Source organism: Xenia sp. Carnegie-2017, unplaced genomic scaffold (assembly GCF_021976095.1).
Source record: "Xenia sp. Carnegie-2017 unplaced genomic scaffold, XeniaSp_v1 HiC_scaffold_4, whole genome shotgun sequence".
Lineage (NCBI taxonomy): Eukaryota > Metazoa > Cnidaria > Anthozoa > Malacalcyonacea > Xeniidae > Xenia > Xenia sp. Carnegie-2017.
Window position 1 is genome coordinate 6,574,025 of NW_025813504.1, and position 251,036 is coordinate 6,825,060.

The following is a 251,036-nucleotide window of genomic DNA, read 5'->3' on the forward strand; positions in this document are numbered from 1 at the left end:
AGCGACGTGTGATTTGGTCAATTATGCGTGAAGGAAAACCGTTTTTGGAACCGTTTTTGAACCGTTTCAACTTCTCAAACCGCCTCATTACTGACAGAGAGAAAGAAATCCTTTCAAAAGGCTTAAACTTTTCCATCCCACCGAAAAAGTTAAACATTTCCCCCCTTTTAACACCCTTTGAAAAACTCTACAACCGTCTCAAACGAGAACCTGTTAATGAATCATCAGGATTTTTTCCAGACTCGATCAAATGCAAATTAAAAGACATTGCCCACTCAGGTTTCCGAAGTTACAGCCCACCACCTTTTCTATATTCACAAGAAGACTTGAACATTTTAAATAATTTAAAAAAACGACAGAACTATCCTCATCACTAAACCTTACAAAGGAAATGGCATCGTAATACTTAACAAAGACGACTACATAAAGAAAATGGACACACTCTTATCTGACACTACAAAGTTTCAACCTCTTAATGGAGATCCAGTCAAAGTAACTTTACAACGAGAAAATCAAGTGAAGTCTTTATTAAAAAAGTTGAAAGATGCCAAATCTATCGACCAAGAAACGTACAAAGAACTTTACCCTACTGGTTCACGAATAGGTATATTATATGGCCTTCCTAAAATACATAAATATAACATCCCTCTCAGACCCATTCTTTCCTCCATTAATCACTATTCGTATAAACTAGCAAAGTTTTTCATCCCACTCCTAAAACCCTTCACTATAAGCAACCTCATCATCAAAGACTCTTTTTCGTTTGTTGAAGAAATCCTAAACTGCGATATCAACTCCAGTAATGTTGTCCTTGCTAGTTTTGATGTCGTATCCCTATTTACTAACATACCTGTTGACGAAATCATCCACATATTATCCAAAAGCATTTTTAACAACCACCAGTACTTCAACGGACTCACTGCAACAGAATTTGAAAAACTACTCTCTCTAGCTATTAAGAACTGTCACTTTATCTTTAACGGGAAAATGTACCAGCAAATTGATGTTGTGGCTATGGGCAGTCCATTGGGCCCTCTCTTTGCTGATATATTCATGTCCTTTCACGAAAAATTCTGGCTCAATAAATGTCCTTCTTCATTCAAACCACTACTTTACCGACGCTAAGTTGACGACTGTTTTTTACTTTTTCATTCTTCCGATCACGTCCCTCTCTTTCTTGACTATCTGAACCGACAACACCCTAACATCACATTCACAGCTGAAGTCGAACAAAACAGAAAGCTCTCATTTCTTGACATTGATATCTCTCGTACTAATGGAAAATTCACCACTTCCGTCTACCGCAAACCTACTTTCACTGGCCTTTCCACTAACCTCCACAGCCTCATCCCACTTACTTACAAACTTTCATTAGTCTCCTGCTTACTTCACCGCATCTTCAATCTTTGCTCTACTTACGAAAATTTTCATACACAACTCGAATTTACCAGAAAGTCACTCACCAAAAACGGTTTTCCTTCACGCATAATTGACCAAATCACACGTCGCTTCCTTAACAACACCTTTGCCCCTAAACCACCTGTCTTGACTGCTCACAAAATGCCCATCTATTTCTGTCTTCCTTTCACTGGCATACACTCCCTTCAAATTCGCACACAAATCAATAGCCTTTGTGCTGCAGCCTTCCCACATATATCCATTAAATTTGTTTTCCGCCCTTCTCAACGTATCTCTTCTTTCTTCCCCTTTAAAGACAAAATTCCCAAGCCTCTGAGATCTGGTGTAGTCTATTTATTCAAGTGTCGAAGCTGCAACGCCTCGTATGTGGGTCAAACCACACGTCATCTACACACCAGATTTTCGGAGCACTTGGGAATATCCCCCCTTACAGGCAGCCAAGTTTCCCACCCTGCATCATCAAGCATTCTTGCTCACATTAAAGCAACTGGACACACCCCCAACTTAGACGACATTAAAATAATCTCCTCTTCCAACGATACTTATGAACTCTCCATTCATGAAAGCCTTCTAATCAATAAATACAAGCCTTCACTTAATGTGCAAGGAAACTCCATTCCACTTAACCTCTTTTAATTTCTCTTTATTTTACTTCCTAACTTCCTTATCATGTATCCATTCGACACCGCTTCCTTTATTAGTAATTTAACACCTTTTTGTAAATATAATATCTTGTCTTAACATCCTATTTATTATTTGTCTGAAGATGTCTTGAGTAAAGACGAAACGTCACAATAAATTTAACTTTACAAGTCGTTTTTTTTTGGTCTATTTCTATGGCTCTAATCATAACTTTATGTTGGGGATTTATTTTTATCACACGAATCTTGCTATCATTTAATTTTTTCTAAACCGTCTTTTAATCGCGTTAACAATTGTAGAAAATATTATTTGTAGATAAAACGTCATACTTAACAATACCAGCAATTTTTTCGTTTGTATGACGTTATAAATAAAAACATTAGAATTCTTTGCAGGTAGTTGACCAATCAAGACCGAAATTGTTTATGTAGCTAGTGTCTAATAATATTTTATATTGCCAGTTGTCATCTTCTATTCATGAAAGGATGTAAACTCAAGCTCAATTTATCGTATGGGCGATAATAAGTAGTCCTACTGTATATTCCTATACTGTGGTTTAGTCTAAAATATCTCATAAAACACTTTAGCGTTTGTAAAGAAAAATTACACCATTAGATAGCCTACAATGTATGCTTTCTGCAGATACAAATTTTATTGATTGAACCTACTTCATAGCGATCAAAATAGCCGTTTCCCTGCGGTCAACATTGTCCATAAATTATAAGCTAAACCAAATAAAACACTTACCGAAGTTGACCGGAATTTGTAAGAGTTTAATGTGGAAAATGCCGTAAAACAGACTTAGCTATTGTAAAATTCACTCAATTTCCTATAGGTAAATGAAATTTCATGGACTAAATGCTTTATCTGAACAAGTGTGCTTTCTGGTCAAAAACATTGGATTTTGAAGTTCTACTGTCCTATTCTAAGTAATAGATTTGACTGTGTTTCTTGTAATGTCTTCTAATTGTTCAGAACACTTAATAAATAAAGAAATAAACACATATACTTAATTGACTTATATTATCAGGTTTAGTTCTCATCGACTGCCATGGTGGATATTTATTCCATGTTGAATACTATCTACTAGTATGGCAAAATATTCAAATGTATAATACTAATTAATACTAAAGGCTTAACTTCCGATACCCCTTTTTTGTTAGTATTGTTTGGTATAGAAATGTATAAACGGTTTGCCGCAATTGAAAAATTATTCGCTACAAAAACATTAAACCATGATATTAAAAAGCGGACGGCTTCCATGTACTCATTGCACTGGGCTGATTTACGGAAGCAGGAAAACCATTTATAATTTTTGTATACTAGCGGTTTAAGCATAAGTCATAGTAAATCAGAATAGCCTACATCTATTGCTAAAATTCTTTTTAGTGCAAAATCATAATCGAATTCGTGCAATAAACATTAATGCCCAACATAAAGTTTTAATTAGAGCCATAAAAATATACCAAAAATTGTAAAATTGAATTTATTGTGACGTTATTGTCTTTACTCAAGACATCTTCAGACAATTAATTTATAGGATGTTAAGACAAGATATTATATTTGCAAAAGGTGTTAAATTACTACTAAAGGAGGCCGTGTCAAATGGATTATATGATAAGGAAGCTAGGAAGTAAAATAAAGTGACATTAAAAGAGGTTAAGTGGAATGGAACTTCCTTGCACGTTAGGTGAAGGCTTGTATTTATTGATTAGAAAGCTCTCATGAATGGACAGTTCATAGGAATCGTTATAAGAGGAGATTATTCTAATGTCGTATAAGTTGGGGGGGGGTGTCCAGTTGCGTTAATGGGAGAAAAAATGCTCGATAACGCAGCGTGGGAAACTTGGTTGCCTGGAAGGGGGGATATTCCTAAGTGCTCCGAAAATCTGGTGAGTGGATGACATGTGGTTTGACTCATATACGAGGCTTTGCAGCTTCGACACTTGAATAAATAGACTACACCAGATCTCAGAGGTTTGGGAATTTTGCCCTTAAGGGGAAGAAAGAAGAGATACGTTGGGAAGGGCGGAAAACAAATTTTATAGATATATGTGGGAAGGCTGCAGCACAAAGGCTATTGATATGTGTGCGAATTTGAAGGGAATGCATGCCGGTGAAAGAAAGACAGAAATAGATGGGCATTTTGTGAGAAGTCAAGATAGGTAGTTTAAGGGAAAAGGTGTTGTTAAGGAAGCGACGTGTGATTTGGTCAATTATACGTTAAGGAAAACCGTTTTTGGTGAGTGACTTTCTGGTAAATTCGAATTGTGTGTGAAAATTTTTGTAAGTATAACAAAGGTTGAAGATGCGGTGAAGTAAGCAGGAGACTAGTGAAAGTTTGTAAGTAACTGGGATGAAGCTGTGGAATCTAGTGAAGAGGCCCGTGAAAGTAGATTTACGGTAGGCGGAAATGGTGAATTTTCTATTTGTGCAAGAGATGTCAATGTCAAGAAATGATAGTTTTCTGTTTCGTTTGTCTTCAGCTGTGAATGTGATGTTCGGGTGTTGTGGATCAGATAGTCAAGAAAGAGAGGGACGTGATCGGAGGAATGAAAAAGTAAAAAACAGTCGTTAACGTAGCGTCGGAAAAGTAGTGGTTTCAATGAAGAAGGACATTGAAAGGACATAAATATATCAGCAAAGAGAGGGCCCAATGGACTGCCCATAGCCACACCATCAATTTGATGGTACATTTGCCTGTTAAAGATAAAGTGACAATTCTTAACATCTAGAGATAGTAGTTTTTCAAATTCTGTTGCAGTGAGTCCGTTGAAGTTCTGGTAGTTATTTAAAATGCTATTGAATATTATGCGGATGGTTTCGTCATCAGGTATGCTAGTAAATAGGGATACGACATGAAAAACTAGCAAGGACAACATTACTGGAGTTGATATCGCAATTTAGGATTTCTTCAACAAAGGAGAAAGAGTCTTTGATGATGAGGTTGCTTATAGTAAAGGGTCTTAGGAGTGGAATGAAAAACTTTGCTAGTTTATACTGTGACATTGCATGCCTAACTATATTTATATGCTGTAATGACGTAGGTAATTCCTTATTTAATATGCATGAGTAATGTATATAAGAACCTGTGTTTATGTAAGCCCGGCATTAAAATACAAAACTTATTACATGGTGGTAGCGATTAGGAAAAGTTGGTTCTTATCGAATGGCAGAAGGATTTTCTTGCACAACACGACTCTCGTTTGAAGGCAACGTTGCTGAGAATTGGCGTCGCTTCAAACAGAACTATGAAATATACATTGTTGCTGCAGGACATAGTCGGAAATCAAAGAAAGAAAAGTCATGCATCCTCTTAAATCTAGCTGGCGAAGATGCGGTTGAAAGTTATAATTCTTTTACCTACAACGAAGAGGAAGACAAAGACGATCCAGAAGTTCTAGAGAAGAAATTTGAAGAAATTTGCATGCCACTTAATAATTTAACATTCGAAGGACATTTATTTCATACAAGGAAGCAAAGTCCGTCAGAGTCGATTAGTTCCTTTCTTACAGATTTGAAAAACATTGCTCGAAATTGCGAGTTTGGTGACCTCGAGAGCGAACTTATTAAGGATCGTATTGTGTGCGGGATTAACAGTGATGCAGTAAGAAAGATTCTCCTTCGCGAAACAAGTTTAACTTTAGACAAGGCTCTAAACATATGCAGTGAAAACGAATTGTCGGATCAACAAGTAAAAGATCTTACTAATTATCAAGATGCCGATGAACTGAAGGCTAGGAAGAATTTGAAAACCTCAAGAGGAATTTACACAAACTTAAGTCAAACAAAAGAAGATAAACATTGAAGACAAAGATTCGCATTAAAGAACAATTGCAGAAACTGTGGAGGAAAACATCTTCCAAAGCAATGCCCAGCTTTTGGAAAAATTTGCCACAAGTGTCATAAGAAAAACCACTTTGCTCGGGTGTGTCTAACGTCTACACAAAAGTCACAAAGAACAGTTCATGAAGTTAGTGATGAAGAATTGTTTATTGGCGCTGTTAATGCAATCAAACTTACGCAACAACGCACAAGCTCGAAAGTCGGCTATCAAATGAATATTGAAGCTGTAGAAAAAAGTAATGACGAGTGGTATTCTGAACTCAAGTTTGGCAGACATTTGGTGAACGTGAAGGTGGATACGGGCGCAAAATGTAATGTGCTTTCTAAAAAATTGTTCGACAAAGTCACAGAAGCTGAGCAACAAGTTACAAAAACAAATACAAAGCTAATGTCGTATAGTGGAGATTCAGTTCAAACCTTGGGACAAGCAGTGATGACGTGTTCTTACAAAGACAAACGATACAATCTTCTTTTCTATATAGCGACACACGATGTAAAGCCTATTCTTGGTTAACCTGATTGCGAGCGATTGGGTATGATGAAAAGAATTATAGATGTCAAACCTATTTTCACTAGCGACGATATTCTCAATGAATATGCAAATATTCATTGAGAATATCGTCAATTTACCCATTAAACATCATATCAGTGTCAATCCAAATGTAAAACCTACAATTCATCCTCCTCGACGCGTTCCAGTAGCTATGGGAACGAAAATTAAAGAAGAGTTTGAACGAATGCAACATATGGGTGTCATCGATCCTGTAGAAAAACCAACGGAATGGGTTTCGTCAATGGTAACAGTGGAAAAACCAAACAAGTTACGAATATTTATTGATTCTAGACATCTTAATGAAGCCATTCAGCGAGAACATTACCCTCTCTTAACAATAGAAGAAGTCGTATCAAGACTACCTGGAGCTAAAATTTTCTCCGTATTCGATGCAGCCTCTGGATTTTGGCAGATACCTCTAGATGAAGATTCCAGTTATCTTACAACATTCAATACGCCTTTTGGCAGATACAAATTCAATCGTCTCCCATTTGGTATATCCTCAGCACCTGAAGTGTTTCAAAAAGCTATGCACCAGCTGTTTGAAAGAGTAAACGGTTGTGAAATTATAATGGATGATATCTTAGTATGGGGAACAACAGAGAAAGAGCATGATGAAAGAATTATCAATGTGCTGAATAGAGCTCGTGAAATCAATCTCAAACTAAAGAAAGAAAAAACAAAAGTTAAAGTAACAAATGTAGATTACATGGGACACAAAATAACGTCAGATGGTCTTCAATCCGATCCTGAAAAGATTAAAGCAATATTAAGCATGCCAATTCCTAAATATAAGAAAGATCTTCAAAGATTTCTTGGAATGGTTCAATATTTGGCCAAGTTTATTCCTTATCTTTCAGAAACGGCAAGTCCCCTTAGAGATATGTTAAAGAAGGGAAATGATTGGTGCTGGTTAGATCAACATCAAATAGTGTATGACAGAATCAAGAAATCCTGTGGAGAGCATCCTGTATTGCAATTCTACGATGTATCAAAAGATGTGACATCGTCCGTAGATGCAAGTATGTCAGGGTTAGGAGCAGTTTGTCTTCAAAATGGCAAATCAGTTGCTTATGCATCGAGAGCTTTAACTGAATGCCAAAAGAAATATGCACAAATTGAAAAAGAATTACTTGCAATTGTATTTGGATGTGAAAAATTTCATGATTACATCTATAGCAGAGATGTCAATGTTGAAACAGATCATAAGCCCTTAGAGCAGATTTTCAAGAAGCCCCTTCATCAATCTCCATTGAGACTCCAGAAAATGTTGCTGAAACTTCAAAAGTACAGTTTGAAAGTCTCGTTTAAGAAAGGAGCAGAACTTTATCTCGCGGACCAATTAAGTCGAGCGTATATCCAAGAAGAATCAGATGATCACTTAGAAGAATTTGATATAAATGTTGTCTTGCCAGCAAGTGAAGAGAAAATGAACCAATTGAAGGAAGAGACAAAGAAAGATAAAGTAATGAAAATGCTACGACAGTACGTAGAAAATGGATGGCCAGATCTACGCAGTAAAGTCGATTTGGATGTTTTGAATTACTGGGACTTTATAGAGACTCTTTCAGTACAAGATGACCTACTGTTTAAAGGAGATCGAGTAATAATTCCTGTGTCATTAAGAACTGATATGTTGAAAGCTATACATCAAGGACATTTTGGATCTGAATCATGCAAACGTAGGGCTCGAGAGTGTTTATATTGGCCAAAGATGAGCTTAGAAATAGAAGCAGAAGTTAGAAAGTGTGAAATCTGCAATGCCCATAAGAGTCATCAACAAAAGGAGCCTCTACAATCACATACTGTACCACATCGACCGTGGAGTAAAGTTGGAGCAGACCTGTTTGAATTGAATGGTAGAAGCTATCTTCTTATGGTAGATTACTACAGTGGATTCTTTGAAATTGATTACTTGTTAAATACAACAACAAAAACAGTTATCACAAAGATGAAATCTCAAATTGCGAGATACGGAATTTTCGAAGATCTTATAACAGATAATGGTCCACAATTCAGGAGTAAAGAATTTCGTGCATTCTCGTTACAGTATGGATTTAAACATACAACAAGTTCACCTGGATATCCAAAAAGTAACGGCATGTCAGAACGTGCTGTGCAGACAGCAAAAGCAATCCTAAAGAAAGCAAAATATGATAACACCGATCCTTATTTAGGACTCCTTAGTTATAGAAATACACCTAGAGATGAAATTGTTGGCAGTCCAGCTCAAAGACTAATGGGACGAAGAACTAGGACATTACTACCAATATCAGAGAAGTTACTTGAATTTTCAATCATTAAACCCTGTTAATCTGCAAGAAAAATTGAAAATGTATCACAAGAAACAAAAAGAAATTTATGATCGCAATGAAAAAACACTTCCACGATTAAAAGAAGGAGATAAGGTACGTATAAAAACAGAAAAAGGCTTCCGAAAGAAAGGAATCGTGGAAAAATCGTTACTTGAGCCAAGATCTTATTTGGTTACGTCTGATGGTACCTACTATAGAAGGAATAGAAATCATTTATTCAAGATTAATGAAGAATCGAGAAGTCAAAATATAGATAAGTCTTATAGTGAGAACAATAGATCTTATAAAAATTGTAATGAAAGTACTAACAACAGTAATATAAGAACTCGGTATGGACGTCTAATCAAAAAACCTAATAGATATTCTTATTACATAAAAATAAGTTAAAAAACATTTATAGTGTGAAATTATTTAAATAAACCGAAGAAAAAGAGATGTGACATTGCATGCCTAACTATATTTATATGCTGTAATGACGTAGGTAATTCCTTATTTAATATGCATGAGTAATGTATATAAGAACCTGTATTTATCTAAGCCCGGCATTAAAATACAAGACTTATTACATATACGAATAGTGATAAATGGAGGAGAGAATGGGTCTGAGAGGGATGTTATATTTATGTATTTTAGGAAGACCATACAATATACCTATTCGTGAACCAGTAGGGTAAAGTTCTTTGAAGTTTCTTGGCCGATAGATTTGGCATCTTTCAACTTTTTTAATAAAGACTTCACTTGATTTTCTCGTTGTAAAGTACTTGTGTTAGCTGAGCTCACTCTAACATGGCGTTACTAATCTCCAAAATTGACTTTATACACCTTAAGAATGTCTCCGATCGTGAAAATTCAAGAAAACTAATACAACATCAACATATCCAAGATCGCAAACTTTTCCGTCTCACATCCAGACATGACAATATCATCCAAATCGACCCTGATAAAGTGGTGTTCAACTTCTCAAACCGCCTCATTACTGACGGAGATAAAAAACATTTGCACCGTCCTAACCCCCATTAAAAACTCTACAACCGTCTTAAACGAGAACCTGTTTAAATAATTCTAAATAATTTAAAAAAACGACAGAACTATCCTCATCACTAAACCTTACAAAGGAAATGGCATCGTAATACTTAACAAAGACGACTACATAAAGAAAATGGACACACTCTTATCTGACACTACAAAGTTTCAACCTCTTGATGGAAATGCAGTAAAAGTCACTTTACAACAAGAAAATCAAGTGAAGTCTTTACTAAAAAAGTTGAAAGATGCTAAATCTATCGGCCAAGAAACTTACAAAGAACTTTACCTAACAGGTTCACGAATATGTATATTGTTTGGTCTTCCCAACGTATCTTATCTTTCTTTCCCTTTAAGGACAAAATTCCCAAGCCTCTGAGATCTAGTTCCAAAGCCATCATCAGAGAGATTATACATAATATAAATCCTAACACGGTTTTTACATGCACATGAAAAGCATGTGACGTCCAATTTGACGAGATTTGAACTCGCACCTACGTGATACTAGTCCGCCGCTCTACCTGTTGAGCTACCAAGCCCGCAGGGATCGGAGACGAGTCAAATCTCTTAAAAGTACGTATGGACGAGAAATTCTCGCCACGATAGCAGTTACTGGACGGCACCGTGTTTCGTCTTGATTCCAATATCATCTCTCTGATGATGGCTTTGGCTTATATGATAAGGCCTCCATTAGTAGTAATTTAACACCTTTTGTAAATATAATATCTTGTCTAAACATCCTATAAATTAATTGTCTGAAGATGTCTTCAGTAAAGACGAAACGTCGCAATAAATTCAATTTTACAATTTTTGGTCTATTTCTATGGCTTTAATTAAAACTTTATGTTGGGCATTAATTTTTATTATTCGAATTCGATTTCCGCCCGGCAAGTCTCTCGCTACTATTTTAAATTCATAATCATTTTAATTTTGATTATCATTCAAAATTCATTTTAATTTTAATTTGCCTAATCCCTAGATTCGCTACAGGGCTATATACAAAGAAATAACAATGGAACCTTCTTCTTTTTCAAAAACGCGTGCAAGATACCAGTTGTTACTAAGCCTCACCACCACTTTTTGACCAATTTCACGGTAACCCCACACGATTGCCCGTTTTGGAGCTTGTTGCAACACCATATGGTCACCATAGATTGTAGAAAAACGGAATTGAGCTTTGCCATAAGTGACAGAAAGAGCAGCAAATACATAAAGAATTGCGTAAAAACAACTTCTTGATTTGCCCATTTTTCTCTCCCTTCATCAAGCACTGAGGTTGACTAAGTGTGAATTTGTCAACAAGCTCTTCTTATTATACACGTCAGTATAAGTACATTAATATTTCATAGCTTTGCTAATGAGAGAAGTGTTCCAGATATTTTCAAAACTAAAATTTTATTGGCAGCGGTCATCTGTTATTGTGAGCAGAATAATCATAAAATAGAACTTACAACCTTGATGATATACGATACGATTGAACAAATATTAAAAATGATTTCTGCAATTGTGCTCATCATTTCGCATGAGCAGATACGGCGAACGAAAACTGGTCATCACTGATGCATATAAACCAATCTTTTACAAACTATATCTTAAAGCAAACTGATAATGATACATGCGAAATACTGTAGACATATTGCGAATAAACTATTACTTAAAGAAACAGGAAAAGATTTAAAACTGTTTTACGTGTGTTGTTTGTTTTTGTAATGGAATTCAAAAAATACCATCATGTTTAGCTTATCTTATATTGAACTAACATTAACAAGGAAAAATGAAGTAAATATGAAACAACTGATTAATGATTAGAATAACAGATTTGTAGGATCAATGCAGTTGTGTATGAAACACTTATGACCGTGCATGTGCATATCCTCCACATCTCTTTGATTCAACCGTTTGATATGAGGTCCAACACATCTTGGCACAGAATTAATTCATATTTGAAATTAAGATAAATTCCTGTTGAATTTGTATTAACACATCTATAATCAAAATCACGAATGTACGCAAATACATTTGACTTTTCAATCTAAGTGTCGTGGTAAATTTATATTGAATTGATAACACTTGTCAGAAGGATATTAAGATCCATGAACTTGCATTGACTCAACCTGGAATAAATCAGCACATTTTAGACTGGCTAAACACATAATTATAAGATGGAGATCATTGATAATAGTACATGCCCATCATTTTATGAAATGCTGATTGTACAAAGACTAGACATGATTTTTGCAACTGTGTCCATCGTTGTGTTTTAACATGAACAGGTATGTTAAGCAAAAACAGGAAATTACTGTTATTATCATGATGCAATAAGACAAATCTCTTACGGACTATGAAATATAGCTACTGATAATAATTCATAGAAAATCGTAGACATATTGTGAAAGAAATAGCACTTAAAGAAACAGGATAACATTTGAAACTGCTCAATGTGCGTACTTTCGTAATTTGGAAGGCAAATTTTGTAACGGCATTAAAAAATACCGTCATGTCTTGTCTACCTTATATTCAAAAAATTTTAACTACGCAAAGTGAAGCAAATAATTAGTGAGTAATGATTAGAATAACAGATTTGTAGGATCAATGCAGTTGTGTATGAAACACTTATGACCGTGCATGTGCATATCCTCCACATCTCTTTGATTCAACCGTTTGATATGAGGTCCAATACATCTTGGCACAGAATTCATTCATATTTGAAATTAAGATAAATTCCTGTTGAATTTGTATTAACACATCTATAATCAAAATCACGAATGTACGCAAATACATTTGACTTTTCAATCTAAGTGTGGTGGTAAATTTATATTGAATTGATAACACTTGTCAGAAGGATATTAAGATCCATGAACTTGCATTGACTCAACCTGGAATAAATCAGCACATTTTAGACTGGCTAAACACATTATTATAAAATGGAGATTATTGATAATAGTACATGCCCATCACTATTATAAAATGCTGATTGTACAAAGACTGGACATGATTTTTGCAACTGTGTCCATCGTTGTGTTTTAACATGAACAGGTATGTTAAGCAAAAACAGGACATTACTGTTATTTTCATGATGCAACAAGACAAATCTCTTACGGACTATGAATTATAGCTAACTGATAAAATGCATAGAAAATCTTAGACATATTGTGAAAGAAATAGCACTTAAAGAAACAGGATAACATTTGAAACTGCTTAATGTGCGTACTTTCGTAATTTGGAAGGCAAATTTTGTAACGGCATTAAAAAAATACCGTCATGTCTTGTCTACTTTATGTTCAAAAATTTTTAACTACGCAAAGTGAAGCAAATAATTAGTGAGTTATGATTAGAATAACAGATTTGTAGGATCACTGCACTTGAGTATGAAGCACTTGTGACCTTGCATGTGCATATCTTTACACCACTTTGATCCAACCGTTTGATATGAAGTCCAATACAACTTGGCACAGAATTGATTCATATTTAAAATTAATTATTGAATCTTTGATAACACAATACTCTAGACCATGAAAGTAAGGAAACATTTATGACTTTTCAACCTCTGCAGTCGTGATAAAATTATATTTAACGAATAACACTTGTCAGAACAATTTAATGCTTTTAAGCCGTTATGCTGTAAGGCCTTAACGCTTTTAAGCAATTATTCATGCACGTGTATTGACTCAATCTAAAACAAATCAACATTACATACTATATCTGCACTTGCAATGCAATGCAAGGGATCATTTGCTACCTATAATATGTCAGGAAAATTTGATTATTTGAAAGTAGAAGGATATTACAAATGCTTTTTATAGAGCAAAGGTTTGCTGTTTTGTGCTCGTTTTGATAAAAATGATATGACAAAATGGATCGATTCAATGTGTATATTAAAATATTTGAAGTAGAAGCACAGCCGCGATAAACTTATCTTTATTACGTCACCCTGATCTAAAAATAATTGAGAAAATATTCATTCACCAATATCAAATTGACCAACATGATGTTTTAGTTCATATCACAACGGCAGCGCAATAGAATTATTATTTTATATTTATTCTTTCTTTATCTATAATTACATGTACCCTATTATCTACAAAAGTCAGAGGTAAAAACTAAAGGAATAAAGATTTATCTTTGTCATAGCAGTTGTTTCTTTTGGTAATACGGTAGCTAAATTAAAAAAAACTCACAAAATATAAAAGTTGTGACGTTATAAAATTGGGAATTTTTCAACATATTGAAATTAATGATATGAAAATAATAGCATAAACTTCCACGGCATGATTTTCAACTATAAAAACAGAAACTAGTAACAACTTATTGTAGAGTGATTATTATCCACTGTGGTTATTAGTGTGAATCTCCTGCACGACACACATATATTGGTCTTGCTCACCTCAAATTTTAGTAATGCGTTTACCGATAAAGTTCATTTTAGATCCATTATCACTTAATAACTGAGACAGAGGGAAATAGCCTGTTTTATTTTTCCCGCCGTTGCAACAAAACACTTTGGGAAAATTCCGCCCTTTTTATTGATCAAGATCAGACGCTGACCAAAGTTGGGCAAATGTCAAATTTTCAAGTGATGACGAGCGTGATTTTTTGTGTTATTTATCGGTCAACAACGTGTCATCTCCAGCTACATGCAAGAAAACAGCTCGATTTCTTCAATCTCGTGTGACACTCAATAAACCAATGAATAAGAACTTTGAAAATTTATATATAGCTAATAGTATTAGTTATACTCAACGTAAAATAAAACTTACTGCTATCACATAGCTTTGATAAGTAACTTTAGGCATGCTAAATTTCATTCGTTTTACTAGAATGAATGTTTTGTGAGATATTAGGCTTTAAAGTTTTTCAAAAAACTAATTTGAACGTACTTTGCTTAATTTGCTTACCATATACGTAGAAGTTATTAATTTATGTGTATCAGTATAATGCAGTATATGACATTATATAGAGTATCTGAGAACGTTCTAGTTTTCATATCGTTATTTTCAAAAAAAACTTTAACACTTTAAAGAGACCTAGTTTGCAATGTTCATACATGGGAGCATATATTCTAATTGCAGTTTGGTTTACATGAATAATATTCAGTATTCATGCAGTAGCCCAACCAGCTCGCTTGGCAGAAATATTTATTTCGACTAAATATTAGCATAAATATCAATAAAAACCAAATAAACAAGAGTCACTATATCAGAAAAATCAAATAAACAAAAATGCTAACAGAGCCTGCAAACAGAACAAATCAGTAAAAATATATTGAAATGATCAGGCAAAGGGCCAACAACAATAAACACTTAGTTATACGAAGGTCACGGCTATCAACAGCTCCTTGATAAAATCACAAACTTGCGGGGTTATTCGGCCGGCGAAATTTCGTTAAAAACTGCAAAGGTGACCACAAAAACACACGACAGAGATGGTTGCGCGATAGATGTATGTTACAAACTGCTATTTCAATTTTTAATTTAATACATCCAAATTAGTTTGTTAAGGTGCTACTTTCAAGTACCGTGTTTTTTTAAACATTCTCTGTTAACGGTTATTCAAAGCTTAATATCTCTCAAAATATTCTATTAAGACGAATGAAATTTAGAATACTTAAAGTACATAGTTGAAGTAGTTTATTTTTTACAACGGCGTGAAAAATAAAACACGGTGTTCCCTTTCAATCTCAATCAATAAGTGATAGATATTTTACAATAAACTTTATCGGTAAACGCGTCACTAAAATTTGAGGTGAGCGACGGAAATATTTGTGTGACGATGCACACCAATAGTCACAATGGTTGATAGTCAATCTAAAATAAGCTGTTATTATTATCTGTTTTTATACGTGCAAACATTATACCGTGGAACTTATTGCCATTAGTTCTCATATCATTAATTTCAATTTGTTGAAAATGTACCAAATTTATAGCGTCACAACGTAAATATTTTGTGTGGTTTTTATAATTTACTGTATTATCAATATAAACATATTGACATAAATTATACAACATGCTCATATTATACAACATGACATAAATTATACAATATGGTTATCCATTGAATATAAACTTACCACGAATAGAGATTCAAAAGTCAAAAGTATTTGCGTACATTCATGGTTTAGAGTAAAAATGTGTTGATACAGTACAACAAGAATTTATATTAGATTCAAATATGAATTAATTCTGTGCCAAAATATATTGGACCATATATCAAACGGTTGAATCAAAGATGTGTTGAGGAGATGCGCATGCACGGTCACAGGTGTTTCATAATTCATATGCAAATGCATTGATCCTACTTATCTCTTATTCCAATCATCAATCACTTGTTTAATATTTACTTCATTTTTCCTAGTTTTTGTTGGTTGATTATAAGATAGTCCAGACATGACGGTATTTGTTGAATCCCATTAAAGACACACAAAATTCATTTTCAAATTTTTCCTGTTTCTTAAAGTAATACTTATTTAGCAATATGTCTGAGATATTTTCCATGTATTATTATCAGTTAGCTACAAGATATAGTTTGTAAAAGATTGGTTTGTTATGCGTCGTGATATTGACTGTAATGTCCTTTGAATAATGATACCACGTGCATGACAGGACATTTCTCCAAATATCGTCATGCATACAAATCAATGTTTTTAAGCTAAGAGACAACAACAATAATAACACATAACAAACATATAAGACATATTGCCACTGACTCTTCGACAACGACTCTTCAACACTTCGAACGCGTATATTTACATGTAAGAAAATTTACAATTTATTGTTTTCCAAAAGTGTTAGTTTATACTCAACTATCTCACAAAATACTAAAGCCATAGTACAATCTACAGTTTTATTTCATCCAAAAAAACGAAGACTGGTGTCTTTTGTTGGCACTTGACCTTGGTATGATTTCTCATTTTGGCAACTCAGTTACTGTACTTTGTTCTTTATCAAAAGCAATACTTTTGTTATATGAGTTGCTACTTTTCGAGTGTTCAGAAAAATTATCAATATCCCAGGCCAGAACAGTTGGAAAATGGCCATGGCGTAGGGAATAACAGAATATATTTAGCTATATTCAAAATATACGTTTTCAGCAGTTCTTTAATGGATATACTCATCTGTGCTAGAGCAGTCTTTTGACTTAATACAAAGGAATTTGACATACAATGTCCCAAGCCACTTAGTAGAGAAATTACTGAATCCGACTCTGTCAGTTGTCTAAGAGCCATAACAAATGCGATGCTTTAATGCAGGTTCACGATACTTCACGATTGCTTTACAGATTTGCAATGCCTTTAGGGCAGATTTACAAGGTCTTGTGCAAGTAATGTTAATCTGGCTTTGCTCTTGCACTGAATTCAACTAATGATAAACTAAATGGAACTTAATTCAAAACTAAACCTTACAATGCAGTGAAAACTATTATGCAGTATTTACAGAGAGAGAGAGAGAGATGCTGCCCGTCGAATCGACGATGGCTATTTGCTTCTGTCATCCGTATTGATGGACTTTTGCAGACTGCATGCACAATGAGAAGAGCATGGTTGTGCAGGTCATGTTCTATTGGCTTGGCCACGCGGTTCCATCTTCAGTGGCACAAATGATCGCGACGACTGTGAAACTACGCGGCTGCAGGGAGAGGCCGTCGACACAGTTAATCCGTGAGCGCCCTTTGCTGGCGTTTTTCCCGTTACGCCGAACACCATTTACCCATGGCTGGGGACTATTTAATCCATAGCTGGGCAAATCTTGTCAGACAGCAGGGCGTGTCCACACGTCAGTGGGCCTGGCCTGTCGTGACTGCGGGGGGTTGGTCTTCCGGAGGTTTCTGTCAGGGTTACCTCACCCTTAGCCTTTGGGCAGTCAAACCCTAACCGCAAGGCAACGGGTTCCAGTTAATTTAACGGCGCCGGAAACTCGCCCCTCGCCAGAGCCCCGTTAGCCGAACACAGGCTGCACCACGAGTAGGTGGGGTTGACTTGACTGACAGAAGCTTTATTATCGCTTGGAGATTTGCGGCACTTTTAATGCGCGTCCGTATCAGTCCTCACAACCCTAGTATTTACAGTTATCCAGGTAATCATAGCTTGCCCATTTTGAACCAACATGTGTTTCTTCCACAAATATATTTGGGAGTATATATTTTATTTGTTTCTCAAAGATATGGTCTTTACCGTCAGTAAATGATTGTGCGTAATTTTTCGAAGTATAACATTTCATATGATAGTTCCAAGTCAATGCTCAAAGGGTTCTTTTGTATGAATTTATTGATGTTTTCATACGATTGCTTATTTTAGTTTTTAGTTTTGCCCATTTCGACCTACACTCAAGAAATTTTTCCAGCCTTTGGCATGTAACTCAGCGAAGTTTCTCCTTAACACCGTTTAAATGCCAATTTGTAATGCAATCCGAGTATAGCTTTCTCCATGATGGTTTTGTTTATAACAAGAATGTTTCCACTTAGAAGCAAAATGGGTGAAGTGAGCGTGCGCAGTACGAGTTTTGCAAATGTGCCCATGTGTAGATAGCACAAAATAATGGCAGGTCAAATTTATCGAAGTGCGTAAATCGCAAACTTTGAAGAAAGATTTCTCTGAATTGTGCACCTGTTTCGCTTGGGGAGCAACGGATTCTGGTTTAGGAAATTATTATTTTTCTACTCATGTAAGAATTATGTAGCCTCGAAAGGGATGCAACGGAATCTGTTTTCTTAGCATCTTTTCGATGCTCATCCTACGGCTTATCTTTGTGTAATCTTGTGTCTGGGAAAAAGATTTAGCTTCAAGAAATTATTGGTTTTTCTACTGCAGGTAGCGTTCCATGTATTTTAGACCCACTTCAAACAATTCCAGTAGAACTTGAAAACAATACAAAAGTCTTACAGATTGGGGTACTGTTCACACGACGCCTGTATGAAAAAGTATGAAACCGTAACGTTAACCGTAATAGTTTGAAAACGGTACAAAACAATACCGTTTCCGCTATGTGCGAAAATCTAAATGTAAGAGTTTCATTAAGGTTTGGCAAAAGTTTTATGCAAGTATCGTGTGAGTGTAGTCGCAGTTCAATGGCTGAGACCCCACAACTCAAACCTTTCCGGGGGAGCATGCCTAGAACACCCCTCACGTTCAAAAAAATCCTAGATCTGTCTCTGCATGAAGAGAGTCTGAATTATTTGTAAAAAAGATCTTTTGCATAATAAAATTAATGCGAAAAAAAGTTTTGTATGAGCAAGTGTTGTATCAAAGATTCTTTGAGCTCTATAAAATACAATATCGTTGTAAGTTTGTGAAACAAGTTCTCATTTGGGACTATCATATACAGAAAAACGTTTCTAAGGCAGATTTTACTGATCTAGTACGGTGCAGTTTACCAATTGTTACAACAACATCAAAAACAATTTTGAACATTCTATTCATATTTTTCAAGCCCAGCTAAAGACGATGCCACACCAATGCACCTTTAATAAGCCCACACCGTAAATAGAGATGAAAAAATAACTGCCAAGATTCGATCCACGGCAGTTTTTTGAGACAAAACGGAAAATATTGCAATGTATTTTTTACATTCAGTAAAAGGAGCTATTTTTTTCATAAAATAAATGCCCTTTAATGATATGTTTTTACTGATTTCAAATCAATACCCAACACATTTTGTTAAAAGAGATATTTCAGGATGCTAAAAAGATCTCCCAAAATGCAATAAAATTTCTTAGCAAAAAATAATAATTGCATGCCAACTTTTAGAAATATGACGTATTTAAAAACAACATTGCATGCCAACTTTTAGAAATATGACGTATTTAAAAACAACATTGCATGCCAACTTTTAGAAATATGACGTATTTAAAACAACATTGCATGCCAACTTTTAGAAATATGACGTATTTAAAAACAACATTGCTTGCCAACTTTTAGAAATATGACGTATTTAAAAACAACATTGCATGCCAAATTTTAGAAATATGACATATTTAAAAAAAAATTGCATGCCAATTTTTAGAAATATGACGTATTAAAAACCAACTTTTAGAAATATGACGTATTTAAAAACAACAGTTTTAAAAAAACAAGAATTGTTTTCACCTTTTATTTTTAACTCAACAATAACAAATGCAAATGAATGCTAACTAAAGAAGGTTGATTACGCGGTATAAAAATCGTTTAAGTTTTTATTTTAAGAAAAAGGACCATCCATAATAAATGGTGGAGAAGGTAGTCCTCCACTGTAAACAGCACACTTCAATGACTCGCAAGGATAGTCAGACCAAGCATATCTGACCTTGTCAGGATCACAACGGGCCAGTAGGAATACGGATGTGATGGTATTGTAAACAATTGGTGACGCTGACCAGCTATCATTACAAAGTATCTATGCAAAAATTAATAAGGAAATTTATTGCCTGAAGTAACTTGGCTACTTTTGGAGTATGCTTGTTATATTTTTAAGACAAATCCGTGTTTATATAAACACGTCAAAAGTGTAACACACTGAGCATGAAGACACTTGCGTGTGAAAGATAAAAAACTAGACGGTCATGTTTTTATGCACTGTTATTATCAATAGTTTTTAAGAATGTTTAATACTTACTTCAAAGCCTGTATTGCTCCGTATTTCAATACTTATGTTCACAGATTTATAATTTATTACAAGAAGCGAATCATGCTCGATTGCAATCTTTTTGATTTCGTATACGAGCGGTCCAGTGTAGTATCTTTCTCTACCGTAAGCTAATGAAAGACCTGATAACCCCAAGCGATAGCCAATATTTTCTTTGTCAGTTGGATGAATGCTGTCATGTGGTGATAAAGGATTTCCCAAGTCCATTGCTACTGCCATAAAAGTTTTTTTTAGTTGTGCATTGGGAGCGTAGCCCTTCCCTGCCGTCTGGTCCCAACGTAACGGAGCAAAATTGTTTTCATTCGTTGTTGTATCATTACCAACAGCTGACAACTAAATAATTATGGGTATAAATCAAATATTATTTAATAATTGAATAATTTTACAATCCTTACTTTAGATTTAAAGACGCCTACCTGTACAAAACCAAAGGGAAACTGTGGATCAGTATTATTTTGTGTAGAAGCGTACCATTTTGCTCTCCAATCATTTATCATAGCAGGAAATGTACAGTTATATGGCAACACATTAAAATCTCGGGCTAAAGCATTTGTCTCTCCTTGATAAAATATGGAACCGTAGATTGTCATATTGAGAAACGGAACAATCATGGCATTCCACATACAACTATATAGAGTGAAGCTGCCAATGTCAGGGTAACCTTGTGGTCCAAGAAGTCTAAAAAATTATACAAAGCAATGTTATCTCTAAATGCAAATAGACTATCCGTCTTATAAAATTTAGCTGGCATATATCTCTCTGTCCTAAGATAATAATAATTTTGAAAATGACACATTTATTTCTAATAACTAGACAAGACAAGTTGCAGGTCGCAATTATGAATTAAATTTTTTGTGAGATATCATTCCGAAAGGTAATCATCATTAGTTTCCAATGGATATGTTGCATTATATTATCATAGCCTAGATTACAGAAAGATTCTACCAGGAAAAAGTTTTTGACGTTTTTGTTTCGAAGATGCCATGTTGAAAGAAAGCATCTTAATTTGCACAAAATAAAAACTTCCAGAGAAAACACGTACGTTTTCATTGTATCTCCAATGAAGCTTTAGTATTTAGAAATGCATAATGCATTGCTTGTTTTTTCTTTTTGTCTACATACCTTTTAAATATTTTCGTGCTTAGAAAAGATATTTGCTTTCAAATAAAGATTATTGTCTAAGTACGATAATTTAATCCCAAGCATAACTTTATTTCAACATGGCGAAACAGCCAATAAGTTTAGGGACGAAAGAGCATAGCAAGTGAGTTTTCTAACCGATTTTTCGTCTGTTTTAAGTTTAGAAATACGACGTAAATTTTATACATTTGCCATAAATGTTTCTTCGGATCTTTATTTTTTTTAAAAGTTGATTAACGCTTCGGGAAAAGTCTTTTTGCTTGTTGACTTTCAGAAACTGTTAATAGGAAACTTGGAAAATATTGATTTATCTTTTGTAAAGAACTCGAGAAAATAGAGGTGATAAAAATGATAAATATAATGTTTACCTATGATGAATTACTGAAAAATTTTTTTTAAATTTGACACCATTGCGCAAAGTTTTGATTACAAAAACATTATTAATATAGAGGTAATCATATAATTTTAAACGAAATTACGTATAATCATGCACACGTGAATTTTTTAATACTCAAAAAAATGCAATGTTTTCGTTCTTTGCATTTTTTTGTAATTCTTTAGTCTTACAAGAATGCATTTGTCAAAACATTTGTATACTTACAACTCTTTTTATTTGAATAAAGAATAAGTTTGTTTGGCTTTTACAATTTCCAAACATTCAGGTTAAAGTATTTAAGGCGCATCTACACTCATACATTACTATAGTACAATAAAAAATTAACTGCTTTGCAATCAAATAATCACACTCGATAATTTTTTCGAAGTAAATTATAAACTCTGCAATCAAGTATAATAGTTTTAGCTGATTTAAAAAAACAAAGTCCTTTCAGTTTAAGTGATCTGTAAGAAAATGTGTCATGAAATTTTTAAGTTTCCCAAAGAGCCTAAATCTCCTTGTAAATTTGTAAAACTGTTTTTAGTTGTTTATTCATTGACAGTAGCATAAAAAAAGAAGGGAAAGGGTGGTTCTGACTCTCCAAAAAACAGAAGTAGTTCCTCTGCAGAAAGGTAAAAACAGGGAAAGAACTTAACGAGAGAGAGGGGTGATATGTATCCACAAATCCTACATTAACTCTTTTGTTTGAGTGTTTACTTCCGTATTTATGTACTTCACTGTGTAAATGAAAATATTCTGAATAATTGAAATATTGTAATTACTCATGAACGAAGAAAAGTTACAAAGTGTTATGTTTAAGTCTATCTATTCTGACGTATGATGGAAGTGTTATAGAGATTCAAAATTCGGATAAACACTTTATTGACATCATGTCTCAAAGAAAAATGAACGTAGCATAACTACTATATTACGTTTAATGCAGACGTCCTGAAGATTCGGATAAAAGTTATTATTTCAGAAACTGTATTACTTCAGTAAGGTTGTAATTACTTTGAAAGTTTTCCTTATTAATGTAGGTGAAATTTTCTCGTTGGTAAATTTTGAAATTAAATCCAAGCATTTTGGCAGTAGTTATGTTTACTTAAACATTAAAAATCATGTTTTTCCTTTAATAAAAAACTTGAAAATATGCAAAATCACTCCCAAAAACACTAGAATTTGCTATTGAGGAGCTCAAGATTGAACAATTTTTCACCGAGAGCATGCCCCTGACCCCCTAGATAGGTCCACGCCTGTAGCGTTTGAAAGTATACCCCCCAAAAATTCATGTCTAACTACGCCACTATATTTTGGTGGAAAAGTTTAGAAGTATACAGATTAAGAGTCAAGAAACAATCGTGTAATTCACGTGGAAACACATGTTTCATAAATGGTTATGTTCTGAGTAAAATAAAAGCCGTATAAGATTTTAAAATTGACAAAAACAGGACAAAACTGTCAATCTTCTAATGTTAAGCTATTAATTACAAAAGACAAATTCATAGGAAAATGTCATGAGACTTACAATATTGGTGGAGAAATTAAGACATTTCCAGTCCATCCACATTGTGCGAGGGCATCAGGAGAAGACCATGATTCTATAGGGCTTCCACCAAAACTGCTTCCAATCAAACCGATCGGGTAGTTCAGCGTCTTGTACAGCTGCACTCCATAATACCAACACAAGGCGGAGAAATAAACCCAAGTTGTTCCATTAAGCGTTTCTGGTAATATAAAGGATAAATTATTATGTTGAGATGATGTCATATAAGTTTATAAAGCATATGATACAGTTGTGCTTTAGAGCTCACGGGTATAAAACTCTGCTATGGAATTTTAAATAAAATTTTTCGAACTTTTAGGTTTATTGTGTTCTTGTTCAGTAATTGAAAATTGTATAGAAAAGTAATATGATGTTAAAACGCTAAGTCAGAGCACAATTTAAAGCAAGGCAGATAAAAGACAGCTAACCTATAAATGATATTCAATTTCCTAACTATTTAAGAACAATTATGTACTATGGTCTTATTTGGATTGTAAATCATACTTTGAAAAAGCTACTTCCGAATAGTAATTTTATTTTATACTTATTAACAGTCTTTGGTTTCTTTGCAAACTGTCTTTGAAATTAAACATGGTGTAGAGTAACAAACTGTCCGTTCAATTCAATTCAATTCAGTTCAGTATCTCTTCATGATTTCAAATCGCTTATTTTAACTGAATGACAAATACCTGTTGAAGGAATGGACCAAGGCAATTCTACGCGGCTCACTTCATTAAGAGGAATCATAGAGCAATCGAGGCCTACACTAAATATACGTATATTTGGATAGTTTATGGATTCATTGATAGCCTGGCTTCCATTTTCCGACTAAAATAGAAAAAAAAAGTCTATAAGAAATTTGCATAAGTTGCTCGTGCTTATTGCAATACAAGGTTTTAAATTAATCAGTTGAAACGGTTTCATATCTTTTCATTTGTACATGACAGAAAATTATTGAATTTTTTTTTATTTCAATGCACTTAATTAAACAGACATCTTCAATGCTTTCAAAGTGATTTTCAACAATTAAGGTGAAGGGATGCTCCAGGGAGCCGGGTAAAATATCCGAAGGTTGTTACTGGTTGACATGATTACAAGTGGGTGCTTAATCTGAAACATGAGAAAATTTGATTAAAAATTGCCATTTTTTATTGGTAAAATAAAATTGGATCCGTATCATACTTCAAAGTCAAAAATATTTTTTATTTCAAAGCTAAAACGAACATGAATATCGACTTAGATCATATGGATGGCCAAGAATAAGCCTGTTCCTCGTGTTAATGTGTTAGTGGATTTAGATTATGAATAATATTATGGAGGAACTGGATGATAAGGAAGTAACGGAAAAATAATGTAATGAGGTCGCGAAGAGATCGTAATCACTAAAAAGGAGTTTTTGAAAAGATCTGCCATGTATGCATTTATTATGTATATATTTTTGAAGATTATGATATCTTGGGGAATTTTCTTGACGAGATAAAATACGATCCATGAACATGCTGACTTAAAACAAGAAACATTTAAATGTTTTGAAACGCTTATTTTTACCTTTTGAAAGGAATGTAGCTTAAATTTGACATTCATCTAGTTTTGAATGTGAACAACAAGTCTTTTGCCATAAAAATCGAATGAATGAATCATCCTTAAAGTATTTTTCAGACAAAACTGGCAGAATTTTACGACAAAAAAGCTGCAATGATTAACGCAAGAATCAATAAGAGTTATAAAGGTTTATTAATCATTTCTGAACGTGAACACGATTGCTTAAAGATTGGACGTGATGAACGTTTGATGCAAAAATTTCACGACTTTTCCGAAAACGTATCCGAAGAGATTATTAAAGTAAATGGTTTGAGCCCGGGAGTATCATTACATGTTTGTAGATGTAAATCATCCAGGTTAGAATAGTCCTGAGAAGGACTGTTTTTCTTGTTGTTGACTGACGTTTTGACAACCTTAGCGGTAGTCATCTTCAGAGTCAAAGAAATTTACAAAAGTTGCTCGTGCTTACTGTATTACATTTTTTTTAATTAATCAGATTAAAACGATTTCATATCTTGACTATAAAGATGACTTTGACTCTGAAGATGAGTACCGCTAAGGTTGCCAAAATGTCAGTCAACAACAACAAAAACAGTCCTTCTCAGGACTATACAAACGTGGAAGATCTACATCTAAACACGTAGAAGAGATTATTATCATGAATTTCAAGAAAGCCATTGAAAATCTCAACCCTCCATTTTATGGTTTTAAGATGATAAGTTATGAATTTTAGGACTGACATGAAATATTTATATAACATTTGTGATAATTATTTCAGTTGATCATATGGCCATTCTGCCTAGCACAGATGGTTTTTTAGTAAAATGTCAACAATTAAACATTCTTACTCAAACTGTAAATTGACAAATGATTAAACAATGACCTGAGTGCATGATGTGTTTTGAGGTTTCATACGACTCAGGCGGTTTGTGCGTGACTAAATGTTTTGCATGTTGATATTCATGTCACATTTGGTTGACATGTTTGAAAGTCTAACTCACATGTTTCCACATTTGTGCGAAATGGAATGTGAAGTGCAACTTATATGCAAATTAATGTTTACGTGCTAACACATGTGAGAATTTTAAGTTTAAATTTCATTATTTTCTCCATAAAGCAACAGCTTGTAATAATGCATTTCAGTGACAACCTTCAATTTTTTTAAACCTGTTTCCCTTTGTGCAGGAGCCTACTTTCCTAATTTACTTCATATTAAAGGCGGTGAAAGATTAACAATTGGAGAGGGGCTATATTCATATATTAATAGGTTGTAATCTGTAAACACGATTGATTTCAACAGAAACTAATGAAGTAGAAAATGCATATATGAATAATAGCCCATCCCCAATTTTTATGCGAATACGGACACTGTTCTCCATTCCCTACGCTAAGAAACATATGCTATCTATTTTAGATTTTTTTTAAATACATTCTAATAAAAAAGTAATTAAAAAAACTATTAAGCCAAAATTATTGGTTTTCCTTTTTTTATTTATCAATGTGCTTAAAATATTGAAATGCATAACAATCTTTGCGTTTTCTTCCCAAAATAAGATACCTGCTCGGACATTTGGACCGTTAAAATGAAGTCAAAGCGTCAAAAATGTCAGATAGTGCTAGTTGTCGGAAATTATGTAAATAAATTATGATTGTTATTTGAGACTAGGAACTTATCGTTAAAGCGGAAATAGGAGCTTATGATTATTGAGTATATTAGAAGGGTTAAATTAAGACGGCATTGTCTTTTGTTGATGCCTGTGAACGAGTAAGGAGCATGAATTGAAATTGATGTATAACTTTAACTAGAAAATTAAATTGATAACATTTTGAGAATTGTGTTTGACTTCGCGCTAGCTTTAGATAGTATACAGTCCCATAGAGAACCGGCGACGCATAACTGCTTTGTGCTAACGTGCAAAGGAGAAATTTGCTACACGTGGTCCTTTGAGTCGGAGCTTTTATTTGGAAAATTCAAATTCGGTAGTTGGAAAGAACAATGGAAGAGTTAATGAAAAAGAAACAAGTGCGCGCAGGACATAGAGGATAGGCGAGAAAAATCGCCAGTAAATTTAAAGACAAAATAAGAGAAACAGACGGTGAGATCGATAGAAATGAATTGAAACAATTACGAGATGGGTTAAATGATAAAATTGCAACATTGAAAGTCTTTGATGAAACGGTTATCGAACTCCTGAGCGAAATAATTGAAGAAAATGTTGAAGAAGAATTGGGTAAAGAAATAGAAGAGGCGGATGAGATACGAGCGGAATTCGAGAGACTAATTTTGGATTCAAACGATATCATCAAGGAGTCAATTCCCCCAGTTGAAACTAGAGCATAATGGATAATCGTTGATAAACAAGGGGCCTGGACCCAACTGCTATTGTTGTTTGTCATTCATAAACGAATGACCTCTGTATTTTGTCTCTTAAAGGACACATGCAAGCTAGAAGACAACTTTATTTTATTGTAATGCCTATAGCGTGAAAATAAGACGTACCAAGTTTCAAAGTCGTCCGCAAAATATTTCAAAAGATATTTAGGGTTATAATCGGTAAAAACACGATATTCGATGACCATTGCTAAAACGCCGTGAGATTTTTTAAGTCTGGGAACTGGGAAAGAGTGACGTAATAGTTGACATAAACAAGCTTCGTTCTTATATCGTTCTACGACTTGCACGGCTTTCGGTAGTTTGCTATTACTGTTTTTTTATTTATCAAAAATTAATGGATTCTTCTGAAGAAGATGCCGATTATGATATTGTCATTAATAACAATGAGGTACAACCTTACATGTTTGAGCTATTGGCCAACGCGCAAGGTGGTCATAGTAATGACAATTCTCCGTCATCGGAAAGCGAAGATAAATACATTCACAGAATTGGAAATGTTGAACGGTTAGTTGCATTTTATTGATGCTTCATTGTTTTTCCCAAAGTAAAAACAATGTTTTTATCTTTTAGGTGCGAATGTGGCTTTTGTGTTGTCATGAGTACAGGACGGGAAAGTATATGTTGCCAAGAGGTAAACAATACTGATCCTTTGATACATGGCGATCATATTTGTATCACACAAGAGGAAGAGTTTGCCACAGTGTGTAGAAACGAAGCTGTCGTAAAAACAGCTATGGTCGTGTACACACATGACATTGGACCTATGCCTGAGAGTGAAGAAAACGAGTGAGAGTCTGATCCATTGTAGCTATTGCTCATCGTCGACGTGTGCTTTCTGTATCAGACCATACAGCGCTGTCCTCAAAATGTTCAATTTCACATGACGTCGTCTGTGTGCTGTGATTTTTTGTTGAAATTAACTCAACCTTTAAATAAAATTATCGTATTGCTGGATTTTTCACAAAAATCAAAACGGCCGAAATGGAAAGTCTATAGCTCTACTTATCATATTTGGCACTTTGTTTGAGTGGTTCTTGACCTTACGTGTTTTTGCGGACGGATTGTTATGGCTGCTTGGCATTTCACATTGCGCTTCTAAGGTACGTTAAGGAATTTTCTATGAGTTAAAATAATAAAGAAAAGATCAAACGGCATTAGTCTGAATTAGTTGCCACTGTATATGTTTTTGTTTCGCTGTCTACATATATTTTGACATCTTTATCTTAGACAAACTTCATTTGAGGTAAAACGCACAAACATTTCGATCCGATGTCGACACATCGTGGTCGTCGCCTACAAGAAAGTCGTCATGTTCTGCAAGAACGTCGTCAATAATCTAAAATTATAAAATTGTCCTCAATTTGGTAATGCTCTATAGCTTAGTTTTTATAAATGTAAACAAATATTGCTAAATATAACTATAATAATCACCTCTTGCCTTCGTCTCTTCTCAAATGCAGTTCTAACATTTGTTGGTTGCTTCCTTTTAGATGGCTACACTTGTGGGTTCCACAGAGTATTAAAAAAATCGTGGATACAGCATCCTTCTTAAGGCGAAGCCGTCCTGCTGTCCATCCTACTGATTGCATCGCTTCAAAATTTTGCACGAAGCACGAACTCTCGAAATGTTGCGAGCACAATTTTGAGCTCTTTGTTGGCTTCAAATTTTTGCGTCGGATTTTTTCAATCCAAATATCTCGCATGCGCTTGTTTTCGGGAATCGAAAAAAGAAACCTTTTGCTGCGTTTTATGGTTCTTAGAAGAACCGTTTTTATAATTAAATGCGGCACAATAAACCATATTTTCAATGCTAAATTGTCGTGTTGTTAATGCAGGCAAAGTATATTTTGAACGAAGCGCGCAATTGACCGCGTTTAGCTTATGTCAACTATTACGTCACAACGACATCGGTAGCTGTCGTTAGCTCGTCGGGCATTTTTAATACGTTATCAGGAAAGCATCAACTTTAAACCTCCATATCTTCAAAAATATTTATCCTTTGAGTCTCAAACTTTGGTGAACTATTAGTTGGAGCTATACCTTTATGTAAAGTACAAAAATAACAATCCGAATTTTATGTTGCATGTGTCCTTTAATATATATTTTACAAGATCCTCATTTCGTGAAATAGACTAAGTCTTATCTATGACAAACAACAATTTAAACGACCTATAACGGCAGACGAGCGAAACACAGACGAAAAGATCGGACGATCTAGCACTGTAAGTAGTTCGAAACGTGACACGCCATCAGCAACAACACGGAACCTATTTGGCCAAGGGGCAGGAGCATATCTACGAAATTTATCAACCGGAGGGCAGCCCTACAACCAAAGTAACGAGCAGCACCGATAAAGGCGTCAATAACACTCCCTTCTGACCCCGAGATAAAGAAAAAATTGCAGTGTAAACACCACCATCTTATCGATCGCTGATATTTGGCGCCATTTTTCCAGTGGCGTTGAATTACTCCGAGTACTTCCCATCCACCAGAGGCAGGTCGTAACCTTCCGTGTACACGAAAATGCCGAAGTACAAATGCCCCTATTCAGTCTGCGACTACGAGACAGAGGAAGCTGAGGACCAACTCGCAGCGGTATTGTTGCAAATCCACTCGACCGGCGTGAACAATAACAACCAAGCAACAAACACACCCACGAGCATCAACGCCACGGCGAAGATTGAAAAGGTCAGACGGCCAACCATATCCCCTGCCGGGTCCAGTGAGGAATGGACGTACTTCCAGACACGCTGGCAGGATTATGTCGAAGCCACAAAAATAACCAGCAATACTCGAATGCTGTGACGAAACACTTCGTAAGGACCTCACCAGAAACGCTGGCGGCACCCTCACAAACAAACTCATCGATGACGTCATGGCCGAAATCCGCGAACTCGCTGTACGAGAGGAAAACACGATGTTGGCCCGCATCAAACTACACAACATGCGCCAGGACCGTGACGAAACTATCGCAGCTTCGGTGCTTGTCTTCGTAGACAAGCCAGCGTATGCAAGTTTACGATTAACTGTCCCAACTGCGCAACAGAAATCAACTACACAGACAATATCCTACGCGACATATTAACCGTTGGAATCACCGACAGCGACATCACCAGACTTGCTCAGCGATAAAAATCAAAATATGACACTGGAGGAGACATTCCTGTTCATAGAAGCCAAAGAAGCCGGCAGAAATTCGGCCAACCACCTACTCAATAGTCAATACGTCGATGCTACCAGAAGAGAATATCTCCGCGGCAAACAAGACAATATGACCCAGGGCGTGCAAACCAATAAAACTGGACCATGTTTCTACTGTGGGAAACATGGCCATGGTAGAAACGCCTCACCCAATGTCCGACGACAGGAATGACCAAATTACGGCTAAACATGCGAGAGCTGCAGACGTCCTAACCACAACGCCTCCATGTGCAGAAACTAAAGCGTCGGGACGCAAAACACAACGCAAACCGCGACAAAGAGGACGCAGTGTTTGACAGCCTATGCATGACAAAAAGCCATCAGCATTGCAACAACGGAATCATGCTAGACCACCATAATTATAATGACATGAATGACCGTTGGGTGAAAAAACCGTCACATTCCTAACCGTTCCTCCATATAAATGCAAAGTGTCACCCAGAGGACTACACAGCCCTCGGGTACACCCTGCATTTTACAAGACATCGCTCAGTCACATTGAATGCCATGGCGGACACTGGACGACAGAGCTGCCTTGCTAGCATGCATTTAATGAAACGACTAAGACTACGCCAGAAAGACCTGCTCCCAGTCACTATGCGCATGCACGCTGCGAACAACAATGGCATTGATATCATCGGTGCAGCCATCGTGAGATTCTCTGGTCAATCCAAAGACGGACGGGTGTTGGAGAGCCGTCAAATTATATATGTCACTCGTGACTCAAATAAACTCTTCCTCAGTCGTGAGACATGCGCCGCCCTGGAAATTATCCCAAACAGCTTCCCCACCGTGGGAGACACAATGTCAGTAGACATACATACAAACCAGTCTATTCACGTTGTAGCAGAACACCCCTCAAAGCGCACATGTGACTGCCAACGTCACCAACTGCCGCCACCTAAACCCACAGTACCGCCCTTCCATGCAACCGAAGACAACCGAAAAAAAATAGAGGACTGGCTGCTCCATAAAAGTCCAGTACGTTTAACACTTGCGATCAACAACAACGGCCACTCATGGAAGGCCCACCAATGCGAGTCATGATTGACCCAAATGCGAAACCTAAAGCACACAATACACCAATCCCAGTCCCTTTACACTGGCAGGACGAGGTGAAAGCTGGCCTTGACCAAGACGTGGCCCTCGGCGTTATTGAACACGTCCCAATAGGCGAGCCTGTCACCTGGTGTAACAGGATGGTCATCTGTGCGAAAAAGAACGGTTAACCACGACGAACCGTTGACCTACAGGCACTAAATGCAAACGCCACTTGGGGGACCCACCACACCCAGAGCCCTTTTCACCAGGCCCGCTCTGTCCCCAGTGGCAAAAAGAAATTAGTGTTCGACTGCTGGAACGGTTATCACAGCGTTCCCCTTCACACAGACGACAGACACCTCACCACATTTATCACTCCCTGGGGTCGCTATCGGTATAAGTCAGTGCCACAAGTGTACATTGCCTCGGGCGACACAGACTGACACCCCGGAGCCAGCACCCATGCCGAACATAGATACCGCAGATGGAACTTCACCAAACGCAACCAAGATACCTGAAGATGCCAGTGAACCTACACCAGCGACCACAAAGCCAAGCGAGAAAGCACCACTAGCTCTACGCGGATTACTCGATTTCAACAAGAAAGGGCTGTTAAAAAATTGAAAGGATGAACAAATATCAAAGAGCAACTTTATATTACGCTTTCCTATACTAGGAAAGACTTAGGGGGGGATAGAGCATAATGGGATAATCGTTGATTAATAAGGGCCTGGACCCAACTGTTATTGTTGTTTGCATTCGTTGACGAATGACCTCTGTGTTTTGTCTCTAGGTCAGTAAGACTAAAAGGTCAGTTAGTCCGGCTGAAGACAGAACCAGACATTTTGGATGAGTATGACAAGACAATCAAAGATCAGTTGAGTAGCGGTGTTATAGAACCAGTCAACGAATTAGAGCGAGCTGATAAAATACGTTACCTACCACATCATGCAGTTGTTTGTAAAGATGCGAAGACAACCAAGGTACGAGTTGTTTATGATGTGTCCTGTAAAGAGTCAGCAAATGATTCATCGCTTAATGACTGTTTGCATGTGGGACCCAAATTAGCACCATTGTTATTTCACATTTTGATACGGTTTAGGGAGAAAAGAGTTGCGTTAGTGGCAGACATTGAAAAGGCATTTTTGAACATTGCAGTTGACACTTTGGACAAGGATTGCCTAAGATTTTATGGGTAGATGACGTGAATAGTGAAAGGGTAAGACCTGTGGAATACCGGTTTTCTAGAGTAGTGTTTTGGGTTAATTGCTCTCCATTTTTGTTGAATGCAACGCTACAGTATCATTTAGACTCATTCATGGAAGCAGATATAGAATTTGTTAGGAAACTCTGAGACAGCTTTTATGTAGATGACCTTGTGTCAGGTGATCAATCAAGGAAAGCAGCAATCATGTTATATGAGACAGCAAGTAAGCGAATAGCTGCAGGGGGATTTAAGCTTAGGGAATGGCTTAGTAATGATAAGAGTGTTCTTAAAGAAATAGAAAGGAGAGAAGGAAGCAATATAGAAGGGAGAAAGGAAGATGTAGTTATAAAGAATGTGGTTGATAATCAAACTTACGCAAAAGCATCTGTTGGGGGAAATAGTAGTAGTGGAAGTTTTGAGAAGGTACTGGGATTGGGATTGGTGTGTAAATCAGATAAATTTGTGTTTTGCCTGTGGAAATTGGCTGAAAGAGCAAAAACACTCATTCCTAGTAAGCGAAACATACTAAGTGTACTTTAAGCCCAATCATAGTTTGTGTTAAGTTATTGTTTCAGGAGTTGTGTATTGGGAAAATTGAATTGCATAAAGAGTTGGATGGTGACAGGAGGAAACGGTGAGAGGTGTGGATAGAAGAGTTAGAGCAAGTAAGGGACTTAGTAGGGACGAGATATGTTTAAGGTAGTTTGATTGGTGAGGCAAATTGTTACTTGCATGGGTATGCAGATGCCAGCCTGAAGGCATATTGTGCCGTAATATATTTCGTAACAGAAATAAATGGCGCAGTTCACAGTTAGAGTTAGAAGTGAGGGAACCAATTTTATTGCCTAAGGATCACCACTTAACAGAATTAATCATCAAAGATTGCCATAGGATGGTTCGCCATAGTGGGGTGAGAGCGACCTTAGCTCAGCTACGCAGCAAATTTTGGGTGCCTCGAGGTAGACAGAAATTGAAAAGGGTGATTGGTAATTGTATGATTTGTAGAAGGCATCAAGGCGAAGCTTACGAAACACCAGTGCAAGCAGATCTGCCAGACTTTAGAGTACAATATTCCCCTCCCTTTTCTAAGGTAGGTGTGGATTTTGCGGGACCATTGTTTGCAAAAGAAGGTGGGCAGATGGTTAAGGTGTACATTGCATTATTTTCTTGCTGTGTGACAAGAGCAATTCATCTTGACTTAGTGGATAGTTTAAGTGCACGTTGTTTTTTGAATTACATGCGAAGGTTCACCGCTAGAACGGGAACACCTTCGCCAATGGTTTCGGACAATGCCAAGACGTTTAAAGCAACTGAGAAAACATGGAAGGCGATTTATGATAGCAAGGAGGTGAAATCATTTTTGGAAGGTAATAGGTTGGTGTGGAAATTTAATTTGGCAAGGACACCTTCGTGGGGTGGATTTTTGAAAGAATGGTAGCGTTGGTGAAACGTTGTCTGAGGAAGATATTGGGTGATGCTAAATTGAATAGGGAAGAACTGTTGACGACATTAGTTGAGGTAGAAGGTACGTTAAACTCCAGACCATTGACGTATGTGTACGATGATGAAGTAAATGTGGATGTACTGACTCCTTCCCATCGCATGTTTGGAAGGCGATTAGCATCTATTCCAGACGAGGAAGTTCAAAACTCTATTAGGGATGAAGATGAAGTAGAGATAAACGTAGGTTTGGATATTTAGTGAAATTGAGGACACATTTTTGGTCAAGATGGAGGAAGGACTACTTAACAAATTTAAGAGAATACCATAAGGTCGAAAAAGAGAAGGGTAGTTTTTGTCCAAAAGTAGGTGATGTCGTTCTTGTTTTTGACGAAAGTTTAAAAAGAGGGTTTTGGAAAACAGCGAGAATTGAGAGATTAGTCGTAGGAAGGAATGATATAGTCAGAGGAGCAGAAGACAGAGTTGTCAGTAAAGGAAGGCTTCAGCATATATGTAGGCCTCTGCAAAAATTGTATCCACTTGAGATAGATGTAAGGGTACATGATAACGGAGTGCAAGGTAGTGAGAAATTAGAGGATAGAGAAAAGGAGAGCATGGCAGGAAGGAAGTAACAGGAGACCCAGAAGGGCTGCAGCTGTGGATGCATGTTGGCAAACAAAAGTTATGTTTGACCCTAAAGGCTCAAAGGAGTGAGTGTGTCGGAAATTATGTAAATAAATTATGATTGTTATTTAGACTAGGAACTTATCGTTAAAGCGGAAAAAGGAACTTATGATTATTGAGTATTTTAGAAGGGTCAAATTAAGACGGCATTGTCTTTTGTTGATGCCCGTGAACGAGTATAGAGCATGAATTGGAATTGATGTATAAGTTTGACTAGAAATTTAAATTGATGACATTTTGAGAATTGTGTTTGATTACGCGCTAGCTTTAGATAATATACAGTCCCATAGAGAACCGGCGACGCATAACTGCTTTGTGCTAACGTGCAAAGGAGAAATTTGCTACACTAGTTTTAGCAAAATGACGTCAAAGAGACATTGAAAAAAGTCATGGGCGTAGGATGATCAATAATTAGTATCACAAATGCACGAGAGTGTTCAACTTCTTTGAAATTCAGTGTTCTCAACGGGTTATACATTGCATATAGGAGTATGAGCCCCCCCTAATTACCCATGAAAAAGCTAAAACTCACAATGTCCAGTGTATACTGCATATTGCTCTGACCACTGCAAATCCAAACATCTCCAAATAAAACATCATCCAAAGTTATCTTTTTAAAACTTCCTTGTACGTATGAATAAGCAGAAATACGATATGGTCCTCCAGCACTTATTGGCTGTAATACAACTTGCCAAACTCCGACTTCTTCCCTTCCTATACAAAGAATAACATAATAACAATGATTGTATACATAGTGCTACCATTTACAAATACAAATACAAAGACACGTTTGTGTAACATTTTAAAAAAGCATATAGTTCCAGAAGTAAATTTGGTAAAATTTTCTGGAATAAGTAGACTTCCAAAGTAAAACTTCATAAGAAATTTTTTCTTTAACAATAGTGAATGACTGAAGCAGTTTGGTTATACTGGCAGTCCCTCTAATTCTTATCAATTTAAAAAACAATGTTGGCTTATTTAAAGTTTTGTTGAATTACTTAAAAACTAATGAAATTAAGGTATTTGAACGAATATTTCCAGTTTGGAAAAATGAGTTTTAATAATATTATTTAATTTCAGTCATCTGCAATATTCGTTTGCATTATAACGAAACCCTTTTCTTTCTTGATGCAATAATCTTTTACACATTTTGGTATCGACTGAAGGTAAAGAACAGAATTTTATGATATAATCCAATTTATTTTATGATCATTGGATAACGCAGAATTACAACAGCGGCATATTGTTGTATTTGTTTAAATTTCATTGTAGGTGCTTAACGTTCTTTGACTTTACAACTTTGTGACAAATCACATCTTTTAAAATCTTTCTAAACTTTTGCAATTTATTAGAAAATGCTGCTATTCTAAATATTAATTACATTATTGCTTAAATTTATGGCTATACTGCTGCTTTTTCTATTTGTGTTCTAGATGTTCTTAATCAAATGGTTTTATGCGATGACTGCGTTGCAAAACATCACTATCTTTTCCATACGTTTTTACTCTTTTTGCAACAGAATTAAACTTACTTTTTTATTTCAAGTAGTGTAACATCAGACTCCAATAATTATTTACATGATGCAAGGGATTTTTACCCAACCTATGGTTAATGCATATGGCGCGAACATTGAATTTCTGTGTTTTGAGAATTCCGCAATCCCTCAAGTCAATTTCAGTTTTCGAATTAAGAGCAGACCACGTATTTAATTATCGAATATATCTTCTTCATAGAATATGTCCTACGCAGCAGACAAATTTGGTTTTGTTATGTGATGACTTGTAACTTAGGGTCGACTAATGAGGCGAGTTTCCCGCTTAAACGATTCAACTCACCTAGCTGAGACAAGTTAAAAATTTCAATTACGTGAAAAGTGTTGAACTCCATAGGTGAGCAATTTTTTGCAGGAATAATTAGTTACATAGTTTATTTTTTATGAATTGAAAAGACGCACCAGTGCCTACCTGTTTTGTTGACTTTGTAGGATCAAATGTATTATCTCAATATTTGTAAGCAATAAGTACACGTACTGCTTCTCGGCAAATGTTTTCCGCATTAAACTCACTTATTAAACTCAATATAAGTTTTATATTTTGATGGTATTAACTAGGATACAGTATGGCAACTAAGGAAGGCAACAAATACATTTGTTAATATTGCTTGCTGTATTGATGATAAAAAACTCGAAAGAGCTAAAACCTTTTAAACCTCATTCGATTTGTTGTTTAGTGTTCTTTAAAGTTTTCAGTTCCTAAAGTTTATCACCGTTAAAAGTTATAAGCTGAACCTTTTAAGCTCTGTTGGTGTAATAAACGCGCATGCTTTCGATATGAGTTATTGTCATGGTTATGTACCATACAAATATCATGGCTTGGGTCATTTGTGAACTTTCCTAAAAGCCGTAAGATGGTTAAATGTGAGCATAAATTATAAAATAGCTGTCCAGATTTGAATCACACTTTTTGTTTATACGTAATAATACAATCATATTAGCGATAATATATTTAATTGTTTCACCCTCAAGAAGTATATGTACTTCTTGAGCTAAGTTACATGTAGTGGAAAAGAACATGTAGAGATGTATTCATTAATTTCTTGGGTAAGGAATGGTTATGGAATACTGGTAATGAAATGATTTTGTTTATTTCGCAAGTACAGTGGGATGCACAAACAGCCTCAAAACAGAAACACTTAAGAGATTCTAAGGAAAAAACGGTGATTTGCAAACCCAAGTTTTTCTACAAGACGGTTTTCAGTGTTGTAAGCATAACAGTGAAATATATTGTTTTTTGAACAACCGGTATAGCTCGATAACTTTTGTTTTTCATACGTAGATTTTATGAATTGTGTTTTGTATAATTGCCAAACATAATTCTATCGCTCAAGTCAATAACATATGATTTTATTACACATGATTACATATGACATATGTATATATGATGTTTGAAGCTAAAAAACTTTACTAGAGTAGCATAAAAAGAACGCCTGGTGTTTGTGACTTGAAAAACAGTGACACTATGGGAGTGCATATGGAAGACACAATATAGTTCTTATTTAAATCTCAAAATGAACTGTAGCCACACTTCTTTATTTATATACTTGTATTGCTGTATAAGTGTTGTAGCAGCAAATTGTAGAGTGTGAGTGTAAAGTCAAATTTCCATTAAAAGAAATTTCAATATAACTAATTTGTTTGATTAACATTATAGTTGAGTTTTATTTCAAACTGCCAAGTAACTTAACTCATTAACTGAGTAAGATCAACATTTACTCCCTTTTTAGAAAACTATGGGTGCATTTCACTTGAGAAGCGTATTCACTTTTTGCATGCACGATATTCATATTTGAGTAAGCAAGACGTAAAACTCATTAACAAATACTTTTCATTTTGAGTAGCATTTACTCAAAAATATGCTCACAATCAACGCTTTTGTTGTGTCGGAATAAAGTAGAATCAAAAGTTACTATGGGGTTCACATTTACTCAATATTTTGAGTCCTAAATACTCAAGGCTTTTACAGTTAACTCTTTTTTTATCTTGGTATACTTTCAAAATTCTGTGTAACAATTTTTTCTATGAGTTTTGGGAGCTCGTAGCTGCTTTTTGAACAAATAGACAGGTATACACAGTTAGGCACTGTTATATTATTTACCTGTACAGGAAATCCTCATCCAAATTACTAAACTTTATTAAAGTGCTACCGGGTATCAAAAACATGGACGATTTTGGATATTAATGTCAGCGGAAGAACGCATGCTTGCCAAATTAAAACTTCCCGCAACCAGTATTGTCAATAATAACTCAAGCACCGCGGAGGATCGATAATTAAGGGGTGGTAGGGCTCATGTTCATATATTCATGATATGCAGGCTTAACCTCGTTTGAAATCCATTGTTTTCTAAGGATTATAACATGAATATATGAATATGAGCACCCAATTATCGATCCTCCGCGGTGCCTGTAACTTGTATATATACGGCGATAAAAAAATCAATGCTTTTGTCCAAAAAAACTTTTTAAAGCTTCATCAATGAAACGTATTTAAAACTTGTATGGTGGACGAATCCTGTAGTAAGATAAAATAACGGATAATATTTTTTGTCATGTTATGGCATTGGCAAATATTTTCTTTATGTTTTTTCACCACTAAATTATATTTTTTTACTACTTAATAGGTGGCATGCAGACGATGCTAAGCCGCCAATTCTTTTCGAGATATACATCCCTTGTTATCAAGAGAGCTTATATACAATAAATTAGGATTTTTTCATATTTTTCTAAAAATATGATACATTATAATAGTTTGCCATTTAATGCAGTACCAACAATATTTAAAACACTGTGGTAAATGAACAAAAAAAATGCATATTGCATAATTTGCAATTTTTTGTTGTTCACCAATAAAACAATATGTTTCTAAAGAAATGAAAAATGCTGATGGTAAAAAATTTACCTTGCACGAAAAAATTCAAAGGTTGGCTATCCCACTGTGCTCTTTTGTGTTACTTTTATTTGTAATTGTTGTTTAAATAAAGTAGAGGTATACGATGTACAATGAGTGTACATCGCTCTAACGTCTATGTTAATTTGAACTAACCAATAAATACATGCAAGATTCATACGCCTTGGCCCACTTTGCCGAGCTACCTCTGCAGAATGCAATTACATGGGAAATTCCATCCCACCCAGGGGAGTAACTTGGCAAACAACAACCGGGATCACGGCGAAGCCGGACAACTCAAATAATTGCCTTGTCTAACTGTCAAATAAAATATCTCACATTTACAAACGACTCAATTCAGCAAAGGGGACATCTCGCCCTTGTAATCGGTCACATACACTAACTGTAAAACAATAAGAAATAAATATTATTAGGATATAAATAATAATAAAGGGTAATATGATTTAGGAACTTTATATCTATAACGATCATACATGATTGGATAATTGATCATGGATTTCGGCACTAGCAATTATGCTTATAATAAGGTTCATTGTCGTATTAATTAACACCCTATCTCTTTACTTTTGTTATTCTGTTCTATAGCACTGCACATTGTGTTTTGTTCCATATATTGATGTCATAATAAAATGGTTCCTTAAACATAATAATTCCAATAAATATTGACATTTAACTTTTTAAATAGCACGACAAAGACTCTGTGCTGGTTATTCCACAGTAAAAAAAAACACACTGTAGAGCCACTCCATTGAATATTTTTGTGCTACGCATATCTCATTGCCTATGTGATTACAATAGTTACAGCCAGTGAATTTCTTTCTCTGACCAATTGGCGCGCTGAGATGGCAAACGGCAACCAGTAATCTAATTTAATATACAGCAGGTTGTTGCAAAGTGAAGTGGATCTACTGTATATTCCGTATACTGTGGGGGCTATTTCTAAAACCAGGAACGGGGAACGGAGCGAGGTACGGAAAGGGGAATGGGAAAAACCAGGAATACTAAAAGCCGGAATCTCTAAAACAAGGAATACTTAAAGCTGGAATTCTCTGAAAACAGGAATAATTTACCAGGTGGTTAGCAAAATCACATGTGGTCCTCCTATTAACATGGCAGCAAGTTTTATTTTTAAAATATATTTGCAAAAAATACGGTATTATAACAAATATGAGTGAAAAATTGCCTTTTTTGATGGTTGTAACCCCAATCGTAAATGTAGTTATACCTTGTTTAGCTCAGTTTCATTGGACAGACGTAACGGATAAATATAAAATCGGGGAAGAAAGTTTTGGAGATGTGTATTCAGCCAAATATGATGACAAGGCGGTCGTAATGAAAAAATGAAATGGCAGAAGAAACAACGTGACAGACTGTTATTTACCAAAGTTGTCAGTATTCTTTGTGAGCTTGAATGCAAATACATTGTTAAAATTTTGGGCTTCTGTTCCAGTCCAAAGCCTGTGATGCTAGAGTTGCATATTTTTATTTTCAACCGTTTGGATATCATGGAGATCGTGTGAACTCTTTGTCAGAATACCTTGATTTTGCATGCAGTAGTAATTTTGTGGAGCAATTATCTTCTCTTCGGCCAAAGATTGCACACGATGTAATTTCAGCGATTGCATATCTTCATGAGAAAGACATAGCCCACCGAGACATTAAAGCTGCAAATGTATAGGTTTCCAACACTCACTATTCTCAATTGAAAGATCACAACGAGATGGAAAAGGCCTGCTCTAAAGTACGTGTAAATTGTAAGCTTTCTGACTTTAGGGAAACTCGCTCAATGCTGCAAAAAACTGCTACCATGCACCACACTCAAACCAAAAATCTTGAAAAGGAGACACTTGTTTATAATGCACCAGAAGCATTTCTTTTGTTAGACCAAGACATCTCTTATTCCCTGGATAAACTAAAGTTATGTGACATCTGGTCTCTTGGTATGTTGTTGTTTCCTCTTGATTAATCCTGATGTTGAATATCCATATTCCCAGGAGATTGAAGATTGTGATTTGAAAAGCTATTCTGAAGCAATGGATGAACTTTGTAAGCTACGTAATGAGCCAAGAAAAGAAGCCCATGCACTCGACAAAATATACTTCCCTCCTTTTAACTAATTGGTTGAAGACTAATGAAGGTTTTGACGCTTGTTATAATTTTGTTGCAAGCAAAAGCGTTTCAGCAATATAAGCATTAGCCACTGTATGCCCCAATCTTGAAAACAATAAGGACAGAACTGTGGTTAAAGCAGAAACGTAAAAGAGTTTTATTTGAAAAAAGCTATTACCATTGAATTCCCAAATCCAGAAAACATTAAGAGGAAATTATGAAGACCCCAGAACTAGTTGAATTATTTTCAGCTGAGGAAGTATTAACCATTGTAAACCCATCATACGGTTCTATTGGGAACAAACTTAATGCCACCCCAGAACAAGATAAAACGATTTCAGCAGAATTATTTTCATCAATTGAATGCCACATCCTGACAGTAATAGAGAGGAAATCATGGCAACCTCAGAACCAAGTTAAAGAGCTTCATCAATAGAAGCTACACCTATTGAATGCCAAGTTCTTGAATTCAACGAGGAAGAAATCATGGTGAATCACAAGCTTCATAAGAGCTTGAATGACATTCATACCAATATTGATTCTTCTTATTCAGAGTCAAAAGACTCTGAAGACTCTGAAGATGACTACCCTAAGGTTTGTCGAAACGTCAGTCAACAACAACAAAAACAGTCCTTCTCAGGACTATACCAACCTGGACGATCTACATTTACAAACATGTAACGATACTCCCGGGTTCAAACCATTTAAAATATTGATTCTGGTACACATGATAATACCACCACCGCAGAAGGTATCACAGAGGATCATAATCTCCCGGAGGTAAATATGTGATAAATATAGTGCTTGACTCTTACATTTATTTTAACTCTTTTGCAATGTTCACCTTATGTATAAGGAAGTATGCTTCCAAAAAATTCATTGTCTCATCCAGTTCAACATAAGCATCAAACAAAGACAAATTTACCATGAAATTTTACCACCAAACTAGACAGAGGACTTCGTATATAATGAATTTCATAAATTTTGTTTGATTGCATTTGAAGCAAAAAATTTGGTTAAAATAAACGTAAACACAGATTTATTTTGTTAAATTATCAGTAAATTCATCCAGTTTTCGCAATCTAAGCATGGGAAAAATTGCCATCTAGAGCGCTTTCTTTCTGGCAAATCAGTGCATTCATGTGATACACTGTTGATATTATATGAGGCTATTGTTGCTATAGCAACAGCCATTTTTATACATCCCATATTCTATGCTATCCTATGATTTTAAAAATAGAAGTTGACTATTGACCACATTCGCGGACGAAAAGTTATCTAATAATCTACGACTCTAAAGACTCTAAACTGTGCTATATTTCATTGTAAAGGCTAAAATTTCATCTAAATATATTTAAATGAGTGAATTTAATTATTGCTTTTGCGATCACGCAGATACGGCTGTTTTGTTCATTAATAAAATGTCCAAGAAAGACATTTGTATCTGTGGAAAGTATATATTAGCAAACGCCTCCTGATTTTTTGCTTCCGTTCTTTATACTCATATTTTTGTACTCATATTGTTGGAGAAACAATGAAATATTCCAAAGAGCTTGATTATAATTTGGTAGAAATTTTTTTATGACAGAATGTGACAATGAGCAATAATGTGCATCTTTAGTTGTAATATTTTGTGATGATTTAGATTTTGATTGTCTGTATAACTTTTTATTGGGAGGTTGAGGATGCAGAGGAAAATTCTCAAGATGTCACCAGATATAAGTGAGTAATCTTTAAGTTATGAAATACATTTTCTTACTAATAACCACGACATGAATTGAAAGATTGGACATTCACAATTCACATTAACAAAATTACACTTTCCTGGTCATGTGGTGATGTGAGTAATTTGATACAACTTAAACCAATATTGAATACATGTTAGAGGAAAAATTGAAACATTTGTATTAAATTTATCTGTTTCATTTTAATATTATTTTAGACAAGAAGTGAAAGTTGTTTTTCGTGTTTAGAATGGTGTATGCAAACTTCAAACATGTTTGTGAGAACTCTCGAGCAGGAGCTGGGCTTGCACCAATCTCCTATCAAGTTCTCATAAAGGTCTTCATAGTGTGCATAATACAGTACAAACACAGTAAACATCTTTATTTCTTAAACCTAACATAACATGTCATAACATAACATAATTTAATATAGCATAATATAATCTTATACATCATAAAATAACATAATATATGAGATGATAAGATTTGATGTGACTTAATATAATATATTGTTGTACAGGTGATGTGTAAGTATGTTAAATGTGATTGGTTAATTCATTGTTACATGACTTAAAACAGTTGCAGTTGCTAGCTTATGATGACAAATACGAGAGCTATGAGGCCGAAAGCTAAAAAAAAATATTTCCTGCGTTTAATAAGTCATGAAATTCAGCTTTTACTAAAAAAAAGGATTCAGAAAACACTGTTTTTTAAAAACATAAATTTGCAACTGAATTTCTGTTTACGAAAGACGTTGATTTTATTGCAAAGTTGTCGAAATCTATGATCTTTGTCTCTATATAACAAAACACTTCGTCTCGGGAAACATTGGACTGACTTGAGGAATACAAAACTCGCTATTTGCCTCGGGAGCATACATTAACGCATTATACGTAATATAATATGTGTTTTATGTATTATGTTTCATTGCAGTAAATCAGGAAAAACTTGCACCTATGATTTGAACAAACCTTGTCGTGTTGCCTACAAACACGATACGATGACACCAGTTTTGTCATGGAGGAAAACTGCCTACCCAGCCAAAGAAATGGTCAGCCTTTTGTTGGGAGATTATTATGCAGAAAATTTATGTATGTCACAACCAATAAACGTTTCGAACAACGTGCCGGTAGGAAACCATCGAAATGAAAGCTCTCAAATTCTAAAGCCCTTTATATCGAAAAATATATCGACCCGCTTGATCTCCAAGAAAATGAAGACAACTTACCATTAAGCAGTCAATGTCAGTCGTATACTTCAAATGCTTCTTCGGCGATACCAACATCTAATTCCAATCAAATTATGCCACCGTTGAACACACGTTGTCATCCTTCTCAACTTTCACTATCTTTACGTCGTACTCCATCAAATAATCTGCAGCCGACTACTTCTCAACCCTCATTTATTCACCATGGACCATATGCTGCTTGGCAAATGCAAATGCAATCATCATCACGAGAGTGTGCGAACTAACAATCCTCACTACCAACTACGTTTCTGCAACAGCAACAAGCACAGATTTTTTCCCTTCAAAATTTGTCATACTTTTCCAACATCCATTCGGGATCACAATCATCTACGTATATTCGTGAGTCGACGTCTTTCTCATTAACTCCCTGTACTGTTTTCAGCAATAAATTCCATTTAAAATGGGTAGCAGGTACAACAGTATCAAAGTGTTATGGTTGTGGCAAAGGAATTACCAACTCTCCAGAAACATTGCCTAAATTTTTGATTATTGTTTATCGCAACTTTTGACAGTACGCCCATTGGGCGTATGGTAATTAAAACAAGACTTCAAAAAAGTTGTTGCAATTGTGTTACGGGGAATTCTTCTTACGCTTTAGGAGTTAGGGACTGATTACATGAGCGCGGGTAGCCGGGATTCAGCCAATCGTTAAATGATTTTGGCGAATGGAAACGATTCAATACTTATCATCAGATAAATCTTCTTGAGCAATTTGACAATATTCTGATTTAATTACTACGCACAACATTTAAAATTGAAACAATCAAATTGGTCAAATTTGAGAATTACAACAGGAATGAATTGCGGCATTTAACAAACAGTTTTGATTTTCAAATTTGAAGTTTTGCCTACTATCAATCTCTCGAAATCATTTCACGCCTCACTTAATTTCAACATCCGCTTAATGTTGCACTGGTGTCTCTGGAAAGTTTTCTTTTTTCAATTCTCACCTCAAAGCTGCAAATCCATACTACACATGAATAATAATGTATAAGTTACACTAATATTTTTTTATTGGTGGGAACAAAAACCATATATTTGTAAAACTTTTTTGAAGAGGTACGTGTGCCTTGTCAGCGCCACTTTGTGGGATAAACAAATTTTGCATTAATTATTATATCATATTCTGTATCAGTCTGTTTCTTAAAATTTGCACTTCTACACATGTTCATTCTATGGTTCTTATTTAAGAAAAAATTTCAAATGTTCTTTCTATGTTGTTTTATATAATTTAGTGTTGATCAAATACGGAATATAACAATTTTAAATCAAGAAAAGCTTATCTTCAGTCGTCAATTAGATTCTCAGTAGAAGCACTAATGGCGCAAGTGAACCGATGAAGCTGGTGAAAACACGATTGTAAAACTAAACAACTCAGTTTGGCGAGACTGCTCATAATGCCGTACAAAAATGTGGTCATCAGCGATATTTGCACTCTTTTCGTCCTCCGACAAACTCGTTTTTAGAGATTCCGACTTTAGTATTCCTGGTTTTTCCCAATTCCTATTATGTTCCCCGATACCCCGTTCCTGGTTTTAGAATTAGCCATACTGTGGTTATACCACTGAAGAGACGTGTGTGTAGTGGCATTTTTAGCAACACTTCGGATCCTAACTGCGTCATTCATGCGACAAGTTAAATAATATCTTGCACGAGTGAACATTTTCCTCAAGTGCGGTCGAGTCAAAAGTTAGTTAGTTGTCTTCTGCCATTACTAACTACAATGTAAACATTTTTACAACAAATTATTTCTTATTAGTGCGGACTAAAACCCCATCTATGAATTGATAAATATGAAAGTTTCGGCTAAGCCAGCGCCATTGTAGGCTGCAAGAATTTTGTCGACCGGAAAATCATCTTATTTGATGAGCATCTAATACTGGAACTACATACTGGCTTTATTTGTATTATGTAAAAAGTGCTAAAGTGTGTGCTTTATACGTAAATTGTTGAAATTGAATTCCTTCTTCCCTTCTCGAAATCAAAATTGATCTAAGTAATATGTGTAGATTGGGAAAGATTCTCTCATCCATAAATTTATAATCAATGACATATTAGTATTGATGTATTTTAATCTTGTATTTTCGATTAGTACCACCCAATCCCTAGATTCGTTACAGAGCTATCCGCTTTAAACAAAAAAAATAATAACAATAAACCTTCTTGTCTTGCATAGACGTATGCATGATGCCATTTGTTACTAAGCCTCACCACCACTCTTCGACCAATTTCACCATAACCCCAAACTATTGCCCGTTTTGGTGCTTGTTGCAATACCATATGATCACCATAGATAGTAGAAAAACGGAATGTATTGTGACCATAAGTGATAGAAACAGCAGTAAATACAAAAAGAATTGCGCAAAAGCAGCTTCTCAACATGGCCATTCTTCTCTTTGTCCAGCAAACAGTGGTTAAATAACTGTGAGATAGTCAGCTAGTTCTTTATATAATTATTTGCTTAGCTTTAGGTGCTTTTGTTCATAAAGGCTAATTTCCGTTTAGCTGCATTTTATGCTATAGCACAAAATGATCGCACTCTTATTCAATGAAGCAAGCGCCACTTAAAAGTTCAAAAGGTCAGTAGCACTTTTGTGCTCTCCAGCAAAGCGACAAAGTTGAATTCCTTCCACATTTAAGTGCTTTGTTTTGCTCTCAAACTCATCTTTCAAGATCACTACAAGCGGTGCCTTTCTCATTCAAAATAACTGATTTGATAGGAGTCCTATCCCTTCTTCTTCAACGAAGTAAGTCCGACAATTTTCCTCAATGCGTAAAATGCAGTTGTATAAAATTAGCCTTAAAAGAACATTATTAATATTTCATAGCTTTGCTTGTGAGAATAGTGGTCGATGCATTTTCTTGTTAAAAGTTATTAGCAGTCATCTGTTAGAATGAGCTGAATAATCATTAAATGGAACTTTCTACATTTATAAATAATACTAAACATGATTTCTCAAATTGTTTTCATCTTTGGAAAATACTAAACATGATTTCTGAAATTGTTTTCATCTTTGTGTTTTCGCATGAACACTTGCGGTGAACAAAAACAGGACATTACTATCACTATCATGATGCATACTAAGCATTGTTTTACAAAATATAACATATAGCTAACACCATACACCATATAATTAATACCAACAAAATACCTCAGACATATTGTAAAAGAAGTATTACTTAAAGAAACTTGAAAACATTTGAAACTGCTTTATGTGTGTAATGTTTTGTCGTATGGCCATGTCGGATGGCTGCCATTTCGTATGAAACACTTGTGACCGTGCATGTGCATCTCCTTACACTACTTTGATACAACTGTTTGATATGAGGTCCAATATATGTTGACACAGAAATGATTCATATTTGAATTTAAATGTTAAGAAAAGTTCTCGTTGAATCGGTATTAACACATCTAAACTCTAAACTCTAAAGCATGAATACACGCTAACACTTTTGACTTTTCCATTTCTAAATGCGTAGTAAATTTATATTTAATGGATAAAATTTGCCTGAAAGATCATAACGGTTGTAAGCAATCATCCATGCACTTGTATTGACTTAACTTAAAATAACTTAGTTAATTTGAGACTGGCTAAGTACATTATGATATAACAAGGTAAATAATTCAGCACTCGCAATGCAATTTATGGGATAACTTTTTACCTATAGTATAAACTATATACAGTTTTAAGGAGTTGCTGTTCAGGGGAGACAGACATCAACTCAAAATTGGCATAAATTACCGCCCTGATAGTAGTAGCAACTTTAAACACCGAAGAAATATTCTTATGAAGTTTGCAAGCTTGCTGACTTTTGGCGGAACAACCTTTTCTATTTTCTTGGGCTAGAATGTCAGGAAAATTTGATTATTCGAAATTACAAGAATATTGCACTATAAAGTTAAAAAATGCTCTTTATAAAGTTTAGGTTTACTGTTTTGTGGTCTTTTTGAAAAAATGATTCGACATAATGCGGATAATTAAACATTTGAAGGAGAAGAGCTACAGTCGTGATAAATTTATCTCTATGAGGCCACATTGATCCAAAAATACCAGAGAATATATTCATTCATTAGCGTCAAAATGACCAACATGCTGATATCAGCAACAGGATGGAATTAGTTCATATCGCTATTGAAACGAAAATAAGTGCAACAGTCAGAGACAAAACCTTAAGGAATAAAAATATATTTTTGCCATAGCATATAAACCTTTCGTGCTATTCAAATCGGTTATGAGCATGTTATATTATTCATATCAATAAGTTTGTAGTGATAATACAGTAAATTATAAAAAAGTATTTGGAGCATTTGATAATTTAATAAAGATCCCAGAAGGAACAAACATTGTATCAAATGTTCCAAATAAACAAAAACTTTAACTGAGCCCGCAAAAGAACAAATAAGCAAGCAGTGGTTAAATAACTGTGAGATAGTCAGCTAGTTCTTTATATAATTATTTGCTTAGCTTTAGGTGCTTTTGTTCATAAAGGCTAATTTCCGTTTAGCTGCATTTTATGCTGCATTTTATGAGATTGAAGAAATTGAACTGTTTCCTCGCATATAGCTGGAGAGAGTGATGACACGTTATCAAACTGTAGATGATACAAAAATTACGTTCGTCATCACGTGAAAATGCGACCTTTGCCCGACTTTGGTAAACATTTGATCTCATCAAAAAAACGCGGAATTTTTCCAAAGTGTTTTTACAACGGCGGTCTTGGAAAAATAAAACATGCTGTTCCCCTCAATTTTTGTCAAAACGTAATAATTATTTTACAGTGAGCGTAAACGCGTGACTGAAATTTGAGGTGAGCGACGTCAATAAATGTGTGTCGTGCAGAGTGTGTCGTGCAGGAGATGGACATGAACAGTTCTAATTACGAATTAATAATCAATCTGCAGTAAGCCGTTACTAATTTCTGTTCTTATACACCGCGTTGGCTGAGATTTCTATAGATGCACGGGCAATTATACTGTAGATGCACGGCGTATTATACCGTGCAACTTTTTGTTATTAGTTTCATATTATTAATTTCAATTTGTTGCTATTATCAATACAAACTTATTGATATAAATAATATAACACATACATATCCGATTTGAATAGCACGAAAGGTTTATATGCAATGGCAAAAATATATCTTTATTCCACAAGTTTTTATCTCTGACTGTTGTAGATAATAGGGTAGGAGGAATACAATGAAAGAATAAACATAAAATACCAATTTATTTGCGTTGCAATAGTGATATGAACTGATTCATCATGTTGATCATTTCGACATTGATGAATGAATATTTTCTCAGATATTTTTGTGTCAGTGTGACGTCATAAAGATATATTTATCACGACTGTCGTTCTTCTCCTTCAAATGTTTAGATATCCACATTAAATCGATGCATTTTGTCAAATTATTTTTTTTTCAAAAAGACGACAAAACAGTAAATCTTTACTTTATAAAAAGCATTTTTAACTTGATAGTGCAATATACTTGCAATTTCGAATAATCAAATTTTCCTGACATACTATAAATGACAAACTATCCTTTGAATTGCAATAATGTAATTAACCAGTCTAAAATATACTTATTTATCCCATGTTGATTTAATACAAGTGCATGGATAATTACTTAAAAGCCTTAGTCTCTTTCTGACAACAATTGTCATCCATTAAATATGAATTTACCAGTATAATCATGGTTTAGAGTATATATGTGTTAATACAGATTCAATAAGAATTGTCTTAATGTCAAATATGAATCATATCTGTGCCAAGATATATTGGACCTCATATCAAACGGTTGAGTCAGAGGTGCGTAGGATATGCACGTGCAGGGTCACAAGTAATTCATACGCAATTGCAGAGATCCCACAAATCTGTTCTTCTCAATCATGGGCGGATCCAGCTTCGTACATGAACTTAGGCACAATGTCGCACCGTTAGCGCGACTTTTCTAGGGGGGTCCAGGAGCATGTTCCCCCTGTAAAATTTTAAAATTGGATTGCAGAAAACTCTATTTCCTGCGTTTTTGCAGTTGATTTTCTAAAATATTTATAACTGGAGCTAAAATTCTTGCTCATAAATCATGAATTTTTGACCGTTCGCTCAATATCAGAGCTCATCAGCACGCCTAGGAAACTCGCAGAAAGTTATGCTTTTAGGGGTTCTGACATGGACGGCCTGGTTCATTACAAACTTAGCCTAACACAATTTTTTACGCTTCATCAACTTTTATATGGAGTTTCATTTTATAATGGTCAAGTCATACCTATATGCTGATTATTATGCAAAAGATTTTATGTCAATTTATCAAATGAAGTTGTAAACAAAAAAAGCAAAAGAAAGGTTTGTAGATGTCGGTCGTCCCGGTAAGTAAAGTCCTGAGAACGATTGTTTTAGTTTAAACTGACTGATGTTAGCAGCAGTCATCTTTATAGTCAAGAGTTAAAAAAGGCATCAAAAACTTTCACTCCTTACTAGAAAGCTAGTTCAATTCTTCTTTTGTGTTTTGCAAAAAGATCTATAATCTTTTCTATATCTGGATTAATGTCCTGATGAATATAAAATAAAGCAAGACCATTTAACCTGTCAGCAGCCATAGTACTTCTTGTATAGTTATTTAATCTTCGCAAAGCAGAGAACGACCTCTCACACTCACAAGGAGTGACTGGAATAGTACCTAAGATCTTTAACAATACTTTTATGTTCTCAAAACCTGGGAAATTTACCTGTAAGATATACCATATGGATGAGCCTTAGTTGTCATGCTTGTCTCATTGGGACCAGAAGGTGTAAACCTCAACTTTGTTTGCATACTGGGCTTTTTAGCTTGTGACAAGTGACATTTTTTTACACTCATCTACAGTCATCTACATACATATACAGTCCTGTACAGTCATCTACAGTCATCAACTGTCATCTATTGTAATAAAGAGTCATCTACAGTTATTTACAGTCATCTGTAGTCATCTACAGTTAATTAAAGTCATCTACAGTCATCTTCGGTCGTCTATAGTCATCTACAGTCATCTAACCTCATCTATAGTCATCTACAGTCACCTACAATCATATACAGTCATCTACAGCCATTTACTCACATCTATAGTCATCTACAGTAATCTAGCATCATATACAGTCTTTTACAGCACTCTACTGTCATCTGCAGTTGTCTACTTTCTTTTACAGTCATCTACAGTCATTTACACTCATCTACAGACATCTACTGTCGTCTACCGTCATCTACAGCCATTTGCACTCATCTACTGTCATCGTCTGTCATTAACCTTCATCTACAATTATCTACAGTCAACTTTAGTCATCTACTCTTACCTACTTTTTTTACAGTCATCTGCAGTCATCTAGAGCCCTCTTGTGTCATCTACAGTCATTTACTTTTATCGAGCATCATGTACAGTCATTAGCTGTCTATACTGTCATCTGCAATCATCTTCTATTATTTACTGTCATGTACACGTTTTTACGCTCATCTACAGTCATTTACTATTAGCCATTTATATTCATCTACAGACATTTACTATTTTCTACAGTTATCTACAGTCGTGTACAGAAATCTTTAGTCATCTACTGTCATTTACAGTCATCTACAGTCATCTACTGTCATCTACTGTCAATTACAATCATCTATAGACATCTACAGTCATTTACACTCATCTGCAGTCATCTACTGTCATCTATTGTCATCTACAGGCATTTTCAGTCATCTTTGTCATTTTCTGTCATTAACATTCATCTACAATTTTCTACAATCATCTACAGTCATATACTGTCATTTGCTGTCATCTACAATCATCTACAGCCATCTACTGTCACCAACTAACATTTAAAGTTGTTTACTGAGCTCTACTGTCATCTGCAGTTATTTATACTCATTCACAGGCATCTACTGTCATCTACTGTCTCCTACAGACTTTTACAATCATATACTGTCATCTTCTGTCATTAACATTCATCTACATTTATCTACAGTCATCTGTAGTCATCTACTCTTACCTACTGCCATTTATTGTCATCTGCAGTCATCTACAGTCATCTATATTCATCTAAAGTCACCTAAAATCATATATAATTATCTACGGCCCTCTACTGTCATCTATTGTCATCTACAGTCATCTAGAATCATTATCAGTCATCTACTGTCATCTTTAGCCATCTACAGTTATCTGCAGCCACCTACTGTCATCTGCTTTCATCTACTGTAGACTACCGTTATCTAATGTTATCTACAGTGATATACAGCGATCTACAGTTATCTATTGTCATAATCTCTTATCTACAGTCATCTACAGCCCTCTTGTGTCATCTACAGTCATTTACAATTATCTAGCATCGTATACAGTCATGAACTGTCTCTACTGTCATCTGTAGTCATCTACTATCATTTACTGAAATCTACACTTTTTACGCTCATCTTTAGTCATTTACAGTCATATATAGCCATTTATATTCATCTAGTGACATTTACTGTTATGTACAGTTATCTACATTCATAAGCAGACATCTACATTCATCTACTGTCATTTACAGTCCTCTACTGTCATCTACAGTCATCTACTGTCATATTGTCATCTACAGATATCTACTGTGCTCCATAATCATCTAAAGTCATCTACAGTTATTTTTAGTCATGTACAGTCATCTACAATCTTCAACTGTCACTTACAGTGATATCGACTGTGATTGCCTTGTGGGAGGTCGACGCAAATTTTCACCTGTGTGCCCGAAGGCAGCTAACTATCCCCACTGGAGAAGAGGGGGAGGAATGGGCAAAACTTACATTAAAAGTTCCCGCTGAGGACACGGACAATATTTTCTTGCACCGCAATCGGGAAGGCTTTTGTTGAAGAGAGCTGGACACCAGGCAACCTTTTGAGATTATCATCGGCATTAAAGTCTGGGTCGGCTTCGCATGCTGTGTTTGTCGCAAAGGCATAGCCAACGCGACGGTCTACTCTATGGGAGTAGGTCTGCAAGGGGAGAGCTTTCAAAGCCTTCTTGGGATCTAGCTTCTGTAAGCCGAATAAGTCACTATCCGCGTATTTCAATAAGACTCAGCTTTCCATAAGACTCAGGATGTGCTAAACCGGCTGCATATCACCCACGACACTACTCTGGGTGACCCCTTGTCTGTTGAGCTCCACACCGATGTTTTTTACCCAACTAAAGGCTGGGCTCGTGGAAGTGATCTAATTGGGATAATCGCCCGTGTTTGGAGGGTTGCGGTTGTCATTTACCGCGTACCGCATCTTGACAATGAAATACGATTCCGAAAGTGCCATAAAGTTCTTTGCCGAGCTAATGTATATTCTAGTCGAGAGACTTGGATAAAGAGTGACACTAGATCGCCCCTTAAGCAGGGAGACCTTATTTTCGGTCTTCTCCTCGATGGCATCCTGGATTACCTTCAAAGGTGACAGCTGACCACGGAAGGGCTCGGGGATTTAAAATGTGTCAAGATTTGTCGCCATGGTAAGACCTTGAAGATGAAAAAAGATAGCCCCTCCCTCATCCTCGGCTTAGCCGAGATTGCGGCAGGTAAATCGTGGGATCCCGCAGGTGGCTCCTTCGGAAAAGTAAAAACCCTTCCTTATGCACTAGACCTGAGCGCAAGTCAGCGAGCAGTTCTCCTTTACCCGGATCTGATCTACCCCGCTGTGGAGTATGAGGACAAATCTGACAGCCGGGTCTTCAAGACCTTTCTCGTGCAGACACTCGACGGCATTAACAATTATGTGTTTGCTAAGCCCGACTTGCGGCGTCTACTCCCCTACCAACAAGTTAATGAGGTGTCCTTTTAGTTGAAATTCAACACTGGAGAGTACATTTCCAAAGGGTATCCGATCTTTCTGGATCTATGAACCGTTGATATTAATTAATTTTAATCAGAATGATATGAACAATGTATCAAGCTAATTATGGGTCTTCCGGAGGAGCTCTGGGTTGCCTGCCATGGTGTTGCTGCAGCAGCTCGGTACGATCTCAGGGGTCAAGGTCTGCGAGGTTTCTCACTTCTGGAGTTCGGCGATATTGCCGATGTCTCCCTGGAGGGATGGAGAAGAATGACGGGAAGCGTTCGTTGACATAGGGAAAAAGAACCTACCGTGCGCGGTGCGGGCAAAGGGCGGCATTGCTCATTGCGGTTGCTGCCCACTTACTGTCGAGGCGTTCCAACACCTCGAGAATGTTTACAGGCGCATCATCAAGTACTGATTAACGCTGGCAAGCAGCACCCTTGCGCCTTTTTTAGACTCCCGCTGTGCTTCTTGTAATTATGCTAGCATAATTAGTTCTGATGTGATAATTATAGTATAAGGAATGGAAGATGGATTACCCGCTCTCGAGCGTTGACATCAAACGCCTTCTAAAGGCCGAGTGAGCCCGAGGACGGTTCGTTGGGGATGACATCTACCCTCTCCATGATCTGGTCGAAGGGGGGCATCTCTGGCTAACTGTTTGTTGTACTGCAACGCATGTGCTTGTTTTCGATAGCTTTGGACGTACGCTCGCTAAAATATAGGAAGCATATACAGAGCCTCAGCTGCGCAAGTATTCTATGGAGGCCTTTCCCGAGCGGGTCATGGTTACGAATACGTACTGTTTTTATTCATGTAAACAGCTGCGAGGTTTCCCGCATCGCCAAAGATGAGATGCCGATGGAATGTCGGCTTGGGGATAAGTTTGCGGAGTCTCTCGGTCTCGCTTGGCCGGAGCAGCTTCACATCGACACGCTTTCGGAGGTTCTCCATCGTTTTGCCGAAGACGCTGCTGTTCAGCAGCTTGTAGAGGTTGACTTCAAAGTCACTCTTTGCCTTCTTCCGGAACTCAGTATTTTTCCGGATGTAGGTCTCCATCCATGGGCTTTAATCGAAGCGGAGTGTCCTGTGGATCTTTTTTAGGTGCATGCCAAGCTGCAGATAGAGCTGCAGATTCCGATAGTGCAGGACGTATCGGGTCTTGTCGCGCAGATTGGTGATTAGCTTTTCGACATTGTGAGACGCCCCCCCGTACATCTGTTTGAGGAGATTTTGCTGGTAATCCGACATCCACAAGTTGTTGACTTTCAGGCGTTCTGGCGCCAACGGATATGCATTGTGCTTGTCATGCAGCTCTTCTGGGTACTCAAGATTGACTTCGAGAATGTAGCCCTTCTCTGCACTTACAGGCTGGTTCAGGGCCGCTTTCGCATCCTTTTCGGCGACCCACTCGCACGCGCCTGTCGGCAGCGGCTGCGACATCGCCCAGCCGTTGGCATCGTATTACAGGATCCAGCTTTGAATCTTCCCTGGGGTTGTTGGCCTTGGCGAAGCACCTGCTAGCCATGCTGTTGATGCCGCCGAGCAGGCCCTTCTCCATGAAGAGATGCATGTCGATGTCGGTGAGTAGCTCGAGCTCTACCCCTGTGTGCCTAAGGAGAGCGTTCCAGCTTAGGCCCGGGCTCGTGTAATAGTGGGCCGGGTCTAGCCGGTATCGGTCGAGGCACAGCTTTTGGAAGTTCTCGAAGACGTCAGCGAGGAGGAGGACGTCGGTCCGGAGGTAGAGGTCGTGGTAGTCGCCGGGGCCTGTGCATCCGAAGGCGTCCCAAACACTTTTTCTGTCTGCATAATCGCCTTCGGTGATGCTTTTGCCGGAGAGGTTGCTGTAGAAAGCCTCCTTCGGCGGGAGGGCCTCCTCGTCGAATCGGGGCCAGCCGTCCATGTACTCGGAGGGTTAGATACCCTTGCGGAACAGGAGGAAACGCCTCTGGAGGTTCGGCTTGTAGTCCGCTGTGATGCGCATGTTACGCGGTCACTGGCTTTCACCAGGCCATCCAGGCTTGAGAGCATGAACTAAGCACTGTCGATGAATCGGAGCTGGCCGATGCTGAACGAGATGTACTTATCGGCGTTGTTGGGGATGCAGGTGACCTTCCCTTCAGTCTCTGCGATAGTCTGCATGATTAGATGGCTGTCGTAGCCCTGCAAGTTGTTAAAGAGAACTGGTATGGTTGTTGCCTTCGGGCTTAGCCGCAACTTCAGGTTGCACTCATTGTGGGCTGCACCTCGGTACTTGCCAGTAATGTAGCAGTGGTCTCGAATGGAATCGCATTCGAGGGGCTTGCCGCAGACGTGGCAGTTTGTGGCTTTGTAGCTTCCCCAGTCCTTTCCTGCCATGTGCATAGGCTCTAGGTTAGCCAACACCGTATTGATCTTACGCTCTTCTTCTTGGAGCGCTTCCAGGAAATGCTTGGCCGCGTCGGGCCCTCGGTAGAGCTGCGGTGGCTGCGTCTCCCCGTCGGAACGGACGACTATGTGCGAGTAGCTGCATGCCTCGTGGCTGGATGTTTGCTGGGTGTCGCTCTTTTCAGGGTTAAGCGCGGGGCCCTCGATTTTGCAGAACAGACTCTCGAAGTCGGCGTAGATTATGAAGGGCGCTTTGAGCTGGTTGTGATAGTTCTCAAAGCGGATTTTGTTGTTTTTTCCGGGGGTTGGCATTCTGATGGCAACCGCGGCCTGGGTGCTGCCTCGACATTCAGGCTTGTGTTCTTAAAGGAAATCCTGCCTGGTGAAGCCGTGAAGGCAACGCTCACAGAAGTGCAAAGTCAGGGCCGTCTTCAGTGGGATTCTTGCTCGGTTGTTGCGGATTTCTTGCTGCAGAAAACAGCGCTGCCCTTAGAGACCAGTGGAGGCAGTTGTCGTCTTTATTTTTCACGTTGAAGATCGCCTTCTTATTCTTGACCGCGGTGGGGAGAGGAAGGTATGAGCCTCCACGTAAAGTCTGGTAGTGAGCGATGTCAAGCCAAAGTGTTTTAACACGATGTACTATCGACCCAGACACTTTCCTAGTTAACTTTTCCAATCTCTCCAGGATTGTTGGGAAGGCTTCATGTAGGGCTTGCAGAATCTCATGCGCCTGTAGCAGCGTGATCTGCTTTGTCGGGAACACAGGTGCTTGAAGCACTTCAGAACCATTTGCATCATTGTTCCGAAGCTCAACCTCTACAGCCAACTAGAACTTAACTCCTCGTAGAGCTAGTAGCTCTTCGACGAGTTTGCTTTTGATATAGGGCTGCACGTTTTTGAGGAAAGCCATCAAATCGCGTTCAGAGTGGTGCCCCTTCGGCACCTATATTTTCCAGGCTCTCAAATGATAGCTGAAGGCCTTCATTTCATCCCACTTAAGTTACGTAGGTGGTAGGGGAGCCCTTGTGGTGCGTCATGGCTTAAATTCACTCAGAAGCTCATTATCAGTAAGCTCGGCTGGCCCGCACTTGCGCGGTTTGGGGTTAGGCCAGCGCTTGCGTGGTTTGGGGATAGGCGGAGTGACATTTCTTGGCGTGGGTGTAGGGTAAGCGGGTGGTTAAAGAGTCTTAAGAGAGGCGTTCAGAGCGTGTCCGCTGATTACACCTTGGTCTTATAGTTGCAGAAGTTTCTCGACAGTACTCATCTCAAGTGTCGCAAACTTTAGTGGTATACCCTACGTGATATAAAGGCGGATCTCCACTAGACGATTTTTATGACGATCGTCTTGCGCAATAGGAAATAAAATCGTCAACAAAGTCGTCAACAAAATCGTCAAAGACGATTGCAAATTGCAATGTGAAATTGAGAAAATGGCGGATGTGAATCAAACTTTAATGCATTATTTACTTCTTCGAAGGCATTTGATTTTACTGCATGCATGTAGAGTAAGATCCATGAAAACAAGCGAAAACGACCAAGATTTTGGATGCGTAAACTGTACGAGGAAAGAAATGAGAAAGGAGAGTACAATTTTCTGGTTAAAGACTTGCGATTATACCATCATGAAATGTTTTTCAGATATTTCAGGATGTTACCTGACACTTTTGAGACCTTGTTGGGGTATATTGCCCCGATGATAAGAAAGAAAGTGACGATAATGCGAGAACCAATAAGTGTAGATCAAAGACGTTTAGTCACTCTGCGATATATGGCAACTAGGAATGATCATACAACTATCGCTGCCAATTATAGAATGAGCTCAACGACTGTTGGTCGAATTATCTACGAAACATGCAACGCACTTTGGGACAAACTAAAGGAAATGGGTTTCATGAAAACACCTTGCACTGAAAGTGACTGGAAAAAAGTATCTAAAGATTTTGAAGATCGATGGAACTTTCCTAATATGCTGGGAGCAATTGATGGAAAGCATGTGCAGATGTTTGCTCCTGCTGGACAGGCATCGAGTTTTTTTAATTACAAAAAGACTCATAGCATTGTTTTGTTGGGAGTTAGTGATGCAAATTATAAATTCACACTGGTTGATATTGGTGATAGTGGGCGGCAAAGTGATGGCAGCGTGTATGCCAACAGCAATCTTGGCTATGCTATTGAAAACAAGCTTCTCAACATGCCCACAGATGTCAAGATTACCCATTCAACGAAAGTACTACCCCAGGTATTTGTAGGGGATGATGCATTTGGCCTAAAACGCCACATGATGAAGCCCTATCCTTTTTCAAACCTGTCCGAGAGGAAACTAATTTTCAATTACAGGCTAAGCAGAGCCAGACGTGTCATTGAAAATGCTTTTGGTATATGTGCTAGTCGGTTTCGTGTGTTTCATAGGCCTATAGTTGCCAAAGTTGATAATGTGATTGCCATAACTAAAGCTGTTGTGGCATTGCATAACTTCCTTATGAGTATAAATGAAGATGACGATTCAAATCTATACTGCCCACCATCATTTGCTGATCAAGATGGGAAAATTGGTAATGAGTTTAACCCTGGTGAGTGGCGACAAAATGCAAATTGTATGAATGGATTGGGTGACATTACAGATGTTGGTGCATCAAACAACTATGGTGCAGAAGCTAAGTGGGTTCGTGAACAATTTGCTGATTATTTTCATAATGAAGGAGCAGTTGACTGGCAGTGGCAAATAGTAAGGTATTCAAAATAAAATACAAATTTAAAGCTATTTATATTCAATATGAGCATTAGTGATGTGATGGGTTTTCATACGAAAGGGGTTTTTCACTTATGTAGTTAGCAATACATGTTTAAGCTATAATTCTAAAAATAAATGATTTCACTTGCTGTATATCTGTATTCATTGGAAGGAATGTATCTTGTATAAGTGAGAGTATGTTATTAATTTTTAATGCGATCTGTGAAGTTCTACAACAATTTTCTTTAGGTATGTGAATATTGTAAATCATACAAAAGCTGTTGAATTTTTAATTTAGCTTGTCTGAGTTGCTTTTTTTCCATATCTCTTAAAACTGGAACAAGACTCATACAAAATAACACTGCTTCATCCTTATCTTCATTTTCTCTTCTACCTGACAATCTTCTAAATAATTTATCATTTTCTGGTCCATACTCTTCACATGGTCAAGAAACGGGTCTAGTTGATCGTTAGAATTAGGACGTTTTCTTTTACCATATTTTGCCTCATCTGATACGCTTGAACAGCTTGAAGAAGGCTGACTAGGTCCTGGAGATTGTGATGAGGATATGTCCAATATGTTCTCTAGTATTGTTTGGATTTCAAGATCCACATTGCTGTGAATTCCCAATTGCTTGTTTTCTCATGAAGAAATCTCATAACCTCAAAATATTTGCATGTTGGAAGTGTCCAAGCAGCTTCCCCAGATTTAGACAATGGTCGTCTCCTATCAAGGCATTTTTTTAGAGAATCTTTAAAGTTCTTAAAAAATTTCTGAAGGTATGGAGCTGAAAAAAGGGCAAGAAACAAATTTTGTTAGAGTTGACATAAAATACGAAATAACACATGTAGTCAAGGAGCACAGTCAAACGAAATGGTGAGACGAACACCCTTACGCAGAAACGTCGAGAAGTTTTCCTGTCCACTTTAGCATGTTTAACATGTTACATCACAATAACCAAACAACACATAAGTGAAATTCTCAAGTTTCTTGAAGTCTTCCATTAATTTAGAACACTTACCTTCTCGCTGGAACATTCGAGACAAAGATTTCCATGCATTAAGTTTCAAGGTCCTATTTTTGTAGTTTATATTGCTTGTATCCCACAAGCAACTATAGTCTCGGAGAGCTTCCAAAAACATTTCCTTATCGAGCTCTCCAACATCTTGTACAACATTTTGATCAACAAAATGTTGCACCACTGAGATATTCCTCGGAGAGGCAAGTATTTGAATCTCTGACGGTATATTTTCTACAGGATTTGTACCGTTCAGTTGGAATTCGTTTTCTCCACTGGTGGCAGCCATTTTGACTTTAGAGAAAGAGTAATTAGTTTCACGGGATGAAATTTCATTGGTTCAATTTACGACGATCGTCAAGCGCTCGACGAAAAGTAGAAACCATTTCTACTTTTCGTCGAGCGCTTGACGATTTAGTTGACGATTTTTATTTCCTACTGCGCATGTGGCGAATTTTTGAGACGATCGTCATAAAAATCATCTAGTGGACATCCGCCTTAAATCTCTAAATCGAAATTAATTCAAATTGTCGAAATTAATTTGGCGAGTACACTAGCAAATCATTTTCTCGCTTGTTTCTCCGCATCAACGACCTTATGATGCACCCTATTTGCACCGCAGGCTTGAAAAAGGATAGTTTTTGTCTGTGTTACGACCCCACACTTACGACATGGTTGTGGAAGTCGTCCGCCTTCCCTTAACCGCCTAATATGAAGTCCACAATATTCATCTATGGAGCTTTGCCCACATGTGGTGAGGTTTCCGGGCAAAAACCACGCGCACTTGTTTTTTCCCTGATAATGTGTCAAGACATATATTCTATGTGAGAATTTCTCTCTAAATAATGGACCTCGACGGCATGTGTGCTAACTATGTGAACCACATACGCGAACTAGGGCTGAGGCGCTTAGATTTGCGTATATTTCTTCTCAAACTGAGAAGTGTGCTAGAACTGGTAGTCTCTATACTACTTCACAAGTGTTTCTTATGAGATTGTAGTGATCCCACATACTGTTGTTCTCATCATTGCTCACTAGTTTTATATTTGCTTCGTTTTTCCTAATTAAAATCATATGAATATAGGATAGGCAAAGTTGGCTATTTTTCTTAAGATGATCGACAAAATGATGACATTAGATTTATCGATTCCAGTTACAAAATTGGCCATGCAAACAGCCAAGTAATGCAGTTTCAATTTTTTTCCTGTTTCTGTAAGGAAAACTATTTTATCTATAAGTTTTAGATATTCTTTTTGTATTTCAATCATTTACCTAATTATTATAGCTTGAAAATTACTGGCTTGTATACATAATGATACAATAGCAGCAATATCATGTTTTCGTTTGCCGTACTTATTCGTGCGAGAACATAACGATGAAAACAATGGCAGAAATCATAGTTAGTATTTGTCTATTTTTGAGTGTATGACGTCTCTGCCAAATAACAGCTTCATGAAACTGCTTTTAGATGATACTACAGACAATATCCTTGCATATTAAAGTGCAAGTGCAAATATAACTGTGAATGATTTACGTTGGTATAGAATAATGTGTTTATCTAGTTTAATAGTTCTGATTGAAAAGTCAAAATTGTATGTACGCATTGATAATTTATTGTATAGGTGTGTTAATATACAGGTTTAATAAGAATTGAACAAAGCTAATTTGAAATATTAATCAACATGTGCGAAAACATATTGGACCTTTTATGAAGCGTTTGAATCAAAGCTGTGCGAAGGAGATGCACATGCATGGTCACAAGTATTTTTCGTATGTGCTTGTAGTGATCCAACATATCTGTTGCTCTCATCATTGCTAATCTGGTTTATATTTGCTTCGTTTTTCCTAGTTAAAGTCACTTGAATATAAGATAGGCAAAGTTGGTTATTTTTCTTAAGAAGATCAAGAAATGATGACATTAGATTTATCGATTCCAGTTACAAAATTGGCCATCCAAACAGCCAAGTAATGCAGTTTCAATTTTCTTCCTGTTTCTGTAAGGAAAACTTCTTTAGCTATAAGTTTTAGATATTCTTTTTGTATTTCAATCATTTACCTATTTATTATAGCTTACAATTTATTGGCTGTATACATAATGATACAATAGCAGCAATATTATGTTTTTGTTTGCCGTACATCTTCGTGCGAGAACATAACGATGAAAACAATGCCAGAAATCATAGTTAGTTTTTGTCTATTTTTGAGTGTATGACGTCTCTGCTAAATAACAGCTCCATGAAACTGCTTTTAGATTATACTACAGACAATATCCTTGCATATTAAAGTGCAAGTGTAGAAATAACTGTGAATGATTTACGTTGGTATAGATTAATGTGTTTATCTAGTTTAATAGTTCTGATTGAAAAGTCAAAATTGTATGTACGCATTGATAATTTATTGTATAGGTGTGTTAATATACAGGTTTAATAAGAATTGAACAAAGCTAATTTGAAATATGAATCAACATGTGCGAAAACATATTGGACCTCTTATGAAGCGTTTGAATCAAAGCTGTGCGAAGGAGATGCACATGCATGGTCACAAGTATTTTTCGTATGTGATTGTAGTGACCCACATATCTGTTGCTTTCATCATTGCTAATATGTTTTATATTTGCTTCGTTTTCCTAGTTAAAGTCACTTGAATATAAGATAGGCAAAGTTGGTTATTTTTCTTAAGAAGATCAAGAAATAATGATATTACATTTATCGATTCCAGTTACAAATTTGGCCATCCTAACAGCCAAATAATGCAGTTTCAATTTTTTCCTTTTTTCTGTAAGGAAAACTTCTTTAGCTATAAGTTTTAGATATTCTTTTTGTAATTTAATCATTTACGTAATTATTATAGCTAACAAATTATTGGCTTGTATACATGATACAAAGCAGCAATATCATGTTTTTGTTTGCCGTACATCTTCGTGCGAGAACATAACGATGAAAACAATGCCAGAAATCATAGTTAGTATTTGTCTATTTTGAAAGTATGACGTCTCTGCCAAATAACAGCTTCATGAAAATGCTTTTAGATTATGCTATAGACAATATCCTTGCATATTAAAGTGCAAATGTAGATATAACTGTGTATGATTTACGTTGGTATAGAATAGTGTGTTTATTTAGTTTAATAGTTCTGATTGAAAAGTCAAAACTGTATGTACGCATTGATAATTTATTGTATAGGTGTGTTAATATACAGGTTTAATAAGAATTGAACAAAGCTAATTTGAAATATGAATCAACATGTGCAAAAACATATTGGACCTCTTATGAAGCGTTTGAATCAAAGCTGTGCGAAGGAGATGCACATGCATGCTCACAAGTATTTTTCGTATGTGATTGTAGTGATCTCACATATCTGTTGCTCTCATCATTGCTAATCTGGTTTATATTTGCTTCGTTTTTCCTAGTTAAAGTCACTTGAATATAAGATAGGCAAAGTTGGTTATTTTTCTTAAGATGATCAAGAAATGATGACTTTACATATATCGATCCCAGTTAAAAAATTGGCCATCCAAACAGCCATGTAATGCAGTTTCAATTTTTTTCCTGTTTCTGTAAGGAATACTTGTTTAGCGATAAGTTTTAGATATTCTTTAAGTATTTCAATCCTTTACCTATTAATTATAACTGGCAAATTATTAGCTTGTATTCATAATGATACAATAGCAGCATTATCATGTTTTTGTTTGCCGTACACGCTCATGCGAGAACAAAACAATGAGCACAATTGAAGAAATCATGGTTAGTATTTGTGTATTATGCATTATATTTACAAAGAAAAGTAAGTTCCATATTGTGATTGCTGTGCTTAGTTACTTTAACAAATGACAGCTGCCTTTGAGATATCATTTTAATCATGAAAATACATCGACCACTTCTCTCTCTAGGAAAGCTATGAAATATTTATAATGTTGGTATACGTACAAAAACACTTGAAACAAAGCATTATAATATAAAGAACTAAATGACAATTGCCCAGTCGTACAACCCAATTGCTTGCTGGACACAGAGTAATATGGCCAAGTTTGGAAATTACTTATACGCAACTCTTTTAGTATTTGCTGCTGCTTCTATCACTTATGCTTATGTTGAATTCCGTTTTTCTTCAATCTATGGTGATCATATGGTGTTGCAGCAAGCACCAAAACAGGCAATCGTGTGGGGTTATGGTGAAATTGGTCAGAGAGTGGTGCTGAGGCTTAGTAACAAATCGTATCATGCACACGTCTCTTCGAGACAGGAAGGTTTTATTATCATTTCTTTGTATAAAGCTGAAAGCTCTGTAGCAAATCTACGGATTAGTTGAAATTACATAAAACCATAATTTTAAAATTAAAATACACCAAAAATAAAGTCAATGATTATAAATTTAAAACTAACAGGTTTTATCTATCAATAGGCCATTGTGATTGATTTTGACTGACGAAAAATCCGCTAGTAAGCGTGCCATCCTATTTTAAATGTGTTTAGAACAAGAACATTTAAGCCATTTGCATTTTAAAATTCATTGTTTTTATAACAGTTGTTGTTAATTGTAGCAAACCAACACGAACCTTTGTTTTATACAACTCATATTAATCATAGATATACTCCTTAAACAAAATGGGCACTTAGAACACGCAAACGAACAGGACGAGAGCTCAGTCATTCAGTGTTTTGCTCCCATTTGACAATACATGTGTTTGTCTATTTACGCATTTAGAATTCTGAAAAGTTAGCAAAGTTTACAGAAAACAACCGTACGTGTTACAAAGCTGGAACTGAGGAAGGAACTTGAATTCAATATTATAGATCCGACAACACTAGCTTTGTAATATTTTGCATAATAGAAACTAAGTATGTAGTCCAAGCTTACGAATTAGATATTTAGATCTCAAACGAGACGAATGAACTTCCGATTGACAAAAGTGCAGCAATCTACTAATTGGCGCTGCTCGTTTAGTAGGAACTTTCATCTTTACCAAATCATAAATAGTGATTTTACTCCACTACTTTTAACAAATAATTCATTGTGAACATATTTACATTGAGGTTAGTAATGGCAGAAGGCAAAACTTTAACACTTGAGGATATTGTTTACTCGGGCAACAAATTATTCAACTTGTCCGCATGACTGACGCAGTTAGCATCGGTGAGTAACGCCGATGACGCCAGCGTTAATGTGTCTAACTGTTGCAGGTGTCTAACTGAAGCCGGTGAAAAGTCACGGCTTAAAAATTCCTTCATGCAGAAAACATAAAAAAGTTGAAAAAACTTCATAACAAAATCTTGGGAAGCTTTATTTCTATGAACGCACATTTGAATGTTCTATTCAAGTCAAGATAGTTTGCAGTCAACATTAAAATATGTCACAGTGCTTTGAATATTTATAGTTGTATTTGTTGTTGACATCCAAATATACATGTGTTGGACGTAAACTTGACTTTCATAAATTGAAAAACATTGCTTATTGCGAATATTCCAACGCATTACATAATATAGTTATATACCAGGGAACAACAACTTTTAAACTGTTGGAAAGTGTATGTTATACTCATAATTGACCTGCTTGTAAATCATATAACATAGGCTGCAAAGTTGGAGCAGCACCCATAGTTTTCCAAAGAGCCCAGTATGTAATAAAAACAAAATCAATAGCATGCTGCTCTGCTATACTAATTACATGTTATCCAATGATCATCATTTGGATCATCCTTAAAACGTTTGTTTTGCCATTAATTTGTGTAAGTATTGCGACAAGAAAGACAGGGTTTCGTTATGATAAAAATGAACATCGCAGTTGATAAAGAGTTAAATAATGTTAATCATACCTCAATGTTTCAAAGTTTTAAAATATTAGTTCAAATGCCTTAAATATATTAATTTACTATAATCTAACAAAACTTAAGTAAGTCAACATTATTCTTTTAAATTGAAAGAGAGTTCTTATTTCGCCAAACAAATTCAGTAATTCACTATTTTTAAAATCTTACATACTTACTCCTGAAACTATAAATTTTCAAAAAATGCTATACAAAAATTACTTTAAATTGGTACATTGTGCATGCATTAACTGGTAAAATTATGCTCTATCATTGTTACTATGGTAATTTCTGTATAGGAAGGGAAGAAGTCGGAGTATGGCAAGTTGCATTACAACCAATGAGAGCTGGAGGTCCATATCGTATTTCTGCTTATTCATATGTAGAAGGAAGTCTAAAAATTATAACTTTGGATGATGTTTTATTTGGAGATGTTTGGATTTGCAGTGGTCAGAGCAACATGCAGTATACACTGGACATTGTGAGTTTTAGTTTGTTTTAACGCTTAATTTACGCCATCTGACATGGAACTAGAAGTAGTAGCTTATAAAATACAGCTTAAGTTTTACTGCAGTAAATCAAATTACAAGCGATGTGCAAGATCGTAGTGCTATTTGTGGGGAAAAAAACTTTGTGATGCGTTTGACTATTTAAGCACATTGTACAGAGTAAAAAAAGGCAACAATGACAATGTTAGATTGATTAATTTCAAATATATTTTTATTAGAATGCCAAGAAAATGATAAAAGGATAGTGTCACGATTCAGACAAAACATCGCGTTAGTATTTGGAGTTAGGAAAGGGATTGCTAATCTGGTTGAGTGTTTGAGTTTACACGGGTTAATGATAAAAAAATTTATAATTAATAGTTGTGAAGCAGATGTATTTCAGACGGGAGCTGCTAACAATATATTTTGCAGACCTTAATTGGAAAGTAAACCCAGAGCGTTATGTCAGTCAGAACCGATTAAAATAAAGGTTGTCAAAAAATGCATTATTACAAGCTACTGCTTGAACGGAAACACGATTAAATTTAAATAGAAATTTGTCAATCTTTTTTTTTCCGTAAATTACCCATTTCCTATTTTTTTCTTTCCAACTATGAAAGGACACGTTTTATCTTTATTGAGTTTTTATCAAATTTAACGTTGAAAACATTTTTATTTTAAAACTACAACGAACATATGGCTATCGGATTATTTTTTTTATGATAAAAACTAAATCTGTGGCTTGTATCAATATCTGTGCATCTATTTATTGGAATAAGATTTTAGGCTAACTGAATTATGAGGAAGTAAAGGATGGGCCCAATATTGATGTCTTAGGCTATAAACCCAACATTAAGCATATTGAAAAGATTTATTACTATGCATAAGTTTATTAAGGGTAAATACCAGAGGATTATGAAATCTTTGTGAACTTTCTTGACAAGATGAGATGCTGTTCACAAAGGCTTAGGAATGCGATTATTGTGTCAAAAATTACTTCATGGTGATTGCTCATAATCTAGATGTCATTCTACAATTTTTTTCATTTGGTGTTTTGAGTGGATTAAGTACTTTAATTTGCAATAGTTTAAAAAAACCTTAATGGCCGTTTGTATTTCTCTACTTAAATGTTGGAATTATAAAATATCATAATAATGTAAATCATAAAACATCATAATAATGTAAAACGGCACGCGTGGAAATTGGGCATGCTAGATCACATTTATTACACATTTACCTTGGACGATATGGTTAAAATCTCAATTTAAACTGGTTCAATTCATATGAAGCCAGGAAAATACTGTGGGGAACAGTTATCCCCTTAACTCTGTCATGTGAAATAACGAAAGACGCAGTTGACTCCAGAGACATTGCTAGTGGGCATGCAAGGAGCTTCTTTATGCAATTAGAATTAATGTTATTACGTGTTAATGTTGTTAAATAGAAAAATTGCGTCATCCGATATCAGGATTATAAATTATAAAAAATACGGTCAAACGTTCAGTGATATAATATTTTATCAAAAAAACTTTCGATTATCTGTCTATAAGCTGTAGAGTTTCAAAACGATTAAAAACAATTAAATGTTTCCCGTGTAAATTCAGCGTGTTTATGGACTGTATCGCATCTTGTCAAGAAGTCTCTAAGCAAAACATAAACTTTATAAATGTACCTTGATAAATGCATGCAAGCAAAATCTTTTCAATTAACTCAGTAAGCAGATATGATCTATTTAACATCCCTACACATAGCCTTTCCTCCTTTTTCTCATCATCAACTATTTCCAAAATCTTATTTCAAAAACTACTTGCGGACAGTTTAACACACGCAACAGGTTTATTCTTAACCATTAAAACAAAAAATGAAATAAAAAATCTTTTGAAGTTTGAAGTATATCTTGTAATCACATCATCCAGTCAGACAACCTTTGTTCATTCTACACAGTTTCATCTTGTCACGCATGCGCCTAATCTATTACCTAGGTCGGTATATACCTAAAAAAATCAAGCGTGCATGCTGTTTAATAGCTTTGAAGATGTATGAAACAGTTTTAGGTTTGGTAATTATGGAACGGTTTTACACTGATTAATGGAAGACCTTGGAAAGTGATACGTTTTTTTTATTTAGTCAGATGATGGGGATAGAGCAATCAATGAATCAATAAATTATCCCAACATACGTGTATTTACTTCTGGCCTTGATTGCTCTATGACTCCTCGAAAGGAGTTAAGAAGTATAGTGTTGCCTTGGTCCATTCCTTCACCAGGTATTCATCATGCAGTTGATATGAGCAATTGAAATTTATGAAGCATCAATTGATTTGAATCGAAAAGTCAGTTTTTTAATTCACAGATTCTTCGATTTCCACTATAATTTGCAAAGAAACAATCGACTGCTAATGAGCAAAAATAAAATTACTAATAGCTTCTTCTCAAGAATGTTTTACGATCAAAATAGGATCATCTTGTGCCTTTTAAATGTTTTGAATGTTAATATTATTTATATATGAGCTGGCTTGCATCTGCCTTGCTTAAAATTGTGTCTTCATCCGAGTTGAACCTTTCGAAAGCATTTCACCCTAATAGTATTTTAATAACAATTCTTTTGTTAACCGCTACGAAGAACTCGAGACTTTCAAAGAAGTATTCCGAAAATATCTTTAGCTAATGTCCAATAAAAACTATAAATGTTTCTGTACTTAAATCATTTCGTACCCAAAAATACTTTTGTAACCCTAAAGCAGAGATTAGTACTCGTGATTTGTAAACATCATTGTATCATTTGCTTTGTAAAGTATTATGACCCTATCTTATGATAATAATATAATATTTATGTTGCCAGAAACGTTAAATGGGACCGCTGATGGGATATTGTGGAGTTATTTCTCTGCCGTATGTTGGTATTATGGAGTGCACCTGTACAAAACGTTGAACTACCCAATTGGCCTGATTGCCAGCAGCTTTAGTGGAAGCCCTGTAGAATCATGGTCTTCACCAGATGCCCTTTTAGAATGTGGATGGAATGGGCATGTCTTAATTTCTCCACCAATATTGTAAGTCTTATGATGTTTTTTATATGTTATTATCTATTGTAGATTCTAGCTTTGCCAGAAGATAGTTGGTTTTAACTTCTTTTAGATCTTTTACAAAGTCTTATACAGCTGAACTTTATTCTTCATCTATATACACTTCTGAACAATACCACCACAACAAATAAACAACTGTTTTAGGAAAAAAAAACAAGGAGTTTTGGGCTCTTCGGAGGATTTTAATCATGATAACACATTATTTTATTTTATTCAATGAGGATCACTTTAAACTGGAAATGATTTTCTTTTTACATTAATATTTTCATTATTTTGACACATTCTTCAATTGTGATTGGTTGATTGAGAAGCATTTGTACTGTAATAATGTGCAAGTGTAGTGTTGCTGTGACTTCTTTAACCTGATTGGCGGAAAAAGTAAAAGCCAAACAGGCTTCTTCTAATGAAAAAAAAGCATGGCAGTGGTAGTAAGGAAACAGGTGCTTCCACAATGGCACTAGTGTGAAACTCATAATGTATAAAACGGTGCAAACAACAAAAATAGCGAACTTTGTGGGTTTTTTTCGTTTTTTTCTTTTGCACAAGTATTTGAAAAATTCACTAGCGCATGTTTCTACATAATCACTCTTAAAGCTGTTCTTTTACATATATCAATGAAGTTTTCGTCATTGAAACTTTGCGCAATGGTGAATAGGGTGCAAATTTCATGTCAGTAATTATCTGTTATAATAAGATAATACAGGGTGTTTTGGAAATGTTTTGGCCACCATTATGTTTCTAATACCTCTCAAAATTTTTTTAAACCTTTCTTTACACTAAATAAATAAATACTTTGCAGATTTGATGATAATGTTTGCTAGAATCGCAAGAGCAAGCAAAAAGTTTTTTTGTCAAAACCATTTGTGAGTTCCCCCAACAAGTTTTTCCATTCTATTTCAAATATTGTTAAGTCCATTAAATTTCAAAAAATTAAATTTCTGCAATTTAAATTAAAAGCAATTTTAATTGCATCGTTTTCGCATTCTAAATATTGAAGCCTCATTAAAAAAGTGAAGAGCGCAAAAAACCCAAAAAACCCACTTTCTCCGTGAATGCTTAGGTTTTTTTATAAAAATCTCGCCATTCCGCAACCTAAGAAATTTTCTTTCAACAAGGGAACTTGGACACAAAAAATTCCGACTAGTTTTAGACTTCTTGAGATCTGAAATTTGTATTCCAAGCCATTTGAATGAATGTGACATGTCCACCAATATGTTGCATTTATTCAAATCATTGAGTTCTATAAGACATGGAGGGGAAATGTCAACCAAATTACTATAAATTATTCGCGCGCGGCCGCATGGTCAAAAACATGGCGGATTTTGGTTGTCAAATTCAGTGGAAAGACGCGGGCTCATAAAATAAAATTTTTTTCGCCCACCCGGATTTGACAACCACAATTGCGATTATATAAAACATCAATGCCAAGCACAAAACTTTTTAGAAATTTTATCTTTAAAACATGCTGCAAACTTGTTTGGTATACGGTTGCTGAAGTAATGCCAGAAAAGGAAACATTTCATGACACCGGTAAGCAACGTACGATTGTTTACTATTTAAAATGTTCAGTGTTTTGTTTTAAGTCAATACTTGAAGTGTGATGGTATATATTTTGTGAATGCTTTTACTCCTAAGTTATAAAATAAGTTATGTCTATCCAGTCTTAATTGTTCTTTACTTAATCGCTTGCTAGACGAGGCAAAGCAACCAATTCTTATTGAGATATGCATATTTTAAAGCTCCTTGTTTCAACCGAGTTTACCTTCAAGAAATGGAGGATTTCTTATGATATTTTTTTGAAAATATGAAGTAAATATTAAGAACAGAGCTGTATTGAAATCAAATGCAGTGCAGGATTAATTAATGAACTCTTTGGTACATGTCTACAATAAAAAATACCTGTCTTAAACAGCTAGCCTGGACAATTTGACAGATTATGGACAATCATGATGATGGTGTGTAAAAAAACAAGGTTTGCTTTATGCTAAAAGTTTTATAAATGCCATCTGGTGTTTCTGTAAACGAATTGTTTGTTATAGTAAACAGGTTAGTACATCAAAATCAAGATAAAAACTACTTTGTTCATTAATGTGCCAAATTATGCTCCTACCTTTGCTCAAGAAATATTTGCTCAAGAAAAGCTTATGATGACATGCATGAAACATTAAATATAGTACTGCATCATCTGACAAAATCCATACGTTTTTCAATTCCAGGTGATTAAAAATTCACATAAGATGCATTGGTTGCAATGAAGTTGGATGTGGAAGAAGCAAAAATTGATGACAAAGAACTTTTTATGTCTTTTGAAGAAATACGATGTTATTTAAAAGAATAAGAATAGCAATCTAGTAATAGAAATGACATCTGTCTTCAACATGAGACTTTTCCAATTATGTGTAGTTTCTTTGTACAAAATATACTATTTTAGATAAATTTGATTTTTAAGTCATTCACTGATATTTTTACCAAAAGACAAAAAAAAAATTCAAAGGTATAATGTAAAATTCAAAAGTTTGTCAAATTGTTTGAACCTAAAATAATTAGTATAGGTAAATGTAATTTTTAAGGACACAAGAGAAAAGTAATGCAAGAAGGTTAGCATTTTTGAGAATTAAAATGTTCTTCTTGACATACATTACAGCAATAACAAAAGTGCTATGTCAGAGAAACCAATGCACTTTAAATTAAGAAATCGTATTTTCAATGGGAAATTAATGTAGTTCTGTTCGGTAGTAAATTCTTGGTTTTCAATGACAATCCAGTTTCTAATATCTTGGCTCAAAACAGAACCAGCAACATGATTATAGAATTTCTGAATTTTGTTCTTTTGCTCTCTTAGTTTAAGATATTTTCTTCATAAGTTCTCAGTAGATTTATCAGAATATCATAATACCTTATAAGACAACCAGAATCAATCCTACCAAAAAAAACTAAAAAAAAATTACATACCTACTTATAATATATTTCCAGTCGACTTACGTCGTAGGGGTAAGCTAACTTTTTCTAACTCCTTTTTGCACATTTTAACTAAGATTTACCCATCTATTCAAGAAAGACAGTTGCACCAAGCTGTCAACAACAGTCAAAAACAAGTATTGCGCATGGGATTATGCATTAAAGCTTAACAACACATTGACAGTGTAAAGAATGCCGTTTGATATTTATTTCTAACATAGCTGAAGCATTACTTGACAAAATATACGTTATTTTACCCTAGATTTACCTCATTTATATGTGCGTGTCTATTTCACAAAAACCTGAAGCATTATTTTCTATATTTTATGCTTACGGGTATCGTGGTTGTTTTCGCTGGTTGTCATTGATATAAGCAGTAATAGAGATCCGGATTCGGGAGAGAGCGAATGCTAAAAATTTTTTTCAAAGTGGAAGTTTTGATAACCAAAATCCGCCATTACCGCCATGTTTTTGACAACGGGATCCAGGCCCCTTTCCCCCTCCAGTTATTATATAACTCAATGATTCAAATGGCTTCGAATACAAAATAGAGATTGCATTTGAAACGAATGAAAACGATTGATCATGTGTTTTTTAATTAACATATCACAAAAATATCTTATACTTAAATGCTATTTGCAACTTGCTTTTGCCAATTATCATGAGCATATAAATATTATTTTGTATAATATTTTCAGCTCTAGATAATGAAAAATTTTATTAAAGGAGAATATCGACTAATATGCATTTATAAATAACATTGCTTTGTAAAATATTTTAGACTTCTTGGACCACAAGGTTACCCTGACATTGGAAGCTTCACTCTATATAGTTGTATGTGGAATGCCATGATTGTTCCGTTTCTCAATATGACAATCTACGGTTCCATATTTTATCAAGGAGAGACAAATGCTTTAGCCCGAGAGTTTAATGTGTTGCCATATAACTGTACATTTCCTGCTATGATAAATGATTGGAGAGCAAAATGGTACGCTTCTACACAACATAACACTGACCCAGAGTTTCCCTTTGGTTTTGTACAGGTAGGCGTCTTTAAATCTAAAGTAATCATTGTGTATTTCTGTGAATATTATAACTAATAAGTATTTTATACCTAAAAATGTATAGTTGTCTGCTGTTGGTCAAAGTATAGGAAGTAACCAATTTAACTTTGCTCCATTACGTTGGGACCAGACAGCAGAGAAGGGCTACGCTCCCAATGCACAACTGCAGAAAACTTTTATGGCTGTAGCAATGGACTTGGGAAATCCTTTATCGCCACACTTCAGCATTCATCCTACTGACAAAGAAAATATTGGCTATCGCTTGGGGTTATCAGGTCTTTCATTAGCTTACGGTAGAGAAAGGTACTACACTGGACCGCTCGTATCAGAAATCAAGAAGATTGCAACCGAACATGACACGCTTCTTGTAGTAAATTACGAATCAGTGAACATAAATATTGAAGTACGGAACAGCACAGGCTTTGAAGTAAGTATTAAGTAATTTTATTATCTCGCAAGGGTTACTTCCGGCTAAAATGCGCGCTTTGATTGGCTCAGAAACATTTTTGTCAGTCCATTATTTTCCGTAATGGATCACGCTCCAGAAGGCGTAATTTTACAGTTAAATGTAAACCATCTTGGTAATACAAACAGTAAAACGCAAAATAAACGAAACAAAAAACTGTTTACAAATATTATTTGAAGGAAACACCGCGCCCTATATTAAACCTTTTAATAACCTGGCTTTCTCAATCTTTAATTAGAAATATCGTACTTTTTCCTTTTTGTAGAAAACTGGCCCTAAGGGCTCCGTCAGTCAATAAGCCTCGGTTCGTAATTTCTCCTTAAAGACCTTGCGCTTGACTATGAAGGGTTTATTAATGTCTTGTGGTATAAGACAGGGTGGATCTAAGATTTTTCAAACATCAGTCATGGCACGCTTGAGACTTTCCCTTCCTAGGTGGTTCCGGGGGCACGATCGTTAAGGAATTTTTTATTTTTAAAGCCCCAGAAATGAAGTTTCCAGCATTTTAGAGCTATAATAACTGTTTATTATTCGCTTCTTTTTTGTGTTAAAACAAAACATGCTGTCAAACATCTATATTAGACAAATTATAAAGAAATTAATACTTGACTGTTTTGTTAAATGTCAAGGTTTATTGGCATGCTTAGGAATATAAACTTTACTTCACAAAAATGACTATTCAACATACTAAGTTGTCACAGGCCTTAGAGAGTCCCTTCAAATTTCTGTATTGGTTGAGTTTAAGCTCAATAGCTCAGTTTTCACACCATGGCAATTATTTATAACCCTTTACCAATCTCCATATGCAGAGGCGTAACTAGAGCGTTAATTGGGGTGGCGTGTATATTCATATATTCAGTTGAGCCCTTCTGATTTCTCTCGAAATTCAATTCACTTTGAAAATAAATTAGTAGGGTACAACGGAATGTATCAATATGCACCTCCCAAATTAACGTTCTAGTTACGCCTCTGTCCACATGCAATAACAGACTTGATTGACTTTTTGAGAAATTCATAATGCTTTTCCGCCAAAGATTAAACAATGATAGTAAGATTAAAAACTTCCATTTAAGAATAGTTTAGTGCAAGTCATCTTTCTTAGGCATTACATTTACTAATGAAACTACAAAATATAACTTGCATTATGACGTGCATCACACTATATGTGTTTGCAAGCTGTGCCACATACTACAAATACCATTCGCATCAAATTTTGACAGTACAAACAGAACGTAACTAACATGCTTTATTCATATTATGTCATAAAATGACAAGCACACGTTACACAAATTTCAAGATTAAAAGTGTTAAAATAGCTTCATGTATCATTCGCACTGGTTATAATTTAACTGATTCTTATATAATCAAACCTACATGTTTGTAAATAATGAAACCAACATGTAACGATACTCCCGGGTTCAAACCATTTACTTTATAATCAAACCTAGTTAAAATGCAAAAGTTATATAATTTAGTTTATAAGTTATGATGATCATCGAAAAAATTTTCTAGTGAACATGGAAAATATCTGACTGTTTTGACAAATGTCAAGGCTCGTGCATAAGGAAGCCTAGGAAACATTTTTATTTTACAGAAGATATTCATTCTGCATAGACAGCCATTAAGCCTAGTTCTAATTCATCGCAAAACGACGAAGCTAGAATCAGCGACGTTTATTGTCAATGGTCGGTGATGGAAAATGCACGAAACCTTCTCGTAAGTCGGCGATGATGTATTAGCCAACGCGCTTTGATATTCATATTAATGAGATATTTAGGGTTTTTTGAAAGTGTTTTTGTCAATAATCGCTAATTTTGTAAGAATTGCCTACCTTATTAAAATATAAGACTGTTTGAGCCATACAAACATGCATAGAAGTCATGCAAATAGCACACGACACAAACATTGCACATTTACATATCGATTGCATGAAAAACTTCGATTGCGATGAAAAACTTGAGCAAACTTTTTTTTCCTATGATGAGACCAATGATTGCTATAGGCTTACACGACACACTTCCTACACAAACAAAATGACACGTGTCAAATACTAATTTCTTCAAGCTCATTAAGATAATAGTTATGCATTGTGTAAAAATTTGCCAAAATTCTCCCGTAAAATAGGCAACTATTTTAAACCAAGCACATGAGGAATGTTACTTCGGGTGAGTAAATAGTTGTTGTTCAACAGCCGATAAATTTGGTTCTAGATAGAAATTTGAAAATGCCTACAAAGAATTTGAACAGTGTTGCTTTACAAGAATCTTTGGTTTTTATGTTCATTTACTGCAAAACGTAGCTCACCAAAGGCTTCAAACAAAGAGCAAGTTTCTCACTTTGTTTACATTTTTCCATTTTTGTATTTACAAAACGCAACTCCATAACTTCTTTATCGTGCGCACGTATTACTCCAAACGTAGCTTGCTCATACTTCATGAAACAAAGTTTTTATATTTAATTTTCCATAGGTCAATTGTCATGGTAACTGGACAGCGTCACCAATTGTGTACAATAGCAGCACATCTGTGTTTATACTGTCCCGTTGTAATCCTGACAAAGTCAGATATGCTTGGTCTGACTATCCCTGCGAGAGACTAAAGTGTGCTGTTTACAGTGGAGGACTACCTTCTCCACCATTTATTATGGATGGTCCTTTTTCTTAAAATAAAAACTTAAATGACTGTTATGACGTATTATCAACTTTCTTTAGTTAGCATTCATTTTTCATTCCTTACAGTTGGTCTTTTTCCTTGAAATAAAAACTGAAAAAATTAATTCTTGCCCTTCGAAAATTAATAAATATTTTTATGAAGACGACCATATTTTTCAGTTTTATATTTTTTAAACATAGTCCTGTTTCGACTTAAATACAAGCTATATTCAGTGCAAAAGCATACGCTATTTACAGTGTTGTATATATAACATAGAAGTATGTTACAAATGAGGCGATACTCAATGATTAGATTAATTACATTATAGATCGTCCAGGCTGGTATAGTCCTGAAGGACTGTTTTTGTTGTTGTTGACTGACGTTTTGACAACCTTAATTATCAATTAATTAGTAGATGAATTATTAAATAAAGCTTGGGAGTTAGTAACAGGACGTGTATTGTTAGGATGAAATCAAAGAAATAAAGTTTGAAATATTTTTAGAATGTTGGACTTGTCTGTTTAGGTCGGTTTATGTTCGTCTATGTTAAGTGCTTTATTGTGTTTCAAGGTGAATGGAGAGATAGCAGTGTCTAATTTGGTTTTCATTCAGGATTTTGTTGGTCCTTGTGAATGTGTGAGTTTTTTGGGAGGTTGTATTTTAATTGCTCTCCGTGGTTAAATGTCGTGTAGTTTTACCAATATAGCAGGAGTTATACTATCTGCAATTAAATTTGTAGACCATTTAAAATCTTGGCTTAGTAGGTATAACGTCTTTGAAACGAAAGAAGATCTTAATTTTGTGGGACGTGAAGACGAGTGAAGGCATTACAAAAACGTTAGTTGACATTTAAAAAGTTTCTTTTCTGTGATTTGTTATATAGACATTATGTTATTGCTGGTTAGGTGAGTAAGTAGACGCGTCTTTGTTGTTTGTGTTGCGTGCACGCTATGTTTATTACTGCGTGAGTTAATGATGCACTCAATGAAATGAAGTGGGGCCGAATTGCGTTTGAGGGAATTAGTAAGTTCTTTAAACTCATGCTGGAGGCCATTATCAGTACTGTTACAGTTTCAAATGCGGTGGACGAGTATTTTTTTGGCACCAGATTTAGATTGAAGAAAAATGAAACTTAGGAAGGAAGTTAGAAGACCAGTGTTTAAGTTTTCTTGTGAAAGTTATCAGTTAAGATAATCAGAGAAAAGTATAGCATCAGTTCTATTTTTGAATTTCCAGTAAGTGTCATCAACTTAGCGTCGTTATAAAAATTGCTTATTTCCGATATAATCATTAATCCAATTTTCTCGTAATATGCCTTGAAAGAATTATGGGACTAAATTTGAAATTAAATTTTAAAGAACGCAAACAAAAAAATTCTATAAATATGATCTAAGGTATTATTGATCATCATACTCTCATATTAATCACTCAAATGTTTCGAGTGTTCTTAAGGTTATAGCAAGCGAGTATTAATTCTGCTTTTGAGAGACCGTTATTTAATATCCTGAACTATTGTTAAGTAACAAAATGTGTTTGATATTGACTCAAAGAAAATACTGAAGGACTTATTACTCGAACATTCTAAGAGGCTCTTATTTAAGCAAATTTTGTTTAAAAACCTTTCTTTGCTGCTGTTGCAATTTTCTCGTTTTCACGTTAGCACAAAGCAGTTATGCGTCTGCCGATTCGCTTTTGGGACTGTATACTATGCTACTGTACGCACAGTCGACACACAATTCTCAATTTTACTTAATATAACTATTCCGTATCACTGATAATCTTAAACATTTCAAGCTTTTACATTCATAGCCAGCGAGAGAAGAACCTGACTTTTAAAGTGTCACAACTAATAAAGTATTAACATAAGTTCCTATTTCCGTTTTTCCATAGGCTCCTAGTATCAAATAATAATTACCTATTACGTATTTACATATGTTCCGATACATTCTCCCTTTGAGCCTTTAGGGTCAAACAAAACTTTTTTTGCCAACATGCATCCACAGCTGCCGCCTTTCTGAGTCTCCTACGATTTTCTACACTGCTACCCTTTTCTGAAACTTCTCCTCTGTCACTACTTTCTTGTTTCTCTATTTCTACACATCTGTCTTTACTTACCTTTCCATCCATCTCTAGTGAATGCACTTTCTAAAGAGGCCTGCTTATGTGCAGTGATCTTCTCTTCCTAACAACTTTGACTTCCGCTCTTCTGACTATATCATCTTTTCCCTTGATCAATCCCTCGATTCTCGCTATTTTTAAAATCCTCTTTTCAAATTTTCCTCAAGCACAAGAACTACATCACCTACTTTCGGACAAAAACTACCCTTCACTTTGCCAACCTTTTGACACTCCCTTAAACTTGTTTAGTATTCTTTCTTCCCCCTGGACCAAAAATTCTTTCTCAATCTCGCTAAATACCCAGACCTACGCTTGACCTCTCCTGCATCTTCGTCATTAGTAGTATGCCGAATTCTTTCATCTGCAATAGATGTTAATCTTCTTCCAAACATAAGATGTGCAGGAGTCAGTACATGTACATTCCTTCATCTTCATATCGATAAGTCAATGGTCTAGAGTTTATCGTACCTTGTACCTCAAGTAATGTTGTTAACAGTTCTTCTTTGTTCAATTTAGCGTTACCCAACACCTTCCTCAGACAACTTTTCACCAATTCTACCATTCTTTCAAAACATCCACCACACCAGGGTGTACTCGCCAAATTAAACTTCCATATCAACCGATTACCTTCCAAATATGATTTTACCTCCTTACTTTCGTAAATACCTTTCAACGCTTTCTCAGTTGCTTTAAAAGTTTTGGCGTTGTCTGAAACTATTAGTGGGGTGCTTTAGTTCTAGCAGTAAATCTTCGCATGCTATTCAAAAAACAACTTGCACTTAAACTATCAACCAAATCAAAATAAATTGCTCTTTAAACACAGCAGGGAAATAATGTGATGTATACTTTTATCATCTGTCCACCTTCTTTTGCAAACAATGGACCAGCAAAATATATTCTTACTTTAGAAAAGGGTGGTGAATACTGAACTCTAAAGCCTGGTAAATCTTCTTGTACTGGTGCTCTATAAGCCTGTCCTTGATGTCTTGTACAAATCCTGCAATGTAATCTCACCTTCTTCACGATCTGTCTACCTCGTGGTACCCAATATTTGCCTCGTAACTGAACTAAGGTCGCTATTACGCCACTATGATGAACATTCCTGTGGCAATCTTTAATAATTAATTCGGTTAAGTGATGATACTTAAGCAATAAAATTGTTTCCCTAGCTTCTAGCTCTAAATATGAGTTGCCAAGTTTTCCATTACATCTAACTATCCCATCACGCTCTACTTTGTTTAATTGTCAAACCAGTTCCTCATAGTCACTACGTTCTATTAACTCTTTCTGAGCAATTCTAATAATGAGCTCGTTCTGCTCATTCAAGTTCATATGTTTCATATGCTCACTAATTTCACATGTGAACTTTTCACAAGAAAATTATTTCATACATGAACTGTTTTCACATACGAAGTGATTTCGCCTATGAAGTTTTCAAATTTCACACAAGGATTTTACGTATCATTAAATATATATAAAATTTTGATGTGAAATTTTCGTCAGGGCTAACTGTACTAAAGTACATTTCTTCTGTATTTTGAACTTTAATTAGTATTAGATGTTCTAAAACTCAACTTGCCGAATATCTTCTGTTTTTACAGGTGTTTCGAGAAATATGCACGAGAAAAATATTCTGTTGTTATATAACAAGATGTTTTGCTTTTTATATGAGTTTGCTATAATTTCTTTTTATTTTATTTTATGTCGATATGAAAGATTTGATATAGTTTAAGAATGTTGCCTCAAAATGAGAAATATACCTATTAATCGTTTTTTTTATCAAAAAAAGTCTTAATATTTTTTAAGAAAAAAATTCTCAAGATAATTCGCAAGAATAGGCAAGCCGTTTGTAGTAATATTCAACCAAAAGAATTTCAACATTCAACGAAAAATTCAACTTCAACCTATTCAACCAAAACACTCAACCTTCACGGAAAATCATTCAACCTTAACCTTCATTAAAAGCTTTCTGAAGTACTTGCCAGCTGCTATGGCCGGTTTAACTGCAATAGAAATAACTCCATTCAATGATTACAGCAATTTTGAGACAGGGATTCGTCATTTCAACGTAGAAGAAGAATTGCATTTATTTTTGAATTAAGTTCTCGATGTGACAGATGCCAAAAGAAATGCTAACAGCAGTTACATTAATGAGGTGCAGACATGTTTCACAGTTGTTGATCGTACATTAAGCCTGTTACGATTGATACGTCTTAAGGTTGATGTGGATGACAGGCAAGAATGGCATGCGATTGAAAGCTGTTGTAAGTTGATATTAGAAAACTTAAATGACCTTATGTCTGAACTTGCTCGTACACCGGCAACGTTGACCACGCAAAGCTGTAATGTTGAGCGTACTGGGAAAGCTAGAAGACCTGCATTTCATGTACAGCAAGAAGTGTTAATTTAGGCTTCAGTAAAGAAAAAATGTATGGCGTTTCGAGGTGGACCATTTATAGAATAATACAACAATACAACTTGCATCATTTCAGTTGTTTTAGCAATTTATCTAATGCAGAAATCGATGAGATGCTGAGAGATTCCGCTAGTCCTCATTGAAGAACAGCTTGGGAAGTGTTGATGATGGGGTACCTTCAATCTTGTGGTGTGCATGTGCAAAGAAGAAGCGTTCGTGATAGTATGGCAAGAATTGACCCGGCTAATGTTGCATTAAAGTGGTGGGCTGCAGTTTATTAAAGGAGGCATCATGTTTCATGGGCAAACTCACTGGGGCATCTTGATGGGCATCATTCTTTAATACGATGGGGGTTGGTTATACATGAATGCATTGATAGCTACTCAAGAAGAACAATTTATCTTCATTGCAGTTCAAACAATCTTGCCAGCATCGCATAAACATTATTTTTTAATGCCAATGAAAGAGATGGTAGACCGCATTCGAAAAGACCACGGGGTAGAAAAGTGTTTGACGCAATGGTGGAAGCCCGAGGCGAAGGCTCATCCAGCTTTATTCCAGGACAATCAAACCATAATCAAATAATCGAAAGGCTTTGAAAAGATGTATTCCGTGCAATTGGTTACTACTTCTATTACGTTTTTTATGCAGTGGAAGTACTGAATTCCTTAATACTACTAATCCGCTCCATACGTTTGTTTTACATTTTGTTTTTATATCAATCTAGCTCTTCCAGAGTTTACGGAAGCTTTCAATCATCACAAAATTCGCACAATGAACAGTTGGTCTCCATACAAAGTCTGAATAAATAGCATCCTACATCCAGACAACTCATTAGTATCTGGGAAACCTGACCCACTCCCTGAAAGTGCAAAATTTTATGGGTATGATCCAGATGAGCAAAGCCCTTTTAATGTAAGTGACAATAATGTTGTTGTGCACCCAGGGAGTATTGAAAGTGCAACTGATAGACAATCAGAAATCTTGCAGACTGTAGACTCATTGGCAAGTTCAAGTGAAGTGGGACTTGATATATATGCAGAAGTTTTTAATTCACTACAGATAAATGAAACAAAGAATGTTTTCAAGCTTTTCTTTCAAGTAAACGGGCACCAACTTGAATGACCATAAGCATTGATTTGCACATTGAAAAAATTCATGCATAATTTTGAGCATTGCTTAGAAAATGACAATACAGATAATTCTACTAGACTTCAACTCCTAGTACAACATTGCACTCGTAAAGCACGTGATGCTATTGAAAGTTGTGTTAACCTACCTGCCCACGAAGGTTATAATATCGCAAAGAACACACTGTATGAAAATTTTGGCAAACCGCACATAATTGCAAAGGCTCGCGTTCTAAAGTTGATGAATTTGCCTTTATTGATGCAAGCAAATGGACCAAGTTTGTTGGAGTTAACTCTATATTTGGAAGTGACAAACAGAACCCTTTCTAGTATGAGGCCAGAATATCAAAGCGAGCTGGACTATATGAACACCCTACGCGAATTAAATTTAAAGCTACCACTATTTGTGAGAGTTAGGTGGACAGAATGTGTGGGCTATATTATTGAATCAGGTTGCAGATCAAAATTTAAAGATTTTTTTCTGTTTGTGAAGAAAAGAGCCAAATTCGTGAACAATGAATTCGGAGAAGATCTCTGTTCTTGCGTCGTAATGAAAGATGGAGGCAAGTGATTAGATGGGGAAAAGGGGTCCCTCTGTGAGAACTAGTTCATTTGCGGCTAGAGCGTACAAACGAGAGAACGGAGGAGATGAATACTTTACAGAAAGCAAAACATCAAACATGAAAGGCCTCGTTTGTCAAGAAAGTCATAGGATATGGAAATGAGATAAGTTTAAAAACTTCCTTACCACAAAAAGAAAAGGTTTGTTCAAGAACACGAACTTTGTTTTATGTGCCTCACAAGAGGGCATTATGCCAGATCTTGTCCCAAGACTGATCTCAAATTTCGAGTAGAAGGATGCGGAAAGGGCCACAATACGTGGTTACATCCACCACAAACGAATACTTCCAGCAAGGAGGATTTATAGGACAAACTGTGTGAAGGAAATAGCACAAAGAAAAAGATGGAATCGAATATAAGATGGAAGTCCAGATGAAGTAAAGATGCAGTTGCAACTGGGGCCGGAGACATCGTGTGACTTAGCGTTGTTCCACTGAAAGTGAAAGCCAAAGGGAGCAATCAACCGTCAGTCAGAACTTACGCACAAATGGATAACTGTTCAGAAGTAACTCTTTGTCATAAACGTTTGCAAAATCAACTTGGACTAACTGGGCGAAATCTTGACTTCACATTGACGGCTATGAGTGCTTCAACTGAATTAAAGAGTGAATTAGTGGATATCGTAGTAAGTTATATGGACGACAGCACAGTGATTTAATTATCAAATGTTAGAACGGTGAACCAAATACGAATTTCAGAGTCTTGTGTAGCAAAAAAAGGTGATATAAGATAATGGCAGCACTTACGCAATTTCCGTTGCAAGAGTTAGAGACTTGTGAAGTAATGCTGGTTATCGGACTGCGCAAAAATCCTACGTTGTTTTTACCTTTGGAAAATAAATTGGAAGAGGAGAAGAATCAAGTGGCAATTAAATACAGTTTAGGATGGACAGTGTTTGTCCCGTCGCCTACCGAAAGAACGGTGTTCATCGGCTAATCTTGCACGATTGGAAATCGATGCCCATGACTCTGCCACTAATAATGAGGTTGATTCAGCGGAAAATGAATACCTCAAGTATCAATTGGAAAGACTGTGGAAGTCCGACTTTGAGGATTTGGTAGTGCAAGAAGTTTGTTACTGGACAGTTTTAATATCAGTCCTCAAACGTATTAACAACGAAAGCAAAAGATTTCACACATTTGAGTCCAACCGTTTGTCAGTGATTCGTTGTGGATCGCACCTATCCAAGTAGGTCATATGGGTCAATAATCCGTTTTATTATTACTACGAAAGGAATCCTGGATAATTAAAGGAAGAACAGCAGCTCGATGCGTTGTACGAAGTTGCCTGGCTTTTCAAGGTAGAAAGGCTCGTTTTGGTGAGCAGCTGTCAGATCTACCAGAAAGCCGAGTGACACCTCAAAAACCTCCTTTTGCTAAGGTAGGAATCTATTATTTTGGATCCATGCTGGTGAAAAGAGGTAGATCATTGGTAAAAAGATCTGGCTGCCTTCTCACATGTTTCACTACCCGACTAATCCATATAGAAATAGCTCATTCTTTGGCTACAGACTCGATGATCAACGCTCTCAGGAGATTTATTAGCATTCGAGGATGTCCCGAGCAAATCAGTAGTGATAGAGGAACATATTTTGTGAGTTGATTTGAAGGGATCAAAGAAGAATGGGATCAAAGTAAAGTTCACAAATTTTGTACGCAAAGAATTAACTGGAACTTTAACCCGCCTTCAGCGAGCCATATGGGAGGCGTATGGGAGAGAATGATACGATCTGTTAGACAAATCCTCAAAGCAATTCTCAAAGAACAAGTAGTTTCAGACGAAGTCCTGCAAACAGTGATTGCAGAGGTGGTTCTAATACTGAATTCAAGACCTCTCACGCGCAAAAGTGACAGTCCTGACGATGACGATCCTCTATTTCCAACCACTTGTTGCATTTACGAGCAAGTACTAGCTTACCCCCGGGATTATTTGACAAAAATGATTTGTGCTTAAGAAGAATTGGAAGTAAGCTCAATACTTAGCAAATGTTTTTTGGTGGCTTAAATAATACTTACCAACATTAATGGAGAGAAAGAAATGGTATACACAAAGACGGAATGTTAAAGAAGGAGATCTAGTACTTGTAGCCGACGAAAACTACCCGAGGAGACAATGGCCGATAGGTCTCGTTATAGAAGTAATAGCAAGTAATGACGGTTATGCATGTGCGGGGACAGTTAAGGTAAAAACTAGTTCAAAAGTATCGACCAGAGCCAAACATCAACAAAAGAGGGATTACAAGATGAACATGGTAACCTTGATCTATCCTGTGACTAAATTATGTCTACTCGAGATGGACAATTGAAGTTTATATATCTAAATAATTTTAAGTTTGAGAGTTATATTCTTGTTGTGCTATTTATATTTAACGGTAGCTTGATATGGTTGTAAATGGATTGCTACGTTGCAATTTCCTTTTAGGGGCCGGTGTGGCTATCGTATGATTTGCCGCTTTGGATGGAATGGAGAGCAGGAAGTGACGTTTGAAAGGATGTTGTCGTTTAGTTAGAGTAAAAGACAAATTATTGTTGTTAAATGTTGTACTTGGGACCGAACGATCTTTAACGTAATTTGAAAGTAGTAAATTGAAATTTGGTATATTTCATTAGATTGTTTATTCCCAAGTTGTATGACGACTTGATAGTCACATGACTTCTGTAGACAATGCTATGCTACCTCATATACGTCCATGGCAATGTTGTTATTTTTAACGACAAAATAGAATTTATACCAATCAAAACCCATTAATTTATCTGTAAATTGAACTTTTGGCAAGATTTTATAACTCACTGTATTGCATGAAATATCGTGTGATTTTAACCGATTGGCGTTTATTTCTGATGTAATTATTTATCAATATATTATTCGTTTTATCTACCATATGCATAGTTTATAAACATAAAATATAATGATGTAACTAGTTCATGGTGATTTATCTCCATGCACGACGCTAACGAGTAATTATTTAATCTCAAAAACTTATATCCTACAAATGCAAATGCTCAAAACAATGTTGAAAGCACGAGTTGTTAACATATCATAAAGACAGTTGACACAAACATGATGAAACTTCAGTAGAAAGTTATTTTTCTACCTTTAAGTGTTTAATTCCACAGGAGCTTAATTAGAAAATTTGAAAGAGCTTTATCCAATCAAATAAGTGGAAGGAATACTAAACGTGACATATAGATAAGCAGATGCGTACATTTGTAACATATTTATTGATGCAAGAGAACTTGTCACTAAGAATTAAAAGATGGCCATTCGCACGTTGTCACTTATCTTTAGTGTTTTTTCAGTAAATTTTATAGTTTTCATCACTCCATTGATTGTAATCTCCATGGATCAGCACTATAGCTATTCTGAACAGATCAAGCTCCGTTTGCTTCAAAAAGGTTGGTTAGTTGTTTTCATGATGTAAATATTCGACGCATTAAAATCTGGCAAACACGGATTTTTCCTTCGTTATAATGCTGTTAAAATTGGATTGTTAAAAATTGTTGATGTGTCAGTAATGCCTTATGAAAGAAACTTCAAACTACGTATTCATATATGCATGTATATTCCGCCGAAAGCAATTGATTTTAAAAGAGCTTGTTACTTCAGAACATGCATATAATATGAATACCCTGTAATATAATGGTAAAACATGAGTAATATACATTTATGCTAATTCGTATCTATATAAGAAACCCGTTGTCGTGTACATACAGAGTAGTCTGACTGAAAGAGTAAGAGACGTATCAAGAAAAATAAAGAATATTACATGGTGTCAGGAGTAGGATTCGAACCACGCCCACAAATATGGACCCGAAGTTGAGTCGTTTGACTGACAGAGTCAAAGACATACAAAGAAAAATAAAGAATATTACATGGTGTCAGAAGTAGGATCGTAATAATGAACGATATGAAAGGACCAGGCGAACTCAATTTTGAAACGGCAAATCTATCAGAAGTTTGGTCGAAATGGAGGCGGAGTATACAGTATTACTTAATCGTGACATGTAAGAATAAAAGCGAAGAAGAAAAGTCGCTATCGTCATGTGCATGATCAGTCGACAAGGAAAAGACATCAGAGATACCTATGAATTCGAATTAGATTAAGATGGCTTAGAAATAGTGACAGTACCAATACTATTTCAGAAATTCGAACAATATTGTAAACCACGGAAAAATTTAATCGTGGAGAGACATAGATTCTTGACGAGAAATAAGGGAAAGTGGGAAACCATCGACCAATGTGTAACTGAACTTAAGACCATGGCAGCAAGTTGCGAGTAGGGTGAGATCAAGTAGGACGTAATTGAAAAAAGATGGAGGTTTACGCATCTGTATTGATCCTAAGGACCTCAATAAAGCCTTGAGAACATTATCAGCTTCCGATTATCGAAGAAATCACTGCTCGAATGCCAGGTCCATGTTTCTTCTTGACGTTAGATGCAAGATCAGGCTATTGGCAAATACCTCTGGACGAAGAAAACTCCAAGCTCACGACTTTCAATTCACCGTTTGGGCGTTTTAGATTTATCCGAATGCCGTTTGGGATCCGAAATGCGCAAGAAGTGTTTCACAAAATAATTCATGAAATCTTTAAAGATGTATAAGATATAGCTGGAGTCAAAACAGACATCGATGACATTCTTGTTTGGGGGTGAACACTTAAACAACATGATGAGCGTCTCAAGGCAACGCTGGGTCGAGCTAGATTGTGCAATCTAAAGTTTAAGCTAGAACAATTTCACTTCATAAAAAAGAGTGTGGTGTATATTGGACATCAGCTCACACAAAAAGGTGTCAAACCAGATCCACAGAAAATGGAAGCAATCGTAAACATGCCTCAACCTTAAGACAAGAAGGGATTTTCAAAGGCTTATTTGTATGGTCAATTATGTTGGAAAAATCGTACCAAATTTATCGGAAATCACTTCACCTTTACGACAGTTATTTAAAAAAGACTAACTTATGCTTTTGAAGAGATAAAGACCTTACTCTCAAGTTCACAGCCTGGCATCTTAGCATATTAGATGTAATGAACTCAGTTTATCTTCAAGTAGACGCCTCGAAATCGGGACTAGGAGCAGTACTTATTCAATCAAATAGACCAGTGGCATACGCTTCAAGATCTTTGACACAATCAAAAACAAGATATGCACAGATAGAAAAAGAATTGTTAGCGGTCGTGTTTGGGTGTAGTCGTTTCTATCAGTACATTTATGGCAAGCATGTCATAGTAGAATCGGATCATCAGCCACTGGAAACCATCAGCAAGAAATCGTTGGATAAATCACCACTTCGCTTGCAAAGAATGATCCTGAATTTACAGCGGTTTGATGTTGAGATAAAATGTAAAACGGAAACTGAATTATACATAGCAGATACGTCGTCCAGAGCCCATTTGACAAATTACAAATCTGAGGAAGAAACACTTGATTTGGATTATCAAGCGATTGCTATGATGTAAATGCTACCATTGTCTGACGGAGAACTAAGAGAAATTACAGAAGAAACTAAGAAGGATGAAATGATGAAAGAGCTAGTGAGAGTGATTACTGAAGGTTGGCCGAATGATAAGAAGAATCTTTCAAGCTCCTTAAAACAATTATGGAGCTACAGAGAAGAACTGACAGTAATTGAAGGTATGGTGTTCAAAGGAGAAATGACCTTCATTCCACCCTCACTGCGAGGAAGAGTTTTAAATAAAGTTCATCAAAGCCACATGGACATTGAAAGAAGTAAACAGCGTGCTCGTGAGCTGGTATACTGGCCAGGTATAATTAAAGATATTTAGACAGTTGTTGAAAAGGGCTCAATTAGTGCTGAATATAGATGCAGCAATCAAAAAGAGCCTATGTTACCACATACAATACCTAAATACCCATGGCAGATTGTGGCAACAGACATGCTGTATTTGAATAATGATGACTACCTTCTGGTTGTAGACTATTACAGTAGATTCTGGGAGATATTTAAAACTACCAACACAAAGAGTCCTGCAATAATAGATAAAATAAAAACTCTCTTTGCATGACATGGAATTCCAGAAATCGTTAAATCCGACAATGGTCCACAATACTCCTCAAAAGAGTTTGCTGAATTTGCCAAAACGTGGTGGTTCGAACACATAACGTCCAGCCCAGGGTATCCATAATCGAACGGTTTAGCAGTGAAAACGTTACAAACGGCAAAGTCCATTCTAACGAAAGCTAGATGAGATAATCGACATTTAAATTTAGCCATATTAGAGCAAAGAAATACACCAAATGATGACACTGGATCACCAGCACAATTAAGCCATGGGAAGAAGACTTCGATCAAATATTCCATGCTCGACAAAGCAACTTATTGCAAAAACAGTGAATCGTGAAATCATTCAAATAAAATTGGAAAAGAAGCAAAAACAACAGAAAAAATACTACGTCCAATCATCGAAATCCCTTGAAAACTTGATTCTAGGTGAAAATATTTATGTTGAAAGAGAAGGGAAATGGAAACCAGCCGTTTTCATAAGCAATGCGGACACCCCAAGAAGTTATAATGTGAAAACATCTGAGGGTGCAGAATATCGACGTAATAGAAGACATTTGAGGAAAACTAACGATCAAAATTTGCAGTCTCTCCTTAGTTTGCAATCCAAGAAAAATGAAGCAGACACAAAAGAACAACACAACTTAAAGAAACAAGAGTAAAAGAAGAGCAATCGCCATGTTCAACTGGAATGACTTTTTCATCAATGAAGACAAGAACAGGATGTATCGTAAGTAAGCCAATAAGATGAAAAGACTATGTTTAACCTTTAATATAAACATTTATAAAATCAGAACATTGGTTACATTATATAGGGAATAGTTAGTTAATCGTTTATTTAAACTAGAATGAAATTAGTAGAAAAATTAGACAGAAAAATATCCAGCATAGCATATCATAGCGTATAAAAAATAACAATTGTTTTTAGTCTCGGGTAAAGTTTTACTGCATGACAAAATATGATTTTTAATTATTGCTGTAAAAACATTGAATTTCTCCGTTCTAGGTATTTTTAAACTTTAAATAACACAACAGCGATCTACACTTACATACATATAAGACGATATTCACCTGGCTTACATTTACTTTATACACAAAGTTTGCTACAGAAATATGCTTTGCCATTTCTTTAGTATTACTCTTTACTTCATGTTTTAAACTTCTTTTGGCTGCTGTATATTTTTATTTGATTCTAAATTCAATGTCGAATTTTAATTTAAATTTTAAATAGTGTGCACCAAAAACATGTAGAAAACGTTATATCGTTAATTAAGGTATTCTTTTTGTTCATTTTTTTGTTCATTTTCTTTTGGGATAACGTGTGGAGCTTTTATGAATTGCTTAACCCCACAAGAAAGGTATTCATGGCTTTAAGGAACGTAAAAATGAAGCTAATAAGTTATTTTCAAAATTTATGCTAATTCCTTATCCATGAATGTACTTGAAAACAATGTTTTGAAGCCGTCAATGCAAAACGGAATTAAGTAACTGGTTACTTTTTTCAAGTCTTAGCTAGTTGAAATGGTTTGAAAGAAAAGCTTTTGCCGTGAGTTTTTATACATGCATGGATGCCTGTTTAAGTAAAATATTTAACATGGGTCTCAATTCAAATTGTAGGAATGGAGCTTTTATAAAATACGCCTTACCGTAAGAAAAGAGTCTTCTTCCAGTATTCATCATTCTATACCAAGTGATATTCATATTACTATTAATTACTATTGATTTAGACTCCTACTAGTAAAAAGAAGATATGTGAAAATGGAGGAACCACAATCATTGATGTAAGAGATGGATTCGATTCTGATCCATATAAATGTCAATGTCAACATGGCTTCACATGAATACATTGCTCAGTTGACACTTGCAAGTATACTGCATGTTCGAAAAAAATTTTTTGCATGAGTTTCGAACGAGCGATAGAAACACAGATGAAAGTTTGGGAGAAGAGAAATGAGTAAATGCGTGGCAAGCACGAGCACGAAGTGCGAGTTTTCAATTAATTTCGAAACTGGCCGAAACACTTAAGTGTTTTTATCACTTAATAAGAAGAAATGAATATGTTTTCAGTTTCCCTCATAAAACAGCATTTTAAAAACTCTACAGTTAGCGAATCCTAATAAGGGCAATTGATAATGTGGGTTCAATCAACACAACCAATCAAAGACGGAAACTCAACTTGCAATAAAGATTTTATTTTATCAATTAAGTAATTTTTTAAATAATCAAAGATCAACATTTTGAAAATGGATTCCTAGTTCTATTCATTGCCACTGATTAATCTCTTACCGTTCCAGCCTTGTCTAAAATTCGACTATATCTCGTACAACTTGCATCGTTACACGAAACTGCCCAAAGGTAAAAACGTCAAAGTAATTACGACTTGTTGTGGTTTATGACAAAATGCTCCACTGCGTATCCTGATCTAGATCTTGATAAAGGAGATTTGTGATATAATCTATTTTATTTCTGCAAATCCATTTTTTCCCTTAGCACATGCACTGTTGTAAAAACCACTAAATTTTAGTGTAAATACACGATATCGTCTTTTTCACGTGGAAAATGCACGTGGAAGTAAAGATCAAAATCCATCATGAGGGGCTTTATTTAATGAAATCATATGTTAAACAAGGGTTAAGTAATTTACCCACCTAGTGAGGAAGGTTAGAGTCAGTGGCCAGGCGGGACTAAAAATTTCCTCCAAAGTAATAAATTTTCTATATTTGGAAATGAGTTATTTATTATTTTAAAAACAATTTGTAATATTATCTTTTATTCGTTAATTTTCGTGCTTTTATTCGTGGTTCATACTCGCAATACCGCAGAATATTAGAATTTGTGTTGTATCTTAGCAAAGGTCAACACAAACTGGGCTTTGAGCAGCGCTTATTAATTTAGGATAAAAATCTATTTCGCTTTTTCTATTGCACAAATGTAAATGTCTTCTAAATTTTTCATAGCCTGCAAGTCGCCAAAACCATTAGGAATGGAAAACGGTAAAATACCTGATAGTGCAATACTGCGTCATCTGAGGGAAGTACGTCTAATCGAGCTTATTTTCCTCGACTAAGAAATCAAAAATTCCCATCATGTTCCTAGTATCCAAAATACGAAAACAACTCGTGGCATCAAGTGGACTTTGGTAAAGTCACAGTCGTAACAAGTGTAGAAACACAAGGATGTTGTTGCGACGATTTTTGGATAACGTTTTACTCGATTTCATACAGCAATGATAGCAGAACATGGTCATCTTATTTAAGAATTGGAGCAACAAAGGTATAAGCTTGTATTTTTTAAGTTCACTCAGCACGCAGACCCATTTAGTGACGCTTTAAAATCACCAATTTTCTGATTTCTTCATTTTGAAATATTTTTGCGAATTCTTGCCACCAAAGAAGAAATGAGAATGAAGTTCAAGGCATATTTTAACATATATAATGGGGCCCGCATTAAAACAAAGATAATCCCTCCTACTTCTTGGGTACGTTTGTTCGCACGCTTTTTTGTTATTGATATTTCAAATATTTTACTGTGAATGATTGAATTTTTTGCTTAAAAAAAGAATGCTCATTTAATGACCCATCCGTAGTACGCTCTACTTACATTGCTCTTCAAATGCAAAAATTACTAATTGCGAAATTGCTTTTTTTTCAAATTTTACTGAGGAATGGTATTTCTAGACCCTCTGACAAATAGCTCACACTTCAAAGGCCTTTTTGTGGTTTATGTTCCGCCAGTGTAAACTTTATAAACTATCCCTTGATGTCGTTGATTAATGGGCGCGATTTCTGTGCTCTAGTTAGTGAGTGTAAGTATAAGTGTTTGCACAAAAAATTCTCATCCTACATCTCTACATATATAAAATATTTTTTGATGACCGAGCAAAATCATAGGCATATGGCTTATGCGATAGGCAAGTAAGTTGTAATTCTACCGAATATCAAAATAAGTTTCTGAACCATATTTTTGCACATATTTAAATTTGTAAGCACCTTATAGCAAAGGCCATTAATAAAATGAAATTCTTTACACAATTAGGTCAAGCATTTAGTAGTCACTCAGACATTCAGTCAGTCAGTCAATCGGTCGGTCGGTCGGTCGGTCGGTCAGTCAGTCAGTCAGTCAGCTTACTTTCGAATGAACTTTTTGAAGTTTAACTTGCCTTCAGATTAATCCAGCAACATTTCCTTAACTGCATGTAAACGGGTTTTTTGACACACCCTGTTGTTGACTTTCATGGTGTTGCATAAATCAACTATTTTTTCAAAGTTTTGATTTCTGGGAGGAAAATATTGTATAATAGTCAAAGTAATTCCTTTGCTTTATTGATTCTTACGTTCTTGCTATCCTGTAATTTACAAAAATATGTCTGTCCAAAGGTAAAAAAGCTGCCAACAGATGGATACTACTTCCATTAAGAAAATATCCATTTGTTCTACTAACAAATGACAAAAAAGTTTGTGAACTTGAAACATAAAAATTCTGATTGTAGATATAAACATAATAATTCAACTGTCATAAAAATCGTCGATTTGAAAAGTGTCGTACAATTTTTATGTTGGTAAATTTTTCAACGTTCATTCATAAAGCTATTTAAAATGCTTTTTAGAAGTTCAAAGTCTACAATTTAAACGTTTTTTGAAGAAAACATAAGCATAAATCCTATAAGTTTTTAGTCTCATTGATTTATCAATTAAGATGTACTAATTGATTTACTTTTTGTTGTTACAGATCTTTCCTGGCAACGAAGATAGAAATACTGCAAGGAAAAACGCCTTCTCATCACCAGTCAAAGCTCGCCACATACGTATCTTACCAATAAAATTTAAAGATTTTCCAGACTTGAGGATTGAACATTATGGTTGCTCTGTGCAATAAATTTATTGGAAGGTTATTAAAATATACGTAAACTGATTGTTGTAGTGTCGATAATATCTAGACATTATATAAATATTTATTGTCAAAACCCACATAAAAGAATATAGCTACGAAAACATTTAAATGCACCTTGAATAAGCTTTGATTAAAACTTAGATAAAGATGTTACATACATTGTTATTCAGGGGGAGATCCAGTAATTTTCATAAGTTAGGCCTGTTTCATAGTCGCACTTTCCATGCGTCGAATGCATTAGACACAAAAGAAAATGAGATAAAATTCCTCATTATCATTTGTGTTGAATGTATTCGACGTAAAATGCGACGTATAAAACAGGCCTAAGTCATGAATTCATGACGTCACATGATGACATCATACTTAATACAATGTAATTATAACAATTCTTGGCTATATTAGTCTAGTAGTTCACATTTTGCATTTAAAAATAATGAAAATAAAGAACTGCTTTCATATCAGTATGTAATTTATCAAATAAGACCTATGCACTGTAAAATATTATATGACATACACAGCCCATAAAAATTGAAAAGAATCTCTTGATTATGGTGTAAGGGAATTATAATTAGAAATTTTATTATCAAGAAAAATTTCTTGACTTAGAAAGACTGAATCAAACTTAACAAAAAATAACATAAACCAAGAAGCCAAAATTTTGAGTGGAGTTCTTAATAATAATAGAGGAACAAAATAATATCTCTAAAAAGATAACAAAAAACGTAACTTTTACAAAAGAGTAAAACATTAAATATATTTTTATATACTTTTCAACTTCCAACTAAGATTTAACTTTAGCAAATTGGGCTAAAGGGTTATTTACACAAGTTTATAAATATTAACATGTGAGAATTTTTGTTGTTAAATTGAAGAAAGACCCACAATATTATGAAATGCCAATTACTATTATTCCTCATCATTGTTTAAAATAGCCTGCATGTTTAAAAAGCAATTTCAGCATTAAAATTGCAAAAGCCTATAATCATTTCAAGATGGAAAAAACTTTGTAAGTTTGAAAAAGCAGTAAGTATTACTAACAGCTAACGCAAATTATGGTTGATTAATATAAAATTAATATCAGTCAGAGAGATTAACTGATTCTCAATGCAATTTACTGTCAGCTTATTTTGTTTAGGATACAATACAAGCCGATTTCAAGGTTTATCGCTGTCAAAAAAATAGAGGAGTTTGTTACCTTACTCATATTTTTAGGATATAAAGATAATTAGGGCTTAAAGTTACTTTGATTAATCATAGTTGCTTACACCTTCCCCAAACTTCCCCCCAACAATTCAAGCAATGCAAAATAACAATAAGTAAATTCAAGAACTTCAACCACATAAAATGTTGTCAAGGCAAATATTTAATTTATCAAGGCAGTGGTAAAAATTGTTATGTTAATTTTAATCAAAGACTTGCTAACAAGCAACTATAATTGGTCTAAAGATAAGAGCAACAAAGTAACGTCACTCATGCAAGATCGAAAATGCTCATTAATTACATCGCAGACCCTACAGTTTATTTAGGTAATATAGACGAAATACGATAAGTTTCAACGAGTTTGTCAGTCATACGTATGCGTAATAAGCAAGCCCGTAAGTTTTTAACTGCTACCTAAATTTTAAAACATTAACATTAGAAATCAATTTTTCTCATTTACAGTAGTAAATGAGAAAAATTGCTTTCGAAGCCGTGGGTGTCTGGGTGTCCAAAACACCACAATTTTCGAAGCCTTCGAAGCTTTCGAAGCCGTGGGTGTCTGGGTGTCCAAACACCACAAACACACAGCTTTCGAAGCCGTGGGTGTCTGGGTGTCCAAACACCACAATTTTTGTAATGTTGGTGTACCTTAAAGGAAGGACACACAAGAATCTATCTTCTTATTTTGAATGTTTATGATAGGTGTACCAAATTTTCAAATATTGAACGTGCGCCGAGAGCAAGGAAATATTAAATGGTTTAAACATCGACGAAACGTGCAACTCATTTAAATGTATTACACCACTGTGAAAAACTCGGATAAACATGGCGGAAGTCATAACAATTACTAATTTGCTATATGAAATTGAAATATGTTTCGCTCTCTTGCAAAATAAATTTTAACATTTCTTTATTTCAAAATATAAGCGCTTAAATGGAAGAAACGTTACGTGAAGAGAAATTCAAAGCTATGAAACTGCCAGAATTAAAAAGTTACCTGCAGAGTAGAAGTATAACCGTAAGTGGTTATCTGAAGGCAGGACTAGTAGCCGTTGCATGTGCAGTGGAAAAAATGAAATTCCATTGATTTCGTTACTATTTTGAGTTTCTTTCCTTATGAGTGGCGAACATGGAACACCCACAACTTTTGAAAGCTTTCAAAGCCTTTGGCTAATGCACTGAATATTAATTGCGCTCTATATTGTAATGGTGCTGGCCTGTTATTACTTGCAAGGAAAAGTGACGGAAAAGATTTTCAGTTTTCTTTAAATTTTACAATTTTTACGTTGTGTTACTAATTTGATAACCGCTTGTTCCGCCCTTGTTGTTACTTGCTATCTTCACTTTCTGAACAATGCAATAGTAAGCAATACTTTTGATATAAATTGCATAAAACTAAGACGAACGTACAGCATTTTACTGTGGACAAATAAAGCATGTTACGATGATATATATGATACATATAATTATAACATAATATATTATATGATATGAGATGATAAGATAAGATTTTTAATTGGCTGCTCTTGTGTACGCACCTCAGATTTATTTTTATCTAGGAAATAAATAATGTATTTTTTGTGAGAACTTTGGGAGAAATCGAGAGCAGATCAGTGCAAGCCCAAGATCGAAGGTCGATGCATGCCCCTGATTGAGAGACTGCAAAACAGACAAATTTAAAATAAACGTTAACGCTTGCCGTTTTCTTTTATAAGATACTCATAATTGATTTTCACATACTCATTTATAATATGATTGATGTGATCGGTTCAGTTCAGATCGGTTTGCAGGCGAAAACAAACACAGCTATTGACCAATCACTGCACGCGTCTTGTTTTAATTTTGTAAGTACTGTTACGTGATATTCTTCCTTGTGTAATGCCTATTGATTTCTAACCAGTAGTATGAAGTTTTCTAACACTCTCCATAATCTAAGATCTCATTTTCAACATGGTGATGATTTATTTACTAATAATTTACTTAATTCTTTACTTTGTTTGGTTGATTGCAAGGCTGTTCATGCGTAAATATTAAAAAGTGCAATTGTCAATAATAATCCCTAATATCCCTGAAAGCACAAGTTTACTTGTAATAAAATTTTCTACAAAATAAAGCCTTTTAAAAGAGATTAAGTCTGCTGAAAACAATGTTTTGTAAAATGAATTATTCTAAAAGTTTTTTGCTAATTTCAAATGGAATTTTGCCAGTCAGGTCACAATATTTTGCTCGACAAATTTCTTCAAAATCTTTATAAGTGAGATAACGAGGATTTGGATTCTCGTCCATTATCGCTTTAATGATATACTCAGCGCATTCGTCTGTTGTTTGATGGCTGGATGATGGCATTTGTTTTCCAACGTTGCTGTAGACTTTTTGAATCAATGCCTTCGTTTCATCGTCGTTTGACAATTGGTCAGGATCAAGGAATGAATTTATTAACAGTGGTGTTAATACTGGGCCGGGTTCAACAGCTATCATTCTAAAACAAAAAACCCTTTGTCACTAAAATTTCGAGTATATGGTTCTAGATGTGGTTTATCCAGGTTTGTGTAAGCCTGGATAGGAGTGAACTGTTATTATTAAATCAGGCTTCGACATTCTTAGCGGTTATCATTTTTAGACTCAAATGACCGCTTTTGAAAAACCTATCAATACTAAAACCAAAATCCGTTTCAGGACAGCTCTATAACCAAGACAGGTCCAAAACTTGAGTTGAAACTTTCGGGGGTGGCGTGCTATTTTGCCCGACATAAAGGGCGTGGCCATAGAATTGCCCGATGAATCTTCAAAGCTTGAAAAGGTAATTTATTGGACATATATAGACAGAAAAAGTTTAATAAAAAATTATACAAGTGATGAAATGGAATATAAAAATAAAATAATACTCAATACTTGCTATTTTGTTTTGTACAGGAGTCAGTAAAAAGTTAATGCAATTTTTAGTTGCCTACTTTCATGATCATTCATCTTGTTAAATAAAGTTTTACGGCGCTATACCTCATATTTTCCTGTCACAATAATGATTCGTGACATCATGCATTTTTTATAAACACTTAAAATTACGATGAATGCCAGTTCAACTTAATTTTGAGTTTTTAGAAGTTTGGTTACGAGCCCATTTCCCAACAGCTTACAACGATTCCGATCGCTATAAAAATATGTATTCGCGTTAATGAATACAAACTATAAAATTGACTCAACTAAGTGCAGTAAATGCTTTCTGAATACTTTGTAAGGTACTTATAACTTTTAACTGCACTCCAAGGAAACAATGTGTTTTGTGGCTAAGAAACAATGTTTCATAAATGCTCACGAAAAAGTAGAGGGCAACAACGAGGCGTGGATTTAATGCCAAAACTCAAGAGCACAAGAGTTTATTGTCAAAACGTTCATTAAAGTAGTCACTTGTTGCTTTTTTAACAAGAAGATTTTATCTGCCACCACTGACACTAAATTTTGCAAGCATATCTTTACACTTTTGCTGGAACAATTAATTAGAAATACTATAAAACTTACGCCAAAAGTTTGCGCGTATGAGTCCATCATTCATTACAAATAAAAACAACTAACTATACGCTGATACAAAGTAGAGCCTAATTTACATGGCAAAAACTAATCTGGATTAGTTTGGGTTGAAACCGGGTTAGTTTATTTTGGGCGATCTGGATTTAGGATAAAATTTACACGGATAACAACACGGACTAATCAACAAGGACAATAATAAGAATACAATTTTACAAACTTTCCGGTTGAAAGAATTTAATGTCGCAAATTTGGTTGCTTTCGTTGAGCTTACGAAACATTTATTTCCCTCTGTGAATTAAAAACAAATTTTTACATATTATGTTGACACATCATGCAATCGCCAAATATTTCGTAGTACATTATCTACAATTCCTTACGATCAATACGAGTACAAAACCCTACCCCATTAAGTGTATAATTATGAAAATTATATCTTTACAATGGTGCCTTATGTTTTCTGTCGTGTAGTACATCATATAGTATTTTTATCAATTTTTCAAAAAATTACTCTACAAATTTTCAGAAAATTCATTTTAAAAAGTAGATTTCGAAATATATCTTTTTGATTTTTGAGAAGAAGAATTTTAAGATTTTTTTCGACCTTTTTAAAGTGCAACTCTGGTCAAGTTTCACCCATCTTTTTTTCGCCTAATGAAAAACATAGGCTCTAAGAAACATTTTGGTGTATGTTTGATTATTTTTTACTTAGTATAAGGCCTTGTTTACACTATACAGGATTGCTATCGTAGCAGATTGAATATTCTTTAAATTAAAAGGCAGTGAAATTGTTCAACGTTAGAAACACAATCAAATAGACTAAATCTATGAGCTTAATAAGCTTTTACTCCGAACGGTTAACCCTTTAAAGCAAATAAAGATGTCGTGATCGGCGACTGCGGTATAGTGTTAACGCAGCCTCAGTTTTTTGATTTTAACACTAAAAATCGCTCCCTGATGCGAAATTTTACAAATGGCTCTTGACATAATAAGATGTACACACCTCGCAAGTTTTTGTAATATTATGAACAAATGTCAGCATGGACCATCTTTATTGTTAAATTAGTGTCGAAAAACGGGTTTTATTCCACAAAACTTGGCGAAAGTATCAAAAAGATAACTATCAATACAAATATTGGTTAATAAATCATGGAAGGACACAATATTGTCATAAAGTTCATCGACGAAGTTTATTACTGATTTCGCTGACAGCCATTATGAATATAAATATTAATCAAACTTACTTCTGCCGGTCTTCTACTTAATGTTGGATACTGCGATTATTAAGACAAGTTTGAAAATTTGTAACACTTGACCAGCAAGCTTTCTGCAATAACGTCTCGACCAACGGTGTTGTTGTAACTTGTAATTGTCACAGAGTTGATTGCTGAGAATATAGTAACTATTAACCATATTCTGTATACAGACATTACTGAACTGGAGAATCAACTCTTTTGGGATAATATACAGGTGCAAAGTGTGGCGTCCCTCAAATCATTATGTACATTAATAGCTAAGGCAATATTACAAATGTCAAATTTTACAAGTCATAGGTATTAAATTACAGGAGTGAAAGTAGAAATTATATTACAAGTTAGGAGGCGGAAAAGGGGCTAAAAGCGCGTTCAGACTGAGTGCAGGAGTACGATACCCTGGTTCGGTAACAAATCAGCAGTCCGTTCACACTACGTAGTACCCACTAGCTTGGTTATTTATAACTTCATGGTTTTCATTGTAAACAAGTTTTAAAACCAATGTGATGAATACGTGCTTCTCTGCACACATTACTCAGGGGTTGTCGTTCTCATTCGTGCTGTGCCCGAGCACCGTACTCGGATTAGTATCCGATTTTCTTGGTGCCCGGACCCAGGCACTTTGACTCGTGAACCATCAAAATGTTGCGTTCACATTGGTGCCCATGCCTGAGCACCGTACCGGGGCTCTCAGTCTGAACGCGCTATTAGAGGCTGTAGTCCCCAACAAGTAAATGGGGGGGGCTTAGCCACTCCCCCAATCAAAGAGGGGCTTGACATAGATGTTTTCTTAGTTATCGACAGCCGTTTTGAAAGTTTGCTTCTCCTATAGACTTTCATTTACTTGAAGTACTGTGAGTTAAGGATAGGAAGAAAATCGTGCGAAATTTGTTATCAGAACATGGCGTAAATATGGCAATATGGCGCAGTCTAGAATAAATATATTTTTCACTAGTCTGAGACCGAAACAAAAAAAGTTCGACAGCTGCAACTACAAAAAGCAAAAATGCCACTCCTCTAACAAGACATTTTTTTGTTATTCAGCCACCCACCCACCCCCCCAAATCAAAACATCTTCCGCCGCCACTGGTTAAAATTGGACTTAAGACGTATTTGCTTGCTGAGATCTAGTTTGATGAAGTTGCTTAATATAAAGTATACAAGATAACAATAAAGATAAAATTGTGGTCCATACAAAATGTGTAACTAATATTCTGATGCTAAGAAATTATTGAAACTACATTGGCATATCTTCACTTTTATTGATACCCAACATTCAAATATCAAATGCAGTCATTATATTTCCGGCAGGATGTTTCCTGAACTTTATAAAGGTATTGCAGATGATTATATCAATTCATAGATCACTTGTAGTTCTTGTTCACTAACTGTTGTGTGTTATTAGCCTGATGGCTCACTCTAATAATTTTATAGCGATAACTTTTTCTCTTTTTCTTTCACCACGCTCATCTATTATCCAGGAATACAGTTCAATTTTACAACTGATAGAGACTTGCGAGGATAAATTAACTGTTTAATAAAAGTATAGAGGAGAGGTATGAATAAACAAAACACATCCACAAGTTCATATCTCAAGATAACCTTTCTACGTTTGACTGGGTTCTCTTAATTGCCTTGACTTCATAAGGAAATGCAGCCTTCCGCTGTTTTCAAATGACACATATTGAGTGATTAGGCAAGGATCCCATGTACATAAAGGAAAAAATCGTCAAAAAGCGAAAGGGTTCGAAGTTTTAAGCTGCCATTCCATTTCTCTGTTTATGAGCAAACTTTGGGTGCCTGCATATGCTTTAGGAAACTTTACATTGCGTATGACGAATATTAGTGTAAATCGATAAGTTAGGATCACCAGAAACACAATGATATGACGTCACAAGGCTCATCTCAAAAATTCACACCGGGAGTGCTAAGAATCGTTACTATGGGGAACTGTATAATCGGTTTGGAAAAATTAAATGAAATTCTGTTTTCAGTTTCGTGTTCAGCACATTGACGTCTATAAGATTGGCTTAGAAAAAGAGGGGGTCAAATTGGCCAGTGTAGCACTTTAACTAAACAATTGATTAACTAATAAATGATTATTAGCTCGATAGCTTTAAGAGTGGTGTGGTATGAGTAAAGTGGCGTGACTAATGAACGAATAAAAACAAATTTTGATGTATAAAATCGTGAATTTAAAAAGCACTGCGGATGACTTTTTATGTTATTTTTTCCAGCTTCTTTCTAGTATGATATTTTTCCGACAATTATTGCACTTTTTTTAAGGAAATGCCACCCAAGCTTCTCATAATTTCTAAAGACTCACCCTCAATTTTTGTATATATTCTTTTGCGAAAATAAATACTTCGTTGATAATGGCGAGGAGGGATCGTCGACAAAAATCACTGACAAGTTTTAGAAAATTGAGCAAGCTCAAACTTACTGTATATTGAAAGAGACAAGCTCGGCAGCCAACGAATCAGTAATTCCTTCCACAGCATATTTTGTTGAAGAATACACACTAACAAACGGCATTGCACATAATCCTAAAATTGAACTGATGTTTATAATACGACCTTTCTTATTCTTTTTCATTGACGGAACAACAGCTCGTATCATGCGCAGCACACCAAAGACGTTAGTATTGTATATGTTCTCGATGCTCTCCCAAGGATGAGATTCAATGGCAGATGGAAGGGTGGTGCCAGCATTGTTCACTAAAATGGACAAATTTCTTAAATTGTTTGACTACAAAAGTATTGTTGAATTTTTTTGTTAGGATAATACAAAGAAATACTGTTTGTGTTCGTTTTGAATGTTAGGTTGTCAAAACGTCAGTCACTACTAAGACTGGAATGGTCCTTCTTAGGACTCCAGTAACCTGGACAATCTTCTGCAAACAAGTGGCTATAGACAAAACTTGCAAATTATAAGCATTAAAACTAAATTATACATCACAAAATTTATATTTATAAAAATTGAAAAGTGCTCAAGGAGTCCGACATTCGGTTGTTTCTGGCAGCTTCCACTTACAACATTATTTTTTGATCAAACACACTCAAACTTTAGAAATATGAACTGTGCGGAAATATTGAAGAATGCCTGTAAAGTTTACAGATGCTTTTGAATAGGATAACTGTTTGCGTTGTTATGGCAAACATGTCTCATTTTCTTTAACGCTTTTATTCCCTAGTTTTGAAAGAATTGATCGTATCCTTTTTTTTTCGTTCAGTGAATTTTTCTGACTATAGTTATTCACTCAAGAAGCATTATGTTTAACATTGAAGGAATTCTATATATAATTTTCTGAGATGCTTGAAAATTTCGTCTACATGAAAATTTATTAGTAAATTTTGTTCTAATTCGCGTATGTTATATTTTTGTAGTAATAAACATCCACACGAACTTTTATCAAATTTTACCGAAGAAAAAACGAAAAAATCTTCAATAAAGTCGCCAGGCGTTTATATAAAAAAATCCACTCGACACAAGCACAATATGCGCATACGAATTGTCACTAGTCCCCTGCATAGAAACTGTAGGGAGCATTCTTAATTCTTTGGCCCGAAAACAAACATTGGCAGGTGATAATTCTCTTCAGGACAAGAAAAATTGCGCATTAATTTATTATTGTGTTTAACTTTGTCTTATATGAAAGGCTTTTAGAAAAAGGCGATTTTTGTTTGCAATGAAATAACTTCGTAAATATATTCCTGCAGGTAGAGCCAAAAGCCAATCATGTCACAGACCTCTATCCCTTGCAAATTTGCAATTTCCAATGCAACTCTTTAAACTTTTACTGTTACAATGAACAATCACATGTTCATTGTTAAGATTTTGTGACACAAACAATAATGTCTATTGTTATGTGATCACATTTAGGTGAAAATCGTTGAAAAACATTTATTTCTTTGTATTTCTTGTTTTAATGATATCACAGTATTGTGTGACATCATTTTTTTATTTTCTTTTATGTTCAGCAAATGAAATTACTCTTGAAAATATTTGATGCCAACTTTTAATAATAATTACTAGGGATGTTTGATATTCCAAGAAGTTGAATAGTCCAAAAAATGCTTATTAAAGGTAGCATTTCAAAGGAGCTTCATTCTTTTTATATTATTTGTCCAAGAAGCTGGTACATATTTGGTAGTGGTAGAGTTTTGGACAAAAAGCCAGAGAAAGCCTTTAAGGTATCTCTATTAATCTTAATCACGCAATGCTATAATTATATCAAAATAATTATCTACATAAAAAACAATGATTACTTTGTGTTACCTAAAATTACAAATTTTGATACAACTTTGTATTTTATTATAAATATCCAGTTGAGTTTTTGAACTTGTATTTCAGAATAATGGTTGTATTTTATTAATAGGTTATACTTTTCATTATAGAATTAAGAAATTCAAAACTGATCGACAATGATTAGTTCTTTCTTGATCACACAAACAGAATGAATGGAATAAAAGCCAAATTTTCATTTTTATGAACAAAAATAAAGCTTTGCAGAGTGGAAGAATTTCAATTAAATTATTTCTAGGATTTGTTATTAGTAAATATTTCACATTTTTTTCATCACTTCAAAATGATTGAATATCTAACAAACACATATGGTGTACCAAAATTTGTAACCAATTGCTAAATTAATAGACTGGTAACAACTAAGGAGTGTGCACATAATCGATAAATTAATTTATGATTAGGTATGGAAAAATCTACAAGAAGTTTTAGCTTTCTGGTAAGCAATCAGTAACTACAGCATAAGAATTCCTACATAAATCACAAATTACAACAAATATACAAATATGTTCAAAAATTGTCACACACGATGTAAAAATATATCATCTGGATCATTTACAAAAAAACGTAAAATAGTTTGTACTTAAAATTATTGCCTCCTACAAGGATGGCTCAATCAATATCATTTGTAGACATTTTTCTCATTATGAACAAATAATAGTTTGTGAAGATTAAAAGACAATGGCAATGGATTTTTTTTCATACGTTTATCATAGATAGCTATGGAATAGTTAATTTCGTGTTTTCGTGTCTCTTTTATTTTTGATGTCGAGAAAATTTGACATAAAGTTGAATCCGTATCCGCCATTTTTGAAAAAAAGCCTTATGCTAAATTATGCCGGAATACAGTACTGACGTCTTTGGCTGATATCAACTGAATGAAACAATATAAAATAATAGTTTTATAATAATATATAGCACATTTGTTCCCTGGAATTTTAAAACAAAAACAACAGTCGGCGGTTGTTAAGATTAACAAAAGTTGTGTAGTTTACCACGCGTATATACTTTTCCATTATTTAGTCGTTATAAGACGTAGAAATGTTTATTTTAGCAGATCTTACAACTAGGCTTTCGCGACATACCAAGTGTAAGCCCAGACAACAATAAGCGTGTTTTGTACACTGAACATTTCGTGCAATTCCTTCACTTCAGGTTCATATTGATAGGACAGAACCTCACCCGGTTGATTTTCGTGTATGTCATCCATTACAGCAAAAAACCGGTAAAATATGCTTTAAATGTGTTGTAACGCAGTCAATCACAAAGTATATAGTATTGTTGTTTTGACTGCTCACCAGCCAAGACCTCACTACCGCTCGAGATAATTTTATCAAAATTTTATCCAAGATGGCGAAATTTATAAAACTTTTGCTGCAAATATCTCAGCAACAAAATATTTTTGAAAAAAAATTTGCTATTTTAGTTGTTAGACATCACAAAGGTTTAAAAATATACCATAAAAATTTTCGTTGCCAATGTCCAATTGCAATCATAATTATATTAATTATGTTATTAACTACATATTAATTTTCGCTTTATGTTAAAGACTAAGCAGTCTAATACTGTCTTATTATTGTAATGTGTATTAAAAAATTAACAAATTGCTTAGTTGATTTGGTACTAAATAACTATAATGAGCAAGAATCACGAAAGTTACTCGTGATTTGACAAGGTATAATGTATCGTTAACGCACCTAATACGTCGATTTTGCCCTCCTTTTTCAATATCTGTGTTACAGCAGCGTTAACAGAATCTTCTGAACAGACATCCAGTTCGATTACAACAATATTGCTACATCCAGCAGTTTTCTCTAAAAACGCATCTTTCTTGCTCGTATTTCTCATTGATGCGTACACTTTAAATTTCGTACTAGTTTGTTTAGCAAGCAATTCAGCCGTCGATAACCCTACACCGGATGATGTTCCAGTAATGAGAACAATTTCTTTAGACATTTCAACGTTTTTGTGGTTTTGGCCTCAGGTTTTTCTACAACTACAAGAGTATTTAGGATGTGAGGTTGTACTTTGTAATGCCACTTTAAAAGTGGCCTGATTTCAATCAGCGTGAGGCCAAAGCTACAAATCAAATCTGACCAAACCCAGCAGATCTGCCAGGCCCATCAAATACACTTTTTCAGCCTGTATTCGTATTCTGTATGACATGCGGTGATTAGAGGCAGTTTCCATAGTTAACGTGAGCTTAATTGCTACTTTAAAATTGTTACTCCCCCCAAAACAATTCAAGCTGTAATGTATTAATATATATAATCCAATACGGACTACCAAAAATCCACAAAGAAAACAACCCGCTTCGCTGATCTTGTCTATTCCAAGACACCTATATATGAACTATCAAAATGTCTGTCTAATATTCTCCATCCAACAGTCAAAAATTCATCTCGCACCATCAAAACGCCACCACTTTCCTCGCCAACATTGACAACATCAAACTACGACCAGATAAAGCCCTAATATCCTACGTTGTAACATCACTCTTTACATCCATACCATTAGACATAGCAAAAAAAATAACAAACGAACTACTCAAAAATAATAAGTCTTGGCAGTCTATGACACAACTAAACAAAAATGACATCCTAGACTTACTCAACCTTCGCCTCTCCACTGAATTCTCCTACCAAAACTCATACTACAGACAAATTCCAGGCACACCAATGGGGTCACCACTATCCACCTTCAACTCAGAAGCTGTCATGCAGCACCTCGAAACACAAGGACAAACATAGGACAAACATTAAAGAAAATTGAAACAAGACTCACAGAACACAAAAACGCCATTAAACGGCGAGACCGAGCTAGCTAAAGGCAAAACATATTCACGTAAATAATCTTGCACGTATTCCACTGGACAGAAACTAAAGTAGTCGGACGCGCACAGAAAAAACACCCACGCGAATTCAAAGAATCTTGGTATAGTAAAGACGATGCAATAAACAGTCATATTGACATACCCATCATATATATGTCAATAGTAATATCAAATGGCAAAGGATTCATGAGATTATTCCCGAGTTTTAATGTCAGCGCTGTTCTGGTTATGTATATCAATAATTGAATCCTCGAGAAAAATTTCAGTTGGGTTTCAAATGCCTATATTGTTTGCTTATCTTTGTTAAACCTTAAATGAACAAACTCCTGCAAAGTCAAAAATAACGACCATGCATCATTGGATGTGGATAAGCATGAAACGTGTAACTGGAATACAAAGTGAGAAACAAACTGAAACGGCTACTGCAAAGAAGAAAAAAATGCAAGTTTCGGAAGTAAATATAAAACCAACAATCCGCCAGTGACGACAAAACGTGGACTAAAAAGAAGAAACCTTTTAAGAAAGGTTTTTTACTATTTTCAAATGGAATATTTCCAGTAAGGTCACGATACTTTGCCCGAGCAGTTTCTCGAAAGATTTTCAAAGTAATTAAGATAGCGAGGATAAGGATTTTCGTTCGTGATCGCTTTCATGATATACTCAGCGCATTCATCAGATGTTTGAGGGTTGGGAAAATGTTTTCGAAAATTACTCAAAAAAATTTCAACAAAAGCCTTCGTTTTATCATCTTGACAATTGATCTGGATCGAGGGATGTATTTTCTAATTTTGTAATACCAACGGAACAAAAGTTCGTATCATGTGCAACAACATGTATTCACTGAGCAATGTTATTGTTTCCAAGACCTGGATTAAGCATGGGATTAAGGGATCAATTGGCTAAAAATACTTATAATTCACTTGCGGGAGAAATACCCATAGCGAACCCGCACAGAATCAGCACGCCTAAAATTGTGCTGAATTTGGAAACTAAAATCTGTCTCTTGATTGGTTTATTGCCATTGTGCTGACTAACGAGCCGCCGTTTTTTCTGAAATGTTCAAGCGGTGTTGTGCGAAATTTCTATGGGGTGCCATATCCGCCAAAATTACACTAAATGTAATTATTCTTATTTTTAAACATTATATGTAGTAAATTAAATATTATTAACCTTCCTGTTTTCAATTATTCACTGCATTTTTTATTATTATTCAGCTTTATTTCAATTATGTAGCATATTTTCTATCATTATTCAGCCTTATTTCAATTATTCAGCACATTACTATCACTATTCAGCCTTATTTCAATTATTCAGCTTATTACTTATCATTGTTCAGCCTTATTTCAATTATTCAGCATATTACTTATCTTTATTCAGCCTTATTTCAATTATTCAGCCTTATTTCAATTATTCAGCATATATTTTTTATTATCCAGCATATTTTTATCATAATTCAGACTGGTCTGTTATTTGCAGCATATGTTTTACTATCCAGTGGTCTGGCACTATTACTTACGTTTGTTTTGGCTATGAAACTTACTTGCAATATCGATCGGTGAAGACTATTTAAATTAGTTCAACTTGCAGAGAGAACAGTTATTGTTATTGGGGCTCTAGCAAGATTTTGAGGTACCATTTGAAAAGATAAAAAAAAACGAGGGAAAAATTGGTTGAAATGATGGAAGTAGAAGGTGAAACACAAACACTGAGAGAAACGATTCGTTGTAGAATTTTAAAAGTAAGAGATCGTTTAAATCGGTGTGATATCAAATTGGAAATGCAAGACGTATTGGAAGTTGTCGATGAATTGATACAATACGTTGTTCTACTAGATTCATTTGAAAGGGTCTCTGAACAGGTTTTAAACTATTTAATCCAAGCTCGTAACGCGCTATCCAGGGAAAGTATCAGAGCCACTTTTGAATATGAGTCGTGCGATATTGCTAATGCTGGCAGTCCTTCACTGTGTATCGGAAAAGAGCAAATTGAATATCTTCTGAGTTGCAGTTTTACAGTCAATCAAATCAGCGAAATACTACATGTATCGAAGTGCACTATAGAACGTTGCATGAGTGCATATAACGTGACAGGAGTGAACAGATTTACAGAAATTGGCGATCAACAACTTGATAACAATGTTAACTGCGTTAAACAAATTGCGCCCGATTGCCGTTCAAAGCTTCTTTCCGGTTATCTGCGGCAATGAATATTTATGTCGTGTCCGAGAATCCCATACTCGTGTAGATTCCTTAGGTGTTCTTGCCAGGCAATGCAGGGCTGTCCATCGTATGTTGTATAATGTTGCTGAACCTCTTGCTTTAAGGCAAATAGAAGAAAACGATGAACTTGTCCGTTGGCGCTTTGTGGTTCATGGGTGTGTCGATGGATACAATCGTATCCCTTTTTTACAACGTGGTAATAATAACAGAGCGGCTACTCTTCATAGCCTGTTTAGGAAAGCTATTGACGATTGGGGTCTTCCATCACGTTTACGATGCGATAAAGGAGGAGAAAATGTTGATGTTGTGCTGTACATGTTAAAGCATCCTCAACGTCCCCCTGGACAAGGATCAGCGATTACTGGAAAAAGTGTGCATAACCAGAGAATATAGAGCGTCTTTGGCGCGATGTGTTTGAAAGCGTTTTAAAGTCCTTTTACAATTTGTTCTATTCAATGGAGGATCATAGGATTTTGAATTCTGGTGATGAAGCAGACATTTGGTCTCTTCACTTCGTCTTTATGAAGGAAATCAACTATTGTCTGTTTCGATGGCTTGAAGCTTTGTTCCAGCAGAACTTGAAGTTGAAGCATCAATAAAAAAGGTGCCAGAAAATATATTCTCTCTCAACGCAGAAGTGACAAATGAATTGAATACAATTTTAAGAGAAGTTATTGACACTAATGGTGATGTTATAGAGCAGTACCATGTGGTAAGAGATTATGTCAAACAACTGGATTCACGGTAACCTTCAATGAATTTCTCAGATCTATGATATGTCAAAAAATTAGAAATTGAACTTAGAATTTCTAAATCTTTATTTCTCATATTGATATGGTGTTAACAATACATCTCAATTAAGAAGGAAATAGACATGGACAGTGTGTTTATTCCAATTATAAGGTAAATGAAAGAATCTTTATTCATAAACGCATGTTTCTGAATTACTAAACAAAACAAAATTTATCATGAAAGTATGTGAGCAACTAGTAATATCTAATGTACAATCCACTTTAAATGTCAATGACAACCACCATAAAATGATAATCTATTTTCTTTTTCAATGAACAATGTAAACAAAAGGCGTTGCATTGAATAATGCAAATTGAATATCTGATATTGAGCAAAACGGTCAAATATCGATGATTTATGAGCAAGAATGTTAACTCATTCCAGTAATAAATATTTTAGAAAACCATCTGCAAAAACGCAGGAAATAGCGTTTTTCGCAATCCAATTTTAAAATTTTACAGGGGAACATGCTTCTGCCCCCCCCCCTAGAAAAGTCTTGCTAATGGTGCGACATTGTGCCTAAGTTCATATACGAAGCTGAATCCGCCCCTGAAGCGCAGGACGCGTAAGACAATGGTGTCGTAGATCTTCTCGACGTTATCCCAAGTCGGCACTTTAACAGCACAACGTCTGGAAGCACCAGCATTTAGTAAATTAATAAAATAATTTTTTATAGAAAAGTTATACCAGCATTACTCTACTGATTTTCAATTGAGAGCAAATAGCAAAGCAATATATAGGAAAGCAATAGATATCGAGTAGAGAATAGCTGCTGAACCTGTTACAATGAGAAATATCTTGCAATGTTAATTTACGCCCTCCAGAATTGTATTCAAACTAACTTAATACGTAAATCCCCCTTCCAAAATAATCGAGTTGAGCAAGCCAAGACAAATCGAGTGAGGTGAGTTTAACTACTTTATAGCAATAACAACCCGGTATAATTTATTTATACACAACTTCTCATGCCAGCTCATGTAGTGGCTGTAGTTTATTTGCTCTTAACTGCTCCAACACACTTGCTTATTTGCTCATAAATGCATTTTGGAACCTAAAAACATCACGTCACATTTTGCAGATTTAGTGGAAAAGTATTTAATCAGGGTTTCAACTTTCACCGACACAAAGAAGAGTAATGTTCACAAATGAATCTTAGAGAATTGTCTTAATCAGGATGAAACAGTCAAGAAGGAGATCTACAAATTAATCACAACGTAAAATGTCAGCAGAAAGGGTGTCCGAGACTGAAAAGTAAAGTGATCCTTGTGAACTGCTAGATGAAGCAAGAAAAAGAAGTAACGAGAATTCATACTTTCTACTCTATAGGGCAGTCAAAGGGACAATACAAAGACAATGTTAGCTAAAATAAAGACTTGCACACTTAAATACTCATGAGACAGTTCTTCTACAATTGTTAGGTCAGAGTTCTAATTTTAAACATTAACTATTAACTATTAAGAACTATTACATTATTGTTTTGACCATTCTCCATGGTATTTACTCTTTTTAAAACAATCTTTAAAGTCCATGTTGGAATTCAAGGAGTGGATCATGTAGTGGAACTCATGGACAGATGTAGTGCATGTCTCATGCGACTCATGCGACTCTCGTAAATTAACATTTGGTAGATGTTTTGAGGCTGATGACTTTTACTGAGGCTGTTGATTTTTAGTTGGCATAGATTATTTTTACAAGAGAGCAGAAATTCAGGTTTGGCATATTTTAAACATCACATCTGGAGTCTTCACCTCAAACGAAAACTTCATGTTTCTAAATTTTTCGATTAATAATAATTATTCTAAGATTGTTATATGCAGTGCGGTGTTTTGAAATTATAATAATCTTACATTATACAATCCTTTCACGGGAAAACATTAGCCCAACATATTGACCTGGTCTCCACTGTGTGACTTCATAGCTCAGTTGGTTAGAGCACTGCACCGGCACCGCAGAGGTCATGGGTTCGAATCCCGTTGAGTCACCTGAACTTTCAGGTTTATGAGACAATTGCTTAAATTGTCCAGCAAAGTGCGAAGATCATATCTTCATTCAATAATTATTCTAGTTACATACATAACATTACTGTTTAGTTATTTGTTAGCTGTTTAGTTTTGACCGTCGTAAATAACTTATAGAGTAGATTATTCGTAAAAATGTGTCCCAAACTTTTGACTAAAAAATTCATCACGCGTCGTGATTCATAATGCACACCAACATACAGACGGACGTAATAATAATAATAATAATAATAATTATAGCTAATCTTTATTGAGGATGCCAACATCACTAAAATGTGGTTTACAGAGGGGTCTTCTAAAAGTAACTAAATATAATATAACTACTTAAAAATAAAAGGAAAAAGAATACAAATTGAAAAATATGAAGATAAAACTACATCATTTGAAAATTAGCATGCTAGAAACGAAACTAATTAAAATAGTTCTTTGTTGTTACCACGCTTAAATTGGCTTAAGATGGGCACATCTTTTAGGGAAAGGGTAAGGCATTCCAAACGTCGTCTGCAAAATTTATTGTTATCCAGTGCCCCCATCTTCTGTGTGCGAATGATTTTCGGATACTTTGCTTTTATCGTGTATTGTGGTTATGATAGTTACTGTTAAATCGGCAGTGAAATGTGTGCACAAAAAGGTTATTAACTTCCTTACACATAAAAATAGCACGATGCTCGGCTCTCCGCCTTTCTAGGGGTTTCCAATGGAGTTTTGAAAGTGCATCGCTGGCGGAAGCAGTAGGGGGGAGATATACAATGATTCGCGCAGCCTTATTGTGAAGGATCTGTAGCTCTGTCATAATTGTAGTGTTGCCCCGGTCTCCCCATATTATATCGCCGTAGTCAAAAAGGGAAAGAACAAAAGAATTAAAGAAAGTTATTCGAGCGCTTAGTGGGAGACACGACTTGATGCGCCGCAAAAGGCCTAGCTTCTTGTTTATCTTATTACGCATGTGTTCAAAATGATCCTCCCAAGTAAGATTTGGATTGATAATTAATCCTAAGATGCTCACCATCGGATGAAATAACAATGGAATCGATTCTACCTAGTCTCGAGTTACTACCTATTAGCATAAATTGGGATTTCTTGATGTTAAGAGTAAGTTGATTCAGTTTCAACCAATCACATACTTCTCTGAGGTCCGAGTTCATCTTAGTTTCGATTTCTGAAATAAGTTTGGAGGTTAAATTTAGAACAGTCTCATCAGCGTACAAATAATGTTACAAAATCCAAGGACGTTTGGTAAGTCATTCATTTAGATTACAAAGAATAGCGGGCCTAAGATTGAGACTTGGGCAACTCGGACAGATACTGTGTCTGGGCCAGATTGAGCTCTGCCACAGCAAGTAACTTGGTTTCTGTTGGAAAGGAAAGAATCAAACCAGTTCTGTGCTGTATCATCCAGACCAAAGCGAGACAGTTTACGTAGCAGGATGGAGTGATTCACTGTGTCGAACGCCTTTGTCAGATCTAAAAAGAAGGTCCCTGTAAGAGTGCCGTTGCCCATGCCAAGGAGAAACTGATCAATAAACTGTGCAGAAGCTGTGACAGTCGAGGATTTGAGTCGAAAACCAAACTGTTTTGACGAGATTAGGTTATTCTCTGTTAGGTGGCCATAGAATTGAGTGCGAACAGCATTTTCTAAGATCTAACTTAACGTTGGCTGTACTGAGATTGGCCTGTCGTTGGACGCGTCGTGTTTGTCACCTTTCTTAAAAAGGGGTACGACCCTCGTGTTTTTCCAAACAGAAGGAAAAGTTCCTGTTTGTAGCGATGAATTGAATAGTGACATCAACGAAGCGCAATAATATGTCCAGAGTCCTTAAGCAGGTGGGCACTGACTTTATCTAACCCAGTAGCTTTGTTGGGTTTTAAACGCTTGATAGCTTCCCTGACAAAACTTTCAGATATCAGCCGGAAAGAAAACCCGGAACCAGTTATATTAGGATTGACCTCGGGCTGGTTAGAGAACGACAGGTCCGAAAATTTTCCGGCAAGTTTTCTACCGATACTTACAAAGAAGGTGTTTAAAGCAGTGGCAATTGACTCGTCAGAGGTGACAACTGCGTCATCTACTCGTAGACTAGAGATATTTGTGGAGGTCTTTGACGATGGTAGAGTCTTTTTGAGTGCTTTCCAAAACCCTTTAGCGTTTCCTTGGTTTTCTTGAATCAGATTGGAATAATAGTCTGATTTAGCTTTCTTAATGTCTCTGTTGACTCTGTTTCTTAGTTGTCGGTAAACGCGCCAATTTCGACTGATCTTGTTTCCTTTTGCTTTCTTGAGATGATAATCGCGGTTTCGCATTTCATTAGCTATGACTGAGGTCATCCACGGCGTTGACGATCCTCTGACGTGGGCTTCAACAACTTCCAAGAACAGCTTATTCCATGTATTAACACAGTCGTCCAGGTTGTCGGTGTTATTAAAAACGACATGCCAGGGAATATTCTTATGATCTTCATTGAAAGTCTTTGTTGTAGTTCTTGTATGAAAGATATTCGATAATTTTGGGAGGAAGTCGGGGACGACCGGATTTAAGGACACAGTAAACAAGCGAGTGATCACTAAGTCCGAGATGAAGAACTCCAGACTCGACAACTTTGTGGTTGGCGTTTGTAAACACTAGGTGAATTAGCGTACGGACACTTTAGAAGGTATAGCATGATTGGCCAGCGAACTAGCTACCCAGAAAAACTGTGAATTAATTTGCTCAAAATGAGCATTCAACTTAATAAAATGTGTGACAAAATAAACGAGCAAGTTGCTTATTGATGCTTTCCCCCAGCGTGGCAACACACTAATCTTGACAAAACTAACGAATCCACTTCTACCGGTAGATCTGTATAAAGGTGAAATCTGGAATTTTGAATGTCTGTCCATCTCATTTGCCACGGGGAGACTTCTACTTTTTAACGGGAATCGCACAATCACAGCAAATTGGAACTTTTCATTTAATTTTTATGTCTGGAATTCAAATAGATTTACCACGAACAATGAAAGTACAACACGGTAATTACTAAAATCGCGTGAGTGATGACTAACATCGATTTTATATTATTTGGCGAATAACAGATCGACACTTGATTCATTGTTTACGTATTTAGCCAGTTCGGTCCCATTTGCATTGTTTATACGCTCTTATCACTGTGATTGAGGGATGAAAATATAATATTGATTTGGATTTAACAAAACGTCAAAAATAACAAGAAATTTAAATGCTTGTCACGAGTGTAGCCATGGCATGGACAAAGAATAAAATGAAATATTTGTTGTATGCGAGACTCCAAGTTCAAAAATTAAACATCACTTAATCACATTCAACACCGAATAACAGGCAATAAGGTCCTATCACAAAATTATTAAGAAAATATTAGCGATAAAATACGGTTTTATTATACTTTATACTTTTCTTTCGCCAATTGCATCAGTTTTTACATCTGTAAAGTAGTAAAAAAGTGTTCGATTAATTGGTGGAAAAAAAGAATGTATCATTGAACATAGTTAGAATTTTAATTGAGGGGGGGGGGCTGCACTATCGATGCTTTCGATCATTGAAGTCTAATACACATTCGTCTTCCTCGTATTAACTTTGATCCACCCACACTAGACTCATGTACTGCCATCAGTTAAAACCTTCGTCGTTTATTGTATATCATTGTTAGAAACGAAAATAGGGTAGATGTTACTGGAAAAAAAGAGGAAGATATAATAAAAACATTAACTTAGCAAAACGCAACGTTAGCTGTCTGCTCACCGCCATCTTGAACAGGGATAGTCATAGAACGGAAAACATTCAGGAAATTGCTCGTATAGGAGTAGTCAGGCAGATAGACGTAGTAAAATTGGCTAACACTTGCAGGTTTTTGAGACAATTCATTTTTGTGATAAATGACTCGATTCTGCATGTTGGACATGTACCAAATCCTTGTTTTCCAAGACTTCTCTTGGCCAATGTTTTGTTGTGCATGTAGTTCTGATCGCTCTGATGGCATATCAATGAAAACTGTTGCCAAGTCCTTGAAATTCGTTTCTCCAGGAGTTAAGTATTGCAATCATTTTAATTTTTTCTAACCTGGGCGGCTTTATGAACTTCTTGTCTAGATTTTTCACTGAAATTTTTATATTATCCTCTGTTTGGATTGGACAATGTATGTTGCAAGCACTGCTTTTGACCTTCTTTCGTTTTTCACGCAGAATTTGAATTAAACTTATATTAAATGATCTTGATTTCCGCTTTTCGGAAATATTTGTTCCTTCGACAGTAAAAAATTACCGACGTACGTTTTTATGTTTTAATTGCGCTGTCTGATGAATGCGTCCATATTTCATGACGCTCTGCATGGGTGCTGGGCTCGCTTTTTGTCATGAAATAAACACAAAACATGGTGGCCAAGGAATTTAAAAATAGCACGTAAATAGAGGAATTGCATATTGGTGCGTATATATATACTCCATTGTAATCCTGACGAAGGTCTAATCTCATGAAGCTTTTCAGGTATTGTACATGTAATGTTTCCATTTGAAGTTGACTTTGTGAAGAGAGAACGGGACAAATTGAAAGATAATTACCGAAAATGTTTACTTTGCATTTGACTCTCATCTTCATTTTGACTCTGAAGATGACTACCGCCAAGGTTGTCGAAACGTCAGTCAACAACAACAAAAACAGTCCTTCTCAGAACTATACAAACCTGGACAATCTGCATTTACAAACATGAAAATGTTTACAGCGAAGAGAAAGAATGACAGTGTAGTATCAACAGGAGTACATGTAGTAATGTTGAAGTTGCATTTACACCAATTAATCCAGAAAAAACAAGTTCAATAGTACGAAGTAAAGACGATATGCTATGTCAAAATCCTTTTCAAGATCCTCAGCTAACATCTCCTAAGCCAAAACTTAAAGAGAGCAACTCTAAATCAAGCAGTAGTGATTTGGAGCTTCGCATAGATACATTGATGGTAAAAGCACTAGCAAAAGAAGAAACACAAGACCAGCCACCTGCCAAGAAGTTGTCTGAAGAAGACCCTGACACATTATTTTGTCTCCGTATAGCAGATTCTTTAAGAAGTCTTAACCAAAGAAGAAAACGTATGTGAAAATGATGATTGGCGACAACATAATAAATGACCCTGATCTAAAAAGTGTATAGTTATTACCTTGACATAAGTTGTCATTTATTTTTGTTTAATATAGAACAAGTTGAGTTGACATGATTAGGAAAAATGAAGCGTTTAATCGGTTTTTGTTAAAATATTTTTCTGTTTGATAATGAACTTTTTGTAATAAAGGTGTAAAATTTGTTTCATGCAAAAAAACAACAAACAATAATACCTATCTTTGAACAAAATTACCAATAGCATTCCGTTAATTTAAACTGAGTGTTTTAAAGTTTGCTGGCATTGTTATGATCATATATCTTCATTCTCACTTGAATTTGCTGTTCTGTCAACCATTTCCCTTTGCCAACACACAGATCCTTCATTGCAATCAAAGTAAGAGCAAAATTTTTCCCTTGTAAATGAAGCTGATCTTGCAAAATTGTTCGAGCCTTGTCTGCCTAATAGGAGCAAACCTGTTTCGTTCTGGCATTCTTGTCTCCAATCAGTAAACCTGGTGCCAATCAATATCTCGGTATTGGTATGACCAGGTGGGCAATAATTTCATTCATGTTTCATTAGGTAATTTAGGAGTGCAACTAGTGCCTTGGTTATTTCTATCACTGTATTTACTTTACGAACAATTGGTTTCCGAAATATCTTGATTCTTGATGCACAAATCCCAAAACAGTTTTCAAAATCCCTTTTTGCTCGAGAAAGTCTGTAGTTACAGATTCGTTTTTGCTAATCAAGCTGATCTTTAGGGTATGTATTCAACATGTAATATTTAAGTACAAATGCTTCATCAGCTACAACACGTGGAGAAGGGTTATTGAAGTACCAGGAATCGTTCTTGGTTTAGGTAGGTTTAACAGTTCCTGCTCTATTGCTATTCCTAAATTGCTGTTTGCAAGAACACCGTCATCACTATTTCTTCCTGCCTCTCCAATGTCTACAGCAAGAAATTCATAATTGGCGTTGTAAACAGCCATAGGAACAATACTGTGGCGTTTTTATAATTAAAAAAATAGGATCCCGATTTATCTAGAGCTTGCATAATGACATGATTACCATCAATGGAAAGTTAATGGACATTTATCTTATGTCATATATTAGGATCACGAAGTATTAAAATCTTGTTAATTCTTAATCGATCATTTGTGAAGAATATGTGGAAAATTGTTCACAAAATATGCTATTATAAGATCAAGTCCATAAAATTGAATTATGATTAGATGTGTGCACTAGAAGGCTTGAGGAGACCTGCGTTGCACGTTTTCCTTAGAATACCCTTTTGCAAGTGTTTTCGAGAGGCTATTATTTACTTCCTACATTTTATTTGCAAACGAAATCCTGTTCCTTCATTCAATTTGGGAAATATATGATTAAAAGAAGAGCAAAGAATAGAATACGTATGCTTTTTAAATACTTGCCAATTTCATATAGAACCGGAGTAACTTGTGTGGTTGCTAAATTCTGGCTTTAATTTCTTTCTCCCTCATCTACTCGTTTTGTTAATGTGATATTATTGTTTACTGGTCAGAATCCTACAACCGGCCGTCAACAAGTATAGTATTTTATGATTTTCATATATGTAAAAAGAATATTCCTTTGATTGCTTGATGTAATTCAAAAATAAGGCAAAAATTTTGCGAAAAGGACAAAAAATATCACACCTCTCACAATGCAAGGCTATCTTTCAAACACACAATGTTTAATTCCATGGTCAACACATGTTTGTTTATTAATCGCAAAAAACATAAAATGAAGCAACCAGTGGCGTAGCCTGCCCGCTTATTTTTTTCTGCGCTATACAATTTTTCCCAATTTTTCTCAATTTCTTACAGAGGAAACAGCAGATTTTACATAAATGGACAAAAAATGTGTGCACGGGCAGGCTAAGCTGCTGAAACATAAGCGTCAATCCAACGTCAATCGAGGGGGGAGGGTGACATTCATATGGATCATATATTAGAAAAGAAATGAACAAGTCATTGTAGAATATACAAATACACCCCCCCCCTAAATAAAAAAAGAAAAACGTAGGATTTATCCTAATTTCGCTAGAAACAAATGGCCCACAAATTTTATATTAAGCGGAATTTCCTAGAGTAAAGGCAGTACTGAGCAGTACTGTTGAATAGAATATCAAGAAAGAATTACTTTAGAAGATTTTCGTAGGGTTTTTCCAGTAAGGTCACAACAAAATTACTTTGCTGAAACAGTTTCTTTAAAATTCTTCCAAGTGAGATAACAAGGTTGTGGATTTTCGTCCGTGATCGCTTTTACAATATATTCAGTGCATTCGTCAACAAATTAAGGGCTTTTAAAGATCACGCCAGTGCTACTGACAAATTTTTGCTAATGCCTTTTTCGTTTAGTCTTTAGGAAAAGAGTCTGATCCTATTGTTAAATCATTAATTAATCATTGGCACAGAATATGCAACCAAGCAGAAGGTCACTCCTTTGAAGTTTTTTGTCACGCCAGCAATTGCTGGAAGTGAGCTCCTCCATACTGTTAGGTAGTAAAATGAGAGTATTGTTCTATAACACTATATGGATAAATTTGGAATATCAAGGTTAAAAAATTTTTTTATGGAGTATAATGGACTGTTTTTGCCAATTTTATTAGTATATTAAAAAAAAGATAATATAAGCGTACTTCGTTAATTGACTTTTCTGTCTTAAAAATCTAATTTTTCTGAACAATTGAACTGTGATTTATTTGGGAATATATTCGGTGGTTATGTCATAGATATTAACTTACTTGGTTCTTTAAGCAATTCGTGTAAAGTATATTCTCTGGACATATATTATGTATATATAGTTTTTTTTACCTAGGTTTGATTAGTCATGTTTTAATATATACCCTAAGTTTGTTGGTAGCAGTAAGTCTTTGAAAAAAAACATTCATATAGAATTATAGTTACAATAGTTTGTGTACAAGGAACTAAGAAGCAGGTGAAATTGTGCTTTAAATCATGTACCACATTTTTACAGCTTGAATGAAAATATATAAACTCTCAAAACAGGGCTGGTTATTGTATTGCTCCTAATTGCTTGAAGCTATTTTATCGAAGCGTAAATATGAGTAATCAGCGCAAATACAAACTACACAACATCCTCATCAAACATGCACAAATCTGAACTGAAATGTACATTTCATGTCTTACAGTAGGCAATAAAGTCAATAGTTGATAGTTTTTCAATATGTGGTGTTATTACTTAGATTTACAGTAGAATAGGATTATAAGTGAAACAAATATATCTTAGGAAAACATAATTATCAAGCACTAGTATATCCATACATCACACATATGGCAGGTATTATGTAACCTTATTTGGGTTGTAGACCAAATAAGATTAGTTTACACGTAGTTTGAACATACACAATATTATTCAAATGGATTGAGACTGGAAAATTATGAAATAAGTCCAAAATGCCATTTTAAGGCAAATTAGAAAATCTAAAACTACACAAGAAATCCTTCGAAAGTACATCAAAAAGATTAACAAAACCAACTACGAACAGACTCTTTCACAAATATTCAAATTGATATTCGGAATATTCTTGCATCACAAAATTAAACAATTAAATTATTTTCTAAACTCTATCATTTACTAAAAAATAACTTTCAATTTGCTCAATCATCTAAGAGGTATTTCTCTTTTGTCATAAGAAAGGTGTGCATCTCTTCCCTAACACTCTACACCCACATGTTAATTATTACTACGTCCAACTTTCAAACAAAATTTAAATAATACTGATAATTAATAAACGTCACATCATAAATTTTGTATTCTAATTTTGTTTAATTATGTTCACGATTTTCGAGAATTAAAAACAACAAAAGATAAAGCGACGCAAAATTAACGCAGTATTATTGAATCTTATGCAAGCCATTCATTTTTGAAACGCAGTATTATTGAGTCTGCAAGCGAACAATTATTGAAAACAGTATTATTGCATGGACATTTGCTTACCTACATATAACAACATTTTTCTCTCCTATTCTAAAATTCGCGTTGCAGCAGAATCTTCTGAACAAACATCCAGTTCGATTACATCAACATTGCTTCAACCCGCACTCCAGCAGCTTTCTCTAACAACGCATCTTTTATTCTTCTTGCTCGTACGTCTTTCTAATTGATGTCAATGATGTGAGCACTTTAACTTTTGTACTTTTTTCTTTGCAAGCAATGCAGCCTTTGTTAATCCGATACCAGATGATGTTTCAGAAATGAGAACAATTTCTTCACACATTTCAGTGTTTTATATATGTGTTTCTTTTATAAGTGTTGTCTGTTCAATGTGTAAAATCTTCTTCGAATAATTTCAACTCTTTGGACTACAATTATGAGTCTCAATCTCTAAGGATTTTATATAAATTACTAAAATGCAAAGAACATTTCCAAGTTCAACCAAATATGAAAATAAAATGGTTAAGAGACTTAAAGATTTTAAAACTTTTGCTCACTGATTTCTTCGGTGATGGTGGCAAATGGACTTCGCTCAGCGGTTTTTCCAAAGCTTATCATAATGACATAATTGTTGTTACATGGGACGGAAATAACAGATCATTATCATTTCAAGGCATTCAGGGTATGTACCTAAAGGATTTTAACACTTAAAATATCAGGTGAAGTTTTTCGGTCTCGAGTAGCAAAAATTGTCGTGGAATGTAGTTTGTTGTTTCAAGTAACACTAATGTGAACCAAGCCACTATAACATCTGGCACTAGTAAAAGCGATAATCTTAAAGATGATGTACCAGGTACAAAATCAGATTCTTCCACTGTTGAAGAACTTGAAAATTTTATAGATTCTTCATATCAAAATATATTTGAAAGAGACAAGGCTGATGATTTCCCTATTTCAGTTGTCAATGATTTTATACTTTCCTCTACGCCAATTATAGATAGTTCATTTGACGTAGAAAATGTGGAAGACCATGTTTGCTCACTAAATGAAATAATTGAATCAGAGTTTAAAATTTTGATGACAAAACTTTCTGAACAAACTAAAATTATCCACCAAAACAAGCAAAATATATTGCCAATTAACTAGAGAAAATAACACGTTAAAATCGAGCCTGACCGACTCAGAAGGAAAAGTGTCCTTTAGGAACAAATACGACAATGACCAAAATGCAATTAAGTCTAATAATTCCAACAACAGCAATTCTAAAATTATTGACCCAAATGAGCATACTTCTCCTCAAAAAAAGTTAACAAAAGAAGAAATTAGGTTTATTAATTATGTGCACAATCCTGGTGAGTCTCGATCTTTCCAAAACCAAAGATTATCAAAATAAGCTGTCAGAATTATCTTGCTTCATCCAATCGTCACTTCATCCCTACTTATGTCTCAGGAAAGAAGTAGTGAATAATTCATAACGCCGCAAGAAGTTATGCATCACATAAGGAGACCTTGTTTAATCAAAATTCCTTGAAACGGATCATAATGTTGGTGAAGCTTATAACTCCCTGAATTCAATACACCAGAGCAACGTTCATTACGTCCCTGCTTTCTTTTTGTTCAACGTAACGTCATTAGCCCCTAAAATCGACAATATACATAAAAAAATGTTTTTGGTCAGTTTTGAAATGTTACTGGTTACTCTTGATTGCACTATTGTGCTTATATTCAACATTTGGATGAATCAAACACAGGTAATTCAGGAGAGTTTGTAAGCCCTCACAAATCAAAACTTTCTTGAAATTTTATTCGTTGCTTATGCTCGTATACATATTCAATGTTTTGACGGACATCATTTTCTGCACAGTCTTACAGTTCTTCTGAATTCTTTTCTTCACAGTCTTATAAATCCAAATAAACAGATCACTTTAATTTTTTATCCTCAAATGGTGAACTGAATGATGAGCAATAAGGTCTTCCTGAAGACGGATTCATTTTCATCCAATATTCTTTATCTCGAACTCTGAAAGTTGGCAAAAAAGGCATGCTAACCAAGAAATGTGTGCGTTTTCTGAAAGATCGTCAATGTATAATTTTTATAAATACTTTGCAAAGGAAAAGTTAAAAAAAATTTAAAACTGATTTTGCTTTTTTAGTGTTAGAGCTTTTGTTAAAACATTTACTACATTACTAGTATTTTTTAAAAGTGTAACTTTAGATGATAACAATGGAATTACGATTTCTTACCTTCCAGCATCCGTCAAAAACATAAATTGTGCAAAAGGGTCGTGTTTTTCACTATTTCTAGCTTTACTTCCTCGTTCTTCCTCAAACTGTATTTTGAAAAGTAAAATTAAAGAAATTGAAAATGGCTCTTGTAGCTCCATATAATGGACCATTGGGCGAAATTCGTTAATAGCTTAGAAATATAATTCCGTTCCTAAATCATGAAACTAAATACAATTCAGTCAAAAGTACAAAAATATGTTGTAATATGAACACGAAAAGTTGTTCCAAGATTTCTTTTGCAAAACACTTAAATTCAGACAGTATTTCTTATATCACAAGATGGCGCTACTTCATGTTATACCTCTGTAATGGACTTTGAAAACTACCCAAAAAACTGCATCGATATAAAAAAACTTTAGGAAGTTTTGTTTATTTGAATTTCCGTAAGTACAGTGCTCGATGCTGAAGAGCAAAGCGAAAATATTGATGAGAACAAGAAAATATACAAAAACTACAATTTCATCCCGACAAGCCTGTTTCGTGATTTCTCACTCTTCAGGGGATAATATTAAATGAATACAAAAGCATGTGCTAGATTATATATACAAGAGGAAGTTAGGGTTAAAAATTGAGATAGAATTACATAATATATTGAGTGTACGATTACAAATTGGATAAAAGAGCCTTGTGTCTATGGCGACAAGAGGAGATAAGCTCGTTACGTTTGTTGAGTGATGATAGTTGCGGTTGGTAGGTGATGAAGAATTTTTCTTTCAGGCATAGGTTGCATCTCAAAAGCAACCTATCAATCTCAAAAGATGCAACCTATGCCTGAAAGAAAAATTCTTCATCACCTACCAACCACAACTATCATCACTCAACAAACGTAACGAACTTATCTCCTCTTGTCGCCATAGACACAAGGCACTTTTATCCAATTTGTAATCGTACACTCAATATATTATGTAATTCTATCTTAATTTTTAACCCTAATTCCCTCTTGTATATATAATCTAGCACATGCTCTTGTATTCATTTAATATTATCCCCTGAAGAGTGAGAAATCACGAAACAGGCTCGTCGGGATGAAATTGTAGTTTTTGTATATTTTCTTCTTCTCATCAATATAAAACCTTTATATATATGTGCCGTTCCTTCTTTATCACCACAGTGCAATAGTCACTTTTTCACCTGGAACACAGGATTTACGGTTGCACATTGCACCGGAGGGCTCAAACCTTTAAAGTCGAGCGTTGTACAAATAAATATAAATTTTAAAAAACAATATCACAATGAAAAGCATGGAAATTCTAACTCCAAGTCATCTTCAAAGGTGACAATTTGACATGAATTACTTTTGGGTTCGTTATTATCATCCTTCTCATTCATGCAATCTTTGCACTTGCACATGTCTGTGCACGGCAGTTTATTGGTCAAACAAGAACAGCTACCTTTCATGCACTTGGTAGTTTTACAAGCACATTTAACGAGTTCAAGTAGGTTTTATGGAGCTGCAGCTCTGGTCTTCCAAACAACATTAATCACATCATGTTTGACAGACCAGCCATATCCGTCAGAAGATGGAGCAGCTATGGTTTGTTAAAGTGACCTGTGGTGTATGGCAGCTTGATAAGAACACCTTTTTAAATGTTGTAACAGAGCTTTTTACATGGTGGCAAGCTTTTTCTCATGTTGCTGCACAAAACAACTTGTACCGTATTGCAATTGATGTCCTTTTACGTATGGCCATACAATAAACAAGTAAATTCCTACAAAACTTCTACGAGGTTAGGGGTTGCTGAGAAAGATTCGCCAAGATAAGCAAAGCATTGAATAAATTTTGATTTTGATTTCAATACGTCCAATGCTTTCTTCTTGCCTTTACCTTGATAAGCACTTGTCGAGTCGCAACCTATATAAATATGGAGACAATATAACCTTTACAGACATCTGTTCCCAGTATGTGGACCATTGTATTAATTTAAATGATGCGCTGTAAGTCTCAATTTCAAGTTCGGAAAAACAGATTTGGTATTATTTCAGAAAACGTCAAACAAATGATGCAAACATCAGTGTCTGGACTTCTCTAAGAATGATTTCCTTTTTCACTTGCATGCTTGGCATGCAGCAAAAGACGTGTGTCTGCTTCCTGGTTTTCAGAAATCAGTTCCTCCACATCTTCAACGTGGCATTTTCCATGGGCATCCCACGTGAGTTGATGACAATCAATACCGTGTGAAATTATCAATTTGATAACTGCTTTGGTAAGAAAAATCTTGCCAGATTTTAAAAAGGAATTAAACAATTTTTCTTTGTTTCATCCATTAGCCAAAAACTTTTGAAACTGCCTTGGTATCTTTTTGGTCTTTACATAAGTCTTCATAACTTCAGTCCCTTTTCCAGCTCTTGTTGTACGTAAAATCAACTGGCGTGCGCTTTTGTGACATCGCATTGGAGATAATTTGATCTAAAATCTTCTTCGCAAGCTACTCTAATGTAGCTGGTAGGTTTTTGACTGCAGCAGAGCCATACCATCTATAATTTGTGCACTAATAAGTATGTTAACTTAGTTAAACGTCCTACCTCTTCCGAGATTGCACGAATATGATAAGCTTTGAATCCACAGCATCCCCCAATAAATCTTACTCCCATATTGTAAGCACTTCAAGCCAGTTTGTGAACATCCCATCTGGTCAGCAGTCGAGGTTCTAAAGCTTAATTAAAACGCATCGTTAATATAATTGGTTTAAAACATGCTCACATTCAACTTTACGCTTATAATATTTAAAAATAGATTTTGTTATAATGTGTTTTCCATTTACCAAAAGGAAATTCAGGCAAAGCAAGATAACCATGTCTTTTGTGAGCATCAGGACAATGAAATCCCAAAGGTTGATAAATGAAATGAGTTTTAAGTCCAGCTTTTTCTACACCAACTTTCATTTTTGCAAGTGCTTGTAACGACTCATGTGGATCAAACTTGCAATTTACGCCAATAACATCAGCACCTGAATAAAACAAGTTTACTTATATGATTTAATTCTCTCATCCTTTACTATATGCAGTAATCTTTTCTCATAATATGTACCTGCTTCGATTAAGCGAACAGCGCACTCCTCTGTAGATATACCACGATGATCACCATCTGGTCCTACACATAAAAAAAAATAATAGGTTTGCCTGTTTTCTTTAAAGTTTCCACAGCCCATTCTGCTTCTTCACAAAAGTGAAAGTACTTAAAGTTTAGAAATAAGATAATAGCGTGAGAACAAGCTTCGTTTATACTGAAGCTTTCTAGCAAAACAACGTAATTACTTCAACAATAAGGAAATCGGCATCGTATCGCACAAAGATTTCAGCCTGAGCTCTGAAATATTGCTGGACTTTTTCCTTTAGACCACCATTAGCATAAAGATTTGTTGGAGAAAGACCACCAGCCCAAAAACAGTTGTACTCCTCGGCCACTTTTTGCACGATCTTGCAGGCAGACTCATTCACTTCATTTAGTTCTGTTGTAGTCTATGTAAAATTATATAACATTGATAAGTGAGAGCAGAATGTCATTCAAAACTGCAAATTTTGCTATTGCTGAGAATACCTTGTCCAGATTATCGTTACCATAAAAAGTGAGCGCCTGAAGAACATCAGATCCTGCACAAGCAAATTCTTTATGCAAACACTCAACTGAAATAAGAAAAGAACATTTGCTGGTGGTGCACGATATTCTTAAAGCGTTCAAGGCACCTAAGATTACAATAACGTTAATGTACATATGTTGAAAGGGTGAAGGTATCATTGGGTATTTTATTGTAAAGGTAGTTTAGGTTTGAACCAGTAAAAAGTTAATTCAAGTTTAGGTTTGAACCAGTAAAAAGATAATGTTACCAGTCTCTGGGTGCTCCACTGTTACTTCGGGAGTCCACGCCCCTGCTTTTACATAACCACGTCTCTCTATTTCGGTTATGTATCCACCATCTCCAATTAAAAGTATCCCTGCGTTTAGACGCTCAAGAATAGACTAAAAGACAATTATATAGTCAGTTATATATATATATATATATGGTGACTCTACAATACAATCCATACAATGTGTAACCGTACGTCCTGTGTGCCAAGTGCAGGAGTCTCCATTTTACTATGGTGATAGCCGGGAGGGCACATTGTAATACACTTTGTATATTACGCTCACTGTGCGTGCGTAGTTTGAGCACTGTCAGATTGTGTAGAGAGTCTCATATGGAGACGTTCACCGTGTTCGCGATATGCAAAGCTCACCTTTATAGGTTTGAGCACTGTGGTGACTCTACAATACAATCCATACAATGTGTAACCGTACGTCCTGTGTCCCAAGTGCAGGAGTCACCATTCTAATATGGTGATATCCGGGAGGGCACATTGTATATACACTTTGTATATATATATATATATATATTGGTAAGGAGAAGAAAATACACAAAAACTACAATTTCATCCCGACAAGCCTGTTTCGTGATTGCTCACTCTTCAGGGGCTTTGTAAATCCCCTGCTCTGCTCTCGGGCATCGAGCACTGTTTTATACGGAAAATCATAAATTATAAACTTCCTATATATATATGTATATATATATAAAATGAACTAAATTAAAATGGACATTTGTTTGCTGTCGCTACTCGGAGTTTCACGCCGTAGGGCGATCTTCAGGCAACTGACAGATTATATATTATTTGCTGACTATATACATCGACTAAAAGGTGTTAAGTTACATGACGGCATGCACTAAACATATCGGAACGTTTATTTAAAATGTTCTTTTTACGTCCTTTCAGGATAAGTAGCCTTTCTTCATGGCAAAGACGGCAAGTTCTTTGGTTTTTGTTCGGAGGTCGAAGTTGTTTGATGAAGTCCCATTTAATGTTGTAGTTACGTTTGTTTTCTTTCAGTGTCCACGTGTATTTAGAAAGTTCTGTCTCGTTCCGGTATTTAATGTTCGTAATTGATTTAATGCGGTTTCGATATCGTGTCTTAAAAGCGCATGCAGTAACACCTATGTAAGTTTTTGTTGCGCTGTTGTCAGTCGTTGTCACGTCGGCTTTGTAATATCACGTTGGGTTTCAGGCAATTGCCATTTGTCGGGCATAGATGTTTCTGTCTGCAGTTACATTTCTTTGGTGGGTTGTTCTTGTTCTGGGTTGTGTCTGGGTTAAGTCTTTTTAAAATAGTCTTGTTGTGTCTGGTTATGAAAGTTTTCATGTTTTCGCCGCAGCTGTAGCGTATTGTGTGTGTAATTGATCTTGGAGAGTATAGTATTTGGTGGGAAATGTTTGTCGATAAGTTGTAGGAAGTCATAGGCGATGTGTGTTTTACGTTTTGCTGTATGGTGGGTTAAACCAAGTGACGTTACGTTTTCTGTTGTACGTGTTTTACATTGATGTTTGATGGATTAAAGGTGAGTTGGGTGGTGAAGTTGCTTTGTTTAAGAGCTTGGTTGTAAATTGGTGCGGCATTTTCGAAGGTGTTTTCCAGATGATAATTCGGTTGTTGATGGATGTGGGTAGTTGGCGTAATACTGATGGTGGGTGGTTGGACGATCTGTGAATGTAGAGGGCTCGTCGTTGGGTTTTCTATATGGTTTGTAGGTGTCGTTGCTAAGGTCAAATGTTACGTCAAGGAAGTTTGTGCGTTCATGGTTTGTCATCGCTGTGATTTTTAGTCCAAGCTCGTCAAATAGGTGTGAGAGGGTTTTCTTTCTTTGTCGCAGAGTCTTCCCGATTTCGTATTTATGATTGTCCATCGTCATTAAGCCGCGTTGTTTCCGTACCGTTGCTGTAAAAGTAAAATAGCCCTACAAGCAAACGTTCCGTAGCGCCCATGTTACATCAAACGTGTTGGTAGCGTTGCGTTTGGATGAGTTTTGGTGGAAAATAATGATTTTCTTTTTTATAATGGTGTGGTCTTTTGTGATTGTAGCCATTTTGTCAGTAGGTGTTCGGTGATCGAAGGGTAAAGTCAACTATGTCGAATGATGTGAATGATTTTCTTTGTTTTTCGGTGATGGATTTGAACCAAGTGATGGCATCTGTTGTGTTGCGCCATTGGTTTAGTTTTAGTTCGTTTCGTATTATGTTGTTGATGTTGTCTAGGATGTATTTGCTGACTTTTCCGAGGTGGTTTTGCGGGGTTGATGAGGCGGCATTTGGGGTTGTTTTCAAAGTCTGGTTTGTGGTCTTTAAAGATATGAATGCTGGAGTATGGTTCATGGTGTTTATTCGGTCGGCGATTTTTAGTTGCGACAGCGATTAATTGTTCATTTTATTTTTCTTCGTTTTATCTTACGCTTTCTAATGTAGATATTGAGAGCTCTTTTATCCAGGAATATTGTAATATATTCGCTCCTTCTGAAGTTGAGCGCTGTTATAAACCTGAAAACTCGAGGACAATTATGCAACAGATTAACTTTAACTATTCGCTGAAAACATTGGCCTACCAGCTAAAGACAGTTATCTCAGAAACCTCATCACCAAAACCCACGAATTCGTACAACGCATGAGATGGAAAGCCCACTCTTTCTCCGCCACACTGACGACGCCATTCGCACACAAAGACCGCACACTTATGGCTTAAAGACAAACGAAATCCACCACCAGTTCCATCCTTAAAACCTTTTGAAGACGACCTTTCCAGTTAATCGAAAACATCGAGTTCCGCAACATCCACAACGATTTTCTAAAATCATTACACAAAGACATGAACAAAATCAACGCATCAAACAACGTCTTCATCTTCGCCGACAAAACAACAAACATCTATGAAATGGACGCCTCAAATTACAATAAACTACTAACAGACAATGTGACAAAGACATACAAACCCACGCAAGAAGACACTGTAGAAGAAATAAATTCCGAACTAAAACTAATCGCTGACAACCTAAAAATCGCCGACCGAATAAACACCATGAACCATACTCCAGCATTCATATCTTTAAAGACCACAAACCAGACTTTGAAAACAACCCCAAATGCCGCCTCATCAACCCCGCAAAAAGCCACCTCGGAAAAGTCAGCAAATACATCCTAGACAACATCAACAACATAATACGAAACGAACTAAAACTAAACCAATGGCGCAACACAACAGATGCTATCACTTGGTTCAAATCCATCACCGAAAAATAAAGAAAATCATTCATATCATTCGACATAGTTGACTTTTACCCTTCGATCACCGAACACCTACTGGACAAATGCCTAGCGTGGGCAAAACAATACACAACAATCACAGAAAAAGACCACACCATTATAAAACACGCAAGAAAATCACTTCTTTTCCACCAAAACAAATCATGGTCCAAACGCAACGCTACCAACACGTATGATGTAAACATGGGCAGCTATAATGGAGCGGAAGTTTGCGAGCTTGTAGGGCTATTCTTACTTGACCAACTACAGCAACGGTACGGAAACAACGTCGGCTTATACCGTGACGATGGCCTTGCAGTCATAAATACGAAATCGGGAAGACTCTGCGACAAAGAAAGAAAAACCCTCTCACACCTATTTGACGAGCTTGGACTAAAAATCACAGCGATGACAAACCATGAACGCACAAACTTCCTTGACGTAACATTTGACCTTAGCAACGACACCTACAAACCATATAGAAAACCCAACGACGAGCCCCTCTACATTCACAGATCGTCCAACCACCCACCATCAGTATTACGCCAACTACCCACATCCATCAACAACCGAATTAACACACTCTCATCTGGCAAAGACACCTTCGAAAATGCCGCACCAATTTACAACCAAGCTCTTAAACAAAGCAACTTCACCACCCAACTCACCTTTAATCCATCAAACATCAATGTAAACACCACGTAAAACAGAAAACGTAACGTCACTTGGTTTAACCCACCATACAGCAAAAACGTAAAAACACACATCGCCTATGACTTCCTACAACTTATCGACAAACATTTCCCACCAAATACTATACTCTCCAAGATATTCAACCGACACACAATACGCGTAAGCTACAGCTGCGGCGAAAACATGAAAACTTTCATAACCAGACACAACAAGACTATTTTAAAAGACTTAACAGACACAACCCAGAACAAGAACAACCCACCAAAGAAATGTAACTGCAGACAGAAACATCTATGCCCGACAAATGGCAATTGCCTGAAACCCAACGTGATTTACAAAGCCGACGTGACAACGACTGACAACAGCGCAACAAAAACTTACATAGGTGTTACTGCATGCGCTTTTAAGACACGATATCGAAACCACATTAAATCAATTACGAACATTAAATACCGGAACGAGACAGAACTTTCTAAATACACGTGGACACTGAAAGAAAACAAACGTAACTACAACATTAAACGGGACTTCATCAAACAACTTCGACCTCCGAACAAAAACCAAAGAACCTGCAGTCTTTGCCTTGAAGAAAGGCTACTTATCCTGAAAGGACGTAAAAAGAACATTTTAAATAAACGTTCCGATATGTTTAGTGCATGCCGTCATGTAACTTAACACCTTTTAGTCGATGTATATAGTCAGCAAATAATATATAATCTGTCAGTTGCCTGAAGATCGCCCTACGGCGTGAAACTCCAGTAGCGACAGCAAAAATTGTCCATTTTATTTTAGTTCATTTTATATATATATATATATATGTCTTGAATAGTTATACAATGGAAATCAATTTGCACAGATGCAAATTGATTTCCATTGTGTAACAACACACATTTCAAGGACCTTTGCTGCTGTCGATAAAAGTCGCCAGTCCTCTGATTTGTATTCAGGTACGCCGAGATGTTTCAGTAGCTCTACTATGTCATTGCGATAGACTAATTCTTTTCTTGAGCAAAATATCTTAAAATTCCTGGTGCCTGGTACGGAAGAAACTTACCTTAACTTTACCATTTAGCATGTTCTTGTCCTTTAAACGAGATGCAAGAAGTTCGGCAGAGTCTTTGGCAAATTTAAATCGCGAACAAGATCGTTTAGTTCGTTTTTGGAAAACAATTTTGGCTGCTCATCATTGTCATCGGGAAAGGATGCATCATCGGTAGTGGCAATGCTTTGAGTTTCATCCTGGCTACTACTGCTTTCTTCAATACTTGTATCTTCAAATACAAGTACGGGAATTTCTTCACTATAAGGAGTAGGGCGCATAGCTGACGGTAGATTGGGATACTCCAGTGTTGTGCGATTTTTTCTGTTAATTCCCATGACATTGATAGCACAAAAGTAGCAATCGGTTGCATGATTTAAGGCTTTCGCCAAATCATGGGGATGCCAAAGTTCATGGACATTTGCGTGCCTTTGCTCCATTGACGGAGATGCTCTGTGCATCTTTTGCAAACCATGTGAGGTGCCCAACTTTTGTCTTGATCGCCGAGCTTCATACCAAAATATTCATAGTAAACGCGCTTGATAAAGGTGGTGACAGTATTGCGATTTGGTGCAAGTGTGTATTCACCACAAACATAGCAAAAAACATCTGGCTTATTTTTATTATTTCTACTTTTTATTATTTTTTACTTAGATTAATATGTTGGTGTGTTTTAACAAGTTTTACCATTGAATTCCAGTATGGGCTAAATAAAGCCTTATTTTATCTTTAAATATCCCATAATAATCGCAAAACCTTAACTCCCTAATTGAAATTCAATCAATAATTGCTTATTCAAATGCTTTCTTCTTTGTATTTCTAGTGCTAAAAAATTTAAATTTGTTCAGATAATAGAACTTTAAAAGGTAAATGGTTAATACTTCTGTTGTACCTTTCTCGGGTATTTAAAAGTTAAAAAATAGAAAATTAACGATAGCTTAAAATCTCAACCTGACCCAGCAAAAATAGTGTTATTTTTGAACTCAGCACATCAAAATTGTCCAAAATCAGTTGACAAAACTGAGACACCAAATTTGCTGTTGACCAGTGTTATTGGTGCATACATAACGCAAAGCTTGTGGGCCATTATGAGAAATACAACGTGGCGGAACAAACGATTCTTCTGAGATTTATGCTAATTATTCCATCTTATTGTTTCCAAATTCATTTGATTGACTTTTACAAGAAAAGGAAGTACGCAAAAACCATTTTGAATGTATACTTGAGCAAGTTCAATGTAAAGTCACGAAATTATCCACTGAGTAGCAATTTGGGCAGAATGATACTTATATAATTCCATCATTTTATTGCAATAAACAACTTTTATTCCAATTATTTTAACACTTTTCATCAAAGTTAGTCAAATGTCTGTTTATATTGATCGTTAAGGCCCTTCTCTTTCCTATAGAAGTAAATCAGACAAATTTCGAAATAATACATTGGCAAGAACTAGCGAAAAACGTGTTTTTGTGATACGATTTATGTATATTTGCCCTTATTCACCGCGTTATTAAGTTACCCATAACTGCCCAACATACGCGTTATGTAGATTCAAGGGCATAACTACAGAGAATGTTTTAGAGGGTGTCACAACCCCAATATTACTAGGAGTTACTATCGCAAGGGAAGTGCTGCCCCTCAACCAAGTAAGGTAAAACAGTTTGGAAACTGCTATTGCGTGTTTTTCATCATTTATCATCTGCCATAAACAATACAATAATGAATGGTAAAAATAAAAATACAGCAAGAAACCGCAACAACTCGTATACTTTGTCATTGCATAAAGACAAGCTAATTGTGTCATCTTTTATTTTCAAATTGTCATATAAATCAATTTATAGAAGTAGATGCAAGAAGTAACACTGTATGTATGTATAATTATGCTAATTTCAAAATGGAATAATTGGATGAACAGTTTTCAAAGCTCATTTTAAAAAATTTGCATATTGTCATTTAGAACTCGGCCAATAACAATTAAATCATGTTAACCGGAGCTTAAATGAAATTTTCAGAATTTCATTCACTTGGTTGCCAACAGCACAAGATCAACACATCCATCAATACAAATCGTTATATGGTGTCATATATGTATCTCTTAAGTCTCCTGTGCTTCTTTGTTAGTATATCATATGTTTTCACCTGGATTCATGTTACTCAGTTGTTTTAGCGAGGAATCACTTTTATACACATACAAACTTGAATGGTACATACGAGTACATACGAGTACATACGAGTAACATACAAGTACATACGAGTAACATACGAGTACATACGAGTAACATACAAGTACATACGAGTAACATACGAGTACATACGAGTGACATACGACTATTTTCTGGTCAACAAATGAGAAACAACACAATTTCTTCAATACATTGATACGTTTTTTTCCTTGTATTTGTGTGGACTTTGTGGCAACCATTTGATGGATTTAAATGCTGAAAAGTTATTTTACTTTCATACTACATTCATTTGTATGTTTTAGTTGAATTTGTTATAGATATTTTGTCGATGCGATTTGCCAGTATTTGAGCGCTTTTTGAAGCACTTTCACCTAGGAAATACATATTTATGAAAGCGATTATACATTCATTTTGACTCTGAAGATGACTACCGCTAAGGTTGTCGAAACGTCAGTCAACAACAACAAAAACAGTCCGTCTCAGGACTATACGTAACAGTGCAACTCTCATTTAATTCAAATATATATAATGTACAATTTATTTCATGTAGCACGTTTTGAAAGCATTATTTATACGTTGTTTATTTAATCGCTTTCATAAATATGTATTTCTAGGTGAAAGTGTTTCAAAAGCGCTCAAATACTGGCAAATCGCATCGAAAAATATCTATAACAAATTCAACTAAAACATACAAATGAATGTAGTATAAAAGTAAAATACCTTTTCAGCATTTAAATCCATCAAATGGTTGCCCCAAAGTCCACACAAATACAAGGAAAAATAAACGCAAATATCAATGTATTGAAGAAATTGTGTTGTTTCTCATTTGTTGACCAGAAAATAGTCGTATGTCACTCGTATGTACTCGTATGTTACTTGTATGTACTTGTATGTTACTCGTATGTATGTCACTCGTATGTACTCGTATGTACTCGTGTGGTGTTTTAGTCACGATCGTTTAATCATAGCATTCCAATTTCTATCCAATCGGCATGCACAAACGACGCACAGTTCACCTTATATGGAGGTGAGTGCTTCAATGCTCAATCGATTCTCGTCAGTCATACGTTTTCATCATAAAATTAAAAGATAAATTCCTTGCCATTTTGAATGAAAACATTTTTTTGATTCTTTTAAATGTCTTGATTGTTTTGATTCTTTTGAGTTTTAAAATGCTTTTGATTAAAAGTATGATACGTTGTTTACTCAACCGAACAATCGTCCGCATGTTTACAAACGTAGAAACGGACTATATTATAAAACTGTAGTTTTGTTTCCATTATTTCCTTTATAACATTTTGATAGAACCTTTTTTCCGATGATTCTGTGCGACTGCGATAAAATGATGTATAGTTATCGCAAAGAGCAAACGTTTCATCATATTCATAATTCATATTTCATCGTTGAACTCGCACCATGCGTTTAAATTATTTTTGACGTTTTGTTAAATCCACACCGATATTTCAAGTAATAATAAAAGCTCGAACGAAAATAAATACATGCTTACACTATATTTTGCTCACCGTCTGACCATAGAGCGCAAGATAAAAAATGTGAACCGAGCTGGCTAAATACGGCACGGTGAATCGATTTCATGTGTTTTTCGCCAAACGAGATATGTGTAATTGATGTCGGTAATCACTCGATTTTGGTATCTACTGTATAACGTTGTTTAGGCCGCATATCTATTCGCATTCCGGACATTTAAAATCAAAGAGAAACTGACAGGAGTTCCGAAAGGTTCTACCTTATTATGATTGTTCTTCCCCCCTCATTCCGTAAAAATCCCCCCCAGAAATGTTAACAGACAGACAGACAGACACAAATCAAGATTTTACCTCTATATAGGTCGAGTAGAGGAATGGGCCGAGACATGTCAAGATTAGTGTGCTGCCACGCTGATGCGTGGCAGCAATAGCACTGCAGTTTTGTCGGGCAATTCCACAACTGACAACAAATTCGTCGGGCAAAACGTTTATTAAAGAGCTTTTCTTTTTGCTTTCTCAACTTTATTACGAATTTTATGCTGCCTTAAATATGTTTATAAAATTAAAATTGTTATTTTTTACGTAAAAGCTATATTTTACTAATCCTATTTCTTGGGTCCTGTAGCAATTAAATGGTTTTTCATAATTGACATCTTATCCATAGAAACCGAGTAGTAGCTGCTCATGTTTTTACCCCTAGTTTGTTGTTGGGCCACACTTTTTCTAATTATCGTCGGGTGAAAGTATCCTCCATCCGCCAAGCACCACACCCAAGTTACGGTAGAGCACATAGGCGAGAAGCAATATTTGCTTAATACATCTACATGGTATAGACCCTTCACTTTAGATTGCGCGCCTGCCCCACCTTCAAATTATTTAGTATATGAGCTGCAAGTACTTCTGAAATGAGCGTGGATTGGAGATAATTTCATCAGCACGATTTCTTTCATTGGACGTGCTAAGGGCACGTTTAAGGTTAATTTTTTTCAATTCTTAGCTTTTAATGAAATTATCTATAAACACCTTTATAAACTTCAGCATACCTGTTTATAATTTTATTGTCAGCGACGGCTTTTCTTAACATAGCTACATTTTAAGACAAAAAAATTTTTCTTGGTATTTTAGGTATAGTCATTGCAGATAATAATAAACAGCTTTTGAGCCAAATGCAATTTAGCAATCAACTTAAGTCGCTAATCAGCAAAAAAGTGCCACAGTGCCAGAAAAGCGAAAGAGGCATGCTATTTAAAGTTCATGCAAGTTGGTAACACAGATTTGATTTCAAATTTCGAAAGCTTAAACAAGACTTAACCCTAACCCAGTGCCACCATATCTGAATAATTTATTATAAAAAATTCATTGATCTGAGCTGATTTCTTCCCCTTGTTTTAAATGTTATAATTACGTAAATCAGGTGGATTGTCTAAGCTAAAAAGATCTGGTAATAAGAATCACCAAATCTGGCCACACTGCCCTAACCATAATTGTTAACCGTAGTCCAAAATCCAAATCTAACAGTAGAGTTAACATCTATAACGTTGCTTTTGCTTTTTCACTCGTTAATCTTTAATTTCTGGCGAAGTTCCGTGTACAAATTGGGACGGAGGACTCACTATGTAAATGTAAATACCACAGACTATAATTAGTATAACTCAAACAAACCTTTACGATGCAAAAATCAAGCCTTACAGCCTTCCCACGCTATTTACTGCTATATGTGCCTACAGTCTTCCTGGTCACCGGAAAATGGCATACTGGTTTCTGTTCATATTCATTTTAGCCCTAGCTATGAGCTATTCAGTTCTATAGCTTTACTTGATAATTGTGGGGCAATTTTCACATATGCACAACATAATTTGCAGAAAACAGTTGATTTAAAAGGAACTTAACACTTTAGGTGGCGAATATTTTCAAAAGTGATTTGCCCTTTCGTGTGGTGATTGTTGCAGATCTGCTACACTGAAAAAGAAAAGGTTAGTACGGGAGAACATGAATATATGAATATCCCAAAGATCGCACCAGCTCGCATTTGCAGCCACCTGGAGCATAGGTAGTTCTCACCAAAATTATGTAAGATTTATTACATCAAGAAAGATAGAATTATAGTCTGTCCTTGAGACAGTTTTGCATTCTTGACTTGATTTGCAATTTAGCCATGTATGTGTTAGTGGTCATAATGTTAGTGGTCTGATCCAAAAGAACATTACGTCATGACTGCAATGATGGTGGTGAAATACAAAAGAATATTTTATTAATGCTAATATGGGCACCAGCCGTCGTGGGCGAGCCACATTGTTGATAATTCACTTGAGGTTGGTCGCAATTCAAAAATTAGTGTTATTGGGAGCTGTCTTGTGAGCACCCGCTGACGTTTGGAGAGCAGCATAGTTTGGCCAATCCCAATAGAATAGTTCATATATCAGTAAGAAAATTACTGATACAAAAAACAAAGTAGACCTTTGTAAAGTGTAATACTAAAACTTTTTGTTATGTAAATTGTGTAACTTGGCATTTAATTAACGGTTGGATGACTTCAAAATAAGCACGAGCGCTTGGCATTCATTTTTAGTGATATACGAAGAAGAATAAGTCTTCTCACTGATTCAATATTCTAGAACATAAACAAGTTCAGTGAAATACATTCGGTATTTCAACAACATCGGCGCGTACTTGTGCCTTGCAAATGGCGCTTTCTCTTGCTGCGAAAAATCAAAGAGAATTATCCTCAGTGAATAAGTTTACAATCTATTATTTCATCGCATCATTTTACTCTCGACACCTTTTTCAAATCCTACTTTTGACTGCTGGAATTTCACTCTGAACTTTTGAACTTTGCTAATGATTATATTTGTGTGCACTGGATACTCTCAATTACATCAAATTGATTCTATTGCAATAAAACTATGCAGACTGCAAAAACATCAACAAAGCTGTTCATTATAGCCGTTAGCTCGAGTAACCGCTAAGCAAGCGTTGTTTTCAATAATTCGTGACAAAGCTTTGAATATAGCCACTAAAGAACTCATGGATGCTGCATCGAACAAGCGACGTACAGAATATTATGAAAATAATTTAACTAAAATCCATCAAAGAAATTTTGTTAATTTATCACTTTGTAAAGTATTCGTTTTATTACACAAAGGGATTTTACATACATGCATACCTCTTTATTGGCCATTGCAGCCGGCACTAGACTAGAGTAGATTGTAGCTCTGTCGTCCTTCGCGCAATGATAGCTAAGGCACAGAATAGATACAACCAGAAGGGCCACTCTGGTCGCAACCATTGAGTTCTATAATAACTGGAGCGGCTATCTCAAGCGCGGCCTTAGATATCTGGTGACGCCAAAAAAATGGCGGATTTCGTCCGTTGCCGCTGAGATTTACCGAAATTGACCGCTTTTCCGAAAATTTCACAATTTCCCACTCCCTCCTGAGGAAAATGTATGTGTGTATTTGGGATTCGGCAAGCAATTTTTTGATGAAAATCACGATAAAAACCTACAATTCGTAACAGCGAGTCAACCTAGCTTTCCAGTTATCGGCTCCTACGAGGATGTATTTATAACTATCGACGAAAGAGCTATATGTCGGCTACACATCTATGAATGCAGATATGCGTCGTTTTCTTACCAGTGTCAAACTTGTTTGATCGATTAAACTCTTTAGTCTATACAAAAAAGTATATAATAGTTCATCTCCACAGTGGTTCACGAGAGAAGTTAGCTTATTTTTATCATTGCTATTTTGCTTCTTTTACTTGTTTCTTTAAAAGTAAATATTAAATCTCTGGATATTTACGTATTTTCTGTAATTGAGTTTCATATTAAATTTCAAAAGACTCAAGTCTGCATAGGTTTGGTAAATGAAAACAAACAATATTGTATAGAAATTACTTTAAGTAACCTTTTTGTGATGTTCTGAAGTGCAACTGCATCAAATACTTGTAAAGTTGTAGCACATTTTGATTTTGTTGTATTGATATATAAATTGGGCAAAATGCAAATAATCATCAAAACACTTATGCTTCCAATGGTGTTTATAATTCATTTTTAGTTTTAATACTTCTACCCTTCTTTTTCACTTTGTTTTGTTTTTCCTATATTTTCAATATAAGTGCACAATTTGAATGATTAAAACAGTTTTCACTTCAATAATAAATTTCATAAGCAGTTGGTAGTGCATTTTGTTCTCTGAGTATCCACATTTGGTGTTTTCTTCATACATGAATGATGAAATGCATATGGATATGTCATAACAAGGCAATAAAAACAAATGAATTAAATACCTATAGTGTACTTTTATGCTAGAAGCTTAACAGCTTTCTAGAAATTATAAAGTTATTGGATTATATTACCTCTATATCATCAATCTCATGAAAAGAAATAAGAAGCAAAATATTAGTAGAAAAGCTTTGAAAAGTGAAAACATTTATTTAAAAAGCAGCAATGATGCATATGATAAATCCCATTCTGTACTCTAATAGGTAAATAAGCTCAAACTGTTTCTTAAAGAAATATAAGAAATATATAAGAAATATACAGTACAGTAAATTTAAAGGTTTCATCACTGAATCTTTAATGCTTCAGTATAGTGCATTAGATATTAGTAACATTTAAACAACACTCAACTAAAATATTTTGATAAAGATATGCCATGATTTAAACATTATGTTATATAAAACCCAATGGCTTATTCAGTTTAATGCTTCACATCTGCATCAAGTCATCATCAATCTCAGTACAAATGTTTACATAGACACAAACTTTATGGCCTTTCCATTTTATATGTTGTGAATTGACATTTAATTAAGCATCAAAACACACAACCTTCTTGCCATCTTTTTGGTTCATGAACTTCAACTTCAAAGCATTCAAGGCATCATTAGTGAATCCATTGTCTCCATCCATAGAATTTGACCATGATCAAATTAAATAACTCTGGATAAGGCAGACAATAAATCAATTATCTTTACAGCATTATCATTTTTAAGACTCTGCCTGATCAATATCATCTTTGTCTTCCTGCATGTTGTCAGCAAATAGTCATAACAAGCTCTGCTCCAAATCATGGGTACTGTTGGGGCTGATCATTTCTTCTTGATACTTTTCACAGAGCAAAATGTGTGCAGGGTCTTTTTGCTTTAGGAAACTATTTTGCAAATAGATAGGTAAATTTACGATTTCATGCATTAACAAATGACAGAAAAGTATGCAGAAATTTATAGACAAAAACAGGAAAACATCAGTATATTTGGCGTTCAAGTCAGTCTTAAAAAATACGATCTTTAATATGTATTTTATGGCTTTTCAAGTGCATGTATAATTGCTTTTCAATCGTTGACGGACTAACAAAACAAACAACTACCTCACCTGTGGGAAGCGATATGTACCTTTTTGTGGAAACTACGACATCCAACAATTGAACGATTGAAGTGTTGGCATTATAAAAGAAATGCCAAAAAAGAATCGTCACAGAATATGGAACTAACGATATCCATATTCTGTGATATCGTGTTTGTTTTTGAAAAATTCTTTATAATTTACTATAGACACCAGGGGGAGGTCGAGAATATTATTTTTCTGCAAAGCGATCATTTCAGCGGAAATACGTCCGTTGGCCGCCATTTTTTTGGCGACCTCGCCCCAGTAAAGATAGCCGCTCCAGTTATTATAGAACTCAATGGTCGCAACCTTTGAAGATTTTGTTGTCAACTTTTAGCCCGCAATCAGGCATTGCCGCCATGTTGGCAGCAAGATAACTCCAGCAAGTTCGTAGTAGAAAATATAGTAATGAGAAACAGTTCGGCGCGTCCTCGATAATTATATGGCTATTCCATTTTTGTTTTGTGTATGCCATCACGAGCAATGTCAAAGAAGGTAATTTTGACAACTTAGGTCGAATCGCATCGTTAGAATACACGTTTTAGAGTCAAAATTTGTTATTGTGGTCTGATGCTTTTGCCAACTTGCCAACATTCAATCATGGTTATACTTGTGCGAGTTAGAACAGGGGCGGATCTAGATATGTCAAATCCGTCGCGCGACTGATGTTGAAATTCAAATTACCTATTCATATTAATTAAAAATTCATTAATTATTCTTACGTTATTATCGCATTTACTTCGTAATAAAAATCCAGCTTTATTTATTATTGAAAACTAATGACTAATCCAATGAATATCTCGTTGGTAACCCAGATCAGTTGGTGACCTGGAATAACCGACTGATAAGCGGGGTGGCTTGACTGGTTCGACGGATAAAGAGTCTATGAACGCCAAAACGCATATTTTATTGGTCAATGGCCAGATCAGTGGACAGTCTGGAATAATCTCGACTGATAATAGGGTGGCGGACGTATAAAGGAGTCCAATTGCTATCTTACAATTGGTTCATTTGAATTTTGTTTCATTGTGATTGGTTTGACGATTTCGACTGATAGCCAACTGAACTAACATAGTCAAGCTCACTGTCTGAATTGAATGTTTGATAGTTTCATAGTGATTTTAATAAGCATGATAGAAACTAAACTACAATCAGATGGAATTTATAATCTTTACAAAGTTCATATATTGACATGAATGCTGCTTTCCAAACTGTGAATTTTTTCAAGAGGGCAAAATTTATGGATGAATTGTAAATGCTTGCAAGACTATCTCGCAGGCGACATTTCACTCATTGATGTTCAAAAGCAAGCCAACATTGTTTTGAGTTATCGCAGAAATTTACATCCAAAATCGTAAGTAAAGGACAACTGAAGTGTATGCATGAATGTAATATATCAAGTCAATTATGCGAGTGTGTGATGCGATTTATGTTAATATGCCGTATGGTAAGCAGATTGATGCTTCTAAAATTGTTGTTGTTGCCGAAGGACTTTTAGCTATGATTTCTTTAGTGCTTGGGGAATCATTGACCGTTATATGGCAGCGAAATCCTACATTCTGATATATTTCAATGGACAAAAATCTGTAGCCATAAGGCCCCATACTATATTTACTTTATCATAAACAAATGTTTGGGGCTTTTCAGTTTGTGATCATTGATCATTCAATCATTAGACAGTTATACTACATATTGTTTAAGATTTGAGAAAACTAACATTGATTGAGAAGCTGTTTACTATAACCTGTGATTTTGAGTCTTATGATCCATGAAGCTTTTATTTTGACAATTTGACTGGAATGGTATTAAACCTTAGTACTTCACATACATGAAATGTTGTCCCATGTCACATATTGTCCCTTTTCTAACTGACACCTCATGTAGACATGTAAGGTGTGTTAATCACAACTCATACCAGATTGTTTGCCATAAAATTCCAAAGGGCTATTGATGTATGAAAAGCACATTTTCTATAAAGTAAAATGTCTTTCTATGTATGCAGATAAACCTTGAAATTTGGCAAAACAGCAAAAGTATTTTCATGATCACTAGGTTATTTTCACGATGATCATTATAATTTCTAAATTAAATTATTTTAGATTTACATTTAAACAAGCTTTGATCATATGAAAAGATATTTATCATAACCAGTAAGCATGACACATGAACCAATAGAACATTCATGTAATTATATAATTAAAACATGTTGGTTATATTCTGTTTGTATTTGCAAATACAATGCTACAAGTGATTGCTATATAGCACACCTTGCATATACTTATAGGAGATAATAGTCAGAGTGAAATGCTAAATAAGTGATGGCATTAAGCTGTCCTTAACTGTAATTTTCACTCTGAAAATTTTAGCTTAATCTTTGGCAGAAAAAAATTTTGAGTTTTTCTCAAAAGTAATTTGCTGGTACTGATGTGGAGATGGGTAAGGGCTACAATAAACTTGCATAGTTTGAAGTCTGGCTTTTCTATATCCATGAACTGTCACTGTAGTATAAATTTCTTAACTCATTACATAGAGGTTTGAATAAAGGGTCTCTAGGGGTCGCTGCATTGTTTCAAATTGAAGTTATCTGGCGAATAGCGACTAGCAAAATAAACGCTTTCCTGTTTGAAAGACAACCGGTATGAACGGCATGAATTGAACCGGTGAATCGTTGGCGGAAACATCAAGTATTGCGTATGCATTCGCCTGGGAAAAACATGCAAATTATGGTGTTGCACGAAAGGCTGCAACAAAAACTACAGGCATTTTCAGCGTGCCATCCACGATATTTTCGGCGCCGACATCGGTGGACCTCTGGATCTTGCCCCCGGTGGGGCGAAAGGGATATCAGGCTTTGATCCTGATTCCTTGTAAAATGGTTGTAGAATGTTACAAATGCTTGACTTTAATGTACTTTCGCGATCTTTATTAGAAACTCGCGATTACAAATTTGATGCCGTAATAAATTCCATTCTTTAAAAATAGTTTGACCCAAATATTGCAGGTGGAAACTGTGAACATGCGGAATGGCACTGGTATCATGTTAAGACTTTTTCAAGATCCTCTTTCCAACATTCAGATTTTTGGTTGTGACTGAAGCAATCCACGAAGGTGTCTTCAAGTTTATAATGTATTTTAAATAGCACGATGAAGGAGCATCAGCCCACAATTAAGGTTCTTTATATGCCAAATGACAAAGCAAATTGCCATCATTGTTTTATGCTATTTGAAGTCAAAACGTTCTTACATTGGAGACAGCTGTGGATTTTGAAAGCTTTGTAGCAAATATCCTGAAACATAGGCAACATTTTTGAGCAATAAATTGTTGCCAATATTTTGTTCTCGGTGATCATTTCACCAATCAACAGTGAGTTACTTGGGCTTTTTGCGGCAGGTAAAGTGGCATACTAAATGGTTTGGCTTTTTTTTTGAAAACTGTGTTAGCAGAGTGTCCATATCTTTAGAACAGTTTCCTTTGGAAGAGAGTCAAAGTGACGCTAAAAAACCTTTCGAAAAGCTCTGATAAATTGTATTGGCATGGGATTGTCAGAATTACCTCCTTGCTGGCGTATTGTTCCAAAAAAATTCTCTAGAGCATCTGTGTTTAATTTTCTGGTAAGCAAGAATGCAAAATTATGTCATGAGGCATGAGAATGGGTCAGAGGCAGATAATGGCCTTTATAGATATAAGCCATCCTTCAGTGATTTGATTCTGCCTGTGATGTTTTACCATCTTTTACCACTTTGATTCCCTGGATAAAAGGACATGCTTTCTTTGAGGAAAAGCAATGTGATTATTACTGTTGCTTATTACTTCTTTGTTCTTTTTGCTAATTTCAGTGTGTGAACTATTGATCAATTGAAAAGCGAATCAAATTTGAAAAGCAACTCAGCTGTACCCAACTGGGTGGTGGTGTCCAATTGATGAATATGTGCCGTCGATGCAGCTGGTGTGGCTGAATACGTGCAGCATATTTAGCAAATTAATCTGAAAATTAATGCAGCGACAGCGATGTAACGAAAATAACATATATTATATTGATAGAAGCAAAGAACAAGTTACCTGGCATGAATCAGTTACTTTAAATTATCTAAAACATGACAAATATAAGGAACATATAGTTAAGAGCATCTGGAAGCAGGGGCGGATCCAGGCTGGTGCAACTGATGCGAGTGCATCAGTCATAAAATTGAATAGTTAATCTTTCACAACATATTATAACTTACAATCAATACGAGCAAAATGCAAGAAATATATCAGATTGGAACGTTTATAGTTTCTAAATGCTTTAAATACCTTAACACTGACAATATATTGACAACAAATGTACATTGATGATTGAGAAATATTGTTAAAAACCTTCGTCGATTGTTTACATGTGAGTATCATTTTGATTACAGCCGCATTATTAAAAATGCGTCGCTAAATATGGCGTTTTATGTGTCGAAATTTTTAGCGAAAATTTGTTTCATCATCCAGCTACACTGAGCTGAATTTGTATTACTACGTCACGGTGGCTAGATAGTGAATCACTACGTCACGGTGGGGAAAAAGTGCACCAGTTGGTGCAACAGTCCCGAGTCTCTTTGGCCGAGTGAACCACCTAAACGTCACGAATTTCATTATTTTTTAGCCTACGTCACGGTGGGAAATCGCTGCTGACTGTTGCAATTAAGCCCACGAACACCAAAATTTCATTCTGACTGGTGCACTTGAGCCAGCGTTATAAATCTTCAAACCTTCAAATTTTATAATTACATGACTATGGCATTTGGTTTATTTATATCTTGAAGTCATCATGGCTGAAAGTAGGCATATATACGATTTTGGCTCATTGATTCAAGACAGTAAAACCAGCGAGATTTCTTCTGTAAGAAAGGATTATGAAGCAAAAGTCTCTGCTGCCATTCCGACTAAAACAGACCTGTTTCGAAAAGGAAAGCTGGCGAGAGATCTTAACGCAGAGTTGATTATCCCTAACCATATGGGAGATAATTGGCGGGCTTTAAAGTAAGTAGCTTGAAGTGCTTACTGCTTACTATGCTTGACATTGTAATGCATAGCTATAGGTCTATACTTGTATTTATGTAATGCTTATGGCTTACTCTCTTTAATGTTAGGAATATGATGGGAAGGGGCACATGGGGTGTTTATTCCCTGTTGAATTTATTTAAATTTCAAAGCATCCTGACCTGCATTAACCTATTAAATCGAAATTTACTGTATTCTATTTTACAATGTCAATTTTCAAACTCCATGTCCAATATTGTTGGCTCAATGAAATTTAGCCAGTAGTATAATGCAATGCTTTGGATTTATGCCATAACTAGTGTGCACATAATTATGCATGTTGTTGTGCCAAGTTTATAAAGTGTCATATAACATAAGATCACAAAACATTTTATTCACAACTATATGTTTGAATTTGGGTAATCCTGCATATTTATATTTGGACTGATATTTATTTCTTGATTAAAGTCACTGGTAGAAGTCTCTACGTACTTCCTGGAGAAATCTCCTCTCTAATTCGGCTCACATGGATATTGTGATTTCAAAGTTACTTAATATACATAAAAATATAAGAGCTAATAATTTAATATTACATTACTTCAGGATATTTGATAGATATTTAAATATTCCATGTAATATGTTGTAATATGTGCTCAATGTGACAGACAGAGGGCACATTTTTCATACATTTTGCTTGTTTATAAATACTAACTTTCTGAGCTATGCAATGTGTTGAATGTAAGAGCTATGCTGGACCAACCATGTTATTCATTAGAGTTTTCATTTTCAAATTGCATGCCTAATATTGTCAATTCCCTGAAATTTAGCAAAGCAAACTGTAATTACATATTATTTCAGCCACAACAATTCCTTATTATTTCTTCCACACCTAGCTTGATAATGACTTTCATATGAAGTTGAAATATTGCTTTGAATCTTCTCTGTTGCTGTTATAACTGGAATCTTGAGTTTACAAGATGATGTTTTTTTGAGTGTATGCTTCAGTGTGCCAAATTTCTAAATTTACCATAAAACATTATGATCACAAAAGGGTGGGTACACAACAAAGCATTTCATTTACACAGATATGATGTTACTGTATTGTCTTTACATGATTATTATTATCTCAAAATTACCCACTATACATAAAGATATTAGAGCAACAGTTCTATATTGTAATTCTTTAACATATTTCATTGTATATTACACCACCATATTTTATTTTTGCATATGTGCATATGTGTATCCTGATCCTTATGTATAGAAGTCCTCACCATTGCTATTTGATTAAAGCTAGGAGGGCACATAGTATTAGCTATTAGGTACGTACTTATACTCCCCTTGAAAGCTGGTCTCATGAATTTGGTTGGGAAAGTATAGCACTGGCATTACCATGCTTAGATTCAATTATCTAAAAAAATATTTATGGAGTGTTAAAGGCAACCCAAAAAATTACACTTTAAGGCTTGATGAATGTTCCCCTAAAAGGCTTTTCTTTATCAACATAGAGTCAATAGTGATTTTATTCAATAGACTTTCTAATTTTTATTGCTTGTGTAGAACTAGAGGTGATGGTAACTGCGTGAAAATTTCTTTGCTATATCTACGTATCTTTTTCTGCTCTTGGAGGAGTGATATTATCAATGAAAGAAGAGAATAACATTTATCATTACTTGTTGCCTTCCTTTGGTACGATGATTACATCGTGAACATTTCTTTGCTATGTCTACGTATTGTTTCCTGCTGTTGGACGAGTGGTATCAAGTGTGATTAATGGTCAAAAACTTGTGCTTCATTTGTGAGATATAAAAGGTTTCTTTGCGTTTCACGACAAAAAATGTGCCAAGCTTCTACCTTTTTAAAATCACTCGTGGATTGGAATGATACCTTCCTGATTGTAAGTTTTGGCGAAGGTATGAAACTTGATAAATCAAATAGTAGTAATGAAAATGTTTAAAGGTTAATGGAATTTTAGATTTTATATCATGGAAATTTGCGAAAAGTTTACAAACTAAGTAAAGCCAAGTTTTTTTTAAATTCTGTTGTCAAAACGCAGGAAATCGCATTTCCGACGATCTAAAACATAAAATTTTCCGGGGGGCATCCTCCCAGACCCCCCTACAGAGCTAGCGCCTTTGGCGCTCGCAGTGGTGCATCAGTCACGAAAATTGCTGGATCCGCCCCTGTCTGGAAGTTAGCTACAATCATACAATATAAGAATTTTCCCAACACAATATGGCATTGGCATTAAATACAATTGCACAAGTTTGCAATTTCTCAATGAACATTTATCGAGAGTTCGGTATATGACTAGTTGTCCTGAATTCTAAAGCACCAAATCAATGTCATACGAAATATCTTTTTTAATGTAGCCGTCCGTTGATAAATTTCACATTGTTCCTTCTTGTTTCTGATTAAGAACGTTCGTTAAGCGCTTCTCCGCTTCCGTTCTTCTAAAATAAATAAATACGAATAACCTTGACCACACGGCCACGGCACAGCATTTCTCATACAGGCCTCGATAAAATTGTACACATTGGTTGTACATGAAAGCATAAAAATATATGTTGATTGTATGTTCCCATTTCAGCACAGCTTTGATTTGGTCGTCTCAGGATAAATATTTCAACTTTTGAGTAATAACGCCAAGATTTTGGGTTATTACATTGCTACCCTTATTTAGTGTAGCAAGTTTATCTTGCTGCCAACATATTTGGAAGTCGGCATGCTATCAAATTGGGACCGCATTTTTCATGAAATGGCCCTTCTGTATGTATCTATTCTGTGGCTAAGTTTACGTTTCTGTCATTATGGTGTCTTGTTATTATAATTAAAGGGTAGGGCTAAGAGCGTAATCGAAATACAACGTGTGAACGGAATACGAAAAGGCTAAATTGAATCGCAGTCGTGGATTGTGCAAGTAAATAGCATAACTTCGGTCTATAGATAATCAACTTACATGCAGGACACGAGACCCTACATAATGTAAAAAATTCAATTCGGAAAATGTCAATAAGCTGAAGTTGAATGTTTTTATCGCAAATATAGAAAACACAAACCCCATAATTTATCGATTGCGTGACGAACTGTCTAAAATGCTGCACAATAAATGTTTAAATTCAAATGAAATTATGGAATCCCATTGTGTTACAACCAATAATAAATTTTTAAATTGACAATCATCAATGCCTGTGGGGCGAACGGATATTTAGTGTATTGTAGATGGTTTTTATAGGTTGGAGTTTTCTTTTTTTATTATTACTTTTTTATTCATTTTGTATTTTTAAATTTTTTGTTTTAAATTATTGTTTTTTATTGTTTTGATACTTTCATTTTTATTAAGGTTTCTTCTATTTATTATTTGTTTGTATAGGAATGTATTTTTAGCTACTGTTTGACTTTTTTAGGATTTTTTATCATTGTTTTTTTGTTATTGTCAATTTTGAGCTTTGCTTATCACAATGATACAGTAGTCTGACAACTAACGGATTGCAAGGCTTCTAAATCTTAGAGTTCAATCTTCTTCTGGTACACAGATAGCAAAAGTATGAAAGTCACAGCTACACAGGTGTCCTTAGAGTAATATTAGTTGCACTTATGACATAAAATCCTTCAGAACTAATGATGAAGTGACTATAAGTACAGTCTCAGCAAAGTCAGCACTACTCTTTATCACTGAAGTATAATCACACCCAGAATATAAAGGATTGCTAGCATTAAAAAGTCGTATATGGCAAGAACTGAAAACTGCTATTCCATTCTTGCTTCTCCATGGAAAAATACTTCAGCACCAGCAACTATTTAAAGACATATAAATCTAACACAACTCACCTAAGATCAAATATTTTAACTCAAATCAGTAGAAGCAACAAACTTAGCACATTGTACAAAATGTAAGATTTCATATGCTAAGCATGGAAAAGTTGAATTGTCTTTGAAATTTGTTTTAGGCCTGCGTTATCTGGTGGGGTAGAGCGTTAATTTTTTTCAATTCTTAGCTTTTAATGAAATTATCTAATAACACCTTTATAAACTTCAGCATACCTGTTTATAATTTTGTCAGCGACGGCTTTTCTTAACATAGCTACATTTTAAGACAAAAAAATTTTTTCAATTCTTAGCAACAAACTTAGCACATTCTACAAAATTTAAGATTTCATATGCTAAGCATGGAAAGGTTGAATTGTCTTTGAAGTTTGTGTTAGGCCTGCGTTATCTGGTAGGGTAAGAACGTATTTTTGATGTTAATATGGGAAATTTGATAAATGACATCTAATTGTTTTTTTGTCAGAATAACTCAACTATGTGGGAGTGCTTTAGGGGCAAGACTTCGAATTTTCAATGTAATATGCAGACGACGTTCATGATTTGTAATTTCAGATTATGTAAAACAAATTATTGCAGTATAAAATAAATTGCATGAGTATTTGAGGGGATATATAACATTGCTCTCCTTTTCCCCTACTTAAGCTAATTGGCTTTTTTAAAGTAGTAGCAAAAGACGAAGAGTTGGTGGTAAGCAATGACACTTGCAAGAGTTTGACCTAGTCTTAAGTGCACACTCATCCCAGTGCCTCATGGCGACATAAACTATGGAGACTTTTAAAGGAATTCAGAAAAGCAAATTTTTTATGACAGCTAAGTGTAAAGAATACATTCAGACAACATAAAAACACAACAAATCTTATAACGTCTACAAAAACTATGTAAAATGATGGACTTATATAATAGGAGTGTCATGATAAGTCTTGATTTTAGAACGCAGTTGGAAAAAGTTTCTGAGTTTGAAAACCAACAAATATTGTTATTTTGATGACTTACTTCTGAAACTTGTAGGAAGAGGAGGATAATGTTCAGAGACACGTAGGAGCTTAATACAGGGAGCAGATAAGGATCTCCATGAATTAAATATTCAAAATAAATTTAAAGATATTTAGAGTAAATTTATTTGGACAAATAATTTAGAATTTCGGATGTGCGACAGCAACAACAATAAACCAATTACACGTAATCATAAGATTAACTGAAAGTTCGAAATGCGGTGAAGATATTGTCGAAAATTTTCAACTACTAATATATATTTTTTGTTTTTATAAGATCCACTTGTCGCATTATAATTTTAAAAGGCACTATAAGATTACATTTCTTTCTTATTGCCATACGATAATTATATTAGGTAATGGCATGTAATTTGATCCTGATAAAGCATTTTTATTGCCAGGTAACTTATCCTATCGTACGTTTATTGCTTTTAAAGAGACACCAAATACAAAAATTGCAAAAATTTAAAACTGAAATAATCATGGTGCCGTGGAGTTCGGTGTTTTTAATTTGTTCTTTAGCATTCTTTGACACTGCTTTGATGTGTTCAAAATGACTATTTAATTGCAGACTAACGTGTTTCATAAATTTTTTAGTATTAAAATAATTCCTACATGATCAAGTTTGTGACCATCTTAAAACATATTAAACAACTGTAAAACAGCTTAGAAAACACATATACTCTGATTCCATGTTCTCAAAGCTATGATTATCGCTCGGTCGAATGACATATATTTTTTATCTTCAATCATGCGAGTGTAAATTTATAATATCTTAAGATCTTTTCCTTTAAAAATTTTTAACCATTGTTCAATAAATGCAACATGTAGCAGAGTTCTTTAAAAAAATAAGAGGGTTGGAGATAGTTCGACCATATAGCTATAATTTACTGGCAAGATTCGGTGGGATGAACTTAAACACTTAGCTTCACTTGTTCTGAACTTTGGATTTATACAAAGCAGGTGGAAGAGTTTAAAAATCCTGCAATTATATATCATATTTCTGTATACGGTGTTGAGGTAGCAGGGATCCAGTATCCTTATATGCTTTGTGCGTGAGCTGTGGAATGAGGAGTTGCCCTATAACTAATCCTACGCACGAAGTACTAAATATAAATTTATCAGATTACAGCTGCCACGTTTAGTGTATGTAAACATTAAGGTGGGGGGCATACCATGTGCGCCTTTACTCGAATATGTTGAGTATATAAAGCTGGAAGAATTCTTAAAAACATATTAAAGTTATTTGTGATCAGACGGAAAAGGATTTAACACAAATGCACGAAAGTTAAGGTAAGTTTTATGTTCTCGTCCTTCTATTAACAAATATCATGTAGTCATGTGTAAACATATAGCAACAAAGCGATAACTGGTATTATTTAAGTATTTATTTTCTCAAATATTTAGTACAAAGATGTCAAATACATCGAGTTACATCTTCCTTCTTGTCGCTACTATTGCAATAACCATGGTGATGACGTCAACTTATGATTTTAAGACGGTTTGTGACTATACAAACAACCCAAGTTGCTCAACGTGTTGTCTTAGAGCATCCAGACAGTGCCGAAGGATTTGTTATCAGCACAAAAGAAGATGTGATTGCACTGTAAGCAACAGCAGTCAAGACTACAAGGCCTTTTTCCGTAGTAAGTTCTGTCATAAAATATGTCCTGCTGTTAAAAGCCGTGACTACGACAATGATGTGTCTTATTTTGAAAAAAAGACTCGCGAAGACAAACTTGGGTGGGACAAAAACGACGCAACCGTCATTGACTTTTAAACATTGAAAGTGTTTTAATTTAGGCTCTATATGGTCGATACATGACTTGAACTTTAAAGTAGATATATTAGCTATAATAAATTGTAACTGTTATGATTTAATTTATCATCATTGTATAAAGTTTTAAAGGATAATAATAGCATTCATTCAAGTAAAATAAACATGCATTCATTGAATTTCAAAGATTTTGCATTTTCTATGTAGCAGGGTGAATGTAATAAATCTTTAATCTCCCCCACGATATAAACCCTTAATCCTCCGAATTCAATGCAATTTAAAATATATCATACCGACAATTGTTAATTTGAATTAAAGAATATCAAGGCATTTTCATTATTCCTCCTTTTTTCGTATTTTTGCGCAAATAAAAAAATACTGCTTATTTTGTTTCAAATTATTGAACTTTAAACATTAGAAATGTATCATAAAGTTACAAACATTTCGTAACCATTTTGTATAAAGTTACCTGATACTCACTTTAGTTTTTCTTTTAGATTAATGTTCACAGTTTTTCACTTTAAATTCTTGATTTCCTTGTTTTAATCAACTTTTCAATGGTGATGCACATGAAACAGATCTCCCACTCGTTGTTTTACAAATGCCTTTTCAATGTTAGTTTAAAATTGTTTGTTCGACTAATTTGACGCAATACAAAACTAAAATGTTTGTTTTGTGCGCACATACTTCGACTGAAAGGCGTAGAAAAGGGATGGAAGATGTGCATTTCATCTTTTAGTATTTGGGGCCCAAAACAAAGTTCAGATGTTATAGTAATTTTTTAAGAAAGCTCATACGTTTTCGAAAATCAGGCCTTACAGAAAATTTTACACCATTATTTGTAAGAGTTTGTGATGAACTATTACGTAACACAGTACATTTATAAAGAAAGTAAAACGTGTCTACAGAGATTTAATATTATAAAAATAAGGTTTTGATATTATTTAAAATTCAATTCCATCTTTTGAGTTTTTTGGTTTACGTGAGTTAAAGGGCACAAAAAGCATTACTTCTTTTTTTCTTTTCAAAAAATTTAGGATTGTAGATATTCTTGTAAATTAAGGTTTGAGATTTGTAATATAAATATTGCGTGTGTTTAAATGTGTTCGAGTCAAAAGTTATATCACCAGCAGAAAACTGAAACTTCAAAATAAACATGACAGCACGCTGTTTAGAGCTAAATTTTACTGTGCTGCCAAGACGAAATTTTTCAGATAGCAAGGAACAAAATGGAACCAAACATTAAACTATGGGACATTTCCAGCCTATTTTTATGGCAGTGATTTCATATGAAGACAAGATACTATTGTACTAACTGCACAATGTCAGTCAATGAAATTATATCTTACAAAAGATATCTTAGACATAGAGAAATTACCACTATCGATAACTAAGATATTGCATCGAAATCGTTTGTCGAAAGTGCCTATGTTTATAGCCCCATGGCATAGAGAATTCCTTGCTCTAATGCCCTTTCCTTTTTGATAGCGCTACAATGCAGTCTTTTAAATAATTAATGATTAAAGATTAAAAATTTAATGTGGCAGAAAACCAAGTGCACGACGGCAGTGGCCTACAAACAGAGACCGTGGAGAGCTTTCCCATGTTATGTACATGTAGCAGTTATGTACATGTAGCAGTTATGTACATGTAGCAGTACGTGTAACAACTGGTTAAAAGTCGGATAAATCTTTTACTTTCAAATGAAAGGTGACAATGCAATTAAATGTTATCAAATTACACCAGCACGAAAACATACTCTTAAGCAGTATTAAAATCAATAGTGTTAAAGTCGTTGCCATTGCAAGATTTCTCCTACCTCCAAATCCTCCTAAATCTTCGGGCTCATCAGACTATGGCGACGGATTAATAATAGCTGTTTTAATATCGAAACTTTATTCCATTTCAAATACCAGAAGCACAAATTGCTGGTTATGCCACTTGAATGCTGATACTCCATCACTTTTGATTTTTTTCATCATTGCTTAATATACACCATTCTACCACACCTAAAAACTTGCATTTTGGATGTTTTAACTTGTATTTTTTTTTTGTATAAAGTATTATTTACGCGTAACGTTAAGTATTTTTCTATTCATCAAAAATATGTTTATTAATATATTTTTACACAATCATAGACAACTTTAAAGATTAGAAGCTATATCTTTCTAAATGTATCGCAACAAAGTACCCAAATAAATATGGCAGCAAGTTATTTCATTCCAATATTTCCTTTCACCACATCACACGTGAGTACGTTCATGGAAACAGCAACACCAATTTTCAATCGGCTAAATTTCCTATTCCATTCTTTCTCTTGTAATAGAATGTCATGATGGTAAACTTTCCTGCTGTCAGTTTGTGAGCTTGTTTTCTTAGTCTTATGTATCTAGGCTGCCTGAAGACAAACACATTATGTTTTTGTTTCCTGAATGATTGTATTCTTCTACCACTTTTTAAACAAAACGAATAGATGGTTTGAACTGTTTACTATAACCTATTTAAGACAACGATAGATCCTGCCATGCAAATTCTTCTAGTCAACTCTGAATTGAAAATAAAATGCACCTTTACACTTTGACTGTTAACTAAGCCACTGCGATATGATATACCCATCACCTCCAGATATTTTCGTCACCAAGATAAATCTTTTAGCACTAAAACAAAGTTTGTAACTGTAAGTTCACTTTGAAAACAAACAGTTTATGTCAATGATAATCTAAACGAGAGAAAAACAGCTTAAAAGTTTGACAATGTAAGCGAAAATTGCCGAAAGTTTTGAAAAATCCAAAGAAAATCGTATTTTATCATAACTGGAAGGCTACCTTCGCCCGTAAACTTGAAGCTGAAGTCGGCAGTATTGTTCCAAGTCTTTCCACACTTGTGATAAACACGTTTTAAACAAAATATATCAGTGTTTTTAAAGAAACTGTGAAAAAATGGATTGCAAGAATAGATTCAGAAAGATGTAATTTTGTCTTACTCATTCATAGCAATATTTAAGTGTTAATGCATCATTATAACAACCGTTGTTTGTGAAAAAATAAAACCCAAACTTAACAAACATGGCAAATGCAAACGTTTTCGACATTTTGTGAAGTGGCATTATTATGTCGACAGTTTTTAGAAAATTTTTTAACCACTTATTAGACTGATGTAAAAACACATTTAAAAAGCACCTGAACGTAAACAAATCTATGTTATAAAGAACTATTTCCAAAAAAGTTCGTAGTTTCTTCTCACTCGGCAAGAACGAATCCTAGGACTAACCTTTGCCATTTGTAAGTTTCCTGAGTGAAAAATATTCGTTCGGCAGGAAACTTAAATTTCCTGTATTAATAACACAAGAAAAGGCTTTAAAACAGAAAATAATTTTCGTTTCTGTAGCTTTGCCGAAATTCCCGTTATAAACATGTAGTCTATTAACTTTTTTGCTTTGTTTACAATAACACATCGCGAGGCTGATCTCGCAAAATTTGCTTTATTTCGTGTGTTACCGAAATACCAAACGGTAACTTTCCAGTTATATTTAGTTCACTGTATTTTATAAACAACACATTTAGCCTTCACACAAAAAAACAAGTGTACTGCATTCAGCTAAGCAATACGTCCTGTTAGAAAGCATTTAGGGGCTTCAGATAGCATTAAATAAATATTAATGACACAAAAGCTAAAAACGAAAATCTCCGTCTTTGGCGCCGTAGCCATGGCGACCACAAGCAGAAATTTCCGTCGTTGCCGGTCGAAGTGTTTAATGGGAAATATGCATCAGATCTACATCTTCATTGTGAACTTATTAGTGTGGCCACAGCACACATAAAACATCATTATAGAGAAAGTGGAATTGTAGCTATAATAACAATAGTTACTCTACGGCAATTAGATATTCAGGTGGTCTGACTATCAAAATCAAATGATAAACAATCGGTGGTCTTTAAAGCAAACATTTGCCACCCTGAATAGTTAATAGTTATTAGTTACTAGCATAACTATTTGTAGTTATAGCTATAGCTTGAGTATGAGCAGCTCGAAGTAACTATAGCAAAGCTTAAAAGCCATAAAAGAAATTGCTATATCATGGCAATCTTATGTCTTAATACGCAGTGTCGTTGCTTAATTTACAACAATTTTTTTACAACAGCTAAGAAATCTTCAAAAATACATTCAGACTAATTACAAACACATTTGAGGTCTTAACAATTATATAAAACTCATAAAATGATGAAATGATTTGATTATAGATAAGTGCTCATTTTTCAATACAGTAGAACAATATTTCCGATTTTTACGCAACAATTGTTGTCATTTTAATAATTTATTGCTGAAATTTGTAAGTAGTAAATTACATTTGATATTATTTAGTAGCTATATGAGTTCATAGCTATAAATTCATTAATTTTTTTAATGTGCAACAGCAAAACAATAAAACAATTAAACGTAATCATGAAATGAAATAAGAGTGGAAATGTGGTCAAGATATTGCTGAAAATTTTATCTTTAAATGACGATGCAATGAGAAAAGTAAACTTTGAACATATAATAGCTATTTGTTGTTATAAGATCCACTTGTCGTGTTTTTAAAGGCGAAAAAGCGCACTTTTGTCAGCTGCTCTCACCTAACAACATTAAGTGTGTATATTATTCTTTAAACAAGATTTTTATCGGGTGTTGAACATTTTTACTGCTCTCAACTAGACCAAATATTGACAGCTAATTGCGTGCATTTTAAAACTGAATAATTAAGGTGTCGTAGCGTTTTATGTTTTCTTTCTCGTTGAATTTTTACGCAAACTATTCATTTAATAGCTTATTTATTTAGTATACTATATTGACACTGTTTCGACGTGACTTAAAATATTCATGAATTCGCAAAGCTAACCTAGCTTTATTAATTTTTAGCTTAAACGAATTACTATTAAATTTTGAGACAAGATCATTTTTAAAGGACAAGTAAAATTATGTAAAATGCTTAGAAAGCATATTCTATTCTATTTAGAAAAAATTTTCCTTTCACAAATGTTGAGTGTAAAAACGTTTGAGTGTATGAGATTATTTTATCTTTAAGCACTTTTTTGTACAAATTTTGAGCTATCATCAAATAAACTCAACAGAAGCAGCTTTATACATTTGTATGTATAAATGTGTAAATCCTGAGTGAGACTTTATACAACTTCATCTGTCCAAGTCTCTAAAAAATCAGCATGTATAACCCGGTTAAAAACCAAATAATGATAACAAAATTCTTCACAAATAATCTATTTAATTTTGAAATTGCAAATACATATCTAACATCTTGCAGTGGATCTGGTATTGATAATTTGAAGTGAGGGATGCATGAACGAGGATAATTTAGAGGTGGTGGGCAAATATTCCAAAAAAATTGTCAAGACAGTAGATTTTAGTAAACATGAAATTTTTCGCGTAAACCATAAATATTGTGCAGAGCAACGCATGTTTTTTTGGTCAAAGCTCTAACAATCAAAAGTCACGACCTAATTAATTTCTTAACTGAAATGTAAAAAGGCATCAAAGATGCAGCTATCATTACATCTTCAGTGCACAAGGTGTGAAAAAGGAAGCGCCGACTTAACACTTCAACAATGTGCAAAAACCGAAAGATAAATATGAACTATTTACTGAAGATTATAACAGTACGAAAACATCTGCCGTGTGTAGACATACCATGTGGGAATTTACTCGATTATGTTTTGTATATAAAGCTAGAAGTTTTCTTTCTAACACTTTCTAAGCACACATCAAACACTTCAAAGTTGTTTCATCATACGTCCACAAAAGTTTAGGTAATTTTTACTTTTTCATCATTCTGTTAACGAAATATATCCATAAAACATGGACACGATACTCTCCCTATCATATGAAAATTTGTAAGCGAAGGGGAGTGCGTGTTAATTGAAATCATTCATTTGTAAATTAAAACGTTAAAAATCTCAGACAGATTGACGATTGGTTTGAATTTCTCCTATGTTTAATCTCCTTTCCCTGACTAGAAAACGTACTAAACGACTAATTGCATAAAATATGTCGTCTTTTATAACCTTATTTAAGGCAAGGCATCAAATGGTATTATTAAACATTTATTTCCTCAAATATTTAGCGAAAAAATATCAAATACATCAAAAGACAACTTCTTTCTTCTCACCACCTGCCACCATTGCACTTAGCATGACTATCACGTTAGCATATAGTTTTCCAAAGAAAAATAATGACTTTGAAATGAGCCGAATAAGTTCACGGTGTTGTCATCGAGCATTAAGAGCCTGTCGATATTACTGTTTACGGAACAACAAAAGTTGTGATCGTACTGCCTTGACTGTATTACCGTTGCCTGTTTTTGTTAACTTTCGTGAAACATGTCGTGCAACTACTAAAACTTGTTAGAAATATTAAATAACCTTCTTAAAGTGTGCTGAGCTTAAATCCGAAAAGGTCTTGCACTCTGCGCCTAAAGATCTTTTGTAAAACAAATTTCAATATGCAGTTTTTTCACATTCTTAAAGCAATTGCGCAGCGTTTTGAAATTGCCAGCAGATTTAATACCATTACTCTAAATATTGATTATTTTGTTCCACTGTGTCCCAATGTTCTTAATTAGCAGTTACTTATCATCGTAATTGATGCGATGATGAGATGATGCGATGATGCGAAGTTGTGAACGTAAGTACTTTCCAATAATATTCGTTGGAAAGTCAAGAGTCTTCGTATGTTTTTGCGTATTTTTTCAGAACTAAAATCAACGAAAGATATTGCACTTCCATGTTATAGCAACAAGTCATCATTTGGGCTTTATGTTTACGTATTTTGGAATCGGCCAAATTCGAATATTTGAGCATTTAAAGCACTTGCAAAGTTTAAACTAGTGCGATGTATAACTTTATGAAACTAATATAGAGCTTTATTAACCTATAGTTATTCATTCAATTGCAAGAAGTATTTGGACAAATATTTTGCTCTGTACATTCTGTCAAAATATACCATTATAAGCGCTATGTTTTACCGCTGAAGGACTGGGTCTGCGCGGTCGGGTGACCGCTTGTCAGAAAATCATAGTATTTTAACAAGCTATTTTCTTTACTACTTTTACATCATCATGTCACCATTAATGTCCTCTTTATAATATTTTGTTTTAAAACTCTTTAACAGTGCAAACTATACATAATTATATCATTTTGCTGACGAAAATACGTCCGTCGCCATTTCGATTTTTTTCTTTAGTTCAGTTGCAGCAATTTCACCGTGTTGTTTGAACAGAGATTCTTCTTAACCGTATTTATAACACCCACAAGAACAAATTGCATGCTCCGTGCTCTTTTGACACTCCATTCTATCACAACACGTATTCGTAAGTTTGTTTGTTTTAGTGTTGCGTGTCTTTTCTGCACGATAACACGTGCACTATTATTTTCAACAATTTCAAACAACGCAAACATTTCGTGGTCTTTACACGTGAAAACTGTTTAACATGAGTGTTTTGTGTAATTTTAACATACACGCAAGTCAATATGGAGATTAACAAATAGCGTGCTCTGTGTTCTTTTAATACAGCATTCCATCCAAACACGCGTACCGTGTTTTTAATAAAGTGCGTTTTCGGACCTAAGTGCTACGCACGCGCAGATCTAAGGGTCAACAAATCATTCTTTTCGTCTAACGTACAAAATGCAGATGTGCTTTAAATTTGGTACTAAAATACTCTCCAATTATTTATTGCCACTGAGACAATTTCTACGGCTCATTTCTGTAGTGCATTCATTGTCACGTATTTTACTTTAGCTAAGTGAAGCGAAACGAGACAAACTGATTTAATGAGAGCTAAGCCGTTTTTTAAGGTCGGGTATGTTTACCTCAAAAATAGCCAGCCTTCAGACCCTTAAAAAGTCAAATCATAGCATTCTGCTTGGTTAATTTCTTAATTGCCAAGAAACTTTACGTTTTGATGGATCTGTGGGGAGGCTGATGGATTGACGATTTAGTCAGGGGCCACTGCAGTCATATTATTATTGCATTTACTATATATTCTACGTATCCTCATTGTTATTTTGCATGACATTTCACATTTCATGTCTTGACTGAGTTGCCGCTTAGGGTCATTCGTTTTGATGGCTTTTCTTACTCTTCGCTACATTTCTGAATCGCTATCATCAATTACTGAGCAAATTTAAGAAATGTTTGATATGGATCAACCTATCTGAAGTTAATGTTTTATCGTTTCATCCATTCTTTAAAATGTTATGTTACGTGTGGGACTGCTGTTGTAATCTGGAAGATTTCTTTACAAGGCCAAATATAGTAGTATACAGAGCGTCGTTTCAGGCGCAACCCCGGTATGGGAGGCTGCGTACATAAATCTGAGTGCCCCAGCCCTAGTTACCAGTTCTGGCGCACTTCACCTTGAGAAAGCGTCATTTCTGGCGCACCTCACAGTTTGAGAAGGAGTATATACAAATCTAAGCACCCCAGCCCTAGTTCACATAGTAAGCACATAGTAAGCACATAGTAAGCACATATATCGGTACAAAAACCACAAGACAGCGAAAGTCAAACCCAGGACAACGGCAGGACCAAAGACGGCCGGCCCACCTCCTGCGCCCTCGCGGCAGGCTGTCGGGGTCTATTAGTTCTGATGTGATTAATATTTAGAAGTAGCGTGTAGTAGGGTACGTGGTAAGATGAATAGTGAATCAAAAAGAGTACGTATGAAAAGACGAGAGCAAAAAGAAAGAAGAGAAAGAGATAAAAAAATTGAATAATATAATAATAAGACAAAGAGAAGAACATCTTAAATTACAAACCAGGCTGGTACGATAGGTACGATACAATTAGAAGAAGAATATTTATATTGTATATAGAATCGGGATGGACACTGTTAGAGAGATTCTGCTACTATATAAATAGTGTGTTATAAGTGGAAGAGCTCTAAACTCATTCCTTGAAGCTTTTCAACCACTAGCATCTAATACAGCTCCACCTGAAAATCTTTCGGCACCATGAAAGCGCAGACCTTTTAAGCCTAATGACGTAATAGAAATTAGACTGCCTGTTATAACAAATTCCGTAGGTTGGGAAGGTGCGTATGGACATATGAGCGACCCAGCGTTAATACGCTATAACGCAATTCAGTTTCTAACTGCAATTCCTCCAAAAACTGAAACTCTGAGGCCTCCGGCGGCTGGTTCACCCCCTTTGCCAAACGTGAAGTGTTCTTATTCAGTTCTAGATAATGAAGGAAAGCCTTCGGATTCGTCTAGCGCTTCGTGTAGCAAATCTTCATCAAATACCCGTTGAAGATTCGGGTATTATACTTTCAATAGTGAGTGTGATAATTACTTTAGCAGTTCCCATCTGTTAAACTACTAATGTTGTTGCATCAGCAGGTAAGTCAACATCTATAAAATCGCTATAGCTACATTCAGAGTTAATATCACCAATACGATGTTTTTTTGTTTTACTTAAGACAAGTAATTTGCTTTTTCCACTTAGTGATATTCGGTAGAATCCAGGGGCTTCGATGGTGATTGTAGAAGAATCTTCTTCACCTTTTTCACACATCACGACATTGGTCCAATCTGAACCTCTTTTTCCAGTGACTGAAGTACCAACTTGAGTGTACACATCTACTGGAATTTCTAGTCTTTTTTTATATTTTTCACGTCTTCTATGATTTCTTACACGACGGGCGTGGTGGTTTTTTGTGACGTAGAAAAGCTTCGAGAGCCTAACGCGTAGGTTTATTTACGTCTGAATAGTTCCAAGAAGATATGAATATATTTTCAGCACTAGAATTATATTCTAGTTGGAATTTTTCAAAATTGTTCTCTCTATTTTGTCGTAAGTATACTTCTACTGCTCGGCGAAAGAGATTGTTTGTTGAATCAAATTCATGAACCGAAGTCTCAGATGCATTTGACATTGTAATTCTATGTTTATTTTAAAAATTTTTGTTAGTCTATTAAGAATACTCTAAATTGTGTACCTCATATCTTCGCGTCCGTTTAATGGGTATTTTACTAACATATGACATCAATTTGTTAGTGGTATCATGTACGAAACTAACATAGGTTCCCAATTTTGTTGAAATACGGTGGATCTACTATTAGACCACTCGTTTTGAGACCGTTCAAACCAAATTTTTAATAATGCTACTTTATTATTTTCGAGTGTTTTTCCAGTAGGAAACGTTACTAAAGTTACATTTACTCCGCTCATACCTGGGGGGTAAAATCCATTAGGAAAGTTCAAAACAGGTCTCCTTGGTCTCCTTTAAACCCATAAGCTCCTGGTTGTCCTTGAGGTCCTTGACGTCCTTTAGGCCCCTGAGGCCCTGTGGCTCCAGTATCTCCTTTAGGCCCTTGAGGCCCTGTGGCTCCAGTATTATCTTTAGGCCCCTGAGGCCCTCTAGGACCAGTTAGTCCTCTAATGCCTTGTTGCCCTTGAGGCCTCTGAGGCACTGTGGCTCCAGTATCTCCTTTAGGCTATTGAGCTCCTGTGGCCCCGGGCGCACCATCGCTTCCATTAGTTCCATCAGTTCCGTCATCCCCTTTAAGCCCACGAGGTCCTGTCTCTCCTTTGGGCCCTCTGTCCCCAGGGTCATCTTTAGCTCCTCTTGGGCCTCTAGGCCCTGGTGGTCCTGGTTTTCCAGATCCATAACCATCATCAGTTCCACCGATTACTAAAGTTGCCATTAGTTTGATGCGACGTTTATAAACCTATTATATATAATAGAAAATTTTTTTATTTACTGGATTTATATCTGACCGCGAGAGAAATCTATGACGAGCCTCTGGCCAGACCCGCAATTTTTTTAAATCTTGAGCTTCACCTTCACGGCGTGTACTTTCAGCAATGGCGGCAACAGCTTCTTCTTTTTCACGCTCCAAGTTCTTATTTGTCTTTTCCATCTCTTTGAGTAGAGAAGCTACATCGGCAGCATGTTTCTTACGAATCGGAGCGTCGAATTCATCTTGAATAACGCGTTTACGCTCGTTAAAACGCCGCATTTGATCTAGAACCTGTTCAAACTCTTCATGTGAGACTCGGCTGTCACTGAGAGCACGAGACGTAATATCACCAACAGTCATCAGAATCGTCACAGCAGCTTGGGCAATGCGGTCGTGCTTTTTAGCCTTTTTCTCGAGCTTTTTACAAACAACACCCTCAATACCTGAGATCAACCCGCCAGCGACAGCAAGAGCTTCAAGAGCGGCCTCAGCCGGGGCGCTCACACCAGATAGAATGAGAGCAATACCTCCAGATCCTGTCACGACTGTAAAGGCACTCGATGCAGCAGATAAGGTGTCGAGTATCGAAATAATGCGCGTGTATTTATTACGCAGCTTATGACGAGCGTCACGCTGTTGGCGGAGCTCTGCCTCAATGTTTGAAATGCGAACAAGGCGAAAGTTGCTCGTTTCGACTGATGAACGGGGTGAAAGAACGTCTTCTACCCCTTGGTATTCATTCTCACGTTTTAAATCCGGATATATCCGTGGTACTGGCCTAGGAACGTCTACTGGCTCGACTGGAGGTGCGCTTGCAGTTGCCATTTTATAGCAGTACTGTATATATAGATGCAGAAAAATTGGTCAGATGTGATGTGATATGGCTCTCATAAATTTCGACCCACCTTCCGCTAAAAAATCAAAGCGCCACCATTTGATGATGCCCGAAAGCCATTATCTGATCGTAGGCCCTACTAATTCCGGTAAAACGAACCTTTTAATTAGCATAATTATGCGTTGGTTTGATTGCCCTAAATTAACTATTTACACAACAAGTCGCGACCAGGAAAAATATCAGATTCTATCAGAGCTCTACGAAAGCATCTGCCTGGAAGAATGTGTTGAATTAAGAGAGACTGATGATGTAATTCCAGTAGAGGAGTTGGACACTAATCCCGAGACATTAGTCTTTGACGATATTCGGCTTGATTCAAAAAGCTTAAACCCAATCAAAGAGTATTTCTCAGCAAGTCCACATAAGAATGTCACAGCCATATACTTAGCGCAAAGCTGCTATGATCAGCAGACCTTTGATCGAAGTTCAAACCATCATAGAAAGCAAGTTGGTTGCTGGTTGCAAGTTGCATGCTATACTTTGAGAAAGGTCGTATTTACCGAGAGAGATACGCCAGATGACGACAACCGGAAGTGAAGAGCTACCAACACACATCTTCGTAGCGTTCCAAGATGCAGAGCGCTCAGAAAATCAAGAACAAAATATACATGTGTTTGATAATGCTAATTTGCGTGTGATTCATGTGCGGATTAATAACAATCACAAGTATCCTGAAGAAGAGCTTGAAGTCAATTACACAGATGCTAAAGGGAATTACAGCAGGTCTTACATGATGTTCCAAGACGCTGCGATGAAATACAGCCACCGGGATACAGGCCCTCAAGTAAACTTAGGAGACTTCGCAACCCTCTTTCCTATTTACCACTTCGACGTTAGTCATCATCCTGAAGCTTTGAAAAACGCTCCGGCAAACATTGATGTTCGTTGGACCTGAGGTGGACCTTTTAATAGTGCTATTAATGGTGGTGGTGAACAGGCGTACCACATGTACGGCTAGGTGCTTAGCGAGCGTTTCCTTCGGCTCAATGTGATTAACGGTAAAATGGATATAATAGACCCTTTGCAGTGACGTCACGCACGTTATAGCAACTGTTGCTGGGGGAGCATCTGGAGGACAAGCAGATGTGCACGCTTTATATGTAAATATGGCTAGTAACATAAAGTCTAAAGTCAGCGCTTTCTAGGTCAAAAAAAGTTTTTTTGCCTGGATATATGGAAAATATTCAGTGTAAGGATAGTGAAGCGCGTTACAAAATGAAATTAGGACATTGCAATGGAGATGATCCGTACGAAATACCAAAAAATCAATGGCTCGACGATATCGATGTGTGCCCTGCAGTCAGCTACATTTATGTTAGCATGTATTTATTATTTTCGGTCAGTGCGTACACGAAAGAGCAGTTAAAAACTATAAGAGTCTTGATAGTTATCAAAATTTTGAGAATGGATGGGTGCGTGAAGTGTTGGTGAAAAACATATGACGATTATTGCTTGCTTATAGCTCAAAGCAGCTTGTCGCACCAACAGAGATTCAGATTCCAAGAGTCTGATCACAAGCACTTGCTATCCAGAGCTGAAGAAATTGCAGCAACAAGATGAGGTTGCCAGCATGAAGAGGTGGCAAGAGACAAATGTCGGAAATGGGTAAACACAAACCATGAAAATGTTTCAGTAACAAACAGTGGATTCTGGATTCATTTGACCCATGGATCTCTTGGTGCTTCTCAAGATGGACTTGTCTCTTGCCAATGTTGTGGCAATGGGACTTGTGAAATAAAGGTTTGTTATTCATTGTGTCTATGTTTCATGGGGGAAAGGTCAACATAATAATTACATCACCTATTGATTTTGTTTTGATAGTGTCCATTTTGCCATAAAGATGAGACAATTGAAACTTCAACAGATGAAAGGATGTTTTGCATTGAAGTGAAAAGGGATGGCACAAAAAAACTTAAAAGAATTCATGCGTATTACTATCAGGTACATTTGTAAATTATTCTAATTTCAATTAACAAGCTTAATGTATAGCAATTCACTTTCTTAAGTTATTGCTCACTTGTCAAACACTGGTTTCAGCTACTGTGATTTTGTTGTGTGGACAGAGAAAGACTTGTTTGTTGAACGAATCTTGCAAAATAATGAATTTTCAGAAAGGAAGATAAAGGCAGCAAAGAAATTTGTGTTGAGGAGACTCCTTCCGGAGTTAACTGAAAAATGGTACTGAAGACCCAAAAAATTGAGTAAATGAAATATAATGAAATCAAATGTCTTATGAATATTATTAGTACAATTTTAAGTGTATGCATGCAAAATCTTTTAAAAGATATTATTTAGTCATAAGGTAAGACAGAATCACAAATGTTAATTAGTGCACAGCTAACAGTAACTATTTTGTCAATCGTAGTGGGCTCATTTTCTTTAGAATTGACAAAATCAATTGGCTGAGTTGAACTAAGAAGTGCATATTTCTTTCTATTGTTTCCAATCACTCTTTCCACATGAATCCTCACATTAGCAATTCGTCTGGTTTGTTCAACTTCAATGCCACTACCCTTAGTAAAAGCTGACATCTTGATAGTTGCACAGTACAAACCAACTGACTCCTGGATATCAAAACCTTTATCAACTAAGATAACATCTCCAGGTAAGAGCTTATCAAGGAGACCACTGTTCAAAGTCAAATGTTTGTCACTGACTCTTCCTCCCAGCCACTGGAAACAAAGTTTACTGTACACTGGGGGAGTGACAGCGTTTAAGTCCTTAATTGTGTTGTGGTGCTTGTAGGATGAGTAAGTATGTTCCCTCGCAAGAGGATTTAATGCACGATCCAAAAAATCTCAAATCAGTCAATTATGGCAACACATTTAGGGCAGTGTTTTCTAAAATCCAAGGCCTTTCTTAAGGCTTCTCTATCAGGCCATAAAATAAGAGGGCTTAATCAATTATAAAGAACAATTACTTGTAAGAAAATTCTTGGTACAGCTCCCTTGTTGATGTTTCCAAATCGATAAGCCAAATCTACATAGGTTAAATTAAGTCGCAGTTTCATAACTGTTAAAAGCAACTGCCTAAATGGTGAAAAAGAGCATTTAGGAGAATGCATAAGGTAGGGGTGTACCAGTTCCAGTGTTGCTGACAAGATCTTCCACTTTGGCAGACCAGTGTAAGAGGACTTTTCGTCATCATTTAAGAAGGATTTCTCGTCAAGCGTCATGTCACTTATCTTGTTTTTTAACTCAAGATTTTCTTAGGTTAAGCGATTTATCTCGCTCTTCATTGCAGTTATTTTATCCAAAGTCACTTCTCTTTGTGAATATTTGGTGTTCGATTCTGATTCTGACAATGAAGCAGATGTGCTGATATGACTCCGTGTTCTTCGTCCACAAGATGGGTTGTCAAGGTCGATTGGGTCACTGCTGACAGTACTGTTTCAACGGATTCACTTTTTTCGTTTTTCATTTCTTTCCGAAATACGAGCATAGCGATAAACATCAACTTTTTCGACATATGTATGTCAAAGGTTTTGAGATGGAGCCCAGTCTGGATTAGTTCGGTCCGTTAAAGGGATTGTGACGTCACATGCAATGTGTCTATAATTTAGTCTGATGATTAGTCTGATGTGATGATTATTCTGATGTGATATGTTTATATTTAAGATTAAAAAAATTTTTCGACTGTATATATACGAAGATTTTTTTGCAAGTGCACAAAATGTCGACATTGATAACGCAATATTTGTTAAAGCTCTCACACCCGCCATGGAGCGAGTAATCAATCAGGAATTTAAAGGCGCTGGTATTTATCTTCCTGTGTCAAGAAGTATAGAAGGTGGTAGCTTTATTGGAAATCTTTTTGGAAAAATCATACCTAAGGTCACTTAACTCATACGAAAAGTGTTACCGTCGCTAGGCGTGGCAGCTATATCAGGTGCTATCACCGGCAGCACGCAAAAAGCAGTAGCTGGTAGTGGTATAGTTAGAAGAAGAGGTATCACACCATTCAATGGTCCTGTGTATAATAACAGTCGCCTTGGTTTCGGTAGTAGCTCCGGTAAGAAAGGTCGTTCTGAATACATAGTTCACGGTGTTAAACTTTCAAACAATCAGAAAACTACCTTGGCAAAAGCAGTTAGGGACAAAAGTGGAGTAACTTAGCGAATTACCAACAGCGCTCTTGAAGGTCCTGATATGGTTATGCTTACTAATACACAGATCAAGCGAATAATGGGTGCAAGACCCAAAGGATCTTGAATCGATCTAAAATTGTCGAAGAGTAAGATTACAGCCATGACGCGCGCGCAAAAGGGTGGATTCCTCGGTTCTTTGCTTGCAGGTATAGCTGCTCCCATCGTAGCATCTGTCCTAGGAAAAAATCCTTGGATTTGGAACGTCGGGGGAAGGAGTATACCTCACCAGGTCACGATGACGCGGGTGAAGAAGTGGAAGCCGCTATCAAACAAAGATATCAATCGTATAGTAAAAGGTAATGTAAAAGCAGTAGCAAAAGGTTTTAGGGGGGTGTTCTCAAAAGACATGCTTCCTAAAATGCATCTTAAAGCTGAAGAAAGTGTTATAATCAACTTACAAGACTTTCTCGATGGAGGTTGGACTCACTGGGTTTGCGCCTTTGCTGATGATTTCTGTGTAGATTACTTTGACAGCTTCGGCCTTCAACCACCTGACGTAGATAAAAACTGTATGGAGCGGTCAAAATTTGTTGTTCGCTATTCTTCCAACGAGATACAGCATCGGCGCTCCATTATGTGTGGGTGGTACCGCCTTCTCTTCTTACACGATTGGGTTCACAATCGGTCTGCGACAGATATTCTGTTGGATTTCGATTCGCGCCCTTCTGCGCGTAACGAGCGTATTGTAAACGGTTTGCTAGAGAAACTCTAAGAGCGCGCTAATAACTAACATAGCGATGCATTTTTCATATCACATCAGACTAATCATCAGACTAAAATTTGTGCATTATATAGAGATGGCCATCGCTTACTGTTTGTACTGTGAGAAACGACAACCTGTTGTCAATAGAAAAATCGAATATACAAAAAGCCAGCCTCGGCTCACGAGGCGCTGCCGAGTCTGTGACAGAGGCGTCTCCAAGTTTTTTTTTCTAAAAGTGAACTTCTGGATAAAAAAGGAGGGAGAATAAGAGGTTTGAATAGTGCGCTTCAATTGATTTGGCAATCAAAACCGCGAATAAAATCAGAAAAGCTTGGTGAACACAACACATAGTCAAGTGAAAATGACGGTCGGGTTTTGTATGCGTTGCAAAAGACTGCAATAAGTGGTATAGTTGTAAATCATAACGGCAGCCCCAGACCTGCAGGCGCTGTTGTGTATGTGGTAGTGCTGTTTCTAGGTTTCTTTCCCAAAGCGAGTCTCGTCGTAATGGAGTAAAAATAATCGTTTCTACGGACGGAAGCGTTAAGTAACGCCTCGCAGAGGCGTACTACAGTCCTGCGGGGTACAGGCACGGCCGTGCTGCTATCCCAAGGCTTGCTAAAGAGGCTGGCGTCGGCGAGGATGTGGCTCATGAATGGCTAACAAAACAGGCCATGTGGCAGATCTACTTGCCCGCACCAGCGCGAAGTGCTATCCTCCGACCTAAGTTTGACATCAGCACCCCGAATGAGGTCCACTAGGCCGATCTCTTGTATCTGCCTCACGATCGAGTCGGAAGACGCACATTCAAATACGCATTAACGGTCGTCGACGTAGCAAGTCGGTATAAGGAGGCCTAGGCGATCACAGACAAGACAGCGACCCAGGCTGGGAAGGCGTTAGAGTCCATTTATGCACGTGGGCCTCTTCGATGGCCTAAAGTTTTACAAGTCGACCCTGGCTCTGAGTTCGGCGGGGCTGTGCAAAAAGCGTGTGAAAAAAATGGTGTCAGGATTCCACGGGGTAGAGTCGGGGCTCATAGAGATAAGGGAATCGTAGAAAGATTTAACCGAACTTTGGCGGAGCGATTGTTCGGTTATCAGTATCATCGCAAGCTGGTTGCGTCCAGAACTCGGAACAAAGAATGGGTATCAAGATTACCTAAGGTTGTTAAAGCACTCAATAATGAAACTACTCGTTTGACGGGCGAAAAGCCCTTGCGATTCGGAAGAAGAGTGTTAAAGCCAAACCCGCTTCGCCGGCGCTTCGTCCTGTTGGTTTCAATGAGCAACGCTTGCCATCGGATGTTATGGTGCGGTATTCGTATGCACCTGGCGAACTTGAGGGTGGCGAACGGCGTAGGCGACCGATCCTATCTGTAGTGTGACCTCCCACTAGGTCGAGCGGGCTGTGGTTGAATGCGGGAAGCCTGTGTTGTAATATTTGAGCGATGGGCCCAAGCGCACATTTGTGCGCGAGGAGCTCCAAGTGGTGCCCTTTGGGACCAAAACACCGCCTGCTTAGCCGTGTAAGGCATTTATTTCTGTTAGTCTGATGTGATGATTAGTCCAATGTGATATTCACCTGCGCACCGGCTTCCCTATGCCCGTATGCTAGAGTAGAGGTCCCATCGTCCGCGATCCAGCGCTTCGTGTCCAGCGGGCTCAACGATGTCTTGTTGACATGCTCGCCGAAGATCTGATGCCCGCGACTGCGCAGCATATCCATACCGTGGCGGAAGCTCTTTGCTTCGAAGAGCGCCTCTTTGTACTGGGCATGACTGATATGCTTTTTCAAGACGGCCTTTTTAACACATTAGGCTTTGCGCTCCTCCAGACCATGGGCTTTCAGGATAGAGTACATTTTGGGCCTGAGTCTTACAAACTTGGCGATAGGCGCCCCAGCGCACTCGTCCTTCATTTTCCCCAGCACCTTCTTGTTGGTTGTGCTGAACAGCGGATGTTCTTTGGGGTAGTTGCTGGTGTCGTAATGATCGGCGTTGCGTCTCATGTCGGCGTACACATCCTCAGTCTGGATCTCAAGCACAAGGCTGTTGATGTCGGTCTAGAGGAGCTCTGCTGACGACCCGTACTGCACCTTGAGATGGCTGTAGTACCAATCGCACATCAGATGTTTCGAGAGGTCAAGAACGCTCATGCCCACGAAGACCAGCCGGTTGAGCAGCATACTGCTTTTATTCATGTGAACAGCTACGAGGTCTCCCGCATCACCAATGATGAGATGCCGATTGAATGTCGACTTGGCGATAAGTTTGCGGAATCTCTCGGTCTCGCTTCTCATCGACACGCTTTTGGAGGTTCTCCATCGTCTTGCCAAAGTAACTATTTGTCTTCTTCCGGAGTTCGGTGTTTTTCCGGATGTAGGGCTCCATCCATGGGCTTTGATCGAAGCGGAGTGCCCTGTGGATCTTTTTCATGCACATGCCAAGCTGCAGATAGAGCTGCAGATTCCGATAGTGCATGACCTATCGGTTCTTGTCGCGCAGATTCGGGACAAGCTTTTCGACCTTGTGAGACGCACCCCCGTACATCTGTTTGAGGAGATTTTGCTGGTAATCCGTCATCCAAGCGTTGTCGACCTTCAGGCGTTCTGGCGCTAACGGATATGCATTGTGCTTGTCATGCAGCTCTTCTTGGTACTCCAGATCGACTTCAAGAATGTAGCCCTTCTCTGCATCTTCGGGCTGGTTCAGGGCCGCTTTCGCATCCTCTTGGGCGACCCACTCCAACGCGCCTGTCGGCAGCGGCTGCGACATCGCCCTGCCGTGCAGGTTGTTGGCGTCGTAGTACTGGATCCAGCTTTGGGGCTTCCCCAGATCGTAGTCTGGCACCTTGGGGTTGTTGGTCTAGGTGAAGTGCTTGCTGGCCATGCGGATGCCACCGCCCAGACCCTTCTCGATGAAGAGATGCATGTCGATGTCGGTGAGCAGCTCGAGCTCTACCCCTGTGTGCTTGAGGAGAGCGTCCCAGCTTAGGCCCGGTATTGCTCGAGGCACAGCTTTCGGAAGTTCTTGAAGACGTCGGCGAGGAGGAGGACATCGGTCCGGAGGTAGAGGTCGTGGTAGTCGCCGAGGTTTGTGCAGCCGACAGTGTTCCAGATATTTTTCCCTGGGCGTAATCGCCGTCGGTGATGCCTGCGCCGGAGAGTTTGCTGTAGAAAGCCTCCTTCGGAGGGAGGGCCTCCTCGTCGAATCGGGGCCAGCCGTCCATGTACTCGTAGGGGTAGATCCCCTTGCGGAGCAGGAGGGTACGCCTCTGGAGGTTCGGCTCGTAGTCCGCTGTTATGCGCATGTCTCGCGGGTCGCTGGCTTTCACCAGACTATCCAGGCTTGAGAGCATGAACTGGGCGGTGTTGATGAATCGGAGCTGGACGATGCTAAACGAGATACACTTCTCGGCGTTGTTGGGGATACAGGTGACCTTCTCTTCAGTCTCTGCGATAGTCTGCACGATGAGATGGCTGTCGTAGCCCCGCAGGTTGTGGAAAACAGCCGGTATAGTTGTTGCCTTCGGGTTGAGCCGCAACTTCAGGTTGCACTCATTGTGGGCCGCACCTCGGTACCTGCCAGTAATGTGGCAGTGGTCCTGAACGGAATCGCCTTCGAGGGGCTTGCCGCAGACGTGGCAATTTGTTGCTTTCTTGTGGCTCCCCAGTCCTTTCCTGTCATGTGCATAGGCTCGGGGTTATCCAACACCGTCTTGATCTTGCGTTCTTCTTCTTGGAGCGCTTCCAGGAAATGCTTGGCCGCGTGGGGCCCTCGGTAGAGCTACGGCGGCTGCGTTTCCCGGTTGGAACAGACGACTATGTACGAGTAGCCGCATGCCTCGTTCCTGGATATTTGCTGGGTGCCGCTTATTTCAGGGTTAAGCGCGGGGCCATTGATTTTGCAGACCAGACTCTCGAAGTCGGCGAAGATTTTGAAGGGCGCTTTGAGCTGCTTGTGGTAGTTCTCAAAGCGGATTTCGTCGTTTTTCCGGGGGTTGGCATTCTGATGGCGCGGTGTGGTTGGCATTCTGATGGAGCGGTGTGGGTGTGCTCACTCCCGCAAAGTCAAGGCCTTCTTCGTGGGATATTTGCCCGGCCGTTGCGGGTCTTTTGCTGCGGGAAAGAGCGCAGCCCTTAGAGACAAGCGGAGGCAGTCGTCGTCTTTTTTTTTACGTTGACGATCGCTTTCTTATTCTTGACCACGGTGAGGAGAGGAAGGTATGAGCCTACACTTAAAGGCTGGTAGTGAGCGATGTCAAACCATATTGTTTTGACACGATTCACTATCCACCCAGACCCTTCGCGAGTGAACTCTTCCAATCTCTCCAAGATTGTTGGGAAGGCTTCATGTAAGGCTTGCCAAATCTCATGCGCCTGTAGCAGCGTGATCTGCTTTGTCCGGAGCACTGGTGCTTGAAGCACTTCAGTGCCATTTGCTTCATCCTTCCGAAGCTCAAACTCTACAGCCAACTGGAACTTAACTCCTCTTAGAGCTAATAGCAATCAATACGCGTTCGGAGGGTGCCCTTCGGGTCCCGCATTTTCCAAGCTTTTAGATGATAGCTGAAGGCCTTCGTTTTATCCCACTTAAGTTCCGTGGGTGGTGAGTGAGGAGCCCTTGTGGGGCGTCGTGGTTTTGGAGCAGGTCTTGTGGTTGGTGTAGTCTTTGTTACTCATGGTTTTGTTGTAGGCCTGCGGGCAACAGGAACGAGAATCTTAGACGTCCTTGGCTTAGAAGTAGGTCTACGGGGCGCAGGTACGGGGCCTGCGCTTTCGCGGTTTGGGGATAGGCGGAGTGACATTTCTTGGCGTGAGTGTTGAGGCAGCGGGCGGTTGAAGAGCCTTGAGAGAGGCGTTCGGCGCGTCTCCGCTGATCACACCTTGTTTATATAATTGTATAAGATCCTTAACAACAACTTCCATCTCAAGTGTCGCAAATTTTAGTTCTATACCCTACGCGAGATAAATCGTAATTAATTCAAAATGTCGAAGTTAATTCGGCGAGTACTCTATCAAATATCTTTCCTGCTTGTTTCTCTGCATAAACGGTATACCCTACGCGAGATAAATCTCTAAATCGAAATTAATTCAAAATGTAGAAGTTAATTTTAAATGTCGAAGTTAATTCGGCGAGTACTCTAGCAAATCTCTTTCTTGCTTGTTTCTGTTTATAAACGACCTTATGATGCACTCTATTCGCACCGCAGGCTTTACAAAGGATAGTTTCTGCCTGTGTTCTGACCCCACACTTACGACATGGTTGTGGAAGCCGCCCGCCTTCCCTTAACCGCCTCATATGAAGTCCACAGTATTCACCTATGGAGCTTCGCCCACATGTGGTGAGCTTTCTGGGTAAAAACCACGCACACTTGTTGTTGTCCTGCCTCATGATAATGTGTCAAGACATATACTCTATGAGAGAATATCTCTCTAAATAATAGACCCCAATGGCAGGCCGCGCAGGCGCGTGTGGTGGGCCGGCCGTCTTTGGCTCCTGCCGTTGTCCTGGGTTTGACATTCGCTGTCTTGTGATTTTTGTGCCGATATATGTGCTTACTATGTTTCTTACTATGTGTTTACTATGTGAACTAGGGCTGGGGTGCTTAGATTTGTATATACTCCTTCTCAAACTGTGAGGTGCGACAGAAATGACGCTTTCTCGAGGTGAAGTGCGCAAGAACTGGTAACTAGGGCTGAGGCACTCAGATTTATGTACGCAGCCTCCCAGACCCGGGTTGCGCCAGAGACTATACTACTGATATTTTTTATATGCAGTCATTTAAAATGAAATTTCACAAGAGGAAGAAACATATATTGACCATTTTACTTCGCATGTCTGACGACAACAACTTAAAAGCAGAAATCAAATGTGAAGATCAGGGGTTGTGAAAACAAATGTGGGCCTCTTACGTAAATTCAAAATATTCTGTATATTCTCTTGACAATTTATCATAACTCATGTAGAAATAAATACATGCACAAGCATCAAAACCTTAAAATACATGTTCTTATAAAAGGGCTTGCTATACCTCCTGTCAAAAAATAGTTACTTTTACCCCCTCTAAATTTAAGTATAAATTGTTAAGTTTTGTTGACTTAATGCTCTTCGTGGCTTACAGTGCCAATTATTTTATTTGTTATATTAAAACATTGCCTGTTGTTGGTCTATGTCAACAGCCAGCAATGGCCAGGTTTTTGTTTATGTGGGTTAGTGTACTTTATGAGTTTTTGAGGTAAAATGTAACTTTTTAAAACTTAATGAAATTACATAATAAATACGAATGATTCCTACGAATTTTCAATGATCACTCAGTTGAGAGTGATACATTTTTGGACAATGAGCAAAGAATGGCGCATGAAAACATGATTATGCCTTACGCATAGAAACCGGTAGAAACTGACTCTGGTAGCGACCAGGAAGACGCTTTGCAAGGAACAAATCTTGGCATTTCAACTGAATCTGGCTGAGATAGACTTCAAGAAAAAAACTGCTAATATTTATCTACAAATAGATGAAAATTTTTCATTAAGTGTACGAAATATACGACAAAGTTAAATCCGTGAACGATTTTCAACTTTCAAAGTGTACAGGCAGCCATTTTTAAATAATAAATAGATATGATGAATGTATATGTTGCAAAGTGATTGCTGCTTGCAGGGATATTGATGAATAGTCAGCTGAATTAGAGAGTACGGATGTTGCAGAATGTATTTCTGACAACCCTGTGTTCCAAAATTTCGTTTAAATTACTGGGTATTGAGAATGGCTTGGAATCAACACACGATGCAGTATGGGAGAAGTGCTTTTGAAGCACCATATCACAAGACGCAAAGGCACGTTTCTTACAGATAATTTGTAAGGTTATTTTGGGAATTTTGGAAAAAGAAATAAGGAATCCTTTGCCATCTTGCGCTGTATGCTGTATTCTGGCACATTTCCCTTCACCTGATTCAGAAAAAGATTTTGTATTTAAAGGTTTTGAACTTGCTCATGAGTGATGCAGGTATAGTTTCCTTATTTTTTTTGCCAATCCTTGAATTACGAGCATATATCACTTCATCTTTCCTTGGCTTTGATAGACGTGCAATGTTTTTAGGAATGTTGATTAACATTGTTGTTGGGATTTGATGGTCATATGAAGTAACATTTCCCATTAGGCTTTGCACAAAGGAACGGCCTTTTTGTAAAACTATTTTGTATTGGATTTGCCATTTTTATCTGAGCTTGTTCTCTTTCAGTGTTTGAATTATGGTCAATCACAGCCAATTGGGTTCCTGCAACCATGCCATTGTATGAAAAATGAAGACGTTTTGTAACATAATTCTATAGTAAAGAATCGTATCAGGTTGTCAGTATGATGGAATAATGTAAATTTTTCTAAGTCTGTTAAAAATTCCTTGTTCAAAACCACATCTTCTATGGCAATGTATTCTGCAAACCCTTTAAGCATTTCGTCTTTCTTTCTTTCTGTCTAGAAAGTTTTTCGTGTAAATATATCCTAAAATACTTTCCAGTTTTCCATTGGTGTATATTTATCACTTGTTTAAAAATTGACACACACTTTTACGTAGAATATCAGCATTTCCTTCACATGTTTGTGCACACCACCACAGATGGTTGGACACTAACTGAATCCAGTTTTAATGAGACACGTGTTTTTTTGCTTTTTTGGTGAGTTTTTTTTTGTTATCCATTTAAATGAGTGCCAAAAATCGTATTAACAATGATGTGGAAATATTTTTATCTCCGCTTTGGTGTTATTTGGATGTGGTGATCTGTGGACAATTATCTAATTTGGATTTTCACGCATGACATATTCTCCAATGCATTTGAAGATCGAAGGAGCTTCAGGTACCTGTATGAATAAAATTTCAACAAGTTTCCCACTGTTTTCTTCCATCAGCGTGTATGTGCTAAATTTAGTATTGTAACCTGGACTGTGACAAATTCCATCACGACATAAATTTATTGGTATGTATGACTTTATATATATTTCTATTATAGTTTTTTATTGTTTCCTACAGGTGCTATTAATCACTGGATAGAAAATTCCCTCCTAGATATTATAGAACTGGTCCTTGTTCGCAAAGCTTAAGTTCAAAGCATTTGCAAATTGATTCAACGGCTCATATAATGAACCAGTTAAGATTTTTACTGCTGATATTGAAACATTGCCAGCTGGTTAATTGTGCAATCTAGGCTGTGATTTCCAGTTGAAAATATGGTTTTTGTGGCAAATTGCCTTGTATGTCAACATGCCACCCATTATAGATTTTCCAATCTCACATATGGAAGCTCAAAACTTGCATGGTATAGACAAATGATCTAGCTTGCTTTCAAAAACAATAAATTTTCTTTCTGGGTTTTGCTTATCATCATCCGATTCATTGTTGGAGCATGGTGAAGAGCACACATAATCTTTATCTCTGCCATCTGTCAGATCACTGTTAGTTAAGATTTTGTCTGTTACAGTATTCACAGTCTCCTCATGTTCGGAACCATTATCTTCCCCATGTGATGCATTTTTAATCTGGGTGATGTCATGTATGATTCATGACATAACAAAAGAATTTAAGTTTGGTAAGTTTGACATTGCTTGTGCGCTATTGTTCATGGGACTAGAGGTTTTTGAAAATTTATTAAGTTTTCTTTTAATTCTTGGTTTTCTCTCTCTGGGCAGTTTCTGAACTGCAATACTTTGTATTGAAATCATATCGCACTGTGTTCAGCATCAACACTAATTGGAGTATTGCATAGTATTGCCAAACTTCTTCCTGCTGAAATAAGTCTTTCTGGCTTTATCTCTGTCTTCGTCATGGACAATGTAAGCGAAGAGTTTTCAGCTTTACTGGGTTATTCAAACATACCGGCTAGTTCCTGGTTATTGTGGAATTTTTATTCATTTAATTAAAAAATGTTTCAAGTAAACTGTTCAGTTAAATATTTTAATTACAATGCATCAAACGATCTCACTCATAATATATCAATATATACTTATTCATGCTAATGATAAATAATATTAACAATCCTTCAGTACTAATGCCATTAATGGCTACCTCTTAAATGGCTTTTCTTTTCTTCCTCTTACCTGAGGATTCTCGCTCTGGTTTACGCTTTAGAAAGGGGAATATTGAGAGGTCACTACAAGGTTTTATTGCTTTTTCGCTTTCATTCCAAATAAATCTTTGAGGAAACCTTCAAAACAATCTGCTATGAAATGCGCGCTTCACGCATAGCATTTCATTATTTTAAGAAATTGAAAAGATCGCAAATTAAAGTTTGTTTCACAATCGTAGGGTGCGGTAATTTTTCGGATTTGACATGAAAGTTGATTTTTAGACGTATTTTTAGGTCACGTCACGGCAAACGGCATATGTAATCCAAACTATACATGCTCTTGTTTAATAGTGGAGGCTGTCATGATAAATGCATCGCAGCCAAGACACGTAAAGACAACAATGACATGCATTTTATTGGAAAAAGAGCGCCCGAAAATAAAACTTACGAAAGAAATAACAGAATGGTCAAAGTTTGGAAGAATTTAACATTAGTCAAAAAATGCACCACGGCTTTAGTTTTTACTATGATATATATTAACACATTGTAACTGTTAGTATATACTTTATTATAATTTCATGCATAATAGTCTTAGAGGAACATTATGAGATAAAATCAAATAAACATGCATTCTTTGAAAATTGTAAGTTAATACTAAATTCGTAACCACTGACAAACTGGGGATCACTAGGACTCAGTATTCCAGCGCTATTGTAACTAATGCACCATTCTCCAGCGCATTAATTGCTGTGTTTTGTTCAAAATAAGCTGTTTGCATTAAATGTTTAATGATGCATGTTGAATTTTTTTAAATTTATTGAATTTCCCATTTTAGCTTAACTCATCAATTAATCTAATGGAACTTTCATAATTTTCAATGAATTTCCGTTCATTCGAATGCATATTCCAACATTTTACTGGTGTGGTGCACAGCATTCTTGAATGTTTATTTTTGTTTAATACAGTCGAGAACGTGAGGTAAAAAAATAATTTTGGGTCATGACATTACTTTACAAAAATTTTACATCTGATATATATATGACGTACCCGATCTCTAAACAAAAATGTCACTTTCAATGAAATGTCACACTATAATTTGCTTAAAGCTCTTGCATTTTGAATTCTTTTTTATTATATACTTTGAAAGTTCGGAATTTTTAAAAAATATGATGTGTTGATGGACTCTAATAGATACGCTCAAATAATGAACACTTCAGCTTCATTACATAATAAGCATAAACATAGAAATCAGGATGAATGCATGAATATGAAAAAATATTGTTTCAAGTTGAAAGTTTAATCCAAGAAAAGTCGGCCATTTGATCTATGTTTTTAAAACAGTTGCCAGACTCTTTATACCTCCAGTTGTTTATACAACTCAATAGTCGACTTCCTGCATTACAATGAGCAACTAGGCATGAGGTTGGGCAAGATATCAAGCAATATTCAGTTCTGAGGTCAATGATGTCTGCAATCCGTCATTCGTGATGAATTCTTGTGATAAGAATGCGAATTGAGCAAACATCATTCGAGTGCAGTCATGTGACTTTGTCGTATGATGTATTTTATTTTAACCCTTTGCTGCATGAATTTTTTCGTCGACCGGGTTCCATCGTATTTAGTGATAGTTGTTCTGAAGCAACGCTTCACTATAGTTTTTTGTTCATTATCTCTGGTTACGGGAGACATAGCAAGAGATAGTCAACATGATAACGTTGTTATCCTTATGACACGCAGTTTGGATGAAAGCTTAGTAGAAACGAAGCAGAAAAGAGTTAAGGTAGGGTGTTGAAGTTCCTTTATAACGAAAACTTTTAAACACTGTTTGTAATGATTAATGGTAAGATATGATAAAACACTTTGATTCAAAAATGAAGCATTGTATGTTAAGGGCCTGAAAGGACTATAGACGTCAGGTTTCAGTGTAAAATCTTTTTGTTTTGAATTCATGGCTTACTTCATAGACTGATCATACTTCTTATAGACAACACTTTCGATAGGAATGTGTTTGAACATTCTCTTTCTACTGCTTTCTCTGTCTTTTTGTATGTTACAATTGAATGCTTCAAATTTACCATAAAAAAATTCATGGAATAGAATGTCGCACTTTTCTACATCAATATGAAAAATATAAAAACGTTTTGTGTTTGTAATGTTTTATCTAATAGTCAAATAATCCCAATTCGAAAATAGTTCTAAACTTATTGACTATATAGTGTCAATCTATACATGCAGTTACCATGGGCAAAAATTGGCAAAAATGATTCTTACACAAAGGGATGGGTTTTTACAAATCACCGATGGTAGTTATATAAACAAAAAAAAAACAGATCACTTTATTTGTTCATCGTCAAATGATGTACTGAATGATGAAGAATAAGGTCTTCCTGAAGATGGATTCATTTTCATCCAATATTCTTTATCTCGAACTCTGAAATTTTGCATAAACAACTCATATTGAAAAAGCGAGAAGGTGACAAATTTGTTAGAAAAAACAATTTTAGTATAAAAATATAAAAAGATTATATTCAACACATCACGTGTAACAAAATAGTCAAAATTGATCATCATACTACCTCAAGACACTTACTTTCGTACTCTCAAAGCACTCGTTATAAGATTTAAAACAACTTCTTGAAATATGCTGCTCCATATAACGTTCAATTTATGCTAACTTACCTTTTGACATCCGTTGAAACCAGAAATCTTGCAAAAGGGTCGTGTTTTTCACTATTTTTGGCCTTTCTGCCCCGTTCTTCTTCGAAATGTCATATACCTCCTCCGAAATTGCACGGATATGATAGGCTTTGAATCCTCAACATCCACAAATGTATCTCACTCCAATATTGTAAGCACTTCGAGCCAGTTTGTGAAAATCCCATCTGGTCAGCAGTCCAGGTTCTAAAGCTTTATCAAAAACCATCATCAGAAAATTTGGTCTAAAGATTACTCACGTTGAAATTTATATTTTATAATATTTTGAAATACATTTTGTGATAATGTATTTTATGTTTACCGAAAGGAAATTCATGCAAAGCAAGATAACCATGTCTTTTTTGAGCATCAGGACAATGAAATCCCAAATGTTGATAAATGAAATGAGTTTTAAGTCCAGCTTTTTCTACACCAACTTTCATTTTTGCAAGTGCTTGTAACGACTCGTGTGGATCAAACTTGCAATTTACGCCAATAACATCAGCACCTGAATAAAACAAGTTTATTTATACCATTTAATTCTCTCATCCTTTAATAGATGCAGTAATCTTTTCTCATAATATGTACCTGCTTCGATTAAGCGAACAGCGCACTCCTCTGTAGATATACCATGATGATCCCCATCTGGTCCTACACATAAACTGACCATAATAGGTTTTCCTACTTTCTTTAAAGTTTCCACAGCCCCTTCTGTGTCTTCACAAAGTGAAAGTACTTAAAGTTAAGAAATAAGATCATAGCTTGAGAACAAGCTTTGTTTGTACTCAAGCTTTATAGCAAAACAACAATTTTACTTCAACAATTAGGAAATCAGCATCGTATCGCACAAAGATTTCAGCCTGAGCTCTGAAATATTGCTGGACTTTTTCTTTTAGACCACCATTAGCATAAAGATTTGTTGGAGAAAGACCACCAGCCCAAAACAGTCGTACTCCTCAGCCACTTTTTTCACGATCCTGCAGGCAGACTCATTCATTTCATTTAGTTCGGTATTCGTCTATGTAAAATTACATAACATTGATAAGTGAGAGCAGAATGTCATTGATGATCGAAATTGTGTTAAAGTTGAGAATAGCTTTTGTTGTTTATCATTACCATAAAAAGTAAGCTCCTGAAGAACATCGGATCCTGCATGAGCAAATTCATAATGTAAACACTCAACTGAAAAGAATAATGAGATTTTGCCTAAGGTGAAGGAAGTTCTTAAAGAACTTACTCTGAAGATTATAATAATGTGTGATGTACGTATATTACACGGATAATGTGTTTGATGCTGATCATAGTAAATTATTATGGGCTAAATGATGGGAATGTAATGAAAAGCTTGTTAAAAAAAGGGGAATAAATGCTGTAGCCGGTACTTATTTACCAGTTTCAGGATGTTCCACTGTCACCTCTGGAGTCCATGCACCAGCTTTTGCATGACTTCGTCTCTCCATTTCTGTGATGTAGCCACCATCGCCGATTACAAGTTTCCCAGCGTTTAGACGCTCAATAATAGACTAAAAGACAGTTATATAGTCAGTTATATATATAAATATATATTAATAAAAAGAAGAAAATACAAAAAAAATACAATTTCATCCCGACAAGCCTGTTTCGTGATTTCTCACTCTTCAGGGGATATTATTAAATATTTAATTTGGGGGATGAAATTGTAGTTTTTTTGTATTTTCTTCTTTTTATCAATATTTATGCTCTGCTCTTAAGCATCGAGCACTGTAAAACTTTGGAACGAGCAAACTCATTTAAACGAGCAGAAAATTATTTGTCTTTGTGTAAGTTTATTTATGTGAATTGATCATTTAAGATAAAACGTTCAATATAATAACATTTAAAGAAATATAATCACCATAACAAAACCCTCATTGCCTATAAAATAATATTTAGCATTTCCTTTGTTCTTATTGTTAAATGATTCCTGATGAATTCCTTTAAAGTCTTAATGAATTTACCTTTTTTGTTACAACAAATAAAAATTGAAAAGATAAACTTTATATACATGCTCAATTCTTCTGGCTTTTAAAAGTGGAAAAGCATACAATGACACTCTATGAAGCATATAAATATTTTATAAGATGTTTGAAAAGCAACACTATGTGTAGAACAGAAATAGTTTATAGAAATTTGTTGCAAGCAATCAATTTAGCAAATGGGAAATCGTCATATTGTACAATGAGCTTAAAATAATTTGTTGACGTTGCTTGATAAATGGCTATTGTTTGACACCAAATTTGACAGTTTTTTTTATCTGAGCATTAGCTTGCACATATAAATTTAACATCAACCACTGTAAACTAGTAATAACTATTACCCAACATCCTTATTATAAAGAGGTCTTTTCTAAATAGAAAGCTCAACAGTGTAAAATAGGAATCTTTTTCTAGCAAGTAGAAAAGTTAAATGCATAATTTCTTACTCTAATTGGAAACAAAGGCATGCAAAAGCATGTCAAACATCACGAGATCAGAGTAACGCAATTGTACTTGGTAATTAGAACGCTAAAAAAATGATTTTGAAATTCTTTTCTTTTGTAGCATCACAGATAGCTAATTAGTCGTTTTATCCGAGCATTTAATATATATTTTCATATTCATTCCACTCCGTACCACACCTATCTTAATTGATGCTAATGATTTCAAAAATATTGCAAAAATTTTCATCTTTATTTTCACTTGCATGCCATAGAAAGTTTATCAATATAACCTCTAGGAAAGCTGGTGCCAACAATCGCTCCGCCAAAGTTCGGTTAAATCTTTCTACGATTCCCTGATCTCTATGAACCCCGACCTTACCCCGTCGAATCGTGACACCATTTTTTTCACACGCTTTTTGCACAGCCCCTGGAACTCCCAGCTAGGGTTGACTTGTAAAACTTTTGGCCATCGAAGACGTCCACGGGCATAAATGGACTCTAACGCCTTCTCAACCCGGAACGCTGTCTTATCTGTGATCGCCTGGGCCTCCTTATACCGACTTGCTACGTCGACGACCGTCAATGCGTATTTAATTGTGCGTCTTCCGACTCGATCATGAGGCAGATACAAGAGATCGACCTGGTGGACCTCATTCGAGGTGCTGATGTCAACTTTAGGTCGGGGATAGCACTACGCGCTGGTGCTGGCAAGTAGATCAGCCAGATGGCCTGTTTTGTTAGCCATTCATGAGCCACATTCTCGCCGACGCCAGCCTCTTTAGCCAGCTTTGAGATAGCAGCACGGCCGGGCCAGTACCCCACAGGACTGTAGTACGCGTCTGCGAGGCGTTCATCAACGCTTCCGTCAGTAGAAACGCGACCATGCTTTGTCGGGACGACGGCTTCGAAACTACGACTTGTCGTAGGCGACTTCTCTTCAGCTTCGAAATCGTTAGGAACACCGCCAGTGTTCAGAGGCACAAGGTCGAGCACCTTCTGATCATTAGCTAGAGTGTCTTCACCGAACACCCTCCTTAATCTTTTTAAAAGCCCCTCTACAGAACCTTATTCTATAAACAGACGCCCCGCCAGGACAGCACGGTGCCCGCAGACAGCCGTTGCTCGACTTTGCACTGCAAACGTATTCGTAACCATGGCCCTTTCGGGAAAGGCCTCCAATAATATCTGCGCAACTGAGGCTCTGTATATGCTTCCTCTATTTCAGCGAGCGCACGTCCAAAGCTATTGAAGACAAGCACATGCGTTCCAGTACAACAAACAGTCAGCCAGTGGTGCCCCCTTCGTCCGGATCATGGAGAGGGTAGATGTTGTCCGTGTTGCTGATGCAAAACTGCCCATCGTGGAGATGTGGTAGACTGTCGTAGCTACAGACCCCATCGAACCGTCCTCGTCCTCGTTCGATGTCAACGCTCGAGAGCGGGTAATCCATCTTCCATTCCTTATACTGTATTTATCACATCAGAACTAATTATAAGCATAGTTACAAGAAGCACAGCGGGAGTCAAAAAAGCACAAGAGTGCGGCTTGCCAGCGTTAATCAGTTCTTGATGATGCACCTGTTAATATTCTCGAGGTGTTGGAGCGCTTCTACAGTAAGTAGGCAGCGGCCGCAATGAGCAATGCTGCCCTTTGCCTGCACCGCGCACGGTAGGTTCTTTTCCCTATGTCGACAAACAGTTCCAGAGACATTGCTCTCCATCCCTCCAGCAAGACATCGGCAATATTGCCGAACTCCAGAAGTGGAAAACCTCTCATTCGCAGACCTTGAACCCTGAGATCGAGGCGAGCCACTGCAAAAACACCATGGCAGGCAAACCAAAGCTCCTCTGGAAGACCCATCATTAGCTTGACATGTTGCTCATATAATCTTTTGACACATTAAATTTCTGATTAAAATTAATTAATATCAACGGTTCATAGATTGAGAAAGATGGGATACCCATTGGAAATGTACTCTCCAGTGTTGAATTTCAACCAAAAGGACACCTCATTAACTTATTGGTAGGGGCATAGACGCCGCAAGTCGGGTTTAGTAAACACATAATTGTTAATGCCGTCGAGTGCCTTCGCGAGAAAGGTCTTGACGACCCGACTGTCTGAGTTGTCCTCATACTCAACAGTAGGGTAGATCAGATCCGTGTAAAGGAGGACTGCCCGCCGACCCGCGCTCAGGTCTACTGTATAATGAAGGGTTTTCACGATTCCGAAGGAGCCACCTGCAGTATCCCACGATTTACCTGCCGCAATCTCGCCTAAACTGAGGATGAGAGATGGGCTATCTTTTTTCAACTTCAAGGTCTTACCAGCCGGCACCCTGACCTTAGCCCGCACGTAGCTGAAGACTATACCGTCATGACCGGTGTTGGCCAGAGTCTGGTTTATAACTTTGATGAGGTGCCCGACCTCTGTGTATGTCCCCGTGAGGATGATGAGCGTGGTCTCGCTGTCACCAATAACAACGTAAAGCTTGTTGCTTTCAGGCCCGACATTCAGATAATGGAGCTCAAACTGGGCACTTTCGACGAAAATCGCCTTTCACGCAGTGTTCAGGGCCTTAACCCGCATCTTAAAGTTGGGCTCGAGGAGGCCGCGGTTAACCGTCGGCGAGTTATTCACCGCGGATAGGACTACGTTTGTTGCTGCTGCCATCTTAAACATGACCAAACAACCCCCTTACATCCAATTGGAGGTACAAGCCACTGACGCATTTACCGAAGGTGAACCATGGCGACGACTCTTGACACATCCCAAATCCCCGAGCACTTCCGTGGTCTGCGACCTGTGAAGGTAGTCCAGAATGCCATTGAAGAGAGGAGCGAAAATAAGGTCTCCCTGCTTGAGGGTGAGCGACGGTCACTCTCTATACGGACAATCCAAGTCTCTCGACAGGGATAGGCATCAGCTAGGAAAACGACTTTATTTCCCTTTCGAAATCCTATTTCATCGTCAAGATACAGTACGTAGTAAAAGACAATCGCAACCACCCAAACACGGCGATTATTCCAATTGGATCAATCCCACAAGCCCAGCCTTTAGTTGGGTAAAAAACATCCGTGTGGAGCTCAACCAGCAAGAGGTCACTTAGAGTGGCGTCGTGGCTGATATGCAGCCGATTCAGCACATCCCGAGTCTTACGGAGAGCTCGATCGGGAAGTTGCAATACGCGGATAGTGACTTATTCGGCTTACAGAAGCTTGATCCCAAGAAAGCTTTGAAAGCTCTCCCCTTGCAGACCTACGCCTATGGAGTGCACTGTCACGTTGGCTATGCCTTTGCGACAAACACAGCAGGCGGAGTCTGAAACCCTGAGTTTGCTGCTGATCATACCCTCAAAAGGGTGCCTGTTGTCCAGCTCTCTTCAACCAAAGCCTTCTCGAATATGGTGCAAGAAAATATCGTCCGTGTTCTCAGCGGGAACTTTCAGTATAAGTTTCGCCCATTCCTCCCCCTCTTCTCCAGTGGGGATGGTTGGCTAACACCGGGCACACAGGTGAAGATTTGCGTCGACCTCCCACAGGGCGATCTCAGCCGCTAAATGATCATTTCAAACAAAGGGGGCGGTGCGGATAACGCAGATGCTATCAGCATAATACGTATAGATCTGCTGGAGCTCGACTTTGTCTACCCCACCTATAGCATGAAAAAAGACTACAGTCACCAGGTCTCGATCGCTAAGGAGCTGTATTTCCACTCCCGGTGCTCCAGTGCGTTCCAGAAGTCGTTGGACAAAAACGCTGGCATTCTCGAGCTCCTAAACAATGCCTCGATCCCCAGGAAGATGATTCTCTTCTTCACTGACTCGAGGCTCGGAGACGCACCAGAACTTGCCCCAGGTGCCGCCGCCGACACCAGCAACCGATTGGCTATGATCCACGCAAACTTAAGCCAGCTCCGCATCATCGTGAACGAGCAGAACCTCTTTGATCACCCCCTAAAGTTCTCGTGGAGTGCAGCGCAGGCGAAGCTAACCAAACTGGAGCCACTTACTTCTACGACCCCAATAAAAGTTCCTACCTGAGAGGCTAAAACTTGGTCCAAGAGTTCTTCGGAAAGACGTACGGCACGGAAGTGCCCATCACGCCGGAGGACTATTGCAACAACTAGTTCAAGATCCCCGATCAATCTCAATCTGGACCCTGTTACAGACAACGCAAAAGTGCGAGGTAATCTCACAATCGAATATCAGCTCACGGCAGTGGCGGACAGTCCTTTTGCGCTCCCCTCCGACGCCACTACGTCAATCAAAGTGAACCTTCTATGCCTCGATCAGTATATGTACACGATGTCGAAAGAGAAAGGCATCAGCTGGAGTTTCGTCTGAGTTATACTTTAATTATCACATCAGAACTAATTATCACATCAGAACTGATTATGCTAGCATAATAACATTTGAAGTGTGAAGTTTTTTGTTATAGTTTAATTATACTAACATAATTACAAGAAGCAACATGGAAGGTGGTTATCTGAAAGAGAAAAACCGCCGTTATCGTGGGGGTGACCTCGCGACGACAAACCGCCAATATGGCGGGTTTCTTCACCTCCTACGCATGTTAGAATTGGGGGCCGGTGTGTCGCCGTCGGAGCTGCAAAAAGCGAGGAGCAACCTGATCAAGTCACAAATGCTAATGCAGCGTGGAGGCTTTCCTTGGGCGCTGGCAGGGTTGAGCCTGCTCCCCGTGCTGATGGGAAAGGGGGCGGGAGACCGGATCGCCAACCAAATGAAGACGCTCCCGCCTTAACGCCATACTGCAATCATGATCCGCGGGGGATTGGCTTTCCCCTCAAGGCTGTTGGGAGCCGTCACCAGGATGGCCCCTTACGCAAAGAATGCCGCTATCCCCTTCGCCCTCGGTGCGCTCGGCTCGCTGGGGGACAACGTCGTTGACAGTATCTTCGGCGCGGGTATTCTTAACGGCAACATGTCTCACCCCTCCGACGACTACCGCGTGGAGTATGTGCAATCCCGCGAACAGACAACGGGCGGTGCTGCAAAAAGATCGAGGGCTAGAAAGACTCGCAAGACGACGGGAACGGTTCGAAGAACACGCGCAGTGCCAAGGACGACAACAAGACGTAACATGGGAGGCGTCAAAGCGTGCAGAGCCTAGAAGGAAGGCAGGGACACGACGGAAGACCACGGGGTGAGCGAAGAATAGCGGTTTGGAGGAATTCAAGAGCATGCTCCTGGAAGCTGCAAAGAGCACGGGCAAGAGAGCAGCGAATCGCGCAAAATCGAAGGCCCTTTATATGTTGAAATCGTCAGCCACAAGTCCTTGCTTCGGCCCTCGCGGTGGCTTCACGCTTCCATCAGCCCATCAGCAACAGCATCTCCCAGGCCTTGCGGGCCGCGTCCTCGACCCCGACGAGCGCCCACATTGGCCAGTCGTTCAACATTTAGAGCAGTGCATATCTTTCCGAAATGGATTTTCGGCTGTTATTCCCCGGTCAATCTTCCCAACGCCATCACAGGCGCCCGTGCCTTCTGTTCTTCTAAGTGTTATCGCGTGCGATACTAGCACTGGTGGGGGCAAACACCCCGCTCTCCCCAGGCTTGAATTTCACAAAAAAGAATGGTTTGACGAGCTTCTGCCTTCACTCAAAAAATTGTGGCAGAATGTTTAGCTGTTGGGTCAAAGCAATGTGGGCAAGGGCTTTTTCAAGAAACGGCTCCTTGCTCACGTCCGGCCGAAAAGGACGTGAGCAAGGAGGACGTGTACGTCATTTCGAACACCTCCGCTGATCAATATATCCAACTTACACGGTCTTGAAGCAATATTCTGTCATGCCTGAATCGATCGAGGATACAAGTATAGAAAGGGAGTCCTACGTCATCATCGACGACATCCGCGTCATAAATCTCAAATGCGGAACGCAGAGGGAATGCCTCTATACGTTCTTCACGATGTATAGCCATCATCTGAAATTCAACGTCTTCTTCCTCTCCCAGAGCTTCAGCAACATAAAGGACATGAACGTTAACACAAACTTTCTCTATCTCTTCCGATTCACGTATAGTCGAACGTGAAGCGGTTTTTTAATTCGCTCTTCGGCGGCACGGGCAATAAACCGGCTCTCATCTTCAAACTGTACGAGAAACTATTGACCCGCTGCGAGCGCCCGATCCTCGCTATGGACTGCACCAATCAGTGATTCACCTATTATTGCGACGAAAAATCTATTGCGGTGGACTTTCAGTGAAAGCTTTGCTTTCTATGTCATTACCAGAAAAAATCTGAACAAGAATTAGAGAAAGAAGTTCCGGAGGGATATCACCAGATTTTTTAGTGTATGCTTGAAGAAAATGGAACATATTCGAGTCCGGATCGTCGATGGTCTCCCACAGCGGCTTGAGCCGGTGGCGGATGGTTATCTTTCGGCCTTCCTCATCTCAAAGGCGAGGCGGCTGGAGGTCTTCCAGTTTAACGAGAGCCAACTTAAGCACATTATCAAACGCGCAATACCTTTATGGAGGTATTGGTTTATTTCCCCGAAGAGGCCCGAGCAAAGGGCGCTGGAGCACCTAATCGCCGCCAGCATTTTATCTTCTTCCTGCGCAAAGCACCGCAGTATATATCAACCCATCCCTTTGCTAAGTTGAGCTTGCTGGAGCTAAAAAACACACATGCGTAAAAGAGCTCTATGCCTTGTTCGAGGGCCACCCTGAGCTTCTCAATGAAGAGTCGGTCCTGAGCGCGGTCAAATCCAGGTTGCTGAACTATTCTGAAGATACAGGCCAAGATCGCGACAGCGTCGCTGATGTCCGTTTGAAAAACCAAATCACGGCGGTCACTACAACCGCGCCTTTTCTCCAGACTCGGAAAGGGGGTGGAGTTTGATCACTTGCTGCTGCTCGTCTTTGGCCGCTTTCTGGCGGCCAGAATATTCCCGAGGCCTTTCTTAAAAGCACCTATTTCACTTCGCGTGCCCAGCTGGTACAATTGCGTACGGAAAACCCTCAAGGGTTTGAAGCCAATCTCAGGGAGCCTCAGGCGGATCAGGATATGCGTCTTGCCATCGTGGCCGACTATCGCGTGCTTGTGAACAACGTAAACCAACAGTTTCTCAGCAGGTATCCCTTTGAGGTGGTCGCTAACGCCATAGCCGACTTCGGCAATCCCTACTTTCGCCTGGCGAGGCAGAAGTTGCAGGATATCAAACAGCATGCTCTTGCGGTACCGGGGTCAGGGAAGAAGTTCGGTGATTTGGCGGCCTTGCTTGAGACCTACTCCAAAACACCCGAGAGTAAAATTATTAATTATGATCGTCATTTTATGCCTGGAGGCGTCAGAGGCAAGATGACTAGCGATGACGCCTTTATTAATGCGCTCCTCATTAACGGGAGCCGCATCAATAGCAAGTGTTTTGATATATTGAACGCTCGAGGCCTTGTTTGAATGTTTCATAAAAAGGCATTTTGGAAGACCACTTGGGAGAAGACGGCGGCTGTTTCGGAGATCAGTGATCAGGAGGTGCAGCGTGCTCGTTTGCAGGATGATGTGGTGCAAAACAAAACAAAAATTGGGAATGAGGATACCGAGGGCACTCTCTCTCATACTGTCGCGCAGCTGAAGGTAAACAAGCCCGACCTCCAATGCCTTGATAACCGTTTAGGTGGTTTACGGAGAATTACTACAGGAACGCTGCCTGATCTCGTACGACAAGACGTTGTGGTGGCGCGGATTGGGGAGGGTGCGAATCTGAATAATGGCAAGATACAGATTCAGAGCCTCTGGATTGAGCGGGCTGAAAACGAGTGGTATCATATGAGCAGCGGTAAATTGCGAGAGGCTTGGGTTTGGAACTTCCATCTCTTCTGTCTGGGTGATGGCACCTCTCTTCTCACTCGCTATGCCGGGAAGTCTTGGACAACCGAGGCACGTACGGATACAATTGGAGACGTACCTATAGGGTGTATTATCTTGAGTTCCCCTGATACATACATATCATCAGCATGGCGTTAGATTTGTGTATGACCCAAGCAGTCGAGACTTAGCTCCAAGCAAGGCAACCTCCTGTGACGAATTAAACACGCTTCCGCTGCCAATACGATGCCGAGCAAGATCCACTGAGCTCAATCTCTGTATGGGAATACGCTTTTGACCGCCCCATCCGTACGAAGCTGGACACCGTTCTCACCCAAGCTCAGGCCACCAAACGGGTTGAGTATTGGCGTTCCGATGGCGCTACGGAATGTGGGACGCCCTCCTACGCGTATTACTCTGCAGGCGGAGAAGGGGGCCGGCGGATGGTCGACATTTTCGACAGTTTTCGACTCTGCATTAGAGGTTGACGCGAGGACCGTTATTGAGTTTTCCTCAACAGACGCTACCGTTGGTTTTATAGTGACATTGCTATTGTAGCTGTATGACCTCGTGTGAGCCCTGCGCCCCCTTCTTCACCTCCGGTGTCGACGGCGCCCCTCTATCCTACGCTACCTACTGCGGTCGATACCGGAAATACGTACCGATTACAGAAGATTTCAGAGGTGGAAGCTCGCTTTCACGCGGAAATGGAAGCCCGCCAAACGCTCTACAAAAAGTACAAAACAGCTGTGAACGGGTTAGATGGCGTGGGCAATGCCTTGTCTGCTATCGCTGTGGGCAGCGCTTTTAGCGGCGTGGCCGTACTCAGTACCGTCGTCTTAACTCCTGTCGGGATCGCGCTCGAAGGCCTAGCAGCTGTTTGCGGCACGGCCATTTTCGCTGATTGGGTCGTGAGCCACAGATTGGCCAAGAAAGCTGAAAAACACGATCCCCATTCAAACATCCGATGAGACCCACCTCCGCATGTTGGACTGGGTCCTCGAGGGGAACTCTCTCAACGAGTACTAACTAACTAATTATGTCATTAGAAATAATTATCACATCAGAACTTATAGACCCCAACGGCCGGCCGCGCGGGTGCGGTGGGTGGGCCGGCAGTCTTTGGCTCCTGCCGTTGTCCTGGGTTTGACATTCGCTGTCTTGTGATTTTTTTGTGCCGATATATGTGCTTACTATGTACGTAGATTTGCGTATACTAGGTCTCAAGGTGTGAGGTGCGCCAGAACTTGTGCGATTTTTGTCGGGACCCATGTATACACAGTGCAAAGTAATGTGTAAACGAACTAGAGCTAGGGCGCTCAGATTTATGTACGCAGCCTCCCAGACCGGGGTTGCGCCAGAACTGGTAGTCTCTATACTACTGTGAGAACCGACATTGCTAAGACAAGCGCATGCAAGACTCGTGCAAGAACGAGATTTTAACGAACGTGTGACGAGTATAATCTTAAATTTTATCATATGAATTTCGTGAATTAATCAAACAAACACCATTCTAAAATTTTGACATAAACTGTGTGCATACCTCCTTACATGCCATGTCTATTGAATATTAGTGTATATTGTAGGTCGACTCTTTGAACATTTGCATTTGAATATGTATCGTGTTTCTGTGTGATGCTGTTTTGTTGTTTTAATTGATGGTTTCGTAGATAGACGGAATTTAAAATACAGAATGCGAAAACGGAATGAAAAATGCGGGAACAGGATCGCGGAAGCAGAATTTCATGTGATAAGCATGCTATTTTAATGCCGGTTGATACCTGGGACAAATGAGTTAAGTATACTGTTAAAATTTGTCAATGGCTCAATGCACCATGGAATTGCTTGTGCAGGTTTTAAGATTTTTTCAACAATTTATTTAATTGGCCATTTGTAATTTATAAATGCTTTTCGTCATTTGCATTTGGTGGTTTATATAAAATTTTTGATCAATATTGACTGAAAAACGTCTTCAAGAATTTGTTGCTAAATAGTATGATTTTCCCCTAAAAAACATTAGATTAGATTCCAAATTTGATTGAGAATCCCATTTAAAACAAATAACGATTGTTTTAAAAAGGAATGAATTTCTAACAATTATATTCCCAAGATAAGTGCCGCGATTTTCATAATTACTATATATTGGTTTGTTGCGTGTTGTGTTACATATCGGCCTCAAGCATTTCTAATATGTCAACCATGCTGTATTTCTTCATTTCTTGCAACTAAATTTCAACCGTTCGCAAAATTAATCTTGAAAGAAATTTGTTGCACAATAGAATGCTTAAAAATAATACAATTTAGATGAGTTCAAGTCCAAGGAGCTAGGCATAACTATTACAACTGGCTCAGATTTGGTGAGCTTTTCGTTATTTTCGTCTAAAACGTTCTTCACCGACGCTGATTTTTTCGTAACTTCCAAATTTACTTTTCAATGTCACAGATATTTTGTTTTGCTGAATCTAAACAAAATTGTTTGATGATAGAGTGTTTTTATTAGTCGCTGTGTTTGGGGAATTTCCCATTTAGTGATAAGAATTGCTCTGATGACAATTGGTACTCTCCCAGCAATAACAAGGCACCTTGACCTCACATACATACACCAACCAACATTCTATACACAGCTATTTTAACTTTTGAAGCAATTTTCCTGCAAAATCACTGACATGAATTCATACTAATTACATTGACGTGCAATATCACCTTAGTAGCAATATTGAAAGAATAAAAAGAAGAGTTACATCAATAATCTATCCTGGATAATATTATAGCGACCAAGTTGATAAAGTATTTAACTGACATACATGTTTCAAATTACATGTTAATATCACTAAAGACCCTTCTCATAAACTGTCAAAATTCTTCCCAGAACGCTGTTCCATCAACAACGAATCACGGTGCACACGTAGTTTTGAACTGCCTTTAATAAAAACTGATAGATTTTTTGAATCTTTAATCCCTTCCTGTATGAAAGAATTCACTTGAGTATTGTTTTTATGTAAATATTTATCTTATTCATCCATACCTTCTATGATCTATACTTAATTATTCTTTTTTATAGTTTAATATTGATGTAAAGTAGCACGCAATTCAATTGTAAATGACTGCAGTGTGCTATGTTTGAATAAAAACCAATTTATTATTATTATTATTATTATTATCATCCTAATTACTATGTTTTATTCATCGCAACATGTTGCCAAAACATACATGCCGCAAAAACTTATATGGCAAGTGTTGGAGGTGTTGAGGCATTCTTTACAATTGCATTTTGATTTGCAGTGTTAATTAGGCAACATGACTGGAATAGAAATATGTTGATTGAAATCTTTGTAAGAGAGAACTTTATAGACAGAAAATTAAGGTGTAGATTCCTTTAGTTTACAAGTACATACTTTATGTCCTAAATCCTGGTAACTCGCAGTTTCCGAATCAATTCGTTTATGTCATTTTAGTACAGAACAACTTGTTTCCTACAGCACGAAACAATTAATATTAATGGCTGTATATAATTTGATGTGGTTAGTCTTTGCAAGTTTGTTGAATGTTCAATGGATGTGTTCAAATATATAGTCCGTATGCAGATTGTTAATTAACTAGAAACTGTAAAGCCAGGAGCAGTATTCCAACAGCTGTGCCTTTGAGCTGGATAATCAATAGATGAGGAATTTCAATTACCAGAATTAGATTGTAAAATTAAATGAGATGCAGACATCCTGATCACACAGTAAAATAGGTTGGACATGCTGTATCAAGTGGTCATAAAAAGCTGAAAGCGTGTAATCTCAGTTAGTTAAGGTCGAGGTTGAAGAAGCTCATCAATTGATGCTGCACGTGTTTGTGGGCAAGAGTACTGAAGAAGAAAAACATTTAACGTTAGTGGCTTATATACGTCCATAAAGGAAAAATAAAATGTGAGTTTTTTCTTAGTTATCATCTCGTTTAGAATACAGAAAAGTCACCCATGTCAACAAAAGAATTCTTCTTCTCTTTAGGTTTGAGAAATGTTATGAATAGTTTTCAAAAGGACATGTGCCACAGGAAATGTACAGTTGGTATAGTTAAACATGAGATTTTTTAAAGAAATCACCATAGTGCTCTTTTTGAAAGGATTGTGTGAGACGAAAGAGAAAAGAGACTGTAACTAGCATTGTGCATGTTCCCACTAGTATGCTGGTTCAAAGCGACCAGAATTCCTTTTTGGACTGCACATGTTTAATAAAATTACAGTGACAAAACAGTGATAGGTACAAGAAAATAAGATTTGGTTCCAATCAAATACAGTTATAAGAATAGGAAAATAAGAGTAATGCTCGATAAAGGAAGCCATAAAGCATTTTTTACTAAGACAGTTGTAGAAGCGCATAATTTTGAAGTTATCAGAAAAGAAAAACTACGGCTGAGTATGTCTGGGCAGAAAAAAAAAGACATAAAGAAAACTTGGAGATAGTTCTTTAATCTGATTTTCGTATGCCTTGGTGGGACTTTTGACACTTGAGACTTATAAAGTCGTCGAGAAAGATATCGCCCCTTTGCGTAATATTTGTTTTTTTCTGATTTGTCTGATTTAGGAGAAGCTTGATATTGTTTGCCAATTTGGCCAAACTATCTTTAAATGTTTCAGATGAGCAAATTAATGCAGATGGAAGCTGAGCAACAAATGTTTAAGGAAGGTTTTGAGGAAAGCTCAACTAAAAAAAACTGAGTTAGGTTCAATCGTAGTCAAAATCAAATGCGTACTTACTCGAGACCTTAAAATTTTGAATGTAAATGTAATGAGATTTGGAGAAACGGGCTTCACACCACTGCATTTGATCTATGGTAGGCAAATTACCTCGATCACTGCCCAATGAGATAGTTGAACTTAATAATGTTTTGAATAGCAAATATATATGTTACTAACAAAGTATAGAAATTTTGGAATAATTACAGGAGTTAATATTTGGTTAGTCTTAGAAATGCACACAAACAAACGTATGAGGGATCGAATATTGCACCATAAGTTAGTGAGTGAAATTGTCTTAGCCAAGGATGAGGACAAAAAAACAAGGTGAATGGAGGTTAGAGTTATAGTTGTTGAGTTTTTCAAAGGCTGAGATCAAGTAATAAGAGGTGCCAGGTTATAAGTAATTTAAGCTGGATGACAAATTTAGCATTTCCTGGTGGTTTAAATATTGTAAAGTTTCGAAATTAAGACGTTGTTAAATAAGATTTGGGAAGGTGCTGCGAAGCATTGTCAACGTTGGCATTATTTCATTCATAATAAGGCAAATCTTTTCGAGTAATTTCACAATAATCATATTTATCAATTACGCAAAACCTTGGGAATTATTAAAGGAATGACTTGTGGCGCTTAGCATTAGTTGTAATTTTAAGTTTGAAGTTTTGTCCACCTTTAATGCTTCGAAATCATTCCAAGCCTCACTGAATCTCATTATGCCAGGATCTTGTCAACAGCCTTGACACTTATGTCCTATTTGTGCGTGCACGTTCAGTCTTTTTATGGATATCTTTAAGGCAGGGAACGGGGGATAGGAGAAGGCAACGGGGAATGGACAAGGAATGAGCTGGTGATGAACTGGGAATGAGCGGGTAATAGACGGGGGATGTGCGGAGAATGTAATGGAAATGAACGGAGACTAAAAATGACGAAAATAAATTATTAGTTGTATTTGTATTAGGTATATGAATTTAAAATTACATAAGTGATTTGGTTAATATTATAAACACGGTCGAAATGACTCAGCCATTGGCTAGTAAACAATATCTACGACTTTCCCAACACAAACTGTAAATATTTCGCTTTAACGTTGTTTGTTACGATTTTTAATTATCCTCTAGAGCCTTATTTTTGGGAATTATAAAAGGCAGATGAAGATTGGTGAACTGAGTAAGGTGGTTTTTTAAAGATTCTAAGGATTGAGCCTTTTATGCTGGAAAAAATGTTTGTCTACTTCACTAAAAGAGAGCCTATTGTATGCTCTTTAACATTTACAGACACTGATCTTAAACACTCACTCAACTATTCAAGTGTTTTTTTTTACACACCTTTCATTGTAAATATCACACTTTTCCAAACCTTTTAGTTGTTAATATCACAGTAGATTGCTTTCAGATATCGCACTGTTTGCTTTAATTGGGTTTCCTAATTCGAAAAACTTTTTTTAATCTGGATACCTAAATGTACAACTCATTGCGTTCTGACTGACGGGTTTAAGAGGAATTTGGTTATTTATGGTTTCGACTTTAATATCAACAAATGTATTGCCTAGATAATATTTGATTAAAATACTATACAACAAAAGTTCTCAAAAAACTCGAAATAGTTTGATTTATTTCCCGCTAATTACCCTTCTTTCTCCGTCCATTCCCGTCCATTCTCCGCTCATTCCCCGTCCATTCCCCGTTCCCTTTTATTCCCTATTGCTTCTCTTTATTACCCGTTCCCTGTTTTAAGGATAGCCGTCTTTTTATTAAGTATCCGAAATAGTAAGGCCCTGTTTACATAATACCGGATTGTATCGTCGCACCGTGAGGTTTGCCTGCTGTTTAAACTGGGACGGATCAATCAGGTATGTCTAGCGTAGCGAAAATCCATCCGCTCTGAAGGTGACACAAAAAGCAATGAAATACGTGGCGGCGTAGTTTAAACTATTATATACCAACTATTATTGACATATTTTTTATACTTAATCGACCAAACTACGCACGTCGGGGAGTTTCTTAATCGAACTAAAGATGGCAAATCCATTGAATCATGCGGTACTGTAGGCAGGGGTCTTTTTATTTTGACAAATGGAAAAAATTTTTAACGTTCAGCTATAGATTTGACATTGGAGCAGACAGTTATTAGAGATGTCTCTTCACAGATGAGATGAATTGTTGAGTTTCATTATTTGCAAAATGCTATACGAAGATGGTGCATCACTTCTGCTCAACGTGGTATTTCTGTGACACTGTACGACAGCCAGCAACACTACTACGGACGAACAGATCCAAAATGAAAGTATCCAAACGGATGCATTTTACAAGGCTGTCACGAGTTCGTGTAACCCCTTCTCATCACCGTTTCAAAGCATTATTGCCACTGGAAGAGCAGCTTCTCAACTTACTCAAGAGTACTTAATTAAGAGCCTTGTCTATGGCCACCAACAGCTCGTAAAGCTCCAAAAAGAATGCGTCCAAGATGAAAAACGAATGCTGCATCCATTTAAACAGAGAAAGATTTCCAAATTAAAAGGGAAAATCTAAAAAAGGGGCGTAGTGCTGACAAGAAGATAACCTCTGCTGAGACACTCAGAGATGTTTTTACTCGCATACTAGTTATCCTTTCCAAAAAAAGAAATTTCAGTCTCAAATATCCACTTTCTATTTCACACTGAAATGAATTGTGCCTTAAAACTTACAAGAGCAATTTGCTTAACAAGCTAGAAGAACTACAGGTTGGGTTCTCTGAAATACCATCGCCAGAGATTGACGCAAACTTAATTGACGGTGGACTTTTAGTGCACTCTTTCTTATGTGCAGTTGGTAAAATTGGTAAAAACACGACAACATATTTTATGTTCTTGTGCTCAAATACTGGTATTGAGTTCGTTTAATCAAACTGCTCTGGGCTGTCGTTCTATGCCTCAAGATGTCAAAAATAGATATCTGCATGTGGGACCTCAAGATTCAACGGTCTTCATTAATCTCAACATCCAGTGTACAAAACCTTGTGTTACTTTATTTCTGTAGACTGTAGAACTATGCCAAGCATATATGAATGGTTAAATGGATTATTGCTACAAAATGTTCCTGGATGCAGCATGTGTAATTTAATTTAATTCTAGTGGAGTGTTCTGCAGAACCCTATTTAACGATGCGTGTTAACAAACCCATGATAAATAATATCAAACTTTAATCGCTTGTTGCTGATGGGTTCTTCCAGAGATTTTTTATGGTTTGACTCATAAGCACTCAGCATGCAGTACTTTAATAAGTATTCCTTTAACTGAGGTACACGTAGATGGTTCATCTATTACCATTATAGTTTGCTATTTAGGCTACATCACCAGTACAAATTCACCAAAAAGCTATAAATAATTCATACTTTTCAATTGAATAAATCGTCGTATATTGCCTCGTGTGAGGATTATACAACACTGACTGGAGTCTTAATAAAATACATCCATCACGATGTGGGAAATTAAAGTAATATTTTTGAAAATTTGAAATAAATACTCGGTGGAAGCACAGTGATCTTCGTAGATTCAACTTGAGAGAGCATTCATCGATTTGAAGGGAGTAATCATTTTAGATGACAGATTCAACTTGGAAAATAATAGTTCGAAAATACGTCCATTTGATTCGATAAAGAGTTTTTAAATTGTAAAAGGAATCTTCGATTTGAATGTGTAATTTTTTACGGCACAAACGCGCCATAACAATCTGTCTCGCAATTGGTTTCTTATTGGTAGGAGTCTAGGATTTCGTTCAGAATTTATTTCAGATGGTATTGCCTATGTTACAACTTGCGTTAACTTTGTGATATTTCAAGGGGTCTGCAGGTGGTCTAGATGGATAAAAGTCTCGCAGATAAGTTTTTCAATTTTTGCAGTACTTGTATGTAAATTTCTGATATCAAGACGAATTAAACATGGCGAACATAGACGAGTTAGAAACTATTTTATATTAATATCAACGACTTATTGAAGCAGCTGAACAACCTAACTGACAACATACTTACGGAATATATGGAGAGAAAACTGGAATATTTTGTCGTAGTTCTTTTTTGGATGATTAGCTCGTATGAAAATAATGAAAATACTCTGGAAACGAGCGATGTACTTGTATTGTTAAAGCAATTGTATGACTTTGCCTATAGCAAATGGAATGATGTCAAAGAAATAATTGCGGCTCACCAGTCGATTATGCAAAGTTCCCAATACCTGACTCCTCAGGAGGCGACTGGGGGACGCCCAAAATATATAATCACTAAACATAACTTAGAATATCTTTGCGAAACCGGAATGACTTGGAGCAAGATTGTAAAATATGTCAATGTTAGTGAAAGAAAATTGTACAGGAGAGTGGAAAATTTGATTTGTACGTATGATATTCTGACGTGATTAATGCTGAACTTGACTATTACTGAAATATGTATTAGTTTTTACTCCAAAGCCAGGAGAGAGCGATATTTGATGTAGTTTGAGAGACAGGAGTGTGCTGGAATAGCGCTAGAAGGCGAGACAGCGGCTTCAAGTTGTAAACCCTATAGGATGAGCTGTTTGGTTGAGGTCTACTGCTCAAAGAAGAGTGTACAATGTAAAATCATTTAATAAGTTATGGGATATTGATTCTAACCATAAACCAATTTCTTCGCAGTTCGTGTTTCACGGATGTTTTGATGGTTATAGAAGAGCAATAATTTACTTGCATAGCTCGACCATTAATTTGTCTTTCGAGACACTTCGTTACTTACAGAATGAAGTTATTCAGTATGGACCCCCTTGTAGAATTGTGGCGACCGAAAATTGGAGAATTACAATGTTGCACAATTTACAATTTCTAAACGTGGCACTAACAGGAGTGTCCACAATAACAGAATCGAAAGACTTTGGAGAGAATTCAAACAGGGTGATCATCGGTTTGTATAGAGATATATTTCAGCACATGAAACAGCACGGGATAGAACGCAACAATAAATTGGACATATGTATACTGCACTCCCTTTTCTTGCCACGCATTCGTCAATCTTCTGACGAGCTTATATTGCAGTGAAACTACCATGGCGTGAGAACAAAAAACCAATCTTCTACACTTGACCTTTGTAATTATGGTATGTTAAACAGAGCACTGACGCCTTGAACACTGACACTGCAGAACACCTAGAAAGCTATGGTATCGACTACGATATTCCAGGAGTTGATGAGGAAGACGATAAAATAAGTGTCCTAGCTCAGCAATTTGGTCTCACAGAGGATAAGTATATAGAACTCAGCGATCGTTTTGATCCTTTGAACAATGATGGAGATTCAGGAATACAACATTTCTGCAATGTTCTTTCTTACATTACAACTCACTTTAGCATAGTTTAAGACGCTATTTTTTTACCTTTGTCCTCTACTGACTTTTCTGAGTTATTTTTATCTATTTGAAAGTCCAAAGCATTTTTATGCACAAGATAAATATGGAGTAATAAGCACTTCATTAAGACAACTAATGTAATCATAACATAAACTACAAATTTTGTATACTGTGCAACAAAACAATTTGGAAAGTAGAATGTCCACCATGTTTTTCTCCATTGTACTAAGTTTACCAAAGTATCCATTTGCAAAAGCAACATCGTAAATATTAAATCATACATTCTCTTGCGGAAGAGGAAACCTCCGAGAGACACACATCGTGTTTGAGCACGTGTTTGCAGATGGAATAAACGACCAGCGGCTGGCATCATATACAGATGGGAAGGTTATGCTTGGCGGCAAGCAAAAGCCAAGTGGAGGTCCATTATTTGTTCCAGTTACAAATGTAATAGTGGTTTAGATTTGTCTACCCCCTGGTTCCACATGCTGCAGCTTGCAAATATTATAGGAAGCACCGGTAGGTGAGGTTCTCGTCATAACGGCTTTTGATCAGTCTTATGAAAAACTTTGGACAAGGATATGAATAAGTTTTCGTCCTGACAATGGTACTGCTCGAGATCGGTATAAAAGTTTGACAAAGCCAATCAATGCTTTCTCAATCTCGTAAAGTCAAAGGTTAGAAAATCCTGGACAAAGATTCTGTGTGCACTTGAACGGACTATCCAACTGCGAAAGATCTTGAAATCATCAGTTGACATAAATCTTGGGATCGCAACATTTTAGAGAATATTCAAGGCCATAATTATGCCAATAACATTGTAGTCATCAGATAAATGATCTTTTAAACTTATAGCAAAATATTTAGCATTTATTTCGTGTAAGCACCATTGAGTTCTATAAGACCTGGAGTGGAAACGTCAACAAAATTACTATAAATTATTGCGCGCGGCCGCGTGGTCAAAAACATGTCGGATTTTGGTGGTCAAAGTCAGCGGAGAGACGCGGGCCCATGAAATAAAATTTTTGTCGCCCACCCTGATTTGACCACCACGATTGCGAGTATAGAAAATATCAAAATTATTTATTTTCCTAACATAAACACTTTTTTAAAATTTTATTTATTAAACTGCCAACTTCTCTGGTTTGCGGATGCTGAAATAGCGACAGAAAAGGGAACATTTCTTGACTCCGGTAAGTAGCACAGTATTAGTTTTACTATTTTGTTTTTAACACGATACTTGAAGAGTGTTTTTACTACTAAGTTTTAATTTAAAGTTATTTTGGTCCAGTCTTGTTTGTTCTTCACTTAATCGCTCGCCAGACTTGTCGAAGCTGTCAATTTTTATTGAGATTTGCATCCATCTCGTATCACGATCAAGGCATCAAGCTAAACTCTCCTGATTCGAATTGAGTTTACCTCCCAAAAATGGGGCATAATTTGTTCATGTTTTTTTTTGAAAAGATGAAGGGAAAGTTTACAACAGAGTTGTGTTGAAATTTAATGCAGTGCCATGCAAAATTAATGAGAACTATGGTATATGTTGTATAATAAAAATAACTATTAAACTGTTTGCCTGCTCAATTTGACTGACTGTATAGTGTAGACAATTATAATGAGATTGGAGAGTTGGATTTATGCAAACAGTTTTACAGTACTACTTAGCGTTTCTGTAAATGAAGTATTTATTGTTATAGTAAACGGGTTAATACTTCAAAACAGAGATAAAAGAAGTGTGTTGAACTATGTGCTAAGATTTGTTTCTACCTTGAAATTTTTGTTCAACAGTAGCTTATGATTATATTATTAATATGCATGAAAAATTAAACATATTATTGTCTCACCTCATCAAAACCATACTTGGTATGATTCCATGTGATCCACAAATTCACATCGGATGCATTGGTTACAATGAAGTTGAATGTAGAAGAAGCAAAAATAGATGGCAAAGAAATTCTTTGTGTCTTATGAAGAATTAGTAGAAATCAATAAAGAATTCTTTAAACAAATTGTAAACAAATTTAAATTTGCTCATGGTCAAGCAACCTAGTCAAAGAAGCAAAGACTGTCTTTAACATGTGACCTTTCCATTTATGTTTAGTTTCTTTGTAGAAAATACTATTTTTGAGAAACTTGATTTGTAAGTCTTTCATTAATATTTTTTTTACCAAGAGGTAAAAGGAGCTAATTCAAAGGCTTGATGTAAAATACAAAGATTTAAAAAGTTGTTTATCATTTAATTCCCAAATGTTAGTTTGTACATATAAATAATTAGTATTGGTTGCTGTAAGTTGTTTAAGCAAAACACAAGAGTAGTAGTGCTCGAAGGGGTTAGCATTTTTGAAAAATTATATCTTGTTCTTGACATATATTACACAATTCCAAAAAACTGTAAGTAATGCACAATAATATCTATAGAACTTGATAAATTTCTTCACCTACACTGTCAATTAACTATTTTGCCTTCATGCTGCAATAGACAGAGTGTTTTTGTCAGAGAAACCAATGCAATTTAGTTTCTAAGTTTGTAAATTCAATGGAAAATTAATGTAGTTCTGTTCAGTAATAGATCCAAGATTCTGCCAAGCTGTTTACAAAATACAAATTACCAAGCAACAGTATCATGGTCTTTTGAAATTTTTTCTTTTTTGTTGCTCTTCTAGTTCAACATACTTTCTTTATGAGTTTTCAGTAGATTTTTCAGGTAATGACAATACACTTATGATACTTATCCATGGTAAATTTTCAGTTTACGTATGTCGTAGGACTGAAGCAAACATTTTATCGCTTCTTTAGGAGCATTTTTACACAGATTTATCCATTTGAGCAAGAAAAATAGTTGCACCAAACTGTTAACAAACAGTCAAACACACAGAAGCATGAAATAATGTATAAGTTTGACAAGATTGACAGGTCTACTAAAGAATGCCGTTTGATTTTCTTTTTTAAAAGGTGAAAATGTCATAAAATAACTTAAATGTTACAGCCAAAATATGCGTTTCTCTAACGTCGATTTTCTTTATTTTGATGTGTGTGTACTGTGTTTTCACGCAATGCTGAAGCATTATTTTCACATGATATGCTGTCTGTATTGTAATTGTTTTTTTTTCACTTGTTATCGTTCATATAAACAGTATTGGAAATCAGGAGGGAGTGAATAGTGAAAAATTTTTAAAGTGGACGTTTTGACCACCAAAATCCGCCATTACCGCCGTATTTTTGACCACGGGGTCCAGGCCCCTTTTCCCCTCCAGGTCTTATAGAGCTCAATGGTAAACACAGCCGAAAAAACTCTTGTCTTGGTCCTCCACAGTCTGTGGCATTCTCTCCGTAAAAAGACACATGTTATGATCAATTGACATGATCATGGCAAAGCCCATTCAAGAGCGAAAGCCAAAAAATCTGAACATTAAGCTGCAGTTTTCAATTAAGAATAAAACATCAAGCTTTAGAATATTGAAACTAAAAGTAGCTATTTACTTGTCGGCATGAAAAAAACTTCTATTGTGATCAAATAGAAAATAATTGATGGAATTATATCCTCCATAGCACTTTTAAGGACGTCTTGACTGTTTACTAAAATATAGTTGGTCTCTCCCTCTAAGCATACACTTCGATTTGTAACCTATACCTGGGACCTGCTACTATAAATTTTTGAGGAACTCTTAAAATCTTCACTGGGTCTTGTATGCTCCTTTCATGGCAGTAATCAATACATGGCTTTACTGAACCACCACTCTCATCATCAACATCACTACCGTTTCATTCGCAGCTGTCGTCTTCGTCTATACAGCCATCACCCTCCTTGTCGTTATCACCATCACCGTCAGAATCAATGGTATCGTCTTCATCATTTATGTATTTTGTTCCAACAGTTTATGAGCTGTCAACTTTTATGTGTTGGTTCCTTCTACGATAGTTTCCATATTTGTCTGTATAATGTTGATGTATGGTTCACAATTGTCGTCGCTATTTCCGTCTGTACATACCGATCCAATAGAAATGACTGCGTATCGTGTTCAATCATCGTTAGCCTTGTCTAGTGTAGAAATGTGTCAAACAACTTCAGTCTAAAAACATGTATATTTGTTTGTTAGTTTGCTTGTCATTGATTCAAAACTGTTTAACTATTCATCTTTTTTTCTGTTAAATATGTATACAGTATATGTATGTAACTTTAATTTACCTGTATTGGCATTATATTTGTTGATCCACTAGTCTGTAAAATGAAAGTTTACTGTCGGATTGATCGCTGTCATCTAGAAACTCCATATCTGATTGTCGTTCGGAAAAGACTTCATCGTTATCGGAGTCGGTTAACGTTAAATCAATCGACTTGCTAATTTCCTCCTCTTCAGACCCGCTTTCCTTGTCATTTTCTTGCACAATTTGATGAACGGATGTAAACAAAATATCATTCGTCATCGCATCGTATGTGGGAGAAGTCTGATGGTGTGAACTTTCAATTGTCGCAAACCAATGATAGTCATAGGGAATGGTATCGGCACCTTCGTCTATTATTATTCGTTTGTCAAAGACAACTTGATATTTTTTAATTTTATTTCTATTTGCAAGTTTGCGCGACCATTTTTCTCTGACTATTTTACTTTCGTCTATTTCTACAGTTGATGGTTTTTCTACATAGTTATAAATCATTTCTTTCAACAAATCAAAGTTTAAAAGCAAGCTATTTTTAGAATTCAATGTGAAACCCCTTATTTTACAATGCTGTTTACCATTACTAACTGTATAAGCATAATTTTAGAACTCCTACAGACAAATTCAGTAATGTACAATACCTATGGGTTTTTCTTTTAAATAATTTGAACGAAACACAGCCATGACCGAAGAAGCAATTGTACAGTAACAAAACGGATCTATGGTAGTCTCAGCTATGAACAGATTTCTCAATTCAATGCAACACAGGCGTAAAATAGTTACATCTCGAGAGCAATATTTATACATTTCATTTTGAAAGTCAAAAACGTGAATTTTTTATGGTTAGGTACAGTGATCATCCCTCGTGCATGCATTGTTATTATTATTATTATTGCTTAACGTTTCGTGTTTGTTCATCGTCCTGGAATGGGTTGTTCCTTTTTTTCTGTTTCTTAACGGCGACCGTTTTAGGGTCCTTTTCCTTAGGCTCTTTCCTCTTATGGTCATTCAGTTCAACCTTCTTTTTTTCTTAATGGTTTTGCTATTCATAGTCACGTCCCCCCAATGGAAGAAGCTACATTTTTCTTCGTCGGCGATAGATTGACATCAAAAATATGGCCTTTCAGGATTATTGCTCGATTGGGAGACCATGAGACTACCTGGATAACTGCATCCGCACAGGGGGAGCTTGTTAGGTTTGAATTCTTTCACGACTTTCGTTTCGTAGGCATCCACTATAATATGGTACCTTTCATCGTGGCAGAACAATGTGCATCCTTCACCTGTACATTTAACATACGAACGTTCATCCTTCTTAGATACGATTCTCTCGAGGCCTGCACCACAGAAACATGGATATTTCTCAATCGAAACAATGATGTTCAGATTATTTGCTCTCTTAACACAGATTCAACTCGTTTATGAAGCTCTGTTCGAGCTAAAGTGCAACAAGAACATTTTCCACCTTTTTTAAAGTGTTGGCCATCACATGAATAATCATTTACCAACGCATGATTTTCTTTAAAGAAGAATAGGTCACATTCATACTGTGAGTAAAAAATTGAATAGAATCACATTCAAGTGTAAGACTCATGCTTGTTCAAATCAGTAATCCCTTTTTGGTGCATCGTTTGATATCTTTCCAGAGGGGGCCTATCATTCATTAACTGCATCACTTTCATCTGTATGATACCGCCCACACCACAGGATCTTATCTTCACAAAATGATTTTTCTTTTTAATTTCCCTTCAATATTGACTCATGCTCAAACCTATACTTTATTCACATTGTTAGGCATCTTTCGTGTGGTCCTTATCATTTACTGTATCATGTCGGTCGGTATTTTAAAGGCTCTTTTCATGTCCCTTTAATATTGACTTATGTTCATCCCTCTCCATTATTTCCATTGTTAGATATCTCTCCTAAGCGTTTTTATCATTAACTGCATCATTTCTCTCAGTAGGTACTGCACAGATCTTACCCACGCCACATTATTCAAGGTCAACTATTCAACGGTAATTTTTAATTTACATTTGCGAGATGGCAACGAAGGTCACATCTCAGGCGCATGTGTAGTGCATCTCAACCACTTACAAAACAGAGAGCCTTTGTGGAGATGCATACATCATAAAAACTCTGCAAAAATCCAAACATGCGATTGAAGAAGGATGGCCTCTCCATAAGCGTCGTTTTATACCTTCAGTAAGTACCGTTTTTCTTTTTTCTGTTCTTTAGGGTGTTTGTGTTAACTTTAACTGAAACGTCGATTTTATTTTTTAGAAAAATGTGATCACTGTGATGATTATCTTGTAAAACCATCGTGTGGGAATGTATCACATCTTGCTGATGTGATCGAAAAAATGTTTAACAAGACGGACATTCAGTTTGAATGTCTCGTTTGCGGGTATGTACATCTATAAAGTTTTTTTTTAAGGTAAAATTAATTCATTACAATTAAATTCATTTAACGTTTTTTTGTTCGTATACTATTACGGATTCAGAGACGGATCGTCTCATTAAAGACCTTATCGAGTAAGTTATAATTCGTTTGCAGTTGTCGTAAAATGTTTTTTCTACGTAATATTACATCGCTTACGTATATCTTTACAGAAGTGCTAACATGCAAGCAGAATATTCGTACATGTTTCTTATATTTCTTTTAGAACAATGTACAATGGTTGACTTTACAAATCGAACTGGAATAAATAAAAATATATATTTACAAAAGATTAACGACTCGTGTTTCAAGTTCGTTCTTTTTATCCGAAACAAATATTTTACACTAATCGTTACAAGTGTATTTTAGTATCTCAAGTCCATTAACGGGTGGCTTGACATTTTCAATGCTTGTCATAAAATCTTTGATCACAATCTCTTCAGACACATTTTCCAAGGCATCATCAAAATGCAACAACATACACTCGTCATGCTCCATCATCAAACAATCATGCTCACGATGAGAGGGTGATAAATTATGCAACCAATGCTGTTCTTATTTACTTTAGCGTTTATCATTGCAGCAATTTCTTCAGCATAGCAGTCTAAAAGTTTATTTTCTAACAAACTTTGACGTACAGTTATTTCATTCTTTTCTGACTCCAAAGGCAATTTGTTCATTCTTAATGCCTGATCAATGTCTACATTCAATTCCATTTGTTTCAAGAGATAAAATGTAAACCTTTCGATAAATTATAAGCTATAAAATGCAATTACCTCGTTTTCTACCGTTTTTACCTTCGATTGAGAAAAGGAAACGGATTTAATGTTACTTTGTCAATAGCATGCAACTTCCAGCTTTGTCGTATTTCCAATTTTCACGCCATCCAATGCCATGCCTTGTTTATTAACCCCTATTTCTGGTTGATATGCGCGCGCACTAGTCCACTTTCGAAGCCTGGAAACTAACTGGCACGGGTAAGAGCTCTGTGACAAAAGTGTGAAAAGCTGCTTGATATCTACTTAGACCCCCGACGTATTATGCCCCTGGACCCCCGTAGGTTGGAAGCACCTCTGGCGCTCCATGACTGATGTTTCAGAAATGAAAGATCCGCCACTGGGGGAAATTTATGGTATTTTTTCCTCTTATTAGGTAAAGTGAGCTAAATGGCGGTCTTCTAATTTTATTTGAAAAAATTTGTGACTAACGTATTGCTGCCTTAAGATTTTACTTAAGTAGAAAATCCACCAAAACCTGCAAGGTAAAAGAACGATATTTTGTATGTCTGTTGGTAAGGGGTATAGCCCTGTTTCATCAAGCAGCAGCTTGTACATAGAAAATACAAATTTTAATTGTTGTGCCTTCTAAATTAGCTATAGAATATTTTGTGCAACTTCTGATGGCACATTTCATCAACCCTAACTTGCTTGACCAGACAATTTCAACAAGGGGTAATAAATAAAAATTGTCGACAATAAACATTTGAACGAAGAGACTGGATGACTCAAATGAAACCAGTATTGTCGACAACCAATCGTCTTGCTAAGAAGAGTAGGTTGCTGGCAGGGACCACAATCAACAAACGGTTGACAGGTTTCTTCTTCGTCAAGCAAAACGTTAGCCATAAAACACCCACATATGAAAGGCAACCAAAACTGTGCAATTTTCAACCAAAATCGCCAAATAAAATGATTCCTTGGGATTTGTTCGCTGCTTTAGCCTTTATCAATGGCGAGACCATTGGTTTCTAGAGGCTTACACAAGATAGTTCCGACAAGAACAAGATGACAGGTGTTAAGTATTAAATTCTTCAAGCTGTTAAGCTAATTAATTGTACATTGTGTAAGTATTTGCTCAATTCTTTCAGTAAAATTGTTAACACTTGTAAACCAAGCAAATGACCAATGTTACATCGCACGTGTAAAACGGTTGTTGTTCAAAAGCCCATAAATTCGGTTCTAGATAAAATTCCAAAATACGCGTGTTGCTTTACAAGATTCTTTGGTTTTATATTTGTTTACTTAAAAACGTAGCTCATTAAATGATTCGGACAAAGTGCAATTTTCTCAATCGTTTGTTTACATTTTCTGATTGGCTAATTTTTTAAAACATAAGTAATACACGTGAAGAGTTTTTCCTGTAATTATGGTATAAATTTGAAAAGAAAATTCTGACCTGTATTGAGTCTCGTCAGGTTATATTTTTTTGGCTAAGCAACGATGAGTTCCTTAGAAAAAGAAATGGTACAAGAAATTGTACTTATTACTGGAACATCCCATGGCCTTGGTCTTTCGACGGCTGAGATGCTTGCAATGCAAGCCAATAAGAAATTTAAAGTGTATGCATCAATGAGAAATATAAACAAGAGAGGTGAACTCGAAAAGAAAATCGCTGGTTGTAGCAATGCAGTTATAATTGAGCTGGATGTTTGTTCAGAAGATTCTGTCAACTCTGCTGTTAAACACATTCTGCAAAAGGAGGGGAAAATCGATATTGTTGATATGATTTCTACAAGTATTCTTGACAATTTGCGCCATTTTAGTATTAGGTTTAAGACTATAAAAAAAGTTGTTTAATTGCATTCACATGATGACAATAATCAGCCATGTATTTATTATAATTTTGCAAAATTAAACGATTCTTTACTTATCGTCAGATAAATGTTCTCTAGCGATTTCACAATATTCTGATTTAATAACTACGCAAAACATTTAAAATTGAAACAACCAGTTTTTCTTAATTTGAAAATTTCAACAGGAATAACTTGTGGTACTTAACAAACAGTTGTAATTTTTAAGCTTGACGTTTTGCCTCTTTTCAATGTATCAGAATCAATTAACACCTCACTGAGCCCCTGTTAGACGGGCTCATATGAACAGCCTCTTAGTGGGTCATTGTGCTTAGAATATTCAAATGTGCCAAACCCAAACAACCGAGTAATCTTTTACGTAAATGCAAATTATTCTAATTCAACAACTACCTGAGCGTACAGTCACTAACACTGATGAATTCGCAAGTAATTTGTTCAACTGTGTGTACTATTTACTACATGTCTTAAACTTTGGCAAACTAACGTCTACTAAAATACATGATTATTGTTTCACATAGATTAGTTCATGTTTGGGGAGTGCTTACGATTTACAAGCACGAGTAACAAAAATCGTACAAACGAACCAGCCATGAAGTTATCGTTTTATTATAAGTATTAAATTTTCGAAGAGAGTGAAATTTGTCGCTGAACTGATAGAGCTGAACTGATAGACTCAAATTAAACGCTCAAAAACAATCACGTAATTTCCATAAAAATATACAACAACACAAATAAACTGTTAATGAACATGATGACAAACTATATTTTGCATCGTTTCTGTCTAAACATTATCAATATTATTTCCTATCTTTTGTGGCGCAGCTAGCGGTCATGCTGGTCATGCTCAGCATGACTAAAAATTTCTACAAAAATTATTTTATTCTTATTAGAGTCATTGTAGATTCTGATGCCTGATTGTTTCTTATTTACATATAAGTATTTGGGACAAAGGTCAACTAATGAATTGCATTTTGTGTCTTATTTTAGTATTCCATTACGTTTTACCTTGCTGCCAGGCAACAGCTTAAACTAAAACTTATTCTACGCTTATAAGCGCGAGTTGGTCATAATCTCAAAAATCAGCATGACAAAGTAATATATTTTATAGTGAAATTTTTGCTAATCTGATTGAATAAGAGCATCTGAGCATGCTCAAACGCGACATTTTAAGTCATCTGGTAATGCTGATTTTGAAAGGCATGACCAAACTTAATCCGCAAGTAATTTTCTTTACTTGCGAGATTCGTGTTCGAAGCTCGTATACATTCAAAACATTACAAAACACTATCTTTATTATCCATCATTTATTTCCATGTATATATGAGGCTGAAACAGATATCATCGGTTATTTGCCGGGAAAGTTTTTCTTTGCTTGATATTCTGCCTACTAAAATATCGTAAACCGAAGGCCGATGCCGTAATTGTAAACAAGATTGCGTGTTTGAAGCTTTTGGAAGGGTTGATACACAAAGAAAGATAGGCTTTATGGAAGAGCGAAGTCAAGATAGCATCCCAAGGCCAGTGATTTTGCTGGCCTGCCTGTTGTTCCTGGGGATCAAGGATTTTTTTTCACGTCATAGACGATTAAATTTAAGAAACTCAAGACCAATTCGTACATGGCAACTTGCAAATTTATACTGCGTACAGAGAATTTGGCTTTGACTTAATGTGAACTCTCTTATGTCACAATCACAACCTGAAGACATTCAACTTTAAAATAAAATGAAAGAGGTAAGGGAAAAAAAGCAATCCTCAAAACTTTAACTGCTATTTTATATTGAAACGGATATAATTGTATTGGTCATGACTAATTAATTGATAGCATAAATAGAGAATTTTAAGGAGCTTCTTGAGTACTTTGCTATAATTTTATTTGTCTTTAGAAGGTATTTGCATCATAGGCTTGATTGGATGCATGTTCTGCCAATGTGTCACCAGACATGTTAAATGATTTGATTTGATGACTTGATTTCATCATAGAAGACAAAATTTTGAAGAACATAGATGATTGCTCTTTCTGATTATTCAGGTTGACGAAACAACGTGTTTCCAGTAAAAAGCAGTTAAGTATTATTCGCATGAATAAGATGGAAATATCATTGATAGGCGACTTGGATTTGAAGTTGCAATACAACTGCAACTGCTATTTCAATCATCTGTTTGTCTGGTAAATTCTTCTGAGGTTTCTATGTTTATTCATTTTACCTCTTGCCAATGTTGATATAGTAGTTGCAGTTTTATAAGTTCCATATGCAAATCCAAGCTGCATTTTAATAAAATTCACTTTTTATTCATGCAAACAATCATACTTTATTGCTCTTTGTTGGAAACATCAGGGGCCTTATCAACCTGGGGCCGGTTGTATAAAAACGTAGTTAACTATAGTTAACGCTAACTACCGTAGTTAACTCATTAACTGTAGTAACTTAACTGCTCGACTTAACTGCGTTGCACAAAACGTAGTTTGTCGGATAGTTAAGTAACTGCGTAGTTAACTTGCGTAGAAATTGCGTGGAGTGTTTTTTACGTTAAATGACATAAAATTTAATCAATTTATGTTTTGTAATGGCGGGCAAGTGAACTATAAAACGATTTTAAAATGAGGAAAAATCTCTTGGCTTAAGTAAAAATCTTAAAATATAGCAAACTATTGTCGTTTTTACGGATATTGATGATGCGAAAATAAAATTTAATAAACAATTCACGCTGACAGGGTAACCAAATTAAATTGTAGCATATGCTTTGGAATTTTCTCAAGAAAATCGACCGTTTTCTTCTGTGTATAACAGTACGATGTTGATGAATGATATGCGCGTCTCGGCAAGAACTGCTTTCTTTCATGTACCAATTATATATAATGGACTTGGGCAAACGAAAGTATGAACTCTTGTCAAGTGATTCAGATTGTGTTCGATGTTCAAGGATTTAAACAATTGAATGGCCTTGCTTCTACAGAATTTAAAACTGAGAGATTAAGGGTAACAAAGGAAAAGGTCGTTTCGTTTCTCTTTATAACAGCTGAGTAAAATGCTTGAAAGAAATGTGTCTGTAAAGACATAAGTCACAAATATTTATAAAAGATGACAGAGATGGACTTTTTTATTATTAGAAAGCATTTCTTTGAGTCATCATGCTTGTGACATTTTATATTCACAGCTATACACAAAATATTATTTGTTCTTAATTCTGCCTTGCAAAAACTGAGTTATAAAAACTATTGGGTATATTTGTTAATTAGCCTTAGCTATGAAACTTTTATTTAGGCCTTTGTGATTTATTAGCCTGTTTTTGTCTAAAGCTTGGGAGTTTTATTTTTTTTTCCTACTTTTTAAATCATCAAACAGTAGCTAAAGCTTTCTGCTTCTTAGAAAAATATTGGCAGGCAAGGTTGTATGTACATTAAAAATAGACATTTTTACATAAGATATATGATGAAATATCAATAAAACCCACTAATTGACTGTCATGTATATTTTCTGCTTGTGTAATAAGCCATGTGCAATGGATAATGTATATATATCAAGCAACATGGACCTTCACCATGCATGCTGATGAAATGTTTTATGTATTTAAGAAACTAACATCATTGTATCTCATGCAGCTGATAAGAGTAGTCATGAATAAAAACTGTTGTAAAGCTCATGTATCTATATGTATTATCATTGGTATATTTAGCACAACATTTATACTGTAGTACCTATTTGTTTTAACATAATCTAGCTTATTTTCCATAGAGCAAAGAGTTTATATGATGCATATGATCTTCAATTAAGCAAAATGCATGGGGAAAAACCCGCAATTTGAATATTTGATACATCCAAGGCTATAGGATTCATTGCTCGAATAACACTCTTTCTTTTTTTTGTCATTGAACGAATTGTACGTAGTTGTAAGACAATGTCAGCGAATTATGTGCACTAATCTTAAAGAAGTGGCTCTATCTCAATTGAGAGTGTCGTTTATGAGTTGAAAGAGCTACCTGACGCAAAAAGACAAAACAAAATGCAATTGCTTTTGTTTAAAAAGGGATTTGTTACGCGGATAAGATTTTGGCTGTTTTTCTTCAGCAAAACTTGGGATGTTTACAGCACTGACAAATGTAGTACATTGTCCATAAAGCTCTTATTCTAAAAGCCTTTGCCATGGAAGATACATATGTGATTAAAAGCGCAAGATAAAACCTTGTTGATCAACAACATCTCGCCCATAATTGTCTTTGAGAAGCTAAGCCGCCATGTTTAACTGTGTTTTGAAAAGCTAACTATGCTCCATAGGATAGTTAACTTTAACTACATTTTAACTGAAGTTAGGGCTAACTACTTTTTTATACAACCGACTTAACCACGTGATTAAATTTAACTACTTTTTAACTGAAAAAAGTGTAGTTAAAAAGTAGTTAAGAGCTTTATACAACCGGCCCCTGAATACTTACAAAAGTGAATTATCCATCTCTTTTAAAATTTGATTATCTTGTGAAGGCATCCAATCAACTCCTTTTACATATCTCGAGTTTGCTCGTGTTGTTAATTGTGCTGCCCATAACCTGAGTCTTGTATTTTGGCAAGCTGCGACCTCAATTTCAGTTGTGAATATTTGTTGATGTTTGTACTTTCCACATTTTTAGAAACAATACTCCAAAGAAAAGGCCTTTCTTACTTCACACATAACTGGCTTTTCTTATCCTGGTGATACAAGATCGTCTTATAAAGCTCCTATCATTAATGCTGCATGATAAATGTCAGAAAGATTCAAGGTTTTTGTATTTATTTCATTATCTAAAAACTACCTAATAATTTAACTCCTGTTTTGACAATTCCTTTTATTTATTTTTTATATTATTGTTAGTTTGCCTTCCTCATCATTAAAGTTACAGAGTTTGTATTGTCTTCATGCAGTTAAACACAACATAGATAATTGTTTGCAATCTTAAGGAACGAGAGTGAATTGCTTCGTGTATTACTAATCATCGTTAACGTAGATATTGAATATTGTCTTTTAAAAACATTTTTTCGTAGAGTTCAAGCATTACTTAAACTTCAACAGGTTGGGTGAATGTTGTTGTTTTGGTGTTGGCAGATGGTGTAAATTTTAAAAAATTTCTCACTTGCTGCCAGCCATGGTGGCGCCTCGTGAGCTTGTAAGAGAGCATGACCAAACATTTTTTCCTAGTTACGCCACTGCCTATCTTACGAAGGAACGTATTTTACGTAATCTTTTATCTTTCGGACGAAAGCTTAATAAACATGCTTAGATATACATTGAGTTTCTTGGCGGGAATATTGTCAATGCTTTGAAAGTCATGTTCCGACGATGAAAATTACTGAAGAAATCAAATGTCCTGCCGTTTTTATCGTTTTCCTTACATTTACATTGAATTCGCTTACATATAGTGTCTTATCAAATTTCAAAGCCATTGATAAATGAAATCAAAAAAGATCGTTTTAGTTTTCTTTAATTTTATTGCTGTTCATCATTTGTTATCATTTGTTATAAAAATTGATATGCATTTTTTTCACTTGTGAAGAAAATGACATTTCCTATCGGGTGCTCAGAAATTTTATGCATATGACTTTTATTTTAACCGTTTTATTGCGCATCAATTTCAATACTCGTATGATAAGCCTGGTTCACACTAGTCGTATAAATCGGGACGTATTTACATCGATAGATACGATTTGTCATGGATGAATAACACCGAAACGTTCACATTTGCATATCACGCACAGTAAAAACATTATAAGATACCCATCCACTCACTCTCCATTTATATAATATGTCTCGTTCTTTATACTTCGTTCTTTATTTTGACCATTTAACAATACTAGATAAATAATAATAGAGAACTAAATGAGAATTTTAGTTTAAATTAACTTATATGTTTTACTATGTATGCAGTATCCTTGAATTTGTAAGGGTGCCTTTGAAAATGGACGGGTAATCTATAATCGTCTCGAACTTTAAACATGGCTTCTGTAAATAGGCGTTTCGTGTTGCATGGACAAGTCCTTTTGCTGTTAGCTATTGTTCGTAAGAAGGAATTGTTAGGGATACGATTTCTATCCATGCATTAGTCTTTATAGTAGAGACACCTAAATATATTTATAGGCAACACTTCAAACATTAGTGACTCTATTGAAATCATTTCTACTGGGTTTATATAAAAAAAACTAAGCAGCAAAGAAATGTTGTTTTCATCGGCGGGCAAGAATTGAAAATATTTTGTTAGAATAGATAATTGACTTGTACTGATTCATGACAGAAAATTTATCGTAAGTAACATGCTTAATGATATGAATTACATATAATACCAAGAAGCACTTTTCATATATGTAGCTTCTGCACAAAATAACACGTCTAACAAGCAATTGGAAAATTGGTGTTAAAGCATGTTACAAATCCATAGCAAAGCCAAATGTGCACAGTGTTTAATGGAGCACTCTTCAAAAAATGTCTCATCCATAATGAGGCATCATTATAATTTATGAACTAGAACTGCTATAGTTAATACTAATAATCATTGTCTTATTATTATTTAATATCAAACACTTTCCTTATCTAAAATGGTATTATCTAATTGTTCGTTATACATCAAGTGTGAGAGTTGAAACATGTTGCCATCTTGAATGAGAAAACAGTTCTTATTTTATTTTTGATATTGGAAACTGTTGTTTAATTGTCAGTTGTTGTGTCATTGTCATCATTCACCTATGTCTTTAGACAATATAAGTGAAGCTAAGAAGAGATTTAGTGACTCCAGCTTCCAGTCAGCTCGCCCAAATTGTGAACAATAGTGGACACTAAGGGATTTACCATGAGTACAATTGTATCATGCCCTGGCACTGCAAAATTTATAAGAGACTTCATTGTAAAACAGAACCAACCTGATTAAGTTGCAAATCACTATGCTTTTTGTGTGTTTGATTTTGTAAGTGTTGCATTTTCAAATGAAAAGATACAAAAGCACAAAATATTTATAAGTTCACATGCAAGCTTTTGTCGTTGCTAAAGGTTTTTATAAAAGAATACACACGACTGTTATGTGAACATTAAGCAAACAAGATGAAATAGCATTACATGAATTTCACTTCAGCAAAGTGAAGCCTTCACAATTGATTATGGTTTCTTCTTATAAATGAGAACAATATGTTGTCTTAGGATTTGTTTCAGTAGTAAATACACACAAACTATAGTAATTGAATTTAATTATATTTGCAGTTTTTTTGTAATGCGTGTCAGCTGACACACAACAATAAAATATAATCATCCGTGTATCACAAATGAACCTAGTTTCATTTGGCGTAACCCTTGCGTCCTAATAGTTATTAGGACGCAAGGGTTTTCCAAATGTCAAAGCGCTAATCTAATGCTATTGACGTGCTTTCGTTAAACTCATTGACATTATTATCAAAAGTACTATATTTTAAATGCTCCATTATTCGTTATAACACTGCATATTTAGTGAACAACGCTGCTATTAGCTGGTGTGGGGCCATCGAAGTGCAGCCTTGGGATACCATCACAAGCCTCTACGACACGAACGTCTTTGGCCCACTGCGCGTTCCGTTCGTCACCGTATATGCCTCATCAAAATATGCTTTGGAAGGAATTTCGGATTCCCTGGCGCCTGAGCTTGCAACGTTCAATGTTCAGTAAGTAACTATTATTAATATTAAGAGTCTGTTATCGGATGGTTTAACTATTTGAAAAGGAAATTTTTTCTTAGCTTATGTAAATTGATATATAGGTCATACTTAATTTTTCAATAAATTTTATGCCAACTTTGAATACTTATATGGCTACTTTGTGCATTTAAATTACAAATTTAGCGACTACAGATCAGAGGAAGGGGCAATTAAGGGATACTTAAATTCTATGTTTCTTAATTTTTCAAATTTATCCCTGGACTCTTACAAACCACACAAATCCGGGGTGGTAATGCGATTTAAATAAAGATTAAAATTTTGTAACCAGGCTGGCCATTGTATCAAATGAAAGTGTTATTTTATTTATGAATAAGTTATAATTCATTGTAATGTTGGAATACGCAAACTAAAATATTTTCCACTAACTTTCATCTCTAAAGTTTTCACGCAAATTAAGCACGGCTTGATGAAACTGAATCACCACATGATATATTGTTTCTTTAAGTAACTTTCAAGAGTGGGGGTGATATAGACTGTCCAGCCATTAACTTTTGAGCTTCACATTAACAGTTTTGATGGGAAAAAAATTGACAACAATGTAAATGTTTAGCAGTTTAGCTCCCTAGCCACACCAGGTGAAACATTCCACTATTTAGAAAAGTAATCAGTACTCAATCTTACTCGTTGCTTCTGGTACAATAAAAACTCTAGAATTCAATGTATAATGGACTTGGCTTGTATATTGGTCGTAAATGGTATAATGCATCTTTACATTGTATATACTGGCTTGGCTCAAATACATTACCTAAATAGTGCATAAGCACGCTTGTTGAAGCTAAAATGTCTAGCTCTAATAAAATGCGTTAAAAAATAAACCTACATACGAAAAAAATGAACGAGATCATTTTATCACAATTATAAAAGTTATTGATTGTCAATTAGTGCTCTAGATTGTTCCATTGTGTTGATGAAAATTCTACAGAGCTTGAATGTCTGCTTTATCTGAGTATGATTTTCATTATATTGAATGCACGTTAATGCTGCTTGAATATTTCTAATTTTTATGCGGCATGAATAAATGTTATCGACTGTTTCCCTTCGTTACTTAAATTGATAAGTCAAAGCGTGTAGTTTAATGCCCAATGTGATCTAATGATGAGCAATAATATTGTAATTACTTCTTATTCTAAAATGAAAATTATTTAATGCGTTTATATATGTAGCACAACATATTTGTGTTATTTGGTCTACTTTTCAAATATTAAAAACGTTCTATTACATCTGTCTACAAAATAAAACAACGTTGTACAAGCAACGTAGGTGCAACGTAGAAGCAACGTTGCAACACCTTGTCTGTTGTTTTAACAATGTTATGTCGTTGTTTTCTTTTAAAACAGAACATTCGTTTAAAACTCTAGATGAAAGATTGTACATTTTGTAATCACGTCAATGTTCGGGTATGAAGTAATTTATGACGTCAAAGTGCTTGGGGAAAAATTGATTGAAAAGACCTCCAAAATGGCGGCTGAAGCTCAATCTCCAGAAGAAGTAGCCGAGTTTATCCTAAAAGCGATTACAGACGAAAATCCGCAGCCGCATTACGTCACAAATAAAGGATTTGAAGCATTTGGCAAAGCAAAATTTTGTGATCTAACTGGTAGAATTCCTTTTGAAATGAGCAAGAAGTTTTTGGAATAATTCATTGTTACGATTTTTGCTGTTTTAATCAGTGAAAAATAAATCTTACATTTACCTTTGCATATAAGCCTTGCTTGTTATGTCTGTGCAAGAAAACAGTTTTTTACCATAAGTTGTGAAGTGACTTAGGCACATTGCTTCATTTCATCGTCCACTTTCCTTTTTTTGAATGCACTTCGTGCTCTTTCACCAATGTGTTCATGTTCCACAAATTGTCTTACTGTTCCTCGCTTTAAGTGAGTTACAACAACAGAAAGATCTTGAGTTGCAATTTTAAATCCTTTGATACAGTAAATGAGTACATGTAAATGCATATTCATTTGTTCGTTATCAATGATTGTTGTTGAATTACTTTGAATGTTATTGGATTTCACTTCTTTAACTCATCATTTAATCTAATGGAACTTTAACAAATGTTAACGATTTTCTATTTGTTTAAATGAATAGTCTTTTAACGTTTTACTGATGTATTGCAACGCGTCATTGAATGTTTATTTTTCTTGACTGCACGACAAAAAGTGAATTAAAAAAAAATTCTGGTAAAAGACAAACTACACTCCTAAGCGATGTTTTCACTCCTCATATACTTTTGTTGCATTATGTAACATCGCTCAATTTGCTTATACTTTGAATTGCATTCCCCCATTTTTATTACATAGCTATATTGTAAATATAAACTATTTAAAGAACAATGACATGTTGATGTACTCCAACAAATAAGTTTATTGAAGAAAGGTGACGCCAATTTGTGGGCAGAGAAAAGTGTGAATTTTGTTATTTTTGCCTATGCAACTTAGACAAACGAAAATAATTAATATAAAATAGATCTTTTAATCAATGTTGTTTTTAACTTTTCAGATGAATTAAAAGTGTAGTGACGAAATTGAATTCAGTGTGCCGCAAGCTCGAAACGTAGCGCGGTACATACAAGCAAAAGTGCGCAATGCATTATGTTTGATACATTCTTATCTAAAACATTCTCTTTTTTGCCAAGCATCTGCTACATTCTCTGTTTTGTCAAATATTAAAATAGGCAATATTATTCACGTAAACCACATGTGGTCACATGTAAATCACATGTGATCACACGTAAATCACATGTGATCACACATTAACCACATGTGCTTAATTAGGTTTCTTTATTAATATAAGAAACACTTTTTTGTTGTATGTTTCTCATTTTGAGGCAATTTTCTTAACATATGTCAAATCTTTTATGTAGAAAAAAACAAAAGAATTTGTATCAATCTCATAAAAGGCAAAACATCTTGTTATACAACAACAGAATATTTTTCTCGTCTAATTTTCTCTAAACACCTATAAAGACAAACGAAATTCGGCAAGATGAGTTTTAGAACGTGTTATACTCATTAAAGTTCAAAATACAAAACAAATGTACGTCCGTGCCCTTATGAAAGTTTCACAGTAAAATTTCAAACATTAAATGATATGGGAGCTCCTTATGTGAAATTGAAACACTTCATATGTGAAACGTGTTCATATGTGAAATCTTTCATATTTATAATGCGTTCATATGTAAAATGAGTTCATATATGATTTGTTTTATATATGAATATACTTTACATATGAACATATTTCCCATACAAATGTATTTCACATATGAATACATTTTACAAATGAATACATTTCACGTGTGAAACATTTCAAATATGAAAATGTTAATGAGTAAAATTTTTTATATATTAATAGTTCATGTTGAATTTTAGCCACCAAGATACTTACGCATTAAATGCCATTTGAAAATTGAAGGTCAAAAAAAGGGAAGGGTTTTATACAATCAATGCCAATATTAGAAAAAGATATGTAATACAAATGTAAGAATAAGTATGTACACACATGCAAGTAAGGGCATGCAAAACAAGCCATACAGTTTTAAAAAACAAAACTTTACTAATAATAACTTCTTGTAAAGTCTATGTCTTGTTTTTAAAAACAAAATTTAATCAAAATCATTGGTCATTCTCTCTTTTTTTATTCTTTCAGTAACATCCATCAATTTCTTATTTTTCTATCCAATCAGAATTATTCTTATGAGGACTTGTAAATACTTGATCTAGATGAGCAAATTCTTGATCTTGATTCAATTGTTCAGGTTGATTAAGTGAATTGTTTTTAATTTAAATTAAATGTAGATATGATCTTCGCACTTTGTTGGACAACTTAAGCAATTGTCTCATGAACCGGAAAAATCAGGTGACTCAACGAGATTCGAACCCATGACCTCTGCGGTGCGGGTGCAGTGCTCTGACCAACTGAGCTATGAAGTCACACAGTGGTGAGCAGGTCAATTTTGTTGGGCTGATGTTTTCTCGTGAAAGGAATGTCATACGAAAGAATTTTTTATGCAGTGCGGTGTTTGAAATTAAATGTAGATATGATCTTCGCACTTTGTTGTACAACTTAAGCAATTGTCTCATGAATTGTTTTCTTATTCTCTTATAATAGTACATGGTGTGGGTACATCATTATAATTTAAGAGATAGTTATACGTGTTTGGTCACATAATACTTGTGTTTGCAATTGAAGACATAATATTCATTAGGTTAATAGACGCATGGTTTTTAAGAGAAATTTTTGATGAATTTACATTCTGAATTATGCATACATGGGTTGATTTTCTATATTATGATGATAAGTATTCAAAGGTGAATTGTTTTGAATAAAATCTGTAGTAATTTGCGATTGTTTAGAATTTACTTTACATCGTTTTCTTATGTTAAATCTTCATCCATAGGCTATGGAGACACTAGTGTTGGTGACGTACGATTTTAATTTTCACAGTAATTTGTCTCAGTATTATTTTCCCAATTCGGTAATGGTGTTTGTAGAGATACTTGCTCATTTTCTTTTTTTTCTTTTTGCTTTTCTTCCCAGTTTGATGATTCAATTTGTAGTGATAGTTGTGAATTTACTTTTCTTTTCTTATTTTTTTATCTTTATTTTTCTCTATAAATATTTTAAAACGTTTTTGTTTCTTACATCTTTCAAAAAAAAAACAAAAATTTATGTGTAATTCATCTGACTCCATTTTCTTTATAATAAAGAAATTTATAAGGAGTATACTCTTATATACTATTGGAATTAATTATAAAAAATTGCATTTTCTTTCATTTTTCCCATTTATGGCATGATTGCCCTTGGTTGTACTTGGTACAAGCTAATAATAATTTATGGTTAAATTTAGAACATAACCTTGATTTTCAACTTGCTTGACATTGGGACTCTATAGAAGTTACTAATTAGGATGCTTTGCATTTTTTTCACGTCAATCAAGAACTACTACATGTTTTTATTACCATATATGACTACTATTTGCATGATAAACTTGAACGTTTCATATTTGTATGCTTAAATGTTTTTTGGGTTTTTTTACAATTTTATAAATTTTTTTAATAATTTGTCTTTTTATTCAAAAAAAATTATTTTTTTATATGAAATGCAAAGTTTATAAAAAATTCATTAATTTTTGTGAAAAATCATCTATTGCTCATCCATAAAAGAAATATTGTTTGAAATCGTATGCATTGAATAACTAACGTATCATAGAACTGTTAAGCTTGTTTTATGTTGTATAATGGAATCAGAAAAATCAACTCCGAACACATCAGAAGAATCAAGTCTAAACACATCAAATTGGCGGAAAAGAAAATTTTTTTATATGTGTGAACATAAAGATGTAAACGCCGAACTTGATAAAAATTAAACAGAAATTCAGGAGTTATAAAAACTATCTGATTTGCAAGATAAACATAAAGAATTTAAAGAGATAGCAACGCAAAATGAATCAAAACCAATTCCACAACTTAAAAGATTTTCAAGCTTTGGAAGATGAATGCAATGAATTCATACATTCATTAATTGATTTTGAAAAATTAAAAGAAAAACCGCGCTTTCTGCGCTTACTTTTGTCACATACTTTAATACGTGTGTCTTTTGAGCTAAAACAAACCGACTCCTATATTATATACATAAAAACAGTGAAAAAAATTTTGCAGCTAAGTTTTGATACAAAATTCATATTTTCGATTTTGTTGAAAGCAGTGTCAGATTGTACCAGACAAGCGTATTGAAGCACAAATGCTTAATTGGACAGATGTTTAAGCGAAGTCTTAATGATATAAAATAAATTTAATCATTCTATTTGTTTAAGTTATGCAAGTTGTTTTTTGAATACCTCTTTACATTCAAGAGTGTGTAAAAAAGAATGGAGGAAACACGTAATATACATATTATAGGTTCTTAGAAGTGATATAACTTATAAAACTATGTGGGAAAATTTAATTTTAATCATCATATAATTCCGTTGTAATGGATGTAAAATACACTTGTCTACCAACATAATATTTTTTCAATCTTTAAAAATAAAGCTGTCAAGCCAAAAAACGCAATTTTGGGGGAATTTTGAGTTTTTGAGCAAAATTAGCGCGCCCCAGTCCTTTTGGAAAGTTCAGAGCGTAAACAAAAACAAAAACACATTGTAAAATATTTTAAAAAGTTGGCAAAAAAATATGTTTTGAGTTCGCTTTTAAAAAACTCTTTTGCCATTCTATTGTGTGATTGTTATTTGCACCATTAAAGAAACAATTTAAAAAAAATGGTCAATACCCACTTAAAAAACAACACAAAAACACAAATGACATTCCACAATCATAACTTTTGAAACACTTAAGCAAAAGTTGTAATGTGATACAAGTATGAATAAGATAATTTTGTCTAATATTATAAAATCATCATATATTTTCACAAATATGACCAAACTCTTTAAACACAGATGCTAAAATATAATATATTGCATATACATTTATCATCATCTCTATTACAAGAAATAACTAATTTTACAGTCAGTATGATATAGTTTACTGTAAAATTTTGATATATAACATAACTCTGCTTGCTTTATAATCATTCTAAAACCGCGGTTCAAAACACTGAGGATAATGGTTGCTTTTTAGCATTTATGTAGAACAGGCCATCTTAGCAATACTTGTGATATTGTACTTTTGGCTATTCATTTATAAGCATGAACTTGTTGATAAATTCTTAGTGCACAAATTTGGAATGCATGTCAAGTGTCCCACTAGTTCTTAAGAAGTGGGAGAAGTAAATGACAGGAATCAGCAATTACCTACATTTAAAATTTCAAATCATGACTTTCACACATTACAAAAAAAGCATGTGAAATTATTTTAAAGCAAATCTAACTTTCAAAGCAACAAAATTGTTATTAAACATGTTATATTACGTAAATTGTGTGTGTTTTGCACAACGTTTGAAGAAGATATGGTCTACCTGCTATCAGTTTTAAGTCGGCAAATGAGAGCTTTATGCTTCAAAGCAATTCTCACTGTTATGTTTTTTGTGCAATAGCAATACATATAAAAAAAAATGTGACTTGGTAGATCCACAATGTTACAAAGGATTGCCACTACCTACAAAACACAGCTTCAATTCTTCCCCCTGAGTTATTATTCCAGTGTGTATATAATTCAATGGTCTAGGCATGTTTATATAAAGAAAGTATAGAGCTTTCCAGTTGTATTAGAATTCACTGTTCCTGACGGATGACAAGACAGAATTACAATCAAACTTCAACTTAAGGTAAGTCTTGTTTAATTTCCAATTACTATTAAAACTAGTGGTGGCATTCAAGACGACTTTATGCCACGCGCGGATTGCTGGCCAAATTTAGGTCCCGGATCAAAACACAAAGTAAACAAATGATGTTTTTGCCGTCTGCATTGAGTTTTGTATTTTTTTTTAAATACTTTAGTAAGTTTAGTTGCTCTTTTGTACGAGGATCAAGAAAATTTGTCATTTTAAATCGTTAGTAATTGTTTTAAGCGAGCTGTTTTTATAATCTCCGTAAGTAGTATACAGAGCGTCGTTTCTGGACCACAGTTTGATACCTATTATACGCAAATCTAAGTGCCCCATCCCAAGTTCGCGTACGTATGCTAGCATAATTACAGCGAAGGTCAAAGCCTGGACAATGGCAGGAGCTAAAGACGGCCGGCCCACCCCGCGCGGCCAGCCGTCGGGGTCTATTATTTAGAGATATATACTCTCATAGAGTATATGCCTTGACACATTATCATGAGGCAGGGCAAGAACAAGTGTGCGTGGTTTTTACCCGGAAAGCTCACCACATGTGGGCGAAGCACCATAGGTGAATACTGTGGACTTCATATGAGGCGGTTAAGGGAAGGCGGGCGACTACCACAACCATGTCGTAAGTGTGGAGTCGGACCACAGGCAGAAACTATCCTTTGTAAAGCCTGCGGTGCGGTTAGGGTGCATCATAAGGTCGTTTATAAACAGAAAAAAAGCAAGAAAGAGATTTGCTAGAGTACTCGCCGAATTAACTTCGACATTTTAAATTAACTTCAACATTTTCAATTAATTTCGATTTAGAGATTTATCTCGCGTAGGGTATACCGTTTATGCGGAGAAACAAGCATGAAAGAGATTTGCTAGAGTACTCGCCGAATTAATTTCGACAATTTGAATTTATTTCAATTTAGAGATTTATCTTGCGTGGGGTATAGCACTAAAATTTGCGACACTTGAGATGGATGTTGTTGTTAAGGATCTTATACAATTATATAAACAAGGTGTGATCAGCGGAGACGCGCTGCTCGACTCTCTTGAGGCTCTTCGCCCACGCCAAGAAATTTCACTCCGCCTATCCCAAAACGCTACAGGCGCATGTGATTCTGCAAGCCCTACATGAAGCCTTCCCAACAATCCTAGAGAGATTGGAAAAATTCACTCGGGAAGAGTCTGGGTGGATAGTGGATCGTGTCAAAAACCTCTGGCTTGACATCGCTCACTACCAGCCTTTACGCGGAGGCTCATACCTTCCTCTCCCCACCACGGTCAAGAATAAGAAGGCGATCGTCAACGTGAAAAACAAAGACGACGACTGCCTCCGCTGGTCCCTAAGGGCAGCGCTGTATCTCGCAACTAAACACCCGCAACGGCCGGGCAAGTATCCCACTGAAGACGGCCTTGACTTTGCGAGAGTGAGCGCACCTACACCGCTCTCCCAGCTCGAAAAAGTAGAGCGTCAGAATGACCTTGCTATCAACGTGTGCGGGTGGGAGGGCGTCGTAATTCCTTAACGTCTGAGCAAAGTAGAAGGCGCCCGCAAGACTGTGAATCTCTTCCTCCTCTCGGATCCGAATGATCCTGAGAAATACCACTACACCTGGATCAAGTGCTTCAACTGCCTTCTCAACCAGAGTGGCCACCATCAGCTGCACTTCTGTGAGCGTTGCCTTCACGGCATCACCAGACAGGATTTGCTGGAAGGGCATAAGCCTCAATGTCGAGGCATCAACCAGGCCGGTGTTTCCATCAGAATGCCAGCCCCCAGAAAAAACGACAAAATCCGCTTTGAGAACTACCACAAGCAGCTCAAAGCGCCCTTCATAATCTAAGCAGACTTCGAGAGCCTGGTTCGAGGGCCCTACGCTTATCCCTGAAAACAGCGGCAACCAGCAAACTTCCAGACACGAGGCATGCGGCTACTCGTACATAGTCGTCCTTTCCGACGGGGAAACGCAGCCACCGCAGCTCTACTGAGGGCCTTACGCGGCCAAGCATTTCCTGGAAGCGCTCCAAGAAGAAGAGCGTAAGATGAAGACTGTGTTGGCTAACCCCGAGCTATGCACACGACAGGAAAGGACTGGGGAAGCCACAAGAAAGCCACAAATTGCCACGTCTGCAGCAAGCCCCTCAAATTCGATTCCAAGCGAGACCACTGCCACATTACTGGCAAGAACCGAGGTGCAGCCCACAATGAGTGCATCCTGAAGTTGCGTCTCAGCCTGAAGACGACAACCCTACCGGTCGTCTTTCACAACCTGCGGGGCTACGACACCCACCTCATCATGCAGACTATCGCAGAGACTGAAGGTAAGGTCACCTGCATCCCTAACAACGCTGAGAAATACATCTCGTTCAGCATCGGCCAGCTCCGATTTATTGACAGCGCCCAGTTCATGCTCTCAAGCCTGGATGGCCTGGTGAAAGCCAGCGACCAGCGAGACATGCGCATCATTGCAGACTACGAGACGAACCTCCAGAGTCGTACCCTCTTGCTCCAGAAGTGGGTCTACCCCTACGAGTACATTTATGGCTGGCCCCGCTTCGCCAAGGCTAACAACCCCAAGGTGCCAGACTACGATCCGGGGAAGCCCCAAAGCTGGATCCAGTACTACGACGCCAACAACTTGTACGGCTGGGCGATGTCGCAGCCGCTGCCGAAATGCGCATTCGAGTGGGTCGCCTAAGAGGATGTGAAGGCTGCCCTGAACCAGCCTGCAGATGCAGAGAAGGGCTACATTCTCGAAGTTGATCTGGAGTACCCAGAAGAGCTGCACGACAGGCACAATGCATATCCGTTAGCGCCAGAACGCCTGAAGGTCGACAACGCGTGGATGTCGGATTACCAGCAAAATCTCCTAAAACATATGTATGTGGGTGCGTCTCGTGAAGTCGAAAAGCTGGTCCCCAATCTTCGCGACAAGACCCGATACTTTCTGCACTATCGGAATCTGCAGCTCTATCTGCAGCTTGAAATGCGCCTGAAAAAGATCCACAGGGCACTCCGCTTCGATCAAAGCCCATGGATGGAGCCCTACATCCGGAAAAACACCGAACTCCGGAAGAAGTCAAAGAGTGACTTTGAAGTCAACCTCGATGTGAAGCTGCTCCGGCCAAGCCAGACCGAGAGACTCCGCAAACTTATTGCCAAGCCGACATTCAATCAGCATCTCATCTTTGACGATGCGGGAGACCTCGCAGCCGTTCACATGAATAAAAGCAGCCTGGTGCTCAACCGGCCGGTCTTCGTGGGCATGAGCGTTCTCGACCTCTCGAAGCATCTGATGTACGACTGGTACTACAACCATCTCAAGGTTTAGTACGGGTCGTCAGCAGAGCTCCTCTACACCGACACCGACAGCCTTGTGCTAGAGATCCAGACTGAGGACGTGTATGCTAACATGAGACCCAACGCCGGTCAGTACAACACCAGCAACTACCCCAAAGAGCATCCGCTGTTCAGCACAGCCAACGAGAAGGTGCTGGGGAAAATGAAGGACGAGTGCGCTGGGGCGCCTATCGCTGAGTTTGTAGGGCTCAGGCCTAAGATGTACTCTATCCTGAAAGCCGATGGCCTGGCGGAGCGCAAAGGCAAAGGTGTTAAAAAGCCGTCGTAAAAATAGCATATCAGTCATGCTCAGTACAAAGAGGCGCTCTTTGAAGCAAAGCGCTTCCGCCACGGTATGAATATGCTGCACAGTCGCGGGAATGTAAACAAGACATCATTGAGCCCGCTGGACACGAAGCGCTGAATCACGGCCGATGGGATCTCTACCCTAGCATACGGGCATAGGGAAGCCGGTGCCGCAGGAAAATAAATGATAAATGCGTAATTATGCTGATAATTAAAGTAGAAGAGCTGCTCCACGGCTAAGCGCAAGGTAGTACCTGGTAGTGAAAGGAGTTTTCATAAAAAGGTGACAGGACTCCATCGGCTTGGCCGGCGGTGTTCCGGTCTCAAAGGGCCCCTCTTGGAGCTCCTCGCGCACAAACGCTCGCTTGGGCCCATCGCTCAAATAATACAACACGGGCTTCCCACTCTCAACAACAGCCCGCTCAACCTGGTGGGAGGTCACACTCCAGATAGGATCGGTCTCCCTACGCCGTTCGCCACCCTCGAGTTCGCCAGCGGCATACAAATACCGCACCATAAAATCCGATGGCAAGCGTCGCTCTTTGAAACCAACTGTACGAAGCGCTGGCTCAGCGGGTTTGGCCTTAACGCTCTTTCTCCGAATCGCAAGGGAGGGCTTTCCGCCCGTCAAACGTGTAGTTTCATTATTAAGCGCTTTAACCACCTCAGTTAATCTTGATACCCATTCTTTGTTCCGAGTTCCGGGCTTAGCCAGCTCGCGATGATACTGGTAACCGAGAAATTGCTCCGACAAATTTCGTTTAAATCTTTCTACGATCCTTGATATCTATGAACTCCGACCCTACCCCGTCGAATCGCGACACAATTCGTTAGTGATTACTAGCTCCATGGCGGGTCTGAGAGCTTTAACAAATATTGCGTTATCAATGTCCGACATTTTGTGCACATGCAAACAATTTGCGTATGTATACAGTCGAAAAAATTTTGTTGTTTTTAATCTTAAATATCAACATATCACATCAGAATAATCATCACATCAGACTAATCATCACATCAGACTAATCATCACATCAGACTAACAGACTAAACCATTATATCCATTTTACTGTTAATCGCATTGAGCCGAAGGAAACGCTCGCTAAGCACGAAGCAGTACACGTGGTACGCCTGTTCACCAACATCATTAATAGCACTATTAAAAGGGCCGCCTAAGATCCAACGAACATCAATGTTTGCCGGAGCTTTTATCAAAGCTTCATGATGATGACTAACATCAAAGTGGTAAATAGGAAATAGGGTTGCGAAGTCTCCTAAGTTTACTTGAGAGCCTGTATCCGGGTCGCTGTATTTCATCGCTGCGTCTTGGAACATCATATATGCTCTGCTGTAATTTCTTCAGCATCTGTGTAATTGACTTCAAGCTCTTCTACAGGATACTTGTGATTGTTATTAATCCGCACATTAATCTGACGCAAATTAGCATTATCAAACACATGTATAGTTCGTTCTTGATTGTCTGAGCGCTCTGCATCTTGGAACGCTACGAAGATGTTTGTTGGTAGCTCTTCACTTCCGTTTGTCGTCACACGCCATGAGACGTTGGTTTGACCTCTGGTGAATCTCTCTCGGTAAATACGACCTTGCTCAAAGTAAAGCATGCGTGTGTAACCAGCAACCAACTTGCCTCTATCATGGTTTGAACTTCGATCGAAGGTCTGATGAAAGGAACCCAGAGTGAAAGATGTTTTATCTGAAATTTTCCATCATGAAGCGAGTTTTCAGCAGAAGCGCAAGTGAGATTCAGATTGAACTTTATACCTATGAAAGCTGAATCAATGTCCTTGGCGAAGCCAGGATGTCAGCGAGGGAAAGCATCATCGTAACGTCTTTGGCGCCCGAGCAGAGATGGCGGCGACTGGCGAAAAAAAAGTTAAAGTTAGGGTTCTCTATTGCGATGAAATTTTATTTAAAGTTAGCCCGGAAGTTGCCGCCATTCAAAGCGACACCGTTACCTACATCAGCAGCAACCGTTTCATTAAAACGCTTGCCGTACGTGACGAGCCGAAGGGTGAAATACTTGTCGGCAGTGTACTTAATCAATTTCATCTTGTGGTCTTCATCAAAGCCATCGCTCAACTCAGGAGTATGTCCATCAAAGATGTTTAAATGACTTGATTTGTCGGTGATGAAATGATGACAGACTTCCATGATCATTTTACATCGTAGGTTTTGGCTGGAGTTGATGTAATGTCCATTCTCGGTAACAAACGCATTAAAAATATGTTCGGGATATTTGATGACGGCAAAGACTGATGGTGATGGAATGGTTAGTCCTCCTCTGTTGATAAATAATGTGAATGCTGAGGCTTTTGGGTTATCAGAATAGTGTACAGTTTTTGTATCACAATAATTATGATCGATTGAAGACGGTGAAGCACTTGAAATGAGACAACTTCTACAAGCTGTGCAGGTAATCAATTCTATCAACTTGGTAACTATAATTCCGCCAATGTAAAAAAGAATGTTTTCCATAAATTCTGAAAGTCCTCTTTCTGCTAACTTCTCAACTAGAAGCTGCTCTGTTAGGGTGAAAATAACTCATTGCCTGCTTTTTCTTGAATCAGTGGGATTGGTGTTTTCTGGTGTGAAAAATTAGGACGATTTCAGATGAAAATCTTTCTGAAAAATTTATACAGTTATAGTTTTTTGAGGCTTTCACTGCATTTCATAAAGGATTTATTCTTAATTCAAATTTTAACTGCAAACTGTTTTGATTGTTGTTCCAGCCACCTTTACTTCTTATACATGAGAACAGCAATTCAATGTGTTCTTGGGAAAACTTGTACGTCAAAACATATTTAAAGGGAATTTCTTTAAGTGCAACCTTTCATTTGCCATAACAACGGTTGATTTTATCGTGGCAGCAAAGCCAATAATGAATGTTTTTCTTTTATGCGTAGAGAGAAGCTTTTGCTTTTTAATCTCTCTCTGTTTTACAACCAAGGAGAGTTGTAGATTTTAGGTTATCTTCTCAAGACACCCATGTGTCCTCAGATTTGCTTTTCAGAGGTTATTTGTATTTCTTTGCCTGAGGAGATCTGGAATTAAAAATGTCAAATGCACAGTCGATCATTCTTGTAAACTTCACTGTAGGCTTACTATTTTTGAATTTGGTGAGTTTCATTGAAACATCCAAACATTCGATTGCATTTTTCACAGATGAGCTCAGAGTTTGTGCAGCTAATCGTACATCCATTTGTGTTTTGTGTACTCTAGATGCCGAGCAGAAAACTTGTTGCCCAAATTCAATCCCTCATCTTCTTGAAGCTTACGCAAGTGATGAAAGAATTTCAAATTAATTTCACCACCATCATGATCGTGAAATGAACTCAAGCTAGCAAGTGCATTTCTTGCAAGTTTTATCATGTGACATGGATCAATTATTACGTAGATAGACATTATAATTTTGTGATAAGTGCTTGAACATTGTCATCATGGAGTCACACGTTGTACCAAACATGCAATCCAACTGAGTAAAAGTGCCGAGATTAACTGCGGTGGCATCAGCAGTTATTGACCATACCTTTAATCCCACATCAGCTGCTTTGCTCAAGGCTATTTTCACCAGTTGTTTTTGTGTTTTGGCAGTTGTTTTATTAGCCAAGAAATACTCTATGGGACACTTCCATCGTGTGCGTGTTCCTACAAGCATGATAACCTCTGCTTCTGATGCAAGAGTTTCTGGATCCTCAGATGATATTGGACCTTAATTTACAAAACCTGAATATTGCTCTTTTTTTGGATCCCACAATGTTTGTTTTCTTATGGACATGGCATCAATGATGAGACAACAATCTCGTTTTTGTGGCGATTCTTCCACTTCAGTTTTTAATGACTCGTCTCCAATCCCTGTAGGATTAATATATTATATGTCATCTAAGAAAGGTTTGTTTTTCTTTTAACAATATTTACGTCAATTTTTAAATACATTTTTCTCAATCCCAGAAAGTTAAATCGTTTCGAAACTTTCCAAACAGAGGTATATTACATTGTTTTAACTATTTCTTGAGGTTTGAAATCTTGAATTTTCCAGAACTTTCAAAAACACAGAAAAAGTAGTAAAAAATGCGCCGTTTTTCAGAACGTCAAAGTGGTTTGTCATGTTTTTACCACATTTTTTTGAAACTTCTGTCTTGCTAACTATGGAAATATCAAATTTGATTGTTATACTACTGATAACAACTGCGTTTGGGTGATATAATTGGGGTTTTCGTGCCAAAATGATACAGTCAAAATAGGAACAACTTTAGTAAAAATATTTTATAAAGGACTGGGTCTACTTACAAAAATAGCTTCAACATTGGCTTCAATTTCATCCCCTGAGTTAGCGTTCCAGACATATTTACTTCAATGTTCGCTGCCATGTTTTTGATAACTGGTTCCAGACCCCTTTTCCCCTGGAAAAGCCGGAAGGTCGATCATTTGCTACTGGCTTCATGGGTGGGTCTCACTTTACTATACTTTTGTATTACAAAATCACAGTTTTCGCGTTTTTCTTCCTTTTAAAAACTTCTGATTAAGGCAAATTTTTCATAACATGTAGAGGAAAACCGGTAGAGAGTTTTAACCTTGAAGGTCTGTTTTTTTGGCTTTGTAACGACTGAAAAATAAGATGGCAAGTTGTATTGAAATATGAAAGTTGAAGGTGACGAGGACAATTTCAGCCGTGCGAGGCATTTTTAAAAGATGAATACTTAAATTACAAATTTACAACAAAGTAAGAACAAAGGTATTCATATCTTCAACATATTCATCGATATTGAAGTTGTTCACATATTGATTGAAAACTTTGCTTCGCTTAATGACAACAGAGGTACTTTATATTGCATAATTTGATGATGTACATCTCGTAGAGTTTGATGATACCGTTTTCAACTTACTATTGTTCATCAAAATTTCTTCCTGACTATTTTTCTATGTCGATTTGTTTTGTTTCTTCACTCATATAATAAAGACGTAATTTGAAATTATTATGATAATCGCGATGTGAATAACAAAGTGTTGTTAAATAAGTAAATTTGTAGCAATCTTCCATAAACGTCATTGCAGATGAAAATTTGGTAGCAGTAGCAGGATTCTGTAATATTTCTACATTTTTTAAGAAGCAGCAGCATTATATAATCTCCAGTTTCTTACAAAACAATGCAGGTTGACTTTGTACTATCTCAATTTTCTGCCATTATGAAGCAAAGAAGACAAACTTTTTAGAATTAAACATATTTGCCGGTTGTTCTCTCCCTTTCACAAAAATTTTGCTCGAATCGAAAGTTTGTAGAACGTACAAAAACAGAAAAACTGTGATTTTGCAATACAAAAATATATTATAATGGACCGACATCCGGCTGCTGTCATCTTCTATAATTTATACACGAATCGTTATCCAGTGTAATGTACATATCAGTGAACAGAACTCAGTGATTAGAACTCAATATAGTACAGCTGTTATTGACAAAACTCTTCACTTGAATGCTACAAGTATGAAACTTTCTCACATTCTTACTATGCCTAGAAACACAAAATTTTGATTTAGAGCCAGCCCATATTTACATCTAAAACGAGTTCTGCGAATGTCATGTTTGATGACGTCGTCGGTAGTAAAAAAAATAAAGTTCAGAGAGATCTGCAAATTTCCCTGGATATTCTTATACAACAGCTAAAGACGATCGAAAAACTATATTACAACTTTTGCTTATGAGCAATAAATTCTGAAATATTCTACATTAAAAGTGTCTTAAAAGTGCTGACTCAGCATTTTTGTTTAGTGTTATTGCTCATTCTTAAATACATTGGAAAATCGCCTAACGAAGAACAGTAATATAAAATGGTTTTAATGTCCTCATGTTATTGACAATCACCCCACAATTACACAAACGAGTACAAACTAAGTGTGCTTTGACGCATTTACAACGACTAGAACATGAACTTTTGCATCCGCAACGAATAAGTTCATAACAGGCATCTTTAACTTGAGGGAGATTTGTCCACTTTGGTAACCAAGAATTTTCATCACGGTACCAGCCCCAACCTGACGGAGTGCACACTTGGTGTGCTGAAACAACGCTTCTTGGGTCGGTGGAATGTTATCCAGTGTTCTGGACTTTTTGCAAACAACTCTTGTCTAGCTTCATTGACTCTGGTAAGATTGCTTGTACGATCGTATAAGAAGACCACATATCGCTCAATCACCTGAAAAACATTATATGAATCATAATAGAGACCTTGTTTGATAAATAATACATGCCTTTGGCGGTTTCTGAATTACCTGCAAGGACGAACAATCAATCCTTTCTGGCAACAAATTTAGCTCTTGCAACGCTAATGTTAGCTCTGGAAATACATTCCATACATCCCATGCAGTTTTCTTTCCTCGACCTCCAAAAATGGAAACAGAATCACACCCCGTAAAAGCGTGAAACAACGGTAGAACGGATGCCTTGTCAGGTCCGATAGTCGATGCAATTGTATGCGCGGGAATATAACGCGAGTGCTTTCCTGTACCATAAAAATCCATAAATCTTCTGCTTTGATGTTTTTCACAATTGAAATGGCAGGTATCAATACGTCAGTATCATTTGTTCTTGCAAAAATCCTCTGGTGGCCGCAGTCACTTGCATCTAACACGTGCACCATCAATCGTGTGTCAGCCTCTTCATGATTACATGGTTCCAATATTAATACTTCGGTTCTTTTAGGGAAGCACAAGACCTTTTCTTCGAATGTACAGTAAATCTCTCTTCCTTCTGGAATCTTCTGGGAAATAACTTTCTGCGCTAAGAAATTGAAAAGATCCATTTTGTTGGCATCTACGCGTAGGAAGCCCTTCCAGTCAATAGGGATACGTGCTATCGACGAAACCTTGCGGCGTTGACCAAAGCCTTTCTTCTCCCGTGCGTTTTTTTTCAGCGAATCCTCTTTGTATACATCCCACACTAAATCAATTCTTTTAGCTAATTGAAATTGCTTTAACACATAAAGAATGAAAGCAAACTGTGCGTACTCTTCGAACGTTTCTCAAGTTCCAGGTGAAATTATTTGAACAACAACAGCCCCGTCTAAAATAATAAGATCGGGAGTTGGTGACTGAACTTTGGTAGTCGGCTCGATATACTTTGTCAAGTCTTCTTTATTACCAGTACGCAAACTTCCTGCTTGTGAGAGAGATGGTGGCCATGGTTGGTTCTCATATTTAAAGAAATCATCGAGATCACCACTTCGATTTTGACTGGATATATACAATCTTGAGAATAAGGCACAGTCTAGTTTCAGAGTTTGTACATTTACTTTATCTTTTGACGAACCTCTTTTTCTTCCTGTTTTAAACGTTGGCAGATTATTCTTTTTCAACGTTTTAGTAATACTCTTGCTTCCCTCAACAAATCATTCTTTAACAAATGCTTGATATTGTTCTTCTCCAAGGGTTACAACATTCTTCACCGTATCAACAACGGAGCTGTTCATCACGTCATTTGTGTGGATGGCAAATAGGTCTTCGCTCTCTTCTACAAAAGGATTCCCCATTGCTTGAAAATTGGAGACGACATTTGAGACATCTTTATAAAATTCTCTTTGAATGGATGGAGTTTGCTCATGGTGTAGCTGACTGTCTACATGTGTACTCATCTCGAATTCCCTAATTATTCCTGCAATCATCCATCTCCTTAAAGCTGAAAGGTTTTCGGTTAGTCCCACAGCACCACTTTCTCCCTTTACCACTGCATTAATTTGCTCGTGAGCATGATCTGATGCTATAGCTGAAAACTGTTTCTTCGTTTTATGCACCACATACGAGCCCTTAGAGAACAGGTGAAAGACGTCAGGATGTTTGAATGGAAGCTCCGACATATCACGGATATGGACAGAAAGCCATCTTGCATAATTAACATTGTCCAAAGCAAACATCCACGGGACAAGTTGCTTAATTGACTGGAAGTATAAGGAGAAATTAGCTTCTCTAAATGATTGCACTAGTTGTAAACAGAGTAATTCTAGTTCCAAAACTCTGGTCCAATACAGAAACTGTGGATGATCCTTTGACATATCTTCTTTCCAAATGTGAAATTCTTTAGCTTCTCCATTGTCAACTTTCATGACATGCTAACATTCAACTTTCCGATCGTTGTAAATGCGTCAAAGCACACTTAGTTTCTACTCGTTGGTGTAATTGTGGGGTGATTGTCAATAACATGAGGGCATTAAAATCATTTTTAATATTACTGTTCTTGGTTAGGCGATTTTCCAATGTATTTAAGAAAGAGCAATAACATTAAACAAAAATGCTGAGTCAGCACTTTTAAAACACTTTTAATGTAGAATATTTCAGAATTTATTGCTCATAAGCAAAAGTTGTAATATAGTTTTTCGATCGTCTTTAGCTGTTGTATAAGAATATACAGGGAAATTGCAGATCTCTCTGAACTTTATTTTTTTTACTACCGACGACGTCATGAAACATGACATTCGCAGAACTCGTTTTAAATGTAAATATGGGCTGGCTCTATATCAAAATTTTGTGTTTCTAGGCATAGTAAGAATGTGAGAAAGTTTCATACTTGTAGCATTCAAGTGAAGAGTTTTGTCATTAACAGCTGTACTATATTGAGTTCTAATCACTGAGTTCTGTTCACTGATATGAATGTGAGAAAGTTTGATACTTGTATCATCAAAGTGAAGGGTTAGGTGGTTTTTTGTCATTAACAGCTGCACTAATAGGGAGCTTTAGCAAAGCCTACGAGTACGACTACGAGTACGATTACGTCATTTTGGCGCAAAAACATTGTTGCGACAACAAAAACACGTAGCCGTCATCAATTTGAGTACGATGTTTTGTAAAAAGTTCGTAGTCGCGACAACGATGTCTTTTTAAGCAAAGAAAGTAGGTATTTTTCTTCATTCTGTAAGAAATTAGTTTACAGTACTATTTTCGAGCATCCAGGCTTTAATGTAGAACCCTTTTTGAGCGCAGATGTACATTAAAAAGGAAAATATGACCTGCAAAACTTTCATGTATTTCGTACGCAAAGTGAAAGGTAAACAAACAATAAAATAGTACAAATGTATCGTACATGAAACTTAAAGTAGTGAAGATTTTTCAGTCTAAAGAGTCCTATATTCTCGCAAAACCAGTATTACCGATTCATTGATATCATTATTGACAAATAGAGCCGTAGCTGCTTCGCAAACGTCGGTGTTTTACACAATAAAATGGCTCGTTCTGTTGTTTACAACTAAAACAAAATTTTAACGAAGCGATAACGACAACAAACTTCCTCGTGCCATTCTCTTACACGGTCAAACTTCGTACTCGTTGTCGTTGTCGTACTCTTGCTAAAGCTCCCTAATGACTAATCACAGGCAAACAACTCTACGACGTTGCTCGTGCTTATTACACGTGACCAGTTGCTTCCTGTAATTAACTTGCAATGTGGTTTCTGTCTGATCTGTATTGAGTGTTCGAGTCTCTCAGTTTACATTTGCTTGGCCAAGGAACGAAGTGTATCTTACGAAAAAAAATGATCGAAGAAATTGTACTTATTACTGGAACATCCCATGGCCTTGGTCTTTCGACGGCTGAGATGCTCGCAAAGCAAGCCAATGAAATTAAGTTTAAAGTGTACGCATCGATGAGAAATACGAACAAGAAAGGTGAACTCGAAAAGAAAATTGCAGGTTGTAGCAATCTTGTTGTAATCGAGCTTGATGTTTGTTCGGAAGATTCTGTCAACTCTGCTGTTAAACACATTTTGCAAAAGGAAGGAAGAATCGATATTGTTGGTACGATTTCTACGAGTATTCTTGACAATTTGTACCATTTTAATCTTAGTTTTAAGTTTACGAAAGAAATTGTTTAATCACATTCACATGACGATGAACCTCAGACATGTACAAAAGCAAGCGCAAAATACGGCATGTATTTATTAGTGGGGCAATGTGTTTTAAATGTTCAAGTGTGCCAAACCCAAACAACGGCATTATCTTTTACGTAATTGCAAATTATTCTAATTGAATAACTACCCGATCGTACAGTCTGTTATGACTTCGCAAATAATTTGCTCAACTGTTTTTACTACATGTCTTACTTGGTCACAAGTCTTAAACTTTAGCAAACTTATGTGTACTAAAATACAAGATTATTGTTTGATAACATCAGACTAATCTTAGACAATGTCAATAAGGTCACTGCCAATGGATTAAATTGTAGTTGTATCTAGGTTTTCATAATTTTAAAAAATCAAGTACGTACATCAGCATACATCGATCAATTTTCGTTGAGTAAAAAGTACGTAATATAAATATTTTGCTTTTGGACATTATGACATGACCTTGTTTCCTTCCCGCCTATGGTGAATTATTAATACACTGTTAAGTGTCTCAATCATTTGTGACTTTATTGAATAACATATTAGAGACACCTAATATGTTAATTTGTGACACTTGAAACATTAGTGACTCTGTTGACATCTTAAGCATTTTTACTGGGTGTATATATATAAAAAAACTAAGCAGTTAGGAAAATGTTGTTTTCATCAGCAGGCAAGAATTGAAAATATTTTGTTAGAATTGTTAGAATAGATAATTGACTTCTACTGGTTCATGACAGAAAATTTATCGTAAATAAGATGTTTTATGATATGAATTACATATAATACCAAGAAGCACTTTTCATTTATGTAGCTTGTGCACAAAATAACATGTCTAAGAAGCAATTGGAAAATTTTGTATTAAAGTTTGGCATGTTGGATAAGCTGTTACTACGCATTGTGTTTGCAGCCAATAAAGAATTCAATAAAATGACTGACTTAATGTAGAAAATCCCTTGAGTGACATAAAAATGAAATCGATATTTTATAAAAACCGCCAACATACCTTTTAAGATGTTAACACATGTTGATTCAGTGATGGATTTAGTGGTAGAAAGTGCCCCTCCCCAGCTTAAGTCAGATGTGTTCAAATTTCCATACAAATTAGCTATATACTAAACAATCTAGCAAAGGCAATTGTGCTCAGTGTTTAATGGAGCACTCTTCAAAAAATGTCTCATCCATAATGGGTGGAAAGAAAGTAAAATCAAAAGCTACAGTTTATTGAATGTATGGCACAGTACATGAAACAACAAAGAGGCATCATTATAATTTATGAACTAGAACTGCTATAGTTAATACTAATAATCATTGTCTTATCATTAATGAATATCATACCTTTTCCTCTACTAGAGATGGTATTATTAATTGTTCATTATTCATTAAGTATGAGAATTTAAATGAGGTGGCCATTTTGAATGAGATAACAGTTCTTATTTTATTTCTGATTTTGCAAACTGTTATGTCAATTGATATCATTGTTCTCAATCATATATGTTTCTAGACAAACAACTTATTGACTCCAGCTTCCAAACAGCTTGCACAAATTGTGAGCAATAGTGTACACTAAGGGATTTGCTATGAATACAATTGTATCATGCTCTGGCACTGCAAATTTATAAGAGACTTCATTGTAAGATGGGGCCAACCTCACTAAATTGCAACTCACCATGCTTTTTGTGTGCTTTTATTTTGTCAGTTTTGCATTTTCAAATAAAAGATCCTAAGGCAACAAACTATTTATAAGTTCACATGCATGCTTTTGTCGTTGCTAAAGGTTTTTATAACAAAATAAACACACGACTGTTGTGTGAATATTAAACAAACAAGGTGAAATAGCATTACATGTATTTCACTTGAGCAAAGTGAAGCCTTCACAATTGATTATTGTTTGTTCATATAAATGTGAACAACATGATGTCTTATGATTTGTTTCAGTAGTAAATACACACACAGTGTGCGAATTAACGGTGTGCAATGTGCAATTTGCACATCGTTTTAGCTAAAATGAAAACAATTGCAAATCACTTATTCAAACGATGTGCAAAAATCAGCGGTTTTAACGAAAAACACTGTCGCAAATCATGAATTTGTTCACGTTTAAAAATATTAATTTAGCAATTAGCGCTATATAATAATTAACGCAATATCGATTTGATTATGCCTCTAAAGAAACACTTTTGTCAAAAACAATTGCACATTCTTTTCTCTGAACTAATTCGCACACTGCACACACACTATAGTTATTGAATTTAATGATATTTGCAGTTTAATTTTACTATGCATGTCAGGTAACACATTTCATTTTTATGTTAATCAGTGGTGTAGCCAATTTGATAATCATCATCATCATCATATCTTTTCGCGCCAGGGCGATCCAAACTCGCGCTGGAAGTTTGGAAGTGTTGCGCGTGTTGTAGCAATCAGTCGAAATCAGGGACGGCACGTGAAGCCTTGCTACTTGTCCCCAATTTGATAATTATGCAATGAAAACAGTTCACTAATTATGTACCATGTAAATAATGAATTTCTAAAGTAAGATTGTTTACATGGGTTCAGATTTCCATACAATGTAGCTACCATCATAATATATCAGTATATAATAAATATATAATTTTTTTTTTTTTTTTTTTTGACTCTGAATATGGCTAACAAAATTTAATCCAAAGTAGGACACCCTCTTTCTACAAAACCGTTGTTGACCCATCACCGGTGCTGAGATATATATGTATAAGCAGTTTATGATTTTGAGAATTGCAAACTACCACACGTGCATATGCTGCTGTCTGCGAGTTTTGTTATTTTTAACCCCTTATTACCCAGCTTTCGTTGCCTGATATGTGGAGGTGAGACATGTAATATTGAACTACGGCTGCAAGAAAGCGATTCTAGGAAAGATCGAGGTCTAAAATCTAAGAATATAGAGACATCGCGTAGTTGAATCAACATTCCTGATTTTAAATGTCAAAGTGCTAAAATAATGCTATTGACGCACTTTCGTTAAATTCATTGACATTATTATCAAAAGTTTTCAATATTAAATGCTCCATTATTCGTTATAACACTGCATATTTAGTGAACAACGCTGCTATTAGCTGGTGTGGGGCCATCGAAGTGCAGCCTTGGGATACCATCACAAGCCTCTACGACACGAACGTCTTTGGCCCACTGCGCGTCATCCGTGCTGTTGTTCCGTCTATGAAGAAAAACAAGAAAGGCCGCATCATTAACATCAGCTCAGTTGTAGGATTACATGCCTTTCCGTTCGTCACCGCATATGCCTCAACAAAATATGCTTTGGAAGGAATTTCGGATTCCCTGGCGCCTGAGCTTGCAACGTTTAATGTTCAGTAAGTAACTATTATTAATATTAAGAGTCTGTTATCGGATGGTTTAACTATTTTAAAAGGAAATTTTTTCTTAGCTTATGTAAATTGATATATAGGTCATAGTTAATTTCTCAATAAATTTTATGCCAACTTTGAACCCTTATATGACTGTTCCATATATTTAAAGTATTTATGCAAGGAATTTTAGCCCCCCCCCCTTTTTTTTTATTAGCTAAATTAAAAGTTTGGACTATTTGAGGGACTATGACATGTACTTAAACAGATATATATAAGTTCATTAATTTTGCCTCTGAAGTTGGGTACTATTTGCGAACTTTTTACGACGCCATATTGACACTGTTGACGTAGATAGTTGAACACGTCTGTCTCCGTCAATATAATATTATTGTCGTAGGTGATTTTATTGTCGATTTTCTTGTTTTACAAACGAATAACTACACAAGACTTATGGCTTCAAATCATTGCTCAGACAATTCGCAATCGATGTCTGAATCTGTTTTTGATTCGAGCTCGAAATCCGTTGGTTGTGTCGAGCAATCAAATAACTTCGCGTGCGATGATGTACTGCTCGCAGAAGCTGGTGATGAAGTACTCACTTCAGACCATCCAGATGGAATTCTGCCTTCAACATGAGAGGAACGAAGTGACAGTTTACATATGCTCCATTACTTCCTGTTTTCTCCTATTTATAAGATACCTAAAGTCAATTTACAACTCACAATGCTCCGACGTTTTAGGTGTATTTGTCAATGCTGCCATATTGAGTTGTTAGAAGCAGCATTAGAGTACAGGTGTTGTAAGGAAATGGGACCAGCTTTCTGTAAGCTGGCAGTAATTCTGTAAATGACTTTCGATGGCAGCATTGAGAAAATATCGTGCATAATACAACATGCGAAATTTGAGCCTTTACTCCGTGAGGCTGTTTTTGAAAATCTTGTGCTACTGTTGAGAGACAGAAATGGACGTGTAAGATAGTAAGAATGTTCAACAATTTTCTCATTAACATTGTTTCATCAACAATAATTTGTCAAACCTTTAACTGCTTTTGTTTTCCACTTTATTTGGAAAGCAAAATCAAGTGGTAACACAAAAGGATACATACCATCAGAGTCAGAGGGCTATCTTAAAAGTTTATTGACTTGTGTAAAGACTGTTGACCTTTGCTGAATTCAGAAAAATTGCCTTGATGAAGACCAAGTAGGAGAGATATGTATGCACTATTTAAGTGGACATGCAGTTTACTGGTTTGAAACAAGAGGATACAGTTAAGAGGCAACCTCTCAGAGATGAAAGAATAAGTGAAAGAAAATCTTTTTAACTTTCCTACAATGTCAGTCTCTGCAGAGAAAAAATACCAAAGAAAAAATATAAGAAACTATATCACAGCATATTTAAAATGTAAACATGGAAAATAGCATGCCATATGAACTTATTATATGAGGTTTTTGCACATGAATGCACTGTATCGGCAAAAAGTATGCTGAAAACTGCAACAAAAAAAGTAGCCATAGTAATAAAATTTAGTTACATGATTGAAAAAGATAATTATCTTAAAATCTGACAAGTATTCCTGGCTCTTGGCAGTTCCTCATCGAGAGCATGTTTCCTTTATTGATGGTTTATGTAGAGAATCTTGAATAATCTGCTAAAGTTATATCGAATTTATATAGCAAGAAAAATTAACAGCCATTAAATTGCAATTACTGCATCAAGCGTAAACTTACTTATCTTCGTTTTCGATCGGCCGTCTCTTCCTTAGATGGTTCAGGAATCCCAGGCACATCAATGGTTGGCTAGCATCTTTCTTCGACATTCTTTTGAGTATGACTTGTACGCTCAAATTAAGGTCAAAACAAGGTTTTTTAATTTTTTAAATTTATCTCTTGAGTGGGGGTATAGACTATCCAACCATTATATTTTGAGCTTCACGTTACAGTTTGACCGAAAAAAATTGTCAGCAATGTACTTGTTTGCAATTTAGCTTTCCCTAGCTACACCTGGCGAAAGATACCCCAATTCAGAAAATAATCATTACTCAATCTTACTCGCTGCTTCTGGTTCAATAAGAGCTCTAGAATTAAATGTATAATGGGACTTGGCTGGTATATTGGTCTTTGCCGGTATAATGCGTCTTGACATTGTGTAATAGCTTGGTTTAATTGCATTACCTAGATAGTGCATATTTTCGCTTGATATAACTAAAAGGTCTAGCTCTACTAAAATGCATTAAAAAGTACACCTACAGACGAAAAAGTAAACGAGATCATTTTATCACAATCGTAAATATATGTTATTGATTGTCGACTAGTGCTCTTGATTGTTCCTTCGTGCTATTGAACATTCCACAGCGCTATTGATAAGTCAAATAGTGTAATTGAATTTCCAATGTGCTCAAATGATGAGCTAATGGTATATATAATTTATAACGAAAGACGTCCTTCTCAACAGAAATAGTCTTTTGCAGATAGTCTTGTAACTACAATACCGCACTTTTTTGTCATACAAAGTAACTTTAAGTTTATTTGAATGTTTGCTTTATCTGAGTTTGATTTTTATTATATTGAATGCACGTTAATGCTCCTTTAATATTCTTGATTGTTATGCGGCATGAATAAATGTTATTGATTGTCAATTAGTTGTGTTGAATGTACCATTGTGTTGATAAATATTCTACAGCGCTATTGATAAGTGAAGCGTATAATTTAATGTCAAATGTGCTCTAAAGATTAGCAACTGTTGTATATAGTAATATTAACATGGTAACTTATTATAAAATGAATATCGTTTGATGCGTTTATATATGTAGCACAAAATATTTCTGCTATCTTGTCTACTTTTCCAATATTTAAAAGGTCCTATTACATCTGTCTACAAAATAAAACAGTGTTGTACAAGCAACGTAGATGCAATGTAGAAGCAACGTAGATGCAATGTAGAAACAACATTGCAACACCTTGTCTGTGTTTTTTTTTAAAATGTTATGCCGTTGTTTTCTTTTAAAACAGAACATTTGTTCAAAACTCTAGATTGAAAGATTGTACATTTTGTAATAACGTCAATGCTCGGGTAGGAAGTAATTTATGACGTCACTGCACATCCGTGACAAGAAACCGAAAGACTCTTCATTGTAGCAAGTATTTACAAAATATGTTTATCGAATATACATTTTATACTTTTTTATTTGCAGTATGATAACAATTCAACCAGCCGGTATAGCAACAGGTGGTGAAATGACATTTAGCAGTGAGAATCTAAAAGATGACGACCCAACGAAAGTGCTTGGGGAAAAATTGATTGAAAAGACCTCCAAAATGGCGGCTGAAGCTCAATCTCCAGAAGAAGTAGCCGAGTTTATCCTAAAAGCGATTACAGACGAAAATCCGCAGCCGCATTACGTCACAAATAAAGGATTTGAAGCATTTGGCAAAGCAAAATTTTGTGATCTAACTGGTAGAATTCCTTTTGAAATGAGCAAGAAGTTTTTGGAATAATTAATTGTTACGATTTTTACTGTTCTATTAAGTGAAAAATAAATCTTACCTTTAACCTTGCATATAAGCCTCGCTTGTTATGTCTATGCAGGGAAACAGTTTTGTTATAAGTTGTGAAATGACCTGGGCCTATTGCTTCGTTTCATTTTTCACTTTCCTGTTTTCGAGCCCACCTCGTGCTCTTTCACCTATGTGACCATCTTCCAAAGGTCTTCTGACTGTTCCTCTCTTTACAGCGGCGAATGCTGCATCAGCAACACACAGATAATCTTCAGTTGCATCGTTAAATCCTCTTATTCGGTAATCGAGTACACGTAAATGCATATTCTTTTTTTCGTTTTGAATGCTCCATGATCCTTGTTGAATTCCACGATAAACAAAAGTACGTGCTACATCTTTGTAGATGTAGATCGTCCAGGTTAGTAGAGTCCTGAGAAGGACAGTTGGTGTTGATAGTGACTGACGTTTCGACAACCTTAGTAGCAGTCATCTTCAGAATCAAGCGAGAACCAAACGTCAGGTTTTCCGTATTTTCTGTCTTGTTCAGACGTCATCGTATTTTGTGTACAAAAAATTGTGGATATGTGGATGTCAATTGTGTATTCTTTTCGTTGATTAGTCTAAAGTAATGTGTTGAATGCTCATTCGTTTCAGGTTTGTGAATAAGTCGTCTAAAAATTTTTTCAAAAATACAAATTGCCACGGTGGATAGCGAAAATAACCTAAGAGTTCTAAAACATACTTTTTTACAACCAAAAACATCAACCAAATAGTTCTAAGAAAAAATGTTTTAATGAACAAAAAAACATGATGCACTTCCGCAGGCTACTCATCAGGTATCAACGTCTGCTAATTGGCAAGAAAAAGTGAAAGTTATCTCCGAGTTGGGAGAAGGAGCTGAACAGGGATGGATGAAAAAAGTAATAGTTATTTCGACAGAAGGACGCGAGATTATTTAACTTAAAACAAACTTCATGACGTGTAGCTGAAATAACGAGCGACATTTTTTAATACGTTTAAAATTACCGTCGGAATAGGAAATGGCACAGTTATACGTAGTGTTACTCCAAAGCGTGATTTTCACTGCACCAATCACGCTTTTTATTCCTGATGAAAGATGGTATTTTTTGTCCCTGTTTTAAGTGTCATCCTGCAATTTGGTGATGACGTTCATTTTTTCTTGCCATTATAAACATACATTGACTTTAGGTTCTCAATTAGCAGACGTTGACGCGGTCACACCTGATGAATTTTTTGTGTCTTTTTAGTTTTCTAAACAATGTTTTTTTACACACCCTACATATACATGACTCAAAGGTTCTTACGTTTGTCAGTTTCACAACTTATCAGATGGGCAATGTGTTTTATAACATCATTGTCAAGCTACAACATAAAATATTTATGCTGTCATGCACTATCCAACAACAGAGGTGAACCTCCATTGTAGTAAAACTAATAATAACGACAGCAACGTAGTCGTAAATATAGTATGCCAGCAAAAAGTACAATTTGAAGATACTCTCATCAAGTTAAAACAACAGTCTTTCTTTGTTTCGAAAAAGTAATGTAAAAACTGTGACAAAAGCACAGCAATTTACAATGTATAAAATTTGCAAAAGACAACTTCTTTTTGTTCAAAAATTACCTGAATAACGAAAGATATGTCTTCATTGTTTTTTTTAAAGGGTGACAAAGTTTACCTTCGTCAGGAATATCCTAAGGTATACTCACAAAAATATCGTTGTTTGCAGTTCGCAGCATAAGGGTGACCGTGACAAGAAGTACATTTGGAATATTTTGTTGTTTTCTTATTGTATCATTTAAAAAGGAATGAAAACAATTCTTTGGCTCTCCCAATTTGATTGGCCAGCAGGTCCTAAACTAAAGGTTTTGAAGATAAATAACTTTTCTTTCGTGAATAATAGAACACACTGCAAGATTTGCTCACAAATTGCAATGAGCAAATGTAACACACTGAAATAGCAGACTGGTTGAAGTAGAATACCTAGAATAGTCCTACGACTAAAGTCAACTGAAAAAATAGTATGTAAAGTATGCAGTCATTACCTGATAAACCTACTAAAAACTTATAAAGAAAATATATTGAACTAGAGAGGTACAAAATGAAAAAAATCAATTAAGAAATAAAAGATGTTTACTGTGTTTGCACGGGCTCATGCAAACCGAGGAGATCTTTGGGAGAACTCGAGAGCAGACTAGTGCAGTTTTTGCTTTAAGAAACAGTTTGAGCTTATTTACCTATTAGAGTACAGAAGGAAGATTTATCATATGCATTATTGCTGCTTTTTTAAAGAACAATTTTTCACTTTTTAAAGCTTTTCTACAAATTTTTTGCTTCTTATGTCTTTTCATGAGATTGATGATGGTAATATAATCCAATAATTTTATAATTTCTAAAAAGCTTTTAAGCTTCTAGCATAAAAGTACACTATAGGTATTTAAACCATTTGGTTTTATTGCCTTGCTATGACATATCTACTTGCACTTCATCATTCTTGTATGAACAAAACACCAAATGTGGATAATAAGAAAACAAAATGCACTACCAACTGCTTATGAAATTTATTAATGAGGTGAAAACTGTGTTAATCATTCAAATTGTGCACTTATATTGCAAATATAGGAAAAACAAAACAAAGTGAAAAAGAAGAGTAGAAGTATTAAAACTACAATTGAATTATAAACACCATTGGAAGCATAAGTGTTTCGATGATTATTTGCATTTTGCATAATTCATATATCAATACAACAAAATCAAAATGTGCTACAACTTTACAAGTATTTGATGCAGTTGCACTTCAGAACATCACAAAAAGGTTGCTTAAAGTAATTTCTATACAATATTGTTTGTTTTCATTTACCAAACCTATGCAGACTTGAGTCTTTTTGAAATTTCATATGAAATTCAATTACAGAAAATCCGTAAATATCCAGAGATTTAATATGTACTTTTTTAAAGAAACAAGTAAAAATCCTACAATTGTGGCGAAAAAAGCCATTGCCCATTGCATGAAAAGAAGCAAAATAGCAATGATAACAAATAAACTAACTTGTCTCTCGTGAACCGTGGAGATGAACTATGATATACTTTTTTGTATAGACTAAAGAGTTTAATCGATCAAACAAGTTTGACGCTGGTAAGAAAACGAGGCACATCTGCATTCATAGATGTGTAGCCGACATATAGCTCTTTCGTCGATAGTTATAAATGCATCTTTGTAGGAGCAGATAACTGACAACCACAATTGACTCGCTGTTATAAAGTTAAGGTTTTTACCTTGATTTTCATCAAAAAATTGCTTGCCGAATCCCAAATACACACATACATTTTCCTCAATCTTTCCTCAGGAGTGAGTGAGAAATTGTGAAATTTTCGGAAAAGCGGTCAATTTCGGTAAATCTCAGGGGCAACGGACGAAATCCGCCATTTTTTTGGCGACATCACATATCTAAGGCTGCGCTTGAGATAGCCGCTCCAGTTATTATAGAACTCAATGAGTTACCCTTCCAGTTGTATTGGAGTTCATTGACTCCACATGAGCGCAATATGCGCATGCGTTTCCAGAAGTGCGTGGGCAACACGAAGCTAGCACATGCTTTAATTATTCATTCAACTTACCAGGCTATGTTCGAATATGTTATTACAGTGGCCCACAAGTGCAATACACAAAATAATAAATTCAATGCAACATCTATGTTTCAGATGCAAACTTCAATATTACAAAACAAAATTAATGTTTCCAAAGCGCACTAAAGTATTGAAATCTCAATTCAAAGTCCGCAAATGCAAAACAGAAGAGTCAAAACGAACTTATTAAAATGTTTCAGTGCAAAGTACTTGTTTACCCAATGCAAAATGATTACCACGCACCAAAGCTAATGCAGGCTCATTCAGAATGAGCACGTGTGTTTTGATTTCTAATTCTTTGCTATCGCCTTTTGTTTTAAATTTGCTATCGTTTGGAGTAATGTTCTGTCCATTTTGCGAAGAAGCGTTATGTGTGGCTCATAGTGTGGCTCCGAATCACCTACTATATCAAGAGCTGACAATGTTGTGACAGTCTTCCTAGATGACAACGAAACGTGTTGTGATGAACTGATTGTTCGGTATTTTAGACAAGGTTTGGTGTATGAAAAAATTCAATACCGTGAAATTGGCACCACATTGGGCACCACAATCAACACAACATTCATCACAACGATCATCACCACATTCAACTAAAATTTATCATTCAAAATGTCAAAGTGTTTTGTCTTTAAAACACTTTTTCTATCAAATACAAAAGTACAAAACAATTCTTAACTACTTATTACTACTTTACTGTCCTTAAACAACACAAAGAAGGTATAAAACTCAAAAAATTGAAGAAAACACTAAGCTTTAGGTTACACTGTACTTTTCATTTCTCTTAATTAGCGTATAACTTAAAAACTAAAAGGTAGAATTTTTTTGAGCTTTGCCATATTTTAGACATTTTTATTGCCTAAAATATATCCAAAATCTGGAGAGTGCAAACAAAGGCCTTTAAATAAAAAACTACACTGTACAATTTTTTCAAACTTCCCATATTGTAGATTTTTTTATTGCCTAAAATATATCAAAAATCTGGAGAGTGCACAAAAAAATAAGTTGTAGAAAATCATCGACAAAGCTAGGTGACACGAAAACGCGTAATAAAATCTTATATAATTAACTTCCTATATCCATGTCTTTTTCAAACAAAGGCCTTTAAATAAAAAAACTACATTGTAGAATTTTTTTAAACTTTGCCATATTGTAGATATTTTTATTGCCTAAAATATATCCAAAATATGGGGAGCGCACAAAAAATAAGTTGTAGAAAAT

General features: G+C 36.2%; 10 protein-coding genes and 2 long non-coding RNA genes across 12 annotated transcripts; 8 read left to right on the forward strand and 4 right to left on the reverse strand.

Annotated features, from left to right (window-relative positions):
• Positions 1-6,503: 6,503 nt before the first annotated feature.
• On the forward strand, positions 6,504-8,774 carry LOC124455469 (uncharacterized protein K02A2.6-like). Its single transcript, XM_047006102.1, has one exon. The coding sequence runs from the start codon at positions 6,504-6,506 to the stop codon at positions 8,772-8,774; it is 2,271 nt and encodes a 756-aa protein (XP_046862058.1).
• Positions 8,775-19,866: 11,092 nt separating this feature from the next.
• On the reverse strand, positions 19,867-47,074 carry LOC124455556 (sialate O-acetylesterase-like). The gene is made up of 7 exons (XM_047006195.1): positions 46,685-47,074; positions 35,513-35,694; positions 24,160-24,298; positions 23,453-23,651; positions 20,828-21,089; positions 20,382-20,744; positions 19,867-20,162 (listed from the first exon to the last, which is right to left on the reverse strand). The coding sequence occupies exons 1-7, from the start codon at positions 46,911-46,913 to the stop codon at positions 19,968-19,970; spliced, it is 1,569 nt and encodes a 522-aa protein (XP_046862151.1). The 5' UTR covers positions 46,914-47,074; the 3' UTR covers positions 19,867-19,967.
• LOC124455557 lies at positions 27,797-28,229 on the forward strand. Its single transcript, XM_047006196.1, has 2 exons — positions 27,797-27,911; positions 27,978-28,229. Exons 1-2 carry the CDS (start codon positions 27,808-27,810, stop codon positions 28,195-28,197), a joined length of 324 nt encoding a protein of 107 aa, XP_046862152.1. The 5' UTR covers positions 27,797-27,807; the 3' UTR covers positions 28,198-28,229.
• Positions 47,075-58,393: 11,319 nt separating the features above from the next.
• On the forward strand, positions 58,394-59,443 carry LOC124455470. Its single transcript, XM_047006103.1, has one exon. It carries the CDS (start codon positions 58,394-58,396, stop codon positions 59,441-59,443), a length of 1,050 nt encoding a protein of 349 aa, XP_046862059.1.
• Positions 59,444-64,421: 4,978 nt separating this feature from the next.
• On the forward strand, positions 64,422-77,307 carry LOC124455718 (sialate O-acetylesterase-like). Its single transcript, XM_047006351.1, has 7 exons — positions 64,422-64,696; positions 66,553-66,734; positions 68,869-69,007; positions 69,583-69,793; positions 73,566-73,827; positions 73,913-74,275; positions 76,783-77,307. The coding sequence occupies exons 1-7, from the start codon at positions 64,468-64,470 to the stop codon at positions 76,975-76,977; spliced, it is 1,581 nt and encodes a 526-aa protein (XP_046862307.1). The 5' UTR covers positions 64,422-64,467; the 3' UTR covers positions 76,978-77,307.
• A 19,980-nt stretch (positions 77,308-97,287) lies between these two features.
• On the reverse strand, positions 97,288-106,499 carry LOC124455797 (retinol dehydrogenase 8-like). The gene is made up of 3 exons (XM_047006418.1): positions 106,139-106,499; positions 102,583-102,856; positions 97,288-97,843 (listed from the first exon to the last, which is right to left on the reverse strand). The coding sequence occupies exons 1-3, from the start codon at positions 106,395-106,397 to the stop codon at positions 97,528-97,530; spliced, it is 849 nt and encodes a 282-aa protein (XP_046862374.1). The 5' UTR covers positions 106,398-106,499; the 3' UTR covers positions 97,288-97,527.
• A 16,049-nt stretch (positions 106,500-122,548) lies between these two features.
• LOC124455543 (betaine--homocysteine S-methyltransferase 1-like) lies at positions 122,549-139,384 on the reverse strand. The gene is given in 10 exon segments (XM_047006180.1): positions 122,549-123,341; positions 123,566-123,651; positions 126,131-126,261; positions 126,370-126,555; positions 126,636-126,713; positions 126,716-126,782; positions 126,863-127,066; positions 127,146-127,231; positions 127,433-127,565; positions 139,271-139,384. Coding segments are annotated over 10 exon segments (1,086 nt in total). The 5' UTR covers positions 139,286-139,384; the 3' UTR covers positions 122,549-123,241.
• Positions 139,385-146,242: 6,858 nt separating this feature from the next.
• Positions 146,243-148,783, forward strand: LOC124455544. Its single transcript, XM_047006181.1, has 2 exons — positions 146,243-146,498; positions 148,059-148,783. Exons 1-2 carry the CDS (start codon positions 146,287-146,289, stop codon positions 148,156-148,158), a joined length of 312 nt encoding a protein of 103 aa, XP_046862137.1. The 5' UTR covers positions 146,243-146,286; the 3' UTR covers positions 148,159-148,783.
• Positions 148,784-152,106: 3,323 nt separating this feature from the next.
• LOC124455545 lies at positions 152,107-153,274 on the forward strand. The gene is made up of 2 exons (XR_006951898.1): positions 152,107-152,611; positions 152,726-153,274. It is a non-coding gene; the product is annotated as an uncharacterized LOC124455545 (long non-coding RNA).
• Positions 153,275-210,497: 57,223 nt separating this feature from the next.
• LOC124455471 (retinol dehydrogenase 8-like) lies at positions 210,498-218,586 on the forward strand. Its single transcript, XM_047006104.1, has 2 exons — positions 210,498-210,771; positions 218,307-218,586. Exons 1-2 carry the CDS (start codon positions 210,498-210,500, stop codon positions 218,498-218,500), a joined length of 468 nt encoding a protein of 155 aa, XP_046862060.1. The 3' UTR covers positions 218,501-218,586.
• Positions 218,587-234,889: 16,303 nt separating this feature from the next.
• LOC124455667 lies at positions 234,890-235,906 on the reverse strand. Its single transcript, XR_006951978.1, has 2 exons — positions 235,734-235,906; positions 234,890-235,657 (listed from the first exon to the last, which is right to left on the reverse strand). It is a non-coding gene; the product is annotated as an uncharacterized LOC124455667 (long non-coding RNA).
• Positions 235,907-238,862: 2,956 nt separating this feature from the next.
• On the forward strand, positions 238,863-246,231 carry LOC124455678 (retinol dehydrogenase 8-like). The gene is made up of 3 exons (XM_047006316.1): positions 238,863-239,242; positions 242,405-242,678; positions 245,866-246,231. The coding sequence occupies exons 1-3, from the start codon at positions 238,981-238,983 to the stop codon at positions 246,167-246,169; spliced, it is 840 nt and encodes a 279-aa protein (XP_046862272.1). The 5' UTR covers positions 238,863-238,980; the 3' UTR covers positions 246,170-246,231.
• Positions 246,232-251,036: the final 4,805 nt, after the last annotated feature.

What these genes read in the sequence shown, in the direction of transcription:
- LOC124455469 (XM_047006102.1), top strand. Translation starts at nt 6,504, where the DNA reads ATGCAAATATTCATTGAGAATATCGTCAATTTACCCATTAAACATCAT.
- LOC124455557 (XM_047006196.1), top strand. Translation starts at nt 27,808, where the DNA reads ATGTTTGAGCTATTGGCCAACGCGCAAGGTGGTCATAGTAATGACAAT. An exon ending in AGAATTGGAAATGTTGAACG is followed by an intron (nt 27,912 to 27,977) that starts GTTAGTTGCATT and finishes TTTATCTTTTAG; the next exon opens with GTGCGAATGTGGCTTTTGTG.
- LOC124455556 (XM_047006195.1), bottom strand. Translation starts at nt 46,913, where the DNA reads ATGGCCATGTTGAGAAGCTGCTTTTGCGCAATTCTTTTTGTATTTACT. An exon ending in CGTCTATGCAAGACAAGAAG is followed by an intron (nt 35,695 to 46,684) that starts GTTTATTGTTAT and finishes TTCTTTGTATAG; the next exon opens with GAAGGGAAGAAGTCGGAGTT. An exon ending in GGAGCAATACAGGCTTTGAA is followed by an intron (nt 20,163 to 20,381) that starts GTAAGTATTAAA and finishes ATTTTTGCATAG; the next exon opens with ATACTTTGTAATGATAGCTG.
- LOC124455470 (XM_047006103.1), top strand. Translation starts at nt 58,394, where the DNA reads ATGATAAGAAAGAAAGTGACGATAATGCGAGAACCAATAAGTGTAGAT.
- LOC124455718 (XM_047006351.1), top strand. Translation starts at nt 64,468, where the DNA reads ATGGCCAAGTTTGGAAATTACTTATACGCAACTCTTTTAGTATTTGCT. An exon ending in TTGGTCCATTCCTTCACCAG is followed by an intron (nt 69,008 to 69,582) that starts GTATTCATCATG and finishes TTATGTTGCCAG; the next exon opens with AAACGTTAAATGGGACCGCT. An exon ending in GGAACAGCACAGGCTTTGAA is followed by an intron (nt 74,276 to 76,782) that starts GTAAGTATTAAG and finishes AATTTTCCATAG; the next exon opens with GTCAATTGTCATGGTAACTG.
- LOC124455797 (XM_047006418.1), bottom strand. Translation starts at nt 106,397, where the DNA reads ATGTCTAAAGAAATTGTTCTCATTACTGGAACATCATCCGGTGTAGGG. An exon ending in GGGCAAAATCGACGTATTAG is followed by an intron (nt 102,857 to 106,138) that starts GTGCGTTAACGA and finishes TGTCCATTTTAG; the next exon opens with TGAACAATGCTGGCACCACC. An exon ending in CTTGTCTCTTTCAATATACA is followed by an intron (nt 97,844 to 102,582) that starts GTAAGTTTGAGC and finishes TTTTTGTTTTAG; the next exon opens with AATGATAGCTGTTGAACCCG.
- LOC124455544 (XM_047006181.1), top strand. Translation starts at nt 146,287, where the DNA reads ATGGCTGAAAGTAGGCATATATACGATTTTGGCTCATTGATTCAAGAC. An exon ending in GATAATTGGCGGGCTTTAAA is followed by an intron (nt 146,499 to 148,058) that starts GTAAGTAGCTTG and finishes TTGCTTGTGTAG; the next exon opens with AACTAGAGGTGATGGTAACT.
- LOC124455471 (XM_047006104.1), top strand. Translation starts at nt 210,498, where the DNA reads ATGGTACAAGAAATTGTACTTATTACTGGAACATCCCATGGCCTTGGT. An exon ending in TGTTGATATGATTTCTACAA is followed by an intron (nt 210,772 to 218,306) that starts GTATTCTTGACA and finishes CTGCATATTTAG; the next exon opens with TGAACAACGCTGCTATTAGC.
- LOC124455678 (XM_047006316.1), top strand. Translation starts at nt 238,981, where the DNA reads ATGATCGAAGAAATTGTACTTATTACTGGAACATCCCATGGCCTTGGT. An exon ending in AGGAAGAATCGATATTGTTG is followed by an intron (nt 239,243 to 242,404) that starts GTACGATTTCTA and finishes CTGCATATTTAG; the next exon opens with TGAACAACGCTGCTATTAGC. An exon ending in CTTGCAACGTTTAATGTTCA is followed by an intron (nt 242,679 to 245,865) that starts GTAAGTAACTAT and finishes TTTTATTTGCAG; the next exon opens with TATGATAACAATTCAACCAG.